Genomic DNA, 263,570 nt, shown 5'->3' with positions numbered 1-263,570 from the left:
TAGTGGGAACACAACGAATATGACTGCACATTTACGCCGACATCATCCTAGTGCAAAGACAAGTGGAAGCAGACAAAAACAACAAGCATGCATGCTACAAACATTACCCGCGTCATTTAGACAGCCGTTAGCACATGATTCTCCTTATGGGGACCTGATATATTTAATATGCTGCTGATCCCTGACTCTTGGTGGCGCTGTCACTTGGTGTTCGCTCGCTTTGTGGTAGAGTATCACTTCCTGTTCCTGCTCAAACACAGTGGTGTTTCTGAGTAGCTTTTCTGCTTAGCAATTTAATTTAAATCTTTTGATACATCCCTTTTTCATAGTATAATCTTAACGTGCTTCATCTGAATCACCCTTTCTGTGTACTCACTACCTAATTTATAGCCAAAGTATTCACTCACTGTCTCTTTACTGTTTCGCTAGCTTAGCTTAGCTCGTAGCCGACTCGTTAGCACCATGGCTACTTCACCTGTCCCTCCTGCACTTTCCTGCTCATTGTGTCAGATGTTTAGTTACTCCTCGGCCTCCTTTAGCAGTAATGATACCTGTAACAAATGTAGTATATTTGTAGCTCTGGAGGCCAGGATTACTGAATTGGAGACTCGGCTTCGCACCCTTCATTCACCCGTAGCTAGCCAGGCCCCTGTAGCTGGTGCAGCCGAAGTTAGCATAGGCCCCACTAGCTGTTCCCGGCAGACCCCAAGCAGCTGGGGAAAGAGGCGGCTGGGTGACGGTGAGGAGGAAGCATAGTCTTAAACTGAAGCCCCAGGTACACCACCAACCTGTTCATGTGTCTAACTGTTTTTCCCCACTCGGCGACACACCCGCCGGGGTCAAACTCTGGTAATTGGTGATTCTGTTCTCAGACATGTGAAGCTAGAGACACCGGCAACCATAGTCAATTGTCTTCCAGGGGCCAGAGCAGGCGACATTGAAGGAAATTTAAAACTGCTGGCTAAGGGTAAACGTAAATACAGTAAGATCATAATTCACGTCGGCAGTAATGACACCCGGTTACGCCAATCGGAGGTCACTAAAATCAATATTGAATCGGTGTGTAACTTTGCCAAAACAATGTCGGACTCTGTAGTTTTCTCTGGTCCCTCCCCAATCAGACCAGGAGTGACATGTTTAGCCGCATGTTCTCCTTAAATTGCTGGCTGTCTGAGTGGTGTCCCAGAAACGATGTGGGCTTCATAGATAATTGGCAAACCTTCTGGAGGAAACCTGGTCTTGTTAGGAGAGGCATCCATCCCACTTTGGATGGAGCAGCTCTCATTTCTAGAAATATGGACCAATTTATTAAACCCCCAAAATATGACTATCCAGAGTTGGGACCAGGAAGCAGAGTTGCAGTCTTACACGCCTCTCTGCAGCTTCTCTCCTCCTGCTACCCCCAAAACCCATCTCCATTGAGACTGTGTCAGCTCCCAAAAGACAAAAAAACAAACCAAAACCAGCAATAAACAACTTAAACATAAAAATCACAAAGAAAGAACAATACAGTATCCACATCTGAACCAAAGAGTAAAACAGTGAAATGTGGATTATTAAATATTAGGTCTCTCTCTCCAAGTCTCTGTTAGTACATGACTTAATAATTGATCAACAAATCGATTTACTCTGCCTTACAGAAACCTGGTTGCAGCAGGATGAGTATGTTAGTTTAAATGAATCAACACCCCGAGTCATTCTAACTACCAGAAACCTCGAAGCACAGGCCGAGGGGCGGTGTGGCAGCAATTTTTCACACCAGCCTATTAATTAACGAAAGACCAAGACAGACTTTTAATTCATTTGAAAGCCTGATGCTTAGCCTCGTCCACCCCAGCTGTAAAACTCAGAAACCAGTCTTACTTGTTATCATCTATCGTCCACCTGGGCCTTACACAGAGTTTCTCTCTGATTTCTCAGACTTTTATCTGATTTAGTGCTCAGCTCAGATAAAATAATTATTGTGGGTGATTTTAACATCCATGTATATGCTAAAAATGACAGCCTCAACATCGCATTTAATCTGTTATTAGACTCAATTGGCTTCTCTCAAAATGTAAAAGAACCCACCCACCACTTTAATCACACTCTAGATCTTGTTTTAACGTATGGCATAGAAACTGAACATTTAACAGTGTTTCCTGAAAACCCTCTGCTGTCTGATCATTTCCTGATAACATTTACATTTACAATAATTGATTACACAGCAGTGGAGAGTAGACTTTATCAAAGTAGATGTCTTTCCGAAAGTGCTGTAACTAAGTTTAAGAATATAATCCACCCACTGTTAGCATCTTCAATGCCCTGTACCAACATAGAGCAGAGCAGCTATCTGAACGCTACTCCAACAGAGGTCGATTATCTTGTTAATAATTTTACCTCCTCACTACGCATGCGACTCTGGATACTGTAGCTCCTGTGAAAACTAAGGCCTCAAATCCAAAGTCCCTGACTCCGTGGTATAATTCTCAAACACGTAGCCTAAAGCAGATAACTCGTAAGCTGGAGAGGAAATGGCGTGTCACAAATTTAGAGGATCATCATTTAGCCTGGAGAAATAGTTTGCTGCTTTATAAGAAAGCCCTCCATAAAGCCAGAACATCTTACTATTCGTCACTGATTGAAGAAAATAAGAACAACCCCAGGTTTCTCTTCAGCACTGTAGCCAGGCTGACAAAAGTCAGAGCTCTACTGAGCCAACAATCCCTTTAACGTTAACTAGTAATGACTTCATGAACTTCTTCACAAATAAAATTTTTATCATTAGAGAAAAATTACCAATAATCATCCCACAGATGTAACATTATCTACAGCTACTTTTAGTACCATCAATGTTAAGTTAGACTCTTTTTCTCCAATTGATCTTTCTGAGTTAACTTCAATAATTAATTCCTCCAAACCATCAACGTGTCTTTTAGACCCCATTCCTACAAAACTGCTCAAAGAAGTCCTGCCATTAATTAATGCTTCAATCTTAAATATGATCAACCCATCTCTAATAATCGGCTATGTACCACAGGCCTTCAAGGTGGCTGTAGTTAAACCTTTACTTAAAAAGCCATCTCTAGACCCAGCTGTCTTAGCTAATTATAGGCCAATCTCCAACCTTCCTTTCATATCAAAAATCCTTGAAAGAGTAGTTGTCAAACAGCTAACTGATCATCTGCAGAGGAATGGCTTATTTGAAGAGTTTCAGTCAGGTTTCAGAGCTCAGCACAGCACAGAAACAGCTTTAGTGAAGGTTACAAATGATCTTCTTATGGCCTCTGACAGTGGACTCATCTCTGTGCTTGTCCTGCTAGACCTCAGTGCTGCGTTTGATACTGTTGACCATAATATCCTATTAGAGCGATTAGAACATGCTGTAGGTATTACAGGTACTGCACTGCAGTGGTTTGTATCATATCTATCTAATAGACTCCAATTTGTACAAGTAAATGGAGAGTCCTCTTCACACACTAAGGTCAATTATGGAGTTCCACAGGGTTCAGTGCTAGGACCAATTCTATTTACATTATACATGCTTCCTTAGGCAGCATCATTAGAAGACATAGCATAAATTTTCACTGCTATGCAGATGACACGCAGCTCTATCTATCCATGAAGCCAGGTATCACAGACCAATTAGTTAAACTGCAGGAATGTCTTAAAGACATAAAGACCTGGATGGCCGCTAACTTTCTGCTTCTTAATTCAGATAAAACTGAGGTTATTGTACTCGGCCCTGAAAATCTTAGAAATATGGTATCTAAGCAGATTCTTACTCTGGATGGCATTACCTTGGCCTCCAGTAATGCTGTGAGGAACCTTGGAGTCATTTTGACCAGGACATGTCCTTCAAGCACATATTAAACAAATATGTAAGACTGCTTTCTTCCATTTGCGCAACATCTCTAAAATTAGAAATATCCTGTCTCAGAGTGATGCTGAAAAACTAGTTCATGCATTTATTACTTCCAGGCTGGACTACTGTAATTCTTTATTATCAGGATGTCCTAAAACTCGCTGAAAAGCCTTCAGCTAATCCAAAATGCTGCAGCAAGGGTACTGACAGGGACTAGAAAGAGAGAGCATATTTCTCCTGTTTTGGCTTCCTTCATTGGCTTCCTGTTAAATCCAGAATTGAATTCAAAATCCTGCTCCTCACATACAAGGTCTTAAATAATCAGGCCCCATCTTATCTTAATGACCTTGTAGTGCCATATCACCCTATTAGAGCACTTCGCTCTTGCACTGCAGGCCTACTTGTTGTTCCTAGAGTATTTAAAAGTAGAATGGGAGGCAGAGCCTTCAGTTTTCAGGCCCCTCTTCTGTGGAACCAACTTCCAGTTTGGATTCGGGAGACAGACACTATCTCTACTTTTAAGATTAGGCTTAAAACTTTCCTTTTGCTGCTAACGCATATAGTTAGGGCTGGACCAGGTGACCCTGAATCCTCCCTTAGTTATGCTGCAATAGACGTGAGGCTGCCGAGGATTCCCATGATGCATTGAGTTTTCCCTTCCAGTCACCTTTCTCACTCACTATGTGCTAATAGACCTCTCTGCATCGAATCATATCTGTTATTAATCTCTGTCTCTCTTCCACAGCATGTCTTTCATCCTGTTTTCCTTCTTTCACCCCAACCGGTCGCAGCAGATGGCCGCCCTCCCTGAGCCTGGTTCTGCCGGAGGTTTCTTCCTGTTAAAGGGAGTTTTCCTTCCCACTGTCGCCAAAGTGCTTGCTCATAGGGGGTCATATGATTGTTGGGTTTTTCTCTGTATTTATTATTGTGCTATCTACTGTACAATATAAAGCGCCTTGAGGCGACTTTTGTTGTGATTTGGCGCTATATAAATAAAATTGAATTGAATTGAATTGAATTGAAAATATACCCCAGAAGAAGCGTATAGTATAGCTTTTATTTTGGAAAGAGACATTTCTCTGTAAAAAACTCTTTTTTTAATTATTTTGTTGTTTCAGCAACATTAATTTAAAAACTGTACTTTTGAGTTAAAATATATATTTATAATTTTAATAAATGACAAATTAAAAAGGCATGAACATTTTTTTTGTATCGAAAAAATATTGAACCGTGACACCAAAGTATCGAACCGAACCGAACTGTGAATTTTGTGTATCGTTGCACCCTAATATTTATATATATATATATATATATATATATACACATATACACATATCTATATATATATATATATATATATATATATATACATATATATATATATATATATATATATATATATATATATATATATACATATATATATATATATATATATATATATATATATATATATATATATATATATATATATATATATATGTGTATATATATATATATATATATATATATATATATGTGTATATATATATATATATATATATATATATATATATATATATATATATATATATATATATATATATATATATATATATATATATATATATATATATATATATATATATATATATATATATATATATATATATATATATATATATATATATATATATATATATATATATATATATATATATATATGTATATATATATATGTATATATATATATATATATATATATATATATATATATATATATACAGATAGACAAAATGGTGGCAAACCAACCAGACAGTGCTGGTAGACAAACAGAAGAAGACGGTCGTAGTGATGTAGCAGTTCCGAATGACAGCAACATCAGGAAGAAGGAACACGAGAAGCTTGAGAAATACATTGGGAAGATGGCCCCAACTGACCAAGTGCTCAGTGAATACCTCAGGCAGCAGAACCCCAAGAAAGAGGAGGGAGACGAGGAACCATCATGGAAGGACAGGCCCCTGCATGGTATGTACCACCGGCAGATAGAGGAGGTGGCTGATATCCAGAAATCCTACCAGTGGCTGGACAAAGCTGGACTGAAAGACAGCACAGAGGCACTAATCATGGCAGCACAAGAACAAGCTCTGAGCACAAGATCCATAGAGGCTGGGGTCTATCACACCAGGCAAGACCCCAGGTGCAGGCTGTGTAAAGATGCCCCTGAGACAATCCAGCACATAACAGCAGGGTGCAAGATGCTAGCAGGCAGGGCATACAGTGGCTTGCAAAAGTATTCGGCCCCCTTGAACTTTTCCACATTTTGTCACATTACAGCCACAAACATGAATCAATTTTATTGGAATTCCACGTGAAAGACCAATACAAAGTGGTGTACACGTGAGAAGTGCAACGAAAATCATACATGATTCCAAACATTTTTTACAAATAAATAACTGAAAAGTGGGGTGTGCGTAATTATTCAGCCCCCAGAGTCAATACTTTGTAGAACCACCTTTTGATGCAATTACAGCTGCCAGTCTTTTAGGGTATGTCTCTACCAGCTTTGCACATCTAGAGACTGAAATCCTTGCCCATTCTTCTTTGCAAAACAGCTCCAGCTCAGTCAGATTAGATGGACAGCGTTTGTGAACAGCAATTTTCAGATCTTGCCACAGATTCTCGATTGGATTTAGATCTGGACTTTGACTGGGCCATTCTAACACATGGATATGTTTTGTTTTAAACCATTCCATTGTTGCCCTGGCTTTATGTTTAGGGTCATTGTCCTGCTGGAAGGTGAACCTCCGCCAGAGCATGATGCTGCCACCACCATATTTGACAGTGGGGATGGTGTGTTCAGAGTGACGTGCAGTGTTTGCATTTTGGCCAAAAAGTTCCATTTTGGTCTCATCTGACCAGAGCACCTTCTTCCACATGTTTGCTGTGTCCCCCACATGGCTTGTGGCAAACTGCAAACGGGACTTCTTATGGTTTTCTGTTAACAATGGCTTTCTTCTTGCCACTCTTCCATAAAGGCCAACTTTGTGCAGTGCACGACTAATAGTTGTCCTATGGACAGATTCCCCCACCTGAGCTGTAGATCTCTGCAGCTCGTCCAGAGTCACCATGGGCCTCTTGGCTGCATTTCTGATCAGCGCTCTCCTTGTTCGGCCTGTGAGTTTAGGTGGACGGCCTTGTCTTGGTAGGTTTACAGTTGTGCCATACTCCTTCCATTTCTGAACGATCGCTTGAACAGTGCTCCGTGGGATGTTCAAGGCTTGGGAAATCTTTTTGTAGCCTAAGCCTGCTTTAAATTTCTCAATAACTTTATCCCTGACCTGTCTGCTGTGTTCTTTGGACTTCATGGTGTTGTTGCTCCCAGTATTCTCTTAGACAACCTCTGAGACCGTCACAGAGCAGCTGTATTTGTACTGACTTTAGATTACACACAGGTGCACTCTATTTAGTCATTAGCACTCATCAGGCAATGTCTATAGGCAACTGACTGCACTCAGACTTTTGCAAGCCACTGTACATGGAACGCCATAACCAAGTGGCCGGCATAGTATACAGAAACGTCTGTGCCGAATATGGCCTGGAAGTTCCGAGGTCAAAATGGGAGACGCCCCCAAGGGTGGTGGAGAATGACCGAGCTAAGATCCTGTGGGACTTCCAGATACAGACGGACAAAATGGTGGTGGCTAACCAACAGGACATAGTGGTGGTAGACAAACAGAAGGAGACGGCTGTAGTGATCGATGTAGCGGTTCCGAATGACAGCAACATCAGAAAGAAGGAACACTGCTGATGTTACAGCCACAACATATTTTTAAAAAACTTTTTTTTTAAAATATAACCATTATTATTGCTTATAGAGACACTGCAGTTGTTGGTTGCATGGTAAAGGAACATATAAAGTAGTAGTAGTAATTGGCTACTACTAGTACTACTGCCTTATATAATATTGAGTCTGAAGAAAGAAAAAAAGCTTGATTATTAAAACAAGTTGGCACGGGCCCACCAAACACTAGTGTCCAGAGGTCTGTCAATTGTCTCATTTGATGGGCCTCCAGCTGTACACAGGCCTCTGGACACCTACCCAGAATCCCCACTGGATAATCCATCCCAGCCAATGAGTACCCTTCACCAAACGTTTGATGACTTTCAAAACTCATCAGACTACAGCTTGTTTTACTCTGTCCTGATTTCTACTTACTTACTTACCGATAATTTGTTAAATTAATTGGTTCAGGTCAGCATGTGGTATACTGTAATAGGCTGATGGTTCATCCAATCATCTGCCAAATGCCATTTTTCATTCAGTTTCCAAGGAAGACTACCCAGACTGGCCTGTTTTTCAAACCATCTGGTGACCCAGGTTACCACACACTGGTGTGAGTTAATTTCTCCAGGTTTAGATCATGGCTGAGCTACAGACATTGCATTCCTGATGGGAAATCAGATCCTTGGCAGTTCGGAGGTAACCCAAGTTCTTATGGTCAGTCCAAAACTGAAAGAATAATTTGCTTCTTCGAGCCAGTGCCTCCATTCTTCCAGTGCCAGCTTGATGACCTCTTGGTCCCCAATATCATAGTTACCCTCTGTTGGTGATAATCCGCAAGAAAAGAAGGCACATGGATAATTGTTTCTGACCTTGGGAGTAATCTGATGAAGGTAGGTGATAATGGTCAGCATGCTGTTTATTTTAGGACATTGTCTTGAGTAGTGTGGACTGGGTCACTTTCCAAAGGTGCTGACAACAATGATGAGATGATGGTGGACCGATGGGACATTAGGTTCTTGTCACATGGATTTATTTTGTCATTCTTTCTCTGAAACAGAACTGCAGCTTCCCCTGAACCAGAAGCATCGATGTCAACAATAAATGGAAAACACAGGTCCAGGTTAAGCCAGGATTGGTGCAGAGTGTTTGAGAGTGTTAAATGAGTACTGTCAACTTGCATGGGCTTTGGATCTGGCACCGCCATGTGTTCTCTGCCTGCTTGCTACTCAGCAAAAAAACTAAGGAATGTGGAAATTCCATGGGATTAGAGTTCATGGACCCAGCTGGTCCGGCAGTGTTGATGCTCACGCACATGGTCTTCCAACCTAACGCGCATAGAAACAAGTTTATAAAGAGAATGGGTAAATCTTTTGCAGCGAACTCACTTGCCATGTCGTCATTGACGCCATGGAGGAAAGCACCACAAATAGAATAGAATAGAATAGAATAGAATTCAACTTTATTGTCATTGCACATGCACAGGTACAGGGCAACGAAATGCAGTTTGCATCCATCCAGAAGTGCTTTAGCCGTGATATAGATATATTACAATATATATTAGCAATAATATAGATATGTAAGTATATTACAGAAATGGGTCTATTATGGTATGTTATAATGTACACGGTATGAAGTATGTTATGAATATTCTATAACTATAAGTATGTACAGGCTGTAGTGAGTACAAGCTATGTACAGGCTATGAACAGGATATAAATGAAATAAAAAAAAACTATACAGAAATATGAGATATACAGCTATACAGAAATGTGAACTATGCAAGTTATAAACAGTTGTTGGATTAAAAATTATTGTATGTACAGAATGATTATTTACACAGAACTATACAGTAGTGCAGTTAAGATAAGTGAGATATGTGGATAATTTCTACAGAGGCTATATAAAGTGCTAGTGGTTGTGAGTGGTGGTTCAGTCCATGTTATTATTGTGTGTTTGAGGGTACGGTTGTCCATTGTGTGTGTGTGTAGGTGGTTGTGGGTGTGTGTATGTTCAGTCCATGAGTTTAACGTGGGTCAGATGTCAGGAGGCAGAGTTCAGGAGTCTGACAGCTGTAGGAAAGAAGCTGTTCCGGTACCTGGTGGTCTTAGTCCGGAGGCTCCTGTAGCGCCTCCCAGAGGGCAGGAGGGTGAAGAGTCTATGTGATGGGTGACTGGGGTCTTTGATGATTTTCCCAGCCCCTTTCAGACACCGCTTCCTGTAGATGTCCTTTATGGCAGGAAGTGGTGCTCGGCGATGCGCTGGGCAGTTTTCACGACCCTCTGCAACGCCTTCCGGTCCGAGGCAGAGCAGTTCCCGCACCAGACTGTTATACAGTTGGTCAGGATGCTCTCGATGGTGCAGCGGTAGAAGTTCACCAGGATGTCTGAGGACAGGTGGTTCTTCCTCAGAGTCCTCAAGAAGAAGAGGCGCTGGTGAGCCTTCTTGACCAGCTTGGAGCAGTTGGTCATCCAGATGAGATCCTCGGAGATGTGGACACCCAGGAACTTGAAGCTGCTCACACGCTCCACAGCCGTCCCTTTAATGTAGATGGGTGGATGTGGGTTAGCATTCCTCCTGTAGTCCACGATGAGCTCCTTGGTCTTCTCAGTGTTAAGCAGCAGGTTGTTTCTGTTGCACCACTCAGCCAGACGATCCACCTCCTCCCTGTAGGCGGCCTCATCGTTGTCACTGATGAGGCCAATCACCAACCATCAGCAGGTCTGCAGTCATGGGTGAAGAGGGAGTAGAGGAAAGGGCTCATCACACAGCCTTGTGGTACACCGGTGTTCATTGTGATTGTTGATGAGCAGCGGTTATCCAGCCGGACATGTTGGGGGCGGTTGGTCAGGAAGTCCAGTAACCATTTGCAGATGAGGGAACTGATGCCCAGGTCTGTCAGTTTCCTGATGAGTTGTGAGGGGTGGATTGTATTGAATGCTGAACTGAAGTCTATAAACAGCATTCTGGCGTAGGTGTTGTTGTTGTCCAGGTGTGAGAGGACAGAGTGCAGTGCGATGGAGACTGCATCCTCTGTGCTCCTGTTCTGGCGGTATGCAAATTGGTGGGGGTCCAGGGTGGGGGGGAGACAGGATTTGAAGTGTGCTAAGACCAGCTGCTCTAAGCACTTAGTGATGATGGGGGTGAGTGCTACTGGGCGGTAGTCATTGAGGCTAGATGGGTTGGAGTTTTTGGGTATCGGGACGATGGAGGTGGATTTGAAGCAGGCCGGTACCACAGCGTGGGCCAAGGACAGGTTGAATATGTCTGTCAGGACTCCTGCAAGCTCCCCAGAACACGCTCTGAGAACACGCCTGGGGATGCCATCAGGATCTGCAGCCTTGTGGACATTGATCCTGCTCAGCACCGCTCCTACATCGGTGGGGGAGAGAGTCAGAGGTTGGTGGTCTGGCGTCACATCTGCTTTGGTTGTGGTTGTGGGGTTTCCTCGCTCAGAACAAGCATAAAAGTTGTTGAGCTCGTTGAGGAAGAAGACATCAGAGGATGCGGGGGAGGGTTTGGTGGTCCTGTAGTCTGTAATGGTCTGGAGTCCTTGCCACATGCGTTGGGGGTTGGAGTTGGAGAAGTGTTCTTCTACCTTCTTTTTGTAATGGTGTTTGGCTTTTTTGATGCCCTTTTTTAGATTAGCCCTGGCTGTACTGTAGGCGTGTGCATCTCCTGACCTAAAGGCAGTGTTGCGGGCCTTCAGGAGGAGACGAACATCCCGGTTCATCCAAGGCTTCTGGTTGGGGTACATGGTGATCCGTTTCTGGGTGGTGACACTGTCTGTGGTTTCGGAGATGTAATCCAGTACAGATGAGGCGTACTGGTCCAGGTCTGTGTGGGTGAACATATTCCAGTCTGTGTTTTTAAATCTGTCCTGGAGCACTGCGTCTGTCCCCTCTGGCCACACTTTAATTGTCCTCACAGCAGGTTTCACACGTTGGATGAGTGGTGAATACCTAGGTGTGAGGAACAGGGAGAGATGGTCCGATTGTCCAATGTGGGGGAGGGGTGTTGCTTTGTAGGCTCCAGCCAGGTTGGAATACACATGGTCTAAAGTCTTGTCTCCTCTGGTGTGGCAGGAGACATGTTGGTGAAATCTGGAGAGGACTGTCTTTAAGTTGGTGTGGTTGAAGTCGCCAGCAACAATAAAAGCAGCCTCGGGGTGTTTATTCTGGTGTTTGTTAATGGCTGCAGAAAGCACCTTTTCCTCCCTGCCTGTCTCCTCAAGGAGGAGTATCCACGGAGTAATCTGCAGCACTTTGTTTTCCTTGTTGGATGATGAACATGCAATATCTGCGGAATCTGAGCTAGTCCTTTTTACAAAAACACATCTGAACTTATTCATAAACTCAGCATAGGATAATTCAACATTGGAATTAATTACTGCTTGAGCGCACTGCAGTGTCCTGCCTTTCAGATTCAGTATGTGAGTTATTTCAGCCATGTCTTAAGCATAGGTTCTGCAAAGCTTCTTTGTAAACCTGGGAAAGAAAACCTTGTTCTTCATCCCACTCACCAGAGAAGGCTTTGGTTGAAGGCAGATCCTGTGGAAAAGGGCTGGGGTTGACCAAAGCAACACTGAACGGTCCACTAAGTTTGTTTACCGTCTGAAGTAGAAAGTCTGGATTATAGGCGAGCTGACAAAAAACGACTGTGTGCGCTCCAAGCTCTTATTCCTACAGCGAGACTGGGTCCGAACCAAGATTAGCGTTGTTGGGTTGATGGTTGAAAAGACTGTTCTGTCATAAGAGGACAGAAGGCTGGACCAACAGTCTGAGCCCTGGAACGGTTTAACATATTTATTTACAAATTTGTGAGTTTAAAACCCTTGACAGTTTGCCTGATATTTCCAGGCAAACTGTCAGGGTAACACTCCTTGATGCACTGCACAGCATACACGATGCTTTTTAGTTTGTGTCTGGGAGTTTTGGGAGAGTGTAGCTGAGTACACTGGTATGTCATGCTTGGAGAAAATTCTCCTGAGTTTCTTTGACAAACATGAGACATAATGAATAACAGTGTTCTGTTTGTCCTTCTGTTTCTCCCTAGTTGGTGTTTGACCTTCTTTCCTGTGCATCGTCGCTGATTTGATGAAGGCCCGGATGGGATAACCACAGGTTTTAAGAGTTTCTTTTAAATGTGTGTATTCCTTTCCCCCCTCTGCTTTAGAGGAAACATTAGGTTCTAGTCTGCGTGTGTGAGTTTCCAGTAAACCTAAATCTTGAGGTTTCAACCTCTCCACCTTTTGTTTTTACAACTAAAGAAGCCTCTAAGATTTAAGATTGAAAGAACTCCAGGTGTCTTTTTTTAAGCTCTTAAGACTACCTGCATCACTTTGCTCAGCATCAAACTGAAGACCAGTTGCGCCCTCATCAAAAATCTGTGGTTCTTCTATCTGTAATCTATAGTTCTTCTAAAGGAGATCCTCCAAGTTTTCCTTCCACCACCTGACTATTTCTGCATTCCAGTTACCTTGGAAGTCAGATGTCAGAGCACAAAATTGACATCGCTCCCAAGTTAGTGTGTTCTAATAGTAAAGTTGGAAAACACTGAAAAAGGATTTGTTTTGCTTCTTAGCAAGGTAGAGACATTCATGCATGACTAGCTATACGGAAAGTTGAGAAATATTTCAGATCTAGTCTAATGCCTGATACCAGACATTATTCACCCATTGTTGCTTGAAGTCGTGAAATGTGATTCACTTTTTACTGTTTGTGGTTGCTGCATCACTTTCGGTGTGACTGGAGCTTGAGAGTCCATGCCCAGTGACACAAGCTGTTACCTGTCAGACTGGAATATAGTGATCCAGGTCCAGATAGGAACAGACACTCAGCTGGGGGAGCTTGTTTTGAAGCATAGCCGGGATGCTGGTAATGAAAGTAGAACTAAAGTCGATAAAAAGTAACTTGGCATAACTTCCTTAAGAGTCTAGGTACTGGAGGATCGAGGATGAAATGTAGTGCTATGTCAACTGGATCACTGACCACGGCATCATCTCATTAGAAATTGCAGGGGATCCAGGAGATGTCAGTAATGGATTAGAGATGGGACAGTACAAGGTGCTCATATGATAGGTCTGGAAAAATAGTCGCTGTGACCTTTGAACAGAGAGGGTGGCTTACGACACCAACTGTCTGCCACCTACAATGCAGTTTTGAGATTCCTTCCCAAGCGCCTCAATCCCCACTCACATCTTGCGTCAGTTGACCTCAGTAGGTTACATGATTGCATGAGGCAATGTCTCACAATGGTTTCACCCAAAACCTCTGGTGATAATGACCTAAACCTTGTTTCACACCTCTTGTGATGAGGCACATGATCGACATTGGGTCAGTGAAACTCTTAAAGGATAACCCCACTGGCGTTTAAATACTGGGACTCTTTACGATTTGGTTTTAGACTCGAAGAAGCTCTGAAATAAGGGGTGAAAAGTCTTCACGAAACCTACACAAGTCAAGTCACTTTATTTCAAGCTCATTATAATAGAGCGAGGGGGGAAATTCAGGCTTCAGACTCCTTTAAATGCAAAGTTTTAGACAGCTTCATCTACACTTGGCTCTGTTATATATAATCACAGGTGACCGAGCTCAAGTGTTCCACCAACCTGCTATTCAAATCTTCTGCTGATCAGGGTCAACCAATGAGAAGAATGTTGGCTTAAGACAGTGGTTCTTAAAATTGTTCTGCCATGGCTCACTCTAGAAGCTACAGAAAATAAAAATGTCTGGCAAACCCCATAATAAAATAATCTTAGTTTCATTTTATTAAAACAAATGAGGCACAATAGCGTGAGCTATAACCCGATTTCAAGAAAAGTTGGGTCGTTCTTTAAATATGAACAAAATGAAAAGTAAAAGACTTTCAAATTACATGAGTTGATATTTTATTCACAACAGAACATAAATAACATAACAAATGTTTATACTGAGAAATTGTACACCTTCATCCACTAAATGAGCTAATTTCACATTTCAAGCCTGCTACAGGTCCCAAAAAAAGTTGGCATGGGGGCAAAAAAGGGCTGAAAAGGCAAGGAAGTTCAAAAATATTTACCTGGGATAACATCTAAGTAATTAATTTAACTGATATCAGTATTCAGTCTGTAACATGATTAGGGATATAAGGGATGTATTAGAAAGTCTCCTCTGTTCCTCAATGTCAAATTGCAAAGGCTTTGCAACTCTCATCATCTACACTGCATATCATCATCAAAACATTCAGAGAAACTGGAGATATCTCTGTGCATAAGGCACAAGGCCAAGGATTATTATTGGACGCCCATGGTCTTCGGGCCCTCAGACGACACTGCATCACTCATCAGCATGATTGTGTCACTGACATTACTAAATGGGCTCAGGAATACTTCCAGAAACCACTGTTGTTTCTCGACTCCAAACTTTTTTTTAAGCTTCAGTTATACCAAATATACTAAACAACTGACAAATAACTAACCACATCTGCTTAATCATCTCCAACACCCTGAAGGACAGCAGGGAGAACAGCGCAATTTGCAGTCCACAAATATAATTAAACAGTACATTAGCGATTTTGGATTTTGCAACGCATGGCGTTCCCTTCGCCTCAACCGTAAGGAATATGCTTTTTTTTCTCACGTCCATCACTTGTACTCTCGTCTGGATTATTTCCTAGTCAACAACTCACTGACACTGAAATACACCCTATAGTTGTCAGCAATCATGCTTCTGTAGCTTTAATGTTAATACATAAGAAGATCATTCCGCCAAGTAAAATCTGGAGATTTAATACATCATTGCTTAAAGATGAAGATTTTATTAAATATTTTTAAAAAGAGTGGGCTTTATATTTAGATTATAATGATCTCCCTGGAACATCCACATCTGTTCTGTGGGAAGCAGGGAAAGCTGTGATGAGAGGTAAAGTAATTTCATTCTCATCACATAAAAAGAAAACAAACATATTCAGGAATGAGAAGAAATCATCAAATCTTTAGAAGAGGCCTTTGTATCATTTCAGGAACAGAAAATACTGAACAAAATATTTAAAACAAAACTACAATTAAATTAAATTATTAATTTAAAAAAACACTTCTTACAAAGATTTCGCTTGCAAACTTTTGAAAATGGTAACAAATCCGCTTGATTTCTAGCTAACCAGTTAAAATTAAATAAAGAAAAATAAACTATATGTGCTGTTAAAGATTTATCTGGGAACACCGAAATTATCAAACAGTCAAGTAATAGCACTGGAATCACTGCTGACATCAGGTGAGAATTCTACAAAGAATTTTGGATAATTCTGGCACCAGTATTCCACAGAATGTTCCAGGAAATTAAGGAAGATTGCAGACTAAAACCAAATACAAATTCTGCCAACATTAGTCTCTTGCTAAAACCAGGCAAAGACCCTATATTTCCCACCAGCTATAAATAATCTGCAAAGCTCTCTCAAAGAAATTAGAGAAGACAACCACTCTCATAATATATTCTGTCCAAACTGGTTTCATAAAAGGTAGGCACACATCAACAAATACACGTAGATTACTTAATTTTACACCATTCATCTAGAAAAAAATAAATAAAACCACAATATTGTCTCTAGATGCAGAAAAAGCGTTTGATAGGGTTAACTGGAAATATTTATTTGCAACTTTACACAAATTTGGTTTTGGAAACTCTTTCATAAACGGGTTAAAAATATGATATAATTGTTAGGACAAATGACCAAACATCCTCTAGCTTCTGTCTCCAGGGGGCACCAGGCAGGGATGCCCACTCGACCCTTCACTGTTTGCAATTTTTATCAAACCACTAGCAGCAGCAATTAGACAGGCTATAGTGATTAAGGGCATAAAATGCAAGAATGTAGACCATAAAATCAGTCTTTATGCAGATGATGTGTTACTTTCTCTCCAAGACTCGCAAAGCACTCTCTCTGAGGTATTTACTTTAATAAACTCTTTTTCAAGAGTTTCAGATTATTCGATAAACTCTAAAATCTACAGTTCTTCCGATAATTTGCTCCTTCCATACAGGGAGTGCAGAATTATTAGGCAAGTTGTATTTTTGAGGAATAATTTTATTATTGAACAACAACCATGTTCTCAATGAACCCAAAAACACATTAATATCAAAGCTGAATGTTTTTGGAAGTAGTTTTAGTTTTAGCTATTTTAGGGGATATCTGTGTGTGCAGGTGACTATTACTGTGCATAATTATTAGGCAACTTAACAAAAAAAATATATACCCATTGCAATTATTTATTTTACCAGTGAAACCAATATAACATCTCCACATTCACAAATATACATTTCTGACATTCAAAAACAAAACAAAAACAAATCAGCGACCAATATAGCCACCTTTCTTTGCAAGGACACTCAAAAGCCTGCCATCCATGGATTCTGTCAGTGTTTTGATCTGTTCACCATCAACATTAGTGCAGCAGCAACCACAGCCTCCCAGACACTGTTCAGAGAGGTGTACTGTTTTCCCTCCTTGTAAATCTCACATTTGATGATGGACCACAGGTTCTCAATGGGGTTCAGATCAGGTGAACAAGGAGGCCATGTCATTAGTTTTTCTTCTTTTATACCCTTTCTTGCCAGCCACGCTGAGGAGTACTTGGCGTGTGATGGAGCATTGTCCTGCATGAAAATCATGTTTTCTTGAAGGATGCAGACTTCTTCCTGTACCACTGCTTGAAGAAGGTGTCTTCCAGAAACTGGCAGTAGGACTGGGAGTTGAGCTTGACTCCATCCTCAACCCGAAAAGGCCCCACAAGCTCATCTTTGATGATACCAGCCCAAACCAGTACTCCACCTCCACCTTGCTGGCGTCTGAGTCGGACTGGAGCTCTCTGCCCTTTACCAATCCAGCCATGGGCCCATCCATCTGGCCCATCAAGACTCACTCTCATTTCATCAGTCCATAAAACCTTAGAAAAATCAGTCTTGAGATATTTCTTGGCCCAGTCTTGACGTTTCAGCTTGTGCGTCTTGTTCAGTGGTGGTCGTCTTTCAGCCTTTCTTACCGTGGCCATGTCTCTGAGTATTGCACACCTTGTGCTTTTGGGCACTCCAGTGATGTTGCAGCTCTGAAATATGGCCAAACTGGTGGCAAGTGGCATCTTGGCAGCTGCACGCTTGACTTTTCTCAGTTCATGGGCAGTTATTTTGCGCCTTGGTTTTTCCACACGCTTCTTGCGACCCTGTTGACTATTTTGAATGAAACGCTTGATTGTTCGATGATCACGCTTCAGAAGCTTTGCAATTTTAAGACTGCTGCATCCCTCTGCAAGATATCTCACTATTTTTGACTTTTCTGAGCCTGTCAAGTCCTTCTTTTGACCCATTTTGCCAAAGGAAAGGAAGTTGCCTAATAATTATGCACACCTGATATAGGGTGTTGATGTCATTAGACCACACCCCTTCTCATTACAGAGATGCACATCACCTAATATGCTTAATTGGTAGTGGGCTTTCGAGCCTATACAGCTTGGAGTAAGACAACATGCATGAAGAGGATGATGTGGACAAAATACTCATTTGCCTAATAATTCTGCACTCCCTGTAATTCTTCTTCTACCCCACTTCAGTCTGGATATATTAAATATTTAGGTATTAACCTTTCTCCTGAGCTTGCAGATTTAACTAAATTAAACAACATCACACTTTTAAAGATAGTAGAAGATGTTCTGGCTAGATAGAAATCTCCACCCATATAACTCATGGGAAAGGTCGCTTCAATAAAAATGGTCTTGCCAAGAATCAATTATTTATTTTCAATGATCCCAAGTAAATCATCACCAGACTGGTTTAGATCTCTGGAATTTCTAAATTCCTTCAGAAAGATAACCTCCCCCGTATTAGCGTAAAAATGCTACAAAGGACCAAAGATAAAGGAGGACTATATCTGCCAAACTTTCAACACTACTTCTTAGCCAACAGGCTACAATTCATCTCAGGATGGTTAAAACATCCCCTCTGAAGCCTGGCTAGACATAGAACAGGCACTATGCAATAATATGGAGATTTTGAATCTACCATTTATCAGCTCAAGCATCATACGACATCAAATGATGTTGATGCTTCAAAAGCATCAACATCTAGTCTTTATGTCCTGGCTTCGATACTTGATGTGGGGGGTGGGTAAAGGCGTGGAGTGTCTGGGGATTCCCTAGCGACGGGTTTTTTGGGGGGGTTCAACCCAGGGGCTGTGGTCATGACCTGGATGGGGCTCCGGTTGCTCTTGGGTGGTATTTTTCTGGCAGCTGGGGGAGGGTCTGTGTCAGCGGACGTAGGTTACCGGCCGTGGGTCCGGGACAGGTTTGGTGACTTGGGGTTCTGGGGATGCTCCGCCTCCGGGCTGGGGTTCTGGCTGGGCCTTGGGGGCTTGGGTCCTGGTTTGTGTGTCGCCAGTGTTGTTGGTAGGTGCATGCCTGGGGGTCCACCCCTAGCGTGGGGGGTCCTCTGGTGCGTCTAGGTTGGACTACTGTAATTCATTATTATCAGGATGTCCTATGACTCCCTGAAAAGCTTTCAGTTGATCTAAAATACTGCAACCAGAGTAATGACCAGGACTAGAAAGAGAGCGCATATCTCACCCTGTATTCGCTTCCCTTCGTTGGCTCCTTCCAATCCAAAATTGATTTTAAAATCCTGCTCCTCACATATGAGGTCTTCAATAATAAGGCTTTTAAGGTCCAACCCTACTTCCCTACTTTTAAGATCAGCCTTAAAACGTTCGTTTTTGATAAAGCATATAGTTAGGGATGGATCAGGTGACCTTTACTCCTCCCTTAGTTATGCTGCACTGACTGTTTCTTCTTCAGTCACCTTTTTCACTCACAATGTGTTCATTCACAGATGTGTTTATACCTCTCTGCATTTAATCATTAGTTGTTATTAATCTCTGGCTCTCATCCACATCACGTGTTTGTCCTTTCTTCCTCCCCTCACCCCCAACCAGTCATGGGAGATGAGTGCCACTCCCTGAGCCTGGTTCTGCTGGAAGTTTCTTCCTTTTAAGAGAGTTTTTCCTTCGCATGGTACCAAAGCGCTTGCACATAGGGTTGTTTATGATTGTTGGGGTTTTTTCTGTTTTCTTTGTATTATTGTAAAGCACCTGGAGGCAACCACTGTTGCACGATATATTTAAAAAAAAAAATGGAATTGAACTAAATAGAAAATTGAATTAATCACCAGCGCCGTGTCCTCTGGGTTAAAGAGGGAGACCTTCCAGCATGTTACCAGCATTCAGTTCAAAAGGTAGACTGTTATGATTTAATGTTGTCAGTGTTTTGTTTTATGTCATGTTTAAGGATTTGTTCTCGGTTGTATCTCACGTTTAGTTTAGTTCAGGGTCCATGTGTCATTCTGTCTCTCAGTGTCAGGTCTGCGTCTTGGTGTAGTGTTTTCGTTTCCTGTTTTATTGTGAAGGTCTGCGTCTCATGTGAGTGTGTTCAGTTTTACCTCTGTCTCATCTGGTTGATTATTCCCAGCTGTGTTCCCCACCTGTGTGTAATCTCCCTGTGTTTCTCTGTGTGTATTTAAGTCACGTCTTCTGTCTTTGTAGGCTGGTCCGTCTGTGTATCTGCCATGTTTCACTCGTGTGTCTGGTGTTAGTATCTTGGTTTTGTAAATAGTCTTGTCAAGTAGCAATCGTGTATTTTGTTCACCTTGTACATATTCTTCACTGCAGCAGTCTAGTAGGCGTGAGAAGCCATTTTTGTTGATTAAGTTTTCTCCTGTTTTTTGTTAGAAAGTTAGGTAAGTGGATTGTCTTTTGGTTGGTGTTTATTTTGTGTAGGACGTAACATAACTGGGGGCTCGTCCGGGATCCGTCTGTCTTCGCTGGAGGGTCCGAGGGGCCTGTCCAGCCTTCATTCGTCTCCGCTGGAGGGTCCGAGGGACCGCTTCAGCATTCCGTCTTCGCTGGAGGGTCCGAGGGGCCGCTTCAGCCTTCATTCGTCTCCGCTGGAGGGTCCAAGGGGCCTGTCCAGCCTTCATTCGTCTCCGCTGGAGGGTCCAAGGGGCCTGTCCGGCCTTCTTCCGTCTTCGCTGGAGGGTCCGAGGGACCGCTTCAGCCTTCCGTCTTCGCTGGAGCGTCCAAGTGTCCAGCCTTCATTCGTCTCCGCTGGAGGGTCCGAGGGACCGCTTCAGCATTCTGTCTCCGCTGGAGGGTCCAAGGGGCCTGTCCAGCCTTCGTCTGTCTTCGCTGGGGGTTCCGAGGGGCCTGTCCAGCCTTCATTCGTCTCCGCTGGAGGGTCCGAGGGACCGCTTCGGCCTTCCGTCATGGTCATGAATCAAACATTTCATTTGGGGTTAAATGTTTGATTTTTGGGTGGGGGGAAATGTTATGATTTAATGTTGTCAGTGTTTTGTTTTATGTCATGTTTAAGGATTTGTTCTCGGTTGTATCTCACGTTTAGTTTAGTTCAGGGTCCATGTGTCATTCTGTCTCTCAGTGTCAGGTCTGCGTCTTGGTGTAGTGTTTTCGTTTCCTGTTTTATTGTGAAGGTCTGCGTCTCATGTGAGTGTGTTCAGTTTTACCTCTGTCTCGTCTGGTTGATTATTCCCAGCTGTGTTCCCCACCTGTGTGTAATCTCCCTGTGTTTCTCTGTGTGTATTTAAGTCGCGTCTTCTGTCTTTGTAGGCTGGTCCGTCTGTGTATCCGCCATGTTCCACTCGTGTGTCTGGTGTTAGTATCTTGGTTTTGTAAATAGTTGTAAATAGTCTTGTCAAGTAGCAATCGTGTATTTTGTTCACCTTGTACATATTCTTCACTGCAGCAGTCTAGTAGGCGTGAGAAGCCATTTTTGTTTAAGTTTTCTCCTGTTTTTTGTTAGAAAGTTAGGTAAGTGGATTGTCTTTTGGTTGGTGTTTATTTTGTGTAGGAAAGCATAGGGACCAGTAGGGAGTTTTGTTTGTTATTTTTTTGGCACTGCTCACAGCTGAAGCAAATAAATGGCTGCTTAGCACTTTTAGAAGATATTGTTGTTTGTGTACTTAGTTGGGTGGTGTGTGAGTGGGCCATCTTCTTGTTGCGTTCATACACGCCTAGACAAAAAATAATACATTTTAATAATGCATTTTATTTGAAAGCGCCTTTCAAAACACTCAAGGTCGCTGTACACAGTAGAGTAAAAAGCAACATAAAAGCAAAGAGTTTACACAATCATAAAACATAAACAAATTTAAAATAGCAGAGTGGAGAGGTTATGTGGGATAAGCTATTTTGAACAAGTGGGTTTTGAGTTGGGACTTAAAGAGAGAGAAGGTAGAGATATTTCTTAAATCAGGAGGTAGGGAATTCCAGAGTCGAGGAGCAGAGCAGCTGAAAGCCCTGCTCCCCATGGTGACAAGACGGGGGGAGGGGACGGAGAGTGAAAGGGAAGAAGAAGATCTGAGACAACGAGATGGGGCGGTGATGTTAACCAGATCAGAGAGATGATGAATAGCTTTAAATTCGTACAAGAGTATTTTGAAATTGATACGATACTTGACCGGGAGCCAATGAAGCTGCTGCAGAACAGGAGTGATGTGATGGACAAAGAACGTAACAAGACTCTGATGATATTGGGGTACATAAGTGCACACGGTATGGGCAGCTTGCATTTTTTGGAAGGAACTATGAATGCTGAAAGGTATATAAAGGTTTCCCTATAGAGAAAATATGGCACATCATTAAACAAAAAATACGTTAAAGACAACCACAAACTCTTCAGCAGCTAGAAACCTATATGAGGCAAAAATGGGAATTCCAACACCAAATCTCCAGACTCATAACCTCGATGCCCAGACGTCTTCAAGCAGTTTTGAAAAGAAGAGAAGATGATACACCATGGTAAACATGCCCCTGCCCCAACTTTGAGACCAGTAGCAAGCATCAAATTTGAAATGAGCTAATTTTGTGCATAAGATTGTAAAACTTCTCAGTTTGTTATTTAAACACTTGTTATATAATTTATATTCTGTTGTGGATAAAATATTGGCTCATGTGATTTTAAACTCTTTTAGTTTTCATTTTGTTCAAATTTAAAGTTTAGAAAAACCCCCAAAAAACTAAAACCTAATTCTGACCAATTTTAATAACACAAAACAGACCTTTTTTAAAAAAATTTTTTAATTTGTAGTGAACAATGACAGACAACCAATTTTTGATCCCACTGACATGCCAAAACTGTATCCAACACTCACAATGTACTCAAAGGTATGATGAAGCATTTAAGGTATTTGATAACTGAACACCTGCATTTAAAACCATGAATATTAATCTGCTACTATAATCATTTTCAATCTTCTGGTTTACTCCAGATTACTGAAGTCCAACACCGAGAAAGTGACGTGATAAGTAGACAGTCATAGATCCAGCTCATCTCAAAAGGTGCTGGAGGGTCAAACACCAACAGATTCCACATGCTTGAAGTCTGTCTGTAAACGTTTGTCCATTGGGTGTTTGTTTTAAAGCAGTAGTACTATTTGTTGAAGTCCTCATGATGTCAGTGACCTCACTTTGTGCTTTAACTTTGAGTGGATTAAGTCAAAAACACAAAACATACAATGTTTTCACAAAACAACAAACAAAAAAGTTTCTGTCGGTGTCTGATGACACATTACATATCTGTAATGTAAATCAATCCTTTGTTTCATCCATCACTCATCGACTTTGCGAGCTCGGCGGCAGAATGTCCAATGATGCTCCACTGTGTTCTCATTAGCCCGTTCACTCATGTGATGAACACGCGTGTTGCGTATCGTAAACCCCTGAAACATGAAGATGGACACAAAGTCATAGCACCAATTAAATCCAATTATATTAATGATTATATTTGGTTTTTAATACTTTGAATTCTACCAAGGTAATTTACACAATGCTAGCGGTGAGCTAAAAAAAATGGACTCACAGATTTGGAGATGAAGTCGAGGAGGTGGACACGGAGGCTGACCTCCTGTTGGTGGTCACATGGCCCGAAGGTGAAGGACACCTGGTAATCTCTGGTGTCCATCATGTGTTTGTTCCATTTTGTGAAACTGCAGGAGATTGACTCCAGCATTGCATGGACCTGGAGAAAGAGAGAACCATGTGAGTGGTTAAACTTTAACACCATCTCCAGCAATTATGAGATTTTCTGGAGCAAATATGAAGACACTGACTCATCAATAGCGACAAAGCTTTCACCAAGGTAGGAGAGGATGTTGAGGTTGTTACATATGTACAAAAGTACAGCTGTGCATCGTCAGCACAGCAATAGGAGAAGCCCTTGAAGCAGTTTAGTAATCCAGGGTAATATGTATAAAGAAAACAGAACTGGATCAAGGACTGAGGTCCTGAGGTACCCCTCACATGGCAGGCACAGATGACGACAATGTAGTTATTAATAAGAATTCTGATGGATCTTTTAACTGAGTATGATCAGAGCCTTTGAATAGTGAGTTGCATCAGTGGGGACCCAGAATGCGGGCTCGACATGTTGTTCATATAGACTTCAGAGTAAAAATGTATACATAATATAATTATACAAAGTGCTAACAGAAAACCTTACAGTGCCCGCCTTCTTGACACACTGTATTTAAATTTGTGTATCACAGTCAAAGCTGCTGTTGTTAATTTAATTTTTCAACATTGTATGCTAACCAACCCCAGTCGCAACTTACCGTAGAATTTTTTGTTAATATTGATGGAATATATATTTTTAAATTATTATTATATTTTGTATCTGTTAGATTTTCTTCATTGTGTTGTCAGTAATTCCACAATAACTCAGACTGAAAATAATCTTAATGACAAATTAATTTAAGACTTTCAAAAGAAAGGATGCGATTGTCATGTGACTCTCAGTATTGTCAGCTGACATCAGAATGATTCGGTGGACGAGCATGAGGTTTGTTTAGAAAATACATTTCTCACTTAATAGTTTAAACATGAAATATTCACACACAAAAAAAAACACAAGTTACAAAAATTCACAAATATGCTCTTTGAATCTTAAATATACCTATATATCACAAAAACAGCTAGCCATTTACCTTATTGTTGTGCACTTATCATTTTATTACAGCAGTGGATAAATATGTTTAAACGGACCACAAAGCTACAGGCCGTAATGTTATATTTCATTCAACCAGCAAAAGTTTATTTTCTAATTCCATAACATTAGGATAAAATTATAAATAATTTTTTTGTTCCTGGTTAATATTAAGTGTTTGATGCCTAACTGTCAACTGGTCATATGTCCAAAAACTACAAATTCATTCATCTTCAAATTCACGTTTTTATAGAGTGATCTTCTGTGGGAGAAGCCGATCACATAATGTATGAATTTCCTTTGGGATTAATAACACTCTATGAAAAAAATCAACTAACATGTTTTACTCCACAGCTGAAATTGATTTCTGCATGGTAATACCCTACTATCTAGTTTTTTGACTTCTTACTTTCTTAAAAGTGCATCCCTGGCTAGTGTATATTGCTAACTTCCAGGAACAATTGCGAGACTCTATGATACACCATTGCCCTTAAAAAAAAATAATTAAAAATTGGTCCACTAGAATGAACGGAGAAGATGCGACTCTCTATTCAACATCTCTGAGTATAAACCCATTTGAGAGCGGTGCCAGAGATCCCAGCTTTGTAAATCTGTCTAGATCTGTCAGTGGTGTCTAAAACTAAAGATAAGTCTTAGAGGACTAAAATGGAATATTCACCCTTACCTGGGTTCAAAAGAATATCATTAGCAATTTTTTAATACGGTAATAATGTTTCAGTGCTATGGTTTCACTGGTAACCAGACTTGAATTTATCAAAGATATTGTTTCCCTGACAGGTTTATCAAGAATTTTTTAATTGAATGCAAGTTTAGAAATGGTTCTGTAATTGGGATCTAGAAAGTGTTTTTAAGCAGAGGGAAGACAATGTTTTGCAGTAATTTGGAATGCAGCCAGATGAAAGGAAATGATTTATTTTAGACTAGGAAAGATGACTGGCAGAACATCATTAATAAATTTAGGAGGGATGTCAGCTTGGAAGGAATAAGTACCTATGTGGGAGACTATATTTTAAGGAGATCTTGGAAATCAGATAAAACTTGGAAAATACAACTTGATGAGACAGTTGATCAGATGAAAAGGATCAAGACTTTTCTATTGTCTTCTACGGCAATGAATCTGATCTGTCTGGCTTTTATCAGAGCTATGCTATCGAGAACTGATGAACATACACTAAATTAAAAAAATTAAATAAAATTAGGTGTTGATATGGGCAGATTGAAAAAAAGAGCTGAAAACCTAGCTGCTGAATTCTCATTAATGATACAAGACTGAGGAGTTTGCTTCTGGGAAAACTGGGAAGAACACTGGCTCTGAAAAAAAAAATTATACAGTCGTGTGAAATACAATAAAATTATGCAGTCAAATGAAATATTCTTAATTGTGCTGGGATTAAGAATATCTATTTTTAGACTTCAAACTCCCATCTCCTCCTCTGAAGTCCATTTCTCATCTTAAACACTGAACAACATAACAGGTTTTTAATGATCAGATTGATCGGCAGAGAAACAATGCAACAAATACGACAGAATTAACATGAAGCTAGACATAGCTTCATTGTTTGATCATAGCCATTTAATATTCAAACAACTTGTCAATCAAATATCATATTGAAACAAAAAGAAAAAAAAGACATGCATTTAATTTCTCCACTTCATTAATCCAACAGATAGTTCTCTCTTTGAGGAGCCAGTCTGACTGAAGCTCTGTGCAGCCATCTGTCCTACAACAGAGCACTTTCTGCTGTCACACCACACCCACTGGGGAGATAATGTCAATGTTTCACCCATGTTTGCTGAGAGAGTGAAGATTTATTGCTGTGGAAGCCTTGAAGCAAAAATGTAATTCTCAAAATAACAATGACGCTTTTTTGAGGAGTTGAGCAACAAAACTTGTCACACAAGTACATTTTAGTCCCCTGAAGGTTCTAATCTATATCAGATATTATGATGTCATCGTATTGCCTAGCAACGATCTAGCAATGAGTTAAAATTACCTGTGTTTAGCTTTTATACATCTATAATGCCTTATAAAGAAAGTTTATCTTGTGACAATAACACCCTCCATCCATCTAAGGCTACGTCCACACGTACCCGGGTATTTTTGAAAACGCAGATTTTTCTATGCGTTTGCACCTTTCGTCCACACGTAAACGGCATTTTCGGTCACTGAAAACTGAGATTTCTAAAAACGCCTGCCAGGGTGGATATTTTCGAAAACTCCGTCTTTGCATTTACGTGTGGACGAGAAAAACGGAGAAAACGTAGCGTCAAAGGTGTGCGCCTTTTTTGACGTCACACTGTGAGCCATGTTATTGTTTCGGTTAAATGAATTTCTACAATACTGTTACTGTTACTCTCTGCAGTGTTTAAATGATTACATATACACACACAGTTACTGTCCCTCCACACATACGACTTGGTTCTGCTTCTATGCCCCATCTTTGTTTACTATTTCCCACCGAGGCTTCTAGACTTCTGATTGGCCAACATTTCTACACGGTTAGGAATATATCGCCACCTGTTGTTTTGGCATGTTCCTAGCAGCGTTTTCCTTCATTTCTGCGTTTACGTGTGGACGGGATTATTTTTTAAAACGAAAACAGAAAATCTCAGTTTTCAAAAATACCCGTGTACGTGTGGACGTAGCCTAATTCAGGGGTCCCCAACTCCAGGCCTCGAGGGCCGGTGTCCTGCAGTTTTTAGATGTGTCCGTGATCCAACACAGCTGATTCAAATGGCTAAATTACCTCCTCAACATGTCTTGCCGTTCTCCAGAGGCCTGGTAATGAACTAATCATTTGATTCAGGTGTGTAGACCCAGGGTGAGATCTAAAACCTGCAGGACACCAGCCCTCGAGGCCTGGAGTTGGGGACCCCTGATCTAAATCAACAGCTTCACCTCAGCTGTCCCCTCCTGGTGACACTCCTGCAACACCAATCCATCTGTAAAGCTCCAGTTTCCCTCGCCCCTCTTGAACAAGACCCAGAGATATTTAAACTCCTCTGCTTGGGGGAGCAGCTCATCCCTGACCTGGAGTGGACACCTATCCCTTTGCTGCTGAGGAAGCCTAATTTTTAATCCACAAAAGCTGAATTATGCATGGTATATTATGATGCAATCACATTGCCTGGTAATCACCTAGCAACTGCCTTCTTATTACCTTTATGCATCTACAACAGCTCACAAAAACATCTTGTTTTTTCTTTTTTTTTTTTGTATAATTTCAACAACTTCTCATTTATATCTACAAAATTTGAATTATAGACTTTTAGCAGGCTATAATGTACATGTTTGCTAAAACAGCTTGGACACTTGAGTTAAAACTCTTTCTCTTGACATTGATTAATCTCTTTAAACTAATTTCTGTTCATCAGAATTACATATTTAGAGTTTTTGTCCTCATTTACACAAGTAACTCAACACTTCTGGCTCTTTTAGTATTCATGAATCTATGAATATAACATCAGCCACCGACTCCTTCGCTTCCTTCCCCACCTCCAGAGCTTTCCTCTGCTTCTGTGAGCCCCTCTCACAAGTTTCAAGCCACATGAAGGGAGACTCAGTGCCAGTCTACACTGCTGAAGTGTGCCTTTCATTAAGCAGGCAAGGAAAAACCTGAAGCAAAATGTGAAAATCAGGAGGTCACAAATAGCAGAAAGAGTGTTGTTCTAGGAGTCAGGGTAAAAAGGTTTAACACTTCTAGGAAAGCTTTTACTGCACACATAAGGTATCGTCAGTTCACCCATCTGTAAGGTGCTTTCACATGGGCTGTGATTTGAAACATGTTATTTTCATTGGTTTCCACCTTGCAACGATGGTCTGGTGCTGAGTCAAGTGCAACTGCAGCACAGCTTGGGAGATCCTGTGAATTTGAAGTTTGCCATCAGTATCATGGCATACAAAAAGGCACCTAGCCAAGCTAATTTTATAAGTCTGAATTACCAAAATTACACAACACATGTTGAGTTTGTATCGAGACCACAGGAGGAAAAGCCTTGAAAGGGTTTGCATTAAAATGAAATATACACAACAAGTGTGCTAACAGTCCTTGAGAAATGTACATAAACAAAGCGTAGATGTGTTATGAACAATGTGTGGATCCCAATATAGAGGTTTCAAACCTTTACAGTTCAGATTTCAGCACGCTTTCACCTCTTATTCCCTTTGAACATGATGGTGCAATTTGTTGCCAAACTGAATTGTGGATTGTGGAGTTGGGAAATGATTAACTTTTCTAACAGGATCCAATCAAATCAAGTTATGAAAATCCTTTACAGAATAGAGAAGATGTTGGTTTTGCGGCCTGTTAGCCGCCCTGTAATTGCCCTGTTGTACATGAACACAGTAACAGTTTATCTCATTCTAACTGCTGACTAATGGTCTATTAGTTTGCCTTGTAAGTAATTTGTTGCTGTTGTCGAGGGTTGAACCAATGTGGCAGAGCAAACCTGGGCACTGAACAGCCTCTGGGCTACAGATAATAGAAAATTAGGATTAACGTATAAATTTAAAACATGTATTTAAAATTTTGTAGGAAAAAGCAAAAAATACTGTTAGCTGCTACTCCTCAGTCTCCTAGGTCATTTGCAGAAAAGTTGACCTCTGACTTTGAACTTGAGGTCAAGGTCACTGAGATTCAAACTCATCCAAGATTTTTAGTAGTTGCGTCTATGGTACGGATTTCAAAATCCTACGTCATCTCATTCTCAAGTTACTGCATTCACAAACTTGGGTGTCCACGCTGTCCACGCTGTCCACCTGCCCAGTTGGGTCATGAAAATGCGCTATCAATTCTCTTATGATTATGGCTCAGGGGAAAGGTAGACCCAGGACAGGCTGGAGAAATTATATCTCTTGGCTGGCCTGGGAACGCCTTGGTGTTTCCCCAGATAAGCTGGAGGAGGTGGCTGGGAAAAGGGAGGCCTGGGCTTCCCTGTTTAGGCTGCTGCCCCTGCAACCTGGCCCCGTAAAAGCGTAAGAAGTTAGATGAAAGCAAGAGTATTTCCTTGTCAGAAGAGTGTGAGAATCTCCGGCATGTTCATCACAAATGGAATGGAAATAAGGAAAGCTGTTGTGCCTGTTAAAGCGTAGAATCAAATAAAAACAGTTATGTATGCATTCCAGTGCTAAAAGATTAATAAAAAATTAATAGTGTTTGTGAGAAAAGGAGAAGTGATTTCTGTTTGTATGTAACTTAAGACTTTTTAGGGGAAGTTGAGCTGCAACATTGTTGGGTGGAGTGGAAGAAAGGAAATGCACTAAAACTGCAAGTCATGCCAGTGCGTCAAGAGTAAAGGGTGGACCTGAGGAGGAACATGACATGTCCGTAGATGGTGTTTCCGCCCGGTAAATGTCTAGACACATGTCTAGACAGGTCCGTAAAGGTGTATAAAAGTGAGAGGCAGAGGCAGAAAAGCACTTTTTCCTCTAGTCCCGAGCCGGTGAGTAGGATGTGAAGAGACCGAAGATCCGCGGTGAGAAAACTTCGAGCGAGGGACGACAGAGGAGAAGTCATAGCCCTTCACTGTGGATCGACTGATTGGATTATGAATTTTGGACTGCCTACTCATCGTATGCCGAGTTGGGATCGGAGTCAAGAAGGTGAAGTCGGGGAGCCTTGTACTGGGCTACACTTTATCTTTCCTTTGGACTTCTTCCAACACAGCGGGGAACTGGATTCTATCAGTGCGCACGAGGACCCTCCTTCCCTCCAAAGAGAAAACCCACCTCAGGGTCAGGGGCCACAGGAGGGACAGCGGGAACCCACAAGCAACTGTGCCAAGTAATACCCTACGGAAATGGCCTTAACTTTTGGCACGAGTCAGTCCGGGTGCACCTTAGAGAGATGAATGAAGAAACAGACACTGAGACCCTGAGTGAGAAAATTGAGGAAGCAATAAACCGAGGAGAGAAGTTTTATTCGCCGAAGACCTGTGATAAAGAGATTGTGGTGGTGATATCCAGTCCAAAAGAGATGAAAAGCAAAGAAAACATCTGCGGTTGGATAAAGTGGTGGAACATAACATTGAAGGCAAGGACCCAGGGGAGCGTCAGCACCTTGGTTAGCCCAGCAGAGAAGTATGACCCAGTAGTGAAGATGCTGGCTAGAGAGACAGATGTGGATTGTGTGTTACTAAATACCCACATTAAAGCAGCACCGTGTTATAAGGAGTATGAAGAACCATTGAAGGAGCTTCACAAGTAGTAGTAGTCGAGACATCCAGCCAGCTAGATGAAGAGGAGAGCCCGGAGGAGAGTGAGGGAGAAGAACTTAGTCCCTCATTGCTGATAGCAGGAATTGGACAGCAGGAGCTCCCTGAATTCATGGAAGCTGGGGCAACGCCAGTGGTCAAGCGACTAAATGAAAGGGAGAGACAGCGGAAGCATGACCCCCAAGACTGGAGGGACAAGCTGAGCAGTCCCCGAGGGAGCAAAAAAGCTCCCAAACCCAGATGGAGTGAAAATATATCAACTGGAAGGGAGCCCGTGGGATCTAAACGGAGATGCGCTGCTCGTGTTCACGGACACTGACCTGAGGCTCTACAACAAGAAACTCAGAAGTGCCCTGCTCACCAGAGCAGGAAAAGACTATGAGCGGGAAGTGAGACAGAGCCTCAAGGGAGATAAGAAGAGAGGACATCGAGGGGTCGTGACAAGTGGAGCTGAACTGCCGTACTATGCTATAATCCATTTGCACATAGAAGAATATGCAACCCATGAGACAGTCCCTGGAGAACATTCCTCCTCAGCCAGTGAGTACCAACGGGAGATGGTAAAAATCCTGGAGAAAGGACTCGGCCAAGCCAATGTGATGGGCAGTAGAAGAGTAGTAATGTGCACCGACGGCCTGAGGTCCGGAGCCCTGCATTGGGAGGTCGCTGAAGGGGCAATGCTGGCTGCGGTACGACTATACTTGAAAGCAGCAAAAGCCTACAACACCATACGGGAGTTTGTGATGATCTCGTCCCCCTCACAGCAAGAGGAGCGATTGAGAAGAACAGTAGCCGAACTAGAAGGAGGGCAGGAAGGGTTAAACCCGGTGAGAACGAAGAAACAGGTGAAAGAGGAGTCCCAACCTGTGCAGGCAACAGAAGAGTCAACGAACCCTGAAAAGGAGCCTCGCATTTCGACGGGAAGGAACAGCGGCTTTAAGACACCAAGAGTAAAGCCTCAAGAGGAGGAATTCGACGAAAGTGTGCTGAGGTTGTCGCATGACCTGAGCGGAGAAAAGCCTGGGACGAGCGGAATGGGACTACTGCCTCCTGCGAAGTTCACCCCACTTCAACGCGTAGAGAAGGACAGGAGCCTCAAAAGGGAAGACCCGGAGACTCAGCAGCAGGAAGGAGACAAATCAGAGGCTGAAAGTGACCCGGGAGAAGAGCAAGAGACTGAGGAGGCCAGCTTGCTATCGACGCCTGAACCAAGGGAATATAAGGAGTTAAGATCAGGAGCCTGGAAAGGCAATAAGAAACCGGTTGAGATGGTCAACGTGGGCAAAGCCAGCGAGAAGATGGCCCGTGAGATACAGTTCGGCCCAGTGGAAGATGGAAGAAGAGCTTATATTCCTGAAGCAGGTCAGAGGGATTACCAGATCCCCAGTGTGTGAAGTGAAAAACTGGATGAGAAACAGAAGCTGGAAGTAACGGCAACTATAGGTGAGTGGGCTAAGATACTAATGATGCCAGCCTACTAGGGCTGTTCGATATAACGAAATATATCGGATGACGATATAAAAACGTCTATCGTTTCATTTTACGCTATCGTTTGTTTCATGGTGTCGCAAAATAAACTGTTTACGGCAATATTTTTTCATTATTTTGATGGTCACTGTAGTGGCTATATTAATTTCCTAAAGTTCTCTCTTTCTCTTATATTTAATATAACCACACTACAGAAGGACAAGCGCTTGTTTTTATGCGTTGTCGTTAGCAACAACGACGGTAAAACCACCTCGTGTCCACTTGTTTATTTTCCACATAAACCTTTCACAATAAAGCTCAAGATCCTGTTGAGACTTTTCAAAATAAACTGAATCATGTGAAAGATGCAGAGTATTTACGGATGAGAAGCAAAAAAGAGCCATCAGGTGCTAAAAAAATAAACCTTAGACTCAAACATTAGAACAGGCTTTTCCCCGCAGCACGCCGTGTAATAAATACTAACAAAGAAAACGGCAGCCGTTACAACCTATGTCTAAAAATGTATCGTTTCATGCATCACTTAAAACACTCAACTCCAGGTACGCGACGTCCAGCTGCAAACACTTCACGCAAGTCGAGCTGCCCGACGTTCACAGAATTTACAGAAAATGTTACATTTTTGTGATTTATATCGTTATCGGACGATAGAGGTCTTAATATCGGGATATGAGATTTTGGTCATATCGCACAGCCCTACAGCCTACCCCACCTTAGTCGCGTGTAGGGACTTAACTGCAAACTTCAGGGCAGCGTATGTGGCAGTCGCCCATGACATGATGTTAAGAAGAATGAAGAAGGCAGCCTACCACTTTGCCCAGCAAACCTTAGAGAAAATGAAAAGAGACTTCTCGGACGAAGAAGAAGGAGAAGATTTGGAGCCGACAATCCATCACCCTACACCTAAGGAGGAACAACGAGGGAGCGGCCAGACCATCTTAACTGAGACGTAAGAGTTTCCAGAATTCAAGAAACTGAAGAACCTGGTTCGGGAAAGAAAGGAAGAGGAAAGTATAACCGAGTACTTGAGAGAGGTATGGCCTCTGGTAGAGAGCTGCACCAGTAACGACAGCGCCAGGAGGTTGTGGCTCACACACCTGACTTCACAACCCTTGAGTGCAAGGGAACCAGCAGTCAAGCATTATTAAAGATTGGTGCTGGAAGACTTGGATGACGAGGAGTTCCTGATCGCACGTGGTAGAGCTGGACTGGAGAATGGACAGACACTCTCACAGGTATGGCACATGCTGAAGGATTCCATCCCCCCAAAGAGGTATGTTAAGACTCTATGAGCCATCACGGAAGGGAGAAGAGGAGAGGTAGCCTTTGCAAGGATGCCAGCTGACATGACCTCTATCCGAGAATTGGAAGTTGAGGTGAAAAAGTACGACTTGGAGCAGAACTTCTATGAAGGGAAAAGGAAGAAAGGGGCTAAACAGCCTGTCAAAGCAGAGAAGCCAACACCAAGACCAACCCCTCCTGGGCCAACCAGAAGGCCGCCTGGGAGATCACAGGTCAGCCCATTAAAGCCACCTGAGCCAAGGCCACGAGCGACACCTGCAAAGAAAGGAGGTTACTTGCCCCCAGAAAAATACAGCAAACTCACACCAGAACAACGAGACACTCTCCGGGAAGCCCGTTGGGTGACATCCGGAGGGCTAAGCAAATGACGTCTCAAGAGGCGCGGGTGACCCTGGACAATGCCTACTGGGTCGGGGATGAAATCTACACGCTAGTGGATGGATCCCCATACCTGGTAGACACAGGGGCAGAGGTGTCAATGACCCGCAGAAGCCTCAAGAGAGAAGGACACCTGACTGTACAGTTTGCAAATGAATCGGTGGAGAAAAGGCCATACGAGTTTGGAAGGGTTTAGTATGGATTGAAGGACCCTATGACCTATGACTATGCATCCCCCAGTTCGACAATACCCGTTGAACCCTGGAGCGGTGGAAGAAATGGATATGATCGTGAAGGAACTATCAAGGCTGGGGATCATCAGAGAAGAGCCAAACCCAATAACGAACAGCCCTATTCAGGCGGTGAAGAAACCGGAGTCGGCTGGAGGGGGCTGGAGGCCTGTAATCAACTTCAAGGCACTTAACCGGTAGCCAACCGAGCCAGTTTAATTAACCCCCAAGGTGCGTTAAAAACCCTCCAGGTAAAGAAGTTCAAGTCCTGCCTGGACCTAGCAAATGGATTCTTTTCCCTGAGGCTGGCGAAGCAATCGCAAGGGAAAACAGCGTTCACACACAAAGGGAAAGCCTATGTGTGGCAGCGTCTTCCACAAGGGTACAAGAATTCACCGAATGTGTTTCAGTCAGCAGTAATGGAAATTTTGGCTGCTTTGGAGGTGACAGTCTACATAGACGACGTGTTTATTGCCGATGACACTGAGGAAGAACACCTGGGCAAGTTGCAGAAGGTAGTGGAGCGAATTATAGCAGCAGGACTCAAACTTAACCTCAAGAAGTGCCAGCTTGGGCAGTTTCAGGTTAAGTACCTGGGGTTCCAAGTATCCACAGACCTGGGATTGTCGGAAGGATTCAGAGAGAAGCTGGACCAGATTCGCCCACCAACATCAGAAAAACCAGGCACAGAGAAACCGCAGAAATCAGAAGAAACTACAACACCAACAGATGAATGGATCATCTACACAGATAGTAACTACTGTGCCCAAGCGCTTACAGAACACCTCAACATCTGGGAGGAAAATGGATTTGAGAGTGCCAATGGGAAGGCAGTGGCCCATAAAGATCTATAGAAAAAGATCGCTGAACTGAGAATGAGTATAGACTTGAAAGTAGTCCACCAAAGAGCCCACGTCAAGGAGGGGGCTCATTGGAGAGGAAACAATGAAGTGGATTGCTTTGTGCAACAAAGGAAAATAGTCTTTGTCGGGACTGAGAAGTGGGACGAGACACCCAGGGGCCGGGTAGTCCCAGAAGAGTCGGTGACAGGAGTTGTACAGGCGGTACATGACGAGTCCTAAAAGAATGCCGGGTATGTGGTCAATATAACGCCGGAAGAAGAGGACAACGAGTCGGAGGCCTCACGTTGGAACAGGTGTGCAGTGATCTGGGCGTGCCTAAAGAGTTGCGGACGAACAATGGGACGCACTTCCGCAATGCAAAAGTGGACCAATGGTGTCAACAAAATTAGGTGATTAGGATTTATTCTCCACCTTACACACCTCAGGCTAATGGCGTCATGGAACGGACCATTGGGCTGGTGAAAAATTGGATAGGTAAGAATGCCAATTCCAAGGAGTGGAACACTAAGACCCTGGAGATTGGGAGGGCCCTGAACGACTGGCCGAGAACAGGTCACCCCTCCCCAGCAGAGGAGCTGAATCTACGCCCATTTGTGATGTCAGAAGCTGGGAGGAGCTTGGAAAATAACAAAGAGGCTTCAGCCCAGGTCCCATTCCACATAGGACAGAAGGTGTGGGTTAAGGCACGTGACCAACAACAAGACACTGCAGTGAAGGCCAAGTACGAGGGTTTGGACATAGTGGAGAAGATTTTGGACAGCAACACGGTTTTGCTAAAGAACAAAGGAATCCAGGGTGTAGAGCAGCTTAAGCCAATTTCAAATTAGAAGGAACCAGGAACCAAGATGGCCAAGAACACACAAGACCTACCACCCTACGTCAGAATGGCCACTGTCTATGGGGGGGGGGGGGGGTGTTTAAAGAAGAACAGTGTCATGGCTCTGGGCAGGCAGAGCTTTGAAGATATTGAACTATGCGCAGATAGCATCTCCTCCTCATACGACAGGAATCCTAAGCTGGAAAGAACTGAAGAACACCTGTGTGGTATGTATGAAACCAACCACCCTGACGGTCCAATGGGAAGGACCGGGTCAGGAGAAGCCAATTAAAGCCCGAAGAACAACGGGGGAGTTTAAGGAAATGTACTACAAACCCATGAAGGTAATGGACGCTTATGTCTGTGGCATGTGCAGAGTGACCTGTTTGCCCAGACTGAAGATCGTCACGCAGTGGGATTTAAGAGGAACTCCAGTGGAACCCAGGGAATGTAGTTGTCGGTGGGACGGAGAACGTCTGCAGCAATGCAACATGTGCCTGCTGTGCACCAGGAATGGGAGACTGTTGGGCAGGCAAAAGGGTGGCAAGTGCGAAGGTATTTGGACCCCCTGGAAATGCTGAAGTCGTTGGCCGGAGCTGAGGAGATATGGAGAGGGAGTGGAAGCTCAGAGAGACTGTCCACGATATGTGAGGAGCCTGGCGAACCGTCCGCGCCACAGATGAGCCTCTACCCTGGCAGAGAACTTGTGGGAGCCTGTGGGGGAGCTACAAGAGAAGACACCCAACACTCGTCACTTCTGGAGAAGACCATTAAGAAGTGCTGGCCTTATGACCCAAGTAATGGTCAGGTGGCTTGGCCACCACTCGCCACCACACAAGTCCCTCAGGTAATACGGGTGTATAGAGATCCGAAGTCACCGAACTACACCACGGGATTGGAGCGACTCCCCGATCTGACAAGAAGAGAAGCCCAAGAGAAAGGATGGGAAGGTCCTTGGGAGTTAACTCATTGGGGTAGGCCGATCGAAGAAGTGGTCAGAGACCTGCATCTCAAGTTGGAAGAATTACCAGAGGTACCGAGAGAAGAAGGAGCAAGACACACCAACTTACACTATAGTACCACCAGTCTGGACCTGGGGGAACCCGAGACCAAAAAGCAAAACCAAAAGTGCAGAATTCATAGTGGCACCGGAAGCATGGCACCGCAAAGGGGTGATGCAAGCCCCAGGAACCATAGCAAGCAGAGCAGCCCAGTCCACAATGTCGAACCAGACCCTGAGGGTACAAGTGGAAGTACAGATGGTAATGGCACCCTACGAAGGCGTGTACTCCCTGGGAGCAGACATCATAGTCTTGGGGGAAGTGACGCCCTTGGAGCGGGCACAGGAGGAGCCTAAAGAGAAGAAAAAGGGTGATGACAAGTTGAAGCCACGCAGAAGGTGGGAGGAAAAAGGAGAAGCAATAATTCGGAAGGCAAAAAGGGGAAATGGCTACTGTGGTCACGAGAGTAAGAAAAAGAAGGTCAAGTTTTAAGCTGAAAGGTATCAATAGGTTTGACTGGCAATCCAGAGAGTGTACATAGGACTCCCAATGAAATCATTTGGTTGGATCACCCAAGGAGAGATTTTGAGCCCAAAGCTGGGTCCTGTGGTTCGGGAGGATATTTCTGCACCAACTGCGCGTACTGGAGAAACCCTGACCTAGCAAGACTGGAGCAGGAAGAGAAACCTGGGCAAGGTGAGACTAAAAGGGACCTGAACATGGACCCCTTGGTCTCAAGCTGGCTGTTACAATACAGTCGACCAGAGAGTGGGCTGGCGAACAAGTGGAAATATCAACCAGTGCCGGAGTATCCACCCAACGTGCCCTGGATTCTCAACGTGGCCTATGTGAAAGCAAGAGACTGGATGTTCAAACTGAGATGGAGCCCGAACTACGCAGATTCCTTACAACAACCATATATGGAGGTCTGGGTAGGATACGATGTAATCTGGACTAGTAGCCCCTTCATGAAAAGAAAGTTGGAGAAACGGGAACAAAACAAAGACCAACCGGTATGTAATAACCAGACTTTGAGCCTAAGAGTCACCAAGAAGAGGACCGACCGGGTAGGACGTGACTTCCCAAGTCACTTCGGGATTTCTATCCACGCCGAGTAATGGCATATAACAGCGTTAGCTGGGCTACTCAGACAGAGCTGGTAACAGAGGAAGGGCAACCCCTGTACACCGAAATGTGCATTGTGAGGCCTCAAGGGGAGGACATGGGCATGGCGATAGATGGACTTCTAACTTCAGGAGGAGCCATGGGAATAGGACCCCTGCCAAACCGGAGAAACTACTAGTTACCTCATGGAAATGGGTGTGGCGTGGGTTGGACCCTGCAATAAAAAAAGTCCCCTCTCCTCTAACTCAACAATTACAACAAGGCCGCGTGAGAAGACATCGCTGGGGCATAAGAGGAGGAGGAAAGCCACTCATAGCGCGCATAGAGGATACCAAGAGGAACTTGGAAGAACCCTAAAATACCTGCAAATTGAAACTTGACACGAGCATGGAGATTGAAGAAAGAAAACCACAGCCAGATCAACGACCAAGGAAAGGAAAAACGGATTTTATGCTTCTGCCTAACGTTTAAAGTTTGTGCTGGACCATGAGAAGATTTAATCAGACCTGCTGGAATACAGAATCTGAAGAAGTGTACATACAATGGAGCAACCAAACTCTAGACAACACGACCAATCTGAAAAAACAATGGGACTATAATTTAACCCAAAATATAAAGGAGTGGAAAATAATACTTAATGTTACTAGCATGAAGGATAATGCCACACAAGCCTGGATGCACCAAGGTAATATTAGGCCATGGAATGATGAAAAGAAAGGATGTAAATGATAAAATCATCCCCTATGTGGCAGACCCAATTGTTTTGACAGCAGAAGGTCACGCGTTCAGGAAGAGTCTGTGTGAAGGCAGAGGAGGAGGAGCAATCGAAGCTTTAAAAGGCTAAGTGCGAGAGCGCCTGAGGCATTCTACTTCTGCTTTCCGTGGTAAGAGTTTCACTAGACCCTGACATCAGAGCAATTCACCCACAATGGCAAACAACACCACCGATGTTGTTTTGACCACCCCAATTCAAGTGAGTAAATTGGATTTTTGGCTTTTACTGGCGACATGGCTCTTCTATTGCTGCATTGGAGAGTGGGCTATCACCCAATCACTGAGGTTCTTGGCATTAATAACGGGCGCCATGAGAGTCGTTGTGATCAATATGGTACAGAAGAAATCTGATCTGGCCCTAGCATTCTTTGTCACCTACATTCTGGGGCGTCATAGGATTGACACTACTCGTCTGGGCCTTTTCCAAGGAGCAGTGGAGGTGGGATGGATGATCCTAGATGTAGCCTCGCTGTATGTTACAGTATTGAGATTTATCAACGTCGTTTATGAAGCTTTAATAGCCAGTGGCCTGCTATCCTATCTGCTCATGCTGGCCCTACAGAAAAGAGGGAGAGGGCGTTGGCTACAAAGGATCGCCGCCATTACAGCATGGGGGATGGTATGGGCAGTTCTGTTGGCATTGCTCTGGTTTGAAAAGGTAACTCAACTCGTCCTGGTTGGGTGGTTGATGACTTATGGTGCGGTCTTCCCGAAGAGCGACCGAGCCATAAGCCCCGGAAATACACCCCCACCTGGGCTCAACTCTCCAGGGTTGCCGGCCCTCGCCCAGAGGCGCGCTCGACAACACGCTTTGGGGGTCCTTAGGGACTAAGTAAAGCGCTATACAAATACAGGCCAAACTAGTCTCAACTTCACCTAACAGGGTAATACCCGTAGGGATTAAGGGACTCTGACCCGAAGGATGGAGAGCCGGTCCAGACCACCTGTACAGGGGTAACTGGGATCTAACATACTGAAGCATTGGGAATCCAGAGATAAAGACCAGGTTTGTGATTTTCCACAGAAATAAAACTAAGTAACAAGGAACATGACCGATCAAGGTCATCGCAGGAAATCTGGAGTTCCCATTAAAAAACAAATTGGATAGTTTTACCCGCTAATATGACCTGAGAAAAAAAAAGTATTTGAGAATGTGGCTGTCTCCAGCCACATGTCTCTTGCCATTTCTCTGCAACAGTTGCCCATAGTGGACCTCATCACAGCCACAGAAACCGCCATACGGATTAATAAATTATCACAGACAGAAGCAGAGCAAATCAGGATGAAAGTCTCAGCCACCCTCTCCAGTGCGAAAGTCCCTCTGTCTAACCTTACATTACAAGAAAAGAAGGCCGTTGCTTCTCTGAGCAAAGACCACAACATCACTATATTACCAGCAGATAAGGGAAGGTGCACTGTGGTCCTAAACACAACAGATTACCACACAAAGATCACTACTCTCCTCAGTGACAACAACACCTACGAAGCTTTAAAGCGAGACCCCACAAGCAGCTACAAGAAGAAAGTTATAGCTTGCCTTCAAAACCTTGAAAAGGACCAAACCATTGACCGCATTACATATCACCGTCTTTATCCAGGGGATGCCATACCCTGCATTTATGGACTTCCTAAAATCCACAAGGAAGGGGTCCCACTCAGACCCATAGTCAGTAGCATAAACTCAGCTACTTACAACATTGCGAAACACCTTGCTACCATCCTTGCACCTCTGGTGGGGAACACCCCACACCACATCAAGAACTCCACCAACTTCACCGACAAGGTCCAGAAACTTACCCTGGATCCAGATGAAACCATGGTGTCCTTTGATGTAGTCTCTCTCTTCACTTGCATACCCACCACGGAGGCAGTGGAGACCGTCAGAAAACGACTACAAGAAGACAGCTCCTTGGAAGACAGGACCAACTTCACACCCGATCAGATCTGCACACTGTTAGACCTCTGCCTTACCACAACATACTTCAAATACAACGAAGGCTTCTACAGACAAAAACATGGCTGTGCCATGGGCTCCCCCGTGTCACCTATTGTAGCCAACCTTTACATGGAGGAAGTGGAAAGGAAGGCTCTTGGCTCGTTCAAAGGAAGAGCACCCAGCCACTGGTACAGATATGTAGATGACACCTGGGTCAAAATCAAGACACAAGAAGTGGAATCCTTCACTGCGCACATTAACGCTGTGGATAAAAACATCAAGTTCACCAGGGAAGACACAAAGGATAACGGTTTGCCTTTCCTGGACTGCGCCGTGCACATTGAAGAGAATGGCAACCTCAACATCGAAGTTTACCGGAAGCCCACACACACGGACCAGTACCTCCTCTTTGACTCCCATCACCCTCTGGAACACAAACTTGGAGTAATTAGGACCCTACACCACCGGGCAGAACTTGTTCCCTCTAAGCCTGAGGGAAAAAAGAAGGAACACACACACGTAAAGGAAGCACCCTAACTGGGCGTTCATAAAGTCAGCAAAGAGGCACAGAAAAGAAGATCAGACACCAGCGAGGGAGGATAAGAAAGACAGACGCAACAACGTTGTCATCCCCTATGTAGCCGGTGTATCAGAGAAACTCAGGAGAGTTTTCTCCAAGCACGACATCCCAGTGTACTTCAGACCCAGCAACACACTCAGACAGAAACTGGTTCACCCGAAAGACAAAACTCCAAAACACAGACTTAACAACGTGGTGTATGCTGTACAGTGCAGCGAGGAATGCCCAGACCTCTACATTGGAGAGACCAAACAGCCACTTCACAAGCGCATGGCACAACATAGAAGAGCCACCTCCACAGGACAAGACTCAGCAGTCCATCTGCATCTTAAGGATGAAGGACACTCTTTCGAGGATGCCAATGTTCACATTTTGGACAGAGAGGACAGATGGTTTGAAAGAGGAGTGAAAGAGGCCATCTATGTCCACTGTGAGCGACCATCTTTGAACAGAGGTGGTGGTTTACGACACCAACTGTCTGCCATCTATAATCCAGTTTTGAGTTCCCTCATGTTAGGATTCAAAAATTGGAGAAAAGGAGTACGGAGGGCTCACAAGCAAATGACAACTCTGGTCCAGAAGATATGATCAAAGCGAAGATTTATTGATTACACGCGCGGAGTCCAACACTGGGCAAAGTCAGTGATTGAACTGAACTTACAATAATTAGACAAAGGTTTTATAGGGGTAAGACAACAAAGCCCCCTCTTTTGCAAAGCAGACACAGTACAGCCTACGTCAACCTAAACCACAAAATGTTCCGTTAACTTTTAACATAGTTTAAAGTACATTACGTCTCATCTCCATCCCGGTGTCGCACCATAAACGCATTCTTATCTCCCAGAACATCTGGTGCACTTCCTGTAACCATCTGACAATACGCCGGCACAATTTGCAATTGCAGCAAAAACACATCTTAACTTCTTACCTACTAAAATGAATCTACTATGGTGTGTACGTGTATGTGTGGGTGTGTGTGTCTGCTGTGTATGCTGTGTATGTGTCATGACCTCTCCTGCACCCCGGCTCACCTCACACCTCTCGCCCTAGCCAGACACAAAGGCTGCGCTCGTACACAGCTGAACTATGTGTAACTTCTAGACTAAATGTCACACTCAAATGATGCTACTCAAACCATGAAGGAAACTTACTTAAAATGAACATAAATGAAACTTAAAACTCCCTCAAAAGGATATAAGTGATAAATGATAAAACTTAAATCTTAGCTCTAAAGGATATAAGTAATAAAAGATAAAAATAACTCCAGGCGTATGTCATGTAAGCAGGTGTGTTGCGATTCCTTTCAGAGCTCCTGTCCTCCTCACCGTGTATTGGCTGATCATAACGCCTGCCAAGAGTTTCTGACCCTCACTTGACCAGGAGCCACAGCTCTTTAATAAGCTCAAATGCAATCATGTATAAAAGATTAAAATCATTTTCATATCATATTATCAGGTCTGCCAATATGTTTGCTCGTCTCCATTACAGTTTAATCATTGAAAATTACACTGATCAGCATACTATGTGGAAGTTACCAGACGCCTTAACGCCCACTCACATCCTGGGCCATCTGACCTCAGGAATTCACATGACAAGGTGGGGCCAGGTTTCACAATGAGCTCACCCGAAACCCTGGCTGATTAGGTACCACACCGACTTTCACACCTTGGCTCATGTGATTACAGGATCACCAGGGGGTCCTTTGTCCCTCTTTGGGGGGATACTCCCACTGGGTTTAAATCTGGGACTCTCGGCCATTTGACCTTAGAACTGAAGAAGCTTCTCGGATGAGAGGTGAAACGTCTTCAAGCAACTCAAAGAAGTCCAGACGCTTTTCTTTGCAAATTCCTTTGACTCTCCAGGGGAATGCTAACCTGATGAATCAAGGACATCCTGAAAAGTAAAGTGCACAGTTTTAACTTTTTCTCCTTGGCTCCTTGACTTCATCTTTGTTTGTGGGATTATGAAAGAGTCTGACATTATAGAAGAGCTGGCAGCAATGAGCTCAATAAAAGGGTCTACAACAAGGAGTGATTAACTGATGAATTTTGAAGCAGATGCAAGATAAAGGGGCTAAAATGAACCTAGAACTGAAATTAGTATTTTGCATTGCTGACGTACCCTAAAATCACAGACAGTTTGTGGTAGTTTTGGAGGAACATGAGACTGAACATGGTGACATAGGCTACCACAGAACAGTCAGGTGGCTCAGCCTGAAAAAAGTGCTGAAGCGTATGGGACCTGAGAGCAGAAATTCCTGTTTTGTGAGAAGAGAGTCAAGGAGAGGTAAGACTTAAGAGAGAGAAATCTTACCGATATTTCTTCCCTCTCTGTGACAGTCTACCTCAGACACTGAACCTGACTTCAATGGACTTCTTCAAGCGCAAAATAGATTTCTCTCACTTAAGAAGAAATAACTGAAAGAAAAATGGCTGGCAAAAACATGCACATTTTATTCACAACAGTTTTGGGGAATGTTGTTTGACATGTTCAATACCTAACCTACAAGCAACCAGTTAAGCATGTCTTTACTGACCTGGGGCATTCCTGCAAAAACTGATTTTCATTTTATGGTTAAATATAGGTTAAAAAAGTCACACACAAAAATCTAGCAACCCAAAACCTGCGACTGTGTGTAGCTAAACTCCTTACAAACACAGTTAAATGATCAGTATCTAAGCTACTGTTTTTATTGTTTCTTCACCACTTCCAGGTGTGAGGACACAGTGAAGAGAGAAAAAAAACAAATACTGCAGAGTCATCACACTCTTCAGAGATTGTAACATGAAGATTTTAAACTTCGGTGAACGTAGAAAGATATTCAACAATTTAAGAGTCCAGAATTAATAATATATAAGGGGAAAAATTGCAATACTGTAAATGTTAACTTCACACAGTGTACTTTTCCCAAAAAGCACGTCACATCACTTATTTTGTAGTGGTTAAACTAGTTAAAAGAAATAACCTATTATAAGAGTCCCAAATTAGTTATGGTAAAACTGTAATAATTAGTATTATTTAAAAAAAAGTAACATTTCCAGCACTCAATGTAAAATGCAAAAGCAGTAGCAGACCTTAGAATTTATAAATCAGGCATTAAGCATAGAAAACTAATCACTTTTATTCAAAACTGTTTGTTTTTTGTAGAGGCAGACTCAGAAGCAGTCTAAAGGAAAAATAAATCAATATACTGTATAATCTGCTGTGATAGATCAATACAGCCTGACCAGGCCTGTTCCCACTGACCTTGGTGGTGATGGTGAGCTGGGTGATGATGACTGCAACAGGATTGGAGTACTTGGAGAGCTTCCTGGTGCTGGACAGCTCAACCACCTCTTCGTAGCTGTCTGTGGGGTAGGGCAGCTGCGGCTTGGGGTCTCCCAGGCACTGGATAAGGGGCTCAATCTGATAGAAGTCAGCCTCCTTCCTGAGCAGCTCCGTCTCCTTGAAGTCACATGGCAATGTGAGCTCTGACGTCCGCAGGAAGTTGAGGATGTAGCTGAAATAGCAGAACCAGAGACAGGATCAGTCGAGACTGCTGAGCCAACAATTCTGAGCTGTCAGTTAAAGTTGGGGCAGGAGAGCTGCTAAATGATATGCAAGTAAGCTAAATAATCATGTTTCATAGATTTTTCCTAATGTTCATTCTATATGACATTAAGTAGATCAGCTACTGATTGGAAGGTTGGTGGTTCGATCCTTGGCTTCTCCATGCCAAGTATCCTTGGCCAAGTTGCTCTCCGATGCGTTCATCGGAATGTTGGTTAGATTGCACTTGAGTTTAGAAGTGCTTGTATGAATGGGGTGAATGAGACATGTAGCATACAGTGCTTTGAGTACTCCAACAGAGCAAAAAAGCACTATATGAGAATCAGTCCATTAAAGAGAGAGCATATTCCTAATCATTGTCCAACAAAAGGTTTCCCCCACTGACTTTGATTTCTTTATATACTACAGTGTAGTCTAATAAGTGAAATAGCACCATTTAGTAGATTTATATGTTATTTTAATAATCTGTCCATCCAGTGCATCCATCGTCTACCACTGCTTCCAGGTCCTAAGCAGAGATGCCCAGATCTTCCTCTCCCAAGCTAACTTGTCTAGCTCTTCAGCGAGGCATTCCCAAGTCAGCCAAAAAGCGCAGAGGGAGATGTACTAAGCGGGGCAAATTAGTGTAAGGTTGCAAATGAACCAATGGGAATGGAAAGTTTTCCAGGTGATCTGCTAACAATTTGCTTGTTTATATAGAAGGACATCCCCGAGCGGGACTCACCCAATTATTGGGGTTAGGTTAACTGGTGATTCTAATTTGGTTGTTTTCTAGTTGGTGTGAATGTGAGTATGAATGGTTGTCTGTTTCTCTGTGTAAGTCCTAGAACACATTGGCAAACTGTCCAGGGTGTACCCCATCTCTTGTGCCATGGCAAGACAGGCTCCATTCCCCACAACCCTGAATTAGATAAGTGGAAAAAAAAAAAACAGACGGATGGATGGATATACAAAGACGCAGCCACTTTATTTCAGTAATGACTGGCATTCTGCCAAGAGCAGCACAGATTAGCAGGCCATAAACAAAGAGAGCCAATGAGGAGGAGAGTAACATACTGATAAAAAATTACAGTGTAAATGCACAGTTTATCAATTTGTTTCTTTCTGAAAAGAGCAAGGCAATTTAGATCAGTGAGAGGAAGCTAAAGGAAAAATCAATGTTTCTATCATAAGAGCTAACTCATCTGTTAAAAAAAGAAATAGCTAGAGACTGTGGTGTGTAAATTCTAGATGAATCTGTATCCTTGTATCTCTCAGACACACCACATTAATTTCTGCTCTGTTTCACTGAAATTTTAGCATTACTGAGGACCAGACAGACAAACATTCAGGTTAAGGACTCAATGCAAAGCTTTAAGAGAGAACCAATGTTTTGGCATTGTGCTGACAGCTTTGAGCCATCCACCTGTGCCAATTACACACTCATTCTGATAAAGTCTCCCTCCATCATCACACATGAAAGAACACTCCTAGTGGCAACACATACATATCAGTCACAAACTACGATGCTTTTTCTGTATTAAATCGAGCACAGTTCCATGCCACAAACCTATATCAGGTCTGTGTGATTTATTTAAATAATGTCCTCCTAAAATGTTGTGTTATGAAAGGAAAACTCATAAATTCTTATGAAAGATTAACAGGCTGCAGAATTTCCCTTGGTCCCCAGCAACCACCACAGTCTGGTCAGATACCCAAACCACCTCAACTGAGTCAGGACTCCCCTCTTGAATGACCAAGCTGCTTGCCCTATCTCTAAGCGCCAAGTCATTCAGAAGGGGTCAGCAAATGGAATCCTAACTTTGTTGCAGGGGTTTGTGTGCCTGAGTGATACCAGAGGCTATGTTGTCAGGGGCAACTTGCCTCAGTAGGGACTCCCAGGGGAAACTGATCTTTGGTAAAGGGTCAAACTAAATGTGACTGATGACAATAATCAAGGATTACAACAACCTTGCACTGATCAATAATACCACATCCTAACCACTGAACCAGGCCTGTAGGAGGGGCTCATTTGCATTCTCTGACAGTAAATGAAAGCAGCTACAGAGAACACATCCTAATTAAAGAAAAAATGCTAGAAATATACCCGTGAGGGTAAAGGAAAGTTAAACTTAAGGATATTTTGCGATAAAAGCAATGAATTATGCTAAAAATGAAAATGGTAATATTTTTATTGTTTGGCAGTAGTGACCTTCAGCTATATAAACCAAAATAAGGTTGCTTGCTAAATGAACATTTATGCATGCTTTGCCTAATATCTGAGTGCTAGTTTATTGCAAATGTACTCCAAAATGGTTGGAGTTTTTTTCCCCACTTATGCACAGTTCTTTACTTGAATCTGTTTTCTGTGATGAAAGAAAACAATAAACAGTGATATAGGGCTTTTCTGTAAGTGTCCTGTCAGCAGGTCAACGTGAACATAACACTATCATCTGTGCTCATTAAAACTAACCGTGGTAACAATTCTGTGTATGATGACAAAACCAGATCTGATTGGTGGCTTAAGTATGAGCTGATATCCAAACAGGTCATGTTATGGTCATAGTGTGATAGAAACTCTGGGTTTTTGGAGCTGGATGTGCATTACAAATACAAACAGGAAATCTCAACAACCATAGAGACTCTCTAAACTGCAGTCTGAAAAGATGGTGTGGTCACAGATTCCAGAGTATGCTTCCCTGTCAGGACCTTGCTCTGAGCCTGGAAGGTTCTGAGAAAGGCAGGCCTGCTGGTGCCTGCCCTGGAGGCCTCTCCCTCCACTTAAACACAGCTCTCAGCTGGTGTTGAGACCTCCTAAGCAGGTGACCACTGCCTGAGGCTGCTACTAGCAAATGATTCTTTTTATTTCAATGCGTTTCATTTTTGTTTTTGTTTTTGCTCTGGAGGTTTGCAAAGGCCTCTGCAGCAACTCGAGTCCCCTGAGCCCAGCCTCTCTTTTATCATGAGATTTTTGGACTCATTTTTCATTCAGCCATGCTTCACAGAATCCCAGGAGGTTTTGAGAAGAACAGAATAACATAGTTCAGGGTCAGACTGAATAAAATGTTGATTCTTTTTTCCATTAGTTTACTGTATTTGCATCTGTTGAAAAAAAAAATTGATGATTACTGCCATTAGGTTCTGCATGTATTAAATAGACTTACTATGTTGACTAGAAAGCTGACTAGAAACTTAATGTGCTGCACCTGGCAGCTGAAGACAGAAGAAGAGATATGTAGTGGGTTGCCACGGTAACATTTTTTCTAACTGTATATCATATATATTTTCCCAGCACAGAGCCAGGAACATACTATTGTATACTCTGTATACATAAAAGATTTTTTTTTTTTTTAATGTGCACAATTAGTCCAGAGCATGCTCTAAAAGCTTCTTATGTCAGGAGCTCTAAGACCCTAAAAATAAAAAATTTAAGAACTATTTGGTTGAGGGTATCAGTGTTATGATAGATTCCAAATTTTTATATTTAAAGATTAATGTCTTGAAGGTGGTGCCAATCAAAATTTCCTGTACTTATAACAGGATAGTTTGGACATTCATTTGGATGGTGACTTTCCAGCAGACTACCACTTGCCATGTTATCCATTTAATCTCAGCTGGCACAGCCTTAATGTCCCTTTTTCCACTCATATAGTGCTGCTGCCCAATCTAGAAGCAGTTTCCACCAAGGATACACTGGTGCCGGTGCCCAAAGTTGGAACCACAGATGCAAATAGCTATGGTAGAGAATACCACGGGAATTTACCAATGATTAACAGGCCACAGATTCTGTTAACAATGACTGCGTTCCCATGGAAATTACCTCAACTCCTTATAGTGATACTACTTGAGAATCAATTCTCAAACCTGCTGAAACTTGGCCAGGTCCCCAAAAAGCACTGCATTGCATCTCATCAATCAACTGCAGAAGTTAAAATTTAAAAAAAATTCCACTCACCGAAACAGTGGGCCGTCACGGTCAATGAAGTAGTTCCCGTGCGCATCCCTGACAGTGGGGAGGTCACCTCTGAACATGGCTCCCAGCATGGAGTCTGGGTAGCGCTGTAGCGTAGACAGGGATGTGCTATACACACAGCCGCCCACGTTCAGAGTAACTGGCTCTCCCATCTGGACAAAGTAGGCAGGCAGAGATAACACTCAAGGCTTTTGTCAATGGCTGTTTTTTTTCCACAGCAGACATTGTGACTTCTCACTAAGGTTGTACCTAGTGTACAGTGAAAACAGGCCTAATATGCATGAAAATCAGGAGAACATGAGCATGAGACTGAACATGGTGATCTAGGCTACCCCACAGCTGCGAGCTGTTTCAGCCTGGGCAAAGTGCTATAAAGAGTATGAGACAAAATTCCAGAGTTTTGTGAAAGAAGACAGACACGGACATTGCTCAACTCTCAGATGCAGACTTGAAGACTGGTTTCACATTTGCTGTATGTGTGTCCACCCTTTAGATTTCGACATCAAATATTGAACCTGGCTTATATCTTCTTGTTCAAGCCCAAAACAGACTAGATTTCTCTCACTGAACAAGAACAAAAAAAACAAAACAAAAAAAAATCAAACAAAACAAAACAAAACAAAAAAAACTTCAGCACAATTTATTCACAGCTCTTTTTTAGAATGTTGATCACCTAATTGTAATGTCTACACCTATCAGCAGTAGTTTATAAAGAGATAAAACTGTATTTGAGCAGAACTGAGTTTAAGTTACTGGCGAGGCCTTTCCCAAGAGTACCAGTTTATCAAGTGGCCCACCCCTGTACTAGAATGATATAACCTGCTGTTGAGCATTACATAATTATAACTTTGACCTTTGACCCTTCTACTAAAGAAAAGTACTGGAAAAGTAGGAAACACTGTTTAACATTGTCTCAAGTTTGAAGTTGAGATCAACATTAAACAATGAAGCATCACATGGATTGGCACTACTGAAATTCTGTGAGTGTTGCATTTTATCTCACAACACACATGGTTTTCTGAGCACAGGTGATCAGTATTTTAAGTTTTGGAGGTCTACCAAAGTCAAATTTTATGTGTGTATTATGTGTACTTTGTTTGGATTTTCCTTTATGCCATTTTATTGGCTTTGAACATAGTGGAGGATGGAGAGCACCTGTGCTCTTTTGATGGGTGATGGTTCGGTAGAGGAGTGAGGTACTGGAGTGTTTCAGGTCGTTGTGACCCGCTAATAGTGGTAAACACAGAACTGGAAAATACTGGATTTTCTGAGCTGAACACATGCCAGAGACGACATCAGTAGCGGAATTTTAAGGAGGAGTGGAAAAGGTTAAGCCTAATAAACCATTTTCTGAATTGAAGTGAAAGTCCCTGTGGGTCTGGAGGGGTCCATGTGTCTACAGTTTAATACCCCAGGGGACCTTTTTGACAATTTCTGTCTATATTCTCAGAGTTTTTCGAAACTGATTTTCAATAAACTGGAATTTGAAGCTACAACTCCAATGTTTTTCAAATATATTAGCACGAGCGTGAGAGTTTAGATTGAATAAATTTGGTCTTTGATTTCAGTTTTTTGACAACACTACAATAATCTGTAATATTAAATCATTTCTAAAACACTGAAGTGTCTGAATTTTGCAGTAAAAGGTATAAAAGCCTCAATTTTCATCAGCTTAACACATCTCCCTTGTTCTTATCCTTGGATAGTTTTCTAAAGGTCAAGACTAGAGTGAAGAAAGCCCAAAATATCCACACAAAAAAAGACAAGAAAAAAAAAAAAAAATCACACAAAGACAAAAGGACAGAGGTGCCATCATTCAAATGCCAGACATGTTTGGCTGGTGAAAGGCTGCCAGACAGAAGGACAGGTTGGACAGAAAAATGGCTGCATACAAAAAGAAAAGACAGACAAAAAGATCTGATTTACAATAATTTCCTTATAAGGACTTGTTGCTTGTCCACAAAAACTGGTCAAGCCCTGACCATGTGCTACACAAACAGCTTTATGCAAAAGTTGACGCTCCCTTACGAGGCAATATAAGCACAGAGGTAGGTTCAAATGCACTGATCATGTACAACTGAGCAAACAATCAAATGTGAAACTGAATAAACTGAATACAGGATCATATAAAATCATCTCTATGATTCATCTCAGTCTCTGCCCATTTAATACTGGATGGTATACTTAATATAACTATATACTGGCCTCAATTTCACACATGATATGACTTCTTTAAATCCTACTAGATCAATGAACAAAGACACAGCCACTGGGGGGGTTTATTATCATGTATTTATAGTAGCCACTAGAAGTAGAAACCGCACGCTGACACATAGCTTGAACACAGCCTGGATAATCCTCCTTTCTGACACTTTGAATGACCAAAATTTACAAAATGTACTCGTTGTTTTATTCAGGCCATGAACATATCAAGAGAGGGTTTACAGAGGTCAGGGCAAAAGTCCCTTTTCCCATAGACTTCTATAGTATAGGAAGTGTTTTTGCAGCCACAGGTATCACCCCCCGTGGCCATTATAAAGAATGCAAGTTTACGACACTTCCCTGTTGGCTTCACTTTTCAGACCCAGAAACTGTCTTTTTTTTTTTTTTTTAACACTATATGATATTATATAAAACAACAATTAATTGATAACTACAGACAGGGAACCAGGTATAGAAGGAGTAGAAGTTGAAACAGGAAGTAAAGAAATCCAAGTAGATTTTTTTTAAAATTTGCTTCGTCTTTCTTGGGGTGTCCACTTCCTGACAATTTTTCTATCCTCCTGATGTGCTGTTCATTTACATTCATATCTTATGTACATAATATTTATAATTCATTGTGTGCATACCCACACACAAATAATAAGCTATTTGTGAAACACTGTTCTGTGATTTTATATTTTCAAAACATCACCGCTCCTCTTCTTAAAATGAGTCTGTTCCTCCAAAAAGATGACTTTATTCTAAGCTTCTCAAAATACTTCAGCTTCACTCTTGAAATATGCCTCATCAGATATTTTCTCATAAATTTAACATTGATTGTTGATAGTTTCCTCCATTTCAAAGCTTGCATTTTACAACTTGTCAAAACAAACACATCTCTCACCACTCCAGCGGTACAGAGGATGATTTTCATGTGTAACTGATGATCAAAAGGTTTTTTGTACTTTGTTTAGTTTTTGTTTTGTTTTTTTAGAAAGAGAGACGAAAACAGGTATTTTCTTCTCCTCTCATCGAGGGAACTGTTGTGACTTGGCCCTATATAAAAAAATGAATTGAATCTTCTCCAGAGTGTCATCATTCTAAACTGCTGATTAGCGAGTCTCCCACTTTATAATCTAGGAATCTCTTAGCTGCTGCACTGATTTGTCATTAAAATAACAGTAAGTAATGATAAGCCTGTGCACAACAAGCCAAAGTGCCTCTTAACTGGTGTTTTTCTTCATGACAGAATAATTTGCACCACAAAGTTTAGAAGACAAAGTCTAAATGGAGTTTGTGTGGATTAACTTATTATTTTGGTGATCTTACTTTATTGTAGTTTTATTTATTTATTTATTCAGATAACAGTTAAGTGTTTCATATTCTCTATAGTCCTGATAGAAAAATGGGCCACAATAAACCAGTAAACGCCTTCTTATGAAAAATACTAATAAAAATAATATCCTGAGGTTTTGGTCATGCACCTCATCACTCTTATGGTCATTTTTGGCTAATGTGATGGCAATGCTTTTAAATACTGGATATTAAAAAAGAAATCATATTGTGTTATAAAATTAAAACCGGTTACTACCCACCATGTGACCCAGGTCTCCATTCTCCATCTGCAGTCAATGTTTCTTCTTAATTCAATCGGTCGAGAAGATCATTTCTCAGTCTCCACAAACACCTGCAACAAGGGGGAGAACAGCTTGTGAGACGGTTGCCATGGAGACGAGCAACAAGCTGATGCAGCGGCCGTCGCGATCAGGAAGACTAATCGAGGCTGATTAGTCTCGGGTTTGCCGACGTGTCCTATGCACACGGCCAGCCGGTGAGAAAGGGGAAGAGACGCGTTTCTTAAATCAGATGAATGAAGCTCACACTGCGACTGATTAATGGGACTCAAACAGCATCTTAATGAGCCGTGATTAAGTTTTAAAATCACAAATCAGACCCAGCTGTGGCTGAAAGGCTGAAAATCTCCAAACACTGCTTCTCCTATGTTTAATTTTAATTTGGTGTGGTTCAAAATGACTGCAGCAGCACTGCAGAGGTTTTCTTAGTCCACTCATTCTTCCTTCCTGTCATATTGAGGCGCCCACATTACCCACAATGCTACTCAACAGCTGATAGTTTGCTTGACGTGGTAGTGGCTAATGTAGCCTTGATGAGCAAACACAGGTGGCATAAACTCAGTCATTTATAATCATCATCATCTTCTTCTTTCGGCAGCTCCCTTTAGGCGTCGCCATGGGGGATCTGCCTACCATCTCTAGCATCCTCCTCTTCTCTCACACCAACCTTCTAGATGTCCTAACTACGCCCATGAGTCTTTTCTCTGGTCTTCTACTTTTTCTCCTGCTTGGCAGCTCCATAATCCCCATCCTTTGTGCAGTATATCCAGTATCTCTCCTCTGCACATGTCCAAACCATCTCAGCCTTGCTGCTCTAATTTGTCACCAAATTGCTCCAACCTGAACTGTCCCTATTATGTACTTATTTCTAATCTTGTTCATCCACACCACTCTCAACAAATAGCACTGTAACTCTGCCCCTTCCAAACCATAGATCAGGGGTAGGCAACCTTTTTGATGGCGAGTGCCATTTAAAATTTCCTCAGAAGTCAGTGTGCCATATGACTGCATTAGGAATAAATTTAATAACGCTCTATATGAACAGTTACACATTATATAGAACCACTTTATAGAATTATATTTGTTTGCAAATGTTGGCAGCTATCAGCGAATAGTTATCAGCTATTTTGAAACAAAAAAAGACTTTTTATCCATAACAGCAAATGAACTGTAAAACAGAAAATACAAATGCTATTTATGGTCTCCTCACAACAATGATAAGAAAAATAAACTGGGCCAATATGGCATGTTTGTTAATACAGAGACACACATGTTAATGTGATCTCTGGTCTCCCACTCAGAGACACAGGTCTCCGAGTGTCCAGCATTCAGACGGCTACCTGAGGACACTCATGTGAGAGAAAATCTGCTCACACAGATATGTAGAGCCAAATACTGTCAATAAGGCCTCTGCAATGTTCTGAAGACAGTTAAACTTGTCAGGTAGTGATGTCCAGCAGGTGAAAATGCAAGCTCCATGAACACGCACAGCTGTGGATTCTAGCTGCTTCGATGTCGCATTAACTGGCATTAACTCAGCCAGTTAATGCGAGACAAATCTAGCTGCTCATTAAAGATTTCTGGTTTGATCAGAAAATAAAACATTGGTCCATACACCTGAAAGTCCCAAAAATGCATTGTGTCTCGAGTCTATGGATGCATTTGGACTAAAGACCGGCCCCCCAGATATTAAAGCCATAAAGCCTTTGAATGAAAACAAACGCTGTTGTGACAGTGATGTACACTGTCTTGTTGGTAAATGTATGATTTCTATTCATTTTACGTCAGATAAAAACTTTGGTTGTAAGCTTCAGATAATTATTTAATAACAGCCAGACATTTTAAATGAGAATAAGAAAGTATTTCTTTGTGCCCCCCTCTCCCTGTTAATGCCCTACCTGGCCCCCCTGGCAAAACTTTGCTAGACCTGCCCCTGCACAGTTACCAGCTGTCAGCTACAAAGGATCCTGGTGTTATTTGTCTCTCAGAAACAGTTCATAACTTCCCTTCAACTCATTCATGTCACCTAAAAGGTAAACCTGTTTCTCCATCACCTGTTCAGCTCTTATGATTCAGTAAGGACATCTCCTGGTTTCATCTGCATGTTTCCCTCTCACCAGATATACAAACCGATATCATGACCGGCAGCTTTTACAGCTGTGGCTCCAGAAAACCTCAGCTGATACTAGAAATTAATATTAAATAAATTCTAACAACAGCTGACCAAGCTTAAACGTGCTGCTGTTGTTTAGTGCGACATCCGGCGGTTTCCTCTTTCTGGCGCAAAGTGGGCGATAAACAAACAAGAGAGAAAAGCTGATCAGCTGATCATTGATCAGTTTCATGATTGAAGTAGCAACAGGAGAGACAGGGGAGAGAATGCGAGGAGAAGAAGATGCAGCTGTGCAGCAAAGACATAGAATAACTCCAGCTTTGTGTCTTTTTCCATCCTGGCTGAAGTACGGGACAAACTGTGTTCCTTCTCAGCTCAACACGAAACGCGTAATAATTTCTCTGAATTCCGTTTGTACGGGACGGTTGGCAACTCTACTAACTAACCTTATGAATAAAATAAAGTTCACTATCAATAAAATCATAGCACCCGCCCAGCAGTATATAAATTATGTCATGCTAGCTAGCACGCAGTACGAGTTATTGTAACTGACTGTAAAGTCAGCACAACGAAAATAAACTCCACCTAAACTTGGTTTATATCTGACCCAGATAGACTGCAGGTCATTAACTTCTTACCTGAAGTTTAGTTCACCTGACGCTCCGACCGGCGGCCGCCTCGGGTCTCTCATCCACCTGCTGGCCTCCACCACTTGTTAATTTTACTGAATCTGTGGAAGCTACGCCATAGCCACCACCAAACAACTGAGTTATTTTTACAGACCGACCAGCGTCTGGCCAATCCACCACCACCAAAAAATAAATAAATAAATAAATAAATAAATAAAAAAAAATCATCGGGCCACCGAGCAAATGTCCGGTATGCCCGATGTCCAGTCCAGCTATGGTCGTGCGTGCCATCAGTTAACCCTTCGCGTGCCAACGGTGGCACGCGTGCCTAGGGTTGCCGACCCCTGCCATAGATCATTGCAGGTCTCACTACCAACTTGTAAACGTTCCTTTTACCCTTGCTTTTATCCTAATGTGAAAAATCACCCCTGACACTCACTGTCCTCTCCACCCTGACAGCACTCTCGTCTTCAGCTCTTGTGCACTCTTTGTTGCTTTGGATGGTAAACTCATCCACCTTTTTATCTCTACTCATTGCAGCTTCAATGTTACACTTGTCTCCCCCTTAAAATGAAATTTTCATAGAGGGGCTCATAATTCTTTACTTGTCTGTACCTCTATCACTCCAGGTTCTCTTCCTACCCTACTCTCAGAAAAGATCCCAATGTCCCTGCAAACATCACAGTCCACAGATTTCCCTGATGTAATCCAACCCCAACCTTGAACCCATCTGTCACTCCTACTACACACCTCACCACTGTATCGCTGTCCACATACATGTCCTGCACAACCTTCACATACTTCTCTGCCACTCCTGGCTTCCTCGTGCAGTACCGCAATTCCTCTCTCTGCATCCTATCTTATTCCTTTTCTATATTCAAAATGACACAGTGCAACTCCTTCTGACCTCCTCTACACTTCTTCATCATCACTCTCAAAGCAAGCATTGCTTCTGTAGCACTCTCTCTCAGCATAAAGCTGTACTGCAGTTCACTGATCATCACCTAGCTTCTTGATCTAGCTTCATGGTATGGCTCATCAACTTAATCCCTCTGTAGTTATTACAGCTCTGCATATCACCCTTATTCTTGAAAATATGTACCAGTACACTTCTTCTCTATTCCACAGACACCCGCTCACTCTCCAGGATTCTGATAAACACTCTGGTAACAAGTACACTGCCATCTCCCCTAGATGTCTCCAAACCTCTACCGGTATGTTATTAGACCAACTGCCTTTCCACTCATTCATTTAACAATATTAATAATAACACAACTCTATACACTCCCAAATGCTTAGGTTAATAAAACTGGCAGTCTTCAGTCTCATGAGTCTCTGCTACACTTTGTACATCTTCTTTTCATACGTACATATTCATGACAAACAGACTTTTATGTATGCAAATCACTATAGTTACCACAAACTACAGATTGCAGGTTCAAAAACTTTATTATGTTTCATGAAGCCATGCAAAATTTGACCTTTGTACCACAAACCAAGTTAAAACATTTCAAACTGAGCGAAATTTGGTTTTTAATTCACCAAAGCTCAAATTTTTTGAGCCCTAATAACATCTTAAGTACAGACGACAGAAACATGAATTTCTCACATTTACTCTAATAAAGGGAAATATAAAAATATACTTAAATACTATTAACTGAATCAGCACAGGAATAAAAGTTATTAACTGCATATCTCCATTTTATATCATATATGTGAAAAACCGATTTGTAAATGTCACTTTAGTCTTTGTGCTTTTAATCTCTGACTTGGCAGATAAACATACAGGCAATTCCATCGACTAATTTCTTAATCTGGGTCTGTTTTTAATAATTACTACTTAATTTATTTAGATTTTTGAAGAATTTCTGAATTACTTAGAGAGGTAAAGTTTAGATATTCCCCAGACCAAATATTCCTCGAAAATCTAACCTAAATGTAGCCTTGTTGAGAAATGAAAACAATCAGCTAAAGGCCTCCTGAGTGATCATAGCTCAGTTGAAGGCTGGTATCTGTCTCACTGAAGCTGACCAGTGTGCTGCGGCTAACGCCTGCTAGCTCGTTAGTATCATAGCTGTAAGGGGGAAAAAAGCATCACACGGATACTTTCATAAAAATTTAGATTTAAAAAGTCTGTCGGGTCTTACCTATAACGGCTCCATCACTACCAACCACCGCTTGAACCACATACACAGATGGAGGTTAGAGCTATTGCTAGCTAACCTGTATATCCGTCATAATTAATACTAAAGACTTCCGGTAAGATCTGCCAAAATAAAAGTGGAGAATGTAAATAAACTAGTAGAAACACATTCAGGTGTGTTTAAAAAATAATCTAAAATAACCTACTAAAATCTGTAAAGCGTAAATCTGTAATCTGAAAAAAAAAACCTCGGTGTGTTATAATTTTAAAAACAAATAGTCAACTTTATTGTCAGTTCTGCAATATGTACAGGACAAACACGAGACTGAAATGTTGTTTTCGCCTAACCTACAGTGTGCAGCTAGAATGAATCAGAAAATTAAAAATAAAGAACTTGATAGATATGAAAACAAATGAGCTATCAAAGTATAAATACGAATTACACAAGATATATGAAAGCCAGTCAAGAAAATAAACAAATAAACATGTTGAAATGATTGAAAGAAGGGAAGAAAGAAAGAAAGAAAGAAAGAAAGAAAGAAAGAAAGAATAATTAAGCTGGCCATGGGAAGAGGAGATTGATGCCACTGATATCAATATGAAAAACCTTCACAATGCACAGAGGTCTCCACCCAAAGCCCAGAATCCCTCAGTCTCTATAATCAATGGAAAGAGGGAGGGCAAGGATCCATGAATTTTGGAACCACAATCTAGGAGTAAACACAGTGTCCACAAATACATCAGGAAACTCCTGAAATTAGCTGCTCAAAAATGCCTTAGGCAGCAGAAGACAAACGGTGATGAGGACACAAAAAGGAAGTGGGTGATATCAAGAAATCCTATCAGTGGCTAGAAAAGGCCAGCTTAAAAGACAGCACATAGCAGATCTGCCTTAAATAGCAGATCCACAGAGGCAGGAGTCTACCATGGCCAATAGGATTCACATTGCAGACTGTGCAAAAGTGCCCTGGAGACTTTCCAGGATGTAAGATGAAAGCTGGGACAGTACACTGAGAGCCACACCCAAGTGGCTGGGTGGGTTAGGAGGTGTGACCCCTAAACTGGTAGTGTGGCTGACTTATTTTTTCAGTTCTGATTATAATTAGCTTGGGAGTGTAGCAATTACCTCCCACCACAGGGGGCGCTCAGAGCAAAGGGTCGCCCAATAGAGACACGAACTGTTTTATTTATCAGAGACTACATCCTGTAGCTCTCAGCTCGTCTGTTTTCCATTTGTTGTGGAGTTGTTGCAGCTGGAAGTCTGTCTTTATTTTCACTGCACTTTTTTTGAATATCAACCAGATTTTTTCCCGCACATATCTGTGAAGGCGCCCAGAGGAGTTCCGCCGGGCAGGGATTCCAGGCTAACGCTGGCGGGATTTGGCATTAGCTCGCACCGTTAGCCCTCCGCTGTGAACCGGATCCGGACAGAGTTTTTCTCTCTGCGTATCTCACCACAAACAGAAGACTGAAGTTATGATGGCGAGTGAAAATGCTGACGCCAACGCGGGGAACGATGAGGAAACGGGTCCCTCAGCCGAATCTAACGAGCACGACTATGCCCACTCTGCGGACACAAACTTGGCGAGCTCTTCCACCGATCCTCCAGGAGAGCCCTTGCAGAGCGTCCCGGTGCAGCCCTCTGACTCCCTGCAAATGGAGCTTCCAGAACCCGCTGTGGGTGCAGAGGTAGACTGCCCCGTTGGGAATGAAGTGGAGGCACAGACCGGAGTAAACCCCCAAAAGACTGAAGACTCTCAGTTGGCTGCTCCGGCGATCCATCGCGGAGGTCCGCGGCGAGTGAGGCGGCCGGAGGACAAAAATTGCTCCTGCTGCAGGCTCGAGTTCGAGCGGCACGGTCGGTCCTTCAACCGGAGGGCGGTGTACACGTTCACCTCCCCGGAGACTGTGCACTGGGCCTTCCCGGGCTGCGTGGTCCACGAAAAGTCCTTCCTGTGCGAGACGTGCGCGCAGGTGATCCGGAGCAAATGCAAACGCAAACAGAGCGGGAAACGGACTCTGTGGCTGAAGCCGCCTCCAACCAAACCGGTGTGTGTGACAGATGGTGTGAAAGTTCAGCCTCTCAATTGTGTAAATAAGCACGTGTAGGGCAGCAGGTATTTTCCCTTTGGTTACAGGTACCGCTTGCAATTATCCCCCCCTTCCCACCAGGGGGCAGCATTTCACAGTGAAATCTGCTGATGTTTTTGAACATGAGCTTCTGTGTTTGTAGTTGTTTCCTTTTAGTCTCACCGCCATCTTCTGAAGGGGCTCTACTTTTTCCTTAGGTTATCATTACCATTGTGTCCCAAATGACTTACCTGGTTGACCCAATGTACTGTGTTGTGGTATAAATTCATAAAACAAAAAGTATGGCCTAACCTTAGTTGAGCTGCAGCTAATAGCGCTTCAAAGCAAAACACAACACTTGCCTTTTTGGACATAGCAGTTGTTTCTTCATATTCTTTTCATAGCTAATTTTCTGTCCCATAGACTAGATTCCTGGCTCAGAGTAGTGTTTCGGTAGTTTATGAAAAGTGGTTTGTACAGACAGAAGTCAGCTTTGATTTTTTTTTTTTTTTTTTTTTTTTTTTTTTTTTTTTTTTTTTAGACATATGAAGCATATGTTCATCTGTTGGAAGGGCATTAGATAAAAAGGTAAAGCTGCAGGTAGCTGCAACCTGAGCCCTACATTGTTTCTGTTGGACAGCATGGGGCGACTCCTCTGATTTTATGTTACTACATTTTTTATGTAATGTTTGAGCCCAATACAAACTTTACAGAAGTTTTTGCTTTTTCATTTGTTAGTTTTAATTCTTACTTAATTCATACTTACGTCATGACATTTATTTATAAATTTGAGTCTTCTCATAATTGCGAGGAAAAAGGACAATAAGGTTATGGTTTATGGTGGATTTGCTGTGTAATTGATAACTTGTTACCATATGTGCAGGTTTCATAACCTTCAATGACCAAATGGTGACATCATGTCTGTTTTTTATGTACAGTCTGTCTGCCATCAAAATCTGCAATTTCCTCTTATTTTTTCTGCATTTCTGCCTTCTGCAGTTTTTCTCTGTCAGTTACTTCCTTGATAAATGTTGTCTGTTAAAACTGTGAAAAATGCACTTCAGATTTTCCAAGCCGAATCACAAATCTTGTACTCAAATGCTTTTGTATGCACATTTTTTGAAGTTGTAATTGGTGTGTTGGTGTCTTAAAAACACTCTTACTCTGTTTGTGTGGCTGTAGTCGCAGGTGAATGATAAGAAGGCGGCAGGTTGCAGGATGGGGAAAAAGAGCAAAGCAGCGCTGCTTGTGAGCAAGTCCAGCTACAAAGCTGCTTTCCAAATGCTCTGGTCCTCTAAAGGTGCCCGGAAACCCATGATGGAGTTCTGGAGCAAACAGCTGAAAAATGAGGTGAGGAAACAAGCTTCCTGGCGTCTCGTATTTGATGTCTTCTTAACTGGTAGCTGTTTTTGTTATGTAATCGTGACTGCCTACATTCTCGGTGATGTTTTAGATGAAGATGCTGTCGCGACTGTCAGACAATCCCTTCCATCAGAAGGTATCAGGGAAAAAACCGCTGTCGTCCTTCCCCTGGCGGAGATGTCTGAACTGGGTTCAGGAAAAGGCTCCGCTTGTCACCACCTGCCTCCGCTCGCTGTTCCCAGACATCAATGCCCTCTACAAGAGCAACAGGCATGTTTGACTCAGAATATTTTTACATCAGTACTAAGACTTCATCACATCCAAGCAGACATGGGTCAACAGTTTGAATTTCCTTTATTTGTTCAACAGCCAGCTGACAGAGGAGCAGGCTTTCATGCTGCTGGAGCGACGGACTGTGGTGGCGCTCTCCATCCCTCTCTTCACCAGGAACATCTGGAAGAACAACTTCCTGCAGGCTGCTCTGGGGGCTGAGCTCCGCCTGCAGGGCTGCTCCGGGTCCGCCCTTGAAATCCTCAACACTATGGGCCTGTGCCAGAACAAAGACACCGTCAGGTTGCTGCTGCACAGACTGCGAAATGGCAAAGACATGGTGAGTGTCACCACCGGTAGGGCTGGACTCAAAACAAGATATATATGCAATCTGTATCGATGAGGCTGAGATTGAACTAATGTATGAACTATAGAATCAAGCAAGTTTTAAAAATTAAACTCTTCATGCCACCAAAATACTTAAAGACAGTGATATGTGACCCCTGCAGGTGCTCTGTGGGGTCGGGTACTGTGAGGACGTCGGGGATGTTTGAAGTCCTCTGGGCTGTGCTTTATTTTTTTAACCAGACATGTGTTTAATTCACATGCTTTAATGAATCTGTAAAATAAACATATCCTTGATTATAAAGGCCTGGACTAAACTACATCGTCATATAAAATCATCCATCCATTCTTGCATTTAAAAAAAAAAAAAAAAAATGTTTTTGCCGTTTAGTTGGTCCAGCTCTTGGGGGGTAGACTTCCCACTCCCCAGCCACCACAACCAGTGAGGCATTCCCAAGCCAATGAGTTGGGCTCAGCCTCAGGGTCATAACCTCTGAACCAGGAGGCATCCTGGTCAGATGCTGAACACCTTCAGCTGGCTGTACTTTGAGCCCCTCTCACATCTCTAAGGGAAAGCGCGGACACAGTTTTGGGTTAGCGCAGTTCATGTCTGCTGTATGTATGTGGGATCTCACCCTTTTGGTTAGTACCCACAGCTTGTAGACATAAGTGAGGGTAGGAATGTGCTAACTTGTCATCAAAACAGACCCGTACACAAATCCCCTGCTCCCCTCATTCGTGAAACACACCCTGAGATATGTCTGTGAAGGTTCTCAGTCATCCAGGTCATCGTAGTCTAAGGAGCTTGGAAAGAAAAGCTTCTTCAGTTCTGAACAGAACTGAAGAAGCTTCTCGGATGAGAGGTGAAACGTCTTCAAGCAACCTAAAGAAGTCCAGACGCTTTTCTTTCCAAGCTCCTTAGACACCCTGAGATACTTGAACTCCGCCACTTGACGTAGCAACTTTTCACCGTTTTCTGCTCCGAGAGTTGGAGGTGCTAACGCTCTTCTCAACTTCTATACAAAATAGTTTAATTTTGTTTTTCCCTTTTATTTTAAGACCACGATTCTTGCCATGACTATTCAGTGGCTGTGGGAAGATTAAACAAAACAGTCAAAGATCTTTGCTCATGACGTTTGCGTGTCTCTGCAGCAGATGCACATAAAAGATAAAAACCTACAAATCAAAAAATAACTGCAGTTTTTCACAACCTGGATGAGCAGAGGGTATTTTTGATGTAAAATAAAGACGTAACAGTCACTGTGGCTGCTTTAAGACACGAAGAAAAGCTCACTGAGGATGTTACAGTGGTTTTAATGTTCTGAATACTTATCATACCATCAAATGTTCAGCACAAATGAATGGACTAAATAATGATTCCTGTATGGGGACGAGGGAATCCAAGCTTTATATGAGATTTGTTTACATTTAGAAAAGTATTAGATTGGTCCTTTAACATGTGAAATTCAAACAGCTAGCTGTAAACAAACATACTACATAAAGTGATATTTTTGACCACACGGGCGCTGTTTTTGACTATGTTTCTATCGATCGACACAGGATGGAGAAGCCGGGATGAACGTTAAAGAAGAGCAACTGAAAGAACAGATGGGAGAAGTGATGACAGATGAGGAAGAGGAGGAGGAAGAGGAAGATGAAGAAGAGAAAGATGAGGAGGAAGAAGATGACAATGAAGAGGAGGAGGAAGAGGAGGAAATGGTGATGGCAGTAGAAGAGGAGGTAGTTGAAGAGGAAGTGCACGATGGGATGCAAGAGGAGGAAGAAGTTGAGGAGGATCGTGCAGCGGAGGAAAAAGAAGAAAAGAAGAGAAAGAAGAGGGCAAAAAAGCAGAGGAAGGAGGAGAAGAGGAAGGAGAGAGTGAAACGAAAGGCAAAGGAGCAGCAGGAGGAGGATGATGACGACGACGACGACGACGATGATGATGAGGACTCGGAGCAGAAAAAGAAGAGGGTAGTGGTTGTGAGGCTCGGATTGCTGAAGGGACACTCGGAGGTCGGACGATCGGATCTGTCAGCCCCTTAAGGCTGCAGGCCCCACCTCCAATCGGAGAGCAGCACAGAGTCCCCGCCCTCTTCCCTGGCATGGTTGGTAACTGTGGAGGGAAAGAGCTTTACTATAAGAACACAAGAACACAAAAACTGCTCCAATATGACTAACAGCAAAACACACACAGCTGATTAATTATGACTGAAAATCACCAAATTCTTCATTTCATTGCACCTCATAGCAAATAAAAATTTCTTCAGATTTAAAAAGGAAAATAAGAAATTTGGCTCAAATCACAAGAACAGCAACGGGATGAAGTACAATGACCTAGAGTATAGATGAGAGTAAAAACACGGGGCGTTTTGCTCTTTTAGTTTGAAGATTAAAGTAATTATTCCACATGATATTGAAATGTTATATTAGTAAAGTCAAATATAGCAACAGAATATAAATGTTATGAGAATAAAGTCATTTTGTTTTGATGATTTCTTAGTTGATCGTGCTTTAAGGTTTTGCGCTGGGTCTCAAGTTTTCACAGTAAAGCCAAATATTCTCTTTATAGTATTTTGAACTTTCAGTAGCAGAAGATGAGATGCTGGTAAACACTGAACAGCGCTGTCTGTGAGGAAACTCTGTTAAGCTAGTTCATTGATTTACTGCCAAATTCCATTCACCAAAACTGAAGTGTAGTGTTATGTACAGCAAACTGTAATGTTAGTCATCCAAACGCTCTATATAGAGTGGCTAGGACGACTTCAGAGTCTCAGATTAGCACAAGTGAGGCCTAGCAGGCAGCGATTGGCTACACCTGACTTTGTTTCCGTACCTGCCCACTCTAACTGTATGCCTAACATTATCCAAAAATATGGTTTCTATCAAAAACCACTGCTTGGAAAGTCGATACAAAGTGGAAAACTATCCATTACAGACCAAAACATGTTTTTATTTGCTGCAAAGTCATCCATTTAACCACAGGACTCTATGGGGATTGGCTCGCGTTTGGAGACAGCCTCAAGTGGACAGTAGGAGTACTGTAGTTTTTTGGCGCTTGACTTTCCTTTGTTTTTCTGCTCTGAGGCTGCTGCTTGCATCACACGGTCTCAAACCTGACTGGGTAATAAATATTCTGGTTATGCCACATGTCCAAGTATAAAAGTTAAAAAAAAAGAAAGAAAAGAAAACTGAACAGTAAATTTGAATCAATGAACCTACAAAGTCTCTAAATATAGTTAAATGTGGTCTAGACAAGTAATTAAAAAATGTAACATTACTCAAAATTCTCTTGTAAATCAATCAGTTATTTTTTTGTTGACTTTATTCTCATCACATTATGGCTTGATTCTCATAACAGTGAATTTTCTGCTCGTAAGATTTACACTTAAACACACCTTACCTTTCAGTAAAGTCCAAGCAATTCCCTCCACTGAATATTTCTTAAATTCTGGATATTTACTGGATCTCAAAGCACTTCCCTGTAATTACACAGTTACTCTTACAAAAAAAATTAAACTGTGCTTGTGATGGCATGTAAAATGCATGAGAGGGGGGTACAAGCTGCACTTTTACCTTCAGAGAGGCTGGATATCCTCAAACACTTTGAATAAAGCCATCAGTGACCGTCGTGGACTCCGTGTTCATTGGACTGTCACAGCTATCAGGAGGTGGAAATTTTCTAATCCCGCTGCGGTTACGCCATCTTTATTTTTACAAACTTGCAGGAGAAGATTGTGCGAGTTTGATTCTGAACACTGTGACGTCTCAAAGGACTGAGGCTGGGAGCTGAGTAGATCCACACCCAAGAAAAGGACCTGGACTTTTTGTTGGCTTTGGTGAACCAAACTGAAGCGATCGAAGGCTTCAGTGTGCTTGTACAGCGAAGCTTTTATGCATTGTTTCTTCGTGTCATGCTGGACCGATGGCAGGATTGCAGATTTGGTCGCCTGCAGACATCATAGCCACTGAGTAACCATTAAACCAGACTTTCAGTGGTAGTTAGTGTCCTTATGTTTGGTTTTCAGGAGATTGTTTAATGTATCAGAGCTTTTAGAGGAACTTTCTTGGCATGACATGAACACAGTGGGAAATGTGTAAAAAGCCTTTAAAGATGTGATAAATACCAAAAACAATTCCTTAGACTGTAATTTCAGTGAAGTTTACTAATAATTTTCAGAAAAGATAATTTTTTGCGCTTCGGTTCTCATTACAGTGGAAATGAATGTTAGATAGGCTTTTTTTTTTTTTTTTTTTCTGTAACTGTAATTTGAACCAGAATGTGATGTTCTTTTCATGAGATTACTACAAAATCAAAGACCTGTAACATTTAAGGGTTTATAAATGATGATCTGTTTGCTCAGTTCAGTCTGAGAGCTTCCTGAAGCAGGACACTCTGTAACTCACTCTGATTTGTAATGAGGTTTGGTCCTTTGGGGTTTCTCAGAGTCTCAGAGATGTTTTTATTTTTATGTTTAAGTTGTGGATCGCTGTGTTTTCCGACTGATCTCAGATCTGACGCTCAGACAGAGGAAGCACAGCGAGTCTGAAACTGAGATTCTTACTGGAAAAAGTTAACCAATAAAATGTTTAAGGCTTCACTGGCTCTTGTTTATTGCTGCTCTTAAAGGGTATCTGTGATGTTTTTCCCTATTTTCTGTCACATATGAACACACTATACCAGTGTATATGTTTAAACAATTTATAAATAATGAAGTCTGTATATAAAGAGGCATAGCTAATAGGCACTAAATTCTGTTTGTGGGAGCCAGATAAGGGGCAGCCAATGAGGAAACTGTTTTCAGACAGGATGTACTGAGGGTCAAAAATACAGAGCTGGAAATGAGCATAATGCATCTTTTTAATCCACATCACATAAACAATTGCTGGGTTGTCACAGCAGATCATCTGCCTCCATCCAGGACTTTGACCAGAATTATTTTGATCTGCATAAAGATCATGAATCATGCACCAAATGCCCTTCCCAACACAACTCTCCTCTTTTTATCTGAACTGGGCACCAGTATAAGGTGCACCCTGGGCCTGTGGGCTCTCCTGTCCTCAAAACCAAAATGTACAAATTCACTGAGGCTCAGTTTCTCAGGTGTGGATGAAGCCTAACCCTAGAACAAAAAAATTCTTAATCTTCTAAGTTTGCTTTTAGTCCAGGACGAGGATTAATCCAAGTCGGGAAAACTGGCTGACGATGTGTGACTGATTCTATTGCATGAACCAATTTTAATCTCAACCAGTAAAACCACTCTATAACAAACAGTTGAAAGTATTCAGACTTCTTTCAGAGCTGTTGGACTCCATCAATAATTTAAACTATCAACACACTTTCTGTTGTCATAATACAATGAGTAACTGCACTTCATTAACCTTGTAAGGTCCCAGTCATGACTCTGAGCCTGAGGTGGCGCTTTCTCAGGAGACTGATCATGTGCTCATTGGAAAGTCAGTGGTTTGATCCCGAGTGGCTGCAGTCTGCATGCCAAAGTGTCCTTGGGCAAGATTCTGAACTCTGAGCTCTCCCTGATGTGTGAATGTTAGAAAGCACTTCAGACCTCACAGGATTAATAAAATCGGAAGTTGGACCTTTATGGAGTTTGGTCCAGGCCTCTGCACCAAATAATTACTCTGGACATCCAAATGTTTCAGTTTTCATTTAATCTAGTAGAAAAAAAAAAAACAACATTCGTGCTATTTAGTGTGTAACCTTAAGTCTTTTTCCCACAATACAGTTGTTTTGTCCTAAAAAAAAAAAAAAAAAAAAAAAGTTCCTCTGGATAAAAACCAAGCTCACATTCTGGGTTAGGAAGAGTTTTCTTTAAATCTTTTCCCATCACTCCGACCTCTTTCCAACAATTTTAATCCGTCACAGTAACATTATTCCATCTGCAGTTTCTCAGCCAGCATATTTCAATCTTTTAGTTCAGACGGTTGATAACCAATTTAGTCTAGTGTCCTCATAAACTTCAGTTTCCAAGTGTTTATCTCAAGATGACACCTTTAGTGCAAATCTGTTCACACAATCTAACTGTGGGCAGGATGGTGTAGATGTTAGCAAATCAAACCAAACATGAGGATCAAAGTTTTTATTTCTGCAACAGTCAACAAAAATGAGCCGCTACATTAAATATTTCCAGCTCACAGCTGATGCCATTTTCCCGTTTTTAAAGACAAACTCAAGTCTGAGGAGTTACGTGAGCTGTGCGTTTGAAAGGCAGCAGCTGCAGGATGACTTTCATCCCAGTTTAGATGACAGGAATAAAGGGAGAGTGGAAAAACAAAGATTATCCAAATCTGAAGAACTTCTTGAGAAGGTTCATTGAAAGTAAATACCCGAGAACAGTTTACAGATACTTTACAGCTTTTACAGTCCAGACTCTGTAAGGGACTAACTGGTAAACTTTGGGAAGAGTCAAAAATTTATAATTTGACAATTATAGCCAAATAGTAAGATTGTACGATACTTTTTTTTTTTTTTTTTTTTTAAATTGGGAAAAGTGCAAGAGAGCAGCCAGAGCCACAGACAGTTAGGTCAGGTTAGTAACAGAGTTAACACATAGGTGCTGGGATGACCAAAACAGTGTCCACTGCCCTGAGCTACACAGCTGTGCGCATTGTTCAACATCTGGAGCGTTTGGCGGTATTTACACATTAGATATTTTGCCACCATCTGTAAACAAGGACTCAGGTGGGTGAGGGTCTCAGATGTTGAGTGTCTTTTTCACAGAGAAGATGATGTCTTTGACTTGCGGCAGGCTGTGGTCCTCCAAGATTTTAGCATATGGCATGGGGATGTCTACGCCAGTTACTCTGGTAACAGGAGAATCCAGGTAGTTGAAGGCAGGACCTGAAAAATTAAAGGAGTGTTAGACTTGAGGCCTGAAATCATTAGAGGTTGTGACTTCAGACTCAACAGCTATTAGTAAAGACACGAGCAATCATTAGTGTCCATCCCAATATGTGTCATCTGTGCTTTGGCTCCTGAAGATCCAGATCTAGGAGTTTAAGGGAATCAGTTATGCATGTTTATTTTTCAAATTAGCTGGAGCTTAGATTACCTTCCATGATCCTGGCACAGATCTCTGCTCCAATCCCAAACTGAGGCCAGCCACCCTCAACCGTCACCAGGTGATTGGTCTTCATCACACTGGTCTCAATAGACTCCACATCCATGGGACGGATGGTGCGAAGGTTGATCACCTGACAGACAACAAATGGTTAACAGGCTGCTGAGCAGTCTAGCTCATCCAGTCAATAGGCATTGCATTACCTCGCACTCTATTCCCTCTTTGGCAAGGACAGCTGCGGCATCCAGGCAGTGACCAACATACCGAGAGTGAGCAACGAGGGTGATGCTATTCCCTGAAAACAACGACATGTTCAGAAATGAGTTGTGAAGCCTCAGTGTTAAAAACCCAGGATCCAGATCCTGGTGTTCTGTCACTCACCTTGTCTCTCAATCTTTGCTTTTCCAATGGGAATGGTGAAGTCTTTGGACTGCGCTTCCTCTGACATCTCAAAGGGAACGCCATACAGCAGCTCGTTCTCCAGGACCACCACTGCAGACAGATTCAGTTCACATGTCTGTTTGAACAGGCTGCTACAAACTCACTCAAGCTGCATCTCTAACTCAAGGTGCATTTTCAGCTGACGTTTATGCCATTTTAAATACTTTATAACCAGTGTTGGGACTAACGCGTTACAGTAACTACGTTATTGTGGTAATGAGCACGGTAACTAGTTATTATGCCAAAATCAGGAACGCGTTAGTCGTTACTGGGATTTAGATAGGCTCGTTATTCGTTACTTCGTGTGGTGGCTATGGCGGAGCTTCCACAGATTCAGTAACATTAGCAAGTGGTGGCGGCCAGCAGGTGGATGAGGGAAGGGGAGGCAGGAGGAGGAGAGACCCGAGGCCGCCGGTCCGAGTGTCAGGTGAACTGAACTTCAGGTAAGAAGTTATGACCTGCAGTCTATCTGGGTCAGATATAAACCAAGTTTAGGTGGAGTTTATTTTCGTTATGCTGACTTTTTTGTACTGCGTACAAGCTAGCATGACAGAGTTTCTATACAGCTGGGTGGGTGCTATGATGTTACTGATGTTCAACTTTATTTTATTCATAAGGTTAATTATTAGAGTTGCCAACCACTCCGTAAAAAACGAAATCGTCTTGTATTCAGAGAAAATATTACGCGTTTCGTGTTGAGGTAAAAAGGAACGCGATTTGTCCCGTACTAAAAGCTAGAATGAAAAAGACACAAAGCTGGAGCTGCACAGCTGCCTCTTCTCTCATTCTCTCCCCCTCCCTCTCCTGTTTCTACTCATGAAACTGATCAATGATCAGCTGATCGGCTTTTCTGTCGCAAGTCCACTTTGCGCCAGATAGAAGAAACCAGCGGATGTCGCGTTAAACAACAGCAGCACGTTTCAGCTTGATAAGCTGTTGTTAGAATTTATTTATTACTTTCTAGTATCAGCTGATGTTTGCTGGAGCCACAGCTGTAAAAGCTGCTGGTCATGATGTCGGTTTGGATATGTGGTGAGAGGGAAACATGCAGATGAAACCAGGAGGTCCTTACTGAATCATCAGAGCTGAACAGGTGATGGAGAAACAGGTTTACCTTTTAGATGACATGAATGAGTTGAAGGGAGGTTATGAACTGTTTCTGAGAAATAACACCAGGATCTTTTTTTATTTTATTAATGTAGCTGACAGCTGGTAACTGTGCAGGGGCGGGTCTAGCAAAGTTTTGCCAGGGGGGCCAGGTAGGGCGTTAACAGGGAAAGGAGGGCGCAAAGAAATACTTTTCTTTCTTATTCTCATTTAAAATGTCTAGCTTTAAAAAAAAAAAAAAAAATTATCTGAATCTTACAAACGATTCATAGATTGATACAGATATACCATCAAAAACAGTGTACATCACTGTCAACAGCAGTGTTTGTTTTCATTCAAAGGCTTTATGATTTTTCCTATAATGGTGGGCCGGTCTCTAGTCAAAATGCCCGGGCCGATTTTTTGTCCCAGCCCTGTACGCAGCTCATCTGCACTCTGGTGTTACCTATATCTTCCTACTCAGAAATTGAAAATTCTGCCTTCCGAGTACAATTGAAAGCACCACGAGTGCAGTTTTCGTGTTGATGTAAAAAGCGCACATGACGCTGTGACGTAGGCTAGAATCATGGCGGGGGGTCAACGACGGTCCAGGCGTGGCAAGTAAGCAAGCAAGCAAGCTAGAAGACTGGTACTCTTCCTGGGTTCCTAGTTACAGTTACTTTTCCTAGTTACAGTTACTTTTCCTAGTTACAGTTACTTTTCCTAGTTACAGTTACTTTTCCCAGTTACAGTTACTTTTCCTAGTTACAGTTACTTTTCCTTTACAGTTACTTTTCCTAGTTACAGTTACTTTTCTAGTTACAGTTACTTTTCCTAGTTACAGTTACTTTTCCTAGTTACAGTTACTTTTCCTAGTTACAGTTACTTTTCCTAGTTACAGTTACTTTTCCTAGTTACAGTTACTTTTCCTAGTTACAGTTACTTTTCCTAGTTACAGTTACTTTTCCTAGTTACAGTTACTTTTCCTAGTTACAGTTACTTTTCCTAGTTACAGTTACTTTTCCTAGTTACAGTTACTTTTCCTAGTTACAGTTACTTTTCCTAGTTACAGTTACTTTCCTAGTTACAGTTACTTTTCCTAGTTACAGTTACTTTTCCTAGTTACAGTTACTTTTCCTAGTTACAGTTACTTTTCCTAGTTACAGTTACTTTTCCTAGTTACAGTTACTTTTCCTAGTTACAGTTACTTTTCCTAGTTACAGTTACTTTTCCTAGTTACAGTTACTTTTCCTAGTTACAGTTACTTTTCCTAGTTACAGTTACTTTTCCTAGTTACAGTTACTTTTCCTAGTTACAGTTACTTTTCCTAGTTACAGTTACTTTTCCTAGTTACAGTTACTTTTCCTAGTTACAGTTACTTTTCCTAGTTACAGTTACTTTTCCTAGTTACAGTTACTTTTCCTAGTTACAGTTACTTTTCCTAGTTACAGTTACTTTTCCTAGTTACAGTTACTTTTCCTAGTTACAGTTACTTTTCCTAGTTACAGTTACTTTTCCTAGTTACAGTTACTTTTCCTAGTTACAGTTACTTTTCCTAGTTACAGTTACTTTTCCTAGTTACAGTTACTTTTCCTAGTTACAGTTACTTTTCCTAGTTACAGTTACTTTTCCTAGTTACAGTTACTTTTCCTAGTTACAGTTACTTTTCCTAGTTACAGTTACTTTTCCTAGTTACAGTTACTTTTCCTAGTTACAGTTACTTTTCCTAGTTACAGTTACTTTTCCTAGTTACAGTTACTTTTCCTAGTTACAGTTACTTTTCCTAGTTACAGTTACTTTTCCTAGTTACAGTTACTTTTCCTAGTTACAGTTACTTTTCCTAGTTACAGTTACTTTTCCTAGTTACAGTTACTTTTCCTAGTTACAGTTACTTTTCCTAGTTACAGTTACTTTTCCTAGGTTTATAACAGCAACCAAGAAAAGGACAGAGCAAATAAAGACAGGTGGTGGTCCTGCACCCCCTCGTCACACCCCAGCTTTTTGTACTGTGACATTTATTGACATTGTGGGGTTTGTGTGTAGTTTTACATAACACCATCACTTTTACCTGTTCCCATGCAAGAGGTAACTGAAGCATGCACAGTAAGTTGGGGCGCGCACACACACACACACACACACACACACACGAGAGAGAGGATCCTGTCTATCCCGCAATATCCGCTGGATTCTGAAAACTCTCATCAATCTTGCACCTTCTGCAATGGGTTGCTCGCGTACAAACGGACAGGACATGGCTGCGACAGACTTCCCAAATCCACCTTCGCTTTTATAGCTGTGGTCTCTCATCTTGATTACACGAAGTAATCTACTATTACTACTCTAAAATATGAATTACATCTGAAATAATCAAATACATGAAATAGTACAGTTCCTTTTTTTAGGAAATGACCTGTATGTATCTGTATGAAATCAATAAAGGAATCAAATACTGCATTATCTTTAGTTACATTGATAATATTTATTTATGGAAAAAAAAAAAAAAAAAAAAAAAAAAACAGTGGAGAAATATCGCTGTTGCTTTCGTATAAATGAAGTGTACATACCTGAGTGGCCGCGATCTAATCCTGTTTACATAAAGTAAGCCTGCTCCCAAGCAGGTTTACGCTTACGGATCTGTTGCTATGACAGCAAGTCCCGGATGAGCTTCGGAGAACCGAACGATCCAAGATCACGCGAAATCGTCAACAATCAAATCCAGCTAGCTACTTAGCGAGGTACGAAGAACGGACCCCAGAACAAGAACAGTCAGTTGCAGTCCAACAATGCTTGAATTACTGTTTGACTATTGGCTGAGACACATTAGGGACAAGCTGGCTTATTTAATTAAACACTGATGTAATCAACTGGAGCTAGCAGTGCCTGAACATTGATATGCAGGGTTACATCCATGTTTTAAGCTTTTCAGTGTGGCATCTCACCAGGATTTTCATCTCTGATGGCTGATTTCAGGAGGCCTTTAGCATCTTCTGAGTTCCATGGACTTACAACCTTCAGTCCTGGACAGTGACCATACCTGGAGACAAATGACCACACTGATGTCAGACCTGCCAAACATCAGCTAGTTACTTCAAACAGTAACGTGACGTCTTGAACCCACCATGCAGCAAAGCACTGTGAATGCTGTGCAGCGACGCCTGCTGATGCTCCATTAGGGCCTCTGAAAACGATTGGAACTGACTGTAGCCCAGCTGACATGTAATAGGTCTTTGCTGCAGAATTGATGATCTGGTCAATGGCTTGCATGGAGAAGTTAAAGGTCATGAACTCACAGATGGGTCTCAGACCAGCCTGCAAGAGGACATTGATCTTGTTAGGGAATTTGTCGATTGCAAGTTTCAAGTATAATAGGGTAGTTTGAATCTGAAGAGCTTTCATAATCTGTACTTTGAATTCTAGTCTAAAGGAACTCTTATTTTGGCATTTATGGCTTCAAGGTAGGAAAAGTGCTTTATTATACAAGTCAAAGTGGCTTGGGAGTTGCCTGTGTACTGCTTCATTGGTCTTGAGGTGTAAAGCTAATTTGGTGGGCAATGGAGCCATAATTCAGGTCTGTAGAGAGCAAAGTGTGCACAGAACTGAATTACTGCTTAGAATTCAAGTGTAATTATGAAGCTCTTAAACTTAAGCCCATTATCTCAGGTAATGGACTCAAGATTATTCAGGGTTTAGAATGATGTTTTAGACAGACTCAAGTAAAAATGTTACAAACTAAAGTCACTTTAATATAGTCCCATCCCATCAGGAACAGGTCAGACTTACCATAGCAGCTCCTACTGCAATGCCAGTAAACCCCATCTGCACCAAAAACAAAATGTTACTAAAATGAGTCCAACACCACCAGTGGTGATACTTAGATTTGTGGAAAACATCTGTAGGGCAGGTCGTTTGGAGCTCACCTCTGAGATTGGAGTGTCAATGATTCGTTTGTCTCCATACTTCTTCCACAGCCCTCTGCTCACCTGCACCAGTAACCACCATTAGTCTGACTGCCCTCATTGGGACAGAACACAAACTGCCTCCAGGAACTTCACTCGCAATCTGAGCTTTAAACTTACCTTGTAAGCACCGTCATACTGGGCGACTTCCTCACCCAGCAGGAACACCCGCTCATCCCTCTCCAACTCCTCATCCATTGCCTGGTTCAGGGCATCACGGACTGTCATCTAACATTGGCAACAAAACAATCAGTACACGTCACAGAAAACACTGGCTTCCACATACTGAAGTTAAAAATTTAACTTATGGACGCAACAATAGCAAGTCTCCATCCAAAACCTGTTTCATATAGGGCTGTAAACAATTTCCAGAGACTTTAGTCTCAAGTGGCTTTCAGAAGACTGAAGGTTTTAGTTCAGAACTCAAAAGCTGAAAGTCATTCTTGGTAGTTACTTGTATCCAACACAAGTAGAAATTATTTAAATCTGTTTAGTTTTGTCACCAATTTACTGACCACTTAAAACCAGTGCTCTGACCTTAAACCTGTCCATTACTCCGCCCTAGAGTGCACAGTCTGATGTCACAATATTACAACCATCTTCCATTTACAGTCTCTTAATGACAAGCAAAAGATGCAGTTTGTACTTCGGTGAAAATGCCTTGATTAATTTTATCCTCCTGCCAATTATATTAAGGAATTGCTTAAAATACACGAGCAACCCCAGATGCAGCTACAATATTTAAAGACACTTCGAGATGTTGCATGTGTATTCCAGCAGCACTTCTCGTTTTGGAGTTTAAAATACTCCAAATTCCTGGATTCTTCTTGCTGTTCTGCTTAAATAGTGTGCATTTTGTTGTCTGCACTGTTTCAGAGCTTAAGCTTTGTTTTAATAGTTTTCCCCTCAAACTGGTGACAGTTATTTATGTTAATGTGAGACAGCTGTCAGCGCGATGAGGGCTGATGTGATGTAAACCCGCATCCCTCTGCTCAGTGACCGCACAACAGCACGACCCCTAAACCTTAACACACGTATTTAAAACAGGCAGCTGCTGATTAAAACAAGCCCCCATCCAATCTTCAGCCAATTATTGTTGTCTGTGCAATCAAAACTATATTTACCGATATCATTCGCTGTAGAAACAGCTAGCCTGCTAGATGCTAACACTGACCTGTACTGCGGCCGGAGCGCTCCTGTGAAAATCCCGCAGCTGCAGAGCTGACACGGTATTCTGCAGGAGAACAGAGCGGGAGCACAAACATTACACTCCAAGAAAGACCAAACACTGCTTTAAAAACATCGATTTAATCTATACCTTTCCGGAGCGGAGAAAGCACCTCAGGGACGCTGCCATCTTGAACCTGTCCTCTGTCGAACTGGAGTGACGTGATAGTGGAAGCTGGCGGATTTTAACCAATCAAGATGGCACCTCATAGGTTGATTGGAACGTGTCATTTCGAACAGCCAATCACAGCGGTCAACAAATAAGGAGGCGGGAGAGTAGGAAATGGGCGTAAAAATATCCAAGGACACGGAGCCGCGCAGGCGTCATGTGTGGAAGGCGAAACATACATAGATGCATAAATAAATAAATAGTGCGATTCACTCCTTTTTCATTCATTTTTTTTTTTTTTAATTTAATCTGTGCACTTTGACATTATTTCATATGCTACACACATTCTAGTTGGCAATGGACAATGGCACTTTTGTAAGTCTGCAAGTTTAATTTCCAAACTTTTTCATATCCATTAAGAAATATGTTTCCAATCCTCATTCTGATCAAGCTCTAATGGTACTGTCAGTTTACCACATATCATCATAGAAAATAAGTGAAAACATGAGTTGCACTTGTAACATTTATAACACACACACACATTATGTATAATCATACATAATGTGTGTGTGTGTTATAAATGTTACAAGTGCAACTGATGTGATTATGTATGATTATGTATGACATATGTGATTATGTATTGAAGGTTAACTTTACTGGTATTTATCAAATTAGTGCTTGTTTTAAGATTCAAGACTCAAGAACCTTTTATTTGTCACGTACACATCACGTAATAGCAAATAGAAGTCATATATATGTGCATGTTTATTTGATGTTTTCTGTCCTCCAACATCAAAATCAGTCTCAGTACTAATTTCTATGCTGAGTGGAGACAGGAGACTATATCTAAGAGATGCAAAGGTGTATTGCTTTGCACAAGTCTTTTTAGCTTCAGGTATAGAAGAGGTGTGGCCACACCTGGGTCATACAAATAAAGGTAGGAGGAAGATGCTTTAAGCAACGTTAAAATAATCAAACATTAAAATAATCCAACCTTGAGTTCATTTCACCTTGAACATTGTGTCCCGCTGTGAATTAAATTAAAAGTGACCATAAATATAAAAAAATGCAATTAACACTGTTACACCTGAGACCATAGAGTCAATAGTTGTAACATAGCTCCTCGTAACAAAACAGTTGATGATGTAGCTGTGTCAGTGTCACAGAGGGATGGATGCCTCATTTTGGTCAATGCCTGTTGCCATGGCTTCTTTCTTCTTGTCTCACTCTCGCCACTTTTCATGATGCGGGCAGAGCCCAAAGATATAAAACCTACCCTTCGTCTGCCTTCACGGAACTCTTCTTTGTCAGGCAGCTGTGTCTACACCACTACTCTTTATGCTTCCACCTGTGCAACCTCATCACTTATCTTTTAGTTACCTGTAAATATCCCTCCCTGAGCAAACCTTTTAACTTTTGATAAGATGTCACATCCTGCCTTTTCCATCTTCCCCTGTTCATCACAACTATAAGAAAACGTGAAAATAAACAGGAAACTGTTTTTTCCCCAAATGTTTATTCATTTGATACAAGTATTATTTATCACAGCAGCCAAATCTATTTCACGTTTGCTGATGATGAGGGGGTCCTCTTGCAGCTGCATTAATACACTCCTCAGGAGATTAGAGAGAATTTGCTGCCTTGGATTATTTTTTATTAACAAACATCCCCGTGGACCGGGCTTCCACCCCTCTAAAGTGCTGCAGAGACACATTCTGGTTAAACGTAATGAGCATTCATGCTAGGCTGATTGCACTGAATGATGAAAGTAAATGATTTGAGCACTGAGCTGTCATCGAAGGGCTAAAAACTTGGTTTTTAAAGAGTCTTTAGGTTACAGGATTCACCTGAGCTCCAGATTCAGCCACCAGCGCTTCAGCGCACAAGTTGGGTGATGAGGAATAAATCACCACAGGTGGCCATAGTTTCTGTTGCACACAGTGGGTCCTGGCTGCCCTGTGGTGACAGCTGTAAAAGTTGCATGTAATTTAAAGTTATAATTATTCACCTGTTGTGTTTTCTGTTGCAGATTTACAAAGTTGTACTCTGATAATTTTACAGACATGTGGACTATTGTTAATTGCTAACCACTCTAAGCCACATGCTGAAGCGTTGGCATACTACCACAAACACAACGATGAGCTCATGTACAATAACAAAAAACATTCAGATTTCTTTAGGCACTATCACCCAAATGGGTATGGCACAATAACAACAAAAGTCTGGACACAAACATTAAAACAGAGGAAAAAACAAACATTAAAAAGAATCAAAATCAGAAATCAGGGTCTGAAGTTAATCCTGAAGGCGAGCTGAGCTCTCTGGGGCTGCACTTCATCCACAAAATTTCAGTGCTGAATGTTATTTGTGTTTAATGTTACACAGCACTGCATGCTTGGAAAGAAACAGTTATATGAACAAGAATAATCTTCCCAAATACACTCGGGACAATAATAAACCGGTTACAGATCATCTGAAGCCTTGGTTCAATCAAACTTCCTTACATGGTTTGTGGCATTAGGTTAACTATTCCCAGAAGTACAGAGTAATGTTGACGGCAACGCATTATCTGTAGTTTACTTGTGGATGGAAGGATTATTAGAAATGATCTGGACCCTGGTCAGTGATGTGAAGAGACTGATGGACCAAAATAAAATCAGGAAAAAAAATTGAGGATTTACTTGAGGTCAGGAGAAAAATGTGATGCGAGATTAATTTCAGACCCTGAGCACAATCGGAAGCAGAGCTGCTCGTCGCCATGCATCCAAGTTGCTCTGATGCGGGGCAGTACAGACGTGATGATCTACGATAAACCTCAACAGCAGGCGGCTGATTTTGAATTCATGCTGCACTAAAATGAGAGACTGTGAGGATACCAGGTGAGAAAATTAATGTTATTGTTCATTTCCCTTTAATCCAACTGTAGTGCAGAGCTAAGGAGAATTCTGGGAAACTGTTTTCATCAACTGTGAGTAAAAGGAGCTAGGACGCACACCATCAAAACCTTATTTCTTCAGTGCTCCACACTTGCTTCATGCACAGTGCCTAAATTTATTAGTCCACCTCTCAACATAAGGTTTATGCCACAGCTGCATAAGTAATCAGTATTGGTAATTAACAAATTTGTTCTTTTATTCATTTGTGTAGCAGAATGTGCAAGCTTTTGAATCAAAATATTTCTAATGCTAAAATATAGTTATTTTTGTTATCCATGAATTTTTAAATTTACTGTTTTACAAGAAAAAAATGAAAGCATGATATATTTTGACTAAGACGCCAAATTAGAGTCATTTACATGCATTTCTGAGCAGAAAATCTTGTGGTTGAATGTTGATTGATTTATTTCTGTCCAGAGTGCCGGCTCACATTTGGCTGTAAAATGATGAATTCAGTTTGCCTCAGAAATAATGATATAACTCTGATCTAATGTTTTTTTTTTTTAAATAACAGGTGGTCTAATAAATTTATTAAACACGGTACATCGCATCTTTTTTCTGGGGTGTTATTTCTCCCAAACTTGTCATTGCCCCCTCATGACATCATCAAATAAATGTGCACAAACAAACAGCTGGATGAAAACACAAGTAGTGTAGTTTGTAGCTTCCTATTCATTTAGCTGCTCTTCGTTATGTGCTCTGCCTCGTGCAAAATATTGCGCCCGTTTGGTCCAAAAGAAGGAAAAAAAGGAGATAAAGATGTTCAGAATCAATCTAAACTGGGATTGTTTCATGCTTATAGAGCTCGTGAGAGAGAGGGGTACAGTCTGAAGAACTGTGGAGACAACTGGGGGAAATGCAATGCAGAGAAACAGACCAATGAGCAGAGCGCCGGTTAAACCTCCACTGTTTTGTGCTGCAACAAACAGTCATTTCTGTCTGTAATTTCAATGTGATGTTTGATACTCAACCAAAAAATATCTACAGATCAATAAGATGCAAATAAACGTTTTTTTCTGCTTTCAAACTCTCAATCCAGGAAGATGACTTTTTCTTGAACACCTTGCACTGCATTGGTATTTTGTTTTAATTTAATACACGGCATGACAGCGAGTTAATTAAAGACAGAGACGACCAGTTGGTGTGTTTTGCAGCTCAGTTGTGAGGAAACTGGCTCAGCAGAGGCTGCAGGCTACATGTCAAAAAGTCAGAGATAATTTAAAAGAAGGAAAGTTTGGTCTACTCCATACTCAGGACTGGTGCAGCACTCTGACACCATCGAAGTACTGAAATGAGTCCTAAATCCACAAAATGCAACTTCACCATCGAGCAGGGGTCAGGAATCCATGGTTGCTCCACAATTTCCTCTCACACATTTTTAAGTGCTACTTTTACGAGCACAAAGAACAAAAATTAAGTCAACTGGCTGTCCGCAGATCGGCCAGAAGAAAAGCTCACCCGATTCAGTTTCCCGCTTTTTATCCGGTGTCTGCCTCTTAAGGACAAAGTAACCAGAAAAGACAAAACCTTAAGGTGCCTAAGATTGTCCAGCATGTTTCGAAGGGCAAACAGAGGTCGCCATTTTACCCCACCTGTCCTCGAGTCTCTCCAACCACAGCAATACATTAAAAGTTTAAAAGCAGGAGGGGGGAAAAAATGCAGAAACAGCAATAAAAACAAAAACTGTACTTAGATCTTTTGTTAGTGATTTTTTCACATCTTGGGGGAGGGCCTTCACCACAGTGCAGAACTGGTGTGTCGGTCATGTTGCCATATTGAGGACACGTTGTGTCTGTGGACGTGGTCAGACGATGGGTTTGCTGCGGTCGATGGTATCGGCTTTCTTCAGTTTGCCCTTACTGAAGGTCTGGATGGAGCTCAGCAAGGCGGCACGGCCTCCTCCCGCTCCATTAGAGGAGGACAGAGGAGGAGGAGGACAGGAGGATGAGTCCTGTAAGGGGGGAGGAGGTGGAGGTGGAGGAGGTGGAGGGGCAGGAGCAGTGTGGGATCCTGGGTATGAGACAGAAGCATGAAAGGAGGAAGTGTTAGAGAAAAACAAAGGTTTCAGGGAACATTCCTCAGCAGCTGATTGCACAAAGATGCTCTGGAATCTGGTTCTGATCTGAAGTAACCTGGAAAACTTTACGGATCTAAAAGAGCTTGGAACACTAAACAAGGAAAGGTCTTCGATATGATCATGTTTCACCTAATTATTTCCACATGAACACTGTCAGTTTTAATTGAGACACTTAACACTGGCAGAAAGTAAACCAGTTCCACAAAGAAACACAGTAAGACTGAAGTTTGGGTGTCCACGACTTTATACTCATTTGATAATTTATAACCATTTTTGTCATTTCTAATAAGCAAAAGAAAAAAAAAAAAAAAATCTCTCTCTCATATTTTATTTTTTTCATATTATTTATATATATACACATATACATATACATATATATATATATATATATATATATATATATATATATATATATATATATATATATATATATATATATATATATATATATATATATATATATATATATATATATATATATATATATATATATATATATATATATATATATATATATATATATATATATATATATATATATATATATATATATATATATATATATATATATATATATATATATATATATATATATATACATATATACATATATATATATATATATATATATATATATATATATATATATATATATATATATATATATATATATATATATATATATATATATATATATATATATATATTTTATTTCTAGGTGTGTGATTACAAAAGACATCACTGGGAATAATTAACCTTTGCACTGAATCTAAAATATACATACCTGTGTGTCACAAATGGAACACATGCCTCACAGCTCTAATTTATACCCGTTAATACATAATTTCTATCACATAAATGCGTTTTATGTACTTTGTTTAGATACTGTCTTGATGATATTTTATGTGTCTAAAGAAAAGAGGGACGCTGTTTCCAGAGAGACTTTATCTTTGTGAAAGCAGCATTCTCAGATATCACTATGACCAGGCTGAACTCAATCCACCATCAACTTCAATGGAACAACTCTCAGTTCCTGACACTACTCGGACATGTTTTCCTCAAATACTTGTGAGAAATAGTCTAGTGGTTCTTTAAACTAATACACATGTATGCGTTTTCATACGTCATCAGTTAGTGAGGTCTCTTTTGTCCTTTTCTCTATACAAATGGCTCCAATTAGAGCAGCACTCACGAGCCTCAGTACCAGCCTCTATCAGAATGAAATGAGTTCTAGAATGCTCAGCTTAAGTTCCAGAACCTCCAACCTCATCCACAGCAACAGAATTCCAAGCTCTCTCTGATTGGATGACTCTTCCAGCAGTGCATTCTGGGACTTTTCGGCCTCGTATTCCTTTGTTTTTGAAACATTGAACTGACGGTGAATTGAACTCAAACCCGTTACGCCTCTTGCAGCTGCGCCATTCTGCATCCCCAAGCTCCGTGAAAGCCAGGGATTACAGGCAAAGAAGCGAAATGCTGGGAAGCGTTAACATGTGGGTAAAGCGGAGGCCAATAGCCGGGACTGGAGTTTGCCAACTCCACAGTGAATAATCCGTGACATAATGAAAGGACATCCATCAGTCTGACAGATGGCAGCCGACCTGGAGAAACCGTTCTGTGCACTCAGAGTGTTTGGGGATGAGATTTTCAGTGAAATCTTTTTTCTTTCTTTCTTTTGTTTTTTTAAACATTAAAATCCAACTGTAATAATTTAGCGAGTGCAGAACCTTTTATGTGGCGACTGATTTTTCTCCAGGATAGCTGTGTGACAAAATGACTTTCATTACATTTGGCAGCCACAGTGACCTTCAGGGATTTTTCATGTAATATTCAGATGACTCTTCTGTTAACATCCACAGCTACACTCTCAGTGAGACCACATTTCACGGTTAAATCGACAAATTTCAACTGAAATTTGTGACCACATGCTGTGCACCCGATTTAAGTGTCGCATTGTTTCAGGTAAGTTTTGTTACTGTAATGAGCTGGAAGGTTTAAAGTTTAGTTTGTTTTTTTTTTTAAATTGATCACAAAATTGTACAGTTTCCATCAATTTTAATGGCACCTGTCATCACTGACAACGCCACCTCCTTCAGAATGTGTCTGACCAACTGTCAACAGGTTTGTACCATAGACAGTATTATAAAAAATAAATTAAAAAAAAACCAACAACAACAACAATAACAATAACAATAATAATAATAGTACAAAAAAAATTTAAAAATGTATAAATAAAAAATAGACCATGCTGCCACAATGGCACCCACTGTTTTAGTCTGGTTACGAAGGCTCGAGCTGATTCTCATTCATTTTGATGTTTAGAAGCCAGAGATGACAAGTAAAGGAAGATAATGGTTCTTTCTGACTATTATGATCATCACAATTTACCAAATGGACTTCATGTTTTATTCAGTATGACCTGAGACTACCAATTGAACCCGTTAACTCCTCAGGAAAGAGCCATTTTCCCCATATACATCCATAGAGCTGCCCCTTTTGGTTTTTTGGGGGGTTTTTGCAACCACACAAATCGCCCCTGCTGGCCTTCACAAGTTTAAGGGTTTTCAGCACTGACTTGACCTTTCAGACCATCTGTGGTTTGGAGAGACCTCAAGCTCCTCTGAACAGTTATTTACTTGGTTTAAATAAAACTGACAAGATGTTTTTATTGCTGGGCCTAAAGAAGGAGGTTTTGGCCAGTTATACATGCATAATAAAAACACCCATTTAATCCAAAAGTTAGTTTCTTTAAGATTGCTGTGGACGAAGAATTATCTGAATATGTAATAAAAATAAAAAAAGATACAGAAAAACCTTAAATAAAATGATAGCTTTTTGTGATCTGCAGAAGAGCTGTGTAAGGCAGGGAGGAAAACCTATGGGGGTAAAATGAAAAGACATTTCACAGCTAATGGCACAGAGAAAATTCAACTATTACCACCTCACAAAGTGTTGGAATGATGATGATGAAAAAAAAGTGACACCTCACCCTAACCAAATAACCAGCAGACAAAACAAACAAGACAGACAGACGTGCTCTAACAGACTGACCAGGCAAAGCTGACCAATCACAATCTCCAATGAAAACAGCCGGTCTAAGTCAGGAAGGAGTTTGACCGCATGCGATGTTTGGAAATCATTGCAGATTGTGAGGTTTTTTTTAAAGATGTGCATACACCCCATTAACAAGTTCTTTCATTCTTCATTTCCAGACTCAAACCTATGAGAGCAGGATTAGCCAATAAGACACGGTGATTACATAAACTCAGTTTGGTTTGAAATGATCAAACGTTGCTGATGTTTCTGAATCACAGACTTTTTGACAGCTTAAAAAAAAAGAAAGATAAAGGATTAATGGATAAAAGTCTGATTACAAATAGATCAAACAGTTTAAATCAATCTCTTTCCTTCATTAATGGCCTTCATAAATGTGACCAGGTCTTGTAACGAGGAACTTGCTGGAAAGCTGGGGTATACAACAGCTTTAAAAAAAACCCCACTGGAGACCTTCATCATCATTGACATCAGAAATCTTTTACTTTACCCAAAGACACGGTCAGAATGGAGCATGCTCTACAGTGGAGACAGCACAGGAAGGAGAGAGAGAAGGAGATGACGGTTATCTGTTCAGAGGACCAATCAGCATTTACACAGTATCACCAGGACGAGGAGAAGGGAGAGGAAAGCAGAGAGGAGACACTAACAGCAGGGAAGGAAGCTGGTGTTGACTTTGTGTCAGCAGGTTTTGCTGCTAAGTTGGTGACATTTTAGATTTTTCTTGCTGCTCTGTATGATGTACAGTTTACAGATGTATGTCTTGAACCAAGCTTAGATTAAATATATTCCAGAAAAATCTAGATGGCATAAAGCGCCAGCGCAAACTGGGCTTTGGTATTAAGTAAAAAAGAAAAGAAAAAAAAAACAAAAAACGCACAATTTGGGTGCCAAGTGTAGAAATGGAGAATACAAGAAAGGCTATGTCCATCTTCTGAATACAGTCTATGGTTTGTACCAAAATTAAAGAAACTTCCTCAAAGTGTTTGAAGGTCTTATGGTTTTCTTTTGTCTGCTTGTCCATCCCATTTTCTTTCAAACAAGGCTGAGGTATTAAAACTACAGTAAAATACTAAAACAAAAACAACTTGTTTAAATTACACTATGTCTATAAAGCTGTTTTTCAAGATGTCCATCTGCAGTAAGATTGAAGGGTAAGAAAACACTTGCAGGTCCTCTAGATGCTGCTTGAAACTGCTCCAATCCCCATAGTACAGAATACAGCTCTGGTTTTGGACAGTTCCCTTCTTCCTAGCTGAGTGGGATAAATATATTTTATAGCTTATCTTATATTAAGGATAAGCAGAAGAGAATGGATGGATGAAAAGCTTATCCACCTGGATAACTGAGTTTTGGGTGCGGCTGTGTTGACTGACAGGTGCTCTGACACAGGAAGCTATAGCAGATCAGCTTCTGCTGAGTCAATTTCAAGTCATTATAAACTAACCCTCTTCATTGTGTGTGTTGCTGGTGCTGTTTGTGTGAAACAGACCATCTCAGAAGCTTGTGGTTCAGTTTTCAGATGATGAAACTGTGGCTACATCAGTGTTTCATACAGCTGGGGATGGACCGACACACAGCATGTAGATTTTACTTCTTTTTTTTTTAAACAGTAAGAAAAATACAAAATTTTGGCAGATTTAAAGTTTAAAATATGAAATAAAACATCCAGGTTTCCCACCCTGCATTCACCTACCTAGAGACAAAACAAAGTCAATAAGATGTACTACTACTGCAGAGACAGATACCTGCCTGAAAACCACACGATGATAGAAGAGGTGAAGAGACAGAGACAGACATTTTAAGTTAATGATTAGTCTTTATAATCAAACAGGCAAATTTCAGATGAAAACTGTTATTGATGTGAGTCACAGCACAGCCCTGGCAGGTTCTCATCATGGGGGGGCGCGACACAGTCTGTCTGACAATGTCCAAAACAAAGAGACAGGCGGGAGAAAAACAGGCAGTTAAAGTGACAGCTGTAAAGACAGTCTGACAGACGTACCTGTGGTTGATGGGGGAGTGGGGGAGGAAGGGCATGTGGGCGGGGAACTAGCTCCAGAACCTGAAGACGGGACAAAGAAACCCCTTTAATCATCTTTAACTTGAGAGTGACTCTTAACTTTAACATCTCCTGGCATGTTAGAGGTTAGATGGTCTTTTTAACAGTAACAGATGAAAGCTGCATGTGCCATCACAGCCAGCCTCACATACTCTGTCCTAATTTCCTGATCTCATTAACAGATGGCGGCGGCGCTCGTGTGCCAAGAAATGCCTCTAACAGCAGCGACCTACCAGAGTTATTGTTGTTTCGGACTGAGACATCTTCTTCATTTTCATAAGCTGAATGTCTGGACTTCTGCAAACATAAAAACATAACTGTGTGTTTAATTCTGGAACGATCTGTCGGCTGTGTATATCAAATGTATTTCACTTCAGACAGAAAACTACAACCCATTTTCATCACAGAGGAAGTGTTAAATTTTAATTAGAGCTGCTGGTGCGTGCTGACCTTCCTTGCCAGGATCTTTCTCTTCTTCTTCTCCTCCTCTGAGCAGTGGTGAGACTGAGCTCTGGTCAACCTCCTGTGTTGGTGCAGCTGCAATCAGACAGTCATACAGAAAGTTATTTTCAACATCAGGAAATTTCTCATAAAAACTGGCCACCCTGTAACACTGCACTTAGACGTGCTCGTAGATTTGTGTATCCCGTATTTCTGACGGTGAATATTCTTGAACAAATTAAGCAAATAACACCACTATAAACTCGTTTTTCTGGGTCACCCGAGAGTTTTGAATCTTGACTGTATATAACAGATGGACATAGCCAACATTACATCATCCACTGGCAAAACCTTAGAAGCCTCAAGCTCAAGCCTCAAGCATTGTCATCAACTTGTATTCATTTAGACTTGAAGCTAGCAACTGAGGCTATAAACTCATTAGAAAAAAAAAAAAAATCCCCCAACCAAAACTGCTGCCCCCTGCTGGCTGTTAGAAATAGTGCAGGTTTGAGGCATTAAAGCATCTGGAAGCCGCAGCCATCTTTAATATACAGTCTACAGCCATAAACTGATTTCACCTTATTTGTTTCACACAGAAAGTCCAAAATGTTTACAGTGATTTAAGAGACAGCAGGTGTATGATTCATGTCACAACATGTCAGCCTACTAGATGAACTTTAGAACAGATTCACACTTTTTCAGGTCTCTCTTAAATCTTTCCTCCTACTCATACTGGTCATACTTTCCTGTGTGCTTTTAATGCAAGTGACGGAGGGTGGGGAAAATACAGAGTCTTTGTTCCCGTAAAAGTCTGTGTTAATCAAATCAAGGCAAGTTTCTACAAAGTTGCTGTCTTAAGCTTGAAACTTCCTCTTTTTGTGTCTACCGACAGTGTGGACAGACTTGGAAATATTCTACCTACATTATCAAGGACTACGGGAAATACAGTGATCTGTGGAGCACTGAGCCTGAGCTAAACCGCAAAAGTTACAAAAAAAAGAAAAAAGAAACCATTTGGAAACGAAATAAATGCACTGTATGCACAAGAAAACTTGTCAATAGATACTCAAATCTTTAAAACCAAGAGAGAGAACAAATAGCAATGCAGAGAAATTATTGCTCAAGTACTGTGGGAGGACAGAAGAATGTTGACCCACCAGTCTCTGCTCCTCTTGCAGCCTTTTCTCCAGGCTCTCCTTTGCTGCTTTCAGTGCTTCCTTCAGCCTGCTGGGGACCTGGAGGAGGATATTTAAGATATTCTTCATTTTTATTCTTCATCTTTGTTGTTGAACAAACTCACAGCAATAACGTCAAACTGAACCTCTCACCTTAATCTGGAGCTTTTCTGAACGTTGAAGCTGGACATCACTGAAAAGCCTGGAAAACAAAAATGGTGGCTCAGAAAAATAAACCTTACACTTCTCTTTATTCAGCTTTTATGTGACTGTCTGCCTCTCATAAACACAAGATTTGAGCAGGCAGTGGCTGAGGCTTTAGCGCTCACAGACAAAGCTGTGTACCCGATGCGGCCACATGAGGATGTCCCCCTCTCGCTGACATCATACAGAGCTAAGAGCAGGACCAGAATGTTAGTGATGCAGCACCTCACCCAGTTCACGATCTCTGACAACTCAAAGGCTATTGTAATGTGTGAAGTACAAAAACACAGTTCTGCTTCGTTGTCAGTTGGCTGTACTGCACAAACTAATGACATTAAAATCTACTGAGAAGTAAAAGAGGCTGAAACAGTCAGCCCAAATTAATCTCAACCTAATGTTGTAAGCGGGTGTAACAGGACAAACAGACAGTGGCCATTACATGAGCTCATCAGTCCTTCAGGCAGTCAAGCTAAAAACTGTCTTAAACTGAGTGTTTATAGCAGCCTGACATCTGAACCTTTGTCTCACAGGGATTATTTGAACATATGCTTACCTCATTATCTAAAAATAAATAAATAAAAAGAGCCATTAAAAGCCATTTATCACACCATCTGTATAAAAGCCTTATAAAGTGTTCTTTTCATCCTCTCCACTGTAGGTTTGTTTCACACAGAAAAAGCGTAACTGAATTAGGAGTAATTTAGCTGGAAAGTCCTCTCCCGCACATGTCACAGTGCCAAAGAGAGCAGGCTTGCATGCTTGTGAGGACCCTGAGAACTATACCAGCTGGGACTTTGGCCCCTGACAAGTTTAACAATGTCAACAAGTCAGAGACAAGAAGCCAGTTGAAGGAAGGCCCTGGTTCTCTGGGCTGATGGTGGGGAAACAATACTGTAAGACAACCTCATTTTACAGAAACTGAAACAAGGTCATCTGTCTGCAGACAAACTGCTGATTTATGTGAATCTTTAAATTTGGCAGATTTCTGCAGCTACTCCTATACATCAGGAGCTGTAGTGACACGATGGAGAGAACATGCATTTACAGTCCTTTTTTGGGTTTGTGTAGACATAACTTTAAAAAAAAAAAAAAAAAGCTCCTATGTGCATTTGGGGGATAACAAAGACTCCCCGAGGGCTTTCAAGCTGTGTGTTACTTTAAATACTAAAAGGTGAACTCACGGCGTCTGCATGAGTGCCGACACTGTTGGCATCCCGCTTTTACAGGCTTCTGTGGACAGAATAGACTGCAGCACCGACACTGAAAAATAAACCATCAAAGATCAGCAACAATAAAACTGCAATTGCTCCATTTAGACATTTCAGTCTCTACATATTAAAATACAGGATGTGCGTGTGTGTGTGTATTTACAGACCCACAGCTGTGGAGGGGGCAGGGGGGTACTGCTCAATGGGCACGCTGTCTGGCGGTCGGCCGTACGTCATCTCGTACAATAAATGTCCGAAGCAGAAGACATCAATGCTCTCTGTGGTCTGCCGTGAACACACAAACAGTTTCTGTCTCTCAAACCTTCAAACAACAGTTTGTGGATCATCTGGCACACGTAGTTTATTTAGTCTCTCAGTTCTTAATAAATCATTTCAGAGGTCACACTAATTACAGCAATGATAAAAAGAATCTGTGTGTGTAGGTTTAGGTCTTATTTTAGCCTCAACTAATCAGGCTAATGCAAACTGAGTCAGTGTGTGCACATACGTTAATTTTCCTGAACTGGGTGAAGGCAGGTCGCAGTGCAGAGGGAACTCCCAGCATGCCGTTCTCCACGTCCATCAGTCGACACACGCCGTCATCCACAAGAACGTTAGACGTGTGCAGGTGACCAAAAAATATACCAGCGTCATGGAGGAGCTTTAGTCCCTGAATATAAACACACAGATAGTCACACAGTGTATGTATATATATGTATGTGTGCATACATATGTGTGTGTTTGCGTATATGTGACTGTGTGTATATGTGTGTCTGTACCTCCAAAATCTGTCGGCCGTACAGTTTTATGTGAGGGAGCTCGAGGCCCTGACTCTTCTTTGGATTGCAGTACTTCTTCAGGTAACTCTCCCTGGGCTTCACCTGGACAAAGGAAGATTTTTGTTTGAACTACTTTTGACAAACTTGACAAACACAGCTTGATCAAGCCTATTTTAAGGAAACACATCAATGCAACGCATACAGGAATCCTTCCTCATGCAAAAAAGTCCCATTATGCAACTTGTGTATTCCAATATGATGAATGTTATTCTGTAAAAAGCACACCAGCGATGTTTTATTTTAAATTTAACAACTGATGCTGCTCAGCTATGGCTTCATATCACACAGGGAGACATTTAGGAGTGTTTAGTCTACTCTGGGTGTTTAAATCAGTTTCTCCCTGTCGTTCCTACGTCTGACTTCCTGCCTCCCTCACTTGTTTCGTGTAGCTTGACACAGCTTCTGCAAAAAGTAGACCCAACGCTACTTTAAGCACAACTGACAGGAGTTGTCTTGAGTAGGGTGGAAGCAAGTCAGGTGTTATTCCGGGCACAATTTTAATGCAGGCAGAATCTGACAAAACTGCATTTTTTGACTTTGGTAGAGGGATTATGGTTAATAATTGTTAATATTTAACAACTGCTAGCAGTGCCATGTCTTTTGTTGGTTTTACACATTGTAGTTTGACTTACTGGGAAAATATGAATAGTGCAAAAAACTATAAACTACGTGTATATAGAGTATGACTCATGAAATCAGGCTGAAATTTCAGGGCGCCTCTCTTTGGTTCAGATGCTGTTTGACTATCTGAAAGTTTGACTGAAGCACTGAAACACGAGCACACAGACTGTTTACCTTACAGATGTGGTCTCTCAGAGAGCCCTTCTCACTGAACGGCCGGATGAGCAGTGCTGAAGACTCGCTGGTGCTGGAGAACAACAGTGGACAGAGATATGGGATCTGTCGAGGAAGAGGAGTTTAATCACTTACAGGCCATAACCGGAAACATATGCAACTCTGATCAGGTGTTTGTCTGTTATACCATTTGTAGTGAAGTCAACTTTGCCATTTATGTGCAAAGCTGGTTAGCTTTAGCTGGATTGTCAGTTGACAATTCATCAGAATGAACAGTTTCTAAATTGATCTAACAAATTAAGGTACATGATCACGTCACTAGCTAGCTCTGATGTCACAGATTGCTTTGTCTAATTCTTGGACAAATATGTGGTGCGTACGTACAGACAGGCTGGTCAACAGCTTTATGGCTGACTGGAGGTCTTTGTCTGACAGGAACTTATCAGGACCCAGGTCCACCTACACACAGACACACACACACAAAAACATGTGTTACCCCTCCCTGCTGGGTGATACCATAACATCACCTAATTTTATTGAATCATTTGATCTCTTCTGAGCTTTGGGAGAATGAAATACCACTTAATAGTCACATTTTTATCAAAAAAAGTAATAAAGATGTCAAAGAGCAAAGTTTTTCTTGTTTCCACATATTTTAGTTAAACTCTTGAAGACTGTTTCTGTGTACCGTCCTCTGAACTCAGCCATATAAAACAAAATATTTTGGTGATTACAGCATGTGCTATCTAATGTAGATTATTTGAATAATGCATTTCTGACATTCTTGCCATCAGTTTGGAGGCTGAGACACTGAAATATGAAGGATTTAACTCATGAGTCATAAATCAGTTTCCAGAGGTCAAGAGCTGTAAAGTCACCTTAGCAGACTTACAAACACAGAGAGATGTGGCAATCTTCATCTCTCCAAAAGCTTTTAAAATGTAATTTATGGTAAAGTCAGCAAACTTTTAAACCAGTTTTCATATGATTTGATTGGCGATTCTATACATGCAGCTTTACATGCAGTTAACCAATAAAATAAATATTTATGGTAAGTGCTTCCACAATATAACTCATCAAACAAGAGCCTGCAAGAGCTCCAAAGCCTTTCAAGTTGTCTGCAGTGAAGAGGTGAAGAGGCTTTTGGCAAAAGATGATATTTAGCCACGATTTATATTTAATTAATATTTTTTAAGTCATCATTTTTCAATGTCACAGGAATTCTTTCTGTTTTACTCACCCAGCTCAGCAGGTACCTCTCTTTGGTCTGCTCTTTGCTTTTGACTAAAAAATATTTCTTTCTGATCCTCCAGCCTGAAAAAAAAAAAACCACAAACAGAAAACAGTGCCTCACTTTAACTGTAACTCAGCCAATAAGAGTCAAACATTTAGTCTAAAATACTGCAGCACCATCACAGGCTTCCTCTCACAAATAAAACGCTGAATTCATATCCAGCTTTACTTTCTCATGGGCTGCACAGATTTTGTTGCTTCAGTCATAACTGACTGGTTTGGCCAGTCACCGTTAGCAGAACAATGCTTTTAGCTTCTGTGCCACCCCCTAAAATTCCTCCAGCTTCTTAGCAGTTAGCATTTTCTCATAATTACATTTGCAGCTGTAAAGGCTAAAGCGATCAAGTTAAGTCGATTTAAAAACAGCGAGGGTGGACCGTAGTGCTGTACAATCAAAATGAATAGAACAGAGGTGAAAATACAGAAAAACAAAACAAGAAAAAAACAAAATACAAAAGAAACATGTCAATCCCCAATTACACTGAGCTTACTCCCCATTTATCAAAAAATAAATTAAATGAATGACTTCAATTTATTCAAATAATGGCTGACACGAACCCATAATCACTGCATTTTAATCTAAAAGAAAAAGTGTAGCAGGATGAACATAAAGTGATGATAACAGATGTCAGCAGCTGGATGGAAGGTCTGAACAAACACCACCAACCCCTCCATGATCATCTTAATTAGAAAGGAAAACAAAGCTTAACTAAACACTGCAGTCACAGCACTCTATTCACTAATGCTTTATAACTAAATCAGTCAGATTTCTTTTTAATGTGTCATGTGACTGAAACTTACCCATGTCTCTAAGAGGCTCCAGGACCTCCCACTTTGGGTCTGACCTGAAGAACATGGAGACCTGCTGCAGGGCAATTTCTGAGAGGAAGAGAGCCACACAGTACACTTTAATGAAACTAAAGACTCATTAAATTACATGCTCTCGGAGTATGGGCTCACGGCAGCTGCAAGTATGAGTTCTCAGACTACAGCCGTTGTGGGAAATATACCAAAACAAACAAGTCTTCATATGAGGAGTCAGAAAATAAACTGGGAAGAGACCCGTGACAAATTTGCTTCCTTTTACTTCTGAACTTGTATATAATTTTGATGTCAACTACAGCTGTGTAAAGTTCTGTATCTTGCAGGATTGCAATCTAGATGTGCCATTCAGTTTTTAGTTCCTGGTGCAGTGTTTCCAGAATCTCATACTGTAGTGATCACACACACTCACACACCAGCCACATCGACACAGCTGCCCAAATACTGTACGTGACAGTTGTTCCTAACAGTCCGTTTCATGTCGTCTGCCTCCCGGTAAATCAGAAAGTGGGAATGATGAGCAGGTGACACGACAGCTCTCACAGCTCTCTAAGACAAATCTGATATGAACCCTGCTCACTGGAGCTCAAAGCTTTGAAGGTGTTTAATCATTTTTATTCATTTTTCACGTGCATGATCCCCAAGCTGATACAGACGCGTTAAATGTGTGTTACATCATCTTGGATTTATCGTTTTTGTGTTTCTGGCTTTTCTGGTGGTAGCTGGGTGGGAGAATTTTAGAGAATTTGATGATTTCTGAATCTTCAAAAGAAATCAGTAATGACAGAAAATTGCTTCATATGCAATAAATAACCAATCGTTATGAATCATGAACGGCTGTATTGTAAAGTAACGGATGTTGCTCCAGTCACTGCATGTCGCTGATCTTATCACATTAACCGCATGATGAAGTTAAAAAAAACAAAAACAAAAAACCCAAACCCAGCAACATGTCTCATGTTTCATCTCTTTTGAATCACTCTGTCGCATCAAAGTCAGAATGTGTTAAAAACTACAATAATGTATCTGTCACAAGGCTCTTTCATGCATCTCCAAACCAAACCGACATGATTGCATATTTAAGTCCCATCAGTCACATTTTAGAAACCAACCTTACTTTTGTAGTTCATACCTGCATATAAAAAACAAAATAATAAAATATTCATTTTTTATACACTGTCGTATTTTCTGTTGCTTAACCCTGGTACCTAATGGAACCATTTATGCAGCTAAACACCATCAAACAGGTGAGATAAAGGCTGTGTAGCATGTGTTTGTTGTTGGTGGCCAAAGAGCTTTTGCGAGCTGTTTTCTGTCTACAGCTAAACACGAATCATCTTCTGGCATCAAATCAGCTGAAACGGTTTCATGTTTTATTTGAGAGGAGGGGGCTACCAGGATCATTTAGAAATGTGTCCCAAACATCCACTGAATCGCCAAGCTTACGGACGTGTGTAAAATCCAGTAAACTGAGAGCAAGCAAACCTGTGTAATTGGCAGAGTAGTTGTTGGGGTCCAGAAACTTCTTGACTGGGAGGGAGCTGCAAAGCAGAGGATGCTGGGTAATTGTGTCCAGATAAGTTTGCAGTCCTCTCTGCCTTTCTGCGATGAACTCCCGGTCCATGTTTCCAATGAGCTTCTTAGGAGGGAGAGGGAGAGTGATGCCGCACACCTGAAGAGGAGGACAGAGAAAAGGGTTCATATTTTTATCAACAGGCTTAAACAGATGTTTTTCTGTATATTGTAACACTACATGAATGAAAAATCACAGTGACTCTGTTTTCCACAGTTCTTCTGCATGCTGACGGAAGACTGGGGGCTGATGGGATGTCAGGGTCAGAGTGAGACCAATGGAGAGGAAATGAGCATGCAGAGCCTCAGCAGAAAAACGTTTAACTTCCTGTTATCCAGGAATGATATGTCTTTACTCTGAGACAAGTAACAACCATATCTTCAGCAGTCAGATACAACTCAGCTCCACTGACTGTTACATTCAGAAAGACATGATAACTGACTGAAGTGTTTAGTGTTATTATTAGATAGAAATGATCTTTTCCTCAGTCTATGTTTCTGTCAGGCAGAAAAGCTTTGAAAGGCAAACTTCCTCCATGTGCCAATATTTGCTGCTCATGTTCTTAAATGTATTGCATCACTGTATATTGCAACATAGAAATATGCAGAGCCGAAAAAGAAACCACAACATAATCTGATCAGCAGAAGCTTTGCAGACTGAGCACACTGAGGTTTCCCGAATTTAAGCATCGTTCTACTTTCTCTGAAAATGGAGGAACACTAGATTACAGAAACATTTAATGTAAATTTTACATACATAAAACCTACTTACTGTATGTGTTTGCACTTCCACTATTCTCCACTGCTTTTATTTCCTCTCTGTGTGTAGTTGTACACTGCAGACCTGTAGCATTTTGTCTCTGTATGCTTTCTAAAATTAAGACTACAGCTGCGCATTAATAACAATGAATCAGTGCAGAGATGACTGCCGGCCTCTTATACCACCAGCCGAGGCTTCTGTCAAATGTAAACAGCAGAGTTTTGAACCGGACGTAACCAACCGTCTCTGAGCTTTCACACACAGGAAGAAGATTGGGCAACACTGTTTTAGTGGCTGTATGAGTGGCTAAAGACACTTTTAGTCTGTGGGCCGCTGCCGTTTTTAAAAAAGTCATAGCAAAACAGTAACAAGTCTCTCACATATTACTGCTGCTCATTTCCACAGCTGACCACTGTGAGCTAATGTGATGTCTCCAAGTGTGTCGTTTCCACAACGTTCATGCGAGCAGCATAACAAATTCAATGTTTAATCTGCTCAAACGTCAATGAAACAATCTACATACTGAGTCAGTCTCTGAAACACAGTGATACTTCATTCGCTGTCATGCAGTTCATGACTGGAACTTACCATCAGGCTGTTGTTAAGAACGTCAAAGTCACTGTAACGTCGAATCACCTGCAACAAACACACACACACCTGTCAGGACTGCAGCGTTACAGGTCATTAAGAAAACGCTGACTTTGGAAGGCAAAATGTGAGGGAAGCATATGTATCCTGCCTTCTTTAAAGTTCCTCCAAGTTGCACAGCTTAACACTAAAAACATTTTGGTTGGATATTTCCAGCAAGCTGTGAGTTAAAATCATAAAAAGAAAAGTGAATTAATGATAAACAGATGATGTTTTTAGAACTCCCTTATTAACAGGAAGAGAGCTTCAGCAGATCCAGTTGGGCAGGAAAGAGAAGACAGAAGAGTAGCACAGAGAGAACCAAATCAGGAGTATAAAGAGGTGTTCGGTGCATCACATGAAGTTCCCCCAGCAGTCTGAGCCTATAGCACTATAGCAGCGTACCTAAGGGATGCTCCAAGGTCACCTGATCCAGCCCTAACTATCAGCTTTTTCAGAAGGAAAGTAAGAAAGAATCAAAACTAGGAGCGGGTTCCAAAGAAAAGGGGCCTTACTTGGCTCTGCCTCCCATTCTACTTTTCACACCAGAGGTCTGAGAGCAAATGCTCTCCTGGGATAATGAGGTACTCTGAGGTCTTTAAGATATTATAGGATCTGATTAGTCAACACTTCGTATGTGAGAAGGATTTTAAATTCATATCTAGATTTAACAGGGAGCCAATGAAGAGAAGCAAGTGTGGGAGAAATATGCTCTCTCTTTATAGTCTCTGGATCAGCTGGAGGCTTTTCAGGAAGATTTTAAAGGAACATGATAATAAAAAAATTACTGCAATTCAGCCTAGCATTAACAAACGTATGCAAAATTAGGTTTTCTTTGTCACTCTGAGACAGGATGTTTTTCATTTTTTTCAATTTTGCACACATGACACAGCAGTCCTACAAGTTTGTTTAACGCATGGGTTAAAGTAAATATCCGGCCCAAGATGACTTGAGGTTCCTCACAGCATTACTGTGCTGGTATTTTATGTTTGTCAAGAGACAGCACACAGCCAGGGGAGTATAGCAACAATTACTTCTCTTCTAAATCACATTTATTTTACTTCAATTTTCTGCTAAAGACTAAAACAGATGCATCAGCAAACAGAGAAAAAAAAAAAGTGTACAGAAACAAATAAAAACCAGGATGAAATAGCAAACACAATCTAAACGTTTGTGAGGGCAGCTGTAGTACAGTATGTGACTTCCAGCCTAATGTGGATGTTGAGCCATTGATTCTCCAGGTGACCAATTTGAGGTTGTTATTAGAAGATTTACCTGCCAGCTGTTGTCTAAAGACACGCCCCTCTGGACTCGGATGATGTACTCCTGAGAGACAGAGGAAAAAATAGAACATAGAACCATTGTTTTATTATATAGTGTAATTGTGTAATTTAAAACAAAATGCAGAGCTGATAATAAGGTTTCACTTGGATTAAATTTAACCTTTTAGTGTTACTAAAAGGAAGAAAGCAAGCAAGAAAGAAGGATGCAAGGAATTCAAAATTAATGAATAGATTATAGATGGAGGAAGAAAGGAATAAAAGATGGAAAAGGGGAAGGAAGAGGAAGGAAGGAAGGAAGGAAGGAAGGAAGGAAGGAAGGAAGGAAGGAAGGAAAAGAAAGAAGCAAGGCAGGGAGGTGGATGGATGGAAAACAAATAAGAATTGAAAGAAAGGAGGATAGATGGAAGAGAGGAAGGCTGGATGGATGGATGGATGTGCATGGAAAGAGGAAGGAAGGAAGGAAGGAAGGAAGGAAGGGGATTGGTTAGGATAGTATGGATGGCCAGCTGAAGAGTGAATGTGAAAAACAAAAGTTTCCACCAAAGCCAAATTGGGAGCAAAATAATGATTTTAATGAGGTTTTGTGTTTTAATGATCAAAACTGTTACTAAAATCCACTCATTTGAACCAATGTAGTAAATGTAAATGTAATAAAAACTAATAAAAATACTTAAAGAAATCAAACTTGAACAACAAATTGAACAACAAATTGAACAACAAAACAAAACTCTTGCAGCGAGGCCAGCTGCGCAGGAAAGGCACCGTTAAAGGGGTTCACACATGTTGGGTGAATCCGCTTTCTGTTTCATTTCCACATAAATGATCCAGATCAGAGGATCTGTCTGCTCATGCCATCCTTGTCACAGATCATTGCAATGAAGCTGCTGAGCAAAATATTTTCTCGACCGTCAGAAACGACGGACACGAGTATGAAAACAGGACCGAGCGTGTAAACCCTGCATTTTCCCCTCTTTAATCCTCTCAGTCCACTTACCGTCTATTTCAAGCTTTCAGAGCTTCAGATTTCTGCTGTAATCGTGCAATCAATCATGTGAGCAGAGCAGCTTCACAAACAGCTAAAGGCCTGAAATCACTGCTGTCCAGCTGATGTTTGTTAATAAAATCTCTCATTTTGGAGCTTCATGCCACTAAAATCAGCTCCTCTTTCAACTTTTGAACTGCTGTCTTTTTACCTTTTCTTAAAACCTTTTGTTTCATAAAGTAAAGGCACTAACATGAGGTCCACTGAGGTGGCCAGACCGATGACTTTTATACACAACTGCTGCAAAACCAAATGTGTTTTCTTAGTCGATGTCTTTATAAAATGTTTTATATTCAGTGACGCTTCCAAATGTGTGTATCTTAGAAACCAGTCAGGATAAATGTGAACTTCCTGTTCTTGCCTAGCAAATATTGTGTTTATACTAGTTTTCTGAGACATTAAATGGATACGTTTCAAAAGGCAGTTGCCCAGATTGGATAACAAAACAAGGTGATGTTGAATTATATCACAAATCTTCATCCAAAGCGAAAATAAAACAGGCCAAGTTTTCAGACTGCTGTTGAAGAACAAACAAACACGTGCCAGTTTACATTCGCATTAGCAGAAGTAGGATGATGAAAGGAGGAAATACCCTAAAAGAAAACTGACATTTCTCATTATTTAACAGCTGCACTGAATTATACTTTGTGCACTGAACCATTGCATCGACCTCGAGTTGATTTATTCGGGCTATGTTTGCAGATGACACTGATCTGTAGTGAGAGGAGGGAGCAGGTGAAAGATAGTCTGGAGAGGTGGAGGTATGCATTAAAGAGAAGAGGAATGAAAGCCAGCAGAAGGTGGATGAGTTCACTATCATCCAGACAAGAGGTGAAGCAGAGAATGCAAACAGGGTGGAGTTGGTGGAGATAAGTGTCAAGGGTAATTTGTGACCAAGAGACAGCAGCAAGAGAGAAAGGGAAAATTTACAAGATCTGCTATGATGTGTGGTTTGGAGATGGAGCCACAGAGAAAAAGAGAGGAAGTAGAGCTTTCGGAAGCAGAGTTTAAGATGCTCAGATTTTCAATGAGAGGGACAGAGGAACAAGGATGGACATGACTAGAAAAAAGGACAGAAATAGGTACTGCCAGAGGGGCAGCCCAGGTTGAAGTAAAAGAAGAGTACAGAGAATATTCGTGGATGCAGTGAAAGAGGACATCCAGAGGGATGACAGAGGAGGACTGCAGGGATGGAGGCAGATGATCCGCTAAAGTGAGCAAGGGAAAAATATAATGTGTAAACCTAAGATTGTTTAAAGTGTATTTAATCAGTACTTATATTTAAATAAGCAGTACTTTTTCACTTTGGCACACTGTTAAGTTCAAGTGACTTACCCTTTGCATTTAGGCACGCTCAAAACAGATGATGGTATAACTTGCCCCACTTTAGCTACACCACTCAATGCTTTACTTTCCTTTTTTAAATAAAGCCAATTTCTCGGTTTTTCATCCATATATGCAAGTGAAAATTACCAGGACTGTGAAAAAAATATTTGAGCATTTTCTTTAAGTAGGGTTTAAGTTATTAAATGCATTTTTATTAATCTAATGGGCAAAAATAACAATAAAATGAATACACTCCTTTTAAGGGAGTTAACACAACACTGCGCCTGTTGTATTCGCAGACCAATAATGCCTAATCACCCCAGATTTTTATCCAGAAAAAAAGCTGTTATGAAATTTTACAGAAAGTCTTTAAATTCCCCGAACCTTCTATTTAAGGTTGTTACCACATCAGAATTTCACCTGCACATTACCTGCCAGAAGAGCTCTCCAAAATGAAATTATTCACATATCCACAGAAGAGTGAAAACTTTGTTTATGAGGTGATTTGTCTGAGAGTAAGTCTATAACCACAGATGTAAAAAAACAACAGTTACACTGACTGGATTGTGTCAGGTGCTGTAACACCTGCCAAATGAGACCATAAAGCTCCATAGTGCACACTGAGACTTTATGATGTGCATCATAAACATGATTTAAATAATTAAATTAAAACATTAATTAAAACAGAACCCTGCATCTAATGACTTCTTCCCATTGCATGCACTCCTATAATGCAGTGTTGGAAACATCACTGTAAACGAAACCCCGTGAGAGACTCGAGCCCATCAGTGTTTGTTTCTGTGTAGTCAGCTGTTTGTAATTGGTGATAGAGCAGAATGACTAGCAGTACTTTACTGCCTGAGCACAGTGCAGTAACCAGAGGCCTGTCCTCTCAGAGCTGAATTAATTCTGGAGCTGCTTACATGTTGGGAAACTCTGGAAAGGTCTTGTGACAGTTCTGGCATCACACAAACAGCAAAACATAGCTTTAAATGCACAGAGAGCTGCTTATTTTTGTTTATTCTCACTGTGGGCTGAAGAATGAGGGAACACAATAACCCCGTGGATTAACAGATATAAATAAATACGTGAAAACAGGACGTTAATGATTAATACTCACATCCAGCTGTATTAGTGCCTTCAGTGGAAGACATCATTCTGTTTTAGTGCTGACATTAGCGTGCTAAGCTAACTGGCTAGCTCAGCTGATCGCAGCCGGACTGTCAACAACAAACAGGCTGCCATGCACCCATTATCGGACAACCGCCACAGTTCAACGACACCAAGTTTACTTTATTCACCAACGCTTCTCATTGTAAGGCTGCACATTTTGATATAACGTAACATGGGGCATTGCTTTTTGCCTTTAAATCTTTGGCCTCTAACGCCATCAGACACCGCCCCAAACTCCAATGAAAAATCCGATAATTTTACAGTTTCTGTGGATTTCAGCAGTTGCTTAATAATAATCACACATTTTATCAGTTTACATATACACAGACCCACGCTCACTTTGATCTGCTCTAGTTAACTTGTCAAAAATCACATTTTTGTTTTTCAGCACTAAAAAAATATGGAGCTGAAGAAAATAATAACTACAGAATCTAGCTGAGTTGTTTTCTCGGAGTGACTGCATGCCGAATATTAAATTAGCCCATTAAGAACAAAAAAAACAAAAACAAACCATCAGCCAAAGAGTGCTGCTGTTTCAACAATAATCTAAAAACGCAAAATATTTTAAAGGACTTTGGTATATAACTGAAAAACGGGGACCCGCATAATAATTAAAGCGATCCTCGTGGGGCAACCAGTGTCAGTGCTCCACTGTAATCAGCAAAAAGGCTTACCAAAAATCAGTGACAGCAACAGTCTGGGAAACTAAACTAAAAAGAAACTAGTCTTGTCCAGCGTGTCCGATAATTGAACTAGCCACGCAGCCATCGACTTAAAAACGCCTCCTTGTAAGAAAAAAAAAATCCCGAAAACTAATATTTTTAGCCACAGCAGCACCGAGGAGTGAGTCATACTGAGGAAACATTAACGACGATTTTACTGTTGAAGCCGCCGGCTGTCAGCGGTGAACCGGCGGGGGCTTTCGGTTAACACTTACCGTGTGGGACTGCAGGCTTTGGCTGGCTTCGATCATCGCCGTCAGGGGCACTGTATCGTCCAGTAGCAGGCTGCCGGGGGCCGGCTTCTCCAGGAAAGACATCCTGGAGGGTTAGCGGTGGAAGTCCTATCTGATGTCAGTCTGTCACCGCGGGGAAGACGAACTGCGGAAACCCGAGGGAAGACAACCAGCGAGTTGATAGCCTAGCTTGGATATGCCGTAACCAGGAAGCGCAGCTCGGAGCAAACGTCAAGTAGAATCCCCGTTTTAATTGGATAGCGAGAAACCAAGTAGAGAAGCTTTGTCGCCATCTGCTGGTTTGGAGGAGAATGGTTTCTCAAATTATTTCCAAATGATAGTTATTATTTTGTGTACTTAGAATTTCTAACTAACAAAATTTTGGTCAAAATTTATCTAAACAATTATGTTTGTTTTTTCTTTCATTTCTTCTTCAAGCACTTTTATTTGTTATTAGTCATATACACATTCATTCAACCAAATTTTTAAAACTTGCCTTTAAATTGGTTAGTCTAAAATGTCAAAAAATAAACAATGAATATCAGGTTGAAGGATAGAGATAAATCAGATAAATAAAGTAATGGAAATAAAATAAAAATCTACATTGTGTGCCATCTGTGTGAAATAAACAATATTTAAACAAAACCATAAATGAAAGAAATGAAGTCAGACACGTACAAAAAAAAAAAGATTTGCGCCTTTGAAAAATTATTTAATCAGATTTAACTATGACCACTTGATTAGAGTTTAATTTAGAAATGCTTTAAATAGTGCTCTGCCAGTGTACACTCACCAGCCAGTTTTTTAGGTACACGTTCAACTGGTTGTTAATATAATTATCTGATAAGCCAGGTAGGCATGTAGACATTGACAAGACAACCAGCTGAAGTTCAAACTGAGCCTCAGAATGAGGTGAAGATTTCAGTCACTGTGAAGGTGGCATGGTTGTTAGTGCCAGACAGGCTGGTGTTCTCACAAACCATCCAAGCAGCGGCTCTCTGGGTGAAAATGTCTAGTTGAGGTCAGAGGAGAATGGCCAGATTTAGCACCAACAGAGCATCATTTAAACTCTACAGTCCAGCCGAGTGTTGTTGTTGACCATGTCAATGACTCTTCTAGGCTTCAGTTCTCAATGCTAACAGGGTATACCTAATGAAGTGGCCGCATAAGGTTCACTTGACTGAAGAGTTCTCCAGCTTCACTTTGCAGTGCTCAAAAAGTGTCTTTTCACATGATTAATAATCAAATGTGATGACTGCACCAGCCAATCACGAAATATGGAAATATTAATATATGTCATTATGTTAAGTAAACATAATAAAAAAACCTCAACCTTATAATCAGCTGAAGGAAATGAGTCAGTATGGTGGAAGGAAAGAAAGCTGTGTGTGTGAACAGGTGGGTATAACAGCACGAGCAGGTTTGAAAAATTCAAAGAGAAATTTATTATTTTATCTCCACACAAAAGATTTCAAAACAATAAAGCAGAGCTGGAAACAAATATTAGATGTTCTGCCTATAAACACGTTTTTCTTGCTTTGAGCAATAAACAATAATAAAGTCCCTCATGTACAAAATACTATTTCGAGGAGACAGTGAGCGGTGACCACCTCCTCCTCTCACTCCTTCTGCTGCTGCTCCTCAGGCATCATCACCATCACCTCACCCTCCATCACCACTTTATCCTTAACAGAGCACGTCACAGCAATGAAGGCAAACGACATCTTAATCTTGCGGACTTCGGCTTCGGCCAGCACCTCCTCTCCAATGTAGAGTGGCGCCGGGAAGCGGATCTCCTGGTACAAGAAGATGCAGCCTCGACCCGGCATCCTGGTGCCGAGCACGGCCGAGATCAGGCCGTTGATGAGGACGCCGTGCACGATAGGTGTCTCGAACGAAGTGGTGCTGGCGTAGGCCGGATCCAGGTGGAGGGGGTTGGTGTCACCTGTCAGCTCAGCGAACACCTCCACGTCACGGGAGGAGAACGCTTTGGTGAGCGAAGCTCGCTGGCCAATGTGGAGTGGCCGGCTGAGATGAGGAGCCGCTGTGATGGAAGACAGCGGTTTATTAAAGACTCGCCTCCACAGGAAACTCATTGCGGAAGGAAAAAAAGCTCCTCAGGCCTCAGTCGAGCTGCAGATCCCGACTGTTTCCAGTCAGCGCCAAGAGGAACGGAGACACCTGAACACAGGACAGAAAGATGGTCTTTATAATGTCTCGGATTAAATGTTCCTCAAACACAAATGATGCAACATTACTGCAACATTCCTTAAATTAAAGGAGACCTAACTGAAACCTTTGCAAAATGCACAACTCAAACATCCTCCTTATGAGGCTAGGTCACAATTATCAGGCTTTAAATTACAAAAATGTTATGATTTTATGGTTGGAAGCTTGTTTCTATAACAAAAAAAACAAAAAAAAAAAAAAAGTCAAAATTTTGGGGTTTTAATCTCAAAACTTCAGCTTTACTGGAAATTTTGACTCATTTTTACAGGAGTTTTAGTTAGTAAGTCAAAATTCTGAGATAATAATCCAAAGTTTTGACCTACAGATGGAACAAAATGACCATTTTCCATAGTGGGCCTCTAAGTTTGAGACGGTGATCTGAACTGTGGTGCATGCACCTGTGAGTCCGTAAAGAGCACCCTGAGAAACAGGACGTTTCTTTTAGCCACACCAACACAATCTTTGCTCACAACTGAAACTTAATTCCACGCAAGAAAATCCAGCATCAATTGCAGAAGCACCAGCACAAGAGGCTATACCGGGAAGACATCTGAAAAGAGCGGCCTTGCTGATACAGTCCACGGGACGCTCTTAAGGGGAGATCAGCAACTCTTAATCAGACCAGTCCCTTTCTGGAACTTTTTCAGCACACCCTCTATATGAGACAGAAATATAAAAGGGCAATGTCCTCTTTAAGTCAACCATGATGTTGCATGCCTCCCAGTCTCTTTCTCACAGTGGCGCCTTGCTATTGTGTGTCACATGAATCCCTACTGATCACCTTATCTATTGTATACAAATTTAATCTAACAACAGTAGCTACAAAAAGAACAGTTACATATTTTTTGGCACTAATCTGTTAAGAGAGAGTAAAAAAAATACTCCGTTTCATCCTCTTTAAACCTCATAGTGCACACTTAAAGCAACTTCATTACTTCATTTTAAATCCACTGCAGCAGTTCCAGAAAAGCAAAATGAACAAGAACAAAAAAGCTCACGTATCACCTGTAGAGATTAAAGCTGATACACAGAAACTTTCCTCTTCAGCTCAGGAGTGCGAATACAGAACATCGTTCTGCACAATAAAGCTCAAACATATGTGTAATGCTTCCACACGGACGTAATTTTTTTGTGCCTGGCAGTAGAGATAATCACCTCGGAGGTAATGTGGTCGGGAGGGGCGGTAAGGTTTTCACAGCTGATAGTCTCAAGGTCGACGCAGAGCTTTGATGCTCGGCACAAAAAACACACGAGGCCCAACCATGAGAAACTCTGTGGAAGGTGACTGATCGGTTGTTCAAGGACTTGTGGCTCAGAAGATGAAAATCAGTGAAGAACTTCACTTTGTTCACCCTCATTTGCAAACAAGAGACTATCCTACAGATGTGTATATTACAGCATGTTATGCTAGCACAAGAGAGGATGATGTGCATCAAATTAGCAGCTTTAATGATGACAATCTGGAGGAAAAAATGTTAAGATTGTCAGTAAGTTTGGTAGTTTATTTTTCTGCAAAATATTTAAACTCTGATTTATTTGTCATCACTCATCACGATTCTTTAGTCTATTAACTTCACTAGGAGTGGATCACCTCTGAGAAAATTCTTATTATGAGAGAAGAGCGGGGATTAAGTCTGCTGACCTGCAGGACTCTGAAGGCACAGGCCTGGTTCTGGTAGGAGCCGAGAAGAGTCAGGGAGCTCCACAGCTTCACCAAACTTCTGCAAACACACATAATAAAAGAAGAAAACGATACCAACAAGTGCTGGTTAGTCTGGTTCAGTTTCAGTTGTCCCATGTGCTTTCAAAATGCTGCCTGAGTAAACCCCCTCACCCCACCCCGTCCCCTTTCTCTCATGGTCGGTGGTCACCTGCTGTAAACACGGAGGAAAGCGGTCAGGGTGTCCTCATCGTACTTCAGGACGTCAAAGTTTAACGCTGCTCCCACCTGAGGAGTGAAAACAAAGTAAGAAAAGCTAAACTGCATCCCTCCATGCGACGCATGAATTAGGACCCTGGATTCAGATAGTTTGGACTATCCAGAACATCTTCCTTTTCTTTTCATCTGCTTAAATCTCACCCTCCACATTCAGCATCTTCCAGTATGTGCACCATCCCTCCTCTGCACACATCCAAACCACCTCAGCCTTGTATCTAACTTTGGCTCTAAACTGCTCAGCCTGATCTGCACTCATTTCTAATCCCGCCCATTCTGGTCAATCCCAATAAAAATCTTAGCAAATTCTGCTCTGCCTTCATTATTTTTTTTTTTTTATTACTGCAGTTTCACTCATGTACTTTTCATGTATTCCGTCTTGCTTCCACTGACTTCCATTCCTCTTCTCTCCAGCACATACCTCCACCTGCTCCCTACTCTCACTAGAGATCACAATTTCATCTGTGATCATCTTAGTACATGGAGACCCCTAGTTGACCTCATCTGTCAGTTTGACATTTACGTGAAGATACATTATCACAAACATAAAAAAAAAAAAAAGACTTGGATCCAAGCCCCACATCTGGTAGAACCCGTTCTTTCACAAATGTTTGTAGAAGTAGTCTGCATGCTTGGGTGCTTGATTGTATACACCTGTGGCCAAGACAGTTACTGGAACACCTGAATTCATTGATTTGAATGGGTGAGTGAATACTTTTGGCAATATAGTGCATTTAATGCAAATCTATACACACATTATACAAAGGTTCTGAAACTCAGGAGAATAAAACAAGTAAAACAAACACAGAAGCTCCTTGACTCCTCACTGGTCTTCATGGTCTCACCTCTCCATACAGAGACTTCAGGCCTGTGATGATGAAGTATTTCAGTTCAACGGCACTTAGTCTGGTTGAGTCATCCTCCAGCACACTAAAGACACAGAGGAAAAAATAAAGTGTGTGTGTGTGTGTGTATATATATATATATATATATATATATATATATACATATATATATATGGATCAGCACAACATCAAACTCTAAAAACACGATGAGGGACTTACAGGCGGACCTTCAGGTAGTGGTACGGTGAGGCGTTTTTCAACACGACCCGTTGGTAGACAGATGCTTCTTCCTTCTCCTCCACCTCTTTCATTCTATCAGAGCATCAGTGGCTCAGCCTCTGTCTGATGAAGAGCAGCAGGTGGATCAGCTGACTATAAAAAAAAAAAATCAAAACAGTGGAGCTTACAGAGAGTCTCCTCGTCATGTCTGCATTTTATCGTTAGCCAACAAATACCTGTACTAAAGCAGGAACTGTGTGCGTTACACTTTATTTTCCACAAGCTTGTGAGGGCCTGTCAATGTACACTATCAAAGACTTGAAGTAGCAGGTGTTTAAAGCATTTTGTAAGTATTTTAGTTACGGGCTGGACCTTTGGACAGCAGCTTTGGGTAACAAAGCTGCTGCATTTACACAAAAGCAAACAACAAAGTAAAACAGAAACACCTCAGAGGAAACCTGATAAGCTCTAAAATATTACGTTTTGGGAAGCCCAGAGGTCTGACAGTGAAACGTCAATAAAACACGAGGAAAACTCCGTACAGCCTCTAAAACCCGAAGCTGAAAGCGGCTAACCCGGGACAAGGTGAACCCGTTAGCTTCAGCTAAGTTATTGTAGCTGCTAGCTGCTTCTCTGTTATCGACTCACTGACACACAGACGAAAATGAACATTTTTAATTTGTTCTGAAGTTTAATAAAAGCAGAAGCACTTCACTCACCAGCTGCTAAAACGTGGAGGACACACAGCGTGCCGAGAAGTCCGCAGTCCCAGAGAAACGTATTTCACCAAGGGGGAAGGGGACCCCAGCAGCGCATGCGCAACCAGCTTTTACAAAGATGCGTAAAACTGCAAGATGGATCACTCTTCGCCACGAGACGGCTTATTTTGTCTTGTACGTTGAAAACATTATTTGGAAGCTTGTTTCTGCCACTGCCACAAAAAAAACAAACAAACATTTTTGCCATCTATCAGTCGAAATTTCGAATTACTAACTCACTAACTCTGACAAAATAATTTAAAATTAATTTGTGAAATTTTGAGTTATTGAATCAACATTTTGAGGTAATAATCCAAATGTTTGTCTTATGGATTACATTTTTTCCACATAATTTTTCTCTGTGAAAATAAAAATTATTATTCATTCATTCATTCATTTTTAAAAAATTTCAGGTTGTATTTGACAGGAATGGATTCGTCGCCCTCACAATGTCAAAATAACATTTACAACTTGTGTAACCCTAACCTTTCAGTGGTGCTAATAAATAGCATATAGCATATTAAACTTCACAGCTTGAGCTTACATCATTCATCTTCTTGGGCTAAAAAGAAGTTTAACTACATATTCAGTCCCAGCTGAACTGCTACTTTACTGCAATACATTGTACAAAGTAGTTCTCTCTACTTTTTTCATCTTAGTTTTTTAAAATCATGTCACTTTTAGTATTTTAATCATGTTTCATCTCTTCAAACACATTTTATTGTAATGCTGACCCTGTACTAACAACATGTGACAAATAAATCTGAATTGCAGAGCCTCGTGGGCAGTGACTACTTCCTGTGCATCTTGAATAAATTACTTGATGTGTTATGTCTTGTTATGCCAAAATGACAGGATTTTTCAACCAACAATCTTAAACACACAAAATCTTTTAATTCCACCATTTTTCAAACTTTATATATTAAAGTTAATAGCTAAAGGATACAAATCACATATTAACCAACAGTAAATGTTTCATTGTAAATTCAGTCTGATGGTGTTTTTGTGATGTATGCAGTCAGTCCACTGCATAGTTTACAAACAGCTGCAAACAAAAGACTAAAATACAGTTTTCTGAAAGTGAAACATGAAGACAAGGATTGATACCATGACATTAAACTCTAAAGATTATGGATATCAGCCGCCTGCAGGGCAGTAAGAGTCAGACAGATGAAAACATCAGGAATATCTTAAAGTAAAGTAATACTTTTGTGCGTTTGTTCAGTTTGTTTACAGACATAAACGTTGATGTAGAAATCTCATCATACTTCTCCTCTCCTTCATCATCATGAGGTCAGGGGTTGGCGTACAGTTCAAAGGTTTTTCTTCAAGAAACTTTCTTTACGTTGCCATCGCTGACTGCCTGCTCAGACAGGAAGTCCGTGATGAGTTTGGCGGCTTTTCTCGGTCGCTCCAGAGCCACAGAGTGACCACAGCTGTCCAACACCGTCACCTGGCAGTGAGGCAGCGCCCCCTGCAGCACAGCGGCGCCCGAAACGTCCAGCACCTGAGAGTTCAGACAAGTGTGTTAGCAGCTCTGTGTGACGCTGCAGCACGACTGCACTGACACACTGAAATATCCCAACACCACATGACGGAGATTTACAGATTTACAGATATTCATGCTCTGTTGTCAATTCCTATAGACTTCCATATTAAAATGAACTTTGAACTTTACAGCATTAAAAGGCATATTTACAGCCTGGTAGAAATTTTTTTTTCAACTGTACAATTTAATTTTTTTCTGTCTTATTAATATGGATACTGTTAATCTTCTCTCAACAGTGATTCGATAATTTAAATATGAAGGACGTAGTGAGCACAAGTAGATGAGGAGGGCCACTTGGCAGTTCTGATGACCAGCACCCCTAATTTTTTTTTAAAAGAAGAAGCAGTACATCCTACCCGCAAAGGGCAGAAAATTGGGGCTGAGCCATCGTTTTCAAATGATCATCACTGCTGTGGGGTTGTGAATTTACCTGGTCTTCCTTCCCCCAGATAACCTGCAGGGGCACTGTGATCAGATGCATGTTTTCTTGTAGCGAGTGGCGAGACTTCTCCCCGACAATCTCCATGAACACTACACACACACACACACACACACACACACACACACACACACACAGGCAATGAGTTACTACAGGGAAAATAATTACTGCAGAGTAGAAGTAAGCACAATCTGCTTATCAACCTACTTCACTGTCTTTATGCAAGTGAGTCATATCAAAAGTACTTTCCTTCACTAATTAATTTATCTGAAATGTCTTTGTTGCACAAATTGCTTTCTCATTTTTACACTGAAAGATTAAAACTCTGATGCCTAACTCTGGAGCTTCAAGTGGCCAACATAAATAAAAAAAGAGCCCAAATCATCATCAGATGTTCACTCTCCACATGGACTCTCAAAACCTGCTCAAACCTGAATTATGAACCATAAAATTTCTGTCCATACTCGTGTGTACATATCTGCATATGGAGATCAGCTTTGAGCTAAAAGACTTTGAGAAAAGAGGAAGATTATCTATATAAGCTTTTGATATTAAAGAGCTGAAGAGGAAGTGTTGTAGCTGGTGGGAAAAATTATGCAAAATCAAAACTGAAATAAATGAATTAATATGAATCGTATTAGTGTCAAAAATAGAAAATAATGAAAAAACTCAGGAGGCACAGGGTCATATCAAATCCCTCAGTAATCTGTGACTGTCGATGGAGCACTGCTTGAACTCAGTTCACTTCAATTCTGTTTAATATATATAGCGCCAAATCACAACAGCCGTCGCCTCAAGGTGCTTTATATTGTAAGGCAGAGACACTACATTATTACAGAGATGCAAGCATCTCTGCAAGCAACCCCAGTAATCATACGACCACCTTTGAGCAACGAGGTGATGGTGGGAAGGAAAAACTCCCTTTTAACAGGAAAAAACCTCCAGCAGAACCAGGCTCAGGGACCGGTTGGGGGTGAGGGGAGGAGGACAGGACAAAGAGAAGAAAAGAGCAGGTGATGGTGAGCGGACTGACCTTCTTTGTAGAAATCATTGTTTGGGATCCTGTTGGCAAGGAGACCGCTCAGCACCTAACAACACACATGCACACAAATGCAAATAAATAAAGAGAAACAAATAAAAGCAACAGCAGTACTGGCAGTGTGTCGGACTGAGAGCAGGTATATTGTTACAAGCCTTAACGCAAAGTGACCCAGAAGTGTCTGTGTGATGGTTGAATTCTGTAAATACTAAAACAAGCTGGAGTATCTTTTATGGAAGGAAAGGAGGTTCAGAGGAACTAAGTATCATACGTAAAATACTGCTATGTTTTCTATCTCATTCCAACATTTCTAAGCTTCTACTTCTGTGAAGTAGATAAAAGGCTTAAACTGCAAAGATAAAACATAAAAATAAAGCGGATGGCAGTCTGCAGGATGAATTTGGAAGAGGAAGCTATTAAACATGAGAGTATTGTAGTTAAACTTTAGTAAATTTTAGCTTCACCACAGCAAACCGACCTTAAAACCCACAGTCACATTGTTTAAGTAGTTTAATGTGATTTCTCCTTAATCCTTATAAATTCTCCTTCACATCTTTCCTTGTCCTAATGATGTGCTGATACAAAGCATCATGCGGACAAGGAAACTTGTGAAGGAGGTCATTTCTACAAAGAATCTAAACTGTGCCCATGTAGCTCAGCCCTGTACCTGTCGGGGGAGTTTTGGGGGGGTGTAACAACAGAGTCTCAGCATGTCCTCGAGCTCCTGAATGGTGGTGGGGACGAGCGGGATCGACTCATCCTTCTCACCCTTCTCTAGCTCCCTCAGGCGACTGATGAACTCCGAGTCTGTCGGGTAAACCAGGCCTGGTGGGGAGAGAAGAGGAGGAAGAGGAATTATGCAAACCTGATCATCATCAGCAAACATAAGGTGCAGTAGGTGCAGTCTGCCTGCTGAGTTTACCTGCCGGGCAAACCAAGGTGACGCTGGATAGGTGGGTGGGGTAAGTGGCAGCGTATACCCCTGCGACGTTGCCACCCATTGATGTGCCGACCAGGTGGAAGGGTCTTTTATCGAGACCGATACTCTGCACAAACTACACAGGAAGAAAAACAGAGAGGTGAGTTTTGAAACAGGACAGTAGATCAGTGCTTCTGCTGTGGTCCAAACCTGGCAACCTGGCTTTGATTACACGAATAACCTCCCCCTGAAAGATATCCCAGTGGTTTTTCCAAACTTATAATTATTACAAAGTGTGCAAGTGTCACACACAGACACGTTTGTACAGACCTGGTGGATTCGTTCGACCTGACCGCGGATGCTGTAATCCTCTGGACCAGTGCGACTTGTCCCCTCGTGTCCCGGCATGTCCACACACACCACATGTTGGTTTCTAGGGAGGAACTGGAGGAGAAAGCAAACACACCAGAGGCTCACTTACATACACTTCATGACAGAAAGGCTGGAGAGTCACCAGTCAAATCTGACAAAATCTGCTTCAACAGTTACAGATTTTTGCCCAAAAGCAAGATTTTACAAAGGGGACAGCTTCCACGCACAATTCACCAACCCTGTGTTTCCAGATTTACACACAGCTGAGCTGAAGTTCCTTTTTTAGCAGTGAAAACGCCACTGTCACAAACATGTAAATCTGATGTTTTGATTTTTTTTCGTGTAAAAACCTTGACAACAGGTAGCCACATATCCTTGGTGGCAGAGAAGCCGTGGAGCAGCAGCAGTGATGGTGTTGTGCCTCCTGGTGCCCCGCGTGAGGAATAACAGAAGCGGTAATTGCCACGGTGAGAGTAGCGGACAACCAATCCGAGCCTGCGGCGCCAATACCTGCAGAGATTTACAGGTGAGCCGTTATAAAGTCTCGTGTTCTGCATGTTCAGTGAAACCTGAGGATTAAACACGAGGCGATCCATCCACTAACATAATGAAATAAACCATGTGATTGTGTAGTCTTTAAAAGCAAGGTCACTGTTTCTGAATTTTCTCTGACTCTGATCATCACTTAATTTTAGGATTCAGTTCAACATCCTGTAGCTGCACATGGTTTCATATGAAAGGGGTCATTATGCAGTCAAAACTGGTGTGAAATTACAATAATGGGAAAATTCCCCCACAAAATAAAAGCACACTAGAAAATTAAAGGTTCGTCATGAAAAGATAATGTCCTGTAGAAATCATTTTATAACTGCTGTTATGAAAATAACAGGGATGCTCTGCCACTTATTTCCACAGTTTATTCATGTGATTGTTTAATAATTTATTGTGCAACACTTTGGATATTCATATCCACCACAAATCCAGCTTCATTACTCAACAGAAACATAATGATTATTTAACTGAGGTGAATTTCTGCTACCCTTGTAACGGTCAGGGTTAAAAAATAAAAACCGAACAAAATAAAAACAGAGATCAGGAACGGTCCCTGAAATCTGGGACCAAAATGATCTCGACAGATAAAAATAATCTTCTACACAGTCACAGTTTCACTGTTAATTCTTTGTACATGTTTTTCTTCTTCTATTACATGTCAGTGAGTCAGCACTTTGTGTGTGTGTGTGTGTGTGTGAGTGTGTGTAAGACAGAGTGAAGCAACATCAGTAATCCAGTAATCAGCCAGCATGTAGTTTTTTTAACAGCTTAGTCTAAAGTTCAGAAGGAAAGGTCACTGCTTTGGCTCTTTCACAATAAAAGCATTTTTGAAGCTGTATTGGAATACAGGAACTACATTATTTTCATTCAAATGTAACACAGGTCCAGTTTATCTGTTTGTTGCTGTTGAAGGCTTTATCTGGTGGGTTTAGTAACTTTGAAGAAAATTGCTTTGAGTAACATTTATTTTCATAAAAAAATAAGAAAAATGGAAAACCACTGTACAAAAGTGCAAAAGTCCTGAGCCACCAAGTCTTTTTCCTGTTTCCTTATCTTCAGAATGGCTTCTTGGCAGCCACCCTTCACTGACACCATTTCTAATGAAACTTCAGTGAACAGTAAAGGGATCAGCCGAAGGGTCAGATGACTCTTCTGGTCCTTTGTCAGGTCTTTACTGTCACGGTCCTGGGTTCACTGACCCAGTGTTTTATGTTATTTGTGATCATTCCTAGTGTTTATGTTCTCTGTGCCTCCCTCATGTTTGTTCTCTGTGTTTCTTAGTTGCTCTGTCAGCTGTTCCCCTAGTTAACTCCGTGTCTCAGTGTTACATTTCCTGTTTTACTTTGAAGATCTGTGTCCTAGGTGAATGTATTGAGTTTTGCTTCCCTTTGGTCTCGTCATGTCTGATTTCTCCCAGCTGTGCTCTCCTTTTGTGTCTCATTCCCCTCGTTATTCCCCAGTGTATTTAAGCCCTGTGTTTCTGTGTCAGTGTTACGCTCCCTTTGGTTCCTCATGAAGTTAGAGTTCCCAGTGTAGTTTTGTATGCTTCCCCCTGCCAGCAAATAAAACTGAGGTTTTTTTTAGTTTAAACCTTGTGTCCGAGAGTCTGCGTTTGGGTCCTTCTCCTGCCTGCACACAGTGTTTCATGACATTTGCTGGATTTTCCTATTTCTTAAGGACATAACTCTCAGATACTGCTACGGTTTATCAGCTGTAGTTTTTCAGGCCTGTAATTTCTTTATTTTTCCCTCATGGAAAGCAGCCAATATCCAAAGAAAAGGTTTGGAAGACCTCCATACCTACTGATGATGACCACTTAAAAAAAAATCACAACAAAGTCTGGCTGCTTGGAAGCAAAACATGAGAAATAAGGAACGACTCGAGACTTTTGCACAGTACTGTAGGTGGAAAATCTTTTCCATTTCTTCTGCTATAATCCAGTGGTGTGCCTAAACCAAACAGATACAAGTCTAACCCGCCTGTTTGTTCTCTGTGTGTATGTCCTCTCTGTGCCTTTACCAGTTGTACGCCTTGAGGAGCGCTCCAGGCCAGAACAGGAAGGAGGTGACGAAAGCGAGCACAGGCACAACCAGGACACCTCCTGCCAGCAGTATCGTTTTGGCCACATTCAGCTCCATCGTTGCAGACTCCTTTAAAAAAAAAAAAAAAAAAAAACAGATCACAAACTGCACTCTCAGCTCAGTTTAACTGTAGATAATCAAGCAGAATCTGAATACTTTGTTAGTCCCAGAGGAAATTGTGTCCTCACAGTTGCTCCAAGACAGTAAGAAGAGTAACTAATAGTGTTATACTGTATAATAATAATAATAGATACAGACGCTCAGTACTGCATCCAGAGTACTGAAGTGACAAAAGTCCAGTTAAATCACACAGTCTTGGCCTCAGTCAATGATAAATATAGCTGTAAACAAACATATAGTCAGGGAAATGTGCTGACTTATTTATGCCTTCACTCCAAAAAAAAGACAAAGCCTAACTTAAGCTGATAAATAAAAAATATTCCCATAGTTTTCCAACCTTATGGCATCACTTTTTTCACTTTTAGTGTAAAAGATCCACTTTTCCACTGCAGAAAGTGAAGGTGGGAAAAGATGACACACACAAACTGGTTTAACGTACTTTTTGGTTTTTGTTGTTTGAACCTGAGAAAGTGTAAAGCCGTGGCGTTATCAGCATGCATTGTTATAGTTAGACTTTAAGCTACAGACTTTACTCCAGATGTCTCCCCTGACACAACCCAACCCATTTATCCAAGTTTGAGACGAGGACTATGGCTAGACTTGCTCATGAGGGTATGTTTGTATCTCTTCCTGGTATTGGTTGGGGGCTCTCTCACACAAAAGGTGAGTGTGTTAACCACAGTTATTTCTTATATTTAAGGAGTACTGGTACAAAAACAGTGTTGGCCTTTGTGGATGATTTCCTCTGTACTGATGTGGTGATTTATTTTCTTAAATAAACCAGTAAGGCTTAAGGTTTGGGGAGTGGCTGCTTTGACTGACAGGTTTCAGCTGATCACTGTCAGCTAAGGCTTCCCCAACGTTTTTGCCCCTTTTTAAAGCATTTTAAGTGTAATTACATTGCTTATAATAATAAAAATTTGTGGTAAATGAAATTCAACTCACTAAAAATATAATACAAACTTCTTGTAGGTTCCCTTTAAATTAATTTTAATTATACATAAATGCTTTGAAAAAAACTGGAAGAAAGGGAGCAGGTAGAGCTGAGTGTAAAATATGAACCCAAAACTCAGTAATAGGAGTTGCCTGCTAAAGCCAGTGAGCTAAACCACCACATGTTTGCTTGTTTCTTAGCTCTAATTATCAGGCACCTGCGTCCATGGCTTCCACACACATATGTCATAAATGCAGCATTGAACCAGGCATGTTGATAATGAGCACACGACCACAAATATGGCAACTTATGGTAACAGCAAATCGACACAGCAATTGTTAATAGTTAATGTCGAGGTATTACTTCCATCTTTCATATACAGTCTATGATTTTGACAAGAAATCGCCTCAAAGCAAGTGCCACGAAATCAACAGGATACAACAGGATTACTTAACCCACTGAACAACGTCCAGTGCTGCAAGCCCAACCCCGAAAGATCCTGAACCTTTGAAGCAGCTGCAAAGTTCACAGTTTCAGGAGAAAGCACCTGCAGGGGGAATATGCTTAAAAAATAAACTACTTCTACTCGTAATATACCGTAGTAATACACAGTAATCGGGATTTGGAAGTTTGCTTTGATGCAGAAATCAGACCAAGTAAAAAAGTGCATTTGTTAGGCGTTTTTTTTTTTTTAAAGGTTAGAACCGGAAAATGAGTAAAACAAGTTTACGTTGAGAAAAAATGCGGAAGTTTCCTTTAACCGTAACGGTCACAGGGTTAAAGAGACAAACTTCTCTTTTTGAATATTTTGTTCACTGACGGTTTGATGGTAGAGCAGCAAACACAAAGGTTACATTAAAAACTCTCGTGTCCTTTTAACGTGCTGAAAACGTCACATCGGACATAACGCGGATACCTCAGGCTGAATACTATAGCGGTTTATCTACACCTGCAGGGTCAGCGGCGCCCTACCTGTCAGGGTCCTCTTCGAGCTGTCAGTGCCGGCTGTCCTCCATTCAGTCCGCTGCTCTTCCTCCTCTTTCACCCAAATTACATAACAGCCTTTCATCCGCACTTAAAGGGAAACTGCTGAAGAAAAATGCTGTGCTGCATTCAGGTGCCGTCAGAAACAGAGGATGTGTGATGTGTGCGAGCGCGTCCACAAGAGGGCGCCAACTTCCACAGTCAGCTCTCAGAGAACAGCACTGATGCTCCAGAATTTCTGTCGAAGTTAAAGCAATTTATATATTTATTTTCTTCAAATGAATGTTTCAGTTGATTTCTGTCCAGTGTTTTGTGGCTCAGAGGCCTGACAGATCCCCAGTTTCAGACTGGGAGGAGACAAAAAGCCTCGGAGGGTTGCATAAGAAAGGTCATCGGCTAAAAATCTGTGACCAACCAAATGTGCTGATTATCCTGCTGTGGTGAGAAGGGAGCAGCTGAAAAACTGATTGGAGCTCAACTGGAAAAAGACAATGTCAGGATTTAGCAACATATCTGTCACTGCTTGTGTGTAATGCTAGAAAACTTTCCCCTTCTTTCTTCTTTTGATCATCCAAGGGGTCTTGAAATTTTGCCAATTTTTTGGCCAAAAACCTCATTTGAAGGCTGCCAGTCTTTGTGCATTTGCTAAATTATACACTGAAAATCACTTTATAATAAAAGGGAAGAATATATTTAGAATCTAAATAAGAAAGTTTTAACAGTATGACAGTTGGTAATAATAATGAATTATAATAAAGCAGAAAGTAGTCTGTAATATTGTTTGAAATGTGAAAATAGCTGGAAAAGAGGGGGAAAGTTATAAAGTTGTGATTATTTACAATAAAAAGACATGCTGTGGTGATGACATCGACTTCTGACCCGCAGAGTCTTCAAGCCAGTTATTATCATCATTTTAACTTTGTTTTAAGAAACACTTAACCTGCATTAACTATTTTTGAACCAATCAGCACCCAAACACCAGCCCTTTCAGTCAGTCATTTAAGTTTGTTGGTTACTGTGAGTGTGAAAACATCATCAACCTTCTGATAGCAACAACTTTTACATTCCTAACAAACTCAAGGAAGCTTTCAATGCTCAACAAACTGATTTTCAGCCATATTAGGGATAATCATGTTGGATAATCTGTGTAATCAGAGGCTGATATTACGCAAAGATGAGCTTTTCTCCCTGCTTACAATGCACACTATTAAAGGCCATAAAACTCTGCAGATCAAATAAATTGTCTCACTTTGGGGCTAAAAATATCTCGATCTGGTTTTTCTTTCATGGTTCAGGAAGCGGCTGTCAGACGGTCAGCTGGGTGATGTAACTGCCTGGGAACGTCAGTCCAGAAACCACAGGAATACCTCACATTCCTGCAGGTAGTAGGTCAGCACACACACACACATATCAGAGGAGTTTTGTAATCCTCAGTGATTTCTAATTTTTCTGCCTGTAGCTGGTTTATTTGAGAAAACTACCTGATTTGTTCTTGTGAAATTTTCATTTGTTATGTTTAATTTTTGACACTTATTCAATCTGTGTGTGTCATAGATTAAAATATAGTTTTAGTACAATGAAGAATGTTAAATATTTGCTGTTGTTACAAGCAGTCACTGCCAGTCAGTGAAGAATAAGATGCTTTTAACAAGTTACTTGTGTAAACATGCATCTTAGAGGGTAGAACTAAATTTTATTTAACCTTTATTCAGCCAGGGGAAAAAAAAAGACTCCTGAGGATAAAAATCTATTTACAACAGTGTCCTGGGCAAGAAAGATGCACATCCAAATCCATGTATCCATGTAGTTATATAAGAGGTAATAAAAATAAAATAAAGAAACAACCAAAATGTATAAACTCAATAGAGAATTAATGACTTAAGAAAAGTAATTGTCTAATACCACAAACAAGGATAATAATATTTAGGCAAGACATTTTCAGCCTAAAGTAATCAGCTTAAATTCAACAATTATTCTTTAATAAGAGTATACCTTAATAACAGCATACTGCTAATTACTGCTACTGCTAATTAAGACTAATGTGTGGTTGTTCATATTGTTCACCTTTCAAAGTTCACCAAAAGGTTTTTCAGGGCAAGGCAGGACAATGTTGGGATAAACCTTGATTAATTTGGACTCTTTAATACTTAAGCTGTGCAAATGGCAACCTAGCACAAGGTGTACTTGAGCATGTTCTAAGCAGAGCCTGATCCCAGCATTTTGAGGGTTGCTGTCTAATCTTTGCCAGTCCAGACCATCTGTGTGACCTATTAGAGGATTCCTGAAATTACCTTAACAACACTGAAGGACGCACAGCCAGAAGCCTTTATCAAAGTGAAGTTTACATGCTATAACTTGTTTTGACTCTATCCCAAACTGTGGTGTGACCCTTTGAAGTTTACTCAAAACGTACTTTTCTCTTGAAGTGTTTTTCCAGTGAATTATCAGAAAACAGATGAACAATCCATCCATGCTTGGCTCTATTCTTCAACAGCACAGATATTAATCTGCTGCAGTTCTGATAGAGGAGTTGTGATATAGCCCATGACAATGGGGCCCAAATCTGGCAATAGAAGGAAAAATCAAGCTGAACTAAAATGAGATTTTTGGCTTTAGATTCTAAAACTTGGAATATTTGCAAAATGGCTGCACTTGTTTGTTTTTCTCCCCTCCCTCCTCTGTCTCCATGTCATGTGTTTTTTGCGTGGACACTCGCGTTTGCGTTGGGGCGCCAGGTAGTTATTCGACCAGAAGTGTTCCCGCGCTGGTGTCAGCCGCTATCAGCTGCAGCTGATTATCATCATCAGGAGCGTCTTACTTAAGAGTGCGGCTGAGCTTCAGTCAACGCGGGATTGTTGAATTTACCTTGTCTGTATGGCAGTGCATTATTGTTGAAAAACCTTGCTTTGGAAAGGATTGCCTAACTAACTCGTTGTGTTTGCCTTCACTGGAAATTGGGAGTGGAGTGTGTTTGATGGGAGTGGAGCCACAGTTTGGAATTGGAGTTTGGAGATTGCTGTGTCCTGTGTTTGGGTCTACTCCTTACCTAACACCTGAGAGAACTATCCAGCCAGTGATGGTCCACGAGCCCCGTTCATGAGATATCGCTACAGGTGAACTTAGTGGAACGCCATGGAAATATGTTACAACACATCACCAAGGAATAGAGCGTACTGCTCCAGGTGGTAAGGGAGCTAAAAGTCATGTTGCTAACACCACCATCCTCACTATAATCGACCAGTTTTCCAAGGCGGCCCATTTTGTGGCATTACCTGGATTACCTACGGCCTTGGGAATCGCCAAACAACTCACCCAACATCTTTTCTGACTGCATGGTGTTCCTCAGGACATCGTCTCGGACAGGGGTCCCCAATTCACTTCCCAGTTGTGGAAGGAGTTTTGTTCTGAACTGGGGGCCCAAGTCAGTTTGTCCTCGGTTTACCTTTTGAAGCATCCTTAGCGTATCAACCCCCTCTCCTTTCCATCATGGAGGGTTAGTTGGCTGTGCCTTCCATTCAGTACCATATACGTTGCTCCTGCTGATTGTAGTAGACCGCAAGGGCAGCTCTCCTCAAGACCATGGAGCAAAATAAGTGGCTGGACGATCACCGTCGTGTGTCGGCCGCGGCCTACCAAGTCGGACAGAAAGTTTGGCTCTCCAGGTAAATTCCTTTGAGAACTGAGTCTAAGAAACTAGCTCCCCAGTTCGTTGGCCCCTTTGAAATCCAATCCATTCATAAACCAGTGCCTGTCCGATTAACCCTTCCTCGCAACATGAAGGCAACATGTGTTCCATGTTTCTCAGGTGAAACCGGTTCGGACCAGCCCATTGAGTTGTTTTAGTCCACTTATAACTAAACTGAAATCAGGCTTGCTTGAGCATCAATCCCAAGCTCACACTCCCAACCTGTTTTATTTTGTGTTACTCAACCAGAATCAAGCACCATGGGGGCACGATAAAAAACAGATGTTTAAGTCCAAGGGTCAGAAGGTCATCCCTGTCACGGTGCGTGAGATGAGCCGTGTGGAGAGGATAAAGGAGGATCCAATAGCAGGCAGGTGTGAAGGTGATTTATTGAATACCAAGCACAGGGAGAAAATGGCAAACGAAGATAAACTAAACTATACTGGAAACAACTAAACTACTGAGCATGAACAAAAACACGAACATGAATGAGGGCGAGCAGAGGCAGACGACGGTTGACAGCAGGAAGAACACACGAGTGAAACATGGTGGATACACAGACAGACCAGCGACTACTACAACAGAAGACACGACTTAAATACACTCAGAGAAACACAGGGAGATTACACACAGGTGGGGGACACAGCTGGGAGTAATTAACGAGACGAGACAAGGGAGGTAAACTGAACACACTCACATGAGACGCAGACCTTCACAATAAAACAGGAAACAAGAAATCACTACACAAGGACGCAGACCAGACACAGAACTAAACCCACACAAAACATGAGAACACAAACCCTGTGAACAAAACCCCAAACCAGAACCACAGTAATATAATCTATCGTAAATAATCAAAACACCAGAGAACCCCAAAACACTCCATAAAGCAAAAATAAACCCAAAACATAATAAACTCAGAATGCTGGGTCGAACCGACCCAGAACTGTGACAATCCCATGTTTGTTCAGGGGAGTGATAGACTATGCTTCATTTTTTTAAAATCCAACTTCTAGGAAGAAGAATACTGCTTTTGAAATTTAATGACCACAATACACAACAGGACACTTATTCATTTATTTTATTTAACTGAAAACGGCATTAAACATAGTGGGCTTTCTCTTTTTCATCATATCTTTATAACTTTACTTACTTGATAAAGCAGATTTTTTTTATATATATAAATCTTTGTTGCTCATTTATCCAGAGAAAGATTAACATCTTATTTTTCTGCATAATTCAGAGGTGTAATGACTAACTGAGTTGGGCCAACAGCTTCCCTCAGCTTCCAGTTTTTGCACCATGCTAGGCTAAACACATTAGCTATTAGAATACTACTACTACTACTATTGGAATCAGTGAGAGGAATCGGTATTCAGTATTGACAGTACTGTCTATTATTTATATGCTACATCAACTCAAACAATACTGCTAGCAGTTAAATGATAAAATACATACATAACATGTGTGTGTGTGAACGTGTGTGTGAATGTGTGTGTGAATGGGTGAATGACTGAATGTAGTGTAAAGCGCTTTGGGGTCCTTAGGGACTGAGTAAAGCGCTATACAAATGCAGGCCATTGACCATAAAGGCAAAATGTTAGCTAGTGCTACTTTGCTAGCTGGTTGTAGCCTACATGAAAAGAGAAAAACGAATCCCAAAAAAGAGAAATTTAGGATTTGGGTTTTATCTGTAAACTACTGTATGTCAGAGAGATTTTTCTTATATATTTCTGACTTTAATGTCACAAAATCCTATTTCCCCCTCCTCGTTTTTAACCTTGAATGGACTTAAAATGCAGTTGCAGAGTTTAACACGTGGCCAACTAACTTTGTAGCTTTATTGACCTCCAGTAGTGTCCTCTCAGTTTAAAATTGTCACAAAAGATTTTAACATTTATGAAGCTTTCAAAATATATAGGAAAATCAGGAACTAATTATCAGGAACAGCATAAAGCAGCATTTAGCAACAGCAGAAACTTAAATTTATAAGAGATTAAATGATTACTGAATCTGCAGTTTCTTGAAATCAAACACATTTAACACAACATGGAGAAAGAATAAAAATAACAAAAACATTACAGATATAGTATTAGCAGATATTTAAATCAATACTAAAATCGTGGTTATGAAAAAGTTATTTAACTAAAATTTTTTAAATCCAAGTGTTATTTTATTAATTAGTGCTACCTCTTTCCAGCCTTATGCCTGTCCAGTTTTTACAAGGCTTCAGTCCAAAACTAAAAGCTAAAGTTAAAACCTGACCTAGTTAGATAAGTTAGTAAGTTAGATAACCCTTTGTTAATTTGGTATTAAGATGAAGTTTAAATTATCAAATTATCTCAACTGATCATTTCTTATTCAACTTGCATGTTTTCTATAAATTACTGTCAGTTTAGGAAGTTTAAGCTGACTGCCAAAAGGCTGATTCTGTTCATCTGGATGTAGCATTTTCAGTGGGAGAAATATTTTGTCACTCATCCAAGTGACTTGCTCTAAGTGACCAAACATTTCTCCCACTGAAAACGCTACATCCAGATGAACAGAATCAACCTTTTTGGATTTATTTACCTGGATGATTGAGCATGCATCAAGACATTTAAAGCTGACTATTAAAGTAGAATATATTAAAAAAAACAGTTCCATGTTACTCTGAAATATCCTTTTTGCACAAATGTGCAGACTCACTTTTTCTGAGAAAATAAAATTTTAAGGACTTTGATCACAGGCAGAAATGACTTCATAACAAAATAATTTTTCAGTGTAACCCTTCAAAACACAAACTACAACAGTATCGAGTAGGGCTGCGTCACATTGTTTTTACACACTGTTCTGCCCCTTGACCCTGTTTTAACGCTCCAATAGTTTAATGACTGCAGCAGTCTTACCCCGGCTGAATTACAAGGACAACAACACAAAACACAAAAAAATATTTTTCAACACAAACTCATATTTTGAAATTATGATTATTTCACCCAGAGACACAGTTTGTGCTAAGAAAAAAAAAATCCAGAGGAATCAACATCCATGATTTCTTGAGACAATTTCAAATAATTACTGACCTCACCAGATGAAGTTTAACTAAAGACACATGACTCAAATCTGCAAAAAACACACCAACAAGTCTCTCATGAAAATGAGTGAGAATAGAAATTTTCTCAAACAGGACGAGATGGCATTTTATTTAGTTATTTACTTATTCATGCTAACTTCAACATTCTTCAGTTACTGGGTAGTTTATTCATTTGTTAGCTGAAACTTCAGCTCTGGGTTTTTGTAAGAAGTTGCAGGCTAAATGCAGAACATCTGTTTCCCGTTACTGTCAATGCTATAAGTGCCAATACATCAACAAAATGTTTGCTGAAGTACTTAAAGCACTTTTGTATAAACCAAACAGCTCCTTAAAAACTACGAATACCAGTAATCTGAATAAGTCAGAGTTCACATCAATATCAGCTGAAGTATTTCAAACAATAATAAATCCGCTGCTGTGTTTTTGTAGGAAAGAAGATTTGCTAAAATATCAAGTGAACATATGACTTAAAGACTTTTAGCCCCATTTATAGTATTTAAACTATACCATTTTTTTCTTTTTATATAAAAACAGATGTACTAATTTTATTGATTTGTTTTTAGATTTGTTGATTAATTTATTTTTTTAAACTTAAAATTGAACACCGTATTTTGTAGTGACTCCTACACATGGTGAATCAGTGCTGACAGGGTGTATCCAGGGTTTGCCCGCATTTCCAGCAGCAGTAATGATGAGGATGCCATGCTTGTCCATCCTTCGCTGTGAGAAAAGACTGGCAGAAAATCAGCTGGAGAAACAGAACAGGAGGGGAGATGGGGATGATGTGAGAGAGGACACAATAATTTTTATGCAGTCACTTATTCTCATCTGGGTTTAAAACTCTTAGTTCATTATTAAATCCACATAAGAATAAGATATTTATATACAAAAATACTTTAAAGCATTGTATTATTATCTACTATAATCTATAAGAGTGCCTTTTATTGTCATTTACCATTTAAATAATTTTACATGGTGAACTCAGATGTAATAAAAAAGGAACTAAAACATATTTTTATTATTATCAAAACAGAAGAACTGTATACAGACTGTTTAAAAAAAGATGCATTTTGAAACTATGACATCACCCATTGTTTTTAAAGTCTAGGCTAGTGTTGTAACTGTTGACATCTAATCTTTTTGAAACGGATGACACGATTGAAAACCCCAAAAGATGCTGCAGACTCATGTGTTAGCATCTAGCGGGTCACAAGGGAGGCTGGCCCTCAAGCCCGTCTTACTTTATCCTCCTTATCATCACCATTTTAAACAAATGGCCCGACATACTTTACTAAATTAATATCATGCACATTTTATAATAGTTTAAAGTAGCACTTCAGTCCATCAGGAAAGTGTTTACAGAGGTTGTGGATGGATGACACTGCCACATAGAGCTGACTTTTCATACTCAAATGCAAAGGCATAATAAAAGATGGACTTCGCGAAAAAGCCAATGTGGAGCATGCATTCTGTGTAATGGCCACCAGGGGGTGTTTGTAAAAAGACTTCTCGTCCTATAGAAACAAGTGAGGAAAACAGCCTTTGTCCTGACCTCTGTGAAAGTTCTTCTAATGTGCTTCTGGGCTCAGTAACTCACTTTAGGTCATACTGAATAAAAAAATTAAGTCATTTTGTAAATTTGGTTAATTCTCAGAGTCAGAAAGAGGGATTATAAAGTGTATGCTCAAACAAAAATCAAAGTTAAAGCGGTTTAAATGTGACAGCAGTTACTATTTTATGGTAGTTCCTCTCACGTGAACACCTTATTTACAGTGCATGATAAGCTAAATTATTGCTGTGTGATGACTTAACAGTAGTATATGGTATTGTTTTGTTTCAGATTTTCTGATTGCATGAAGTTCAGACTGCAAACAGATCACCAACACCTACTGATCAGCAATAACTACAGGGAGTGAAGCCTCACCTCGTCACAGCCCGAGCACCGTGGCCACTGTCTCTGACAATAGTGTCGTCCGCAGAACAGCTTCTGATTGGACCAGAAGTAGACCAGGTCAACCAACATCTGGCTGCACTCTGAACATACAAAGCATTTGGGATGCCACAGGGCAGCGTGGTAACCAGCACGCTCTGCATATACAGCTGCACTGTCCTTGGTAACTTCACCTTGACAGCCGGTGCAATGCTAGAGGACAGAAAACTGTGTGAGAGGTCAAGTACGAAATGACTGAAACAAATGTAGAGTCTCCTGATCCACAAGAACGTTGGTTTAAATCAAAACAGAAAATTCCCTCCACAGGGAATCTAGAAGGATTTCTGGAGTTCAGTTTAAAAGATGACATAAATCTCCACCTCACATCTGGATGATAATGTACTCCAAATGTTAAACACCTTCACTAATCAACCAATCACATGACTTCCACAGGTAGAACAGGTAAACATACATCTGATCTCATCTGATTATGCCGTTGCAACATGTGAAAGTAAAAACCAAGCATGCTGTTCTGTTCTCACTGAAATTTGATAGAAACATAAAAATATTTTTAGTTGAAACACAGAAACAGTTTTTAATTAGGACCAGTATTGCAAACAAGACAAGACTACAAATCTTTCTTAAGTGAAAAAAGGGAGACCAAAGAGTCCCAAAAATAGGCATAACTGGGCAGCGTTGGCAACATTAAGTGTTTCAAGTCAACTAAAACCACATTAGTCATCCAATTTTGCAGTGTTTTGTTGTTACAAGAAAGAAGAGCTGGCTGGAGGAACACGCTGAAGTTAGTGTTTGATTGAAAGGGGGCATGATGCCCCTGTGCTGTTGTTACACCACACTGAAACAAGGTAAACAAACTTGCCCTACATGTCATGAGCAGACAGCATGTTAGCGGAACTGTTCATGAAATAAGACCTGAGAAGTTGGATAAGGAGACTTCAGCAGGCTGTTGTTCAGTCTGTCTGTGAGCTCAGTAACACTTTCTGCTCTTACTGTTGTTGTGACTGTATTTGATTGGTTTGATGTGAATTTGATTTCCTATGTACAATTAAAAGGTTGTATCATGAAACAAAAAAAAACTAATCATTAATCGAAGCTTTCTCTCTTTTCCTTCTTATTGACAGATTTGCAGCTGGTAACAGCTGGTGATTAAAGCATCCAAGGTCATACACCCACTTACATATTCAGTCTTGTTGTTGTATTCTGTCCCATTTGTGGGGGAGGCGACACTGCTGTTAGATGAACCGTGACCCTGATGCTGAGGAGCATCCTTCTTATTGCTGCTGCTGTCTTCCTTCACCTCCTTTGCTGTCCTCTGAATGGCTGCCTCCCTCAAAGCTTCACCCTCACCGGGTAAGGCCACCTCTCCTACTCCCAGCACTTCCTGTTTGTACTGCTTCACAAACAGCAGCATGGAGGAAATCTGCAGGAAGAATGACTCCATCATTAAAGTGATTATCCAACTTTTAATATCTTGATTACAGGTGGAATGATTATGTACTGCTCAGGTTATTGATAATCATGTGTGTTAAACTGGTCACGGTGGAGTAATTTACCTCCTCCTCACTGGCCAGGCTCTGACACTTCATGGGGTCCTGATCGTAGGCGGGGAGCTGGATGAGGAGCTGCCTGCGTCGCTCCAACGCTCCAACAGTCCCTGAGACCGGCCTCTGACTCTCTGGGAGGAGCTCCATGTACTGCATGGCCTGCAACAGATGATGCGGTTTTCACAAATTAATTCTCTCGATCTTTTCCCACTGCTGAAACCTGAGCTTATCTAACACATTTTAAGCCGTCATCGGAGTCTCCCGATGTCGTCACTGACACATCTGTGCGTTGTCAGATTACTTCACCGGAGTGAAGCAGTGACTAAAAGTGTGGAAGTGGGTTGGAAAACGCAAACAAAAAGTGAGGGATGAACCAAACAAGATGTTCAAGGTTTTTAGAGGCACATCTGGAAAACAGTCCCCCAGTTGGATTTGGATCTGCCTCTACAAGTTCAACCACAGTAACGTCTGTCATCATCATAATTATAGGCTGGGAAGCCTGAAACATACTTGAGTTTGGTTTTAATGGGACAGTTCATACTCTTCATACAGGAAGAGCAGCACCAACTGAACTGAGGTAAATCTGAACTAAAGTGTGCTGCTGTTTTTTTCACGGTCCTGGGTCGGTAACCCAGTGTTTGTGCTTTTGGTTTAAGTTTTACTCTTTGAATTATGGTTTTCTGTCGTATTATATCAATTGTTCCTGGTTTCTAGGGTTCTGTTCTGTTTCTGCACCTTGCCTCAGGTTTCCATGTCTCAGTATCTAGTCTGCATCACCATGAATGTCTTATGCTTCCTGTTTTATTGTGATAATCCCACTCAGTGTACTGAGTTTTGCTTCTCTGTGTCCTGTTATGTCAGATTCGTCCCAGCTGTGTTCCCCATCCTCTCGTTGTCCTACTTGTGTATTTAAGCTCTGCGTCTTCCTTGTTCGTTGCTGGTTCATCTGTTCATCTTCCCGTTCTTCATCCCCTACATTTCGTCTGCGGTGTTTCCATGTCTCAGTTTCCTCATTCCTGGTTTCAGGTTTTTCATATTACTACTACAGCCATTTGATGGGGTATTTCTTTGGCTATTCGCATTGTCCATTTCTTCCACAGCTATGCTTGAACAGGTAGCTGGAAGCGATAGCTGTATGCAACAGCTGAGCTAAATAATATAGCTAAAATGGAGCTCTGTACTGTGTTTGTGGTTTTGGTTCTGTTTAGGTTATTTTAAAGTATCTATCTGACAAATGTGGTATCCAAAATCCAACCACTATTTTTAGAAGAAAGATTAAAAGAGAATCAGCAGCAGTCTCCTGCACTCCACAGTGAATCTTACCAGTTTCTGGTTGAGGCCGGCAGGAGCCCAGTCATATGTGGTGGTGTTGAAGGTCGGGTCTTTGCGTGACACCACCGGATTGGTGACGATCATTCGGTTTCTCTTGTACATGCGAAGGCCACCACCTCCTTTAATCTTCGCTGTCAAATGGGAGCAGGGCGAGTCTGCGAGCAGGCGTCCTATTCGCTGGTCGTCTTCCAGGTCATTTCCAGGAGCGTGGTCGACCGTGCTGCAGCCACACACCGTGCAGGCTTTTCTGGATAGAAGAAACACCAAAAAGGATGAGAGACAATTTAAATCCGCTCTTGTCATTTTGCGTTTTTGTTTTGTTTTTTGGCCAAATATTACTCTCTTTGGCTTGCTCAAATAAAAGCCATTTGAATGCAAGACAATAACATTCAAGTTGTGTTTTTCCAGCTTCCCTGGTTATTTCTTCCATGTAGTCTGAGAACTTGGGAGCTTGGGCATGTGGTTTGACAGCCTACACCCATCTGGTGTTCAGTCACAAACATATTTAATATTTTTCTTCAAAAGGAATGAATGTGTAAGTAGTGAGGGAGCAGTGGTGAGACCACTAAAATTTTACATTTCCTGTACAGGAAAAAAAATTAATTAAAAAAAAGGGGAACTGTACCTCCAAGTATGTGGCTGAAAACCAGAGCAGCTCTCCTTACATATGAGACAGATTGCTGCACGTCCTCCTCCTCCTCCTGCACCTCCTGCAGTCTGCTTTATGGACATCTAAAGAGAGCACAACAGATAAAGGGGTGCACAATTAAGGCTTAAACACATATGCCCATCTACGTACTATGTTTGGAAATTAGCCTCGCTTTATACACATTAAGACTTTTTAAGACTTCTACAGCTGCCATCACTATACAAATAAGCTGCAAATGAATGTAAACCATTGGAAAGTATAGGTATTGTGTGTTATTAGCCCTGAATATAACTGGCTTGAAACACAGATAGCTCAACTAGCTCTGCAGGTAGTCAGTTTTCCAAATACACATATTTTAATTTACTGATGGCATTTTTTTCACTTGTAAGTACGTCTCATGTGATTCTTCATCTTCTTCTTCACTCTTTTTTTTTTTTACAATAATGTAAGTGAATGCCTGATTGACAAAATAATCATAACTAGGTTTTTCTGTAATGTTTAGCCCACTTCCTCTGCTAATGAGGACTGTTAGATGTGGAAAGTATGTGGGTCCTGACTGAAGAAAGAAATGCAAACAAAAAGTCTAAGTCATTAGAGACTCGTGTCACGCAGAGAAGACAGATGAGATACGGGGAATTAGACGACATTTCCAGACAGTTTGACTGTGGTGATGATGAGGACGATGATGATGTGTGAGGAAGCACTGGGCGAGACAGAAGACGTGTTTTGTTTTTCCCCCCAAACATTTCTCAGTGGGTGTGGGAGGAAGAAAAGGGAGTGAACACCACACACACACACACACACACACACACACACACACACACACACACACACACACACACACACAGGATGGATGATCTCATCGTACCACCCAGTGACTTCATCGTCACTGTCCTGACAAACACAGCAGATTCCTCCCTTTGCTGCTCTTTATCCTGTTTACTCTGTTAGCATTGCGTGCATTAGTTACAATGAAAACACATTTTTTTTGCACTTGTTAAGGTTACTTGATTAGTTTTCTGAAGAAATTTAAAAGAGAACAAAGTTTGTGTGTCTGTCATGACTTAAAACAACCACCTGTTATAGTGTGAGTAAACAGCAGGCAACTCACTAACTCGGTTCTCAGGAGAATACAGAGAAACGGGGCTGAAGTGTTTCTGGATACGCAGCTGTGTTATGAGCAAAATTGAGCCAGGGAGGGTGCAGGAATCTGGGCAAGTTTAGGTGGAGAACTGGCAAATTTAGCCCACTTAGACCAACCTTCGACTATGTGTGGTGACCTTCAGCTGCCCAGGATACAGTTACAGCACTGGGGCTTTGCCTAATGCAAGTATTTTATTCTGGCTTGCCAGAGTATTAAAGGAGCAAACTGTTTTGGCTTTCTGGCTTGTTAGGCATTTAGTTGTTATAGCAAACAGCTAGCTTTTATGTCACTACTGACAACTAAACAAAGAGCAACATGTGAGTGATGGCAGACTGTTTCTAAAGGCTTTGGGAGGAAATCTGATGACTGTGCTGCTGAAACAACCTGCTGCTATTTGTCTGGACTGTCCACCTATCCATCTGTCAGCAGGCATTAGCTCTCCCATCCCTCCTAAAAGGCATTCACTCACGTAACATTGCTGAATACATGCAGAGAGACACACATTTGTACAAGATATAGACATACAAACTAAAGCCTCTGCTGCATTCAAGTTTTCCAGCCTTTTTTGAACCTTGCAGCAAGGATTTACTCCCATCCACTCAGCTTAAGTGAGGATACAGGCGTCTTCCAACCAACAAAAAAATTCAAAGAAGGAATTTACCAAACAAAATGAAATTGGGTTAAAAAGTGAAAGATGATGACATTAAAAAGAAAAGAGGTTTCTTTGGGTTTAAATGTAGAAGGACACGTCTTTAAAACCTCTGAACATCCATGGATCTCTGAAGCTCTGAGTTTTGGCATTAAAACGGTCTTCTAACTCTAGACAAGAGTAAACATGTTAGTAATAACAGGGTTCCTTTTCAGCCAGAGTGATGAATCTGATGCCACCGGCGAGGACAATGCCGGATGACAAGTGATCATGTTTAGAGGTGTAAAGACAGAGACGGAGAGTGTGTTTAAGTGTGTTTGACTGTGAAGCGACTGCTGATTGGTGCGTGTTGAAAAGGTCACAGCTGAAATAGAAACAGCTGAAGAAGAAAAAGACTTCATTAAATCCCCTTGGAGTACACTGACTGGCTCACTGGCTGCGTGTTTGTGTTTATTGTTGAGTAATGAGCGAACATCAGTCACCATGAGGTCAGAGTGAAACACCTCTCTGAGGTCTGAGGTTTGAATCGAACGCAGCTTTAATAAGGAGAAATTTCACCAAAGAAGGCAGTGTGATTTCTGTCTTCCTGTAGAAAGCCAGTTTGTCAGATGTTTGTTTGAAGTATTCTTACTAATGAGTCATAGTCAGAGCAGATGTTACTCAAAAGCTCCTTCAAAAAGAAAATAAACAAGCAGATCATGCAGTATTTTTCTTTTTGAATGGAGGCTTTTCTGTACTTGCAGAAATGCCTTTTTACAACTATTAACTTATTTTTTAAGATATTTTCTACACATGCTTTGGAACGATTGACTGTATATGATCAGATTTGGGGAGTTTCCTTGCCAAAGATACAAAATGTTAATTTGATCATCTCTGAGCCACCGAGCCATCACTTCTGCCTGGTTGGAGCCATCATGCTGAAACCATACAGTTTGCCTTCAGATTGCGCCTGGATCTTTGGAAAACTTTAGTCTTTGGGATGTTTTTAGTTTTGTTAGTCTTTAAGAAGCAGCTAGACAAGCAAAAGCCTACAAACTGTGAACAACTTGGAGCACCAGTAAGACAGGAATGGGTGGCCATCAATCAGAATTTAAAAATACAGACTCTTTGCATAAATTTGAATCTTGTGAAATGTTTATGATTTTTTTTCACTACATCATAGAAACATGTAAAAAAAATGATCTGAATAAAAACTGAAGTGTATGAAACACGAGAAGTCACACACTTTACATTCGAAGCATGTTTCTCTTCTCACTTCTGTTTGTCCTGCTGTGCAGATTGTAATGAGTGATGTGTGAACTGTGCACAGTATTCAACACTGTTTTATCACAGTGACTGAAGCTTCTCAGCACATACACTGAGAGTAGTTTCTATGAATATACCTGCTCATGAGTAGTAGAAAGCTTTCTTCTTTTCATTACGTATTGTTACTTTTCAGCTTTTATTTGCTGTTTTGTTAGGTCTAGAAAAACCATATTCAATTTCAAGAATGTTAACTGCACTTACAGAACATGTCTGGCTTTGGGTCTTGAAGGCTAATGTCTCACGTTTCATGTAAAAACACCAAGAAACTCGATAATAATACAAAACCGGCGGTCATCATTAGAACAACACCAAGTGAGATCCAGTATCACAGGAACTAAGATTCACACTATACTTGAAATAATAAAAGAATCAAAACAAGAACTCTCAAACTCAACTTGTCAAATAATCAAAACTTCAATAGAACAGCAGCGAAAAGAACGAGAAACCATTCATAATAAACAAAAATCCAAAAACTGCAGGGAATAAAATCAGGCGCCACAACACACTTCAACAATCTCATGTGCCTTAGAACAATACAGGCCAGAAAATTTATCTCAACACAACACACAACACATACAAGCACAGTCTTTATTGGCCAAAACAAACAGTACAGTAATTAGAATAAGTTTATTTTTAACAAACCTCACTCTGCTGCAGGGCAAAGGGATCAAAGTGCAAATTTGGATCTAATAATAAAAGTCCTGATCCATTATAAAGTTAACACAGACCCAGACAACTTCTAACATTCACGATTATTACAGCTGATGACAGGAGGAAGCTGTAGCAACCATACAAAACTGACAAAACTGTTTTGTTTGAGCTAACATGAACCCTTAAATTACCGGCTTATTAAACATGTTATGAATTGTCTTTATTTACTTATATGCATATAAGCATGCATATGTGCAGCACACTAACCTTCGTCTCCAGGTTTTTTGGACACCAGTCATACTGACTACATATTTTGGCAGCTCTAAGTTAGGATGCTAAACTGCAGCCAACATTTTTACCTCTGTTCATGACAACAAAAAAATACTGAACAGTGTTATAAGCTGAGGAGAAAGCTTCCTTTTTCTGAGGGAAATGTGTGGCCGCTCTATATTTAGGAGTCAGATAAGGCGGGTATGTTGTAGGTGGGTACACTTGGCTGAGCTTCACGAGTAATTTCAAACATGTCGGCTATGTGAAGTGGAAACTACAGGAAATGCTGTGAGATAAGAGGCTGGAGGTCACAGAGGGGCAGCATCTTGACTTTGAATCAGAGCTTTGGCACATGGCATCCTCTGCATTTCCTGTTGCTCTCCATTTAAGACAAAATTGGACAAAAATGCCACGAGTGAGCTGCTGTTTCCAGCTGTGTCACAGTCACTGGTTACTATTTAAAAGTGTAAACAGTGGCTTGAAGGAGGAAAAGGCTGGACAGGATGGTGGAGACCACAGGGAACTTTTATTTTCACCTGTAGTATACATATTTAAATCGGTTGCTGTTGGTGACTATGTTTTGGGGATTTGTATTACTGTGTTTATAGTTTTGCAACATCTCCTGCTTTCAGTCTCATGAGATTGTGGATTCATCATTTTTATTTGTAAACTTTTACTGCAACAAAAGAGATCATTTTATGGCACCTTTTCTTTTGCTTTGTAACCTCAATATTCATAATATAAAGATTTTTTTTGGGGGGGGGCGGGATTAAATTGTTCAACATGTAACAAAAGAATAGCAAGAGGGGTGCATGTAAGGGGGCATACTGCAGGTTATTTCAATGCTAGTGATGGCGGTTTTTCCAGCTCGGGGGTATAAAGACAGGGCTCACATCACAAACAGGTGACGCTGATCTGTCAGGTTATCATCCTCGGACTGATGTGACCTCTGGACGAACAGCCAGAGGCCGAATTACAGGAGGGATCTGTGGGAAACAAAGTGCCGCCAGCACAGACCCAGCAGGCAGATCAGGACCTCGTGGTCATGGATTACCTTCGCTGACTGAAATAGAAACCTCCAGCTGTTAGACTCAGACTGCAGAGAGATGTGTCCAAACTGACTTTAGCCTACAGCACTTATAAACATGATCTGAACTGATCACAATGACTAAAGCTTGCAGAAAGCTCGACTCAAGCTGGACTTCTGTTTTTATTTGTTTGGAGGTTCTTCCTCATTGGGTCAGATCAGGAAATCTGATGTAATGTAATCTGAAATCAAAAATCAAATTGCTGTAAAGTGTGTTAAGTGTGTGTAAGCTCAAAGTGTGTACGTGGCCCATTATTCATTTAAAGTTAGAGGGTGCCGTCACTGAGTTCAGCATTACAAAACTGAGTGCAGTGTGGACAGTGGATGCAGCTGTGCAGGTTGTTGTAGATTCACTAATGCTGCTTTCTGGCTTACTATTATTACAATTACTATTATTACTATGATTACTATTATTAAAATTCTACAAGAGTCACTTTGCATGACACAGAGCTCAGAATAATCCTTATTTATAATACACTATCTTATTCTCTCTTAGTTCATTACCTGTCTATCTCCTTTTAAACCATCAAATTCATTTTAAAACATGGGGCACATTCAGCCCACTTTGATCTTGAGTGGGCCAGACCAGCGAAACTCCACTTTCTGTCAGTGTAAAACAAAGTTGAATTACAAATTGAATCCCTGAGATATGAGAAGACCACGTGCTATTTCAACAACTTGTCAGTTTTTCTACATGATAAAGAAACGCTGCTGTGTTAAATGAAAGAAATCTGTCAGAATTTAATTGCAGTAAATTGTAAGAAATAAATGTGTAGAATTACAGAGAAAGCTCTGGTAGCTCAGACTGTCCTATAATTATAAGAAACGTCTTAAAAATCTATTGCTTAATTACTCTTGGTGTAGTATGAATGGCAGAGGAGGAGGTCTTTATCAGCAGGAAAAGCTGTAAAATGTATGAAAATACAGTTAAAAGACTAAATCTATGTCTTTTGTTATATTTTCCAAAGATGTGCTGAATTTGAATGTTTCCTGACTGGATTTTGGCCCCTGGGCCTCATGTTTGACATCCTTATTTTAAAGCAACTTTCTTCTGATTGGTTGCTCCTCAGGTATACCTGAGATGACCATATTAAGGACACCCGTCTTTATCTGATGTCATACAGATCCAAGAACGAAACAGTCTGAAGTGTCGGCTTTTGCTCACAGGAATTACTCACACGTACACTGACCTCATTATGTGAGGCTTTGTGTTTAATGTGAGCATACACCACTGCAACTGCATATAATCACAGGAATGAAGGAAAAGCAGGATAGGTTCCCTTTAAATGAACATCATACAACTCAGATGACACTTGATTTTCTGTGTAGCTAAATAAAATAAAACCTCTCTCAGACAGAAATTGGTGATCTTGAACACAGTGATGAATGAATGTTGAAGAAATGTGAGATTCTTCTGAGGCTTGAATGTAAAACATCCAAACTCAGAGCTGACTGAGACATTTCAAACCTCTAAATGTCAGAAAAGCTCACTTAGGCACATCACAGAGTTCCTTCTGACCTTACACTGATGTGATGTGCCACACCAGTAAGTGACCCTCTGACCCATTGACCTCCACATCTGGAAATATCTGTGAACAACAATCTGTACTGATGCAGATGTTTTTACCTTCTCCATGTCTGAGTTCATGTCCATGTAGTCCAACGTCAGTCGGTGAGCTGTCTCCTCGGCTCCTCGACTCCGTCTGCCGCCGCTCTTCCAGAACAATGAGACTTTAAATTCCTCTCCTGTTGACCGCACTTCCTCGCTCTCCGCCCACAGTCGGTTCTGCTGCCACTCTGCTCCGCCGGCTCTCCACAGCTCACTGCAATTTAACCGTCCACACCTTCATCAGCCCACCTTTCTTTGTCCTCTGCTTTTATATTTCTCTCTTCTCTACACTCAGCAAAATTAAAACTCACCTTTGTCCTCTTCAGCTGTAAACTCCTGCTTTTACTTTTCCATTCAGCGTAGTCCCCCACTCTTCCCTCCTGATCTGCGTGGTTGCCAGCTCTGCTTCTCCACCCTCTGCAACATGAACTGAGCAGGTTTCTTCACCTCCTGATTTTGCTCCAACACGTGAGGGGAGGAAACTTGGTTGTTTTTTATTGTTTTTTCCTGTAAAATTTCTAATCTTCCAGTTCTACAGTCTGCTGAGTGGGGAATTCACACTGCTGTGTTAAATTTTGCAGGTACTTGCAGTGTTGACTGTTCAAACCACAGCTGCATTGTCCCTAATCACAGCTGCTCTCTGCTGCAGAACAGCACACTGTTGGGACTAACTGGATCAGTGAGGCCTGACTGAACTGTTTGTGTTTTTAATCTCAGACAAAGACTGAGAGAGCACAGAGGGAGTCCCTGCTCACACTCCTCCAGCCAATCAGAGTCACCCTGTAAAACTTCTCAGCCAGTAGGAATGGCTGAAATTCCTCCTCCTCCTCCTTTTCTGCAATTTCAGTGTGGCTCAGAAAAGCTTAGACCAAGGCATGAGCAACACACCTCAGGTTTGCAGGTCCAGACGAGGCCTAGTGGTGATTAACACGGCATGGCCGTGTTTTTTTATGGCTTTGATTTCTTCAGGATTGGTGTTAGCGGGCCTGCTCAGGTCCCGTGAGTGCAGAACAACGGTTTCATAGCAGAAATGTTCTGGCGATCCCTCTGACTGCTGATGATCGTTTTCTCTCTCATCTCGTGCTTTTATTTTGTAGCTATCTCTGGTCTATCAGAAATAGCTACAAAATAAAGGTCTATCTCTGCAGCTACACCTTCTTGTCTCTTTCTATGGCTTAAAGCACACAGCTTTGAACGAGCAAACTAACATTCAAATCAAACTGATATGTTGGCCTGATCTGAGCTCTTCAGTCTGCACATGTTAGTAACTCACCCTTTTTGACACTAAACTCATTCACTTGTTTAAATTTAAAAACCCAATGCCATTGCAGAAAGGTCATTATCACACCTGTTTTGGTACTAAGGGGATATATTTAGATCCTTTGAGGCACTTTTATGTCTGTAATTGATTATGATGATGTGATTTCTATGCATGCATTGTCAGAATCCTTACTGATGCTAGATTCTGTCTATCATGGAGCACTGATTCAATATAAAGGCTTGTACTCTTCACTGTATGCTGTATGCTCAGGTTGAATGGTCTTCTTTGTCGTGTTATAGCCTTAGCCACTGGAATGTTGTTATTTATAAGGCTACTCCACATTTGCTGCCTTCTTACTTACTGGCTTGCATTCATCAAAAAAGTGTGGGACGTTATTGTCTATAGGGCCCAAGATGAATTCCTTCTCTCTGTCCCAAAGGTTTGCACTCAATTTATCAAATGAGCATTCAGCTTTGCAGCTCCTTGCTCCTGGGATGAGCTGCAGAATCAACTAAAGTTTCAGGAACTGGCCTCACTAAATGAATTTAATTAATTAAATGCAGTCACTTCAGGCTACAAATGTTTTCCCTGAATATTTTTACCTTTATTTCTGGCATTATAGAATTACTTTTACTAAAGCATGTGTGTTTTTTATTATTTAAGTTTCTAAATTGTGGTTGTTTCTGTGTTTCATTCTTGTCTCACAATCTTCGCATCTATACATACAAATTATTATTATTTTATCTTATTGATCCCTTATGTGTTGACTTAATTGATGACATTAATATTTTTGCAGTGCAAAAACATCCACAGGAGGGCAAAAGCCACTTTATTTTTAGTGTAGTGAGGATACGAGGAAGGAAATAAAGCGGATTTGAACGCAGCCAAAAATTTCCCGGGAAACTATACGACGTAATAAACCCTGCCCCTCCATCGCGCTCAGACAAAAGGTGCGTTCGTTTTACTCTGCGGCTCGACCCTAGTTGTTTTTATTAAGGTCATCACACAACAGGACAAGCGGTCGTTCTGCTCCTTGTGTTAAAGCGAACGCACTGTGCTTTTCATCCCCTCCTCTTTCAGGCAAATACACCAATGAGAAAGCAAAACCTCAGCCGTCTCTCTTGAATATTCATGCTTTTTCGCGGGCTTTGAGTGTCACATGGTCATTTCGCGCGAAAAGCGACTCACGGCAGGAAGAAGAATAAGTAGCTTTTGAAGCAGCAGCGAGACAGAAACGCAGCGATGGCGGTGAGTAAACTCATTAAAAACAGGCGCAGTGCTCTGATGGGAGGGCTCAGCTTGTAGGCAGAGGCGCATTATTCTATACGAAGCAGTTTTTACCAGTCAGCTTTAGTTTTTCTGGGAAAATAAACTTTGTTCATTCGTCGAAGTCACAACAACGACAGAGAGCGTCATCAAGAGTTGATGTAGAGCTTCATTTTTCCCACATATCGGAATTAAAAATATACTTTATGATCTTTTAAACTGCGCGTGTTTTGCTAAGAACTGTTTTTCACCTTCGTAGACTGGACCCAAAACCCGTTGTTGTTTTTTTGTTCCTTCGCTGTGAAAAGCAGACCTACCATGTGGTCAGGTAGCTTGTTTTTGCATCTCTAAACCGTCTCAAGTAACAACCAAGGAATAATGAAACTTTAAAAAAAAAAAAATCTTTACACCCCCTTGCATGAGTCCTTACATCTGGAATAATTGATTATAGTTTACTTACAAGGCATGATGGGCTTTAAATTATTGGTTTCAATCAAGTAAAGACATGAAAAGATCATTAAAATACACTGTCCTGTAGTAACAACTGTCCTGTAATACTTAAACTATCAAATTACATTTTGCTTCTAATGTTGGCTCGCCACATTCTTAAATGTAATAAACATGTCTTACAGTCTTACTTTTAAAGATCTATGATCTTTGAGAAGTCACACAGTCCTATGTGAGTTTTTCTTCCCTTAGATAAAACTAACTACTACAAGTTACCAGTTAAAAAATATAATTAAAGTCCATTTGCAAATTGATGTACATCCAAACTAATTGAAGACAATAATCCTTTGACAGCAGTGGCACAATGTTCTGCCCTCATCACCATCCCTACCTACTGTCTTTCTTGCTGCTGCTGTCCACTGAAGACAAAATGCAAAAAAACTGAATCCGCTAAAAAAAAATAAAAACACAGACTAAAATTAAATGCTGTATGTGAGCAGTGGAAGCTGTAGACAATGTCAGGTTACTGTTGGCAGTAAACATAAGAATAATTTATTTGTTCTGAATTCGTGTTGTCGACAGGATTCCTCAGAGTCATACCACATGGCCACCAGCCCCAGCCGAGCCTCCAGGAGGGGAGACCTGACCTCCAGCCCCGGACGAGACTTGCCACCCTTCGAGGATGAGTCGGAGGGGCTGTTGGGAGATGGACCCTTGCCTGGGGAGGAGGAAGAAGATGGAGAGGATCTGATTGGAGATGGGATGGAGAGGTGAGTGTGGATTTAAAATGGCCTTAAAGCTATGAACTCTGTGTTTTGTTTTTGTTTTTTGGGGTTTTTTTTTTTTTTAGGGCTTAATAACAACTCTGTCTCTGTTCAGGGATTACCGTGCCATCCCGGAGCTGGATCAGTACGAGGCAGAGGGTTTGGACCTCGATGATGAGGAGCTGTCAGAGCTGTCGCCGGGAGCCCGAGCGGCCGCTGAGGAGGCCATGAGGAGGAGGGACAGGCAACAGGGAGTCAGGGGGCGCGTGAGGCCAGGATTGCTCTACGGTGAGGCTTGAGTGTGTGGATATTTGTCAGGGTGGTGACGTGTAGGCTGTGATTAATTCTTTTATTTTGTTGGCATCCAGACAGCGAAGATGAGGATGACGAGCGCCCGGCTGCTCGGCGAAGACGGCTGGCTGAGCGGGCAGCAGAAGGTGATGGCGAGGAAGAGGAGATGATTGAGAGCATTGAGAATCTGGAGGACATGAAGGTTTGTGGTGACATTGGAGATAAGCTAGCTCACAGAAGCTTTTCAGGTCCGGCTGTTTGGGACGTCTTTGTAACGTTTTCACACACTGTGCAGGGCCACACAGTGAGGGAGTGGGTGTCCATGGCGGCGCCGCGGCTGGAAATCTACAACCGCTTCAAGAACTTCCTGCGCACACACGTGGATGAAAATGGTCGCAACGTCTTCAAGGAGAAGATCAGCGATATGTGTAAAGGTAGTGCAGTTTTCAGTAAACTTTAATGTGTGGAAAAATATAATTGTTGGCTGATTTCTGGCAATGATTGAATGAATCAATCTGAACCTGTAATCCAGAGAACAAGGAGAGCCTGGTAGTAAACTATGAGGACCTCGCAGCCAGGGAGCACGTCCTGGCTTACTTCCTACCAGAAGCTCCAGCTGAGATGCTGAAGGTCAGTCAACTTGTCATCATGCTTAATGTCCTTTTCTGTGCCTTTTTTTTTCTTCATGCATTTATATTTAACTTTAGCGGATATTAAATGCTGTGAAAGTTAAATGTGAGTGTCCTTCAATTATTTTCTGATCTCCGGTGCGTGTCTGATTGTTCTTTGCCAGATTTTTGATGAAGCGGCTAAAGAAGTTGTGCTTGCCATGTACCCAAAATACGATCGCATCGCCTATGAGATCCATGTCCGCATCTGCAACCTGCCTCTGGTCGAGGAGATCCGATCACTCAGGTAACACTTCAGTTTTTACCCAACAGGTATTTTCAACTTGAAGGAATAATTCACAGTAGTAATGAAACTAAGGCGAGACCTCCACATTTGTCTTGGCGAGGCACATCTGTGGCTCTTCCAAAAAGGGCCGTCTATATATGAAGGAGCTACTTGGGTGAAGCTTTCTGCTCTTTACCAACTGTTTTCTTCTTCTGTTGTCCTCTTCAGGCAGCTGCACCTGAATCAGCTCATCCGGACCAGCGGCGTGGTGAGCAGCTGCACCGGTGTCCTGCCTCAGCTCGGCATGGTCAAGTACAACTGTAACAAGTGTAACTTCGTGCTAGGGCCCTTCTTCCAGTCCCAGAACCAGGAGGTGAAGCCGGGTTCCTGTCCGGAGTGTCAATCCCAGGGACCGTTTGAGATCAACATGGAGGAGGTGAGGGGAGGGCCGGGCTGGCTGATGGTTGGTTGTGAAAGTTGTAGTTTGTCTGCCGAGTCTGTGCCCAGTCTGAGGATTTAAAATGACTGCCTCCTTCCTGCAGACAGTGTACCAGAACTACCAGAGGATCACCATCCAGGAAAGTCCCGGTAAGGTGGCTGCAGGTCGCCTCCCTCGCTCCAAAGATGCCATCCTCCTAGCCGACCTCGTTGATAGCTGCAAGCCTGGAGACGAGATTGTGAGTCTGTGTAGAGATAAAAAAAAAAAAAAAAAAAAAAGCTCATATTTGAGGCAGGGAGGGTTGAAACTGATCAGAAGTAGAAATTAAAGACACTTGAGGCTAGATGGAAAACCATAAAAATTTAGAGGATGGAAATGAAAGTTTAGTCACATTTGCAGAAACTTCAGGGTCGATAAAGAGTTCATGCTGTGTTGCAAAACTAAATCAGTTTAAATGTGCTAAAATACAATTTCATACACATGTAATTTTTAATGTATATTAAGGACTTAGAATATTCATAATATGTTGTTTTAAAGTGATGCATGTTTTTCTGCCTATCAGGAGCTGACTGGGATCTACCACAACAACTACGACGGCTCTCTGAACATGGCGAATGGTTTCCCGGTGTTTGCCACAGTGATCCTGGCTAACCACATCACCCGCAGAGACGAGGGGGTCGCTGTGGCCGAGCTGACTGACGAAGACGTCAAAGCCATTGTTGCTCTGTCTAAGGACGAACGTATCGGAGAGAGGGTGAGTAATCTGATACAAATAGTAAAAATGGAGAAAGGATGTTATTTCGGCTCAGATAACCCAAAAGTAAAAATTCAATTCTAAATGGATGATGTCATCTTTTAAAATGATTGCAATTTGAATTCCCCTCTTTGAAAATTCTAGGAGGCTTCAATTTCAAAATTGAGATTTTTATGAAAGCTCAAGTCTCTAATGTTAAGTGGCAAAGAATATTTAGAAAACAGTCTAGAAATTAAAAACAACTTTTAAAACAAAACATCCATCCATCCATTCGCTTCCAAAACAAAGATTTAAAAAATCCTGGTGAATTTAATAAGTCCTTCCTATTTGTTTTAGATGATTTAATGCTAACTGATAGCTCAGTGTCATGAATGAAAGTCAATCCCAGATAGACAGAAAAAAGATTGAAACAGATGGTCCACTTTGGCGACCCCTAAAGGGAGCAGCCGAAAGAAAACAGACACTTTTATCTGTTAATTGTTTTTAGGAGTGTGACCACTGTGGCTGGTGTTATCGGTTTCACCAGCTAAGTGCTCTATTATTATTAAAAACATGATGAACTGACTGTGATAGCAGATCTGCACTGGTCCAACCACTGCAGTGCAAATGTTTTGGTAACTCCTTTTCTCTACTGTCTGCAGATCTTTGCCAGCATGGCGCCATCTATCTACGGGCATGAGGACATCAAGAGAGCGCTCGCCCTGTCGCTGTTTGGAGGAGAGCCCAAAAATCCAGGTAAAGCCTCTCATCTCTGAACTTGAAAGAATAACAATGGATCAGTTTGTCCTCCATTTAACTCTCTCTCTTCTCAATTCTTTCTTTTCCAGGTGGGAAGCATAAGGTACGTGGGGACATCAACGTGCTGCTGTGCGGAGACCCAGGAACTGCCAAGTCCCAGTTCCTCAAGTACGTTTGACACACAGTCGATGTTGTCAGTGGCAAAAGTTAATTAATTGATGAAAAAAAAATAAAGGCCTGAAGTTTACATATGCAGGGCTGTATTTCGTCTCGCTTGACCGCAACTGTCCAATAGAGGTCAAATGTTGATGAAGAAATCTGTTGGGGGAATAAAAGGATTGTTTCAGAAGATGCGCTAACGTGTTTCCATCTGCAGGTACGTAGAGAAGGTCGCGAGCCGTGCGGTGTTCACCACAGGTCAGGGGGCCTCCGCCGTTGGTTTGACCGCTTATGTTCAGAGACACCCAGTGAGCCGTGAGTGGACGCTCGAGGCGGGAGCGCTGGTGCTGGCCGACCGTGGAGTCTGTCTGATCGATGAGTTTGATAAGGTGAGCTGAATCCAGGTATCCAGATTGGTGGGCACCCCCTCTCTTAAAAATAAAAATAAAAAATGTTCATATACCTGACTTTGTGTCCTCTCAGATGAACGATGCAGACAGGACGAGTATCCACGAGGCCATGGAGCAGCAGAGCATCTCCATCTCCAAAGCCGGCATTGTCACCTCGCTGCAGGCCAGATGCACAGTCATTGCTGCTGCCAACCCCATCGGTACATAGCAGTCATATTTATTAGCTCAGTATGTTGGAGATGGATGCATTTTAAATGCTGATTAAGCTATTTTTGGCAGTTGGTTATAATCTGAGCTACTCTTTACAAGGATGCATAAAATAAAGGGACATGTGCATGCAGCTTTTATGAATATATTAAAAAGTGAGCATTGGACCTAAGTCAGTGAAGTCTGAGAACAGGCCTTTTGTAATTGGTCCAAAGGAAGTGTGAGAGAGTCCTTTCAAGAGCAACATCATATCTCTTGTTTCCTGGCAGGTGGCAGATATGACCCCTCCCTGACTTTTGCTGAGAACGTGGACCTGACGGAGCCCATTGTGTCGCGTTTTGACGTGCTGTGTGTTGTTCGAGACACCATTGATCCCGTCCAGGTAGATGCAAACACACCTGATGCTGAGCTGCTGTGGGACACTGTATTTCTTTAGATCAAAGTACAACTGAACCGGGATAATCATCTGTCTTAACCTGCTCTGGTGAAACTGACTAGTACTTCCAAATATTTAACTCAGAGCATTTATTGTATTTGTCATCCACCTCTACCTCCTCATCTCCTGAACCGACGTCTGGGCTCTAACACACGAAAACATGCTTGTTTATTCCCATTGTTGTTGCACTAACTGATTACCTCCTCTCTGATGTAAATTTCACTGTGGCTCTTCTGTTCTTCAGGATGAGATGCTGGCGCGCTTCGTGGTCGGTTCCCACATCAAGCATCACCCTAGCAGCAAGGAGGGGGGAGTGGCATTGGAGGAGGTGGTTCTGCCCAACTCATCCGACGTGCCATCGATTCCACAGGAGCTCCTGAGGAAGTACATCATCTATGCTAAAGAGCGGGTACAAACACATGCCACACAGATCCTCACAGGTTTATTTGTTTCTCTCTGGCTGGAATATCATAATTATGTAATCAGCCTAAAAGCTTGCGATATGAAGTAGCTGCTGTTTTACATTGTACATTGTGTTTGTTTTTGGTTTTTTTAGTGTTACAAGTTTTGTCCAAACAAGATTTATTTTAACAAACACTAAATAAATTGTAAGAATGAGTAGGTGGGTGTATTGCAGCGAATCAAAGCTTGGTTCTGTTCCAGTAGAAAATTGAAGGTAAAGTTTGTATTTTTTGTGTCTGAAGGTTCACCCGAAACTGAACCAGATGGACCAGGACAAGGTGGCTCGCATCTACAGTGACCTGCGTAAAGAGTCAATGGTGAGTCTGAAAAACTCCTCCCACTTTTTCTCTCATTTACACATAAACATGTTTTGAAATCCACTGAGAGTAACCGAATTCGCCAAACCAATTAAGAAAGAAAAGCGTGTGAGAACATGTGCTATACTCAGGATTTGTTTCTCAGAGTCATCAAACTATTCATCTGTGACTGTGGAAATAACCCACTCTGGTTTGGTGTCACAGGCCACAGGTAGCATCCCCATCACGGTTCGTCACATTGAGTCCATGATCCGCATGGCGGAGGCTCACGCCAAAATGCACCTGAGGGACTATGTACTGGAGGACGACGTCAACATGGCCATCAGGGTCATGCTGGAGAGCTTCATCGACACACAGAAGTTCAGCGTGATGAGGAGCATGAGGAAGGTTTGTGGCTATTTTCTGTTGGCCTCAAGCATTAAAATGCTTCTTCTCAAAGGCGAACGATGGACACATTTTTAGATTCAGTAAGACTTTGAGTTTAATTCAGTTTTACATGCAGAAAAGGCTTTGAAATAAATCCAGTAATGTCTGAAAGTAGGGACAGCTTTTTAGCTAACTTGGAGTAGTTTATTGGTACCAGGTTGCCAAAGGGCAGATGTATTAAGGCTAAACTAAGAACAGATTATTGATGTTTAGCAGCAGGTTTTCACCAAGTTTGTAAATGTATTTATTATACATGCAAACAGCCATTTTCTCTTTTAAAACCCTGTAAATGTATGAAAAATCAACAAAATGAAGTGTCTATGGAGCATGTATGAAGTGTGTGATTCTTCCTGGTTGTGTTTACTGACCTCATCTAATATTTGTGTGTCTGCTCAGACGTTCGCCCGCTATCTGGCCTTCCGCAGAGACAACAACGAGCTGCTGCTCTTCATCCTCAAACAGCTGGTGGCTGAGCAGGTCGCCTACCAGAGGAACAGATACGGAGTCCAGAACGACACCATCGAGATCCCAGAAAAAGATCTTCAGGATAAGGTACTGAGAGACACACCGTCAGTACATCGTTATAACTCTAGACCGGACAGGATGTGAAACTACAGACACTTTAAATTTATTGTCCTCCTAGTCGTAAATACTCTTTTATCTTAGAAACACACATGAAGGTCATTGTAGTAGGTGTAGGGAAATCCTTTCACCAGAGCAGTCAGACCTCCAGTTCAGTGTGTACTGCTCAGTTGAACTTACATAATATCAAATAATAAAAAATGGGCAAGCTGGTGAACCCATTCAAAAGTGTGTTGGTTCCTGGAGGTCTTAAACTGATCACATATTTAAAGAAAATGAACGCCGTCCTGAACCTGCCTGACTCTCCTCCTCCTCCCTGTCCAGGCGAGACAGATAAACATCCACAACCTGTCGGCCTTCTACGACAGCGACCTGTTCCACTCCAACAAGTTCAGCCACGACGGCAAGAAGAAACTGATACTGCAGCAGTTTTAAGAAGCCTTCCAACCTCACTCCTCTCCTTTCTCCTCCTACATTATGAGCTCTTACTTGGGTTTTGGTCATACTGGATTCAGGACTCTTAATTTTGGCTCTGAACTGATTGGAAGTGACTGAAGAGCAGCCGCTGTTGAAGGACTGTTATAAGAAGGAACATCTGATAAGGAAGATTTGACTCTGAAGGCAGCAGCTGATGACCGCACTGTTTCTGACGGATTGATACCGGTGGTGACTGTAAATTATTTTAGATAAGCAATTCATCAAAAATAAATAAACTGCATGAATAAAAAAACAAAAAACAAAACCAAAACATGTTTATTCTGTCCTGGGGGTCGCTGCATCTGCCTTCAGGTAGGGTTGATTGTAAATAAATGTACATGTTGATGTGGCGCTGTTTATTGTTTCGCTTAACTTTATCTGAATGTTTTGTCACATTGTCTAAACTCACTGACTTTGTATTTCAGACCTTGTTGTGCTTTCTCAGAGGTTTGTGCTCACATCAGGAAGTTAATGTAGCTTGAACTGAAACCTCCATGTTTCACAAGTCTACTTAAAATAAACCAGTGTTTGATGATGTCACTGTTTGCTTCATGATGGATTGCAGCTCTGTTTTGATTTCAAAATTGTATTTTATTAATTGCTGGTCTCTGGTCTGATTTTTCTCCATGTAATTTAAAATCATCTAAAATCCACTGAGCGAAACGAGCGCCTCAACATTTTAGTTGAACTTGCAGATTGAGAGAGCTGCAAATTTTCTGCACTTGTTATAAATGCTTTGCCAAATTCTACCTTGTATGGATGAAAAGACCCAGAGCCTGTTGACGGGGGACTTTAATCTGCAGTAGTAATGTTGAGAGTTTGCAAGCAGTGTGCGTGATTTTAGTTAAACAAGCCTGATGCCAACAACTACAGCAATTTAAAGAAAACAAGTTGTCGTGGGAGTGTAAAAATGAAAGAGGGAACATAATGAACAGATATAAATTGCAGTGTTAACTGTGGGAGAGGGAATAGTGTGACTCCCACCAAATAACTTGCACTATTTCTTTGTTTACTTTGAGATTGAACATTGGTTATCTTAGCCAGCAGAGCAGCCCTGTGCCAAAGACCAAGTTCAGTTACCTGGGGTATCTTTCTAATAACTTGATTCACCTACCTTAACATAAGGAGGCATGTGGAGCTGATTATCAACTCTGAATCTGACCAATCACATACATTGACCCACTATTGATCATATCATTGATTTATCACATGAGCAAAGGTGTGCATGACCATCACTGGGAGTTAAGGGTGAAAACACTGAAATCTTGCCCCATCCCATCATGTAACCTGCTGAGGTAAGGTGAGAAACATCAAGACATACAAACATAAAGAGGGAAATATGAAACACGGGAATTACAGTGTTTTGCAAGAAGTGAATAAATATGAAAAACCATATGAACTAAACGTATGTCATGGGACACAGGTTTGTATGCTTTGCATAGATTAACAGTCTTAATTTATTAATGCAGGTTTCACATCTGCCAGTGATTTTAAATACAAAGTGACATCTGTGTGTTTAAATGTGAAATAACAGGGTAATAATCTTTTTAGAAATTCATTTCCTGTCTGTTAAATTTGGTGGAAATATATAATGTCATATGGTTGTTCATTACTGGAGTAACTGGGATTGGAGAAAAAATAATAAGCCACGTTCTCCAAGTACAAGTGTAGAGTATGGTTTTCGGTCTACCTGAAAATCATTCCTGTTACATGTTTTAACAAGACTGCACTGTAGGTCAGCGGTCCCCAACCCCCGGGCCTCGGACCGGTACCGGTCCGTGAGTCGTTTGGTACCGGGCCGCGAGAGTTGAGGCTCAGGTGTGAAATGTATGGTTTTCAGGGTTTTTATCGGTTTTCAGCGTTATTTTGTTATCGTTTTTATCGTTAACTCGGTTTTCCTGGGTCTTTTCACGTGTGTTATGAATAAATCTTCTTTTTTTCGGTACCGGTACCAGTTTTATTTTGTTGTATTTATCCGCGACACCTTAAAGGCCGGTCCGTGAAAATGTTGTCGGGCATAAACCGGTCCGTAGCGCAAAAAAGGTTGGGGACCGCTGCTGTAGGTGGCTGACAGCTGCTGTCGTAAGCCACCGGCTGTTTGTTCATGTGCGCGCTCGGACGTGCACGCGGTCAAGGCGTGCCAGTGTGGAACGTTATATATTGTGACGTCAGTGTCACGTGATACCTTTTCCGCTTTGATCTGGCTTTAGGAGCTCAGAAATAGGTATCTAGCCGCAGAGGATTTATTTCCGAAATCGCCAAAGAAATTTGACACTAAAAATTATTACATACACTAGAAACGAGACAAAGAGCAGCACAGAAAAAATCTGAAATGGATTCCTTTAAAGGAGATAGTCCACAGGAGCCTGGGCCTACAGAGATAACTGAAGAAGAGATGCAGACATTTGTGTTAAAATCTGTCTTTATGACCCCTACACGGGCAGTGAGACGAGATATGGATGAAAAAAACTTTATCGTTCAGTTTGTTGTAAAACTGACAAACACCATCACAACAAAAACTAAGTTAGTCATAAAACCTGTGGACATGTCTGGACTTATAAAAACGGTCACAGAAAAGACTGCAGGAAAATTACCTGCAGAACTGCCAAAATCTGAGGACAGGATCGTTATGTCTGTTTTCAAAGGGCTGAAGAAGGTGTACAAGTCCAACAACTTGTTACATTTTGACATTACATTCTGTCAGCAAATATTTGAAGCAAATGTAGCAAGAATTTTAATGTCAGAACTGAACAACATAACAGAGAAGATAAAGGGTTCTGTGCTTAGGGAAAATCCATCACACCAATTCTCCTCAAAAATGGTTAGCAGTTTGCGTTCGTTTGGACAAACATCTCAAATGGCTCTACATGAGCCCAGTCCTGCAGAAATGTCTGAAGAACAGATGGAGACATTTCGTTCAAACGCTGTATTTATGTCTGGTACAGGGGGAAAGACAGGAGAAACTGAGGAAAGAAACTTCATAATTCAGTTTCTTATGAAGCTGATCAACATGATCGCTTCAAAGACACACACAGAAACAAAATGGGTTAACATTTTTCGAATTTTGGAAAGTGTTATTGAAATGACTGTGGGAAAACTACCCGCAAAACTTCCCAGATTTTTAGATAAACTTGTTACAGCCGTTTATAAGAGTCTAAAGAAGACATACAAATCTAAAATTATGCTACAGACTGCCATGGAATTCAGGCAGTTAAACTTTGAAGATAATGTAGCAAAAACATTGATATCTGAAACAAAAAGATGAAGGAGAAGCGGATAAAGGTTTATACTGTTGTTACGGAGAATGGCAACAATTCATCTGACCAATCCTCTTCAAAGATCTTTGGGAACTTGTGTTCTTTTGGACAGTGTTTGAAAAAAATGTTTTCCTTCAAAGTCATAGTCGAAATCAGGCGATGATTACCTGCTTTAGTGCCTTAAAGTTACACCCCTGTTTTCCCCCCCAAAATAATTCACAAGATTGCAACAATTTTAAAATGCTACAGTGTTGGTTCTGTCTCACATCACCCCCATCCAAACAGGTCGCGACAGATGGCTGACCCTCTCTGAGCCTGGTTCTGTTGGAGGTTTCTTCCTGTTAAAGGGAGTTTTCCTCCCCACTGTTGCCAAGTGCTTGCTCATGGGGATTGTTTGGGTTGGGGCTTTAATTTTGTAGGGTTCTTACCTTACTATTGTAAGGTAAAAACCCTACAGCACCTTGATTCAGAACCTTTTCTCACTGTTGTTGAAATTGTTTGTTTCCAATGTAGGAATGTTTAGCTTATTTTAGAGCAGGGGTGTCGAAGTCCAGGCCTCGAGGGCCGGTGTCCTGCAGGTTTTAGATAACACCCTGAGTGAACACACCTGAATCAAATGAGTAGTTCATTACCAGGCCTCTGGAGAACTACAAGACATGTTGAGGAGGTAATTTAGCCATTTGAATCAGCTGTGTTGGATCAAGGTCACATCCAAAACCTGCAGGACACCGGCCCTCGAGGACACTCACTCACGAGCACTCACATATACACACGGGAACGCGCACACACAGGCACTCACGTGCTCGTGCACATAGACACAGACACAGAGTTTGGAGCACATCATGGGGGTTTTATGACACTTAAAAATGGCCATTGGCCATTGGCCCTTTCTGTCTGGACACTGAATGTTCTGAATCTCATTTGGAAATGGTAAATTTTGCACATGAATGAAATTTAATTCTAAATTGTGAGATGCATTTTCTAAATATAAACAAACTAAACTAATGCATGGCTATGGTGTGTTTTTATGAATCTAGTACTCAGGTAAGTAATACTTTTGTCTTATTACTGACAAAAGTATTACTTACATAATGTGAATGTGAATATAAACAATAGATTTTTTTTTTTACAGTTTCAAAAGAAAAAGAAAACTTGTGTCTTTTAAAGAACCGTTTGTGTTTTAGTTTAGTTAGTTAATGTAGCTTGAACTGAAACCTCCATGCTTCATGAGTCTGGTTAAAATAAACTAGTGCTTGATGATGTCACTGTTTGCTTCATGATGGATTGCAGCTCTGTTTTGATTTCAAAATTGTATTTTATTAATTGCTGGTCTCTGGTCTGATTTTTCTCCATGTAATTTAAAATCATCTAAAATCCACTGAGCGAAACGAGCGCCTCAACATTTTAGTTGAACTTGCAGATTGAGAGAGCTGCAAATTTTCTGCACTTGTTATAAATGCTTTGCCAAATTCTACCTTGTATGGATGAAAAGACCCAGAGCCTGTTGACGGGGGACTTTAATCTGCAGTAGTAATGTTGGGAGTTTGCAAGCAGTGTGCGTGATTTTAGTTAAACAAGCCTGATGACAACAACTACAGCAATTTAAAGAAAACAAGTTATCGTGGGAGTGTAAAAATGAAAGAGGGAACATAATGAACAGATATAAATTGCAGTGTTAACTGTGGGAGAGGGAATAGTGTGACTCCCACTAAATAACTTGCACTATTTCTTTGTTTACTTTGAGATTGAACATTGGTTATCTTAGCCAGCAGAGCAGCCCTGTGCCAAAGACCAAGTTCATTTACCTGGGGTATCTTTCTAATAACTTGATTCACCTGCCTTAACATAAGGAGGCATGTGGAGCTGATTATCAACTCTGAATCTGACCAATCACATACATTGACCCACTATTGATCATATCATTGATTTATCACATGAGCAAAGGTGTGCATGACCATCACTGGGAGTTAAGGGTGAAAACACTGAAATCTTGCCCCATCCCATCATGTAACCTGCTGAGGTAAGGTGAGAAACATCAAGACATACAAACATAAAGAGGGAAATATGAAACACGGGAATTACAGTGTTTTGCAAGAAGTGAATAAATATGAAAAACCATATGAACTAAACGTATGTCATGGGACACAGGTTTGTATGCTTTGCATAGATTAACAGTCTTAATTTATTAATGCAGGTTTCACATCTGCCAGTGATTTTAAATACAAAGTGACATCTGTGTGTTTAAATGTGAAATAACAGGGTAATAATCTTTTTAGAAATTCATTTCCTGTCTGTTAAATTTGGTGGAAATATTTAATGTCATATTGTTGTTCATTACTGGAGTAACTGGGATTGGAGAAAAATAATAAGCCACGTTCTCCAAGTACAAGTGTAGAGTATGGTTTTCGGTCTACCTGAAAATCATTCCTGTTACATGTTTTAACAAGACTGCACTGTAGGTGGCTGACAGCTGCTGTCGTAAGCCACCGGCTGTTTGTTCATGTGCGCGCTCGGACGTGCACGCGGTCAAGGCGTGCCAGTGTGGAACGTTATATATTGTGACGTCAGTGTCACGTGATACCTTTTCCGCTTTGATCTGGCTTTAGGAGCTCAGAAATAGGTATCTAGCCGCAGAGGATTTATTTCCGAAATCGCCAAAGAAATTTGACACTAAAAATTATTACATACACTAGAAACGAGACAAAGAGCAGCACAGAAAAAATCTGAAATGGATTCCTTTAAAGGAGATAGTCCACAGGAGCCTGGGCCTACAGAGATAACTGAAGAAGAGATGCAGACATTTGTGTTAAAATCTGTCTTTATGACCCCTACACGGGCAGTGAGACGAGATATGGATGAAAAAACTTTATCGTTCAGTTTGTTGTAAAACTGACAAACACCATCACAACAAAAACTAAGTTAGTCATAAAACCTGTGGACATGTCTGGACTTATAAAAACGGTCACAGAAAAGACTGCAGGAAAATTACCTGCAGAACTGCCAAAATCTGAGGACAGGATCGTTATGTCTGTTTTCAAAGGGCTGAAGAAGGTGTACAAGTCCAACAACTTGTTACATTTTGACATTACATTCTGTCAGCAAATATTTGAAGCAAATGTAGCAAGAATTTTAATGTCAGAACTGAACAACATAACAGAGAAGATAAAGGGTTCTGTGCTTAGGAAAATCCATCACACCAATTCTCCTCAAAAATGGTTAGCAGTTTATGCTTCGTTTGGACAAACATCTCAAATGGCTCTACATGAGCCCAGTCCTGCAGAAATGTCTGAAGAACAGATGGAGACATTTCGTTCAAACGCTGTATTTATGTCTGGTACAGGGGGAAAGACAGGAGAAACTGAGGAAAGAAACTTCATAATTCAGTTTCTTATGAAGCTGATCAACATGATCGCTTCAAAGACACACACAGAAACAAAATGGGTTAACATTTTTCGAATTTTGGAAAGTGTTATTGAAATGACTGTGGGAAAACTACCCGCAAAACTTCCCAGATTTTTAGATAAACTTGTTACAGCCGTTTATAAGAGTCTAAAGAAGACATACAAATCTAAAATTATGCTACAGACTGCCATGGAATTCAGGCAGTTAAACTTTGAAGATAATGTAGCAAAAACATTGATATCTGAAACAAAAAAGATGAAGGAGAAGCGGATAAAGGTTTATACTGTTGTTACGGAGAATGGCAACAATTCATCTGACCAATCCTCTTCAGAGATCTTTGGGAACTTGTGTTCTTTTGGACAGTGTTTGAAAAAAATGTTTTCCTTCAAAGTCATAGTCGAAATCAGGCGATGATTACCTGCTTTAGTGCCTTAAAGTTACACCCCTGTTTTCCCCCCCAAAATAATTCACAAGATTGCAACAATTTTAAAATGCTACAGTGTTGGTTCTGTCTCACATCACCCCCATCCAAACAGGTCACGACAGATGGCTGACCCTCTCTGAGCCTGGTTCTGTTGGAGGTTTCTTCCTGTTAAAAGGGAGTTTTTCCTCCCCACTGTTGCCAAGTGCTTGCTCATGGGGGATTGTTTGGGTTGGGGCTTTAATTTTGTAGGGTTCTTACCTTACTATTGTAAGGTAAAAACCCTACAGCACCTTGATTCAGAACCTTTTCTCACTGTTGTTGAAATTGTTTGTTTCCAATGTAGGAATGTTTAGCTTATTTTAGACTCTAAAATAAGCTAAACATTCCTACATGTCTAAACTCTAGAGTTTAGACATGTAGGAATGTTTAGTTTGCTTTAGAGTTTAGAAATGTGTTAGATAGAATGTAGAATTATTGTAGAGACACTGACACTGCCCTCAATGTAATAAAGGCCTGACTGTGTCATGAACTTAGGAGTAGATCTTAGGAGACCCTCCCCCAGTTTGGACTGTGAAACTAAGACAGAAAGGAGTTAATGTTAAGTGGAAATTCCTCAGGGCATACCTAGGTGGGGGTCTCAACATTTAACTTGATAACTGTGGTCTGGAGGGGAGATGGTTTTTTATGGCCCCTAGGAAGAGACACATACCCACAGTGTTTTAACTGATATACTCCCACACCTATATGCACACTCACTCACGAGCACTCACATATACACACGGGAACGCGCACACACAGGCACTCACGTGCTCGTGCACATAGACACAGACACAGAGTTTGGAGCACACCATGGGGGTTTTATGACACTTAAAAATGGCCATTGGCCATTGGCCCTTTCTGTCTGGACACTGCATGTTCTGAATTTGGAAAATTTACCATTTGGAAATGGTAAATTTTGCACATGAATGAAATTTAATTCTAAATTGTGAGATGCATTTTCTAAATATAAACAAACTAAACTAATGCATGGCTATGGTGTGTTTTTATGAATCTAGTACTCAGGTAAGTAATACTTTTGTCTTATTACTGACAAAAGTATTACTTACATAATGTGAATGTGAATATAAACAATAGATTTTTTTTTTACAGTTTCAAAAGAAAAGAAAACTTGTGTCTTTTAAAGAACCGTTTGTGTTTTAGTTTAGTTAGTTAATGTAGCTTGAACTGAAACCTCCATGCTTCATGAGTCTGGTTAAAATAAACTAGTGCTTGATGATGTCACTGTTTGCTTCATGATGGATTGCAGCTCTGTTTTGATTTCAAAATTGTATTTTATTAATTGCTGGTCTCTGGTCTGATTTTTCTCCATGTAATTTAAAATCATCTAAAATCCACTGAGCGAAACGAGCGCCTCAACATTTTAGTTGAACTTGCAGATTGAGAGAGCTGCAAATTTTCTGCACTTGTTATAAATGCTTTGCCAAATTCTACCTTGTATGGATGAAAAGACCCAGAGCCTGTTGACGGGGGACTTTAATCTGCAGTAGTAATGTTGAGAGTTTGCAAGCAGTGTGCGTGATTTTAGTTAAACAAGCCTGATGCCAACAACTACAGCAATTTAAAGAAAACAAGTTGTCGTGGGAGTGTAAAAATGAAAGAGGGAACATAATGAACAGATATAAATTGCAGTGTTAACTGTGGGAGAGGGAATAGTGTGACTCCCACTAAATAACTTGCACTATTTCTTTGTTTACTTTGAGATTTAACATTGGTTATCCAGCAGAGCAGCCTGAGCCCTGTGCCAAAGACCAAGTTCAGTTACCTGGGGTATCTCTCTAATAACTGGATTCACTGTAGAGCTGATTATCAACTCTGAATCTGACCAATCACATACATTGACCCACTATTGATCATATCATTGATTTATCACATGAGCAAAGGTGTGAAGAAAGGTGTGCATGACCATCACTAGGAGTTGAGGGTGAAAACACTGTGAAATCTTGCCCCATCCCATCACGTAACCTACTGAGGTCACCTGAGGTAAGGTGAGAAACATCAAGACAAACTAACATAAAGAGGGAAATATGAAACACGGGAACTGCAGTGTTTTGCAAGAACAGAACAGAAGCTAACTCTAGGGGCCAAAGTTGTAAAAAACACTATGCAACCCCATAAAAGAACTTGAGCTCTTCACAAGTTTCAGCTTGGTCCAGAACTTGCACACCTCCTTGGGTGTCAGGTGCATTGGTACTGTATGACCAAACTCCACGGTGGAGCTCCCCTGACGGCAGATAAAGACCTGATGAAGAAGGGCCATGCAGCCTGTTATCACAGGTCTGATGAAGGTCTGAATGGTTTGACAAAAAAAATGTGTCAACCTTCTAAACAATGCCTGTGGGTTTATGTCTCTTTCATCAGGCAAACGGTGGAGCAAAGAGTCCAAAGACACTTGACACTAAATATTAAACACTAAACATCCTAGATGAAGGTCATCTTAATTGAATCAAATTAATAATACCCCAAACCGATGATGGAGACTCAACTGCACTCAATGTTCATTTATTGTCCCTCATTTTTCTAGTACCTCAAACAAACAGCACGTCACATTATTTTAAAGACAGAAACAACATGTACAAAATAGGAACCATATGGAATCAAGTACAACGTCACGTGTCATAAGTATAAATGGTAAATGGCCTGCATTTGCATAGCGCTTTACTTTGTCCCTAAGGACCCCAAAGACCTCTTTACACTACATTCAGTCATTCACACATTCACACACTGGTGATGGCAAGCTACATTGTAGCCACAGCTGCCCTGGGGCGCACTGACAGAGGTGAGGCTGCCGGACACTGGCGTCACCGGGCCCTCTGACCACCACCAGTAGGCAAACATGTGGTTAGTATCTTGCCCAAGGATATTTGGCATGCAGCCTGGAGCAGCCTGTGATCGAACCACTGACCTTCTGGTTAGTGGCTGACCTGCTCTGCCACCTGAGCTACAACATCCCCTCTACAACCACAAATACTACAACCACAAATACTTATAGAATAAGTATAAGCATTTATTTTTTTTAAGTACATTATAGTTATAGTTATAGTTAATGTCCTAGTGCTTTGTGTCCTCAGTTGAACACTGATGTAACAATGTAAAGACAGGAGAGGACAAAGGACTTTTAAACATATTTACAGTGTTACAGTTGGCCTGGGGCCAGCACGGGAGGCAAGGACCCAAAAGCAGACACAGTGAGCTCAGCTGAGCTTTTACACAAGTGATGTATTAAATCTTCACAGTGAGCTCAGCTGAGCTTTTACATAAGTGATTTATTAAATGGTCACAGTGAGCTACAAAACACCCAAATCCCAAGTGACCTAAACTGGTGACACAATAACTATTTACAACTATATACAGAGAGGAGACTCAGTGAAGCAGTGAGTGGTTCGCAGGGGGCTCAGGGAAACATGGGGAACAGGTTTATCCAGGGTGGGAGGCACAGAGTCTCTGGAATACAGGGAGAGCAGCGCTAGTGCGGGGAACCAAGGTAGTTAACTAGAAAAGTGTTTCTGAGATGGCTGCAGCTTACTTTAGTCAGGGGGCGAGCAGTTATGGGGAAGAGTTGTTGATCCAAGTGAGCAGAATAGTAGCAGGGAAAAGTCTGATCTGTTTGTCACGTACAGCGAAGCAGGCGGTGAGCATGGGGCTGGCAGAAAGGGTGAGAGTTATTGGAATCCACACAAGGCAGGTTTGCTGTTTGAATGAGGATTTCCAGCTGGAGTCTGCCATCAGAACGATGGAGTTAATAGTGAAACCGACTGCGAGCACAGGGAGAAAACAGGTAATGCAAATGTAGAAACACAGGAGACTAAGAGATAAGCGGCTTGCTATCACCACGAGTAGCTGACGGACTGACGAAGGAGAGTTGACTACGCCGGGTTTAAATACAGCCTCCACATCACAGCTGATTAGTCCCAGGTGCAGGAGATCTGCTTGACTCTGTCTCAAGGAGGACCCTGGAAGACTGCTGCCAGCCCCGGCAACACAAGATACAGAAATGCGACTTCTACACATTTCTGTATCTTCATTGCCTCATTTACTTGCATCTCTGGTGTGATGAACTAAGCTGCAAGGAGGGCTATGGAAGAGGATTAGGGCCACTGGAAAAAAAAATAAAAACTGGGCATGTCTTTATTTTCTTCTTGTGCACACTTTTTTTTTTTTTTTTTTCCCCCATTTGAGCTTGTGTCCATAGACTTTTTGCATCTTGAGACTTGTGAACAGGGATATGAGTACATACTAGTTGTGATGGACCACTTCACACGTTTTGCACAAGCTTATGCAACAAAAAACAAATCTGCAAAAACAGTGGTGGATAAGGTCTTCAATCACTTTGCTCTGAACTTTGGTTTCCCAGCATGAATCCACCATGACATGGGTAGGGAATTTGAGAATCAGATGTTTTCCCAGCTCCGAAAAGTCTGTGGTCTACGTGGCTCTCACACTACCCCATATCATCCACAAGGAAATGGGCAAGTGGAGCGTTTCAACAGAACTTTATTGTCCATGTTGAGAACACTAACTGACCTTGGAAAAAGCAGACTGGAAGGAGTCACTGGCAAAAGTAGTGCACGCCTACAACTGCACTCAGAATGAGGCTACAGGATTTTCCCCGTACTATTTGTTGTTTGGCTGTACTCTGAGACTTCCTATAGACATCTTGTTCAACTTGGCTTCACAGGAACAGCAATTAAGCTACGAGGAGTATGTGACAAAATGGCAATCCCAGATGAAGGAGGTCTATGAGACTGCATCTATGGCAGCCCAAAAAGAAGCTTCAAGAGGTAAACAGTATTACAACCGTAAGATCTACAGAGCTCAGCTTAATCCAGGGAGTCTTGCTCCGCAACCTCAAAGAGCGAAGAGGCCCAGGCAAGCTTCAGTCATGCTGGGAGGATACAGTGTATATGGTGGTGAGGCAAAAAAGCCCTCACATTGCACTTTATGAGATCAAGTCAGAGAGGGGAGGAAAAAGCTGCACAGTACATAGGAACCTGTTGCTTCCATGTGACAGCCTACCTGTAGAAAAACCACACAGACAGGAGCAAAACAAAAGACGTAAAATCTGAAGACAAAAGGGGGGAGGAGCTCAACAACATCTACTACAGCAAGACACGGACATAGAGAGTGAAGATGAGAAGAAGAGATGAACATTGTGACAAGCAGAATAGAGCAAACACAGCACCACATGCTGAACTTGTCACATGCTGAACATATGATGATGACGACCATCTGTAAAAGTGCCTTAATATGTAAGCAAAGTTAAGTGTGGTAACAGACTAGTGTATTGTTGGCCAAATATTGAGTCTGGTTACAGTCAAAAATTCATAGTAATATGATGCACTCATTTACTGACCTTGAGGGAGAAAAATGGTTACTTGGCACAACATGATTCATGATTAGCTTCTACTACAAGTTTTAATTTGCTGAATGTAACATAGTATGGGAAATGTTTCATTGAACAGATGTCAGAAGTATGTGTAACAATAATTGTTGCTCAGGGATGGGTATACTAGTAGTACAAAAGAAATGTTCTGAAAACAGCAAACATGTTAAAAGAGTTTTGGGAAAAATAGAATCTTTTCTTTCTTTTTTTTTAGGGGAGGGTGTGGCACTCTGAATATTTTGAGCGTCAAGAACAAGTCTCAGATGTGTTCCTTATGTGTTCGTGCCCCCCCCCCCGTCCGACATAATCTTTTTTGTTTTTTTTTGTGTGACAATAGTATGCATCATAGGATAGAGTGAAAAGCTCATTTGCTCCCATCTGATGTGATGTTACTGGCAATATTTAGTTTCGCCAGTAGGTGGCAGTGGCGGCTCAGACAAACGGGTGACTGGCAAAAATAATCCCTCACAAAAGTAACAGCATCCACATCTGAACCAAAGACTAAAACAGTGAAATGTGGATTATTAAACATTAGGTCTCTCTCTTCCAAGTCAGTTAGTACATTACTTAATAACTGATCAACAAATTGATTTACTCAGCCTTACAGAAACCTGGTTACAACAGGATGATTATGTTAGTTTAAATTAGTTTAAATTGGTTTGCCTCTTACTTAGAGAGCAGAACATACTCTGTGATGCTAGCTAACAAATACTCCTCCCCTACTACACTCACTTGTGGAATATCTCAGGGCTCTATTCTGGGCCCTGTCCTATTCTCCCTATACATGCTCCCACTAGGCTCTAATTTTCAGAAACATCAAATTTCCTTTCACTCCTATGCGGATGATACACAGTTTTACCCCTCTCTAAGACCAGGTGTTGACAGTACGCTGCAGAAAGTTTCAGATTGTCTTAGCAACATACATTGATGGATGTCTCTGAACTTTCTCAAATTAAGTCACAACAAAACCGACATTATAATTTTCGGTAAGCAAGACTCTGTTAGTCTCATAAGAAACAACTTGGGCCCACTACCAGCTAATGTACACCCCCATGTAAAAAATCTTGGTTTCATTTTCGATTCTACCCTCAAGCTGGATAAACATATAAACTCAGTTGTTTGTGGCTGTTTTTTCCAACTCAGGAGCATTTCTAAACTTATCTAAAGATCTGGAAACCCTTATCCATGCCTTCATATCATCACGTCTTGATTCCTGTAACTCTCTCTATTTAGGCATCTGTCACTCAAGCCTGTCCCACCTGCAACTTGTGCAAAATGCAGCCGCAAGGCTCCTGACAGGTATCAGAAAGAGAGAGACTATCACTCCGATACTTGCATCTTTACATTGGCTGCCAGTTAAATACAGAATTGATTTCAAGGTTTATTTGTTTTTAAAGCTCTCTCGAACTCTGCGCTCCTCCCATCAGTTGCTTTTATTAGTTCCACGCTCCCAGTTCAAATCTAGAGGTGACATGGCTTTCTCCATTGCCGCCCCGAGACTCTGGAACAGTCTCTCCTCTTCTATTAAATCCTCTTCCTCCTTGGAAACCTTTAAATCAAATTTGAAGACCTACCTATTTTCCAAGGCTTTTGGATCTCTTTGACACCTCTTTTATTCTGTTTTACCTATTCTGGTCTGTTATCTCATTGGATGATGTGTGCATGTGTATACGTATACACGTATTTTATGTTCACGTATATGTTTTCATGTTTTTCACCTTATCTATTTTGTTATTTTTTATTTTATTATATTATCCGTCTGTTCAGCACTTTGGCTGACACTCGATGTCCTTTAAATGTGCTATATAAATAAAGTTGACTTGACTTGACTAAATGTTTTGCCCAGAATACTGTATCCTATGCAAATGTTCAAAATCAAATCAAATCAAAATTTATTTATATAGCACATATTAAAACCAACAAAGTTGACCATAGTGCTTCACAGTCAATAAAAGCATGAGACAATTAAAACAAAACAATAAGAAATGTTGCCTCTCAGGATCAACAGAAAAACATTCTCAGAGATTGAGGGATTTTCTAAATTTCTTTCTAAATTTATATGGCATGGGAACAACTCTAGTCTAAAGATAAAGGTTTTACAACTGCCTATAGATGAGGGAGGTCAGGCACTTCCTAACCTTCTATACTATTACTGGGCTTGCCATGCACAAATAATTTCAGGGTGACTTCTTCAGTCCCCGATTCAGTCCCCTAACTGAAGAAGTCGCATCCTGCCTGCGCCCTGTGGTGGCAGATTTCTTTTCTCATGTATTAATCACATATTTAATCATATCACATTAGTTATAGTAATATCACTTTCTCACTTTACTATAGTAAGAGCACTCCTGTCACTAGTTTGCATGCACGTGGAATGTTAACACAGTGAGGCCATTGTAATGGGAGACGTTAAATAGATAGTGAGACTCCTTCTGCTTATCAGGGATGTAAATCCTTAGGTGACGGCCAAGCAGAAAACAAGGTCATAATTCTCTCTGTGAGGGAGAAGGTATAGCCCCCCCGTGAGAGTTTGTGGAATGTTCTTTGTCTGTGTCTCTGTATATAAGATGTAAGGGTGGTGGCCAAAATTCAGAGATGGTCCTGGCATTTCACTGGGATGCTCTCTCCACATTGCAGTGTGTTTATTAAACCCACTTCAAATCAAGCTCACTGGGTGTGTTGCAGGTTATTGTTAAAATTTCCATAACAGTCCTAAGACTGAAAAGATGTGAGACAGTTTCTGGGGCTGGCTGGCTACTATTGCCAGTTCGTGCCTGGGTTTGCAGACCTGACCCGCCCCCTAACTGATCTCACCCAGAAGGGTGCCCCAGGTCTTGTCCGGTGGATGGGGCAATGCCAGGTGGCGCTTGTGTGGGTCAAACAGTCTCTCTGTGGGGAGCCTCTGTTACACACACCTAACATTTCCCTCCCTTTTATCCTGCAGGCAGTAGGTTCGGCCGGATGTGGCCCCGGCCTCAGTTGGGCGATGGGGGTGTGTGGCAGGGGTGTGGTCTCTGGCCTGCTGCAGGGGAGGGGTTGGGTTAGTGAGCTCTCGAGGTGGCAGAGGAGACAGGTGTGTGTGTTAGTGGTGACTGATGACTCTCTCCCACTATATATGGTGACAGCAGAGACTGACGGGAAAATGTGCAGTGGAGGAGCTGTGGAAGGAGCTGCTCCCAGTCGAGTGTGCCTGAAACCAGGAATTGTGAAAATGCCAAAATAAAGAAAGACATTTTAACACGTGAAACACTGTGTGTGTGTGTTTGGTCCTTGCCACAATCTGAAATATAAATAACTTAAAATTTTAACATCAGAATACCAACTAAAGGTAAGAACCTACCTCCAGGTACAAAAAGGAGGGGCTGCTTGTCTGACTTGATTAGTGTTAATATACCTGCTGTTATATAATGGACATGACTATTATATAACAATGCATATAACAATGCAGTTGTGGGCAATTCCTTCATTATGTCATTATCATTTAAGCAGATAAAAGGCCTGGAGTTGATTTGAGACATACTGTGCTGAAGTCCAGCTAAATGTAGATCATTTTTAATGTGCAGCGTTTCATAATAAACATGGACACTGACTCAAAACATACAGCCAAAGCAACCCAGGAGTTTTTTTTAAAGCAAAGAAGTGTAATGACCCCAATTCCAAGAGTGGAGAACCTTGAATGGCTAAGTCAGTCACCTGATCTTAACTCAAGGGGGTTAAGGATGAAGACTCAACTTCGGACAGTTTCCCCCTCCTGTTTCCCATTCCCTGATTGCTCCCTCTGTGTATTTAAGCCCTGTGTTTCTCTGTGTCTGTGTTGCGATCTACCCTCATTTCTGTCTGTCTGTCTGCCTGCCTGCCAGCCAGCCCAGGTTATTGTTATTTTATGTTTAGTATTTGTATTCTCAGTTTTGCTAGTTCTCTGTTTGCCATCTAGCAATAAATCTGAGTTTGAGTTTACTTTCTGCCTCCGAGTGTCTGTGCATTGGGTCCTCCTTACCACCACTCCTGCCTGCACACAACCTTCACACAACATTAGAAATGAACATTTTATTTTCAGTTATTTAATTTGTCCAACTACTTTAGCGCTCCTAAAATGAAAGCATTGTGTTAAAAATGCTTCAGTTCATTACATTTTTATGCAGTCTTTTTGTTCAACATACTGAATTAAAGCTGAAAGTCTGCACTTCAACTGCATCTGAGTTGTTTTGATTCAAATCCATTGTGGTAATGTACAGAACAAATATTTACATGTTGAAATATTTATGGACCTAACTGTATATACAAACATGATTCATAAAGACACAGGCACAGAAACGGGTAACTGAACAAGAAAGTCTTTGTTGCATAAAACGCTGCTATTTTTCACAACTTCGTTTTCTTTTAGTGCTTTAAAAACTGAACTTGACGAGCAATAAGCTGCAATAACTTTCTGAGCAGCACCTGAATGCAGCACTGAACCAGAACCCACTCCGTCTGCAGTAGCGGCATCTAGCGGTCAGAAGTTCGAACAGCAGTTAAACAGCCAGACGGAGTCAGCGTCGTTGGTGCAGCGGATCAGATCAGACTGACCGCAGCGCGTACACACAGACACACACAGAGTTCGCCTGTCTGTCTTTCTGTCTGCACGGCTCCGCAGACGGTCAGCTGGTGAGCCGCACACAGACAGGACACGAGGCGGCCATGAACGCGGCGTGTTTCTGACAGCCTCCATCCGCATCCAGAGCGCAGCCGCTGCTTGTATCAGAGCGATCTGTGCTTTCAAAGCGGAGGAGGGGAGCACTGCAGCAGACATGCCGGGCCTGCTCCACATCACTCTGACCGGTGAGTCTCATTCTTTAATCATGTCTGATCTGTTTATTTCATGCAGCTGTAATCACAGACCGCGACAGCATTTTGAGAACGATGGATATCCTACAACAAACACCCTCAATGAAAATGTGAGGCTGACAGAATTCTTAGGAGACTTTGAAAACATCACAGACGAAGATGAAACTCATTACTGAGCGCCAAATGCGCGTTTTTTATTTAGTGCTGCAGGAAATTAATGATGATAATAATAATAATAATAATAATAATAATAATAATAATAATAATTATAATAATAATAATAATGATAAATAAGGGTGTAACCAGCAGCCTGGGCGCGATCTCCTTTAATGAATCGCTCAGGTTAAATCCTGCGAAGTGGATGCAGGCTGGCAGTGTGTAGGAGGCGCGCAGTGCACTTAAATCAGTGGACACACACTGCAGTGTCTGACACACACACACACACACACACACACACACACACACACACACACACACACACACACACACACACAGAAGGCAGAACCAGCTGCACCAGACCAAAATCTCCTAGATATGTTTGATATAGTTATTAACATGATCAGAACATTTGTCATTTGACAAAAAATTTACTTTGATCAAAATCAATTTAGAAACAGAATAATTTTGATTTTCGAGTCACGATAAAATCCCGAATTGTTATTTTGTGGTGGCAGCTGCAGGAGAAAACCTGCCCATGTTTGAATTTCCAATATTTTTGCTTTTGTTGGATTCATTTTTGTCAGAAGACACATTGCAGCTTTTTTTTTTGGTGAAATGTGGAGGTTCATCTTTGTGTCTGTGCTTATAAAACTACAGGTATTATATGGCAGTTTGTTAAATAAGAAAGAATCCTTTATGGGGTTGAAGAGATTTGTGGGGTGGGCACAGGCCTAATAAGCTGATCTAAAGCTTAAAGCATGGAGGTTGATGGCTTAAGGCCAATTCCCTGGAACATTATGTAGACTGTAGAGTAAAAATGTCCACTATTAGATTTTATCTGCCATGTCAACTTAAACTGATAGCATCCAGCAGTTTTAAAAAAGCGTAACAACAAAAGTAAATAAGAACAAATTTGCCTATATCTGTCCAAACATCAATAAATATGGATTAATGGAGTGAAATACTAAACCTCTATTCAAATTTTGAATCAAATTACACTAATTAGTTACAGATAGTATGCATCTTGAGGAAACTGACTTATAGTAAGTTAATGTTTTCATAGTGACATATTCCCAGTGCTATAGTACTGCTTGGCCTGTTTGTATTGTTGGCAAACCAACATACTTAATCACACAAACAAAAGTTAGATATTAGTAGATATAATTTATGGTCAGTCCTAGGTAGTTGCTAGGCATGTACAATTACATTTTTGTAGATTTAAATGAGATCTCATTAAAACCTGTTAAAATGAAAATGACAAGATGCTTTCATAGGGTGTTATAGGTGCTTAAATGCTATAAAACCAGTCATGTTAGATCCATGGTGCGAAGAAGGATGATGATGATGATGTTGAGATAGCCTTTATTTGTCAGTTGCAAGTCTTTTGCCCACAACCGAGATGACAGACCTTGCCGACCATACATACAATACAAACATCACATGGAAGAAGGGAACATAGATAAAGATTTTGTGTATTATAGAACGATAACTCTAAGAATTAGCTTCCGAGATTGCAATGTAGATAAAAACAAAAACAACAACCCAGAAACCTAAAGGCCTAGTACCATAGTGTAAAAACAATTAGTTCCTAACATTTGGCATGGAGCACAGCATTTTTATTTAGAAAAATGAATTTTAGTTATATATCTTACTAGCATGCTAAGTTTTGATGAATTGTATCATTACCATTAATGTGGTACATTAGCATCTCAGTTGGCTATATTCTCCAAAATGTTAAAAACTGGTCAAATTTACTCACATAAACTATCATCTAATTGAAAATAAATTTCAGTTTATTGCTAACTTTGACATTATAAAAACTAAATAGGCATAAACATAACGTTAGTTTGACCTGGTGTTCACTGTATCAAGATCCAGCCTCTATAACATAAATTAGGCCACAGCTGTAAATTCTTCTTTAGTACAGTTTTTGCCAGCTCACAGCCATCCCATCACTCTGCAGCTACAGCATTTTATAACAAAGTCCTGGCCAGTTGTTGTCTTCAAATCACAGTGGGCATAGTTACAGCACATATATTTATTCACAGGATGAGTCATCAGAAACTTTTATTTTTGCTCTCACAGCTATGTCATCCTCACAATGCAGCTGTTAAGACAAATGCAGTTCTCGACATTTCTTATTACAATAGAGTGATTTAAACAAATAATTGCACATCCTATCTATTTGTTATACAGGGAGTGCAGAATTATTAGGCAAGTTGTATTTTTGAGGAATAATTTTATTATTGAACAACAACCATGTTCTCAATGAACCCAAAAAACTCATTAATATCAAAGCTGAATGTTTTTGGAAGTTTTTAGTTTGTTTTCAGTTTTAGCTATTTTAGGGGGATATCTGTGTGTGCAGGTGACTATTACTGTGCATAATTATTAGGCAACTTAACAAAAATCAAATATATACCCATTTCAATTATTTATTTTTACCAGTGAAACCAATATAACATCTCCACATTCACAAATATACATTTCTGACATTCAAAAACAAAACAAAAACAAATCAGCGACCAATATAGCCACCTTTCTTTGCAAGGACACTCAAAAGCCTGCCATCCATGGATTCTGTCAGTGTTTTGATCTGTTCACCATCAACATTAGTGCAGCAGCAACCACAGCCTCCCAGACACTGTTCAGAGAGGTGTACTGTTTTCCCTCCTTGTAAATCTCACATTTGATGATGGACCACAGGTTCTCAATGGGGTTCAGATCAGGTGAACAAGGAGGCCATGTCATTAGTTTTTCTTCTTTTATACCCTTTCTTGCCAGCCACACTGTGGAGTACTTGGACGCGTGTGATGGAGCATTGTCCTGCATGAAAATCATGTTTTTCTTGAAGGATGCAGACTTCTTCCTGTACCACTGCTTGAAGAAGGTGTCTTCCAGAAACTGGCAGTAGGACTGGGAGTTGAGCTTGACTCCATCCTCAACCCGAAAAGGCCCACAAGCTCATCTTTGATGATACCAGCCCAAACCAGTACTCCACCTCCACCTTGCTGGCGTCTGAGTCGGACTGGAGCTCTCTGCCCTTTACCAATCCAGCCACGGGCCCATCCATCTGGCCCATCAAGACTCACTCTCATTTCATCAGTCCATAAAACCTTAGAAAAATCAGTCTTGAGATATTTCTTGGCCCAGTCTTGACGTTTCAGCTTGTGTGTCTTGTTCAGTGGTGGTCGCCTTTCAGCCTTTCTTACCTTGGCCATGTCTCTGAGTATTGCACACCTTGTGCTTTTGGGCACTCCAGTGATGTTGCAGCTCTGAAATATGGCCAAACTGGTGGCAAGTGGCATCTTGGCAGCTGCACGCTTGACTTTTCTCAGTTCATGGGCAGTTATTTTGCACCTTGGTTTTCCACACGCTTCTTGCGACCCTGTTGACTATTTTGAATGAAACGTTTGATTGTTCGATGATCACGCTTCAGAAGCTTTGCAATTTTAAGACTGCTGCATCCCTCTGCAAGATATCTCACTATTTTTGACTTTTCTGAGCCTGTCAAGTCCTTCTTTTGACCCATTTTGCCAAAGGAAAGGAAGTTGCCTAATAATTATGCACACCTGATATAGGGTGTTGATGTCATTAGACCACACTCCTTCTCATTACAGAGATGCACATCACCTAATATGCTTAATTGGTAGTAGGCTTTTGAGCCTATACAGCTTGGAGTAAGACAACATGCATGAAGAGGATGATGTGGACAAAATACTCATTTGCCTAATAATTCTGCACTCCCTGTATTGTACCATGCAAGCTACATGCTATCATGATATACATACTACACACAGCAATACCTGGATGGTTTCTTGGCTTTTGGTTTGCTACATTGATCAAGAATGATGGTTGGTAATTTCTCACATTCATATTAAAAACTTAAAGTGTAAAATCAATACTAGAAAGCGAAAATTTCAGAAGAAATTTTAAGTGTGCCTGTGCCGCTGCTAATCAGTGTAGTTTGCCATTCATACGGCTACAGAGAGCAAAACTCAGCAGAGCAGCCATTCTCCACTATGAACTATGGTAAAAACAAACACCGCTCGCGCCTCACAGATGACAGCTTACAGTTTTGGGTAAAGATGAAGTGACTTCGTACAGCCCTGATTTGCAGACGCTGTGCACACAGGTTCATGAGCAGAAGTCCCATTGTACCACGGCAGACCCGACAATGTTTGCATGAACACGCTTTGAAGCATTACGTTATGGACCACTTTTCACACATGGTTGGTGTACCCACACAGCCGGCTGTAGCTTTTCAACTCACAGCCCGACACACACCCAAAAAACAGCCGAGAGAGCACAGACTTTACGCCCGAGAGGCGTGATTGCAGATGCCGCTCAGGTGGGTCCGCCTCCCCTGCAGCGGCACTGCAGACCATGCTCCGCCACACACATCAGACACGTAAAATAAATATTTATGCACGTTTGCATTCACTTTTTGTTATTTTTACACAGTGTTCTGAATGAATAACAAAGGAATACAGCCAATCTTGTGTATTATTAAACAAACTTTGGTTGTAAGATTCAGATAACTATTTAATAAAAGCTAAATATTTTATATGAGAGTAAGGAAGAAAAGTATATCTTTGTGCCCCCCTCTCCCTGTTAATGCCCTACCTGGCCCCCTGGCAAAAGCTTTGCTAGATCCGCCCCTGCACAGTTACCAGCTGTCAGCTACACAAAAAAAGGAGCTTGGTGTTATTTGTCTCTCAGAAACAGTTCATAACTTCCCTTCAACTCATTCATGTCACCCTTTTCTCCATCACCTGTTCAGCTCTGATGATTCAGTAAGGACATCTCCTGGTTCCAGCAAACATCAGCTGATACTAGAAATTAAAATCAAATGAATTCTAACAACAGCTGATCAAGCTTAAACGTGCTGCTGTTGTTTAGGGTGACATCCAATACGAAACGCATAATATTTTCTCTGAATGCGGGACGATTCCGTTTGCACGGGACGGTTGGCAACTCTACTAACTAACCTTATGAATACAATAAAGTTCATCATCAGTAACACAGCACCCACCCAGCTGTATAGAAAGTCTGTCATGCTAGCTAGCGCGCAGTACAAGTTATTGTAACTAATTGTAAACAGTCAGCACAACGAAAATAACTATATACTTGGTTTATATCTCACCCAGATATACTGCAGTCATAATGTCTTACCTGAAATTCAGTTCACCGGACTCTCGTACCAGTGGCGCGCGAGGGGGGGTGTGAAACGCTCTCGGTGTAAGCCAGGCCCGGTCAATCGGTGGCCTCGTATCTCTCTTTTTCCGCATGTCCTTTCTGTCATACACCGGTTGCTAGCTGCCCTCTGTTGTAGCTCCGCGTTAGCCACCACCAAACAGCGGAGTTATTTTTTCCACATCGACCAGCATCTGGACAATCCACCACCTTCCACTGTTTATACCGTTACTAAAATGAATAAATAAATCATCGGCTGATATAAAAGAAAAATAAGTCCAGCTTCGAACACGCGTCTTTGCGAAAGACCGGGGGGGTGAAACGAGAGTAAGCCGCCCTCACTGTCATCCAGGCCGGTTGTCGCTTGTCAGCAAAGCCGCGCTAGCTAGCTAGCCGGCTAGCTGTCAGGCAGCACCGACATCGTCAGAGCACTGTTGCTAATATGGGATGTCTTGATAAAACGAGCAGATATTTGAAGTTTAATCAACTACATTCTGGCCTGAAAATATCTTAAAAGTTTATTTTGTGACCTAGAAACACGAATAAGAGCAATATAAAATCGAACCGCCATTGTTTGACTCGGTAGAGGCGTGCTATGAATTGTGGGATATGGAGTTTTCCACCAAGCATACGCCCTTTCGCTTACCGTAAGTATTCAATGGTTCGCGCAACCTTAAAACTTCCAATGGTTCCTGAAAGCAGCGACGCTGTGCGCGCCGTTGATATTGTCGTCATTACGGTAATCCAAATAAGGGTAGACAGGCCGTACCACTCCCGGCATACCACTAAAGAGAGCCAACACACCACAAATGAAGTTTGAAATCTGTTTCAATGGGACCAAAAGATGGAGCCAACACACCACAAATGAAACCTTCCAAAACCTTCCCATTCATTTCAATGGGCAAAAACTTGTATTAAAATATTAATATTTAAAAAACTATAGAAGTAATAAACACAAAAAGTCATAGCACACCATTCCTGATCCAGCCGCACAAAATGATATAACATATATGAAGCTTGTCTCAAAACTGCGGGGTGAATTACGCTGCAAAATTTCAGGCAGAAACTGAGGAATAATAATAAGTAGGATAAATCTGACGAATAGTAATAAGTGTGCCTCTTGGCATAGGCACACTTAATAATTATAGGCATGAGATCACATGTAATATAATCTATATTTTTCTTATTACTCTTTAATTACACATATAACACTGCTCTATTTCTTTAATTGTGGTCTAAATGTTTAAGTTGATCGTGTTGCTTGTAATTTGGGATGAAGTGATTGGAGTAATCGTTACTGCTCCACATTTTAAGGAGCCAGCTGAAGTGGTGCAGGGATCTGACCAGGATGCTACCTGGTCAGATGCATGTTTTTCCGGCATGTCCTGCTGGTAGGAGCCTCTGAAGGAGACCCAGGGTACATTAGAAAGATTACATCTCTCAGCTTCCAGAAGAGATGAGGAAGTGTCTGGAGACAGTGACGTCTAAACATCTCTCCTTAGTCTGCTACCCTTGTGACTTGGACTCAGATAAATAGATGGAGGAATGACTGAACTCTTTGTATATACCTTTGGGTAGATGGACTACTAATGCAATACCAGTGTGAAGTGAAAAACTTTTGCAAACAAAAGCTGAGAGTTGGTGCTTCAGAACTTGCTCATAGCTTCTCGACATGCAAACAGCTACTTTGAAAACAGGCCAGATCAAATGTTTGTGTTTCAGGGTCGGAAATGTGAAGGTGGTGCTGAAGGTCCTTAATTCTGAATCCTTTCTAAAACAGCAGTGGATCTACTTGGTGGTTTATTTGATTGTAAAAACACATCAGATTACATAGAAATCTATTGGAACACTGCTGCTTGTGGCCCTGGCTCTATGATCAAGTGTGTTCATTTATAAATAATGGTTCCCTTACATCAAAAGCGGCCTTTGGTAGCTTTGAGTGGTATAAATATGTAAAATTATGCTTTTTTTTTAAAACCAAAGATAACTTATTACCTTTAAACTTCAAATGCAAATTAATGTCCATTTTGTGAAGTCCCAATTAGACTATAAAAGGACAATAAAGCGTGGCGTGTGATCCCTCAGTCCTCTCAGTCACAAAATACCAAAGCATTCAGCTTGTGCCTAGTAGATGAAGTCAAGGTGGTTACATCCATGTTTTTATATGATCTGTAGGTGTAGCCACCAGGGGATGTACCATGGTACCCATACTTATACACAGTTTATGATTTCAGTATTAAGTCTCTGTTGTTGTTAGAGTAGAGTTTAGTAGAAAGAACGTACTCTGATACTGACAGTGTTTGAGGTTTCAGTCATTGTGGCCTGAGGTTTTCACTGCTGCTGCATTAGCTCAGTTGTACGATGTATTCCTCTTGGGTATGTGGCATAATAATGCAGCATCTGTTCAGTAAGACTGAAAAGAACGCTGCATCAGTACCAACATAGCAAAATTTAAACCCACGAAGCACTGTCTTTTTATATCTTTATGGCCAAATATTTGTTGATCAGCGATGAATCAGGGAGTAGAAGTTTTATATCTGTTGTTTTTCTGCTGATTGTTATAGGTTTTCCTGGAGAGCGTTAATTTTAACTAAATAAACTGCAATTCTCATGATCTCAGGATAAAATAAGGACTGTGTTTCCTGTATGGATGCTTATGGATTCACCACAGTGTTGACTTGGGGATTTGGAAAGTACAAAGGAAAAACCCCAAAAGGTTGAATTTGTTCATCTGGACATAATGTTTTCAGTAGGAGAACGCTGCGTTTTGTCACTCACCCAAGTGACTTCTTCAGTCACTTGGATTGCTTTAATAAAAAGGAATTAAAGCGACAGAAACAGAGCTGTTCTCCTCTAGGTGATGAATCCCTTATCTCTCCCTCCTTCTGTTCATCCATCCACCACCTCATCATCCTCTCTTGCATATTACCTCGCTGTCCTTGGAGCTCTTCACTGGATCTGTAACTCACAGTGAGAAGGGCATTTCATAACCCATTCTCTTGAAGCAAAGCACTTTTTAAAATCGAAAAAAAGATCTGCAGATAAAAAACAACTTCTTTTGTGACATTTTCTCAATTTTTCTTTAATGATATATTCTGTACATATTCACAGAAACACATCATCATTAGTGTTTTTTTTTTTTTAAATTACCATGGTTGCCTAGCTGGGTTTCTTTGGAAGTGCATGGGCTCCAGTGAGTTTTGATTTAGCTGTACTTTGTATGGTCCTTGGGCTTACCTAAATTAAGCCCCAGGTTTAATTTAGATAAGCCCCAGGCTTTTTTCTATTGTTCCTCCATCCCTTCTCACTTAAACTAAGAAACATCTCAACATTGAATTCAATCTAAAGTTTGCACAGACATTTGGGGGCACCAGCAGGTCAGGTTTGTCGTATTCCTTCCAGTTTTACTTTGTTTATATTTGTTATATATGCTATATTAATTAGAAAACAGTTACTTTTTTGCTGCACTGAAGAACATAAACATTGTAAACTTTATACCAGACAGCAGCACCAGCAGTGTCTGAAGCATTCCCTGCTAAGAACAGATGCTCAGCAGCTTCACATTCAGAGACACAGTCCTCTCCTGATGATCATCACTGAAGGAATCTGCACAAAACTTAAGCAGATGAAGTCCATCTCCTTTGTCAGAGCTGGAGCAGACAAATCCACGAAATCATCACCTTCACACATCCCGACTTCAACAATTAGTGGACCTCAGATAGCAGCTGAAGTTCCTGAGTCACATTGCAGCCACCACCCTGCAATCAGCTTGAAATGGGCTTTTGGGGTATGACTATGCACTGAAGTACAAATTTGTCTGCTTATAGTTTAAGTGGTAAGTCTGTGGCTTAAGTCTATGCACTTTCCTTTCATTTCTGGCTGTTTACTCAAAATATATTTGAGTAGACCAAAGAAACAACATCTTTGTAGGCAAGAAAGCGACCATCTTTTTATGCACAAATAGCCCTGCACACAGTGTACAAAGGAACATGAAGATCTCTGGAGATGGATTTGTAGCCTTGAGATTGTTTATATGTTACCACAATTTTTGTTCTCAAGTCCTCAGACAATTTCCGGCTCAACTTTCTGTTCTCCATGCTTAGTGTGGCACACTCAGACACACTACAGAAAGGTTGAGTGAAATTTTCTCCATTTTAACTGACTTCAGCTGTGATTGCTATATTGCCAGCACATGTTTCTTGCCAAAGGTAAGTTCAGATGAGCATCGTATGCTTGTCATAAAACAATTTACCCACAATTTTAAAATGGTGCCAATAATTTTGTCCAGCCCGTTTTAGGAATTTTGTGTGAAACACTTTCAAATCTGGCTTTTTTTCTGTTTTTTTGTTTTGATCCACTGCACATAAAAGAATTAAAGATAAGATAAGATAAGATGAGATAAGATAAGATAAGATAAGATAAGATGACCTTTATTAGTCCCACAGGTGGGAAATTTGTTTCATTACAGCAAAAGTGCAAAGTTATGTGGCAGAAATTAGAAAACACTGGAATGCAATAAAATAAAATAAAATACTATATACAATAGAATAAAATAGAATAATATATACAATAGAATAAAATAGAATACAAATGCTATATACAACTGAGTAAGAAGATACAAAAGTACAACTTTGTCAGAAAAAGAATTGCACATATAACAGTCTTATTGCACGTGTGAGGGTTTGATCAGTCTTTGTTGTGGAGTCTGACAGCAGTGGGGAGGAAAGACCTGCGAAATCTCTCCGTCCCACACTGTGGGTGCCGCAGTCTCCCACTGAAGGAGCTGCTCAGTGCTGTCAGAGTCTCTTGCATGGGGTGGGAGATGTTGTCCATCAGGGATGACAGCTTAGCCACCATTCTCCTGTCACTCACCACCTCCACTGGGTCCAGAGGGCATCCTAGAACAGAGCTGGCCCTTCGGATCAGCCTGTTCAGTCTCTTCCTGTCCCCAGCAGAGATGCTGCCGCCCCAGCAGACCACACCATAAAAGATGGCTGAGGCCACCACAGAGTCATAGAAGGTCTTCAGGAGTGGGCCCTCCACTCCAAACGACCTGAGTCTCCGCAGCAGGTACAGCCTGCTCTGCCCTTTCCTGTAGAGGGCGTCTGAGTTATGAGTCCAGTCCAGTTTGTTGTTCAGATGAACACCAAGGTACCTGTAGCTGTCCACAGCCTCAATGTCGATACCTTGGATGTTCAGTGGTTGCAGTGGAGGATGTTTGTGCCTGCGGAAGTCTACCACCAGCTCCTTGGTTTTACTGGCGTTGATCTGGAGGTAGTTCAGCTGGCACCAGTCCACAAAGTCTTGAGTCAGTCCTCTGTACTCCTTGTCGTCCCCATCAGTGATGAGGCCGACTATTGCAGAGTCATCAGAGAACTTCTGCAGGAAGCACTGGGTGGAGTTGTGGGAGAAGTCTGCAGTGTAGATGGTGAAGAGGAACGGAGCCAGAACCGTTCCCTGTGGGGCCCCCGTACTGCAGACGACCCTGTCCGACACACAGCCCTGAGTCCTCACATACTGTGGTCGGTCGGTGAGGTAGTCCAAAATCCAGGTAGTGAGGTGATGGTCCACTCCAGAGTTCTCCAGCTTGTCCTTCAGGACCGAGGGAAAAATAGTGTTAAAGGCACTGGAGAAATCAAAGAACGTGATTCTCACAGTGCTCCCAGCGGTTTCCAGGTGAGCGAGGGAACGATGTAGGAGATGAATGACGGCATCATCCGCTCCAATGCCAGGTTGGTAGGCAAACTGAAGTGGGTCCAGTGATGAGCTCACCAGGTGCCGAAGCTGAGCCAGGACCAGCCGCTCCAGGGTCTTCATCAGGTGGGATGTCAGAGCCACCGGCCTGTAGCTGTTGAGGTCCTTGGGGTGTGAAGTCTTTGGCACTGGTACAACACAGGAGGTTTTCCAGAGCTGTGGGACTCTCCCCAGCCTCAGGCTCAGGTTGAAGAGGTGCTCCATCACCCCACACAATTGGTCTGCGCAGGACCTGACGACCCTCGAGCTGATGCCATCTGGGCCCGCTGCCTTCCTGGCTTTAATCCTCCTCAGTTCCCTCCTAACCTGGGTGGTTGAGAGAGACAGGCTGGAGCCTTGTGTTGAGTGTGTATTGGATGCTGTTGTTGGGGGTGGGGAGGAGTGAGCAGGGTGAATAGAGGAGGTGTGAAGTGTCTGAGGTGTCAGAGGTGGAACAGCAGCAGTGGGGGTGGGTAAGTCTGCAGCCGATGTTGGAGACTGCCTCATGGATGAATCAAATCTGTTGAAGAAATGATTCAGTTCATTTGCCCACCTCACATCCCTCCCAGGCAGAGCGTTCTGATGTTTGTGGCCTGAGATGGTTCTGAGGCCTCTCCAGACTTCGCCAACGTTGTTTTGCTGAAGCTGGTTCTCCATCTTCTGCCTGTAGCTGTCCTTCCCATTCCTTATCAGTCCCCTCAACTCTCTCTGCACCCTTTTCAACTCCTCTTTGTCTTTGGATTTGAAGGCCCTCCTCTTCTGCTTGAGGACAGCTTTAATTTCTGGGGTAATCCAAGGTTTGTTGTTAGAGAAACACCGTACAGTCCTGGTAGGTACGGTGTTATCCACACAGAAATTAATACAGTCAGTAATGCATGTAGTTAGGCTGTCGATGTCCTCTCCGTGGTCGTCACAGATCACCTCCCACACAGTCGACTCAAAACAATCCTTAAGAGCCTCCTCGCTGTCCTCCGACCATCTCTGTACTGTGCGGGTGTGCGGTAACATGTGCGGTAAACATGTTTATACCGAAACATTTGTAATTTTAACAATTTTCTAGGAGAAATTGCGCATTTGTCACAGTACTGGGTCATGTGACCCAGTGTTTGAGTTTTATGTATTTTTGTATTCATTTTTGATCTAGTTAATTTCTAGGTTGCTGTTTAGTCCTTTATTTCGTAGTTGTTTCTGTCATCTCCCCCTGTACTCAGTCTCTCTGGTTCGTGCGTCTACCTGTCATGTTTCATGTCTATGGTTATGTTAAGTTCATGTCATGTTTTATCTCCATGTCTATGTCTCTGTGTTTCCTGTTTTATTTTGGAAGAGTCTGGTGTTCTTTGTTCATTGTAGTTAGTGTTACTCTCCCCTGTATTGTCATTATGTTTCATTCTAGTCAGCTGTGTTCTCATGTGTCTCCACTTCCCCTGATCACCTCATGTGTGTATTTAAGTCCTCAGTCTTCCTTTGTTCGTCGTCGCGTCATCTGTGTACCTCCCCTCTGGTCAAGTTAAGTGTTTTTCAGAATTCTGTGCAGTTCATGTTTGCCATTTGGTTTATGTTGTTTTTCATGCAGCCGCACGATGAGGTTCTGTGCAGGTCATGTTCATGTCTGTTTCGTCACGCCATTTGGTTCACAGTTTACATGCATCTGCACAGCATTCTGTTCACAGTGATCATAGTTATTCCTTTCAGTCATGTTAGTGTTTTTCCAGTTTAGGTTTTTGGTTAGTTGCAGTCTCTGTCCCTGTTATGCTTTGTCTACTCCCCTCTGTTTCAGCCCAAATAAAGGCTCGCTTTAAGTTTAAGTTCACTCCCGTCTCCTCGCCTGTGTTCACGCCTGGGTCCACCACACACACTCTCCACACGGTCTGCCCCCGCTGGCCGTGACAGCATTTTCTGGAAAAATTCTGATAATTACATACTGTACACACACACACACAGTTCAGGCAGTGAGCATCCAATGTATCTGACTTTATACAGTATTTATAATTGGTCAGTTGAACTAAAATGCATCACTGGGGTTGTTTTTTTCTCTTCGGTCTGCACATTGAAAGTTGGCTCGAGCCAGCAGGAGGGTACTGGTGGATCACAGGGTGGGGACTGTAGGGTTGGGTTAGCATGCTGCAGACATGTTTGAGATATGTTGTCTATGATAATGTAATCTGTTCACTTAGCCTTTGAGGTCAGACAGCCATCTGTGGTCTCAGACGGCTACATATGGGTGGTTACAGCGAGGGCTCCCCCTCTCCATTAGGGATTAGTGATGGATACATAAGTGATGGGTGCAGGAATTGGTCAATTTATATAAAAAAAACACAGCTGGAGAAGTTAGCAATTAAACAACAAAAGGGTGTGCAGGTGATACTAGCACAATAGGGGTGTGTGAGCTGTAAGTAACATGTTTGGGAGACTGCTGTGCCTTTATTCTAAAATTAATTTATGAGCTCCTTATTAGCAGTTACAGCTATAAGCTTGAGTTCATCTATAATTACTTACTAATAGCCAGCTCAATTACAGATGACTAACTGTGCACTAAAAAACAAGAAACCAAGACAGTATTGTACTAAAAAGACACACAAACTAAACAGCTAAAATGTGTTCTTATTAACTGGTTCAGTAATGTAGAATAGTTACAACATTGGCTCTTGTTGCTGGACATCAATGTTCATCTGATTGGTCTCATGTGCTGATCTGTGTTCATGTACACATTCTTTTCCATTTCAGTTGTTTGTTTGTTTTTTGTTTTTTCCATCACTGAAAGCTACTTTGCACAGTTTAGGCATCAGAACTACTCGGTTACGGTTAGAAAACACAACTGTTGATGCTTTTTGTTCTCCTCTGAAGACTCTCTATAGTCCTGCTGACTGTAAACAGGACAGTCTGTCAAATTGTCTTTTTTCTGACTGCTTTACCAAAGACATTCACGACAGTACAGAATTCTGTTATGCAGGTAATGATAAACTCTAATTAAGCTCTGCATTAATTAGTGAACACAGAAATGAATAGTGAATCAATTAGCAAATGAAGGAATTAGTGCAGTAAGATGTCATGGGAGTCCGATAAGATACTGAGAGAAATTTAAATACAAAATGAAAGAGCTGTCACTGATGTTCCAAGCTCACCAGTGAATATAAGACTTCTTTGTTTTGAGAGTTCTGTATTTAACAGTAAATTAAATCTCGTTAATGTGCAATACAGTCTATAGAGTGCTCCTGTCTCTGCTCTGCTCTAACAAAACAAGGAGTGCTGTAACTCTGCATCGGGAATTAGTTAAATGGATTTCATCTGTCAGTTCATTTAATTCTAATTGGTTTTTAATAGTTTTTACTTTATTTTTTCATTGTGAGCCACTGTAAGTTTTTTTTTCATTCACCGTATAAGAGCAGATGGTGTCCAGATGTTCGGAGCAGAGGATAGACAGCTGACAAGCTGTAATTACAGCAAAACCTTCATAACAATTTTATTCCATTTGAGCCAGAAATGTGAACTTCAAACATGTGAAAATCACACTTTGTGTGTGTGTCTGTCAGGAAAGCTTTAATTCACATATTTCCATTTTTCCAGCCTTTGTTGAGATTATGTTTGATTTGTTTCCTTAAATTCTGTTTTCTTTACACATTTTCTCAGTATGCTATTAATCAGTGGCAATTAGTTTCACACTAAGCTACCACTCCAGTGTGATTAACTGCAGTGATACATTCTAGTATCATCTCCAGTGTTTTTTTACTTTCTTCCCTGTAGCCCTTCTGGCCAGCTGTGATGCCTTCAGGCTGGGTTCTTCCCACCGTGTAATTCCCCTCAACGCTCCGGCGGCTCATCTCTTCAGGGATGAAAGTCCAGCCAAGTCAAGTTTCATCCTGGAGTTAGTGAGAACCAAACGCCATTTGGTCCAGGAGTTAGTGCGAGCCCAGCCTCATTTGGTTCATGACATGGGTTGGCCGGAGATACATGAAACGTCTCGCTCACAGGCCAAAATGGAGTCAGCTAACTCATCTCAGTTGAGCGCACCACCTTCTGCGAGTCAGGTGGCAAGAGCTCATGCAGCTGTGGATGACAACCTGGATGTGGAAGACGAGATGGAGGTGAGGGCACACTGCTCAGAATTTGTGTTTTGTAACAGATTAACTGAAATACTTTAGATGAATTATGGAGAGCTGAACTGGAAAAGAACCATGCAATTTAGTTTGGCCATTTTGTCTTTGCTTATGTGAAAAAAATCTCATCTTTTTATTTCTTGCAGTATGTTTTTTAAGTCTTGCACAAATAATTACAACGTGAAAAACATGGATGCACCGCTGCTGCCCTTTTGAATTACACTCTGTAGGAGCAGAAATCGTGTAAATAACAACATGAAATAATGATGAGTCATTCCTTTGATCATTCTGAGCCCAGCTTTTTTATTTATTTATTTTTTTAATGCCAGTTAATCATCATTATTAAACCTGAATTTTTTGGAATCAAGGAAGAGAGGCTGAAAGGATAAATAGTTTGGAAAAGCTCTGAAACAATATTGTATCCTTGCTTTCATTTAAGAAATATTTATGTCTAGCGCTTGTCTACTTTCATCTGCTCTTGTGGTTATTCTGCAGCTGATCATTTATTAGTTTGTCTCAGTGTGTCTGTATATCTGACCAAATATTTGTCCGCTTTCAGCGTATGGTTCATCTGGCAGTTCCACAAGATGCAGAAAGCTACACGGTAAATCCAGACTTCACTGACCCAGAGGCGGAGCTTGTCAGCGGGCCAGGAGCTGGCGATTCTTCCCAGGAAGCTTCTGGGTTCTATGGAACAGATATGGAGGACAGAGACAGAGGAGAAGAGGGCCCAGAGGACCGAGAGAGAAGAGGAGGAGAAGATGAGTGGGAGAAAGAGGCAGGGGAGGAAAATGAGAAAAAGGGGAAAAAGGAAGACGAGAAGGGAGGAGCAAGAGACGATCAACATGTTTTGGATGCCTTTGAGGTCAACCACACAACACCAGATCTCGATGCTCTGATTGGTTAGTAAAAATCGTTTCCCTTATTAAAAAAACACATCCTCATGCAGCTTCTTTGTGTTTGGGATTTAGTTCTCTACCAAAGCCCGCTGTCATTCAGCAGGAAGTTGCATCTTCAGAGACTTCTTTGTTATTCCACAGATGTCTGGGACCAAATGTTTGCCTGGGAAAAAACAATTTTAAATCAACATTTTTGCAGACTGTGCCGCTCCACTTTGGTGGGCAAACATTACGTCTGCATCTCAAGCTGTTGTGGGAAGTGAGTTATGATATTGGTTCTTAAATATTGATTTTGCCAAGGGTAAACTTTCAGTCTGGGTATATAGAAATGTGGGAAAGCACCTGAAGATACAACCAAGTGCTGGAGAAGAAGAGATAAAAGCATAGACTGTATGTAAATGATGGGCATATTTTCTGGGTCTGAAAGAGATTTTTTTTCAGGTTAACTTCAGGTATTTCACAAAGGATTTGAGGACTAATAATTTCTTCCTCATATTCAAAGTCAAATTTGCACAGTTCTTATATATATATATATATATATATAAACATTTATCAACCGGCGTAATTAATTTTGTTCCTTTAACTGGTTCTGTATCTCCTGTGAGTCTTTGATAAGCTGTCAAATCCTCAGCACTCCAGGCAGCGGACTCAAAGAAACAACATATGTTTGTGACATGTCTCAATGTGTCACACAGGCTACAGTCCGTCTTTCAACCCCTCCTCCTCTGAGCAGTCCAGCATCTCCATCCCAGCCGAGGGAGCTGATTCTGGGCCAGAGGAGCATCGTGCATCCTCCGTTCTGGAGGTGAGGATAGAGAAATGAACCCATTTAACCGTTTCTGTGTGAATGTAACTCAGACTGGTTATTAAGCTGGGTGGTCACCATAAACTTAATCATTTAACTTAACTTACAGATCCAGGACAAGCAACAAAACAAGGACTAATGTGATATTTGCTATACAGGTGGGTCCTTTAGATAAAGAGCTGTGGGAAGCAGAGCGGGAAGAAGATGTCCTTTCTAGCGGATATGGAGGCCTTCGCTCCTCCATCACTACCACTACTAGCACATCAAGTGCCGCTAGAGATGCTGTAGGAACAGCCTCCCCAGAGACCGACACTGGCACAGACTTTGGGCTGCTGGGAAGTTTTACAAAAGGTACACTAAAGCAGTTTCCTTGTTTTATGTTGTTCCCTGTTCCCCTGTGAGATATCAACGTTTGTTTCTGTAATGTTCTTGTATTTATGTACCATTGTGCTTTGTATTTGCTGTTTATGTGCGATAAGATGTTTGTGCTACATCGGACATTTCGGGAAATCCAGTTATCACCTGAAATTTCTGGATAGTGACTGTTTTTTATTCTTTTGTCTCTGTGTGTGTATGTTTATTGAGGAATAACATTATCTGTATCTGTTCATGGTCCTGAAGCAGCAAAGCAACCCAGAGACCATCATGTTACCAAAACCATGTTTGCTGCTGACATGATGTTCTGTGTTAGTTTTAAACCACATGTAACGGGACTCAAACCTTCCAATAATGTCAGCTTTTTTCTTGTCAGTCCACAGAATATTTTCTCTTGGGTGTTTTGGGGTAAATGTGATGTGGTCAGCAGTGTTTTGTTTTGTTTTTTTTTACCTTGGAACTGTCCCATGGATGCCATTTTGCCCAGTCTCCTTCTTATTGTTGAATCATGAACTTTGAGGCAGGTGAGGCCTGCGGTTCTTTAGATGTTGCTTTGGGTTCTTTTGTGACCTCCTGGATAAGTCGTTGATGCACTATTGGAGTAATATTTGTAGGCCAGTCAATCCTGGGTTTCTCTGTTTGTGGATAATTTTTCCAGTGGTTCAGTGGATTCCCGAAAAATTACAAAAACCCTTAAACCCTTTCCTGAGATATACAGTTCCAATCAAAAGTTTAAGACCACTTGGAAAATGGCAAAAAATCATACATTGCATTGTTGGGTCTTAACAAGGTTCCAAGTAGAGCTTCAACATGCAACAAGAAGAAATGTGAGTGAGACAAAACATTATTTGAGCATGCAATTTATTGAAAACAACATTTAAACTGAAACAGGTTGTTTTACAGCTGATTTAGGACCACACCGCCAAAACCCCCCCGCAACCCCCCCCAAAACAGAAATCAAAGTTTAAGCATTGTTTTCAATACATTGCGTGCTCAAAAAAATGTTTTGTCTCACTCCCATTTCTTCGTGTTGCATGTTGAAGGTCAACTTGGAACCTTTTTAAGATCCAACCATCCAAAACATGATTTTTTTGCCAATTTAATTCATTTTTAATTCATTTTTCCTTTTTAAAGTTGGCATTTCAATGTTTGAATGACCTCGTGCAGCATTCAATCAGTCATTCAGCAGAAAAGGTGTAAGCACAAGGGGAGCTGTTAGCGGAGATTGTAAACTACCAATAGTTAGAAAACTGCCACAAGAAATAAAAACAAAAAAGATTTAACGCTAAGGTAAAATTATGGCTTAAACAAAAACAAATCTCTTCTGCCATTTTTAATGGTTGTGCTTAAGTATTTCTTTTCACTTGTCGTAGTTGCTGCTGCTCTTCTTCTTCTTCATATTGTTATTGATAATGTTTTCTGTCTAATCTTATGTTTGTATTGAAACATTGTGTCTTAAAAGCCTAACCAGGGACAAAGTCAGCAAGTTAACTGTGGCTAGAAGTAGCATAGACACTGCATCGGTTACATTTTGTTTAAACGCATCAACATTAATATGCATCATCCCTGTTGTATAAAAATATAAAATGCATACAAACTGTAATCTTCTCAGGTCAGGTGTTTGTGTGGATTAAATGAGAAGTATTCTGTTCGACAGATGTTGTTGCATTAAGATGGAGCCAGGACAGATGTTTAGCCTTATGTTGAAGTGAGGTAACCATCTGCTGACTGGCATTAAAATGATATAAATTCTCTGAAGGCAAAGTAGATACACGTATTTCACAAAATCAAACTATTCCTTGTATCCAGCACTCAGCAAGTTTGCTCTGGTGTCATTTAGTTTAGGATGTCTCTCATTTTTATTTATTGTTAACTGTAATGACTAAAAGGTGCAGCTTGTTCTAGAAGATTTGGTGAATTTACCAGCAACATAAATCCAAATTGCACATTTAGATGATTAAAAATGTGTTGAAATGCTTGAGTGTAAACCACAGAGAAGCTTCTGTGTTTTTATCTCTGCTGCATTGGTTTGTTTCTGCAGGTGAGACAGAGGATGAAGAGGCTGAGAGGGAGGAAGAGGAAGAGGAGGAAATAGGCCTCGTACACATAGGTGTATTTACCCACAATCCCACTGTACCTGAAGTTGGCTTGGCTCCCAGCAGAGAGCCTCTGCAGCCGAGTGTGGAGAAAGGTGAGTGTCCAGTAATAATCAGTGTAAAGCTTCTCTAAGCCCCTCCCTTTAGAAGCATTTGTTCAGTGATAGCACAGCAGGTCTGTCAGTTCTTCAGTGTTATGATCATAGCAAGCCTGACTAAGGCAGACAAACTGCCTCCTCTGTACTCAAGGATTTAGACCAAAAGACAGAAGTGACGAGGTGAAGGAGGAAAGATGGAAAAAGATGGAGCGTGAACAAACAAGAATCAGACACATCATCCCACTCACTACTGATCCTTCCCCCACTATTGGGTTCACCGACCCATCCTGGAATTGGCTGGAAAAGACCACGCCTCTGAAGTCTCACAGGTCAGAGGTCAGGGGTGGTGGGGTCGCAGAGGTCCTACTACCAGACAGTGATCTCAATGGAGTAGAGGTGACACACCAGGTAAACTTGCAGACGGTGGGAACAAACGACAAATATGAGTTATTTACTCAGATCATAAAATTCTGGGATTTATAACGCTATTTCACTTTAAATCCAAATCTTTCAGGTAGTTTGCGTCGACTGGAGTGAGCTGACTGGACGAGGCTATGTCGTCCTCAACATGACACAAAACATCAACTGCGTGAGTACACCTCTACCTGACTTATGCATTAGTAGGACATCATTTGATATGAGGTTTATGGTTATGGTTTCAGTGAAAGAAGTTTGGAAGATGCCACGATCGCCTTTTGGAATCAGAAGTAACCAAATTTGGATGAAAGAGGATTAGGCTAATAAAACCCTAGAATTTCGATTGCAAAATGTGGAGCACAGACTCTTTGGGCCGTCTGGATCTCACAGAAGACTTTACTCTTTATTACAAAATTCCATTTAAAATGCTTTACAAAACACCAACACCACAAAAATGATTGTCAGATGAAGTTTTGTGACTCAGTTCTCTTTTTGGAGCCAGCCTCATGTGGCCATTAGAGGAACTGCACCTGAAGCGGTTCCTCTAATGCCCCTTTGTTCAGTCAGGGGTCATTTTTAGTGGTTAACTGCCACGTCAGTGATGTTTATCAATCTGTTACAGTTTCTGAAAAACTATAGACACAGAAACATCCCAACAGTGTTTGGAACTGATGTGCAGTTATGCAATTGTATGAAGCTGAAATTAAATTTTAGTTGGCTAAATTCACTTAATTACATGGCGACTCTGTACATCTGTAGTGGTTAGAGATGGATCTGAATCCTGTGCACATGATAAGTATAAACTTTATTTCATGACATTTTTTAAACATTCAGGAATACGTTTAACCCCGTCTGCACTGCTGAGTGCACTGAGTGCTTACTTAGAAAATGTCTAGTGTCTATTTGTCTATTAGTCTAATGTCTGGTTAGAAAAAGTCACATATAAGTTCATATGTCTAATAGTAATATTTAATATCAGAATATGTAATTCTTTCAGTTCTTGCTATTATAAGTTCATATAATACCAATACTTTCAGCAGTCTGATTCCGTTTTAGCTAATTTGTTTAAGAAAATTCAGTGCAGTTGATTTTGGAGATAGCTGTGACCAGCTGTGGTTTGGGCACACAGTTTTGCTTTTACACGACAATAAACCACTAAAATCTGTTTGCAAGCAGACCGACAGACACTCCTTCTCAGGTGGTGCGTTTGGTCTGAACCAGTCCAAACAGGTCAGATATGAGAACACAGTTTTGAAGCCAATTATTCACCCTAGAACCAGCACACGCAGCTGTGATTTCTCCTTCTTTGAAGAAGGAGCCAGACTTTTCTCTCCCACTGCAGTAGCAAACATCAGGTGAATGAGTGCTGTAGAGCTCTAAAACCCAGACTGCTGGGGGCTGCTTGTATTTGTGTGTGTCGGTGAACGAGCATCTGTGTCCATGGCACCAACACAAACCCTCACCGCCACTGCAGCAGTGGTTGATACAGAAACAGGGATGGAGTCAAAGCTGAGCTACTGTAGTTTAACTCCTTTTATCCTGTTTCCTCACCTTTGTGTGTGTGCACGTGTGTGTCTGTCTGCGTGTGTGCACGTGTGTGTCTGTGTGCGTGTGTGTGCGTGTGTGTGTGTGTGTGTGTGTGTGTGTGTAACAGGAGGATTTCCGTTTAGACCAGGGTGTGCGGTTGTTGACGACTATAGAGCGAGTGTTTGCTCGGAGAATGAGCAGCCCTGAGGGAACATGGGTAATCTACCTCAGCAAGCCTACACACCAGCAACACCAGCTGCTGATGAACGTGGCATCTGCGCATGGTACACACACACACACACACACACACACACACACACACACACACACACACACACACACACACACACACACACACACACACGCACGTACACATGTACTTTAAAATGCAGAGAAAATAGTAAAACACAATAAGTACAAACAGAAATGTTTTAAACTGTTAAACTGGAACACATAGCGCACAGCATCAGCATCCCTATTTATAGCCAATAGGGGGAAGAAAGACTTATTTCCTAGTCAACAAAATACAACATTAAAATTACAAAGAAAAATTACAAAAAGTACAAAATCTAATGTAATTATAAAATAAAAGTACTCACTGTGCTGTAAAATGTCCTGTGTGACAGATATTATGTTAGCTTTAACTGCTTTATACTGAATGAGGTGCAAAATTCTGGAGTCAAAAATCAAAAACATCCCTGACTTCTATTTGGCCTGTTGTCCTTTAGGCTGTGTCTTTGTGCACTTCTTCCAGCACTGCTGGATCAGGCCAAGTAAATCCTTTTTTTGACGATTTGACCATGAGCCTCAACTTCATGCTAATGACTACATCAAAACCTCTGTCAAACTGACCTGAACTTCAGGTTGGGGATTATCTGTGATGAATAGAGTTGGATCTCTGGCTACAACTCACAACAAGGGTCATAATTACAAATCTGAACAGGAGCATACTTGTCATTTTTTATATGCTCAAGCAAAACAGCAGTGAGTCGGAGATATTAAACCCAACAGAGCACCACTAAAAAGTCCCTGTTACTGATTTGAGTGCACAAGCATATTAATATTCATCCACGTAGCCAGACTGCAGTGGCTGCTGGCAACTGTGTGACGACAATGTGCAGACAGACATGAAACAGTAAAAACAATCAGCACAAATAAAAATCTATCAACAGAAGTTATCCCAATCTTAATAATTTAACTCTGAACCAAAGGTGCACCCTGAAATATTCGGTTCTGATCAGGGGTCTCAAGCAGTTTCTTTGTTCTTTGGTTAAAAATAGATGGTCTGCTGTCACATTAAGTTATTTTCAGCCTCCTTCAGGGTGTGTGATATCAAAAAGCCTTCACAAATATCCAGCAGTTGCAAATGTCAGGCTTCAGTATCAGACAAAGAAACATGATATAAAGAGAATCCTTAAATTGAGGCATTTGATTCAGTTTTGACCCAAAGAAAAGTTTAAGAGCTTCTCAGTAACACACATATTCAAACACACACAGGCACTGTGTTGGCTCGAAGGACTGTGTCTGACAAGATATGTTTTTTCATGCAGGAGTGATCCCGACCAAAGACATGCTGGGCATGCTGGCAGAGATCAAGACATGTCTGACTGAGGTACAACATCTAGAAACTTTTTAATTTTGTTGCAGCAGTGTCCAGCAAATCAGATTCAAATATTTCTGCTAAGATACTGAAGAGAACACAGTGAACCTGTGTGTTCTGTAATGGAAAAAAATGCACCTCTTTCTGTTAAACCAGGGACCAGTGGATGGCTTTGGAAAATGTGAAGAAGGTTATGAATATTTAAGTTTTGCAGATTTTACTCGCATACCCATTTATACTACACCGAAGTAAAAGATAAACAATTAAATAACAGAAAAGTTTTCCTGTTTTTTTTATTCTATTGACTGTAGAAATGTCTGTTTTTTACAATGGTTCCACACAAAAAAGGGCATTTTCTCTGAATGTATACACGGCTGAAACGTGTGTTACCACCAGGAGCGTCATTCTATTGGATTCCATCCACAATCCGGCGTGTGTCATAGGGCCGCCTCAGGGCGTGACAAATCGTCGGTATGTTATGTGTTGGGAATGACAGCAGCCTGGTATTTCTTACAATATAAGCCCAAACATTCATGGTGACAGATTTCTTTTATTCAATACTATAGCATTTCTTTTTCAAGTGGAAAAACTGAGACATGCACTTCTTGTCAGGGCTCTGTGTGCAGGCGGATGGAGAGGTGGATCCAATCGCAGGACTCAGACACTGAATTGTAACTTAAACCTCAGCTTTATTGCTGGCACGAAAACAAAACATAAACTGAGCAATGGTAGCGAGTACTGAACACTAACATGGAAACACACAGGCATAGTCTGATGGTACGACGCGACACCGGGTTGAGGAAAACACAGGGCTTAAATACACAGGGTAGTAATGAGGGAATGGGCAACGGAAGGGAGACACAGCTGGGAGAGATCAGAGCTAACGAGACGGGGGAACCAAGCTGCACACACTAACATAAGACAAAGACTTTCACAATAAAACGGGAAACATGAATTACTGAACAAGCACGCAGACTTAACACTGAGAGACAGAAAATACCACATGGAACTCAAACAATACATGAAACCACAAATCCTAAAGCACGGAATAAACAGAAACATGAACTCTAATAATAACCATCATCACCACCACCACAAGAGAATGAGAAAACAATCCAAAACACCAAGATAACTGAAACACAAAGTACCAGAGAAACAAAGAATAATCCATGATGCAAAAGTAAACCAAAACATAATAAACTCAAAATACTGGGTCCGACGGACCCAGAACCGTGACACTTCTTTTTCCTATATTAACCCTCTAAAGCCTGAAATCTCAAATAATTCCGCTCCATATATATTTGCTACATCTGGAATTTTGTTTAAATTGCTTAAAAATGTATTGTGCAATTTATTTAGGTTTGTCAGGGGGAAAAAATCACACTAATCATGTAGAAGTCTCAAAAACTCACAGAAAATTGTATGTGTCAAATATGACACACTAGGCATTAAGGAGTTAAGATATCTCAGGGAGTAAATGTGCAGTTACACTGCTGTTTACTGACAAAAAAGGGGACTTTCACTCATCCACTTAAGAGCAAGATGAGCTGTCACAGTGTGAAACGGGTTTGACATGAGTTTAAACTAATGGTTAATTGTTGTGCATGCGTACCTTTTCAGGTGGGCGTCCAGAACTACAGTGCTGCCAGCAACTGCCCGTCTCGGCCCAGTCACACACGCAGCGACTACGGCAAGCTGTTTGTGGTTCTGGTTATCATCGGCTCCATCTGCATGGTAATCATCACATCTGGATTCATATACATCTGCTGGCAGAGACGGCTCCCTGCAACTAAAACTGCGGTAAGCACAAACACAGTGGCCCGTGCTGATTGCAGCTGTGCTGCCAAGTGTTTAAGACCACAGATGTTTGTCAGTGTTTACAGTATATATATTATATCCTCTATACTTAAGTAAATTAACCTAATGTAATATGGTGTCTTGGTAGTTTAATTAACAAAGTCTGCAGACACGGTCAGCGGTAATCAACACCTTCCTTTATTCTTATATAGAGAGAGAAGCGCCTTCAGCAGGGCGCTGGTACGCAGTCTCTAAAGACGAATAGCACAGCACTTCTTTAAATACAGGTCAGACCAAATTAAAATAAAATAAATACATTTTAAAGGACATTAATTAAAATGTGCTTCCAGAAAGCTGATTTCAGTTAATAATCTGATCCACTGGTGATGGGTTTTTATGTAGCTTGCAGGTTGTCCAAATCCAAATATAATATTACTAATAATATGAAAACATAATCATAATTTTATAGGTTTTAACAGTAAAATAACTATGTACTAATTTAAATGTATTAATCTGGTTAGCTATCATAAATTGTGACCAGAATGAAAGAGTTAGATCAAACATATGATGTTGGGAACATGATCATGGTTAGGGATGATATTCATCTTAGTTTAGGTTTTGTTAAATCCCTCTAGCCTGTGTTAAGGGCTGAGGTGTATCAGCGTTTCTTTGAGGTGTTCTTACTTTGCTAGACTTTTCATTGGTTTTCTTTCATTAATTTAATTTTTGCTGCTGAGTTCATGAGAGATGAAGGTATTCATGTCTCTGAGATGCCGAACTGGATAAATGGACTCAGATCACTCTTTATAAATCTTTTGCCCCTTCTTTTCCACACAGTTTCGTGCTGAGGAGCTTCACTTTGTAGTGAACGGTTGCCATGATAACCCAACACTGGATGTGACTAATGATGGCCAGCCTGAGATGCAGGAAAAGAAGCCAAGTACCAATGGGCTCGCAGGAGGAGGAGGAGGAGGAGGAGGAGGAGGAGGAGGAGGAGGAGGAAGAGGAGAGAGAGGTGGGGAGGACAGCAGTCGCTGGCAGGTGATTGAAAGACTAATTGAGAGATAAAAATACAATGAAGAGATGGAGGAGTAAATAATGAGTAAATGAGTTACTGCTAAACCTTCCTTTTTGAGAAAACTAAACTAAACAAAAACGCATTCTGCCTGGCAACAGCATGAAGAGACTAATCTTTTTTTTCTTTTTAGGTATTTGTCAATCAAGCAGCCACAGAGGAGGAGGAAGAAGAGCAGGACACACATCTCTGATTGATGAAGACGATTCTTTTATATACAGCTGATAAGAGGAAGCCCTGAGGAAGGAAGAAGATAATGAAAGAGGATGGGGAGATGGTGGCAGAAGAAAAATAATAAAAAATGTTTTTGATGGAGAGAACAAAGAAAGAAAAGAGAGAAATAAGGGAGAGAAAAGGGAGACGTTGATGGGAATAAAGTGTTGCCCAGTCAGCTGAGCTAAGACTGAGGCTAGGAGGGAGTAGAGGAGGAGTCACTGACGTCATGTTTGAGATTAGACAAACAATCAACAGAGTGTGATTGACAAAGCTGAAATTTCATTAAAAGATTAAACTCCTGTTGGATAGGTTAATAATGCCATCACGCCATAGAAATGCCTGTGTTTAGTGTGCCTTACGCTGCTACCTTTTTGTACAGTGGCTGCATGGGACAAATTAAAAGCAAACTCTGCACAAATGATTGCTTAAAGCATCATTTTACAACCCTAATGTTTGAATGTCAACACGCCGTGGCACCAATTTGTGTCACAAATCATTAGACAGAGTGGCCCCACTGTTTCCCTAACTGTGAAAGTAATCAAAAATATTACAGACGAGGTGGTTAACTATGAACTGTGGTATAACTGAATATATTTAGGTAAGTTACAGATCAGTATTTTATATATAAGATGTGGTGATTTTATAAATATGATATATTAGTTCAGGGTAAAGTAACCAACAGTGTATGAAGTTGTCAAAATTACCACCAGTAGAAAAATGCCACTCCTCATATACTTTTTCCCTTATTGTTTGTCATATCTGTAGAGACTGTCCATATTAAACACAGCCGAAGTTTGAAATAATGAGCTCACAGTCTGAAGCTCAGGCTTTGACGGGCTCGAAACACAAGTTTTACAAAGGGATTTTTTCCACTCTCTTGCCTTGCTGATGTCAGCACTGCACCGATGTCCTGGCACAACCAGAGCCACGGCTTGACCTCCTGTAGGAGGCGGGGCTTTGAGGTCTGTTTGCAGAAACCAGTCGAGGACCAACCAATCAGAAAAACGAAAGCAATTAAAACAGGTTCACACAGAATTTTTCATAATGAAATTTTAGTAAAGTCCCAGAACAAAACTGTAGAGCAGGAAGTGAGCATGATAAGTACCCTTGTAGTATTAATAGTGTAACCATAAAACACTCACCTCTTTGCGTTAAAATGACGTTCAACACTTATGTCATTCTACAAAAACTACAATCTTCTAAGAGATATTGTGAATGAATGTAGGACTTAGACTCACTATGGGTTACAGTTAGTACTTGCGGTTAAACTCTATATTCGGACATCACTGACAGCAGGAAAGAAAGTCCCAATACCAGTGCAGCCAATCAAATCATCAACAGTTAGATGATAAGGTGTGACTACAGTGACAGCAGCGACTCCTCTAAGCTACTCCTCTGGATTACTGATGAGAAAGTAAAGCCTGTAGCAACTTTGAAAGTGAGGTTTTGGCACTTTATTGATTCCTCTTGGAAGTAGTGACTATCATTGTTGAAATGCTGCATCATGTTAAACGTCTTACATACAGTGATTCAAATATCTCTATTTTGCTTATAGGAATGGTTGCAACTGCTGAGGATGTTTACTCTGCACTCTCAAACATGTCATGTGATCGCTGTACTTGTGTGCTGCTAGCCTTATATGCTGTTTTTCTCCCCCAATAGTGCTCTAATGGCTGCTGTATGCTCCTGGCTAAATCTTGAGGCTATGACACATGGGCAACATTTAGACGTCAAAAGCATGAAATATATAGATAGTTACAGTGTTAAAGTCGAGTCACGAGACCCAAGTCGAGCCCCAGGTGTTCAGTATTATGGTGTTAAACATTAAAGTCAGAGTTATGTCTAAGTCACAACGACTACAGTATACAGTCATTATACACAGGGCACACAGGAGTAACAGTTTGAGTTCCAACTCAGTAAAGGTCTGCAGTGTTATCATCACTCCAACCTTGTCCCAGTTACTTTATTCAGGGCTGTGGTTACTTATAAGATTGAGTTAGCATGGCCATAGTCTGACTTTAAAAGAGTCACCTCAATACACGTATGGCTAACATTTAAGTGCAAATTCATTCATAAAGGATCAAAATTAGAATTAGCAGAGGTTACAAGTCCACGGCCCGATTAATAAAACACTGACTCGCTACCAAACTGTGATGACACACATCAGACGGAGAGAAATATGCTGAGATATATTTCTGTCATTCTCACTAACACATGCTCACTGACTCATTGCTGTAGTTGCCCATCTGCATTTTCATCAAGATGTTGCCTGTTTTATCTCTTACTCTGACTTTTCTTGATGCATCAGTACTGTACATGGCTTCACTCAAACCCACACCGATTAATATGCACCATGTCAGCTAAGCAGTATTTATGGAGCGCTGAGGACACATGTGGAGATGGAGAACGATCATGAATATGTTAAATGGCTGCCCGCAGTGTGGATTATGTGGTTGTCAAGCACAAGATAGCTAGAGTGGAGACTAGTGAAAGTGTGCACTGCACAGAAGAAAATCCAAATGGAGCTTTATCATTCTGTTTAATATCAGGCAAAGCACAAAATACAGGCAGGCTCTTTGTTGTTATATAGATGAGCATGTAGCTTTCAGCCCTGCAGTAAGCATCAGTATAACAAAACATACAGCTGACGTTGCTTTCGGTTGATGAATGAGAGAAACTTTGATGCAGACAAATTTTGTTGCTTGAAGTGATCGTTTAACAAATTCTGCTTTTTCACATTTTTACTTTTTATACGTTTTTGTTTTTAGGGTCTGATGGCGAGCTTGTGGATAGTTAACAGTGCCAGCACAAGTTCAGTTGTAGCAAAAAACAAATGAGCCCTAGTTTGTATAAAGAGTTTGTTGATATGATTTTAAATCAATATGTAAACCTTTTTTTTACTTTTCATTCATTATTTTGAAATATTTTATTTTTAATTTTAAAAAGTTTTTTTTTCTATGTCTGTTTGTTTGCATTTACACAAACATATGGTTTCACGTTTTTGGTTGTCAGTGTAATAAGTGTGACAAATAAAGTTTGAAGAAGACGGGATACTGTGGTTTGTCAGCTCCCAAGTGTAAGTAACTGTATGATATCACAGTTCATCGGATTTAATGCTTAGCTTAAACTAGATTCTTCCTCTTTTCAGCAGATGCATTAAATGACATGAATAAAGCCCGACAACTATGGAATGCCAGGACTGCCATAATGAATTACTTAAATACACCATTAAATAATTAATTAAATGTGGCAATAATTAATTAAAATTGGAATTAATTAATTAAATAAATAGTTATGACACATTTAATTAATTAATTATTGACACATTTAATTAATTATTTATGTATTTCACATTTTAATTAATTATTGACACATTTAATTAATTATTTAATGATATATTTATTTATTTCATTTTGGCAGTCCTGGCGCCTGGCTCTCATCATGAATTAATTTTATCTGTCAGCCTCACCCATCAAACTCAGGGGGCGGGGTTAACGCTGATCGACTCAAAACCATTGCTTTGGCCTGGTGGCCATTTTTTATAGCCCACAACAACTGGCAGAACTGAACTTTGAAAAACCCTGTTTGTGTGTCACCAAATACAGTTTTAATATTTTTTTAGCTGAGAATGTAGTGGTTTAATCTTCATATGTGTGGTCGGTTTGTCAAGATACAGCCTCTTTGCAAAAGTGCTTCGATGATTTCGGAGATGTCTGCCCAGTCTCATGGCAAAGCGTGGGATAGACCCGCTCCCTCGCAAGCAATCGAGCTGTTGTTACCGCCGACAAAGTGCAGGCCCCGGTACACAGCTGTAATAATCCCCGCTGACACTGATTTATTTTACTGAGGTTATATTTATCGGGGTGTTATTTCCTGATGTTCGTATGTGTCCTACGTGTTTCAGTCGCCAATTCTGAATTATAACTAACATTAAAAACATGTTTAAGGAGGAGAGAGAGCAAATAAATTCGATTAACAGCTGATCTTTGGGTTTTTGTTCAGTAATCAGCGTGACCTGCGTATAAACGCATAAAAGAGAAAACGTTGGTGTTTCCGTCATGTAGTAACTGCTGGCTTTAACTGTACAAAGGTTGTTCGACACTATGAAACACATAAAGACTTCATGATGTTCGGCTAATATTTTTATTGTGAATATTAATCATGAGGGTAAACGGCCCTGTACACCACGGAGCGAGGTCAGCATCTCCACGATATCTTCAAATCTCTGAGTTAACCCAGAGTTTCCCAGCTGACTATCTAACTGTCATCTACGAATATGTCACGGGTCATATCAATATGATTTTACAGAAAAGCACCCTTATTACTGCCAACTATTCCAGAGACGTGAAAATCTACAGAACTCAAAAATATAGCAGTCTAACGCAACACTGTAACAGAGATGAACCGTCAGTTTGTCGCAGATCAAAGTGGAATGAAAGTGATTGGTTGAACAGGTGTTCGTGATCTGTGTTTTCTGCATTTTCATCAGTGTAAGAGACTCAGCAGCAGATTAGAATAACAGTTATACATTTAATAAATTACCAAATGAATCCACGGTTGAACCTTTTCCGACAGTTTGAGTTTGTATTCCCTCAGCTGCAGACTCGCTGCTGTTTAAATGTTTGAAAGGAAGATTAGATATAAAGCAAACGTCAAACATCAGTCTGCGTTCACATTTGATTTGAGGCCAGGACGGATAGTGGCTGTGTCCTGTTTTAAGATCATATATGTAAAATTGTTGTCTGACCTCCGTCGATCCAGCCGCTCAGAGACTGTTCACCACTGCACTGAAATCAGTAGGCTATTACTGAAATACACGTGCTATATCATAAACTATGATATAAATAGGGAGGTCCTACTAACATGTTTAGTTTTAAAGGACACCTTCCTGCCTTTAGTCTCATTCATGAGCAGTATTAGTTTTCTTCTAACATCCAGAAGTCTGCATGATGTGTTTCATAGTTTGTAACAAGCCTTTGACAGTTAAACATAACATGACCGAAAAAGCAAAAAAAAAAAAAAAAAAAAAAAGAGAGAGAGAGAAATCACACAAATTATATGTTAACCTCATTTATTTTTAGTTAAGTAAACTCTAAAAATTCTAACAGATAGCTGGTGCTTAGAATACAGTTGAATAACTATTAAAAAACAGATGATATAATATTTCTGTCCAGGTTGCAGTTTTCATGATGAACATGCTGTTGCAAACTCTGCTCCTCTCGGTGGAAATGCGCCTTCTCTTTCCTCTTTGTATAAAACATTTTAAAAGTCAGTTTAATCTCAAAATTCACTGTTAAATCCGAAACACACCAGATAAAGAAAAGCGAATGGTTCAGTCTAACACATGTGCCAGTGAACCATTAAACATCTTTAAAACTATGCAGTTATGAAACGTAACTTTAACCTCAGCCAAACCGATTTGCTCAGTTGTAAATAAAACAGCGAAGTAAACGTGACCCGACAGACAAAACCTGAGTGAATTAAGTCCAGCGTTTAACCACTGAGAGCTAAAACTCAGGTGAGGTTTCAAAGCTGTGTGCCGTGATTGGACATCAGCCGCTGATGAAGCTGGTTCGCCTATAAAGTGCTCTGTAAGGAAACGAGCTCCAGCAGCTCTGCGCTCGGGAAAAATACTATATTTACTTATGTTGTGCAGAAAAATGTGCTGACATTGCGTTATATCGAGCACCGGCTGCCCAGTTAAACTGTGACTATCACCAGGTAACCTGGGCGTGTTTCTTGAATTAGCAGCAGGTGTTAAACAGCTGAGAGGTGAGGAGGACGCATGCAGGTAAACTGAGGGCCTGCTGAACTGATCGCTGGTGTCCTGAGAAACATGTCAGCTCATTCTTTATGTTACAGAAGCACAGAGACACAAGACCAGGCGGAAAGAGACGATCGTTCAGTGAAAATGAGAATCTGCGAATGCAACATGTGGAACACGGAGAGTGGAATATGTAAACAAACCGGTTGACGTAACCCCCTCGGTGCACTCTGCATGCTGACTGTTAGCAGAGCAGTGAAATCTCTGAAAACATCTGAGCACTTTTGCAAACATGTTCTATGCTGACAACCTGACCAGACATGTGAAGATTACGGCGCGACATTCGTGGCTAAAACACTGTTAAAAGTGTAGCTGGTGACAGAAAAACGGGGTATTTTAAAACTACACCACCACCATTGCTGCCTGTGATTTGAAATGCATTCTGGGATACCTGGCTGCCTCAAGTCTACAGAAGCAATCGATTATCTAGGATCGACCTGTTTTGACTTACATTGCACGGCAACCAATCAAATGTTAGAGAAGCTGCATGGGCAGCGTTAACCCCGCCCCGTGGGTTTGATGGGTGAGGCTGACAGATAAAATTAATTCATGGTGAGAGCCAGGCGCCAGGACTGCCAAAATGAAATAAATAAATATATCATTAAATAATTAATTAAATGTGTCAATAATTAATTAAAATGTGAAATACATAAATAATTAATTAAATGTGTCAATAATTAATTAATTAAATGTGTCAATAATTAATTAAAATGTGAAATACATAAATATTTAATTAAATGTGTCAATAATTAATTAATTACATGTGTCATAACTATTTATTTAATTAATTAATTCCAATTTTAATTAATTATTTCCACATTTAATTAATTATTTAATGGTGTATTTAATTATTTCATTATGGCAGTCCTGGCGTTCCATAGGACAACCACCCTAAACACTAACAAAAACATCATGATTTATAAGCTATTGTTGATTTCAGTAAAGACCCTGAAAAAGTTAACTTAGAGTCTGGACGGTTGACTCCCAGGCCATAATGGCTACACATGTTCCTGTATACTATGCCGGCTACTTGGTTACAGTGTTCCATGTATGCCTTGCATGCTAGCATCTTGCACCCTGCTGTTATGTACTAGATTGTCTCAGGGACATTTTTACACAGCTTGTACTTGGGGTCTTGCCTGGTATGGTATTTAGACTTTCCTAACTTTCCTGTAGCCGCTACTTAAGATCAGAGTCTTAAAATCAATCATGAATACATACTTTGGGTAAAACAGTGTCTCAACACCTGCATTTCTAACAATTTTCACTTAAATCAGAGTAAATATCATATTCTGGGGGGTTTATTTTCAGATGCGGATTTGTTAATCTAGTTATCCAGAAGCAGGGTGTGTGATCAAACCACTGACTACCATATTTGTTAGAAAATGTCAGCCAGTGCGACAATGTGGCTTTGTGGCACAAGGAACAAGATATTTCAGGCCTGAGTGATTCTTAAATCACCGTCCACTGCACAGCGCTCATCGAATCTGTATAAGCTGTTCTGAGTTTTTGTTTTTTCTCTTTATTGAACAATTTTCAAATAAATAAATGGGTATTATTTGCAAATCATATTCATCAAATGATCCAAGGAGCAAAGAATAACAGCACACAACAAAAAAGCAGAAAAGGTAATTGATAAAAACTTAAATGGACTAAACGTTTTTTTTAACAACAGATTTTATAAATACAGGAAAACTCTCCAGCAATCAAAATATTATCACAGAAGAATTCGAGAAGTTTATTCTATATTAATACACCAAACTTAACAATATCATATTTGGCCCAAGTAAAGTTACGAACAGTAAGTTATTAAATATAATCAGGCACGTCACAGACACCTAAACTTCTTCGCTCTACCTCAACACGGGTCCTTCAAGCTAACGCTAATGCTAGTTAGCTACGTACGCAGTCGGTTGATGAAACGGAGATGATACCGGTGGTTTATTTTTGCTGAGAATGAGCTCAAAACATGTCAGGTTTGTTTCATAATAATTTATAATTGGATTGTAATACAGGTGCCCACCTTTACAGACTCTGGTTTTTCTCGATAGCGGAAGTAAACGTTTGTTTTCTAAGCTAACTTAGCTGGTTAGCCTCAGGTGCATGCTGTTGTTAATGCAGTCCTCCGTTCATAGCTAGCGCTACACGGGGGCCTGTCCCATTACTTACAGGGTGTCTATGCCAAGACTCAAATATTGTCTTTTTTGTTACAAACAAATCCGACTTTTTCAGTTTTTTTAATGGTTATTTAAAAAGCAGCTTATAGCTAACGAACGTTACCGCCCACTGCAATGTGTTTTCGCGGAACAGGTTAGCCGGATAAATACATTTAATTACGCTCTAATAAAAACAACTCGCTGCACTTACATTGTGTCAAAAGCAAAAATATTTTGTCCTGTTGCGGTCTACGCTTCTGCTCCCAGATTTATGTCTGGCAACATTAAATTGGTCCATTATTGTTTTTCAAATAGTCTGATTTGCCCTTTCCAGACTGTAGAGAAGTCTTACCCGGAGAGGATCACTGTATGAAAACTAAATTTCCTATATTAACATGGAGGCTAACCAGGTAGCAAAGCGTAAGAGCTGCCCTTGAATTAAACTAATGTTAACCAAAGCAGCAGGCATTTAAGCAGAGGGTTAACAGCAGCGACATTCATAACGTCGTAGGTATATTTTAAAGTTAGGTGGTCATGTGGCAATCAGAGAGCGAGCAGCTGTCCCTGACAGTCAGCTACTGCCAGCTGGTTTAGTTATTGAAAGAAAGCAGCCACTGTCCTGTTAAACCCAGCGCACTTTGTTTTTTCCCCCCCCCCCACATTAAATAAGGCGAAGTAAGTTTTGTTAATGTGCTTGGAGGCCTGAAGATAACCACGCAGGTAGTTGACATTAGCCGAGCAGCTGATCTCGGTGTGTTAGGCCCTTTAAGGAAGTTGGCACACTAATAGTTGAGTAAATGTTTACTTTCGGGAGGCATTAACAAGGGCTGGGTCACTGATTAGGATTTTGTGTGAGGCGAGTGTCACTCCTCACATTAGTGTTACACTTATCTGCTTCGTGTTTTGACTGTTATGTTTTTCTAATTTAACTTTAACTTGTGTCCTGGAGTGTTTGTGTACCCACGTTTAATATTTGCCAAAGATGCAGGCATGTGAATGTTACTAAAGAAGTGGTTCTAATAATATTACCATTCAAGAGTTGGCTTGAAGAGGAGGTGAGAAGGACACTCAACTGATGTCATGTTTTACGTAGGGAGAACACTTTATTTTTCTTCATATCTCCTGTATGAATTATTTATTGGCACAAAACAACAAAAAGTTCCAAAACAGCATGTATAAAAAGTGTGAATTAAATAACTTTTTTTTTTTAACATTTATTTGATTGTATTATAAAATATCAGAAAATAAAAACAAAAAAGGTCCATCACAGTTATGCTGACATATAGAAAGATCAGTTTTTTTATGTAGGCTTTGACATACTGAAACCTAAAATATGTTTTTCTTTATCAAGAAGCTGAAAATAACAGGAAACGTAAGATGAACAGACTCTGACTGTATGAAGGTAGATTGTGTCGTCACTCCCCAAAAGCCCGTATTAAAATAGAGGAAGCTCAGATAGATATGTTGAGCTCTGTTTGCCCAGATTATGAGTTTTCTTTTCACCGTCCTGTGCAGGGATGACCTGATGGTAACATCTGGCTGCTTTGACATCTTTCTGCATCATCCCAGCTCTGTTGGATAGAGGAACGCTCCCACATCTGCGAAGAGCTGTTGTCGCCTCCACTCTGAACCTATCAGAGACCCTTCATTCATAGATCTGAAACAGAAAACATCTTCTGCCTCCTTCCAAAAAGAGACAATGTATTGCCTTCAGTGGCTGCTCCCCGTGCTGCTCATCCCCAAGCCGCTGAACCCAGCTCTGTGGTTCAACCACTCCATGTTCATGGGCTTCTACCTGCTCAGCTTCCTGCTGGAGAGAAAGCCCTGCACCATCTGTGCCTTGGTCTTCCTGGCTGCTCTCTTCCTCATCTGCTACAGTTGCTGGGGCAACTGCTTCCTTTACCACTGCCAGGATGCTGCACTCCCGGATGCTGCCCACGACCCAGCCATTGTTGGGACCTAGGAGAGGAGGAGCACCAGCAGCAGCAGCAGCAGCACCAGGAATAGGAGGTGGAGGTGGAGGGAGCAGGAGTGTAAGGCAATGCTGAGAAATTATTGTAGAAAGATACTGCCATGCTTAGTGGTGAAAATTGCTGGAGGGGAATACCAAGAGTGTTCAGCCAAAGACAAACTAAAGAAGAAGAGCTGGTCTTGGAGGGGTTATGAACGTTGTCTTTTCTTTTTTCTTTCTTAATGCTGTAAAGAAGAATTTGAGGAATGGGAAAGGGTGCCAGAGGTCACATTATGTGTCCTATTATCTAACAGGCAGCAAAGGCGAGGGATCCAAACTTGAAATGAAAAGGGAAAGACATGCATGAACTTGACTTGATGCTGAGGGAAAAAGAATTTCACATTGACCAACTTTCATTCCAGCACATGAATGAAAAATTAAAAAAAGTATACAGTATAACCTACATGTGACATTAACTTAAAGTCACAGGGGTGGGTGCTTTGCATTATGCTAACTTGTCTGTTCCTTGTGTCTTAGCTACTGCCAAACGGAGGATGGGAGAGAAAGATGCTCAAAACCTCTGACTGAGGTTTTTATAGTGGGATGGAAAATCCTCCATGATGGCAGAGGAGGAACGGTTTCTGGGTCAAGGGAAGTGAGAGGATGCAAGGAAGCGTAAATTAGCATAATGAAAATCACACTCCAGTTCAGTGTTCCGATTTACGTCTACAAGAGATTTCACTTTCTCCCCAAACCCGATGGCTCGTCTTTTTAGACTGAAAATACTTTGCTTCTTAAAACTGCCAAAAATCACTTAACCCCTCTGAAAACTGCTACGTCAGCCACGATCACTTACTCAACAAACTTTATACGCCAGGTAGTGTTAAACTGTAGTCAAAAACAGGAGCATCACACCTCTGACAGCCCCGGATGGCCAAACTCTGTCACCACTTTGGCTCTGCACATGTAATGCTCCACAAGGCGAGTACACAGACACTGGACAATCAGTAACTACGCTGTGAATATGTCCCCCCTTTGCCGCACTTCTACTCAAACACACCTCAAACAGGTGAACTAGAGCTGAGGACCTACCACGTTATTACCCACTGTGCTCTACAGCTGCTCCTCATCGTCCTGCCTCAGTGTGACCTTCCCTACTGCCATCTGATCTTTTTTGTTTCTGTTCTTTTTCTTTTGCAATTTGCATGAGTTGCTCTAAGTCTTTTTTGTGTTTTTTTTCCCCAAGCGCCAAGATGACACCCAAATTTTGAATAAGTTAAAAACGCTGAAAGTTTCCAAAGGGTAGAAAAATCTGGATGTGTAGTTGAATGAAAGAGTTTTCTGTAATGTGCAATGGGTGTGCATTCTTTGTGGTCATGACATGCTAATAAGTGTAAAAATGTGGCAATACACAAGGAAACACAACGGCTATGGTCAGCATTTCCAGCAACAATGAGCAATACAGAGTGCTGGCTGAAGAACTGGTTTAAAATTTTCACAGGGGATTGGAGTTTCCACAGGTGTCACTGCTGTAAGTGTTAAGTTTAGCTGTCAGACACAGGCTAAGGTGTTTATACTCTGTACCTGTTGGAATGTGTGTGTGTGTGTGTGTGTGTGTGTGTGTGTGGCCTCCTGTGGCAGTGCTCATTGCGTTCACTGCAACATATTTGCTTTGGTTTTAATTTAAATAAAGTTTTCCCTCTTATGTGTTAAACTGTGTGAGGTTCTGTGTCAAACAAAAAAAGGTATTTTGATTAAAAAATAAATGCAAATAAGAGTTCTGCTTTGCATTTTGCTGTTTTTTGTTTGTTTCAGGAGGAAAATTGTGTTGCAAATTGTTTTTGCATATTTGTCACATGTCTAAATATTAGATGAAGATGACACATTAAATATAAAGTGCAATTTTAAAATGATTCCATGTGTCAAGAGAAAAAAAGTGATCCAGACCTATCTGTACTTGTAACGCCAAAACTGGGCTCCAACAGATTCCAGGGACACATCAGATATCTCTGTCCAGAAGAGTGCAGTCGTAGGACAGCTAAAATGCTGCGCAGGGTCCTCAGACTCCCGAGCTTGAGGAACACACACGCCGACTGAGCAGGCTACCTGTTCAGCTGCTCAGTACAATTATTGAGTCAACCAATCACACAGCAGCAAGTCAGTGCATTTAGGCATGCAGACATGCTGAAGATGAACTCCTAAGATTTAAACTCAGCACCAGAATGGTGAAGTAATTCATAGTTGGTGACAGGATGAGCTACATGTCGGTGATATACTGGTGTTTTCCCACTCAACCATCTTTACAGTTTTCAAGAATGGTGCAGAGAGACAAAAATATTTAGTCCAGTCCAAATCATTGATGTTGGAGAGTGACCAGACCGATTTGAGCTGAAAGGGAGGCAACAGTAACTCATGTAACGACTCTTTACGATCAAGGTATGCAGAAGAGCATTTCAGAATTCTCAAGCTGATGGGCTACAGCAGCAGAAGACCACACCAGGTGTCGGCTACTAACAGGACCCTGAATTCACAGGGATTCATCAGAAATGGACAGAGGATTGGAAAAATGTTGCCTGCTGCAACAGGCTGCGACATTTGGATAGTAGGGTCAGAATTTGGCATTAACAACACAGGGGTGTGGATCCATCCTACCTTGTATCAGTAGCTCAGATTGGTAGAAGCGGAGTGATGGAATCAGGTATAATTAGTACAATTTGGCCTCTTAGTATCAACTGATCATTGATTAAAGATCACAGCTTACCTGGGCGTTGTTGCTCACCATCTTCTCATGGTTGCTTCCTGCAGGAAGACTGTATTAGGCTGTATTATGCTAATTGATTTTGGTCGTGGTGCACCCTGCAAACAGCCTGTTTACTAAAAACATGTGTGACCAGTGGAAGCATGGTTTCATGTTATATGCACCACTGTTGTACAAGGTTCAAACAGGTTGACTAATGATGGGAAACTAGAACTGGAAGTGCTTTTCATATGATGATAATGATGCAACTGAACTGCAAGCAAAGCAAAGGATGTGCTCCTATTCCCCAAAGCAATTAGCATCAGCTTTCACCTCCTTTTCTGTTTTCTTGCTCCTGAAAGAGCTCAGAAAGTATCGCCTGTTTACAAATCAAGCACTGATGCACAATGAATTCATAATTCTTCAAAGAAACTGGAGCTCCTGTATTTCTTTCAACATTTGTGATTTAAAAATGTAAACGTTTCTCCATTGTATGCCACAAACTGGGTTTCATTAAAAACACAATTGATTCTTGAAGATGAAAAGACATCTTCAAAGAAATCAGTTTTTTTATTACATAAAAAAATATTGTTTGTCATGTTTCCCAGGCCAGAGTGCAGCCTTTACATTTACAACAGCAGAGGAAGTCCAAGTTAAAGTCAGACAACATAAGTATCTTTCACAATCAGACCTACAGACCTCTGTGTTCATAAATCAGACTAAATACATGACCTATTCTCCATGATTGTACACATCAAAACTAACCAACCATTCCTTATTTGTTTTTAAATCATCTGTGGAGATGATGTAATTATTACTATTGCAATTTTATTTTATTTGAACATATCTGCCATGCTGTAGTTCTTCTAATGCTAGAAATGAACTTAAATTGTCACTTGTTAACTTTTTTATTGTAGAGGTTAATTTATATTATTTATATTTAATTTTTCATTTAGTGTTTGAAAGTGTTTGAAAAAGAGGGCGGGTCATTTATTCTTTTAATATTTCATATATTTCTCAGCACAGGAGGATGATGCTCATCCTTTGTTTCCACTTGTGTAAATATGGTATGCACCAGAAAGTCTTAAATACATCTCAGTAACCATTTATACACAGATGCAGTACTGCTCTTCTTTTATGCTTGCTCCTGTTTCCTGTTTGTTCTTCCCTGTCTCTGTCTTTTTCTTCCTCTCTGTGGGTACAGTCCACCAGATTAATCAACCTGCACACCTGAGCCTTATCCAACCCAGCTGCTCCACTGGCTGTGATATAGTTTAGTCACTCATGTCGTGACGATGCTTCGACCACCTTTCAGTTTTGTGGTTTTCCTGTGCTTTAAGTTTGAGGTAACTCGTCTCTCCCTGTGCTTCAGGTTTTCCTGCTCAGCTGTGGTTAAATATTGATCTCAGATGCCCACACCAAGTCTTTGAACTGAATCTGCTTTTCCTGCTCCGCTGCCATCTCCAGATCGGCAAGTCTCCTCAGTTCATTCTTTAACTGCAATAAATCTGACTCAAAATAAACTGAAATTCAGTTTCCATGTCCTGCTGTTAGCTCTGGGTAAACAGTTCAAAGAAATGACCAAAGTCTTGGTTGGAATCCCCAATTTTAGGAACAAATATTTGCTCCTTATAAATATGTGTCTTAATTTTTATGCCGAGAGGAAAGTTTTCACTTTGTCTTGTGTGACATTTTGACCAGCACTATGCCTGCTCTTCCACTTTTGTATGTGTTTATTCCACTTACTAAAAATCTTTGTTTACAAATCTGCCATCCAGGGATTGTTTGATATGACCATGGCCAAATTAACCTTTTCAGGCATCTGGGGGTAAAAATTATGGTTGCTAACAGATAAATTGAAATCATTTTAGCACATGTCATAAATGTCCGTATGTTGCCTTGTTTCTTCACCTAGTGTGAGCACATTTATTCCTTCTGCTCTTACTTCCTTTGCCCTCCTGTTTGTTTTCAAAGCTTTCTCAGCACATTGATTTTTCTCATTCTCAACCTTTTCAAAGCAGCCTTGAAAACATTTTGATTTCAAAGATTCAGAACCTGGAAAACTACCAAAGACCAGCAAATAACTTGTGTTCAGTCAGACTGTGAGAGTTTTGCAAAAGAGGGGGTGATGGTATGTTATCTGTGTACAAAGATGACTTTGAAATCTTTTCCTCTCGATTGTGTAAACTCTCCTGAAGTGCAAATCGTGCACCATCTGGTCGTGTGGGAGGGGGCTAAAACAAAAGACACAGAATTCAAACATGGTTAAAGCGCAGCTCTGCTTCTTACTGAACACAGTTTTTAAGATTTTGTAGGATTTTTCTTTGTTTCAGGAAGCTAAATGATTCTGCATCCTATTATCAACAAAACAGAAGAAACAAACACTGTGTTCAATCCATGAAGCAGATTCTTCAAACATGATTCCTTAAAGTTGATGCAGAGTTCTCATGGACACAATAAGGCTGAAGAAAAATGTCATTTTATGCCACAACTTAAACTGCTTTGCTGTTGGCAGCAGCTTTCTTCCCACGGCATCACAAACAGTCTGGTCAGTGAGGTCCTAGGTCACTCTAACCACAGCCAAATCTATTCTGTGGCAGGCAAACGTGTCCTCGGGTCCCTCTCCAGCTCCAGTATATGAGAACAGCCAGCAGAGGCCAGCAGAGATCTCCGTTTCTGTGATGGCACAAAGGCAGCAGGCCAAATATTTTCCTTCACCAACATGAACAATTTTGTCTAAACATCCATTTTGTCAAAGAAGAATTGCATGTGAAAATATATAAAAAAGGAATTGTCCTGAATATAAAACCTGAAAGACTGCATTTGTTTTCAGATATATTTGAATTTTTTTCTCCTTAAAAAAAATTAAAAATGATTAGAAAAATGGGTAGCGTGACATAACTTGATTTGTAGACTCCTCTTGTTTAAAATTAATTCAAGACTCAGCTCTCACAGACAGGAGAGGCTGTTAATCTGGATTTCATTAATCTGCCAGGGTTTAATATTCATGTGATATTTTTTGTTTTATTGTAGCCGATTATTGCTCTAAACACACACACACACACACACACACGCGCGCTTGCAAGATTATGTAAAATAATATTATATTTATCCTTCATGTCCCAATAAGACAGTCATATCGACTGGTTGGTGAAAAAACTCCCAGCACTAGAAAAGAGTCAGACTACAGCTGACGTCTTCTTTAAGAAAAACTCTACATATCTAACAAAAATAAATTCAAATTCTGAGTAAAACAATACAGGAGAAATAAAAAGTCATTAATCAACATCAGTGAGTGAATGATCCATCCAGGGAAAGCTGAAGTCTCCATCATAAGATCTTCCTCTGCAGTTGTTTCTCTGGTAGCACACGCACCACAGATTCGTAAAAGAAAATTAAGTTTTCCCAGAAGGTGCGGCGTCCTGACAGATTCGTAAACTTTCTCCATTTTGACATAGGCTTGGTTTTAGTCTCTTGGCGGGCATCATTACAACATTTGTGCCCATTCTTTGATCCAGATCTGTTTCCTATAAAATCGTAATCTCAGTCTCTTGGTTCTGGTAAGCCTCATCCTGCATCTCAGTGTCTAGCTGGTCCATCCTCTGGTAGGCCTGGTATCCCTTTTTACCTGCAGACAGATTGGAAGAAAAAGTAATAAAAGAAATAAAATACAATATATGTATATATAAAAAAAACAAACAAAAACCCTGTGAATGAAAAGGGATAACGCTTGTACCAAAGGAGAGGACAGTTTCTCTGGCAGCACTACGCAGATCTTCATCTGTTGATCTCCATAAATCTGCTATGTGGTCCACACTCTCTGTCGCCTGACAGAAGAACACAAAACAAAAACAACAAAACACTTATGCTAGCTGATAAAAAACAGACATTTCTGAAAACTGGACTTCTGAGTGCTGCTGTGACTGTGTAGAGTTGTGTTCTGCTTACCCGGAGGCATTTGAGAGCCAAACAGGAGCTCTGCTGGATTTTAATATCAATACTTTTCAGGCTTTCTGTGTAGTAAAGCACTGCCTGAAGAAGAAAGTACACACACACACACACACACACACACACACACACACACACACACACACACACACACACACACACACACACACACACACACACACACACACACACACACACGAGGTGTTACTTATACTGCTGGATTGGCATCATTAACTGTACATAAAAGATGGCTGTGGCCACTGTAACATAACCACTGGTTTTGGATCAGTGATGTTGCTGCCACCATTTTTTGTTGTTGTTGTTGTTGGGTTTTTTTGGAGCCAGAAGTTACCACATCTGGACAGGAGGGTGGAATGCTAACTTATCAGCTAATGCCAGCAAACTTATCAAGCTGCTTTAATAAACTGAATGGGTGCAATACACATAACTGTTAATTGTAACAGGCTAAAAGCACTAACGATAACAGAAGCACATCTGTTTAGGTCGTACATCAAAGCAGACCATATTATGTGTCAGATTACTCAATTAAAATAATTCAAAAGGCTCCAAACAGCACATTAGATCTTGGAGAAGTCCAGTTCAGTGACTGGAATTCAAAGGTGGAGATGGCTACAGCTCCCACTGTCAGTACAAATATGAGTACAAGCAACAATACCCTAACTTTAAGCCTTACCAGTATGCAAATTAGACAATTTATAAAAAAAAAACCCCTAAACTTTTATATGTTGCTATAAAAGGAAGAATCACTGACAAAGGCTAAAATGTTCTTTTGTACCAGGCTGTAAGCATGCTTTTTTAATGCTGTAAAATTAGACATTTTAACATGGAAGTCAATGGGGATTGACTCATTTTTGGAACAAGCCTCAAGTGGTCATAAGAGTAACTGCAGTATAGCTTAATTGTTCAGCTCCAAGCACCACAAACTGTCGATATAACAATATTAACAGCAGCAAATTAAGGTTAATGAAATGTTAGTCAAAGGGACAGTTAGGCCTGTGATAAACTAAAGCACTTTACAAGCTGTCGAGTTCAAGTCTACCCCACCTCTCACTCTCACACCTGGGATAAAAGCGCTGGTCATTTGTTTTATTGATATTCATACTGGTAGTCAAAAACCAAGGTTTTGGACCCCAAATCCTTCCCTAATATTAAAACGTGGATTTACATTGGACTTTGATATGACAGCTACAATCAATAAAGTTCAAATCCTTCAGAAAGAATTATCCACTAAGTGGGCTACAAAACAATTCCCTTAGAACTTATTGACCCGAGTTCCTCCAGTGGAAATGCACAGAGAGTTCCTTCATTGGCTTGCTGTAAAATACCTCATTAATTTTAAAATTGTGTTTCTTACGTTCAAGTCTCTCCATAACCTCGCACCTCTACATCTCTCTGATTTTCTGCATGTTGCCCTTACTCCCCATATGGAGTTTTCATATTGTTATTTAATCCATACTGTGATTTTAATATTTCATTGCTTGTAAGGTGCCTTTGAGTGTCTTGAAGGGCGCCTCTATATAAAATTTAGTATTATTATTAATCTCTGCAAAAGACGACTTGTTTTGATGTACCTTGTTCCTGAAGGCCTTGTATCCAGCAGCTCTGGAGATGCAGTTGGTGGCAGCTTTGCAGACTTTGTGGTTGGAGTCGATCTGCAGGGAGGCGAGAGTCTGCAGGGTGCATCCCAGTGGAAGTAGCTCTGTGATCTTCCGGCCCCTCAGCTTATTTAAAGCCCGCCGCCGTTTGGGGCTACTCAGGGCCGAGAGGATGTACTCTGAAATGCACCAATGAATAATAATGAGCAACAAAATAATAAACAACATGCCACTGAGTGAGCTGAGTGAGGGGGCTCACATCCATTTAGCAGCTTTCATTCAAATTTCATGATCTTTATGAAACATACTTATTCATGTTGGCTGAAAAGTTTTAAAGTTCACCCTTTATGGAAACCGGTCAGGAAAAGGAGAGGAAAACGAGGACCGTTCATTTAATAATTATAATAATAATATTTTTGGTTTAACTGTTTCCTTCTCCATGTACTGTATTCACATTATATTTGTGTGCACCGTCATGGTCCTTTGTTCCAGTATTTTTAGTTTCTGTTCCATTTCTTTGGAAGTTTAATTTATGTTTTAGTTCTTGAGTATGTTTTTTCTGAAGCTTTAAGGTTTGACTATAGTTCTTGGTTTCTTAATTGACCATGTTAGTTTCCTTTTGTGCCCAGTCTGTCTCAGCCTCATCTCCGCGTTTTGTCACCCTTTTTGTCTCCTCGGTCATGTCCTCGTCTTCGTCTGGTCTCCCTGTGTCCTGTCTCCGCGGATGTCTAGTAAACATGTCTTCAGTCCTGGTCCCTGTGTTTATCCCTTCCTGTTCCCATTATCATCTCTCTGTGTTTCATCCTTTTGTCTCCCCACTCAGTCATGTCTCCAGTCCCTGTGTCAAGTTTGCGTTCCTTAGGCTGGGTCTCTGTGTGCATTACTTCCCATTTTATTTTGATAGTCCCCCATCTCGGGTGTGTGATGTTCAATTTTGGTTCCCCCGTCTCGTCAGATTCTGTTAAGCCATGCTCTCACTCTGCCCTCCCACTCTCTCCTCCTGTGGACATATCATCTGCCTCTCCCTTGTGGTGTGTGTAGCTTCCATCAGTCCATTTAGGCTCCCTGTTCCTACCCAGCTCAGTTGCTGTTTTTGTTTTTTGTTTCCTTCACCTTTTACCAGCGTTAATAAAGCCGTGATTCTGAGTCATGCATCCTGGGTCCACTCTCTGCTGGCCACACGCCCCAATTCACAACATGCATAATATTATCATGGAACAGAATATGCTTGTATTTTATTTTTATTTATTTATTTATTTTTATTGCATACTAGAACATCGTGTAATGTTTTTGCAGCATAAAAAGTAAATGATGTTTTATCTAATCTCTCTGGCACTCTTTGTCTTTCTTTGTCTTGTAAACTCCACCCACTGAGATTTATTTCAGGAGTTATTTGTCCCCAAATGAACCAAGCATAGAAATGCTGTTGTTGTCTTAGCAGTTTTTCTCTTCAGTGTAGTGGTATGCAAACCAAATGCAGTTTAGCAGTTCAATAAACAGAAGACATCTGTATACTGTAGCGAAATCTAGGAGATTGAACAAGGGGAGGTGGAGGAATGGAAAGAGCAAAGGGGAGGTGGAAAAGTTGTTGTGTGCTCATGTTTATAGTTTGACACCAGGAACTGTGTATTTGTTCTTGAAATTTATTGAGCCTCTACAGAGGCATGTGTCCCCCTGAACTAAACACAAGTACTACTTCAAACTATTGACATCCTGCATTTCCAGGCTCCTTACCCCATCTATGACAAATGCACGCCTAACGCAGACTCAATATTTCCTCATATTTTCCTCAAACAGTCCTTTGAAGGTCTGCTTACTATTCTTCACTACTGAAGAAATATTCTCACAAGATGTAAACCTCAAAATATTTCTCATAAACAGGCATGCAAGAGAACACACCCTGTTTGTTTGGGGTGAACATTTGGCTGTAGAGTTAACAGATGGTCCAGATGCCTTTAGTGAGCTGGAATCTCTGGAAGCTTAGAAGTATAACACCATCCCATTTCTGATACCTCCAAACACAGTCTTTGGAAATGCCTCCCATGTATAACGTCTGTATAAATACTGTAAAGTTTCAAATATAAAACTATTAAAATGGGTTCATATGAAAATGAATATTCCATGTTTAATGTCCTACGGTGCTTTGAGAACTCAAAGAAACAGTTTTATATGCAGATGCAGTAATAATATTTCATAGTTATAAATACAATGTGGCTACTACTAATATTACTTACTGTGATATATGTTTATTTCGCGAAAGGTTTTTAAACGAATAATAAAATTAAGGTAGATAATAGTGATATATTTATCTGTTGACAGCTTTGTAAATTGAAGCTTTACCTTCTTTTGAGAGGCGGGAGATGTGCTCTCCAAGCTCCTGGAAATTCCAACGCTTCAGGTAGACTGACAGCTGGAAGAGGGTGACTCTCTCCGGGCTGCAGACTGACCGAGAGCTGGGCACCACCCGGCAGGCCGCCTGAACCTGCTGCAAGAGCTGAGAAAACACTGCAGAGGAGGTAAAACACATCAAATTAATACATCAAGGTGGTTTTGAGTCAACATTACAATACAGTAAATTGTTCTTTAGAAACCTGCTTTAAGTTGGCTTTATATTTTTGGATATTATTGGATAAACACGCTGAAGATTGTCTGAGCTACAGTGAGACTTCATGATATAAGCTGAGAAATATTAAGTATAAGCTGGTGTCTAGTACACAAAGTACACAAAATACACAAGCAGCGCAATTTCAAATTGAACAGCTGTATCCGAATTGTGCTTTTCTCAAGTTGTTATTTTACTGAACATTTTTCTCACTTTCTCAAAGAGTTATGAAGTTTACTGAGATATTTCCACTTTTCGTTTAAGATCTCATGCCAAAATTCTTTTCCATTTTCTATCACAGTAACAGTTACAGTAGTTTTGTTTTGTTTTTTAAACTTTCTGGATCAGCTGCTGATCGGTTTCAGAAGATATCCACCCAACCTTTTTTTAAATTTGTGGCAATTTCCTTCATATTTTCTGAAGTCTGCAAACCTTGCCACTTTCTAGTGATTCATAATATGCAGCTGTAAAACATTAGCTGCACTTAATCTATGGTGACAGCATTCCTTGCTTTTTATAGCCACTGGATAAAAGCCTGACGTTTATTACAGTGTGGGGCACTGTGAGATAAAAATGCCATGCATTCTTTCATAAAGTGGGACACCTGATCATCCCACTTAGGAGAGTCTGTAAATACAGTCCCGATCAAAAGTTAAGACCACTTGAAAAATAAAAAAAAAAAATAAAAAAATAAAAATGAGTAGCTCCACTTTTTTGTTGATAACTGAAGTTAACTTTTGATCGGGACTGTATGTCCCGTTGTCTTTTAATTAACACTCATGGTCACAGGGGCCACTGTTGAGCAAAAAATGGGTTGAGACTTGTTTAAGGATTTGTAGTTAAGGTGATGAGGTGCTTTTGTACCTTTCTCTGATTGGCCGGGCTGCTTGGCCTTCACCTTGTGTGTGTAACGCTTCTTCAGCGTCCTGGTGAAGGTGTCTATGTGGCAACAGAAAGGAGAGCTGATGTCGTGCACACACTCCTCCCAGAACAACAGCACACCTCTCGTTCTCTGGGCCTTAGGGAGGACTGAAGATGAACAAAAGGAGAATCACTAAAAGAACCTGGACAAGGTTATTAATGAAAATGTGAAATTGATCATTATGATTAAAAAAAAATCTCAATTTATTACTCATTTGCTTTGAAAATAACGTGAATAAAATAATGTGTCTTGTTTCATGCATTAACTGCAGATGTGGTTCTTAGATTACAGATTTTCCACTAACTGTCTCGTGTGGAGATGTTGTCATTCTTCTCCAGCAGCAGACAGCTGATTCTGTCCAGGACCTCAGCCTGGAGAGACATTTCCTCCAGCAGCTCCCTTCTAGACGGGGTGAAGTCGGTTGTTCTTATCATCTGAGGAAGCAGAGTTCACATTTGTTTAATTTAGAAAAGTAAGTTGGAGGTTTGACATAAATGAGAGTCAGGGATTTTGTAATCCAGTACACTGGAAGAAACAGATTACGGTAGCCTCCAAATATCTGGACTTAATGTAAGTGGTTGCCATCAGACTAAACAAGCATGGTCACGAGGATTCAGCATTTGTTTTAGTTATTATAGACGTTAAGTTTTGACTTAGTTTGTTCCCTTTTTGTGTTCTGTTCTGTGCCAGTCTTGTATCAGTGTTTGAGTCTGTGTTTGTCTTTCTGTGTACGCCTGTCTTGTTCAGTCTCCCCCCGTGTTAACCCTACTCCTCTGCACCGCTGTTACTTTCCCAGTTTTATTTTGCTACTGTCTTCAGCTGTGTTCAAGTCCCACACGTCTTTCCTCTTCTCTCATCACCTCTTGCAAATATATCGCCTCAATCTTCCTTTGTTTTTTGTTGTGTCACCCCCATAGCTGTGTCCTCTAGCTCTGTTTAGCCTGTGCTTGTTTACATAAGGATTGTGGACTTTGAACTGTCTTTGGATTATTGGTTTTGACTTTTATTAATCTCTGAACTTCAACATTAAATAATCACTTTGAATTCAACTTCAGCCTTCACATGTCTGCATTTGGGTCTGCTAAATTATCCACTATCCACACGGCACCATATGACAAATAGTCACTTATGAGTGGAAAAAAAACCCCATATAATAACTTGATCACTAATTCCACTTTCTATTTGCCAGTTTTCTGTGGGTCATGTTTTAGGTGCTAATAAACTATCAGTATGAGTATGAGACATGGTTTACTGTAACAATGTTACTGCTGATTTATGTATTTATCAAAATTCTTACTACAAAAACATGAACAGCACTGTTCAGAAGAACTTGTTAAAGAGAGCGATGTGAAATGCTTAGGGGAAGACGTTTGACCCGTTGTGTGCATCTCAGTATGGAATTTCAAGTAAAGTGAGCATGTATCTGAAAATAAAAGAGACTGAAGATTCTGTACCTGCAGCAGGATGCAACAGATATCCAGGTGAGTCTCCAGAGCTTGATCAAGACCCCAGTTTCCAGAGGTCAGAGGAGTGATGACTAGCTCTTCCTCAGAAGCCGACTGGCTGCCTTGAGAGAGAAAGCCATGAATCCTCAGCGTGCTCTGCTGGAAAGAACTGATGCTGATGGGAAAAGAAAGTATGTATAGATCAGGCTTTTTACAGGTCGATGCGGACTAAAGTTTCTGTCTCTGAACTTACCCACTGTCCTTCAGTCTCAGGCTTCCCAAACAGGAGGCGTCATCATCTCCGTTCAGGTCGTTTGACAGAAAGTCAAAGCTACCCAGCACCTCCTCAACAGCCAGAGTCTCCTCTGATGATGAGCTTCTCAGCAGTGACAGGTCGTTCTGGTAAGACATGAGGAAAGAGAAGGCTCACTCACAGCATGTGTGTTTACAGGCGTTTCTACAGTTTTTGTATAAATACACACAGCTACCTTCAGTATGGTGGCTAGATGCAGTATCTGGTGCTCCAGAGCTCTCAGCTCCTTGTCAGCACAGCTCTGATCCTGTAATATTTTCTCCAGCTCTGCAATAATGGCTCCCAGTCTGAGCGCCTGGGCATGACGTTGGACCCCGCTCACACCCAGCCTCACCGGTGTCGGAGCAGCTGCTGTGGGCGAGGTTTGCGGTGCAGCTGGGGTTTGAGAAGGTGGTGTTGGCAAGGCTGTGACAGAGTATTCCTCACAATCTGTGGAGTCCTGGAACAAAGTAGGAAAAACTGAGTTTAAAAATGAGAAGACCAGACGAAAGAGACACGAGGTGACAAAACTGAGAAGGACACGTTTTTAACAAGCTGTCACAGTGAGAGAAGAAAAGAAGAAGAAAAGAAAGAAGCTGGAAAATAACACAGACTAGCAGAAAGGAGATGGCAAAAGGTGAAAAATGAAAAGGCCACATAAAATGAGATAAAACTGCAAAAAGCAACTACAAAAATGCTTCATAATGTCTTATTGAAGGTTGAATAAATAAATTTTTTCACCTCAATGAAAAACATGCAGTCAAGCATTTAGATGCACTCAGTTCTTTGTCTTCTTTCAAGAAAACTGGTTGAAATTTGTCTGACTCTGAAATATCTTTAACTCTAATTTCTTATAATTAGCTGCTAAAGCGAAACAGCAGTAAATCAATTGTCGTGTCTTTGCGTTTAATGTTTTGTGCCGTTTCTCAGGGGTTCCCACAGTGTTCACGTCACCACTCGTGTATCATTCTTATATACAATTACAAAACACAGCAGAAGATCCAATTTTGACAAATCATCACTGAAACTGACACTGAAGGTACAGTCATTGTTAGATAAGATATATTAATAGCTTATTTTTAAAAGTGAAAACAACCCCCCTCAAGCCCACATTTAAATAGAACTCTGAACAAGTAGAAAGTGAGGTCAAGGACAGAAGCAACTCCTGGATGCAAATGTGGTAAAATTTCTGCTTGTCAGAAGAGTGACTGACGATACATCAAAATATCAGGTACAGCTGCTTTTTTGTCTTTCAATTATCGTTTACCATTGCAGTCTTAAAGTGACTTTCAACAAAGTGTTTCTATGACCCGAGTGTGGGCTCTTTACCTGCCCAGTGACTGTGTCCTGACTTGGGGCTACGCTGTGGGTCTCAGGCTCTGCTTCTCCACATGTGTTCTTTCTCAGGATGTCTGGAGTGCTCGACCTGCATTAAAGGTAGAAACATTATTATTACTGTCTAGAAATATTGTGCTAGTCTGTTTGTTCCTCTTGCACTGGCCAAGTTTAAGGGGTCTTTGCATCGTGCAACCGGGTTGGTATAGCCATTGTTCATCCTCTGTTCTGACTGTCACCTGTGATTTTTAAAATGGATTTTTGGCATTCATATTACACCAAAATAGATAACGAACAGATAAACAACAGGAAGGTTCCCGTTTTCCACAATATAGGGCTCTTTTAGGAGTACTGCTTGTCATTGTTAATTACTTTAAATTTGAAGCTTTAACAAGTATTATCAATAAAAAAAAGTATTGACTCAAAAAAGAGATTCATCTCAAATTGTGGGGTTTTGCATCTTTAAAAAAGTTGTTTTTTTTTACTTGTAAGTTAAATATGGTAACTTCCTGTTTGGCTTTAGGCTTAGATATATCTTGTTGTTGTACTTCCTGCCTTTGCTCCGTTTCCTCCTCACCTTCTGGTTGTCTCACAATCATTATATATCATTTTCCCCTCCATCTCAGTTACATGCTGTTTCACTCCTGTAGTCATGGCCTGTATTCCTTGAATTGCTTTTCACATGTGAACAATTCTTTGCTTCTGGGAACCAATAAAAACATATTTAAACATTGTATTCTCTTGAGTGAATCCTCACCTCTGTAAGGTCATAAGGGAGTCTGTTTTACTTTCTTCTGGTAAGGATGGACTCTCTAACACAACTCCCCACTCCTCCTTCTCCTCATCTACCTTCTTGTCCACCCTCTTCTTCGTCTCTGACTCCTCTGTTGAGATCTCCAGGGATTCTTCTTCTCCGAGCGACAGCTGAGTCCGACTTCCTCCCAGACTGGTGTCTCGACTTGGGCTGAAAGGGTAGCTGTGAGTCCTTGAGAGACTGTGGACAGTTGACCAGAAAGCAGTCATGACTAACATAACGATGCTGGATAATTCCACCACATTCAAATAAAACGGTGTAATAAAGCAAAAGGCCAGAATGGTTGCACTAACTTCTTACACTTATTACTTATATCTAAAATAAGGTTTTTTATTCTGTACAGCAACAAGCCAAAAATGCTGCTAAACACTGCTTTATAGCTGATGAATACAAAACAGTTAATATTCCTAACACGTATTGTCTCTGTAGCCACTGTGCTCCCTTCATTTGAACCCTTTTAACTTCACACGCCATACCTCGGGGTGTATGGGCTCTGAGGACTGTGGCTTGATGCGATGGAGGTGTTTGAAGGGTTGGAGAGGTAGCTGAGCAGAGACATTCCTCCTCTGTTGGGATGACTTTTGGGCACCAGAGATGGAAGAGAACCTTCCTGATCCCGCAGCTCACGCACCATAGACTGAAAAAAGTAATAGGATAAACAGTCTTCTGAGTGTGCTATGAATTCGAGTTATTTACATAAAAATGCAAGCAAAACTTAGGATATACTTGATTGGTAATATCACAATAAACAAACTTGGCAATATAACAAAACAGGGAATAAAAACAGAACTGACATGAAAAGGTTGATGCTGAATCCTGCTACCAGTACATGTGCTTTGCATTAATAAAACCCCTGAGTGCGTGCATGTGTGTGCACATATACGTACAATAAAGTATTTCTCAGTGAAGGAGGGGGTACTCGGTGCCGTCCAGCTGTACACTGAACTCTTTCTGCTGGACACTGACTGCTTGTTTCCAGACAGCGGCCTCAGCTTCTCAGTGCCGTCAAATGGACTGCAGGTGTTAGCACACAGAAGGTTATACACTGCACAACAAACTGTATGATATGCATTGTATAAACATATGTTTTTATCTATTTGGTATCAAACTGGTCGTGATCATTAGCCATCTGTTTAATGAATTACTTTTCAGAGTTTTGCAAAGTTTTATGCTGTTGCGGCCTTTTTGGTTACCTTTCCTCACATCTAGAAACATTTCACAAAGTGAAGAGCTAACTGCTACTGTAATTTTCATGGCCTGTTTGATTTAGAGAAAATAATTATTAGTGGGTGGTTTCCTCAAAAAGTGCAGTGCTTCTCAAGTTGATATGATAATATGCTAAAGCTATGATTCTGACTTTTATTTTACAAAAATCGTAATCATTAACAATCAAAAAGATCTGATTAAAAAAAAGTGATTTGGAGCATGAATGGTTTTTATTTTAAAAAAAAACATTCTGCTTACTAAAAATCTTTTCTCTTCTTAATCTGGGCTTTCAATGAATCATTTTCTTTCCATCTTTTTGCATTTGCTGAACCCATTTTTTCCACATTAAATACATTTTATATGCATAAGAGAAACGAAGGGAAATCAGTGAAATGTTACTTATTTATTAGCTTAACAGAAGTGCATAGTGGGCGTATGTGTGCGTATGGCCACAGCAGCCTTTTGTTTAGCTTTGTGTGTGTGTGTGTGTGTGTGTGTGTGTGTGTGTGTGTGTGTGTGTGTGTGTGTGTGTGTGTGTGTGTGTGTGTCTGGCAGCCTTGTGCAGCTTTGTGTGATTTTTCCATCTCTCCAGGGGGAGGATCTGTGAAACGTCCTCCACCTGGCCCCTCTAAAGCCTGAAATGTGATTTGTCATGGTGCAAGGGCACAGCGGAGTGCGTGTGCGTGTGTTACTGTGTATGTGTGTGTGAGTAAAATGTTCATTCTGTATTCAATCAGCTGCTCAGCAACAGCTGGCTCAGGTTAGAGGTGCAGCAAAGACTGAGGCTGAGAATGAAGAAAACAGCAGCTACAGCTTCAGCAGGACGAGTGGATGTGAATCTGTAACATCATTTGTTGTTGCTTGCTTTGTTCTATTTGATATTTTCTCTGGTTCCACAGCTGTGAGCATCTGGAAAAGTAACTATTTTAAAAAAAAGTCTGAAATTCAAAAAAAAAAAAGAAAGATAGAAAGAAAGTAATTACGGTTTCTGAGAAATAAATGGAAAAAACATGATTTGTTATCCAGTAGTAAAATCTGTTATCTCGTCATTCAACCTTTCACTGACAAAAGTAACGTTTCTGATGCGGTCGCGTGGACCAGCTGCACTTATCATTCATGTGTCTCATGGAACATGATATCTACACCAGCAGCAGGACAAAAAGTGGAGTCATGATGGAGAGGTCAGGAAAAAAGTTCAGCTAAAACTTTCATATTTTTAATGCTACAGATTAAAATTTCTTACACAGCTGCCAACACCTAGTCCCTCAATCTGTCATCCAATTATTCTCATTTCCTTTTTGGAATTTTGGTTATTCCCACTGTTTTCATGTGTGTGTGTAAGAAGTCTGCATTCGTACTTCCAGGTCACTTCCAGCTGCAGTTTGATGGTTCCCAACTCTGTGATGTCCACCAGCATCACCTGAGGCCTTGCCACAAAGAAGTCTGCGCTTGCACACGTTACCGTGCCAACCAGCAGCCAGCTCAAACCCTTTGCTTCCGTCACCTAAAACAAAGGATGCCATTGGTTAAAGATACACACAGAAAGTTTTTTTTCCTCTACACAAACAGTAAAACAAACACAGAGTGGAAAGAAATTACAGCCCAAAGGAATACAGGTCACTGTAACGGCAAAATTCCTAAAAGGACAAAAAAGATGAAGTATTCAAATTTCTTGAATAAAGATATGCAATAGGTGTTTACACTGCTGTAAACCTGCAGACATGTCCGCTTACCTTTATCTCAAAGTTGTGGTGAATGTGTGGGAGGAAGACCATCTCCTCTTCATCCCATGACTGACTATCATCCGATTCAATCCTCCCTCTGATCTTCCATCGCTGGCGGCCCAGTCGTACCAACACCTGTCAATGTGACATCATTAAGACACGACGTCATCATCCAGAAACCATAAAACACCAACCAAGTCAGTAATTTTGGTCTAAAAGTCCAAAGGTTCAGTGCACAGTTTTTGTTTTTTTTCCTGACCGTGCAGGTAGTATGTGGAGGATTTATGACAAATTTCGCACATTATAGTTTGAAATGTTAATTTAAATACAAGTACAAATAAAAATACAAATACAAAGTACAAACAAACAAAAAGAACCTTAGTGATATTTGTTGCATTTCAGATTAAATTGATTAGGTCTTCATGGCATTATTTTTAAAATATGTTTGCTTTATTTTTTCAATTTCTTAAACTTTTGCACAGCAAAAATAAATGAACTCATACAGAGAATAAAGTTTTTTTTAAAATGTCAAAACATCCTTTAATTATCTTTTAAATAAAGTTTTTTTAAAAATGTTTTTTTTGGTACTTTTGGGGACTTCAAAGTTAAATTTCTAGATGAAACCCAGAAGTCGTTGTAGAAGAAATATTATGTTGACATTATTGTTGGTTGGTGTTCTCAGGACAGAGATTCAGATTTCAAAATGATTCAATTCTATCTTAGTCTACTTCATAAATGTTATACTTTTTAAGCCTAAATATATTTAACTTACGAAATATATGAGCAGTTTAGAAAACGTCATTAAGTCACTTGTATGTATGTATGTATGTATGTATGTATGTATGTATGTATGTATGTATGTATGTATGTATGTATGTATGTATCTGTTTACATTTTTCAGAAATCTAAATCAGGCTGCTGATGATAATCATCAACACTAAAAGAACTTTCAGCTGTACATTTAAAACATAAAAAGTAAAAGCTGGATTGTAGGGACGAGACAGTAGATGGTGTTTCTTTCACTTGTCCTGCACATTAAGTTATTTGCATGCAAATGCTGAAAATTCTTGGTTTTTAAATAAAAAAATCCAACCTCGTACTGGTCTCCTGGACAAAGTCGAGCGAAGCCGATGAGACCTGCAGTGAAAGCAGACGTTAGATGTCTGGGAGATAGTGTGTCACTGATAACCTGTAAATTGCTCGGGGCTCTCAAGGCAGCGTGTGTGTGTGTGTGTGTGCATGTGTGTGTGTGTGTGTGGGTGTGTGCGTGTGTGTGTTCGCACCCTTCATTTTGATGTGTAGCTCTCCGAGCAGGATTTCTAACTCTCCTTCCATTGTTGACATGTCCTGCAGAGAGGTGTAAACACACAGAGAAAAAAAAAAGATCTTCTCTAACAGTTCTTTGTCTATTTTCTCAGGAGATTGCATGATTCACAGTTCATCAGGTTATGGTTCAGCTTTCCCAGTCATCCACTCCCTGAAATCTGGTCTAGCTGTTTTAGCACCCCCTGCCTTACCTTTTGATTTGCTGTTCCTCACAAACAGAAGGTTTGACTGTGCTCACAGCCAGAGCTGCGCACTGGAAACGACCATTTTAAGGATAGCCAATATTTATTTCAGCAGTAAAAGCCAAAAGCAAATCTCTTTAAAATCTTTGGAAAGGTTTATGCACTTCTTTACTAAGAAATAACCATCAGTAATCCTCAGTATCTTTTTACTCTTAACATCTAACACAGGCGATCTGTCCAGAGGTAAAAATGTCTCACTTCTTTTGTTTTTTTCAATTCTTTTTAAAGAGATCTCAATAAAGTTTACACACTTTGCAACATGCAAACAGAACACCATAAATGACCTGGTTTTTGTACAGCACTTTTCTGTTCTACTGGAGCAGTCAAAGCGTTTTATACAACATGGCTCACTCACACCCATTCATTCAATCACTTTTTCACACTCCATTGAACGCATCACAGAGCAACTTGGTGTTCAGTATCTTGCCCAGGGATACTTTTGCTGCAGATTGGAGCAGCCAGGAATCAAACTACTGATTAGTAGAGGACCTGCTCTCCTGAGCTTAAGCGAGCCGAACACTAGCTCAATATTTAATACATGATGAAAAACACAATTTAATGTAGGCATGCATGCATGCAAATGAATTTTCTTATATAAATAAATATAATAATTACATTAAATTTTATTCTCATCTGTGTCTCCATCTGTCTAGCTTCCATTTATCAATTATTAACCACAGTTACAGTAGCAATGAATTATGTCTAATTAATAACAACAACTATAATTGAACTGAAAGGGAAGAAACAAAATGTAAAAGAAACAGTGACCCCAGTAAACATCAGTGCGCTCATTCAATGATTTATTCTGGCTCTCTCTATGGAAACTTTTAAATGATTATTATGCTTTTGCATTTAAATGCTGACTTTCTGGCTATACTGGACTTCACCACAAAGAGCGCAGATGAAGCAGCATGTGTCGAGCAGACTTTTGTCATCTGTGTGGGCTGAAATTGCAGGAGGTCGCACAGCACAGACCAAAACTAAGGACCAAGTGGCCAATTTATCAGTGGTTAAGACTTTATAACATCGTTCCTAATATACATGCATGCCTGCCCATATTAAATATGGTCAGTTTTAAATAATGAGGCCAGCATATTTACAAGTAACATGCAACAGATCGTTTACCAGATCTCCATTAATTATGGTCATATTGTTTCTCATGTGTCTGTCTGATTGCATGGTGGGCATGTTTGGATGTTTAAAAGCTGATCAAATGAAGGAAAACCCCAATCACCACAATCCAAACACAACAAGAACCAAAATGTAAAATGTTTATGCCTACACAATCTCACTAATTTCATTTACTATTGTGTTACGCTACCAAAGAGGCTTCTTTAGAATTGCAAAAAAAAAAAAAAAAAAAAAATTCTACATTGTGTAATTCATTTCTGATATTTAAGAGTTAGTATTGTGCCGGGAATTTTTAGTTCTTGATTTGACTTGAAAAGTGAAGTTACACAGCTATAACTTCTCTCTTATTTTATTATGGAAACAAGGTCTTCTTAGAAAACAGTGACCTGCATGCAAGCATTGATTACAAGCAGTTTCAGCTTAAGTTTATCATTTAACTCCTTCAATCCACTTGAACTTCAGTCAGTTTTCTTAATCTTAAGACAAACACCCAGATTTTTGTAATTGTAATAAAACACATCTTTCCTATGGGAAGTTGACTTTATCCTTAAAAACACTGTCTTTCTGCTGTTGCATGTTCATCACTCTGTCAAGACCTTATATGCCAGGACAGTAGAAACCTGTGTGTGCAGAAGAACAATTCTCAAGTGGCTGCTGATATTAAAAAGAAAAAACCCCGAAACCTCTTCTACGGCGCTTCTGTTCACCTGTAAAAATCACAATGGCAGATGCAGTAAAACGGTTTGTGATGCTGTGGTGTCCTTAATATCTACAGTAAAGTATCTTGTTACATCTGAAAACTGTATTTATTATCTCAGCCTCTACTATCAAAGAGAACATGAGAACATTTAACCCAAGAAATTTACATATTGTGCAAACTGTATTTTGAAATTGACTCCTAAGCGCAAGAAGTCGTGAATCATCCCAGAAGTGGGAATGATTTTTACTTTAATAATTTTGTTTTGATGAGGCATCTGTTCCTATAATACCCCCGCATTTGAGTAAGATTGTGGATGATGATGATTATTGGAACATCAGTGGATGCCTAAGAGCTCCACCATTCGTGTAAAAGATTCTCAGTAAACGAGGTCATTCAAGCTTTCTAGGATTAAATCAAGGTGAGCTTTAAGTTATCACCTCTCATCCAAGTGTTCAGTTCTGAAAAACCTCTTAGCAGAGATCAGAGAGTTTAACTTTAAAGAAACTTCAGACTCTGAACATCTTTTGTTGAGTGCAGGTCAAATAGAAGGAGAAGTAACAACGTACATGCTGTACAGTACATATGCATGCATGCAACCATGTGAACAAACAAATGATGAGCACACTATTCATATATAAGGGTCTGTGTGTGTGTGTGTGTGTGTGTAAGACCAGAGGAGAGTTAAAAAAAAAAGATGTGACATCAAAAACTCTGAGGGTGAAATGATGAAAAGAAAAAACTGATCACAGGAAAGTAAGAAAAGTTTGTGAGGAGTTGAGAAAAAGCAGATGTGGGCACATGTTTGAAGCTGAATCCATGAAAAAGAGAAACCACAGACAGACAGATCGAGAGAGGGCATGAATGAGTCTACAGCTGTCTTTTAATGGTCCTTATCCTGCTGCCGTAACCAGAAAAATTACTGCAGTACCATCACTCACATGTCAGAATATTTGATTTGGAAACCATTCAAAGGCTTATTTTGCCGCTGCGATCCTCGGACATGATGGATATGTGGTTGTCACTTTGGCTGTGAGTACGTCTCAAAACCAGTCTACAGTCTACAGCTTCTCTCTGGGAGGTTTGAAGGCACACGGTAAGCTAGACTGCTACCTACAGTAAGGTGCCAGAGAGGAAGAATAAATATTATCTGGTGTAAAGCAGTTTCCCAATCTACACACAATGTGCCTACAACATGGACAACTGTCAAAACAAACAAACAAACGAGGCATGAATTCCCTTTTTTGTGCAACATCATCTCCAGCTAGTTTGAACTTTTAGAAGCTTCAAAGATCATATGTGATTTTCCAAAAATACTTTTCCAAAATGTCACTGATCACTGATCCTACCTGCAGGCTGTGTCTGTGGTTGCGGTTGAGCTCCAGCAGACTCTCTCTGGAGGCTCTGGTGGACGGGGACAGTGAAAAGGCTCTCTTCATGTTGACCGCTCCCTGACACAATCTCCACTGAATACAATATGTCTCATACAGCTCCTCTACCTGCAGAGGCACGGAACAGATGAAGAGTAACAACATCAACAAACATCATCATCAACATTTTTTTTCCCTCTTTTACATAAAGGATTAGTGGTGGTTAATCAGTGTGCAGCACAAAGTGTCTCCCTTTGCGACGGGGGAGGCTCATCTGTTTGTTTTTAAAAGCTTTTGAGTAATAGTTTAGTGAATTCATACCATAAAAATACATCTGAGTAAGGTAAGTTAAACTGACAGAAAGATAATCACCAGGCTTGCATGGAGTTAGACTCTTTTCTACAAAACAAAGGCTCGAGTATATTTTTCATCAACCTCAACTACAGCCGAGAAAAACCAGTCGAAAATCCAAAATTTTACCTTACTGATTTGAAATTCTAATCGTCGTATATATCTCTCCAAAGATCTGATCTCCTGTAAAAGCAAACAGAAAAAACATGATGAATTTTCAAACCTTGAGAAACGTTTCTTATCACTTATCCATCCATATTAAATAACTTAAAATAAGATCTTGCTTAAAAGGAAAAAAAATGAAAACAGATTACCTTCTCCAGATCATAAAGAAAGGCCTGAAAATACAGAAAAGTATCATTATGATCAGTGCTGTTGTCATCACCAGGCGCACACACTTTTATACACACAGACTTTTTTCCTCTCCCCCTCCTCACCAGTCTCGAGTTTCTTTTAGTCTCTCTCTGCTGTGAAGACAGGAAGTCCATCTCAGCTTGGTGACCCTCCAGGTAGTCCCTGAGGAGAGAAACACGCAATTAAAAGTAACATTTTATGAAGATGAACAAACTTTACCTGCCAGATATCAGCTGAGAAATTCCAGGTCGGGACTACCAAACATCTACTGTATGTAGCAACACATGTGAAAAGTACACCTACATTTACTGACAGCGTCAAACAAAAATCTAAAATTATAAAATATTCTTTGCAAAAATTAAACTAAATATCAAAAATTGACCAATTTTACTCTGTTAAAGGATCATTAATCATAAATGTGACTGCCTCCTATTTATCTTGTGGACTTTTGAAGGGTCAAACCACAGATTTGGAACCACTCAAGTGACTAAATGTAAAGAGGTGGAAACAGGCCTCGCCCTGACCAGCTGCAACACTAAAATACTACAGAGACATGGACTAGTCTAGTATTATAGCACTGATAATTTCTGGGTACTTCACTGCCTGCTTGTAGTTTAATGTTTAGTGGGATACTTGTTTAAGTTCAGTAGTACTACACATACTTGAGTCCTTTGCGTAGTGCCTGAAAAACCCTGTCGACTTGCTCCGGCTGCAGAGACCAGATAGCGCCTGAACTTCTGCGGGGGGAGACGGGCGCCCTGCTCGCTTTATTTCCTGTCATGGCTTTGACGCGAAGAGAGTTACGAACAGAAGACGTTCTAAAAACAGAGAAAGTGAATGAATAGTCATAACATTTTTACAGGGTAAATCAGAATCTGTAGTTACATAAATTATTATCAACAAAGAGCTTGTTGGAGTTTTTTTTTTTTATATATATATATTCCTACCTCTATATTTTCAACTGTGTTCATTAGTATAACCTGTCCCCATGTAGTTCCCTGTATATTAACAGTCCTGTCTTTGGCCCAAATCTAATCCAGCCCCTACAATCCACATTAGGTGTGGATCCCAAGCAGGTAGCCTTTAGTGGAACTGTGTTATGAGGCCCTCCAGCAAAAAGTCTGGACCAGTGTAGGTTTACCACCTGTTTTTTGTCTGATAAGAAGGAAACTCCACACACTCAGATGTGGTCCATATGATTCAGGACTGTCTGTGCAATAAATAAAATGTCAAGTTTGTGCATGACCATGAACATGGTAACAAGAAAACACTCACTTTCAAGTCTAAGGTTTTTACATATCAGGACATAATAAATAGTAATCTTAGCCGGGCTTAGAATTATGTAAATACAAGCCTTAAAGCATGACATATTACACCTTGTCATTATTTATTTAACAAAAACTTAGCCAAAATGGACGCAGCAGTGTGTGAAAAAGGACACCCTTACAGGTTGCATAGGAATTAGGAGGTTAAGTAGTGATCCAAGTGTGAGTGAATGCAATGCCAGGCAGGATAGATCAACACTGATCTTAAATAAGAAGCAACTGTTTCAGTCCATCAGTTTGGAAAAGGATGAAGTCTATTTCCAAAAACTTTGAGGTTCATCATTCTGCTGTGAGAAAGAAAACATTTGAGACAGCTCCCAGGAATGGATGTCCCAGTAAATTCACCCCAAAGTCAGACCGTGCAATGCTCAGGGAAGCGCTAGGTTAACATAGCTTTGCAAAGCTGCATCCGAACCAATCACAGAGACATCAGGATCAATGTTCTTTGGATAGATGTGACTAAAAGAGATGTTTGGCCATAATCCACAGCACCATGATTAGCAAAAACCAAATACAGCATATCAGCGCAACCGCTTCATACTAACAATCAGGCACAGTGATGGACAGTGGATGGTTTTGACTTGTTTTCCAGGCAGAGGACCTGCTCATATTACAGTCTCAAAGTTGACAGCCAAGTCCTCTGTATATTAAACTATTTCAGAGTCAAATGAGGGGCCATTTGTCTCAGGCTAAAGCTTAGCTGAAACAGGGCCATGCAACAGGACAATGACCAAAAGTACAGCAGCAAATCTACAACATAATGACTGGAAGAAAAAAAAGAATCAAGGTTTAATCCATAATTCAGAAATGAACATATGCTCCCATCCAGCCGACATCTTTCAGGCAGGCTTTCCATGCTTCAGGAAGACAATCGCAAACAAACTGCGTACAGCCCAACAAACAGCATGACTCTGCAGAAGATGATCCTAGGTGCTGAACTGGCCTGCCTGCAGTCTAGACTTTTCACGAACTGAGAACAGATCCACCAGTGTTGAGCAGAAAGAAACATCTATCAGACCAGATGGGCACCATTCCTCTCCACCAGCTGGTCTCAGTTCCCACACATTTATAGACTGTTGTTAAAAGAAGAGGGGATGCTACACAGCGGTGAACATGGCTATTTTTTTTACGGTCCAATTTCTCAATTTAAACATTTGATACGTTTGCTGTGCGCTATGGCGAATAAAAAACAGATTTATGGAGAATCGGATAGGGGATGTGTGTTTAGGATGGAAAAATGTGTGGATGTTTGTGTTGTGTGTTTAGAGTATAAACATCCACACACACAGAAGTGGAATGCTGCTTGCTTTTTTTTTTTAACACAACATTTTGTTCTCGGCCTCTCTCGGGGGACTGACAGTTTTCATCTGGGTGTTTATCACTCTGTCTTCTTGCACTCGCAAATAACATCTGAAAGTCTGTGGTGCTTTCACTGCCTGCCCATCAGCCGAGAACAGACTTGTCTGAGGGTGAAGGGAATTCCCTCCACACAATATGACGGTTTTTTATTTTCTCTCATTCATTGTTTTAGTATATGGAGAAAAACAGTTCAACATGATTTATGATTTATAACATGATCACAGTATCAAAGTTAATATCTGTAAAATCTGTATCTGTAAAAGCTACAATTCTTTTTCTTCCCATTTATCCTGACAGCTACAAGACTCAAAACAATTCCTCAGACATTTTTCTCCCAACAAACTTCTGTTTGTTTTGTTTTAGACAGTGGCACGTTTGTCTTTTATAAAGATTCAGACTCAAAGTTTCACTTAATAAAGTCAGTATCTGTACAAGTGAAAAACTCAGGCTTCACACTGCTGACACTTGGTTTCTTACACTTTTTCTACCTAACGTGATCTTCAGCACACTCACTTAACTCACTGAATGTCTAAATTTTATTGATAAACCATTATTTCATAATGCAATGTCAGGATTTTTCCCCCTGACTGAGGATTTCTTTACATCAATTTATAATGATACAGTGAATGTTGATAATGGCACCACTGGTGTTTCTATAATTCTGTCTGCTGCTTGACATGAAATCTCCCGGGAAAACGAGCTGGCTGCAGGCATGGAAGAAAATGCGGAGACTCTTCCCAGAGGAGGACGAGACAAGAAGACCAACAGGGAGGTAGAGAGAGACCAAAAGTAAAACAAGCGAGTCCTTAAACAGACTTGTTGTCCTTTGCCACTTTAAGCTGCCTTATTGCTGGCTATTTATCGTTAAACCAAATAAACGCTTACACTGATGAGCTCAACGCATGCTAATAAAGACGAGGCACAAACCAGAGCTGGTTAAAGTGGCCAAACTACTCGTAACATTCACAAAATGTGCACCTGTAGCATCCACTTGCACGTCCTGTCTGTTGTCGTCTCTGTAACCACACCCTTCCCTCAATTTTCCCATCTCTATTCTTACATCTGTGCTTCCTTTCAACAGTTGTGGCTTTCTACTGGCGCTGCAGACACACCTGAAGACAATCGACTAATCGCTTGCCGCATTCAAACACCAGCTCTCCCACCCACCCCTCACCAGATTGCCTTCTCTGCCAGCCTCACCCCGTTTTCTCCCTGTGCTCCACATAGTCTTTCTTCTGATGCCCAGCTACTTCCTTGATCTGTCACTGCATCTTTTGACCTTCCTGCTAAACAGTGTGATTCTCCCAGTATTCTGCTTTAGAGTTCGCCAGTTCAGTAGTTAAATCCTAACACTTGTACTTTATAGCTACAGCACATTTAGCAGCACCAATACCTCTACATGACACTTAACAGAGTTTAGACGCCTCTGTGGTCTTCGCTCTTTAAAAAAATAACACTAATTACACACTGTCTGCCCATGATGTGTAGCTACACCACACATTTATTGACTTGTTCCCTGCCAGTCAAACCCAGACAGACACACCCCTGCAGCCAGATGAGAGAAAAGGGAGCATTTCTGATATCTTACCAAAAACCTTTTCTTTTGTTAAATAAAGAGTTGCAAACTTCTTTAAAACTGGCATAAATATCCAAGAGTGAGCGAATGTTTTGGACATGCTTTGGAAGATCCACTTAGATAACAGGACCCAATTAGTTCTTATTAGTTGTTTCTTTAAGACTTAACTGTAAACCAGTGTTAGTCGTTATTACACAGATTTCTTTCTTATTGGTTGAAACAATAGAAAAGTGTCATTCACCTTTGTCGACCAGTCAGAGAAGAGAATCCAGTGAAAGAGCGGCTTCTGTGGATCAGGCCTCCATCTGAAGGGGAGTCAAATCGCAGCTTCACTGACATCCTGCAGAGTAAATAAGAGGTGTTTTAGCCAATGAGGAGACACGTGCTAACAAAAGATATCCCAAAGCCTCAAATATTACCACTTCATATTTCCAAGTTAATCCCAAATAATGGTGAGTCACAAAAACAATCACATAAGGTCTACGATACAAGAAATCAACCATACTAATGTTGGACCAGTAGAATTACAACAGAAATGATTAAAAACACGATCAAACCAAACAAGCGACAAGAGCTGAGACCAAACAGACTTTTGCTTGAGAAAGGATCTTTCAACGTTTACTCTTTATATTAGTAATTGGATGTGTAGCATCTGTTAAAGCCAAAAAATTGTATATCTTTAGTCACCTGAATTAAAAAGAAATATTTCCTCCTTTTTCTTTGTTTATTTTAAATTGATGTTCTTTATTTCCACAGTCACTCACGCGAACATTTAAATCAACAAGACCACCCCTACTCTCAGACAATCCAAAACAGGAAACAGAGCACCGACATCTCTGGGACAAATTAACAAAAGAACATCTTGAACCGGACCCACAAATATGTGCACAAACTGCAGATGGAGGATGCTTATATATTCACTACACTCTGAGTATGGCAGCGTTGGTCTGTTGGCTCGCCCACACACTGTAGATTCAAGTTGAACAATCTCAGAAAATGGAAATAAAATCAATAACTCTGAAATTTACAGTGTGCACCATTCAGTATAAGGTTTATGCCACAATGGCGCAAAATTAACATTAGTACATTTTACATGCAATGTTTTATGAAAAAAAGCAGAAAAAAAACAATAAAACAATAATTTTGTTTTGGTTAAAATGCCAAATTAGTTTGGGTTTTTTTGCGCTCCTGACAGAAAAATTAGTTTTAGTCATCCAGTGCAACAATGTTTTGCTTGAATCACTGTGAATCAGTGCTTAAAGTCCTGCTGGCTTAAATATGGGTATAAAAACATTCAGTTTTTTACTTGGCTTATAAATAACAATCTTATTTTCTGTGTGTTTTATAAAGTATTTTGTCTTCTTGTTTTTGTGAGAGGTGGTCTAATATAATAGTTAAACAATTAAATGACATAAACGTACCTGTTTTTCCACTATCTGCTATAGAAATGTCTGCTTCTATAGTAGACAGAATAAAAGGATGACCAAAAATGTATAAAAAGCATAAAAAGTATCTTTTCCTCTTTCAACTGTCTCAATCTGTCGTTAAAGTTTAAAATGATTTTAAACTGGTTATGATGAGGAAAGTGTTCATTCAGTTTTTGTGTTTGCATGAGCTTCACTCTCATTCCCTTTGCTCAGCTGCAGCAACTTTGCTAATGAACCCAGTCAGTGGACATATACACCAAACAGCAGCCTGCAGAGCTGAAAAACGAAGCCAACACTGCAGTGGTCACATTTACAGTTCCTCTAATGGCCACTTGTGACTGGCTCCAAAGGCATAAAAAGCATATTTATACCCTGATACAGGAAAGGCTTTGTTTCTGTTCATTTAGGGGTGTGGACATGTTGATTGACAGGTGTTCTGGACCAAGCTACAAAGCCTCTGAGTGTTTGAGCTGCACCTCTTAACTGTGTGTGTAAGTTTGGTGACTTTTTAAGCATTTTTAGTGGAATATCTGACAAATATTATGGCTTGCTGTGTGGTACAGACCATCCACATTGTGCTTCAGTTTTGGTGAGTAAAAAAAATTCTAGTGCTTTATTAGTTTGGTACTTTGGCACCAATTCACCAGTAATCTGCACCCTAACAGTTTATGACTGCAATCACTAGCATAGCTTCCTAGTTGGCTAATAAATTAGCACTCCACTCTCATCCATATTACCTAACTTCTGTCTTCTGGAAGCAACCAAAACGCTAAAGCTGAAGTGCAAAATGAGCGGGAGACATCACGGTGTCTACATCCATGTTTTATACTGCCTGTGACGTACACCTGTGACCTCTCCAAGTGTCTTGTAGAGTGGGGTTTGGTTTTTCAGTGCCTTTTTCTTTGTTTTGATCCTGATTGTTTTTTTTGACTTTACTTGTGGTTTCAGATTTTTTTTTTCAGCCTTTTTTTTTTAAAAATTCTTAATAAACTCCTTAATTTTTCTTTCTCGGGTCCCTTATTTGGATAACTATGATAGTGTGAGTTGTAGACGATTGCTGATGTCTGTGAAAATGTTTATAGCTGCATCACCAGGAAGTAAGACAGAGGCAAAATAAGATTATTTTGCTAAGTTACCAAAAGAGCATTTCCTTTACGGCAGTAAAGAGAAAACAATAACAGAATGCAATAAAGGCTGACAAAGTGAAAAGGTCAGTCGGTTTTATAGAAAAGTACTGTGTGTAAACACACACAGAGTCTGGATGCCATCTGCTCAGGCTCTTTCATGTGGTTCCTCTAAATGGCGAATCTAGTTAAAGCTAAAACAACAACATGACTATATTTTTGCCATTAGCTGTTTCTTCTAAACAGCCTTTATTCAATGATCTATCTGTGTATGATTGTGCAAACCTCCTTATTCAGCATGTTAATAAACCACAAAGATGTTTGGCTGAACTTTATTATTACTAACAACCCAAGTTTGCTTGGGTAGAACTGAATTGCCCCTTTTATCCGACTTTGCTGAACTTATTTGTTGAACGTTATCATGTTTTGTTTATGCAGTTTTAGATGAAGATTTACATTTAGCCTAATTTTTGAGTCACTGTTGCTTCAGTCACACAAACAAGCATGTTTTTATACACTCTTTTATTTTACACATACACGACTTCCATCATACACTGATGGATGCATCACAGGGGCAAAATGCTAATCATCATATTAGTGGATGACACACTGTACCTCCGTAACTACAAGCATCCGGCTGTTTCAGTGTGTCTAAGACGTGATACTATTATCATAAAATGCTGGATCTTATGCATGTGCTAATGTGATTATCTCACGCTCAAAAAATTATTCTTCATCCCCCAAAAACATGAAGCCATAGTTTTGAGTCAAATGCAGCTTTAGGTTTATTTATTCAAATAATTAATCATGAAAGAAAACATGCTCACTAGGAACTGAATGTATGATATAATTAAAGTACTTAAAGTCAGCATTTGTGGGTGAATACTTTTTTTGAATCTTGTATACTTCAGCCTCTTCGGTGGCCCTGAGAGGTCGAGCACACTGCAGCTTAAGAAAACACCAGCAAATAGAAAAACGCTGCAAAGGCACCCAAAACACAAAAAACACTGCGAAAGCTAAAGAAAGAAAAATCACAAACACAACGGAAGTGTTTTTGTTAACACAATAATGTGACAGAACACCTGCGAAAGTGACACCCTAACAATAAACGGCTAATGACAAACATGTATCTACAGTATAATAATATATAATATATATAATATATAATTTTTTTTCTTCAACTTCTGTTGTGTTTTGGGTGCTTTTGCAGTACAAGTGCACTTTTCCTCTCAGGGCCACCGTATAAGACAGAGTATAAATGTTTCATGCATTTAAAACACTTGGAAAAGAGCACGTGCAACAATACTGGAGGTACGGGAGATCAAAACTTCATAAAACTAAATCAAGGTCATCCACACTAAGTTTGGCACCCTGTGGCAAGGGTTTGAACCAATAGTATGGTAGAAATACTGAATCCTGCCAATGTAAGTAGTTCAGAATAACCCACTTTGGAGTCCTGACCCAGAATGTGAAACTCACACTGTGGTCCTGATGCCAAAATCAACAGAGTCACCGAGCAACCAAACTTAACAGATGGGGATAGGAAATCCAGGTCTGATGATTATGAACCAAAGTTAGCCAAGACACACACACACACACACACACACACACACACACACACACACACACACACACACACACACACACACACACACACACACACACACACACACACACACATATATACACACACATATATACACACACTTGGTTTTTCCCTGTAGAGGAAGTTAAAGTGTCTTTTGTTTTACAAGGATAATATTTTTCAGTACATGTTTCTAGCCTCTTAAATCTAAATCTGTCCTTAAGGTAATCCTCAAGGTTAGACAGCTCTATGACAACAAAATGCAGCGACTTGAAGTGGGCCAATTATGCTTATTATATCTCTCGTTTTGTCCTTGGACTCTACTAGAGCAGATTTGAATGCTTCATTATTTAAAACTTTGGGCATGTTTGATTTGATCATTCAACACTGCGACCAGATAGGTATGACAGAAAATAAAGAAAAGAACAAAAGGTCGTCTTTAAAGAGAAGAAGTTATTTGTTTTACAAATGTTTTACAAATGAACTTTATGTCACGACTGCGGCAGCAGTCGTGTGGTGTTTGTGTGAAAGGAACCAAAATGCAGGCACTTGCTGTGAGGCCAGGGAGCTTTATTGTAGAAGGTGAAAATAACAAAGGCGAGGACAGAACTAAACATAAACCTAAACTGGGAAAACTAGTAACAAACAAAACCCAAAACCATAACTCACAGAACAACACGCAGGAAAAAACATAAGGAGGTGACACAGGGGATGAGGAGTGGGGAATGAAGAGCAGAGAGACATCAAGTTACACAGACAGAGCGATGACGAATAGAGGCAAACACACACTATAAATACACACCAGGTAATGAGGAAATGACACGCAGGGGTTGACACAGCTGAAACTAATGGCATAACGAAACAGAGACCTTCAAAGTAAAACAGGAAACTCACAAACTGTTTTGCAACACAAACTCAGGGACACGAACAGAGCATTAAACACCAGAACCAAAACCCTAAGAACTAAGAAAACAAGAATTAACCCGAAACGTAAGATGCCACCAATAATAAACACAAAACACTGAGTCTAACGACCCAGGCCCTTGACACTTTACTGGCACAGAATACAAGAAATCTAACTGTATTCGCAGGCAGTTTAAGGGAGACTGTCTTCCCCTAGTAAACAACCCATATCATTCGGATATGCCATTACTAGTTACAGTATAGTGAAAGTTTAATGTTAAGTTAAAGTTAAGTTAATGTTCACTGGGCTTATTAAGTCCAGATTGAGGGGATTTCACTCTTGTAACCTAAAAAAATGTTGTTTGCTGTTGTCAAAGAGTGTATTTTAACGCAGGTCACGATATTTGCCTAATCTGAGCAGTCTGGGGTTAAAACTGAAGCAAAAAGAACGTGAAAGCAATAATTTCAACTAAAATTTCATTTCCCCCCCTTTATTTGTGAGGTGGAAACACTCCACTCCACTTTGCTCTTGTTTGAGAAACAGTCAGGTGGGTCATTTCATTGCAGAAGCAAACAGATCACTCATTGGTTCAAGTTTTCAGAAGTGAGTATGCCACAGAGCTTAACAGAAGCGCAGCAGACGTGAAAGTAAGGAAACATTAACACTTAGCTAGTAGGCGCATACAGTTCATATCTGTGAATAAACTGACCAACAGGAAAGCAAAGGAGCAAAGAAAAGCAACACACAATACCTACAAAGCCTTTCAAGATTGTTTAAGTTGTTAACAAATATGCAACGACTGCTGAAATAAATCGATAGTTTTGGAGTTGGAAAAGATGTACTACATGAAGTAGGAAGATATGCACGTGCACATTATTTTTGGTGGATTTTTGACACTGTATGCATGTTAAAAAATAAAAAATAAAAATTGCTGCTAAGCTAAGACACTACATTAGCATTCAAAGTGCCATATTGCACTGCTGTACAGTTACTATACACCGAAACTTTGTTCTTCTTTCCATCTTTAAAGCTCATTTTAAGAAACAGACAGCTGAGTGGATGCTTTAAGAAATGAGAAATGGAGAGCGTTTGTCATTTCTCAGTTTGAAGCAGAATTATATACTCTGACTGAATGCCACATTAACCAGCTGTTACAGGCAAAGAATGTGATACACACCCCAAGCATAAGCAGAAAGTTTGTTTCAGTAGTCACATACTACACCTGTCTCCACCTGTCTGCTCTGTTACAGCAGCTGGCTGAGCATGCAACATTAGAAAAGAGCACAAAAATCATCTTTAAAAACATCAGATTAGTCTGATTAAACTGAATTTTTACTTTTTCTAAACTTTAAATTTGATCTCCTTAGAACCACCAAACATCAACCACATGTGCGGCAGACAAAGACAGACTTACAGAGGGGAGGACGCACAGTTGTGGTTGTTTGTAAAAGATAGTAAAAGATAATGCACAGTGAAGCATAATGAAACTTCAACAAGAAACAAAAACGGAATATTAGATCATTGTTAGAAAAAGAACATTACAGGCTGAAGAAGAGTTATAATTCTAAACAGCGTATATAATATGATACATCCCAACAAAACCAGTTAAATGCTGAACATCTGTGGAGAATATAAAAATCACACAGACAAGAAATGTCCCAGATCCCCTTTAACAATGTTTAAAATCCTGACACACCCTGAACTTCTGTAAATGTGCTGCTTAAAGGGATCCGGGTCGCACTGACATGAACAGCTGAGGCTGCTGGATGTTGTAACTGCCAGTTTAAGCAATACATAGACTCTAAGTGTTTACAGTGAGAAAGAGCCTAAGTAGAGCCAGAGCAGAAGAAAAGTGAGAAGCTACATCTGACCTTCTGGCCTACTTCGTATGCACTGACTGCACATGTTATTCTTAATTTTAAAACTTATTTCGAGCCTGAGATTTACCCTTAGATGCCTGAAAGTGGCCCGTTTGACAAACAGAAATCTTGCATACTGAGAGCGATGTTAGACAGTAATTCTACATTTCACATGACAATAAAACAGCATTTTTATTGGACATCCACAAGAAGACTTTTAAAGTTTTTGGAAAAAGTTCAGATCCAGTCTGTGGAAACAAATCGTGACACAGTGCAGATTCATGACCAAAGCTGAGACAGAAATATGAATACGCATTCTTCTTGTCTGATTTATAAAGCTGCATGTGCACCTTGCTGTGCTTTTTAGTCAGTAGTAATTGTGAGTATGGGCCAACCTGTTAGGGCCTTATTTTTCACCTCTACTCCCTACTTTAACAGCAAGACAGTGCCAATGAAAAGGCTAACGGGCAAAATACGCCCACCCGACAGGACAAATGTTCAAATCCATTAAGGACGTAGACACAGGATGGGCGTTATACGTAGTAACTACTTTCTAGCAGAACTTCTCGCTGAATCATTTGTCTACAGTTGTCGCTCCCACGTGGACACATAAAACACATTCACCCATTAAAATTTGTATTTTCTTATAAAATACTTTCCTGCAACAAAAGATTGCTATAGCAGGTAGCTTCACATGTTTGTTTTGGCAGAGGTTTATGCTGAAGGATTTGTGTCTCCAGCTGGAGTCAAACCAACAACCTTTCACTTGCCAACCAAATGTGTTAACCACGACACCTCTGTAATTGTAATTAGCACATAAAATAAATCAAACAAAAAACTGATGCTGATTAAACGAAACTGAACATTTTGCTCTACAGCTTAAAATATGTAAAAACAAATTTACAGATTAAAAAATAATGAGCCGTTCATTTGTGTGCTTGGCCACCTTTGTTACTTGTACGTTCACGACCGCTGTTCCAAAACAAAAGGTTTTAATGTTGAAGGAGAGGTTTAATTAAAACATTAAAAATAAGTGTAATGTTATAGCCAGTTAGTTAAGGGCAGCACGGTACCGGTTAGCACTGTTGCCTCACAGAAAGAAGATCCTGAGTTCGATTCAGCACCAGGCCGGGGCCTTTCTGTGTGGAGTGTTCAAAGATATGCAGTTAGTGTTAGGTTAACTGATGATTCTACGTGTGAATGGTCATCTCTTTGTGTTCGGCCCATGATAGACTGGTGACCTGTCCAGCGTGTACCCTGCCTCTTGCCCTAAGACAGATAGAGATAGGCTGCAGCCCCCCGCAACCCTGAATTGGATAAACGGTAGAGATTGAATGGATATTCTAGTTAGTTATGGTATGGTTTATTATTATCAGTTTGCTGATGTGATCCAATCTGCTTGGAACTTAAACCCAAATGTTAGTTATACTTTATTGTGTTTGGATAGCTGTGTTCATGCAGCTGTGGTAAAGGAGCTACATCAAACCTGAAATACAAAGTGACTGACCTGTGTCTGGAGGAACTGCGTGTGACAACAACCTCGCTGTTTCTCTCTTATCTCTTGGGTAAACTATAGATTTTTTTTTTTCCTGGTATGATTTTCGAATCACTTTTTCTCCTGCAGAGTGTAAATACATGTAATGCCCGTGAACGTGTGAAACCCAAGATGTTATCAAGTTAGCTAATCAGCCTCGCCCACGTTATTCTTTTGTAAAAAACACAAACAAGCCCAATTTATTTCTCATCTGTAGTTTTTATTCATGAAATTACATTATTTGCTCTCTAATTTTGTTTACTTATTTTATGATCACTTTTAGATCCTGCTGTTTCCATTCAGCCAGGCCTCACACCAGTGATTTCTCCAATGATTAATTAGCTGCTTGTTAGCTGGAGGAGGTGCAGGCCACTGACTGCAGCTGCTGGAGCTGTTGTTGGGAATCAAAATCTACACGTTTCACTGTGATTGAAAAATGAATTATTGGAACAACTTGAGCAAATGCAACTGAGAACAGTGGAAAATTATATTAATCAAATAAGAAAGAAAATGCTGTAATTAAAGATTTGGGGTTTTTTACTGAAGAAAAGAACAAAGAATAAATTATGTCTGGAATGTGATTTGAATGAGAAATGAGGGAGAGACATTCCTCAAGAGATAAGACAATTTGAAGGGGAACAAAAGGGGGGAGGTGTGTGTGTGTGTGTGTGTGTGTGTGTGTGTGTGTGTGTGTGTGTGTGTGTGTGTGGTATCTGAGGTGTTTGTCTGAAAGAAGGCTGGGGTGCCATCTGGTCTTAAAAAGTTTGCTGTGACCTGCAAGTGATTTACTGGGTCCCATGCGGTGTGGAGGTGGGAGGTTGGGGCCTTTGTATGTTTTGTATGTTTTTAAGTGTGTGTGGATGTGCGTGAGCATGTGAGCACGTAAGTGTCTGAAATGTGTCTGCTTGTGTGTATATGTGCGCGTTTTCTACCACACATGATGTGCAGGCCCCTCGTGAGGGTCTGCTGCAAGCTAACAGCTCTGTGACCATGCCAAACACACACACACATGTGCGCGCACACACACACAGTTCCAAACTGCATGCAAACCTCAGAAGGATTTAATTTCCTTCTTTCTCTTCCTCCCCTGCAGGGTGTGGTTGCTTGACAGCGTGTTTTAAATGTGGTTGGTGCTCACTGGTAATCACTCTCATTCTGCTCGGCGTAATTAAGCTCATTTCCACTTCCACATTCACTCGGGTTTGGCTTTGTAGTCTTCTGTTACTTTTGTCGATCACACTGAGAAAGGCGAGAGCCATCGATGAGACATGTTTGTAAGGGATGTATAGGAAATCCTGAAGAGTTATGGGACCATAGGCATAGGCTCATCCTTTGAACACATTCTTTCTCAGGAGACCTAAAAAGGGAATTTGAATTGCATTTGCTAATTTCTTGCAACCATCACTTACAGTTGCAGGATGTTGGGGTCCATGCGGTATTAGAGGAGGTACTCTGGCAGAACCTCCTCTGTAGCGCCATAGATTTTGCAACACATGACATGGACATGCTTCCATCCCAGCACTGAGACGATGCAATATCTGTTATTAAAATGCACCCTCTGGCATTTAGAGATTTCTGACTGTGGTGCTGGATTTTGTTGAGATGGTGACTCACTGTGTCAAAGCTGTTGCACACTTTTTAATTTAGAATATTGAATGGGTGTAACCGAGGGCCTTACAAGTTTACTTTGGTCGAGTGATAAGGACAAGGAGAGCAAACTGTCTTTTAGCCACATGAGCCAAATTTTATGTAGAAAAGGTAAATAAACAAACAAACTTATAGCTTTTGACAATTCCTTATTCAAACACAACAAAATAAGTTCTCAGTGTCTTGACTTATGAACACAGCTGAGGTGCATACATACTATAACCTACAAGAAGCCACACATGCACATGACTGCAAACATTGCAGTCATTCACATTAGTCTTTCACCGAATCGAATCTTACCTTTGCAAAACTTTAAGCCTTTTGTTTAGAGACGTCTTTCTGGTTAGTTTCCATCTCACTGCTGCCCTTTCATTAATTTTCTAAGAAGAAATATTAACAGTTACTTTAAACTTGTTAAAGATTCTGGCCCGTGGGCCTCCTAACTCCTTTGAATCCTGGGTCTGTGCCTGGAAGTCTCTGTCAGTAATTCCTCTGAGTGTGCGAGTTTCTGCTTTCTCCTGTTCAGTCTTTGTCTTGTCTTTCGTGCATTAGTCATTAGAGAAAACATGTTTTCTAGTTTTCCTCTTCCATTCTGCCCTCTTTATTTTGTTTAGCATTATTTTTTTATTTCTAATTGTCTTTCTTATATAGAAATCTATATTTCCATCATTTTCCCCGCCCTCTGCTAACTCCCAACAGTCTCTGGCTCAGATATAATCCGTGATAATTAGAGGAGAGCTTTAAATTACTTTGAATGCTCCTCAGGGATTTTCACCCAATTTCCAAGTAAACAAGAACCACAAAGAATCATTTATCATCTCGAGAGCAAACCTACGAATCTGTGAATGTTGTGTTAGTGTAGTTAGTTGTGATAAATCAGCAGATGAAAGAGATTCTTCAGCAAGATGAGAAAAAAGATGGTGTGAAGGGATCTGAAACATTTAATTATCTTCTATTTAAATTGAAACATTTGCTAATACTTAAGCTGTTTATGTCTGCTTTTAGATCATCACTGACACTGGTTGACACTTCTGGCTCATTGCCAGCTGAAATGTAATTGGCTGGCTCTTTGTGAAGGGGTCAGAGGTCAGAGATGACTCATGTCCCCCAGGGTGAAGAACTATGTTGTTCTGGATGGAGGTGCACATGCGTACACACTGTTAGCTCATGACATTCCTAAAATAGCAAGCGTAGCTGCTGGGTGTTTAACCTACTCTGTCTCCTGTAAGCCTCAAAAATCTACACTGTGCTGTGGCAAAACCCAAAACAGTGTGGTCTTATACTGGGGATGTGAGCATGAATGATTGTCTGACTCCTTGTGTTTTCCCTGTGATGGAGTGGTGAACTGGACAGAGGGATGGGTCTGGTGCTGATAAAGATGTTAGAGAATAAAGGCAAAATGAAGCATTTTCCCACATCCACTTGGGGAAATATGTTTTTTTTTTTCTGTAAAGAAAAGAGAACCCAGCCACCAATGGGCAAAGCAAACTAGCACAGTATAAACACAATATCCCCCACTGTTTATCTTTCTGTGCTCTTCATAAAACATTATGGGTACACACTGATGCCAAGCATGATCCTATGGTTTTAGGAGAAAGAGGAAGCACTAAACTATCACAATAATCTGTCCTCACAGAAAAAAATATCATATCTTTCACTGGTTTCTACACACAGATGGGTGTGTTTCCACTTCAGATAACTGATCAGATAAACCGGTCGAGTGCTTTGGTTCGCTGTAGGTACAAAAATTACCTGATCAGGTTTAGCTTTGCAAATATTCACACATTAGAAAACTTAATGCTCTATGGGTGCCGAGTTCCCCTCCATCTACAGCATACATTTTACAGGCAATGATTCACATTCCCATTAGAAACCACCTAATTGTGAACTTAATAATTGAGTCTTGAGTAATTTCTGCTTGCAGAGCCGACTTATCTGGTTGTTTTCTGGCCGGCTCATCCACATGGGGATTTTTTGGCTTGAGACATCATAAATTCTCACATTATAATCAGAGGGTGGAGAACAAAGCAAGAGAGAATTATGTCAGGGTAAATATGTCACACTTTTCTGTTTTGGTGTGTAGCCATTTGCCTGCTGAAGAGTTTGAATAACATAAACATCTAAAAGCATCGCAGTGCTATGATCCCCAGTGACTAATGTTCTAATCATTTAGCAAAATCAGTCCCTCGTGTCCATACCACATGCTGAGGTTTCTGTTTTCAGGTCATTTGAACCATTGTTTTTAAAAGTGAGTGAATTAGCACGGAGCTGGACATCAGCTAACAGTCTGCTCTGTCAAAGTGTCAAACTGTTTAGAATTAAAGAGTCTGCAGAGCAGAAGAGGGATGAGCATGTTAGGAAAGAGAGATGGTAACACAGAATAAAGAGGGGCTCAGTGGGGGTAAAATACTCAGATGGAAAATACTAGTAGAAAGTCTTGACAACATTTTTGCCTTATTTAGCCTGCGTTTTCCTGCTAATTTATCTACAAGCATTACTCTTGATGGAATGTTTTGGATTTAACTGTAAACTACAACTTATACCTAAGAATGTGCAACACAATTTACACAAAATAAAAAATTGGTTGTTGAGTATTTTTCACACATCCCATTTCACAAAGTCCCTTTTTTGTCCCCATTAAAAACTGAAATTCAACTAGAAAGTTCATCATTCTTTTAATTACAGCCAAAGTACGTTGAACTCTTTAAAACATTGCATTTATTACATATTGACATTAAAATACCAGCTAATTATTAGAAAACAACTTTTCAGGAAGATAATTCAAAAATATGTTGCTTATGAAATATGGTTTGAAGACAATGTTTGTTTCCACAGTGCAGTAAAACATGGGCCAAACATTATTTTGAAACCCAGTGATCTGTTGTACTTCAGATGTTTTCATATGGAAATGATAAATCAATAGGAGACACCCCCACCCACCCAGAGTTTGAAACACTGTGATTGTTTACAGTGTTACTTCCTTAATCTTTACCCAAATATCTGAACTAAATGTAGTGAGGACAAGTAGCCTAAATACATTATAAATTTCATCTGAGGCAACACCCTGGACACAGTCTGCCAATCTAACCCGCATGTCTTTAGATTGTGGGAGGAAACCCACAGACTCGAGGAGAACATGAAAACACCACACAGATGTATCATCTAGCCGGTACACTTAAACCCAGAACTGTCCTGTTGAGAGGAGGCAACTAATTGCTGCATTACTGCCACGCCTGACACAGTAACATCCATCCATCCATCCATCCATCCATCCATCCATCCATCCATCCATCCATCCATCCATCCATCCATCCATCCATCCATCCATCCATCCATCCATCCATCCATTTTCTTCCACTGGAAGAGGCCGGAGCCTATCCCGCCTCCTGCAGGGGGAGAGGTCGGGTACACTCTGGACAGGCCACCACAGTAACATGTTTGATCAAACAAAGTATCACAGAATGGTACTTTAGATTTGAAATTGGCCACAGGCATGAATATGAGTGTCTCTCAATATGCATTAGCCCTGTGACAGACTGGTGATCTGGGATATGCTCCAGTCTCCCAGTGACCCTGAACTGGATAAATGGAAGAGGATGGATGGATGCATAGAGTTTTAGGCTTTGCCTTACTCTTTTTCTCTCCTCTCCACTTGTCTCCTCATTCACTCCCTTTTGCTTTCAGGTGCTCAGATGACTTGTTCTGCCCCACTTTAACAGAAATGGAAAAGAAGGCTCTCTCTGGCAGTAAAGCAGCTCTTCCATGCTTTTTTTTTAATGTTTCTTCTTTTGTCTTTCTGAAGATGGAAGAATGTTTTCTCTTTTTTTGTACCTTTGTTGGATAGTTTGGCATCCTATCTATATGATGCAGTTACAGTGTGTGCTTGAGTTTGTCTTTTGTTTTCACTTTCACTATGACAAGTAAAAATAAAGTTATATTTATTTGCTGCAGGAGTGCAGCAAGAACAGAAATCTGCTTGTAGTCTTCTGTGTTTAAAAACAAAAACAAAACTACACTATGTGAAGAAACCAAGAAGACAGATGAAGACACACAACTTCTATATCAGAAAATAATATAAAATATTGACACTGGTAACTTTTAAGAATATTTCCCATTTTCCTTTTTCCTTTTGTCTGCTGACTTGTCCTCCATCTCATTCTGTGGACCTCCCTAAGTCCTCTCTTGCTGCCTGTCGCTCAACCTCAGCCGTCTCTCCCTGCTGTGTGTTGTGTTATGTGGTGATATCCAGGGTTCCTGTGTGTTTAGACCGAGCTAGGGCAAAGATTAAAAGACTCTGAAGTAACTTAATCTCTTAAATCTATTGACATAAACTCTTTCGCACACAGCATACATCTCTATTTTCCTGTGGAGATACAAACATCTGGACTCACGTCTATGTACACACACGCACACATGCACGCACACTTGCCTGGTTTCTCTACATCCTCAAAGATACAAACATCTGTACTTTCCAGCACACACATACACAACCCTGCCAAAGACAAAGGCATGCTTGCGTGCACATTCGACTTGATCTTCAAAAGATGAAAAACATCTGTCTGGCCCAACACACTTGTACAGATGTGCACACACACAGTGACTGTTTACATCAGTGTGCACCGGCCAGTTGATGAACATAATCCTTATCTGATTATGTTCATCAATAAACAGCTTGGCGTGGAACTATGTGAGCAATGGCGATGATAACTTTGGCATCCAGATGTGGATTACACTTAAATCCAAGCTGTTTATGTTTATCAGGCTAACTTCCAGTTGTTCATGGGAGCAGCAGCATCCAGATAGAAGGATTTATCGTGAACTGACAAAAAGCTTTAACATGAGCCAGTTTGCCACTTTCTGTTCTTACTTTGTTGTCCTGTTTTGTCTGTTTTGGAGACGTCCAAGCTGTAAAGCTGTCAGGGCTCAGTTCCAGCTGCTGTCACTGCATCTTCATACAACACTGAAACATTAAGAAAATGAAAAAAAGGTTGGAGTCTGCCGTAAAGTGTAGAATGAAAATGAAACTGTCATGCTTTAAAAGCACTGTTGTTTTCATGCATGCTCAGCAAATGCACAAATGCCTATTGCTCATCACAGTAGCTGTGTATGAATAAACTTTTAAGCTGACCTGAACCTCAGAAAAGGCAGAATCTGTTTGAAAAACAAAATGAAGCGCTTCACTTCTCACACCACAAACACTGAAATCAACTCAAAAGATGTCGTTTAACTTTATATTTCTTTATCTCCAACATTGAACTCAGAAAATCTCAGAGCACTTCACTTGGTCTGGTCAGTTGTTGCAATGTTATACATAATCTCCTTGTAACTGAACGTATTAATTTGTTTCATTTGCTGTCATATATGTAACTAAAGCTTTGTATGGTCTACAATTAAACTGTATGCAGTATATTATAATAAGATTGCCAAAGGTAGCATGCATAAGATAAAAAGTATTGGTCCTAGCACAGAACCCTGTGGAACTCAATGAATATGGTTGGTGTCAGATTCAGATGAAATGCCAAGTGTTGTAATAAACTGTAAATCTTGAATGAAACTTTAATCAGAACTTTGCTGTATGATTTGCAAATCGTTAAATTTCTTTTTAGAAATATAGGGGAGGTTGACTTCAGGTCAACAATGAGCTTTAATGGTCTTTAATGCTCTCTCAGATGTAGTTTTGTGTTTTTCTACATGTTTTTCCATTTGTCTTGGTTTATTGCACAAAGACTCATTGTTTGTCTATCCCTCTTTACCTGACTGATCCCCAGTATTTCTACAGTAAGTCTTTTTAGGTGAGTGGAAAGCAGGAGGGAATCTATATTTAGTCTATATGGACTAAACTAAGAGAGAAATGTAACTCTTTCCATTTTTCTGCATTCTTATTTCCTAGTTTGTGTCTTTCTGTCGTTCTTTTCACATTTTTTGATCTTTGATGTGAGGGACACAAAAAGAAAGAAATGGAGATGAGAGGAAGAGGAGGACAAGATGTGGAAAAGCTCTGGGTTTGTAATCATACAAACTCCCCACAGTATTCCTCTTTGATTAAACTGGCTGTCTACACCACCTAAACAGAGCTCCAAGCATGCTGAACAACACACCGCATAAATGTAGAGTTTCAATTTTATGCAAAATCACATGTTTTTCTCTTTTTCCAGTACAACATGGATTATTTTTCCTTCTCCAGTTTAAGTATAAATTAATGTTTGCATACCGTATGTTAATCCTCTGTGCGTGTTTGTGCCTGCCTGCGAATGCCTATATATAACAGCTACTTCAGAACAAATGAAATTCTTATCAGCTGTTGTATTTTATCGTTAGAGATAAATTTGACTCTGTGTTGAGTCTACTGCCTCTGTAGGTTTTAGCTTTCCATATGCTGCAGACACTGGGTTGTTGATTTAAGACACTAATAGATTCAACAAAACGTGGAAGGAAAGATGCTCACAGCAGATGTATTATATGATACCGGAGGGTCCTGTGGCAGGAGACTGAGATTTACCTCAACTACTGGTGGAAGGTTGTTAGAATTTAAAGCTGTGATATATCACACTGCTTTAATGACAAGACCAGTCCTGCCTTTCAGTGCTGAGTTAAGACAAAATCTGTAATTCAAATCTGTAAATTTAAAAAGCACATATGGATCCAGCACCTGGATTCAAACTTTCGTGCCAGGTTCGTGCCATCATACAATTATTTAATGAAAGGAGCTCATTTCTATTTCCTTATGTTGTATTCTTGGACTCTATGAATGTGACTTTGGAATTAAATTGTAAACCTTGAACAATCTTGGTGAGACTTGCTCTCTCTGACATCATATAGAACCAAGAGCAGAAAAAGACATGTAGGTATTTTTAAAAAAAAAATTTTTTATCTTGTAGGCTACAGCATAAAGCACCTGGAGTTGACAGCTGTTGCAATTTGGCAATTTATAAGTAAAACTAAACTGAATTTTCTGAACTCAAGTTTTTAATTCAATGCAAACTGATTCTACAAATGCACAGATTATTTTGTTGAGTTGTTTGAGACTTCTGTTCAGGGCAGCGTATGTGGCATATGGCATTTTGTGTTAAACCGAACAGAAACCATCCCTCATCAACACAAACTGAAAGCATGTCAGCGTTTTGGAGTTCACCCATTTAGTCTGTTCTACTCCTATTTTTGAGCAATGCTCTTGAATATGGTCAGTAGAAAGAAACCATCTCTTCAATCTGTGTTGATTTGATGAATAAGTAACCAAGTGTAAACGGGATCTTTCCGTGTCTTCCTGCTGCCTTTTCAGACTTGCGTTTTGTGAATTCAGATTTGCTACAAACATAAGACAGAAGCAGTAGCTGTGTCCTTTTAGTAATTTTAAATGTGCCCTCCTCTATCTGCTTGGTTTCATCAACAGCATCACAAAATTAAAGCTGTTTTAACAGTTCTTGCAGAAGCTTTGTTTAAATTTGCAGCTTAAAAATCCACACAGTCTGATGATTTTAGCAGAAGATGGGGAAGGAAGCACTTTGCAAGAGATTACGGCACAAAAGGGTCTTACAGATGTTACTGTGGTTTAAGATTAAATAACTTTAAACCACTGACTTAAAGTTAGCAATAGGCTTTTAGAGATCAGCCTTAAAAGTTAAACAAGTTTGGTTTCTGCTATATTAATAAAGATATATTTCACTTAAGATGTTAATTAAAATGACAAATGGCTGCATTAAAACTGTACTTTCCAGTTTATTTGACCAATTAAAGTGCAAATGCAGATCATTATCAGCCTTATTCATGCAGTACTTTGTACAAGACGATCTGACTATCTCACATGCTTATAGGCGTTTTTGTGTGTGCCCAAAAACACACGCCTGTGGAGTCAGCAATCAGAGATAAAATCATCATTCTGATTTTTGGATGACTAGCAGATAAGCTTAAATTTTAATGAACCTGCATCACAATGAATCATGACACTATTTACCTGAATAAACTTTATTGAAAAACAACGACAACAACCGTGGTTCGTGAGAGAAAATATGAAGTGCAGAAAAGCACTGCAAAGTTTGCAAACACACACACACACACACACACACACACACACACACACACACACACACACACACACACACACACACACACACACACACACACACACACACACACACACACACACACACAAGAAAATAAGAATAAAGATCACAGTGGGAACTTGTTGTGTCGTATTTGATACCCAGTGGCCCTGCAGGGAGTGAGGCCAGCGAGTTCAGTCCAGCAGGGAGCAACTTCTGCTAGAAAACACAACTACGCAACCCACACACACACACACACACAAACACACACACACTCATACATACACAGAGACAGCAGGTGGAGACTTGACCTCTTCTTTTTAAATGCTCAAAACTTGTGTAATGACTAATTGGCTGTTATTTAATACAATGAAATTCTCTGTTGGTGTCCACTCCACTCATCAGTTCATTTTCAGGTTTGAAGGTTCAGGTACGGCCTGCCGTTATTTTATTTTATTGACTCCTCTGAATTTGGTGGTGATCATAATTTCATAATGAATCCAAATGGAGGCTTAGCATGGGTTCGTCTGACCATGAGAACATTTCCCCAGCATTAGCCTCTTCTAATAATCTTACAGAAACGCTGTCAACACTAGCCATATGCTCGCTAATGTAAAAAGGAGAAACTAACCCTACACATTAATCTGAGCTTATGATTGCACTATCATGTCACTGTCACTTCCAGTCCCTCTATTTCACATGGAGGTAATTGTCTAAAGAAATCAGGAATTTAAGGGTTTATATTCAGCTCTAATATGTATAGGAAGGTGTTTAGTAGAGTTTTTCCTTTCAAATGATTGACTTCACTTGGCATAATGTAAGCCATTGAAATGGCCCTGTGGTGTAAGCTTGGCCAATCTGGATCTTCAGCCAAGCATGAAATGGAAATTCCTGTTCTGCCTCCTGAGGCTGTAAGCATTTCACTCAGACAAATGGCACTTGCGGGGGGCATCGAGGCTCCCAATCCACCTTAAAACACAACACTTGTTATTCATTTAACCTCAGATCAGCTGTAATTTGTATCTCCGCGTCAAGCAAGAGTAAAGAGATGTTTTCACCTTAACTCTTTTCTCCTCAGCAGGTACAACAAAAAACACAGATGCTTTCTAATCTGTGTGCAGTCATGACCAGGTTTCTGAAAGGCTGCTATAGTGAGCACACATGCCTAATTGTCTGGCACTCAATCACAGAGAACAGAGATGCATGAAATAAAAAGTATAGGTGCTATTTGCAGAGGTAGTTCAGATGCTGTTTTAAAAAAAGGTGAAAAAAGCTTACTATGTGCTGTGGTTGTTAGTGCTGCCATGCGATTCTGTAACCTCCATAAAGGGAAAAAAGATCAATTATTTTATTTTTTGCCTTTTTCTATAAAAACTTCCAGCTTCACTTAGATTTAATATGAATTCTGCAGACACTATATGCCCAAGCAGCTTCGAGAAGCAGGTTTCCTGAGTCGTCTGGATAAATTTGCTGAGTACACCATGCATCGCTGTGCAAGTTTTGTCCATCTGCCTAACACAGAGGCGCACGTTATCATCTATCAACAGTAAACAGAAAAGCCTCCATGCCATATGCTTAGAAATGATAAAAAAAATAAAACATACCCATCCATATGGACACAAAAGATCACAAAGATATTATGAACATATTGTCAGTGTTAGGCGTAGTGCTGTGAAAACACAGAACAGACATTTTTGTCTAACATTTGGGTTCTTTTTTTCTTTTTTCACCATTTTTAACCAACAGTTCTAACACAGACACACACACACACACACACACACACACACACACACACACACACACACACACACACACACACACACACACACACACACACACTGACATACTCTACTTAGCATGAGTCTGACCTTCACATTTATCTTCATAGCCACAGTGTATTTGGAATGCTTTTAAAACTGCTGACCTGTCAAGGAGAATAGCATCGTTTTGACCTTTGACCCTGAGCGGTTGTCTCCTCTTAAGGAGGTGGGGAGTTGCAGTGTGTTTTGTTATATTAGACTCGTGGAGCTTGCAGATTGTTGTAAAGCCTTTAAAAACAACCAAAAACTTTTCAAAGTCTGAGGCAAGCGTGAAAGCATCACGTCTTTGACCTGCATGTGTAGGTAAAGACATGACATCATTCCAGTATTTGTACAGGCATCAAATGCTGGTTTAAATGTCTGTAAAACTTTGGTGTTGAAGAAACAGTACAAATGCATGCAGACCAATTTGTTGGTCTCTTACTTCATTTTTTGTAGCTTACTAACATCCTGACAGCAGTCTTGAAAGCACTACAACAATTTAATTTGGATATTTTCAGCGTGAAGTTTGTAGATTTTATTATTTTGTTGTAAGAATAAAAGCTGACATCCACTCACAGCTCTGTTTGTTTCTTTGAAATTGTGCATGAGTGTGCAAGACAGGTTTATGGCAGCATTAGCAGCCAAACTGCTGTGCTATACAGTGACTATAATGTAAGGTACAATGTGTGCTTTGTTCAGCACTGTGGCCATTATACAGCTGTTACCGACGTATACGCTCAGCTCTAAAAGCTTTCTGTAAATGTGGGAACATAAAAATGAGTGAAAAGAAGGGTTACTGACTAATTACAGTGGTTTCCTGCAATAATTTCCAACCTAAAAAAAGTCATAAAACTTGTCTTATTGGGCTTTATGAAAAGCTGAGTTATTCACATTTTAAAACTTTAACTGAGGACAGTTAAAGAGAAGCAAAAGACTCAAGAAAGTGTTAAAAATCACACCTGAAAAAACACATTTTTTTTATGTATAATGTCTATCTTGTCTGAGCAGTGAAGTCATTTTGTGGCTCTGAACTCTGGTAAAATAATATAAGTTGCTGTGGAGCCGGACGTCAGAATTAGTTATTGCTTCACAGCTTATTCTGCAGTTGCAATTTTTAAGAGGCCGTGGAATCAGACTGATGAGCGCCATCTTCTTAGACTAGACCTCAGAGGACTGTAATTCACCGAGCAAGCTGTCAGGTCCATGTACGCTAAGTTGTTTTTACACATGAACTGCAACCCTGAATTTTTCTAGACATCACGCGACATGTGAGAATGCAAATTAGATATTAACTGGTCCAGGTAGCTCCCTCACCTGAACCACAGGTTCCCTGCTTTTCCTGCTGCATCTCAAAAGAAAATATCCTGAACTGATTCCAGCAGGTTGTCCAGAGTTTATGAGTGAAAAAAGTGTATTAATGTCTTTCTGTGTGAAGGAGAAATAAGCTCTATAAAACTTTAAACAAAAACAAAAGACTCAACATTCATACCTAAAAGTATGAATAATGCTCAGCTTAGAGTGATGAGATTCAGCTAAGTGGTTCCCAAAGCAAAGATCAGGCTTCTCCAAAAGTTCCTCAGATAAATGTGACAGTTTTTGATGATTAAAGGGAAAATGGAGACACAAATATGTTGGCTCTTTCTGTGTGGAATAGTACTAGTATTAATATAATAATACCATAGTATAAAGGTGTTTGACTGTAGTTTAAAATTAAACCATCAAAGTTTAAATTATAACTTTTTCTTTGGAGCAACTATTTAAAACTCACAAACAAATGCAACAAAAGTGTCCCAACGTGACATTAATGTTGTTTGTAAGGGGTCACAAATACCGATACGAGTTCTTAAATCTTCAACATTATGTTAGTTTCTACAACCTCATCATATGTTTTAATGTAACCTACTAGAACCTTAGTGAACCTTAGTGTCATTGAATTAGCAATTACTAACACTGTTGTGTATCTCAAAACTGTATCCAAGTAATGCTCTTACAGTAATGATGCTAAAAAAGTGCTTGAACTGGAGTGTGAATGTTAAAAAGCACATAGATGTAAAAAAAAAAGGGATTACATTAATGAATGGGTGAATAAGACATGCTGTATGAAATAACTTCCCTTTTTATGGCCCCAACAGCACTCTTGTTTCCAAATTACCGATTAATTGAAATGAGATTCCTCACATTTTATGAGTTTTAATCAGAAACTTCATAATTGCTAGTAAATTAAGAAGTGTAGTAAATAAAAGTTCTCCGTGAGTGCAGCAATAGATGCCTGACTATCAATAAAAACACTATTAGCCTTGGGGACATAAATAGAGGGCTTATTTTTAAAGATTTACAGCATTCTTGGTTTATTAGTCAGCACTGCGCAGTGACTTGTGACAGGAAATATGGCAGAGCTGGTTAACAGTTAAAAAAAGATCCACAGTGGGCCAAGTGTGTGCGAGCCTGACTGTTTGGGACGCCTAAATATACGACACATCAAAATGATTTTCTACACATTGTTCTCACAGGCAAGATTTACCAGCTGGGTTTAAACAAACAGTTTTATCTGCAAACAAAAAAGCCATACTGGAACTACGTTGCCATGACAATGAAAAATAATTGCTTTTCTGACAATGAATACATGCAGAGTACTTGTTGCTGAAAAACCTGTTTGACCACAGCCGCCAGGTCAAAACTCGACACATTCCAGTCATCGTCGGGGTATTTCGCTGTAGTTAATATGAGTTATGTAACGGGATGGCGTAGTGACAGAAAGAGCTACAGATCTGTTTATACATGCACAGTACACCTGACCAAAACCAGTTAAGAGACCAGTTTAGCTGAGCTGAAACCACTAAGTGACTGAGTGGGTAGTTTTTTTTACACAAGTTTCTAAGAGACTTCATACAAAAGTCCCTTTATGTATTGAGAAAAAAAAAAGTCTGTGTTTGTCTTCACTCCCACTAAAATAAAGACATATGAGCGGTCGTGGAACAATGGAAATATTCCCGTCCAATAATCTGATATCCACCATTGCAAAAGAAATCACTCCTACTCTTGAATTATTTCCCCCATTAATTCAAAGCACATTTTAGTCCTGAAAAAGATTTCGTGAAGGTCCTGACCGCAAATGCAGATGTTTTGAGATAAGAACAAACGCTGTTCTAAATGGTAATTTGATTTAAGCCTATCTGTTATTGTTCTCTCTCAAAACATTTATAATTATAAACTGAAGCTTACAGCATGATAACATGCACAGCACGAGCTTGCCAATCATTTGTGGGGATCCCAGAGGTTTTGTTTTGTAATTTTAGAGTTAGATACCACTCATTCAGGGCTTTGATTTTATCAGGTCATTATGTGTCAGTCACTGATAATAGTCACCGTGGCTATTTCTATTACTATTTCTTCTGTTTCCATAGACTGTATATTAAAAAATAGATGTATCTTCCAGGTCTCAAAAGTGAAGCCAGTGCAGTCCCTTAAACCTTTTTTTTTCTGATTGTGAGCAGGACCTGAGAACCACTCTTCAGCACTCTCGCTCTGTGGCCTCAGTAAACATTTCCTGATGAACTTATGTTCCCAATCACCTGCTTTAAGTCTAATTAAAAACATTATCAGATTTATTCCATAGATTAGGACCCCCATTAGAGTCAAACAGGAAGATAATGCAGAGTATGCTTCAGGGGGATATGAAAGTGAATTTATAGTGTGCCTGACATCTGCTGAAAACAGTTAATGACCAACGTGTGATGCCGTGTTGGTTACATTGTATTTATACAGTTTTCCTCATTTCCAGTGTTAATGCAAAGCTGAGCAGCAAGCTTCTAATTTAGCACATCTCAGACCACTAAATGTTATCTAACTCTCATGAGAATAATAGTGTTGTTCTCTAGTGGCTCATTCCATGTCAACTGACCAAATTTAAGAAAAAGCCCGACCATCTCTGACTTCCCTGAAAATCTTTTCAAGCTGATGATGCGCTTGTTAAGGAAAACTACCAAATTTTAGCTTACTGCTGTTACCTGTTTGCACATAAAAATATTTTTGTGATGAAGTTAGAGGAATGTTCAAACCTCTCTTCTTTTCACTTAACTCTACTTTCTCCTGAGCACAGGATTCTTCATCCTCATATCGGCTTTGAATTTTTTACAGTGGGACAGCCCAGTGGAAGAACATGCTGCTCAGAAAAGATGGCTCAGAAATGCCCCTAACTTCATTACAAAAATATTTTTGTGAGCAAACTAATAACATTAGAAAGCTAAAATAAGATGTGTGTCATCACCCTGGAAATCAGAGCTGGTCAGGCTGTAAGCATTTGGTCAGTTGACATGAAATGACCTCACGGTATCTCAAGATGTCACTTGATTTGGTGCATGGTTTGGCACTGAGCATGGCATGTACAATGGGTTTTACATAAAAACATACTGGGTTTTAAAACCAGTATCAACATTTTGAGAACAGCAGGAGGGAACCAAAGCAATAAAGTGTAGCCGCAGTGCTAATAAATGAGCTGAAACTCTTTTTACAATGCTGAAGGGAGCTACGGATTTCTCTGTAGGTCAATGACATCTTCTGACATTAGATTTTTTTTAAAAGCGCACATGCCTGCTATTCTTTTTTTCAATTTTTCACTTTTCTTTTTACTCACAGATGACAAATCTCAAATCAACCCCAACAAATTTTCACAAGATAAAACAGAAGCTTTACATAGATCTGCTGGCCAAAGCTAGTCCATCGCATCCAGAAATGTTTCTAGAAAGAATCTAACATGTCACTGTGGTGTAATTAATCAGGCTCAGTGTACTGCTTCCATCTGCTCTTCTGGATTACTTCCCTCAATTGACATTTAATTTATTTGCTAGCAAATAAACAGCTTTGTGTGGCTTTCATTTGGCACATAAAATGATCGTGTTCTGAACAAAACATTTTCATGTGGGGCAGGAGGAATAGATTTCTTCAAGCTGTGGATTTTTCTTTCAGTTCATCAATTTCTCCAGAGGGATCATGGACCTAACCTAGAGGCCACAGAGCATGGGGCAAGATAAGCTTTCAGTGAGTCTGTGCTCACGTGGGCCCTGTAAAAGCATCTGGTGAGTGATGTCATGATGTTAGTGTTGCTAATGTGTTCAGAGGCAAAGCAAAAGTGGAGTGATCAGACAGTTTTAGCTGTACGTCTGCACACATGTCACACACGTGCAGCGTTTACCTCAGATTTGTACATGTAAACACCAACACATACACACATACGGCACACAAACTTCAAATGTTCCTCGAAAGTCCAGTGTCAAATTTTGAAATACTAAAGGGCGTGATCAGCATATCACTCCAAACTTAAGTAGCTTCTTCTTTTTCCCATGCATCACAAACAAATGGCACAGAAAACATATCCTAACCTTCACCCCTCACGTGCATGGAAGAATTAAACCCAGGATGTTTTTATATTTATATCTGATCCAATCACACAAACACAGTTAATTTCTTTACTAGACTGCTGTGCGCTGAAGAAGCTTCTCGGATGAGAGGTGAAACGTCTTCAAGCAACTTAAAGAAGTCCAGACGCTTTTCTTTGCAAACTCCTTTGACCCCGCTGGAGTGGTTAGAAAATAAATGACTGCATTCGTGTAAATATAAAACTGATCCTCTTCGCTCTGTGAGTTTACACTTGTTTATCTCAGATTAGATATTTTTTATGTACATTATTTCTTTAAATAAAAAAAAACTTGTCTGCAGATTATGTAATTTCTGTTGTTATATTTACTGTTGTCATGTCATACCTCTTCCTTGCTGCCTTTTCAGCAGGCAAAACTAATCCATGCATCACTGCCATTGTTTAGTATAGCGTGAGACAAACACAGCACAGCTACACAATTGACTTGCAGGCTGAAAATGACTTCATCAGCTGTCAGCTGCTTAATCCACCGTTCAGTCTTCCCTCTGCCACCCATCGTTTCAAAAGCAGCTAGATAAAGTCTAAAGGAAGTCTCCTCAAACACAGCAATCAATGTAAATCTGACTGATAGCAAAACAGTGACGACAACGATACCAAATAGCTGCATGCTTCATTAAATTCATAAAGAAAAATGCTAGTCTGCGTCCCCACCACTAATGTAGCCATTGTTCAGAAGTCTGAGCCAATTAGTGTGGAACCAGCAAATGTGGAAGAGTGACCGACACAGACAGCCCCACCACCACCTTTATTGTTAATGTCTCTTGATCCCCTCAGGCGCATTTTCCTCAGCGACAAGCGTTAGCATTTAATTCAACCACAATGGAACCATTGACCTCCTACTGCGTCTATCTAATGATCCGTGTAGCCAAAGCCACACACAACACACCACATGAACTTAACAAAACCAGGGAAGACTTGGACTAAGAAAATCCCCCGAAAATCAAAGGAACCAGGAAATAGATGGTGAGAGAGAAAAGAAAGAGACATAAATACTGTGCAGGAGAATAAAACGAGGAGAAGGACAGAGGGGAGGGAGCGGGAGGAAGGGGTGGAGTGAGGCTAAGCGAGCAGGAGATTCTGACCCGGCTTGTTGTGTTGATATTTTCTCTGGCAGCTTGTCAGTTTGAGCTGCACTCGCTGAGGGGGTTCATGAGAAACTGAAAGTCTATGAGAGCAAATACCCTTTTTGTATTTGAAGGAATGGGAAAAGGTGGAGAGGAGGAGAAGTACGAGGATACAGGAGGGGACAGAATACAAAAGAGCAGAGGGGGGAAAAACATTTGGAGATGTTTTAATTTAAAACTGAAACTGAAAAAAGAAAATCATTGATGCAAGATGTAAGGTCACAAACTGTGTGACTCATACCTTGAACAGATGCCAGGCTTTGTCTTAAAATATGCTCAAGAATGAAGCAGATACTGAATTACTGCCAGATTACTTATACACAGTAAACAGGATATTGTATTAGAAGGAGTAGTAAGTAGCTATATTTGACCACACAAACATCCAGTTACAGTACTAGGCTGAAGAAAGATCAAGAAAAAAAGAAGGAGGCTGCACATACCATGTATGTGCTTCTCTTTGCTTTAGGAGGGTAAGTAACAGTGAAGTTAAATAATAACTACTCAGTTTAATTCATCACTACTTGAGCATATGTAAAAACAGATAATAAAATAGCTAGTGATGACCTGGGAAGGCAGATCAGGTACTAACCCCCGGTAGTAGCTGATCTTTATCTGTATTATTGAGGAGTTGGGGAAGTGGGTCAAGTGTAAGGATATATAATACAATGGATTTGCACAATAAAACTGATAAGTGGAAGTGATAAGGTTCCCTTTGATGTTGGTGCCGTGACCTGCTGGTTGCACTGGTGAGACTGGTCTCCCAGTTTGCCACATATTTACTTTTCAGGATCCCACTGGGTGTCTTTAAGCATCATTTTCAGTGTTCAGGTTAGGAAGCAAAAGTTATGAAGGGATGTAAACCACAAAACCAAATCACAATCATTTCCTAATATTAACCAAGTAGTTTTGGGCCTCAATTCAGGTAAACAGCAAAAGAGGAAGTGCGAAATACAAAGATGGCATGACAGTGGATGACAGTCTTGTGACTTTTACACTATTCCTTTAAGCAGGACTGTCTGCTCTCTCCATCTGATATGTTTGCCCAACCCCAACTCAATATCATGGCAAACTGTCTGTTACATGTTTTGCTGTGATACTGGGTTGGATATTCTCACGGCAGGTGTGTCAGGGCACCAGTGCCAAAGGATGCCTGTGGCTTCAAAACTACAGCAATTGATGAACTGAGATGACACGGTGCCAGTATGCAGTCATGTGCATCTGGTGATCAACATTTCAGAAATACCTCGCTGACCTTGACAGTTAAAACAAAAGTGTAGAAGTTTTTTTATTTTCCTTAAAGATGTTTATAAGAAACACAATCTAAAAATGCACAGCAACAATTCTGCAAAGACTGGAGGAAAGAAGTCTGTAAAATCATTGGATTAATGCAGATGTCACTGTAATACCAGCACAGACTGACTCAGAGTTCAGAAGATACTGTGACTGAGACCAACAATGTCCGGCCACTCTGCTAAACCTGGAAAACCTGCATCCCTGCCCTGTTCTGTGTATGTTCTAAGGAGACCTTTTATCCTCTAAGCCGGGTGGAACCAGGCACAGTCATGATCACCTGCCCAATTCACACTGTATTTTTCCTCACTTGGAAACGCTTAAAACAAACAGCATCAAAAAACAAATATTTCTTTGGTTCTAAATATCACGGAAAACACTCAAACTACCAAGTTTTATCTTAAAAAAAACCTTTCTCCTCTGGCAGCATGGAGCTACACAAGCACAGAATCTTCCCTAGTCTGGCAAAAAATAAAACCCATGAAGATTCTGCATCACAATATTGATACAAATAGTTTCTGGTTTCCTTTAAAAGACCAGATTCCATGTGTTTGTTGTTGGGATATCAAATATCAGATATGGAAATATGTTAACTCTAATGACTGTTTCAGGTCTGCTGGTAGAAATTAACCAGAGATCAACAACGAGAAAAGGCAAAAATAGAGACACTTCCTGGACTAATTTTGCAAGAATAAGGCATTCAGCTTTCACATTAATGCTTCGTTAATGCTCAGAAACACAAACTATCAATAATATAAGTCCACATGATATAATATAATCTTTAAAGTCATATTAAACCTACCTGACAGGACGAAGAAACCAGTTATTCCCAACTGTCACTCCAAGTCCACCACACCAAACCGCCTCAGCGGACGAGTCCTATCCATTTGTGTGTGCGTGTGTGTGCATGTGAGTGTGTGTGTGCATGTGTGTGTGTGTGTGTGTGTGGGTTTGGCGGCTGCCTGCTCGGGACTGATAGCGTTCAGTCATGCAGCAGCAGCGCAGTTCAAGAGGGTTTCACAGCAGTGTGAGAGGCTGGCTGGAAACACAATGCTGAATTAGGTTCTTTTCTCAGGTCTCCTCACTCCTTCTCATATCTGCTCTCTCTTCTTCTGTCACACACTATTTTCCAGCTCTGCCTCTCCTCCTCTCCTCTCCCCCTCGGTTCCCTCTCCACTCCCTCTTCTGTCTTTCTCTCCTCCTCTTTCAGGGCTTCCCACACTTAAAATCTGCCTTTTTTCCCTTTGTCAGATTCAGTTAATGCAGCTAAAGTTTCCTCCTGCTCTTCATCACCCCGTTCTCTCCCATCCCTGATTTTTGTTAAACAAATTTCTTTTCTTGAACCACTTTGGTTCTTTCTCCCTCTCTGAGCTTTTCTCTTGCATTCAGCCTGCCTCCCCTCTTCAGAACTTTCAACACTTGTCATTCGGTATCTTTCCCTTCATGCCTCCTCCTTCAATCAACTGTTTCCACTTTTCCCAGCTGTCCCGTTTTCTCCGCTCTTCTTTTCCGGTCAGTGTTTAGATGCTTCATTTCTTCTTTCTGTCATCTCTGATCTGTCATTTTCCTTGCTTCCTTCTATGTGACTCTACGATACTCGTAGACTCGTAAACTCTCCCTACTTTGATTATTTTATGACCCCAAAATCTTTCGTTTTCCTTCTGCTCTCCTTTGGGTGATATGTGCGCTCCCTTTCTAACTGTCCTCTAATCTTAAGCTCTTCTCTTAACTTCACCTTCCCTGTTACTTCTACTTCTACTTTCTCTGTCTTTTCTGAGTTGCAAATGAAAATGTTTTAGAAGATCCCCTCCTCCTTCTTCCCCTTCCCTCTTTTTCTTCCCCTTCCCCCAGCTGCGCTTGGCGAGTATCATGTTTGGCTTTAAACTAAGGAACTTGGCTCCAGTGCAGACCACATACATCAGTGCTGACTGATGGCCATGCATTCAGAAAAATAAACACTGAACACTGCAAGCAGACTCGTCACATCTATACGCTTGGATGTAAATGTAGAGCAGAGAGAGCGAATCTCCAAAGTGAGTGAAGGCGAGAAAAGACAACAAACCCCTAACAACTTATTACCTGGGAGGGGTTTGCTTTAAATCACATACTTGTATATGAATATATAAATCTTCAGTGTTGCTAATTTTTAGTGTTGATTCTTTTTCACTTTCACATCTTGTGCAAAAAAAACAAAACAAAAAAAAACCAACTCAAAACCTTTAAAAGAAGGAAACAGCAACCTGTCCACAAGTTGCATTTGGCATACGGTTGGTTATTACACAGTTTTACTGGTTTGACCCACTTGAATTTAAATTACTCTAATTAAAAAGAAATCACTGTCTCACTTAAATATTCCTCAGATTTCAGGCGATCACAGTTTGGCCAAAGTGCAGATAATTCCCCTTTAATGGCACCAGAAAACTTTAAAAATGAACACAAAAAGAAGGAAATGAAATGTAAAGCTGGACCCAGTGCAGGAAAACTGCTTGCCTTGCAGCTCTTTTTACTCTCACATTCTTATGTTGTTTTTGTTGTTGTTATTTGTGTTATTATCACACCCACATTAGAGGCTGAAAGAGCCATCAGACAGAAATGTGCAGTCTGTAAAGACAAACTGAAAAATGTTGAGTTGCTTAAAGTTGGAACAACCCAGAGTTTTGTCTTGTTGCTGTGTGAAAACCTCAGAAGACATCGTACTCTGACCAAAGCCCTTGAAGTTGCAATTAAACTAAAAGCTTTTGTGTGAAATTCTCCAAATCAACCTGGTGCCTGAAACCCTGATGTAGGAGCACTGACACCATTTAGTTTAGTCTTAGTTTGCCTTTTTGGCATTGTTATGGAAGCTGCTTCAGTACACAGTGTCGCTGTTGTTGATTACACTGGTGTTGAAAATCTGTCCAGCTGAATTACAATGAAGCAATAATGATGCACATTATGATAAATTAAGTATAAGTATTTCTAAATCTATTTTTAACAAACAACAGAGAAATTCTGACAGTCAAATACATTTTGATCTTCAGTATCGGAAAACACTACTAAATGATTCAACTGTTCAAATGATTAAAAAATACAGATGAATATGTCCGACTCCACATTTTCATATTTGGGCTGATTTGTTTTAAGTTAATAAAACTTTATTAAGTGCTTTGTGGGTTTGGGGGTCAGTTACCAGTATTTGATATACATATGGCAGATATTAATGCACACACCCAAAAACACACCCACTAAGGTTTAAAATGCAAAAACGTTTCTGTCATAGCTCAATAAGATGCATGTACAGACACACACACACACACACACACACAGATATTTATATATATAGAAATGCACATACCGTGAACAGCTACACTCGTGATCAGCTGGCTGCTTGCTCAGAAATATAGTCTGATATTTACTTCAGCTGGCTCATACACGCACACACACACACACACACGCACGCACGCACGCACGCACACACACACGCACACACACGCACGCACACACACGCATACACAACTGCATGTTAGGCAGAGATAAGGAAGAAGAGCTGCCATCCTGTGTATCTGGAGGCCTCGGCTTCTCCACTCCCTCATCACACACTCTCTGTAACAGCTGAGTGTGCATTTGTGTCTGTCTGTGTGTGTCTGCATGCTGCTACTTTCATCTTTGTTAGGACCAACTGCAGTTTACTCAAGGACAGTTTTAGATAATATAGACTGTTGGACCATCATTTAATTAGTGTGTTGTTTTAATGTGAAACTAAGATAACAGTACATTAAGGTTAGTAGGACAAATGCCATGAAAATGTATGAAATGAAATAATACTAACATTTGTAAATGGCATTTAAATTTAGATCAATTTTTCAAATTATTTCAAGATAATACAAGATAATTACACATTTTGCTATCAGATCACTCCAAAACTCCAAAATACTAACAGCAGACAAATTTCAATATGTCCTTGAAGTATTTCCTAATGAATTAATATGGATAAAAATTCAAATGAAACTCAAACTTGGGTATTTCTTTAGGTTGTGTGTGTGTGTGTGTGTGTGTGTGTGTGTGTGTGTGTGTGTGTGTGTGTGTGTGTGTGTGTGTGTGTGTGTGTGTGTGTAACTGGTTGACAGTCCTTTCTATGTTTTTGAAAAAGTTCTTGCAAAATGTCTTAAACTCTCTTTTGTTTAACATAAAATACTTTTAGAGTTGAAAAAGATCTATAACAAGTTAAATTTGATCCATTACTTAGATGGGTTATAAAACATGAGCTTTGTCTACAGCTCTGAAAGTTTTAGCATCTTAAACTTGAATTCTTTCTGTTAGCCAGCAGAGGGCGACTGTTGACGACGTCTCATAAGAAAATCACTGGCTTTATGTACTCAGTAATACTTTAGTTTTTGATCACCGGTACTGAGCCTTCTTCGATAAGGCATGGTGCATTTTTTGTAAGCAATGTTCAAATTTAGAGTAAACTAGATGATAACACCAGGTATGTTTAGGGGTAGTACTATGTGGTGTATTGATGTGTGTTGTGTCCTCTCATTGTAAATCCTTCCTTTAGTCAAGACATTCATAAAAGCAACACCCATCTTTTAGCTACAGTCTATAACCCATCTTTGATGTCCAGACATGTCGCTTGTGAGCAAGAGAGACATCTGATCATGTGACTGACTTCCAAACCTTCCATCTTGATGAGTAAAACATTGCAACACAAGAGTAAGATGGATGTAAAAGCTATAATTGTCTGTGAACCACACTGTGATGGGAACAGAAAGGTAAAATCCTACATAGTCCTACAAAATTATAAATCTTCTGTTTTGCCTCAGCTGCCCCCTTTCCTCCCTACATGCAAGGAAATCAACCTAAGAAAGATCTCAGTGTTATACAGCCTAAAAATACATTAATGCATTTTCATTTTTAATGTAGAGTTGCAGTTGACTTTAATTTTTTGTGTCAATTTTTAAAACAGATGTTTAAGTGAAAAAAACATGGTCATTTAGTGCACTGATTTTTCAAAGATGTGAAAAATGATCCAGAGTTTTGTCCAGAATAAGTACTTTTGAGACAAGCACGTGCAGAACACTGATAAGTGAATCACCATGTAAATCACCTCAATTATCAAAGCATGAAATGTACTTAAGTATTTTGACTCTGAAGTGCTAATCATAAAAGTAAAACAACAGGTCAAATATGTTTTTTGGTATATGCGCACTTCATATTCTGTCTGCACTCTTGAACTTTGCTTAACTGAAGTTATCAGAGATGTCCTTTAGCACTGTAGCATGATGCCCTCTGCTGTTAATACGATGCTACTAAGTAAAAAATATTTCCCCCTTTTCACCCCAAGTTTTATGTACAGGAAGCGTAGTTTAAACATCTGGTGCACTGCATAACCTTCTGAACTTTTATCACCACATTTTTCATTTCCAACCTTTTAAAGAGGAAAATAAAAAAAACACAGAAGATTAACTTATTCAGTGTCTAAACCGATTCTGAACTGAATCACAAATTGCCTGGCAGTGTGTTTAGAGAAGCTCAAACTAAATTCCCAGCTCCATTAAACTAGAGCCAAACCTTAGAAACTTTTCACATGGCTTCATCACACACTGGTTCGTGTGAAATTCGTTTTTTAAAAATGATCTCAGCTGTCTGCAGGTCAGAGTTCACTATTTCCGTGAGAAAGCAGTTGTTGCCTGATATGCTGCTCTTGTTGCAAATATGTTGCAACGTACTTCGCAGAAGTGCCAGGGCGAGATGCCCAACACTGAGCAGATCAGCATCAGTTACTATAGCAACAGCCATGGACCAGACCGTGGAGTCAACATGGCTGCCAAAGGGGAACTGCAGCAGCCAAGCTGCGTCTGTGTGTGTGGCTTCACACATGAGCGACAACCACAACATCTTGGCAGTCGCTTATAATCCTCCTGTCTTCGGGGAAACCCTGTTTTCAAGGAACACATTTGTGTCATCTACATGCAGACTGTTTATTTTCTGCTTCTGAAGAATTTATGAGGGTTATTGGTCTTCTTGTTTACATTAATTTACACACCTACCTGACACAAAGCATGCAATGGCTTCCCCAGAAAAATCAACTGTGAAGTGCAAAATCCTCAGTGTCTGAGGATCTTGTTGGTTAGATCAATCGAAGAACATGCCTTGCACTGAAAATAAGTATTTCTACATTTGCACTAATAATTTAATAAAGAGAGTTCACATTTTTTGACTTCTGAATTTTTTAGAAAAAATAGCAAAATTTCATATCTTATTGCAGTGGGCATCTTCGACGTGCTTGAGAACATCAAACAGATCTTAGATTAAAGTTTCTCAGTAGAAAAATATTTTAAATGTAGTTCATATTCTAGATCAAGCTGAAGCAAATGTAAGTGCGAGCCCCCATATTTAAATCTGAGTCGTAACTACAAATAAAGTAGGACATGCGAGTGATGCTTGGAGCTCAAGCAGCTATCTAAAAATACATGCTGTGTACCTTGGGTGCTTACAGTTTTAGCATGTGAATGTGAGAGCTCATCATTGCAGTGCTAGCATGTTAGCTCCATGCTCTACATAACAGGACGAGAAATGACAGGAAGACCGAGACCTTAAATCTCGCAGGCTTCTTTACCGTCACACGTTTTTACATGGAACCTAAATAGAGCCTAATCCTCAAAGTGCTCAATTATTTCTTAATTCTCTGCCGTATTCCCTCAAACGAAGCACAAAATATCAATTTAATGACTCCTTAGCTTTGAGAAAGGCAAATTCTTTATAATCATTTATGTTAATTGACATTGACGTTGAGGAACAATTGTCTACAAAAGCCTGCTGGGATGCAACTCCCCCATCGCTCTCTTGAAATATCACTAATCTGCTGTGACACTTGAAGTCAAAACATGACTTAATCAGCTTACACTTTCGAAAGGAACGGGTTGTTTTTCCACGGCATCCAGTGGTCTAGTTTTGGACTCCACGTAGCTGAAGAAGATAAGACCTTTAGCCTTAGTCACAATCACTGCTTCACCTACAGAACTCAAAGAAAAATTAAATTAACCATAAATATATATGAAAAAATGGATTTGGGGGGGGGGGGGGGCATTAAACAATTTCCTGTCATCAACAAAAACTGAGCTGGAGGACAGACGGCTCAAACAGAAAAGAAAACTGTTAATCCAGTGGGAGAGAGAAGCAAAGAGGTGAGGTTGTAGGTTGTGCAGCCAAGGGAGAGAAAAAGGTATCAGGATGGCCCGTGGTCGAGCAGCAAGAAACATGAGAGAAAAAAGAGGGAGGGAGAAAAAAGGAAGAGGGAGGGAGAGAGAACACAGGTTACAAAGATGCTGTTGTTTTCAAGTTTACAGTGATCTCGCTGGCAGCACAGACATGGACTTTAACACAAACTGACGCCATAGATTCAACGAGACCAAGGTCGACCCACCAGGATGGTAACATGGTTATAAAAACAAAGAGAATAAACTTAAGTGAAAATAAGAATAAATGCGCCAAAAGGATTCAGCAAGGTCAGGATCTCAACAGGGAGATATAGCATGGAAAGTAAGGGATGGACTAAAAGGTTTACGGAGATTAGACAGGTATGATGGTGCATGTACATTAAAGAATTTTGTAATTCAATAGAAACATCTTCAAGTCTCACAGGGACATGAAGCAAATGAGGGGAATGGTGATATAATGGGATAAAGTCAATCAGTGAGCTAGTTCAGTGACTGAAATGACCAAATGATTATGTTTTATACAGGAAAACTTCTCTTGTTTGTGTCCTTTAACTATGACAGATATAACAAAATAGATATAGTTGCGGCTCTTAGTCATTATTATGCAGACAGAATAGAAAAAACAAATACAGACAAAATTACAAATACTAAAGCAGTATGGCAGTATCATTTAGCATCTAACAATACATGAGCTGGTAACTCAATAATACTTCAATCAACCACAAATTATAATGATATCATCACAGTGAAAGTGATTTTTTCATCCCTGCTTCTGATTAAATCGAACATATGCAAACACCTGGTCTGTAGGTGTGTAATATTCATTTACTGATTTGTGCAGAGACAATCAAAATCGAGGCTCCTGCAACAGTAGCTGTAGCTGCTCTGGTTCTGCCAGCCATAGTTCACTGTACTGTACTGATGCAATGTACTGATTAAAACTGGAAAGTGAGCGGAAAATTCCACGTGGCAAATTCATGGTAGATGACATAGTCACTATCAATGAGATCACATCAGCATATGTAAGTATATGGGGTCAAACCAGAAAGAATGGTGAGGAGTACAAACGTCGAGCTAATATGTTGCTGAGGTTTTTCCTTTGACTGTATTTATTAAGTTTTATTTTGTTTTTAAACATAAACTGCCAATTTGTTCAGTTTAATTGTTTACTTATTTTACAGCTAAAATGAATGCAGACTGTACTAACACCGTTGATAACAAACACTATCCCACCCTCCACACCCAACCCCTGCCCACCCATCTCACCAATCTGACTCATGGTCTGAGTAACCCTCATCACTCAGGCCACTCACATACGGACTCACATACTCAGAACAAGTCCTTTGCGCTGCTTCCAAGCACTATGCTCTCCATTGTATGCCTTTGTCTTGCTTTGTATATATTCCTCTAGACTCTATATATATCTTGTGTTAGATATATATTCCTGTTGTCTTTA

The 263,570-nt window shown here is 40.6% G+C and overlaps 11 protein-coding genes across 22 annotated transcripts; 4 read left to right on the top strand and 7 right to left on the bottom strand.

Moving 5' to 3' along the window:
* Nucleotides 1–21,917: 21,917 nt before the first annotated feature.
* On the bottom strand, nt 21,918–57,704 carry kctd6a (potassium channel tetramerization domain containing 6a). The gene is made up of 6 exons (XM_031731487.2): nt 57,573–57,704; nt 52,645–52,736; nt 48,830–48,999; nt 44,593–44,845; nt 23,500–23,658; nt 21,918–23,359 (listed from the first exon to the last, which is right to left on the bottom strand). The coding sequence occupies exons 2-6, from the start codon at nt 52,669–52,671 to the stop codon at nt 23,249–23,251; spliced, it is 720 nt and encodes a 239-aa protein (XP_031587347.1). The 5' UTR covers nt 52,672–52,736; nt 57,573–57,704; the 3' UTR covers nt 21,918–23,248.
* Nucleotides 57,705–57,944: 240 nt separating this feature from the next.
* LOC120440200 (bromo and FHA domain-containing protein DDB_G0267958-like) lies at nt 57,945–66,213 on the top strand. The gene is made up of 5 exons (XM_039612071.1): nt 57,945–59,617; nt 60,821–60,988; nt 61,092–61,270; nt 61,370–61,610; nt 63,176–66,213. The coding sequence occupies exons 1-5, from the start codon at nt 59,045–59,047 to the stop codon at nt 63,656–63,658; spliced, it is 1,644 nt and encodes a 547-aa protein (XP_039468005.1). The 5' UTR covers nt 57,945–59,044; the 3' UTR covers nt 63,659–66,213.
* Nucleotides 66,214–67,695: 1,482 nt separating this feature from the next.
* Nucleotides 67,696–75,611, bottom strand: pdhb (pyruvate dehydrogenase E1 subunit beta). The gene is made up of 11 exons (XM_031731486.2): nt 75,493–75,611; nt 75,349–75,408; nt 74,295–74,402; nt 74,136–74,198; nt 73,999–74,034; nt 73,337–73,527; nt 73,158–73,252; nt 69,073–69,183; nt 68,895–68,986; nt 68,683–68,824; nt 67,696–68,471 (listed from the first exon to the last, which is right to left on the bottom strand). Exons 1-11 carry the CDS (start codon nt 75,529–75,531, stop codon nt 68,326–68,328), a joined length of 1,083 nt encoding a protein of 360 aa, XP_031587346.1. The 5' UTR covers nt 75,532–75,611; the 3' UTR covers nt 67,696–68,325.
* A 1,396-nt stretch (nt 75,612–77,007) lies between these two features.
* Nucleotides 77,008–101,404, bottom strand: pxk (PX domain containing serine/threonine kinase). Of its 2 annotated transcripts, XM_031731483.2 has the most exons (19): nt 101,137–101,404; nt 96,651–96,701; nt 95,337–95,384; nt 93,902–94,088; nt 92,396–92,473; nt 91,542–91,615; nt 90,686–90,760; nt 90,302–90,406; nt 89,447–89,548; nt 89,176–89,337; nt 88,835–88,952; nt 88,641–88,719; nt 87,409–87,457; nt 87,238–87,315; nt 86,090–86,176; nt 85,873–85,936; nt 85,583–85,642; nt 84,068–84,096; nt 80,322–80,456 (listed from the first exon to the last, which is right to left on the bottom strand). In XM_031731483.2, the coding sequence occupies exons 1-18, from the start codon at nt 101,236–101,238 to the stop codon at nt 84,080–84,082; spliced, it is 1,536 nt and encodes a 511-aa protein (XP_031587343.2). In that variant the 5' UTR covers nt 101,239–101,404; the 3' UTR covers nt 80,322–80,456; nt 84,068–84,079. The 2 variants fall into 2 exon arrangements, with proteins under 2 accessions (XP_031587344.2, XP_031587343.2); XM_031731484.2 differs by lacking the exon at nt 84,068–84,096 and having other exon boundaries at nt 77,008–80,456.
* Nucleotides 101,405–102,575: 1,171 nt separating this feature from the next.
* On the bottom strand, nt 102,576–107,235 carry rpp14 (ribonuclease P/MRP 14 subunit). 5 transcript variants are annotated; one of them, XM_031731482.2, is made up of 6 exons: nt 107,103–107,235; nt 106,384–106,536; nt 106,165–106,249; nt 105,255–105,331; nt 105,026–105,104; nt 103,144–103,335 (listed from the first exon to the last, which is right to left on the bottom strand). In XM_031731482.2, the coding sequence occupies exons 2-6, from the start codon at nt 106,473–106,475 to the stop codon at nt 103,279–103,281; spliced, it is 390 nt and encodes a 129-aa protein (XP_031587342.1). In that variant the 5' UTR covers nt 106,476–106,536; nt 107,103–107,235; the 3' UTR covers nt 103,144–103,278. The 5 variants fall into 5 exon arrangements, with proteins under 5 accessions (XP_039468751.1, XP_039468752.1, XP_039468753.1 ...); XM_039612820.1 differs by having other exon boundaries at nt 106,384–106,506; nt 107,103–107,195; XM_039612817.1 differs by lacking the exons at nt 105,255–105,331; nt 106,165–106,249; nt 106,384–106,536; nt 107,103–107,235 and having other exon boundaries at nt 102,576–103,335.
* Nucleotides 107,236–108,015: 780 nt separating this feature from the next.
* Nucleotides 108,016–116,277, bottom strand: LOC116313707 (abhydrolase domain containing 6, acylglycerol lipase). The gene is made up of 9 exons (XM_031731479.2): nt 116,119–116,277; nt 114,031–114,161; nt 111,810–111,969; nt 111,418–111,531; nt 111,091–111,223; nt 110,836–110,993; nt 110,163–110,217; nt 109,121–109,221; nt 108,016–108,648 (listed from the first exon to the last, which is right to left on the bottom strand). The coding sequence occupies exons 2-9, from the start codon at nt 114,147–114,149 to the stop codon at nt 108,469–108,471; spliced, it is 1,020 nt and encodes a 339-aa protein (XP_031587339.1). The 5' UTR covers nt 114,150–114,161; nt 116,119–116,277; the 3' UTR covers nt 108,016–108,468.
* Nucleotides 116,278–120,881: 4,604 nt separating this feature from the next.
* On the bottom strand, nt 120,882–135,766 carry lmcd1 (LIM and cysteine-rich domains 1). Its single transcript, XM_039612762.1, has 8 exons — nt 135,391–135,766; nt 135,098–135,293; nt 128,341–128,447; nt 127,707–127,962; nt 126,393–126,542; nt 126,017–126,259; nt 124,813–125,031; nt 120,882–123,636 (listed from the first exon to the last, which is right to left on the bottom strand). Exons 2-8 carry the CDS (start codon nt 135,122–135,124, stop codon nt 123,526–123,528), a joined length of 1,113 nt encoding a protein of 370 aa, XP_039468696.1. The 5' UTR covers nt 135,125–135,293; nt 135,391–135,766; the 3' UTR covers nt 120,882–123,525.
* Nucleotides 135,767–137,445: 1,679 nt separating this feature from the next.
* Nucleotides 137,446–145,962, top strand: mcm2 (minichromosome maintenance complex component 2). Its single transcript, XM_031731478.2, has 20 exons — nt 137,446–137,588; nt 138,636–138,823; nt 138,933–139,105; nt 139,186–139,310; nt 139,404–139,542; nt 139,641–139,738; nt 139,902–140,023; nt 140,231–140,438; nt 140,545–140,679; nt 141,004–141,195; nt 141,837–141,930; nt 142,023–142,101; nt 142,310–142,481; nt 142,576–142,702; nt 142,979–143,091; nt 143,390–143,554; nt 143,850–143,924; nt 144,129–144,311; nt 144,747–144,902; nt 145,257–145,962. Exons 1-20 carry the CDS (start codon nt 137,583–137,585, stop codon nt 145,365–145,367), a joined length of 2,661 nt encoding a protein of 886 aa, XP_031587338.1. The 5' UTR covers nt 137,446–137,582; the 3' UTR covers nt 145,368–145,962.
* A 16,524-nt stretch (nt 145,963–162,486) lies between these two features.
* Nucleotides 162,487–191,882, top strand: podxl2 (podocalyxin-like 2). Its single transcript, XM_039611836.1, has 13 exons — nt 162,487–162,750; nt 177,586–177,926; nt 178,498–178,840; nt 179,533–179,642; nt 179,801–179,993; nt 182,059–182,208; nt 182,363–182,619; nt 182,726–182,800; nt 184,283–184,439; nt 185,706–185,767; nt 187,376–187,555; nt 188,390–188,593; nt 188,761–191,882. Exons 1-13 carry the CDS (start codon nt 162,720–162,722, stop codon nt 188,818–188,820), a joined length of 2,163 nt encoding a protein of 720 aa, XP_039467770.1. The 5' UTR covers nt 162,487–162,719; the 3' UTR covers nt 188,821–191,882.
* Nucleotides 191,883–196,500: 4,618 nt separating this feature from the next.
* On the top strand, nt 196,501–200,549 carry LOC116313705 (bladder cancer associated protein). Of its 2 annotated transcripts, none has more exons than XM_031731477.2 (2): nt 196,501–196,643; nt 198,339–200,549. In XM_031731477.2, the coding sequence occupies exon 2, from the start codon at nt 198,523–198,525 to the stop codon at nt 198,784–198,786; it is 264 nt and encodes an 87-aa protein (XP_031587337.1). In that variant the 5' UTR covers nt 196,501–196,643; nt 198,339–198,522; the 3' UTR covers nt 198,787–200,549. The 2 variants fall into 2 exon arrangements, with proteins under 2 accessions (XP_031587337.1, XP_039467794.1); XM_039611860.1 differs by having other exon boundaries at nt 196,529–196,638.
* Nucleotides 200,550–203,776: 3,227 nt separating this feature from the next.
* On the bottom strand, nt 203,777–258,294 carry ripor3 (RIPOR family member 3). Of its 6 annotated transcripts, none has more exons than XM_039611857.1 (26): nt 258,250–258,294; nt 242,094–242,186; nt 227,388–227,486; nt 223,549–223,704; nt 222,970–223,048; nt 222,847–222,870; nt 222,662–222,715; nt 222,161–222,310; nt 218,699–218,762; nt 218,509–218,552; nt 217,425–217,550; nt 217,050–217,195; nt 215,373–215,499; nt 214,962–215,122; nt 214,429–214,665; nt 213,666–213,762; nt 212,533–212,796; nt 212,298–212,443; nt 212,054–212,219; nt 210,904–211,033; nt 210,542–210,706; nt 209,416–209,580; nt 207,052–207,254; nt 205,460–205,543; nt 205,248–205,338; nt 203,777–205,139 (listed from the first exon to the last, which is right to left on the bottom strand). In XM_039611857.1, the coding sequence occupies exons 3-26, from the start codon at nt 227,483–227,485 to the stop codon at nt 205,039–205,041; spliced, it is 3,078 nt and encodes a 1,025-aa protein (XP_039467791.1). In that variant the 5' UTR covers nt 227,486; nt 242,094–242,186; nt 258,250–258,294; the 3' UTR covers nt 203,777–205,038. The 6 variants fall into 6 exon arrangements, 5 of the variants coding, with proteins under 5 accessions (XP_039467791.1, XP_031587335.1, XP_039467793.1 ...); XM_031731475.2 differs by lacking the exon at nt 258,250–258,294 and adding an exon at nt 255,718–256,102; XM_039611859.1 differs by lacking the exon at nt 242,094–242,186 and having other exon boundaries at nt 258,250–258,269.
* Nucleotides 258,295–263,570: the final 5,276 nt, after the last annotated feature.

This window comes from Oreochromis aureus, linkage group 5 (genome assembly GCF_013358895.1).
Source record: "Oreochromis aureus strain Israel breed Guangdong linkage group 5, ZZ_aureus, whole genome shotgun sequence".
Lineage (NCBI taxonomy): Eukaryota > Metazoa > Chordata > Actinopteri > Cichliformes > Cichlidae > Oreochromis > Oreochromis aureus.
The sequence above is the reverse complement of the archived record's forward strand: the minus strand, read 5'-3'. Positions and strand labels throughout refer to the sequence as shown.

Excerpts from the sequence above, each read along its gene's own strand:
- LOC116313705 (XM_031731477.2), top strand. The coding sequence starts at position 198,523 with ATGTATTGCCTTCAGTGGCTGCTCCCCGTGCTGCTCATCCCCAAGCCG.
- mcm2 (XM_031731478.2), top strand. Across the intron at positions 139,311-139,403 it reads AGAATCTGGAGGACATGAAG|GGCCACACAGTGAGGGAGTG; the intron begins GTTTGTGGTGAC and ends CACACTGTGCAG. Across the intron at positions 140,439-140,544 it reads TTGAGATCAACATGGAGGAG|ACAGTGTACCAGAACTACCA; the intron begins GTGAGGGGAGGG and ends TCCTTCCTGCAG.
- rpp14 (XM_039612817.1), bottom strand. The coding sequence starts at position 103,250 with ATGAGTTTCCTGTGGAGGCGAGTCTTTAATAAACCGCTGTCTTCCATC.
- podxl2 (XM_039611836.1), top strand. The coding sequence starts at position 162,720 with ATGCCGGGCCTGCTCCACATCACTCTGACCG. Across the intron at positions 177,927-178,497 it reads ATGTGGAAGACGAGATGGAG|CGTATGGTTCATCTGGCAGT; the intron begins GTGAGGGCACAC and ends GTCCGCTTTCAG. Across the intron at positions 178,841-179,532 it reads AGATCTCGATGCTCTGATTG|GCTACAGTCCGTCTTTCAAC; the intron begins GTTAGTAAAAAT and ends TGTGTCACACAG.
- ripor3 (XM_039611857.1), bottom strand. The coding sequence starts at position 227,485 with ATGTCAGTGAAGCTGCGATTTGACTCCCCTTCAGATGGAGGCCTGATC. Across the intron at positions 214,666-214,961 it reads CAGAGCCCATACACCCCGAG|TCTCTCAAGGACTCACAGCT; the intron begins GTATGGCGTGTG and ends AACTGTCCACAG. Across the intron at positions 209,581-210,541 it reads GCCCGGCCAATCAGAGAAAG|TGTTTTCTCAGCTCTTGCAG; the intron begins GTACAAAAGCAC and ends CCTCCTCTGCAG.
- lmcd1 (XM_039612762.1), bottom strand. The coding sequence starts at position 135,124 with ATGGACATGAACTCAGACATGGAGAAG. Across the intron at positions 126,543-127,706 it reads CCGGCCTCAACCAGAAACTG|GCCATGCAGTACATGGAGCT; the intron begins GTAAGATTCACT and ends CATCTGTTGCAG. Across the intron at positions 125,032-126,016 it reads ACAACAACAAGACTGAATAT|CATTGCACCGGCTGTCAAGG; the intron begins GTAAGTGGGTGT and ends TCTGTCCTCTAG.
- pdhb (XM_031731486.2), bottom strand. The coding sequence starts at position 75,531 with ATGGCAGCGTCCCTGAGGTGCTTTCTCCGCTCCGGAAAG. Across the intron at positions 73,528-73,998 it reads TTGCAGTAGGAGCTGCTATG|GCTGGTCTGAGACCCATCTG; the intron begins GTAAGTCTGACC and ends GTCCTCTTGCAG. Across the intron at positions 68,825-68,894 it reads AAGAGGGAATAGAGTGCGAG|GTGATCAACCTTCGCACCAT; the intron begins GTAATGCAATGC and ends GTTGTCTGTCAG.
- kctd6a (XM_031731487.2), bottom strand. The coding sequence starts at position 52,671 with ATGGAGAATGGAGACCTGGGTCACATG. Across the intron at positions 44,846-48,829 it reads CGTGACGGCCCACTGTTTCG|CTACATCCTCAACTTCCTGC; the intron begins GTGAGTGGAATT and ends CTGCTATTTCAG. Across the intron at positions 23,659-44,592 it reads AGCTCACCATCACCACCAAG|GTCCATGCAATGCTGGAGTC; the intron begins GTCAGTGGGAAC and ends CTCTTTCTCCAG.
- pxk (XM_031731484.2), bottom strand. The coding sequence starts at position 101,238 with ATGTCTTTCCTGGAGAAGCCGGCCCCCGGCAGCCTGCTACTGGACGAT. Across the intron at positions 89,549-90,301 it reads TGAGAGACCACATCTGTAAG|GTGAAGCCCAGGGAGAGTTA; the intron begins GTAAACAGTCTG and ends TCCTTTGTCCAG. Across the intron at positions 85,937-86,089 it reads GAAAGATCCTGGCAAGGAAG|AAGTCCAGACATTCAGCTTA; the intron begins GTCAGCACGCAC and ends TTATGTTTGCAG.
- LOC120440200 (XM_039612071.1), top strand. The coding sequence starts at position 59,045 with ATGATGGCGAGTGAAAATGCTGACGCCAACGCGGGGAACGATGAGGAA. Across the intron at positions 60,989-61,091 it reads GCAAACAGCTGAAAAATGAG|ATGAAGATGCTGTCGCGACT; the intron begins GTGAGGAAACAA and ends GTGATGTTTTAG. Across the intron at positions 61,271-61,369 it reads GCCCTCTACAAGAGCAACAG|CCAGCTGACAGAGGAGCAGG; the intron begins GCATGTTTGACT and ends TTTGTTCAACAG.
- LOC116313707 (XM_031731479.2), bottom strand. The coding sequence starts at position 114,149 with ATGGAGCTGAATGTGGCCAAAACGATACTGCTGGCAGGAGGTGTCCTG. Across the intron at positions 110,218-110,835 it reads CCCCAAAACTCCCCCGACAG|GTGCTGAGCGGTCTCCTTGC; the intron begins GTACAGGGCTGA and ends GTGTGTTGTTAG. Across the intron at positions 109,222-110,162 it reads CAATGATTTCTACAAAGAAG|TGTTCATGGAGATTGTCGGG; the intron begins GTCAGTCCGCTC and ends GTGTGTGTGTAG.